This window comes from Salvia miltiorrhiza, chromosome 6 (genome assembly GCF_028751815.1).
Source record: "Salvia miltiorrhiza cultivar Shanhuang (shh) chromosome 6, IMPLAD_Smil_shh, whole genome shotgun sequence".
NCBI classification, from domain to species: domain Eukaryota; kingdom Viridiplantae; phylum Streptophyta; class Magnoliopsida; order Lamiales; family Lamiaceae; genus Salvia; species Salvia miltiorrhiza.
Window position 1 is genome coordinate 982687 of NC_080392.1, and position 239803 is coordinate 1222489.

Consider the following 239803-nt stretch of genomic DNA (forward strand, 5'->3'; position numbering starts at 1 on the left):
CTTGAGCATCGACAAATTGAATTAGAAGTAGAGCAATTGACAGAGGCGGAGCGAGGTGAAGGCAGCGCGAGGCAGAGGTGACGGCGCGGAACTGCTCCTGGCCGGCGGTGTCCTACACCTGCACCTTCACCTCCTTGTTGTCGACCTCCAGCACTTACGTCGTCCGCCGCCCTCACCTCCTGCCACCGTCGTATTCCGATTCGCCGCCGGTAGAGATGAAGGAAGGGAGATGGAGAGAGATCGAGAAAAAGAAAGGAGAGAGAGAGATGTGCAGTTGGTGAATTTTGGCGAAGAGAGAGAGAAAGAGAGAGAAATCAGCGCCGGCTGAGATCGGAGAAACAGAGACGGCGGATGCGCCGCCGCCGGGGTCAGTGGCGCTGCTGCTGGCCTCGTCGTGGGCGACGGAGTTGGCGGTGGTCGTGGGAGCACGCGGCGGCGCCGCTTGGAAGAGAGCGAGCGTGTATACAGAGAGAGAAGAGAGAGCGTGTAGAGAGAGAAAGAGAGGAGAGAAATGGAAGAGGTTAGGGTTTGCCCATTTATATAGAGGGGCAATTTAGTCCTTTAACACAAAAAGTGGGTATTTTTTTATGTTTTTATTTGAGTGGGTAAAATTTATTTTTACTATATAAAAGTGGGTACTCTTATATATTAACACTTAAATAAAATGTTAATCGGACAAATAGACAATTTGCTCAGCTCCAATGTCCTTGATCTTCAATCATTGCCCTTGACCTCCCGTCAATAAAGAGTGAGATTTTATAGATTGACTGCCTAAACCTCCTCCGTCAAAGCACAACTTGAAGAACCGGTGTCACGTTTGCAGCAGGATAAATGACGAGTTGGTTGTGAATGAATGTTAAGTCGATGAAAATACACCTCCAAAACGTACGAATGAAAGGGTCATCTTGTAGCTTTTATAGGTTGTCATGTCGTGGTTAGTTTGCCCCACTTCCCACTTCCATAAAGTTTCCTATGACCGCTGCAATGCATCTCCAAAAACTGTCAGTCGTAAATATTGGTTGAAAAAATCATGGATTCTGAAAAGTAAGAATAAACTGCCCATTACCTTGGACCATATATGAATAATCACCTCTCTACTTATTAAAAACGTGATCAACGGCCAAGTAACATTTATTCCACAACTAAAGAATAATAAAATGTGAAAGGAATGTAAAGATTAATTATGTACAATTATCAATGGAGAGTCAAAATTCAGCTTCAAGTCAAATTCGTACTCAAATGCTGCATTCATCCATTAAAATGATGCATGCAACATAGTTCTTCATGATCGAAAAGTTAAAAATGATTCTTCATTCTTATTTTATTTATTGATTTTACTTGAACCTTTCTATATATGAAAGTCCAAAATTTTATCATACACCAATTAGCAATTTGTAAACACCCCTTTATAATTTTTTTTTTTGTGGAATATTTTTTTGTCGTCGACTGTGGATGACATAATTTTTTTATGGGATAGATTTTTTTTTTTCGTCAACAATGGACATAAATGTGAAGAAAATGGAGTATAAGATATCGACACTTCTAGGTAGCTAGGTTCTCCACGACTAGGGACTAGCTAGGGGAGTGCTACTAATTAATGTGGAAGAGAGAATTTTAAAATTTAAAGGATAAATAACACAGGAAATATTCATGATGATATATATTTTTTTAATTCTCATGACATTTTGATTTTGTTTTATAATTACATACTTATTAGTTATCGACATTGGTATTCTATTAATAAATGTGGAATTCGAAATTGCAATTTTCGTCCTACATTGACAAATAGGGGGGAAAAAACAGCCAAAAATGTGCTTGTATTCCATTTTAATTAAGATTTGCAGATGTTGGGAATTAACCTATATATAGTTTTTGGAATGTAGCTTATGTTAAACTTAAAAAATTGGGATTTCTATCGCAATTTAGCTTAAATTTTAAAGCCAAATCAGCTGACTCAACATCTTACATGTCTTAAACATTTGAGTTTTTTTTTTTTTTTTTCTTCCTTCTACTGTTAATTTGTCTTTTTCTTTTTCTCTTGTGCTATTTGTCTTTTTGTGAAATACAATGATACTATGATCATAAAAAGTCACAAGACGAATCATGTAATCAACACCTATATATTTATAGTCACGCATCAAAATATAAACCGCAGAATATTCAAAAAGCCGTTCATTTTGGATACTTTTATTTTATATGAAAAGGGGTGGGGGACATTAGATATGCCTCTAAGAATTTGGAAAGGGTGGATATAATATTCACTAAATTTGCCACCGACCCATTGTTCTAATGGTAAAACTGATGCACCCAGAGACATTTCTTCGTAAAAGTTTTGGATTCAATCCTGTCTGAGTGCGGTGATATTTTCCAATTTTAAATGGTGTTTTATTTTCGCTTGCTTGCGGTGTTGTATTGTTTGGTATTGAGGTCTCACACGTAAAGCGTTTCTCGCTTGCGTGCGGTGATGTCTTCCCACCGTTTGAATGATGGTGAGGTCCCGTCTGCGTGCGAGTTGCATAATTCATTATATAATTCAGATACCTCTTGTAATAAAATATATATATATATATATATTTAGTAAATTTTAAGACATTCCTTTTAATTTTAATTTTAAAAGTTGTGTGAAAAATTTAAATTTCATTTTCATTTTTTTTAATTAATATTTGATTGCGAGAAAGCTTTATTTTCATATTGATTGCGAAGTTTTAAATTCGAGGGGAACTTTTAATTAGAATATATATATATATATATATATATATATATATATATATATATATATAGGCCAAGGTTCAATGAATAAGGCCTAAATGTAAGAAAGAAGAGAGAAGTAATCTCATCCGTTGATCTTATCTAATCTAACGGACATGATTTGTTCACGCCATGTTCAACGGATTTTTTCGTTGAACATTCGTGAACATATACAATATTTTTGGGGGTTCTGGGTTTCGACCCCCCATATGTTCAACGAAAAAATCCGTTGAACATGGCGTGAACAAATCATGTTCGTTAGATTAGATAAGATCAACGGATGAGATTACTTCTCTCTTCTTTCTTACATTTAGGCCTTTTTCATTGAACCTAACCCTATATATATATATATATATATATCAGAAAGATTTAGAATTTAAGGTACTTTATTTCAAATTTTAAAAATTATGTGCAAAATGATAATTCATCCAAATTTGATGTATTTTAATTTTTAAGGCAATTTTCCCTTAAATTTATAGGGGATGTGAGGAATATAGAAGTGGCAGGCAAAGATGTAGCACTGGGTTGCCCCCCGAGTTGACGCGTCGGCTCACCCGATTGGATGCTGACGTGTCGACAACTGCAAATGGGGGACGCATTCTCTCGACCTATTATCGTATTAGATTTGGGAAATTCAAAGGATTTCAACAATCATGTATTCCCTCAAAAAAAAAAACATGTGACAATGAAATTTTTATCCACAATGCAATAATACTAGCACTATTTTTCCTTTTAAATTTTCATGATACTATTGATATCTTGTCATTATGCTCCAACTAGTAATGACACAAATTTTATAAAAAAAATAATAAATAATGTATTTAGTGAAAATAATTGATTGTGGTTAAAGGAGAAAATAGGGTCATGTCTCAAAATAAAAGTGATATCTCTTTATGAGGCGGAGGAAATATTTTGTATTCAGATGTCGCCTCATATTATATACTCGATGAGTGGTGGTTTACACACACACACAGAGATGTGTGTGTATATATATATATATATATATATATATATAGAGAGAGAGAGAGAGAGAGAGAGAGAGAGAGAGAGAGAGAAATAATGTAAACATTGAGAATTGGTTTGAACAATCACGAACAAGTCATTTAATTTTGGTGAACAAGTCAATAATTTGTATGAACAAACATTTTGATTTAGGGGGCAAGATTTTCAACATATTAAATAGACACATTTGTTCATCAATTATATCGATTTATTTGTAGAATTTATTGATTCTATTCATTATTTTTATTTCTCATTATGAGTTCTTGAATTTATATTTATAAATAATCTATATATTACTCATATTTAGGATTAAAAAAAATTAGAATAAACCCATTTATTTGACTTGGGGGGCCCATTTCATATTATTGAAGCTTTGACCCAAATATAACAACGAGTACATACACATAAAGTGATTTATTCGAACAATTCATTAACGCCGACATTGGCGTATAACAACTCAACTTGGGCCTATTAAATGTCAAACTCATTTAATATTTTGGCCCAATTAAATGCTCATTTTTGCACTTTCAGGAATCTGTTTCACAAACCTTCTAAAGCAACAATTATTGAATTTTCATTCTCCAATTCTTGCGACATCAGACTTTGCTACAAACAAAATATTTTTGCTTCATTGCATTTTCTTTTCGATAAATATTAACATGATTTTATGGGGATATACAAAATAACAACTCATGGCATTCTGATTTTTGGACTTTTGATAGAAAATATATTCTCCTACTTCTTATAGACGCATGCGTAAGATTCGGAGGGATCCTCCGAGAAGAGACTCTGATGCTTAAGTCAATTATGTGATAGAGCATTTTGATGAGTAATGGTTTTTGAAGAGGAATCAAAGAAAAGTTCGTGTATTTAAGAGAGATTGTTTTGAGTTCGCGTAACTTATGCATGAACACAATACGAGTGAGAAGATACCTTGGGAGTGAAACGGTAATAAAAATGGTAAATTTCACAAGGAGACATCCTTTATCTGGCACTGAAAGTAGACGAGGACAACCGTATATATCTTTCTATATGTACACGTTAAGTCGTACGTAATGTGAACGTGTAAACATGCGTGTATTAATAAAACTGGCCTAAATCATTTTTTACATGGTAAAAAGAGTATGGTAAAGAGTAAAATGATAAAAGTTAATAGTATTATAGCAATGAGTATAATTTATATATTTTTTTAATCTTAAAAGTTAAAATGAGTGTATACCATTTTGTCTCTTTTTTATATACCACTATTTCAAAAACATCCCAATTCTCTATCACGAAACTACACCAACAAACATTTTCCCAATCTGTTTCACTTTATGCACGATTGCACGTCATTGAATAATACACATCGCATTATATATATCATTTATATGTACTTACACAAAATAGAACCAAAATCCCACGTTACGTTAATTAATGTTTATTAATATTCGATGGTGTTAAGTTTACCATTATGCAATCTTTAAAAGTATTCATTCATAAAAAAAAGAATCAAAATCGATATATATATATATATATATATATATATATATACACACATTATAAACATAAATGATCTTGTATTAACAATTTAGTTACAGTAATAATTAACAAATCAACACTCAAGCTACGATGGAATTTTCTCATAAAAAAACTCAAATCTCCACCACATCACATTAAATCTTATTCAAAAAAAAAGAAAAAAAAAATACACAAATGTCAAATTTTATTTGTGATTTTCCCTAACTATGGAGAAGAATTGTGTGTACAATACCTAAGCTGCAATGATATTTGCCTCTCAAATCGAAGCTGCTTATGAAAATTCGCAATAAACGCATCGGCTCTCTTATCAACGTCGTCGTCGTCTTCCGGCGGGTAGCTGGCCGTCCGCCGCAGCCCCCCCGACGATTCCGGCCTCTCGTCCGAGCCTGAATCCGCCATGCAAACCCTCAATCCGGGCCTGTCGCTGAAGCTCAGCCTCGACGATCTTCCTAGCATCGATGCCACCTTCCATTTGTTGACGCTCAACATAAGCACAAACTTCACCTTCTGCACCGCCCTTCTCAGCTTCCCCAGCAACGTCTCCATGAGAGAGAGAGAGAGAGAGAGAGAGAGAGAGAGAGAGAGAGAGAGAGAGAGTGAAAGTTTAATTTGAATGATTGTGGATTGCGATTTGATAGAAGAGTAAATGTATATAAATATACATGCATGCATATTTATAGACATATATATAGGTATATATGTATGCATTAATGCATGTGTGTTTTAGAGAGAGAGAGAGCAAGTTGATGGAGGCGTGGGGAGAAGGAGAAGCGCGTGTGAAAATGAAGGCTGACAAATGTGAGGGAAGACTTGTGGAATTTCAAATGTCTGCTTCATTAATTCTTAATTACTAATTAATTATAATTAAGGTGATCGTGTCACGTCACCGAGTACTTAATTAATTAACTCTAATTTCATTCCCCAAAAAACAAGAACCAAAACAAAAGAAATTACTCCAAGGTAGTAAAGCACGGATTGAGATTCAGTGTATCATATCTGATGTTTTATTTTATGTCTCATTTTCAATTTTGTTTATTTTTTTGTGTATATATATATATATATATATATATTTTCAATTTCAATTTGTATGTTTTTAGTTTAATTTTATGATTATTAACTATGATTTATTCCATCTAATTAGCGTATATAATTTTATCACTTAATTTCACTTTTATTAATTAAGTATATTTTTTTTTAAAAATGATTTTTTGAAATAAAATATAAATATAATTCATAGTATTGTAATAATTTTTTTATAAAAAATATTATTAAAATAATAATTATAAGAATGAGATACAGTGACACATGAAATTGTGAGACACTGTAACTCATTCCAAAAGAACGTCACCTCTATTTCAAAAGTTAAGATATTTAATTTGACGTGGATCGAATTCTAATTTGAACACCATAATCATGATCTAAGCAAAAAGGGAACATTAATAAACAAACCAAATTAACATGAGAAAAAAATAGGTAATAAAAAGAAAAGTCCTGATTGGTTAATTATTTTGGGTTTTTGAAATGCATATTAGACAAATTCAAACAGTTTTATTTCAAAATTCCAAATTAAGTAACCGAGATTGTCAATAAGTAACTACAGGCAAATCAAAAATATTTCACGTATACCAATATAAAATGATTTAAATAGTTATAATCCGAATATACCTTTTTCGACCAACTTCATTCTTATTCTGAATATTAATTAACTAACGTGCTTTACATTATTGTTTGACCTTAATTATGTGTGGTTTAGGTGTAAGACTTGGGAACCAAGATTTAGTAGTTGAAGACTTTATATATGTCGCAATTAGTGATGAAATTCATCGAAATTAAAGTGAAGCTTCAAAGAGTATTTCCTCATCAACGCGGTTCTTGTAGTAAGAGTTTGCAACTTTGCATCAAGTGGGCTTTTGTATATATTTATCTGGGAGTGGATAAAATAAAAATTTGTATTTTAATATGATTAGGAATTTATGTTGAAAATTTATATGAGAGTAGTATATAATTAGGAATTATTTTTAATTTTTAGATCGCGAAGATCTACGCTGGATTCATCACTTTAATTTGTTGAGTGAATCATTCATCAAAATGATAAATTCATTGTAGTTTTTCATAATCTAAGGACTAAAGATAATTTGTATTTTATACAATAAATACCTAAATTCATTTGAACCATTATGAACCATTTTTCACACATCAAAGTATATATATATATATATTTTAAAATCGTGTCCAATTCACAGAGGAAAATGATTGCGTAAGAAGGGAGACTTCAAATTGATTAACATCTAAGTCTAAAAGAGTGATGTAAACAACCACATTGTGGCCACCCACAAATTAATTAAATTTTATTTATTTATTTAAAACAAAATTAAGATTTAGTTATTTTACTGTATTGCCCACACTGTAGTTAATTTTTTGTAATTTTTTAATTTAAAAAAATAAAAATAAATAAAAAATGTAAAATAAAAATAAAAAAGTACAATATAAATAATACAGTAAAATAATTAAATTCTAATTTTATTTAAAAATAAATTAAATAAATTAAAATTTTACATATTAAATTAATTTTTGGATGATCACAGATTCACAGTATCGTTGCATAGGTTTATTGAATCCAAAATCTTTCAAAAGAAAAAAAAGGACAAGTATTTGACGGCTCATTGTGATTGGTCATTAATTCGGGCTTAAATTTGAGCCCAAATTCGAACCAACAAAAGGCCCAAACTCAAGCCCACAAAGCACAGCAACACCTTCCAGCTCAGTAAATCAAGCATCACTCCGCCTGTGGCATATAAAACTGTAACCGCCCAATAAGTGAACAGCTCAGCCCATCTCAAGCTCACAGCCGCGTGATTTTATCAGATTTATTCTCTATAGTTTCTGACCTGGTTTTTAACTCCTCCTAAAACCCTCGGCTTTCCCTCTCCTCTCTCTCTCTAAAGCTCGCACGGATTCCATCGTAATCGGCGTCTTCGCCTCAGGTCGCTGCTAGTCGGCGATCGCAGTCTTCCTCCGTGAGAAGCTTTCTCCTCTAGCTCTTGATTTTATTATACTGTGCGCGCGCGTGGATGTTCCGTGGTTCTTCAATGTTCATTAATCTGCTGAATTCTATTTTGTTTCATCTCGAAATCGGAAAATCTGAAATGTTGCCTTCCGTTTCTCCCCATTTGTCGTTTTTACAAGTAATTCAGATGCAATATGTGATATAATAGTGTGCCTGTTTTGATCCTGTCGACTTTTTATGACTCTGTTACTCTATTTGTTGAATGTTGATGGATATGTGTGGCAGGGATATATGTTCATAAAAGAGTAATTGTGGTATTGTGTAAAATGTTTTACAGAACTGCTGCTGAACATTTGGTTTTTGTGTGACGAAGAGGCAATGGGCAACGGTCCAGCTCCCTTTTCAGAAATTGGCAAGCGAGCAAGAGGTGGACTTTTGAAAGATACTCACAAAATTTCAGATATTTGATACTTCTTGCATTAATTTAAATTGTTTAATGCTTGCCTTTCGAATCAGGATAGCCTTGAAGCTAATTTGAGTACCTGTGTTTTGAATGTTCATTTTCTTGATTGTTTGGTTGTGTATATTTTATGCTTTACGCGGCGGGCTCCTTAAAGTATGCATATACTTAGAAAATTCTGAAATATATGATGTCCTTGTCATACTTTTTCATGTCAGGCAGCGATAAATTTGGTGTATGAAGTTAAAATGCCTAATGTCAATAGTGTGTGCTACATAACCTGCTCCTAAACGTGTCTCGTATTCTGCATAGTTGTTTTCAGACAATGATGAGATCTAAGTACTGTCTAATTTTTCTTTTTTTTATGTCAGTTCTTTCAATAAACTATGCTTGTTATATTATCAAATTGATCACCGTCATTAGATTTGTAAGAAGTCGTAGATGCTAATTTCCATTTATTATTTCGATATTTGACATGGTATTATTAATTGCTCTTTTTATCTTTATTCTCAAAGACCCAAGCCATGTATTCTTATCTAACTAAGTTTATTTTTGTGTACAGATCTCTTGACCAAAGATTACAATTATGATCAGAAATTCTCCATTGCAATCCCAAGCTCTACTGGAATGGTAATTCAGTAACTTTTTTTACTAATTGCTTATCAAAGCTTATTTGTGCCTGTTATGATATACATGGCTGTGTTTTTGGAAAGTTTAAAGATTCTCTCCTTTATTGTACTAAAATTCACATGAAAACTATGCTCCAAATTATACAAGTCGCTAAAAGATATAGCTGTTGTGGTGGAACATGTTTTTACTGTGTTAAATTTTCAATTTGGACCTTGTGCAGGAAGCTTCATATAAATATTGTGAGGAATACCTCGAAATGTGAAGTTCTGTGAACAGTATTAACCATTATTTGTCCTCTCGCAGGGATTTACAGCTACTGGAGTGAAGAAGGGTCAAATCTTTGTTGGTGATATAAGCACACAGTACAGAAGTGGGAAAACAATTGTTGATGTCAAAGTTGATACATACTCTAATGTAAGAAGAAATATTTGCAATTAGTGCCGACTGATTACATTTTAATCAATTTTTGTTGATAAAATTTTGAGGGGAACTGATGATTTAATGTAGAATTGTTTTATTAAACTAGATTCCTCACTACCTGTACTTGCAGGTTTCTACCAAAGTGACTTATGATGTAGTGCCTGGGACAAAAGCAGCAGTTAGCTTTAATGTTCCTGATCACAAGTCTGGGAAGGTACTCAGATTTGATATTATATGGTGCTTAAAGATGCTTTTGTTGTGCATAAATTCAGAGGATGTTATCATGTTAGCATATCTGTTTGGTTTTCTTTTCAGTTTTTTTATATTTTAAATTTTATACATATTAAGGTTTTCTTGATGAAGAGATCAGATTTAGAACTAAGAATTGAATGATTTCTATTGGGGTAAGAAATTGGGCAAGGCTAAGTTTGTTACTTGATGGATAGTTTTCTCAAGTGCAATGACAATACCATCTTACCTTAACTTTTAATTGCTAGAGCTGTGTTATTATGATAACCAGAGGGCGTGAAGTTCTTCTATCTACTGAGGATTGCAGTCATTTGTCTTGTTTTTTCAATCTTTAGCAACTTTGGTGATACTGCTTCCTAACATCTTCTGTTTTTACAACCCACTAATGTTTTGAATACTGATTTTTTGAATACCTTAGCATCTAAGCTTCCTAATATATTGTTTAATTTCAGCTCGATGTGCATTACCTTCATCATCATGCTGCCATAAATTCCAGTATCGGCTTGAACCCGAGTCCTCTACTGGAGGTTTCTGCAGCAATAGGCTCTAAGGATATTGCTATTGGCGGTGAAATTGGATTTGATACCTCCTCTTCATCTTTTACCAAATACAATGCTGGAATAAGCTTCAACAAGCATGACTTTTCTGCTGCCCTTTTATTGTATGCAACAGTTCTACTTCTCCGAGTCTGCCTTTCATATTTTGAAATCTCTATGCACCTTTGTCTTTATTCCACGGAAATATACTCACAGGGATTTGGTACTAATTTCTCTATGTAACTTTCGTCTACACAGGACTGACAAGGGACAAACCGTGAAGGCTTCTTATGCACACGTTGTTAACCCTTTGACAGGAACAGAAGTTGCTGCTGAGATGACACACAGATTATCCAGTTTCCAGAATAGCTTCAGCTTGGGAAGCGTCCACAAGATTGATCCTTCGACGTTGGTGAAGACAAGATTCTCCGATGATGGTAAGGTTGCTATATCGAGCCAAAGGGAATGGAGGCCTAAATCACTAGTAACATTTTCAGCAGAGTACGACACCAAGTCTATCAACACATCTCCAAAATGTGGGCTTTCCATCGCGCTCAAGCCCTGATTTTTTTGATACTATGAGGTTCGATTTTCGACCCAATTGGCCTTGAGCTTGAAGCGCTTAACTATTTTTATTGACACTGTGCCGGAAACCGTAGCCGGTTTTTGACAAACATTGGAATGATGGTGATAATTTTGAAGGAATTCGTTTCAAGAAATTGGATATTTGTTGTATAATGGGCCAGTAAGGCAATAAGCAAATATTCTTCCCATTGGGATTTTAATTGCTTGGTCTCTTTCCAATGGTAAAAATACTCATTTTTTTTGGTTTTTGATTTTGGTCTTATTTTGAAATTTACTCCCTTTTTGTTTACATGACTTAGTTTAAGTTTCTCTGAATTGAAGCATTCATTTGAGGTGAGAATCTGTATTTTCTTAATCGTAATTGTTGGTAGTATTAAATGGATAAATTTATGCATTCTACGACCTAATGAGTAGAACTAGACTTTGAAATCAGAATAATCTCCATAATCTCATTCCTTAAAGTCACATTTCGAGAATTTCATTTAAGTGGAGCAAGAGGATTCCAGAGGTTTTACGATAAAATAAAGGGTTAATAGTGTTGAAAGTTCGGGATTTTTTGTTATCTTTTTCATCACTGAATTTCGTATAGCGGAATATTTTATGGAAAAAGTTGAAAGTTCGGGACTTTCTAGGAGAAAATGAAAATTCGGGACATTTTATAGAAAATGCTGAAAGTTCGGGACATAAAACACTATTAACCCTAAAATAAAATACTATATCCAAGTTGAATTAGTGAATTATGTATATGGGTTGAATGATTTCGATCAAATGAATCCATGTAACGTGATTGGAATTTTTCGAGTTTGATTTTGAATATACTGTAATTCTAAGTTGTCTATTAGCATAAAAAAACAAAAAAAAGTTGTCAATTAGTGTCCCTGCTAAAAAAGATTGAACATGTTGAGCAATTCATAGACAAGAAATTTTGTACTTTTAAAACGTTCCAAAAATATCAAAAACTATTAAAGGTGTGCCAATATTTCGAAACATCTATTTATACAAATTTTGAAGAATAAATTGATGTCTTACTAAAATTCAATTAAATGATGAATTTGAAATAACATGTAAATTCCAAACCCCTTCGATTATAAGAATAAAAATAATAATAGTAATAAAAAATTCATGTTTCTATAATTCTACCACTAAATTTAGTTTACTAGTGTGCTCAGTCAAATTATTTTTTTGTTTTAAGGAAAAGGTAAAAACAGAGACGAAGAAAAAAAACAAAATTAAATTAAAAGCAGCGCGCCACCGCCGGAAAGCCGACGCGATGTCCCACAACGAGCCATCCACATTGCCTCCGAGCTCGCAATCCGACATCGACGAGATCGAAACCCTCATCCACTCGTACCCGACCGCCGTCCTCCCCGCCCGCCCCCCGTCGCCGCCGCGCGCCTCCATCCCGGTGTCCTCCGCCCCTCCGCCGCCCCCCGCATTCATGCCCTCCAATCTCAGCCAAGCCTCGGCCGCGCCCCCTCCCCACGCCCCCAACCCGCCCGCCCCGCCTCCGCGCGGCTACACCAGTAACGCCGCCGCAGACACTCTCACAGAGCCCGTGGTGGACACGATCAAGCGAGATCTGTGGCGGATCGTCAACAATTTGAAGCTGGTCGTCTTCCCCAACCCTAATCGAGAGGATCCGGGTAAGGCGTTGAGGGATTGGGATCTGTGGGGCCCCTTCTTCTTCATCATCTTCCTCGGCCTCATGCTCTCCTGGTCCTCGCCCGTGCAGAAGGTGAGATCTCGGATCCTGAATCCCTAGCCATGGAAGCGCGCTGATTGATTGATTGGTTTAATTTGCTTTTGCAGTCTCAAGTGTTTGCGGTGGCGTTCGCGGTGCTTGCTGCGGGAGCCGTGATTCTCACCTTGAACGTGTTGCTTCTGGTAATTGATCGAATCGAATCGAATTGAAGAGCAGCGCAGTGATAAATTGATGGCTGATTAATCGGAATTGTTGGTTGAATAGGGCGGGCACATCATCTTCTTCCAGAGCCTGAGCCTTCTAGGTTACTGCATAGCGCCGCTTGACGTGGGGGCGTTGATGTGCATGATGAGGCCTCCGGTGATGGTGAAGATGGCGGCGGTGGGCGTGACGCTGGCGTGGAGCGCGTGGGCTGCCTATCCATTCATCAGCACAGCTGTGAATCCACAGAGGAAAGCTCTCGCCCTTTACCCCGTCTTGCTCATGTATGTCTCTCTCGGCTTCCTCATCATCGCCGTCGACTGACTATACCTTCTTCTTCTTCTTCTTCTTCTTCTTTCGCTTAAAAAATACAGACATAAAAGAAAAGGGATAGTTGTCCAACACAAAACAAAATCTACACAATTTTATGATTTTCAACCATTTCAATTAAAATATCATTTCCAATCCTTTTTAACAATTTTAACGTCACCTATTTTTTGAACAAGAAGATCTTGTATTTGTTGTGTATAATAATTAAAGAAAAGAGTGTCATTCAATTTTCGTAAGGAAACATCGTTACAAAATAATTTCCTTGCATATCATCATCATCCAATGTGTACTGAAACGATATCATTTTGTAGCTATACTATTAAATAAATGGAGTATTATTAGTGATCGAGTAGTGTTTTAAAAAAATAAATAGAAAATCATTTAAAGATGATTATAAAAAAATATATATTTAAGGGACGAAGAGAGCACGTGGCTTAAATAAATATGGTATGTAGAATTTACTACGTACGGTAAAATTTGTGATTTTTTCGACAATCTCCCAAAATTCAATCCTATTTGCTGATGTTTGGCTAGTATACTAAAGGCTAATTATATATAGATTATTAAATTTTCAAACAATTTTGATTTTACACATTAATTTTAAAACTTATACTAAAATTGCTCAATTATTTTTATTTTATTATCTCATTCATTTTTCGGCTAAATTTAGTGCTAAGGTGATCGTTCGAAATATTATGTCTAAATCTGTCTATTATTAAAACAAGTTTTGTTTGCAAAATTGGGTGAGATAGAATTATTTCATACAACCACTTCAACTTTAAATTTGGCGAAAAATAGACGACATAGCAAAATGAGAAAAAAAATAATAGTAATAAAAAAAATTTAATACAATTTTTAAAATTGATGTATAAAATAAAAATTATTTAAAAGTTCAATAATTTATATGCATATAGATACTATTTCTCTTGTCCACGAAAATTTTGTCACAATTTTTGTTTTCGAGCCGTTTACGAAAAATTGGAGACATTCATATACAGTAGCAAGTAGGGTTATAAATGAACAGTGCTACTCGCAAGCTATTCGAGATTTAATTCGAAAAAAGTTCATTCGGAGCTCGATTCCATAGTAAACGAATCGAGCTCAAACCGAAGCTCGAATTCAATATTATCGAGCACCATTCAAATCGAGCTTAGTAAATGGGTGACGAACTGAGCTCGAGCTCGATAAATGGGTGACGAGTTGAGCTCGACCAATAATATAAAAACTCGAATCGAGCTAGAATACTCGAATATTTAAACGAGCCGAGCTCAAACTTGATAGTATTCAACTCGTAGATTTTATTAATTTTAACTTTTTATTATTTATAAAATTTGTCATTAATAGATCCGCACTCCACTTATAACCACTCAATTTATGATCATTTAATTCAAAATTACATTTCTAGTTTTCTACTATTAGAGGAAGTATTAGTAGTAACATAAACCTAGAGAGAGAGAGAGTTTGTTGCAAGCTTTGTGCTCCATAGTTTCTGCTTCAGCGCTGCACTTTCACTTCCGCCGCTCTCCTCTTTCACTCTACCATCATACCATGGAAGTTGATAAGGTAAACATTACGCGCACTAATCACTTCTTATTCAGTTAAGTTTCAGCTCCGTTGTGCCGGAATTAAGCTTGTTTCGATCCTTTAGTAGAATTCCTTATTTAAAGCTCTGCTTATTGATTTCTCCTTGCTATTGCACTTCAATATTTCATTTTTCTTTGTTTCCGAGATAATCCGTTATCTGTATGTGTGTTTGGTGGGATTGATTTTTGTTTCGAAAATATTTGTGGCAGCATGAGAACGATGAGGAATTAAGATTGGTTCTCGAGCTTCCTGAGGCTGACCATTTCTTCCACAAAAAGGTATAATTTTTTTTGTAATTTTGGGTTTTATTTTCTATCTAGTTAAAAATTAGTACTATTTTTTGCTTTGTGATAGAAGTTGTTGGAGGATATGGGTCTCAATTCGGAGAGTCCGGTGTGTATAAAGAGCTCCTCTACTCCTGATCAGCTTAATGATTTGTTCGATTTATTGATCAAACGGGCGAGGGTTGTAAACTTGAATGAGGTGACATTTTCTGTAACTCTGCATTTCAAACTTATGGAACTTGGTTATATTATCTTCTCTGCACATATGGACACTGGAAAAGGACACTCTTATTTTTGCACGAAATTACTCATTGGTGAATTGTATGATTAATCTCAGAAGAAAAGGTGCTTTGGGAGAATATTGAAAGTGGCATTGCATTTGCCTGTTATTGCTAATATATGAAATTAACCGCGCCCTCTAGTTGAATCAAAGGATTATGTTAGGTCATGAACGAATTTTTTTTATATTGGAGAGACTGAGAATGTGAGAATATACCGGCAAAGTTGAAGCTAGCTAATCACCTTAAAGGAGAAGACAATGTCAACTAGGAACTTTCTGTTACTTGAGAAACATATTTTCAATATCATAATTGTTAGGCTTCAAGATTTTCATTTTGTAGAAACTCCAGCAAGTAACTATCTTTGTTTCCTCTGATGCTTATCTTTCAGGTAGAACTGTATTTTGGAGGAGATGTTGTTAATCTGGAGCACTTTGTTAGCCCAAGGAATGAACTGGAAGCTCTCCATTCAGTTCTTGAAGCCATCAATAAGTCAGTGTCCAGTGAAAGCTGTACGATGAAAAATATAAAGCAGAAGTTGCAAGGGGAAACTGTTAGTAGGATCCATGAAGTTGGAAACAAGTTTAGGGAAGAGACAAGAATAGTTGGGGATTACAATGTGGAGAAAGAAAAGAGCCTGTTAGATTGGGCTGTCGAAAATGGCATGAAGACAAGGCTTCATATAGCTTGTGAGTGCATTTCTATATAACATATTTTCTATTTAGCCATTCTATGATGAGAAGATGGCTTGCTATGTATCATGTTTCATTGAAAACAGAGTAAGTATCGAGTAGTATCACAGGGCCTCTCTCTCTCTCTCACTTCTTTTTCTGTTTCCGCGATTCTTTTCTAATTTAGGTGTTGAAGGAGCAGGAAGAGGGGCCATTGCTAGAGAGGACCTCGAAGTTGGAGATGTCGCTCTTGAGGTCCCTGTATCTGTCATCATATCTGGGGAGGTTTTACACGAGTCTGATATGGTAATTTTATCGCTGTACAAAAAGTTGGCTCTTGGCAGACTTGCTAGAAGTATTCTTATATCAGCATCTATAAACGATCTTATCTTGAAGGTAGTTTCCTATTTTTGAAAAAATTGATGGGATCTCTGAGGAGACAATGCTGCTCTTGTGGAGCATGAAGGAGAAGCACCAGAATGAGTCCAAATTTAGATTGTACTTTGACACTCTACCCGAAAATTTTAACACTGGTATGTGCTGTGTTATCAGTCCTAATCATGGTGTTCACCTGTGAATATCACCCTACTCTTCTTTCTACAGCTTAAGCATTTCTTTTCTATCCCCCAAATCTCAGGGTTGAGCTTTGGAATTGATGCTGTCATGGCTTTAGATGGAACGTTGCTGTTAGAAGAGATCATACAAGCCAAAGAGGTATTGATCCTTTGACTTTTGACTATAGATATATGGGCCGTGATGACTTCAGAACTTAATGATTTATTTAATTGAACTACGTCATGTGTAGGAAAGAGAAACAACAAATGTAGTTCTTGGCTAGCAGCTTTTAGGGTAAAGGTGTGGGAAAGGAACGAAAAGTGTGTGCTTGATGGATTGAGTTGTTGAATCAAACTTCTTTTTATAGAATTTACCCTTAACATAGTAGAATAGATTCTCACAACTTTGAGACATTGAAATTAAGGCGACTTTCTTTTCTTTCAGCACCTACGCGCGCAATATGAAGAGTTATTTCCAGCATTATCAGATTATTTTCCAAATGTATTTCCCTCAGAGTTGTATACGTGGGAGCAATTTTTATGGGCTTGTGAGCTCTGGTACTCAAATAGCATGAAGGTTATCTTCCCTGATGGAAAGCTACGGACCTGCTTGATACCTGTCGCTGGCTTTCTCAATCATTCGGTAATAGTCACCATCACAACACCACTTGAGTTCTAGATGGTTCTTTTGCTAATAGGCAGATAATATACTCGAGGGAAGTTCCTCAACTGTTTTTTTGTTTCTCTTGTTAACAGATATGCCCACACATAATGAACTATGGAAGAATAGACTCGAGCACAAATTCCTTGAAATTCCCTTTATCAAGAACATGCCATTCGGGCGAACAATGTTTTCTCAGTTATGGAAACTTCTCCAGTTCTCATCTACTCACTTTCTACGGCTTCTTACCACGAGGCGACAATCCCAACGACATTATTCCACTAGGTACTTTTCCTTAAGCTCGATCTTTTTGGCTCACTAAACATGATGATAAAAGTTGAATATGCAGTTTGCTAATCGGTTGCCTTATTGTCTCTGCATAAGATATCGACGTTGCTCAGGACCAAGACTCTGAGGTCAGTCCTCCTGCATCGGAATGGAGCTCTCACATGGTTCGCGGGACTTGGCTCTCGAAGAATCACAAAATCTTCCACTATGGATTGCCAACTCCACTGCTGGATCATCTTCGCAAAGCTAGAAACCCGACGTGCCAATCAAACACCCCCGTAAATTCTCTACTATTTGCTCTAGAATAACTAAGAAAAATCTTGGAATCTACTCATGTTAGCCAACTCTCATTCATCTGCACGACTGTTTTCAGTCACACGAGCTCTTGGAAGCTGACCTCGACGTGCTCAGAGGTCTGAGCTCCACTTTCGAGGGAATGATGGAAGCCATCGGTGATGAAAACCAAGAAGACAGGTATCTCATTGGTTAACGTGCAACAACAACACGTCGGGTGCTATAAACTCGATCTTGATGGAAACGTCTTTGTGTAGGGAATGTGCTGGTTGGGACGTGAAGCTTGCCGTGGAGTTCAAAAGGTTGCAGAGAAGGATTATGTCGTCGATCTTGGCTTCGTGCCATTCTGGCTGTAAGATGTTAGAATCTGAGCTGTGCAAATACACAGTTTAACACCAGGTGCCATTTATTTACCTTAATTTAGCTTCCCTTCTTGACAATGTTCTCTTCTCTCTCTCTCTCTCTCTCTCTCTCTCTCTCTCTCTCTCTCTCTCTCTCCATGTAGTGGTGGTGGTTACTGTATGAACCTTGCTCTGTAGCATGTGGGCTTTGTTTAATGCTGGGATACAATTTGATGTAGAAAATGATGTCTGCAGCATATGCCTATGAATATTATTTATTCTTGTAGAATATATAAATTAGGGGTGTTGAATTATGCAATCATTTAGCTTAAGATTTGAATATCTAAAGTCAGTGGCAGAAATAAATTAGTTGGATGGGTAGTCAACAATTTCCCATTAAAGTATTGCTTAATTCATCATGATTTGCACAACCCTTGTTTGTTATTTTTATAATCTTATATGCAATAAGCATATTACAAAAAGTATTCAACTATTGTTTGTTAATTTTATTACTATCATTTCAAGTTCACCTTTTTTCAATTTACTATCTCTAACAAGGATTTTCTTGCTCTAATTCAAGACTCTCCTTGTAAGAATTTATACCTTCTTAACACTTGAAACAGCGGTTAAAATTTATAAACTCTTTAAAATATAATCAGTAAAAAATAATTATTAAAAGCTTATAAACTCTTTAAAATATAATTCCTAAAATACCCCCACGAGTATATAAAGTAACACACCAACTGAAAAAATGAATGTGGTTGATAGTTGCTATAAACTAGTTAGTGGGGTGGTGTGACTCAGCCTTCAAATATGTATTAAATGATAATTTTCCAGTCCATACATTGCATGTGTCCACTACTAAATCCCAAACCCCACCATCGTTATATCAGCATAATTTTTTTAATTTTTTTTTAGAATAATAAAAGGATATCGGATAAATAGTAATAAGTAATTCGCACGCAGACGAAACTTCTACACCACACAAAGATGAAAAAATAACCACACGCAGGCCCAAGACCTCTCACAAATAAGAGTTTTTGAATGCATCAACTTTGCCACTTGAGCTAGGTCTCATCGGCAACATAATTTTTTTTATTATAAATATATTTCGGTCTCAAATTTTAGCTATTTATATGTAAGTTTTTATTGATTTTAAATTTGGTTAATTTTACTTTGACATGCACTTTTAATTTAGCTTATTTGATCAATTTTTAAAAATAAAAATATAGAGAGGAAAGATATATCATAAATATAGAGAGTAAATAAGTGTTGTTACAAAGAGGCTATGATTAGAGGTTGGCTGCTAATTTGACTCCTATAATACATGCTTACACCTAACTAAAACCTAATTATTACCAGTGACAATAATTAGAATTTATAACGAAAAACCTCGATTCTATATGTAGGCTTTTTTCGGGAAAAAAAATTATTTATTTACTTTTTCATTGCATGTCTATTAATTATCACAAAATCTTGGGTACACCTGGGTGTACCGTACAACCGGGTTGACCCGTACCCAAAATAGTATTATTTATATGGGTTGGATCAGGATATGGATTCAAATCAAGGTGCGGATCAAAATTTAAGTGAAGGTATAACCCGGTTGTACGGTACACCCGGGTGTACCCAAGACCACCTCATTAATTATACACCTAAACATGCAACCACATCGGATTAGAGAGAGGTTTAATCGCTTTTAAGAACTAGGCATCACTTTCCATGATTTACCAAACTATTTTCGGAAATCTCAAAAGAAATTACTTTCAATATTTTTTTTTGAAGAGAAATTATATTCAATATTAAAAAAGGCGATACTAGGCTACTAGCAATGATAAAAAGGACTTATTGTCCAATTTGACATAATATGTCATTAAATATATATATATATATATATATATAGGGATATATGCAATTACAATAATATTTTAATATTGTAATCACACCACGACTTTTTAATATTTTGCAAGTATAGCATCCCATTTATTTTTTACGTGAATTATTGGTGTATATTGCTACGTGACGCTATTTATAAAGGCGTGAAATATATACAAAATTAATAAAAATTTGGTGTAATCACGTGTTAAAAATCATATTATAATTACAAAATTGTTAAAATATTAGTAGTATATTAAATTTGATACTTTTTCTTTTTCTTTTAATAGTAACAAAAATTGAAAAATGGGTTTAACCGAAACATAAATATTTGCAGAGGATTGCTTCATAAAAAGATCTGTATTTATTTGCAGCAGTAACAATTTACTGAGATTCTTTCTTACGTCTCTCTCTTCCTTCTGTCGCCTTCTTCCTTTCTCTCTCTTCCTTCTTCGCTTCACCTCGTCAAAGAAAAGAAGGGAAGCGTGGAAACAATCTCCGACATTCTGGGAAGAGACAAACGCAATCAAACAATAATTCGTATCCCCGTATTAAATTCATTTGTTCTGGAGCTGCTGTTGTTTGTTATCTTTCTGTGGGGGAGAGAGAAGCAAGAGAGAGAGAGATGTTGGTCGCAAATAGCTTCGATTTATGGCAAAAAGACACCTTCTTTTCTGCAGCTGAGGAGGTCCAGCAATCTGCCGATATGTAAGTGTGTGTGTGTGTGTTTATCAAACTTTGATTTTTCGACCATTTCTTCTCTTGCTTTTTCTGTATTCTCCTTTTTTAACTCGTTTATTGATCTGGGTTTTGTTTATCTTGTGGAATCTTCTATATTGTATCTTGTAAAGTTTGCTCCTTTATTTGTCACTAATTTTACCTTTCTTTCATTTCTTTTTTTTCTGTGATGGGGTTTGGGTTTTGGTTTGAGATGGTTTTAGGGAGATTTTGGAAATCTTATGTTACATTATTCTTATTATTTAGCTTTTGATTTATTGGAACTATTTTGCCTGAATTACATGATTATATTTTGTTGGAGATAATTTTAGATCAGTTAGGTGAGCTGTGCTTCTTGGTTATGTATGGAAAGGAATTCTATTTATTGTTAATCAAGAATTGAATGAAACAAGAAGTGGAAAATTTCATTGAAACAAAGCATGAGATAGTCTTGTGCTTCTCTTTTCTTCTTGTGTTGAATGGCTTTTGGCTCAGCTGTTGGGGGGTGCTCAAGAGGGAGCTGAATCCTAATTATACAATTAATAAGAAGTGTGTATCATTCTTGCTCTTGCCATTTGTATGATCAAAGACTAATGGGAGAATTACTGCCAAATAATCGCCTTCCATTTTACGATTTTGTTTTGGCAGAATGGAATCGGCTTATAGGGTATGGCTCAAATCAAGGAAAGAAGGGTTGATATCTCAGCATTTAGATAAGCTTAATAGAGAGCTTCAAATGGCTTTAGGCACTGCAAAATGGCAGGTCAGTTACTTTGATTTGGTATGTTTCTTTTCGTATTCATCACCCTGATTTCGTGAAGTATGCTACATGGCGATTTTGTTTTATAGTTGTCATTTTGGTGATAGTGTTTGATTGTTTTTAATGCTCTGTATCTGATCCAGTTTTTACTTCTCAATATCTTGATTGTTACCATATAGTTGGAAGAGTTTGAAAGAGCTGTTTGTCTAAGCCACAGAAATAATGGTGATGATATTACAGTTACCCGACATAGGGAATTTGTTTCGGCTATAGAGGACCAAATTTCCCGTGTCGAAACAGCACTGAAGGATTCGCTTGAAGTTGAAGGGAAGAAACCATTTCGATGGGTGAATTTGGATAAGGAAGAATCTGATGACTTAGCTCATTTTCTTTCCGGAACTCCAGGGACATCACAGACGATCAAAAATGGTCGTATAAATGTGGGAGCGCCAGTCACTAGCTCATTTTGTAAAACTAGTTTAGACGAAGACCACATTCATGGTTCTCTTGAGCTACAAGAGAGAGAGGTTCTTGAGACAGAGGATAAAATCAGCTATCGAGCTGATCAAAGTCCTAGTAATCTGAGAGCATGGACTTCGCCAGACAGGCACGCTTTGGAGATTGTTGTTGATACAGATGATAGAGAAACCGATGAATTAGTCGAAGCAACGCCTAAAGAGAAATGTTCGAAACCTTTGATTTGGAGATCAAGGGGTGAAATATATCGTAGAGCTAAAGAAGTGAAAAGCCAAACCCAAGTGAAATTGATAAATTGGATAAATAATGTAAGTCCAATGGTCATCTCCCATGATTACTTTTGAAACAAAGATAATAGTAGTTATTAGAAGAGGTCATTTTTTCTAATGCTTTATTTGGCATGTGTTTCTATTATGGTACATAAATGATTCTTTTTCCTAGAAACTACAAAGATTTTTCTTTCTTTATTTAATCATTTCATTTAATATCTTGAAATATCCTGACCATCTTGCAGCACTTGAGAGGACGCCATAGAAATCAGAGGCCACATGTATCACCAGTGTTGCCGGTCAAATCTATACGCTTCGTACTAGCTTTGATTCTAACCATTTTTTTATTTGGTAAGCTTGTTATCTTGAAACATCTATTGATAGTGCTTATTGAATGCTATTTAGAAATATGCATCACGTTTTAGATGATATCTTGTTGTAGAGTAGTCCATTATTTAGAAGCTTCATGCGCTTCTAGCTCCTTACATTAAGCTTCGAGTAATTTCAGCTCATCCAAGGCTTCAACTTAACAAATGCTCATATAGAAAAAGTAAATAAGATATCGATGCAATAAACGAGACTTAATAACTTTATGATTAGTCGTATCATTCTATTGAATTGTATCCCAATATTTACATATAAAAGGTTACCTAATGCTGCAAGTTTTCAGCAGGAGGCTGAAGTGACCAGTAGTAGGAATTCTAGTCACAATGAAAGTCGATAACGATAACCCCTTTATTGACATGTTTGAACTACTTATATTATTATAGTTCTTCACCGAGTTTGGTATTAGACGTATAAAGCATTCATTCAGTTAGCTTTGTATACGCGTGTTTGCACACTGACTTCATTCTGTTACTGATGCAGTCCCTTTTGTGCTCCACTCAACTTAAGCCGCGTTGAGTTGCTTCGATTGAGGTATGTGTACAGTTTTAAAACTTTTCATCAGTGTCTGTTGGTAGTTTGATGGATCATTGATGCGAGGAAGAATAAAAATCATAACACCAGTTTCCGATTTGTAGCAAAACAGACGCGCCCCAACCTTTACGTTCAAAGAGTGGTTATAAAGCTGCTTATGTGAAGAATGAAAGTTGAATGAGCAGGTATGAAATGCAGTTTGCATTCAGGTGATGGGATTTGGAATCTTGTTGGGTTTCAACATTGCCTACTCATCCCAGATTCCTAGTTTCAGACAAGAATATGAAGATTGTAAAGCACATGGCATTGGATGTAACAGAAACGAACTTGGTAGAGTTGTTGTGTTGTTTTTCCATAGCTGTTTTTTTTCAGCTTGAGTTAGCATCCTTAATTGTGCACGTGGTAATATATATAAACAATTATCACGTTTTTATCATGCGGCCATCTCCTTCACTATTTTCCCATAGATTAAAACAAAATCACCTTCTTTGGAAGGAAAATTTAATACACACTAAACATTTCTTGATTTTGCTCCTTACTCTATAATTTTTCTTTCTTATAGCAAATTGGGCATTTTTTTTTCTTATTGAAGTGTGCCCGTTACAAAATATTTGTCCAATTTTAAGTTTCATTTTATAATTTGAGATGAAAATAATGGCACTTTTTATTTTACCCTTTTCCTTTCATATCATCATAAGTTACCCTTTTTTAAGGGAATAAATTTATTTGACTTAAAAAAAAATGTAATATTCCATCCTTCCTTGGCACGTGTATTTTTTCTCAATAGGACACTTAAAAAATTACTCCCTCCCTCCAGTAAGAGTCGCAAGAGTGCGCACTCTTTTTTTATTTTGAGACGTCTCACAAGAGTGCATTTTCCTTTTTTGGACTCCTTTCACTAATAAAAGTGAACCCTTTTTTCACTAACAACACATTCACCTAGTATTTATTAAAATTTATGTCACCAACAATCATACACACTCTTAAATAAACAAACATGAGAAGAAGAACAAAATTCGTGTAATTCTAAACATAATCCATTATCATTATATTCTCTACATAGCTTTTTTTTTAAATAAAAATATTAGAGGAAGGCTTTAGTGGTGTTGTTGTGAGAGACTTGAATAGTATCTACTTCACTGCTACATATCAGTATAACTGTTCAGTGAGGCTCTCTGTCACACATCAATTTACTTTGTTGCATTTTCAAAATATAACACTCTTTTTAATGTCAAAGTAATAATTGAACGCATTTATGTACATAAATCTATATCTAAATATATTAAGCTATTAAATTATCCTTAAATAAACAAGGATATTATAGGTAAAAAGCTGAGATCAGTAACACATTTTAGACTTTCTACAATCAACTCAAATAAGTTTTTTTCACTTATCTTATCAATCAGTTTGTGTCCTTGCCAAATGCACCAATCAAAAAAATGTATCACCACAATTTCAAAAGATCAAGAATGAGACATGAATGTGAGTTAGCTGATTCATTAGGAACTGTGGCACAACAATGCAAAGGCTAAAGCAAAATCTGAAGTTACAATCCATGATTGTATTTCCCATTTAGCAACAAATGTCTTTCACCCTATAATGATTGACTGATTAAGTTCACTGAGTGAAAGCTTTAGCAGACAGACAACAAAGTGAAGACAAAAGCAAAACTACATAACCTTATCTAACATAGAGATCGAAGTGTAAATTAGTGAGTAAAAATATGGAAATTCTACCACTCGTTGCACTCGTTGCACTCGTCTGAGTTTGGAACAAGTACTTGACGATCAGAATAATATTAACATGACAGAAACCTCATCAAGATAACTAGTCTACAAATTAGCTACCCTAACACAGCCTTCTAGCTTTAACTTTCTCATCTATAAAGTAAGCTACCCTAAAGCAGTCACCGTGATCTAAAATGCACATTGCTTCAACTTGAACTGGGAAATACAACTCAGTTTAGTTTGATTATAAGCTACCCTAACACAGCCTTCTAGCGTTATATTTCTCATCTATAAGGTAAGCTACCCTAAAACAGTCACCATGATCTAAAATGCACATTGCTTCAACTTGAACTGGGAAATACAACTCAGTTTAGTTTGATTATAAGCTACCGAAAGCAAACATTTAAACAGAAGTATAATGGTACAACTCGTCGTATCAAACAATGAATCAGAACACACACACACACACCAGAGCATAAAGAATGCTAGAAAGTTTTCTAAGCCACAAAAACTCATCAAATAAGATAAAATGGTACAAACTCAATACATAAAGGCCAGTTTTCCATTCTCAATTGCAGACATAAAGCCCACTTTCATACCTGTGGTCAGTCTCATAGAAGTCCGTCTTGCCCTCAGAAGCAGGTCTTAGGGAGATTCCAGACAAAGATCTATATCCCTGTGCAGAAAACTTGACGTAACCAACTATCTCAAGATCGGATCCATCATCATCTTCCCCAATATCCACGGGCATCCTTGCCTTGAGTCTACCGGGGTTTCCCTTCAGTGGAATCTCATCAATGTGCCATTTCAATTCTCTCTCGGACCTGTTCAACACTGCTTTAGGCGACACTTTCAAAAGGGTTGGATCTACAGGCAATTTGAGAACAATCGTCACGTTGTTCAAGGGAGCTGGCAAGTCTGGGTTTGAGACATATTGTACCATAATAGAAAGTAATGTCCCACTAAGCCGTTTAGCCAGTCGAACCCTCAAAGGCAATGGAGTCATACGAGGTTGCAAGCTGTACTTAGCAATGGGTATAGGCTCCTCCGAGGTAGCTGTCCTCACATGAAACAAACCATTTCCTAGGCTGCTCACCTTAGAGCCTTCCACTGCAAACCTCTTAATACCTTCTGCGCCTTCGACCTTGAACGAGAACTCAGTTTCCTTGTCGTCTGAAGGGGATTTGGGAGGCACTGTCTTAAGGTACACCACACCCATCAACCCCACTCTAGCAAGTAATGATTCCCTAAACTCTGCACTTATCTCCTCAACAATATACATCTCTGGACCCTTCATTTCAGTCTTCTTCACCAATATATCCTCAATCTTATCCCCAGCAGCAGCACCACCTTTAGCCACAGCTGCAGACGGCGGCTCACTAGTCTCCAAAAGCTCCAAACCACCAAGACCCTGGTCCTTTGGAACCTTCTTCGTACCCACAAACTCCGATGCATCCAATCCTCCACCCCAGGCATCATTGATACCTTCAAAATCTTCTGGCAGCGTCGACCCATCGTTAGAAAACTCAATGCCACCATACTGCCCTTCGAATCCTTCCACACCAATATGAGTGGACTCAGTAGCTGCAGCCGGAGGCAGGCTAGTCACGTCGAGTCCCGCCAGCGCCTTGCTTACATCGGAGAGACCCGTATCTTTATCCTTCTTAAACCCTTCCATCAGCATTTCCTCTGGCTTACTAATCCTATCACTAGCAGCAAACGGATCCTTCTCCTCCTCAGCTTCCTCGACCTTAGGCAACTCCTTCTCCTCAACCGGTTGGATAATCGCCAGAGTTGCAGCCACCTCATCTCCAGCCTCCAACGTCTCCGCAGGCAGCTCAAACGACGCCTGCGAAAACGACTCCACTCCGGCCTCATGATCCGCCGCCTGCGGCTCCACGCTGCCCCAACTATCTGCTCCACGGATCTTACTCTCGGTCTGAACAGCCGAATGCACCATTTTGGCAATGCCCTCGCCGTGCATCGACGCCAGCATCGCCGCAAGCCTAATGCTACTAACGCCCCTCAATACTATATCCAAAGCCATATACACCTCGGCGTACTTCTTCCCCAATTTCTCCGGCGTCACATCGACGCCGCGGCACGCAGTCACAATCACGGAAACCGCTTGATTAACGATGTGGATGCACTCGAATACATTATTGTTCGAATCATCAATCGTGGTGACACCGAGAACGTAAATTGAATTAACTAGACGGTACACAACGCGATAGCGCGACTCGGCGCCGACAATCACCTGGCCGGATGAGGCAGCCAGCGGATCGTCGCCGAGAGAATCGGCGGAGGGATCGGCGGTGTGCTGCTGATTCTTCGCGAAGGAGTGGCGGGTCCCGCGGAAGGCGGAAAGAGCCACGAGCGCGCGCGAAGGAGGGAACCACTCCCGCGTCTGGAGCAGTATGTCGGGCCCATTTGCGGGTTGAAGAGCTAGGGCTAAACACGACATCCAGATCTCGGTTGCGGATCGACTGATTCAGATTGGGGGAGGTTTGGAATTGGGGGTTTTTGGTTTTCCCAGCGAAGAGAATTATGAATTCGAAATGTGAGGATTCAGGTGGCGGAGGAGTCTCCGGAGCTGGAGATCAGTGATTTTCCGGCGGCGGCGTCGCGGATCGGGGAGAAATGTACAAGTTTATAGTGCAGGTGGTACAAATCAGATGCGGAAGGTGTTTTACTGGCTGCTTCAGACGATTGAAACTTACCATGGATTTTGCAGACAAGTCCCCGAGCTTTTGTTTATTTAGAAAAGGGTTTGATTATAGTTTATAGCCAACTTTCAACAAATTTCAGTTTATAGCCTTACTTTAATTTATTTTATATATAACCTGAACTTTAAAAAATTATTTACTTATAACCACAATTGCACCAAATTTATGTTAGTAATATATTCTTTATCATAATTACAATTAAAATGATAATCAATTGCCATGAAACTATAGTCCAATGTATTTATTCTACACGAAAAGAGGTTTTCAACGGTAGGTAGCACATCGCCATTGGACCACCGGTATAACCAGAATCGCTTCAAAAGTTAGTGCAACGATGGCAACTTTCTGACACGATTCCAACTTCACCGGTAGTCCGATGACGATGGGCTACCTATCGTTGAAAATCTCATTTAGTGTAGAATACATTAGGATCTGATTTCGTGACAATCGATCATCGTTTCATATGTAATTTCGATAAAGAAGAGCTAATGTCGTAATTTTGATGTGATTGTGGCTATAATTAAATAATTTCTCAAAGTTCAGGTTATATAAAAAATAAATTAAAATTGAGGCTATAAACTAAAATTTGCTGAAAGTTAAGGTTATAAACTATAATTAACCCTTTAGAAAATGACACCTAAACATTTTGGCAACCGACCCATCTTGACCATCCTACAAGAAGCGAGCTACGGGTGAACAAAATAACGGAAACTGAATAATCGAATCAATTCAAATCGAAATATTAAGATATAGTTCAATTTTTTTTTAACTTGATTCGATTTTAATTTTTGGAAAGAAAAAAAATTGATTATTTGATTCGATTCAACTTTGTTAAATAAAATCGAATTATATGATTTAGAGTAACTCTTGCGAGCATCGACATCAGCCGACCCACAGGGATGCTCCCATACCCGTCTCTCTTTCTCAAGATTGTTTCCATGTTTCATGAAAACTTATTTTTTTTCATGTTTACTAGTTTCGTATATTAAATATTGACTATAAAAGATTACTACTTACTTTTATATATAAATAAACTTTACTATATATGGTACCCCAAATTGGAAGCAACGTGGCCTAAATTGATTTCCATGCATGGCCCTTAACTCCAACATGGAAGACAAAATTGTCATCCACTCTCATTTCATTTTATCAAGTTTTATAGACAATATCATCATCATCTAAGTATAGAGACATCATCATAAACAACGTGCCAAAAATGTATAATCTCTTACTTCCAAGCAAAGCAAAGTAACTAATTATAACTTCAAATTTTATGTGGTACATGCAATATTGTGTCAATTACGTATGCATGATTTGAGATTAACGCTAATTAAAATATTGCATAATTCAAAGTGTTTGCCCTTAGTCATTCATCACTTTATCGTTCGATCAGTACACGCACAAAAATTAAATTTCATCTTTGATCACATGCTATAAGCTTCACGTCGGTCGTGTACAGATATTACTATAAATTATTATGAACAGTACTAATCTGTAAGCTACTAGAGGCAGTTAAGTTTTACTTTAAAAATCATATAAAAATTAATTTTAATTTTATTAACTCTTTACTGGCTTGTTTTTTTAACCTTAAACAAAACGCAACATTTTGGTACATTGCGTGGTAAGTAATTCGAGATTGATGATGGGTAAAATATGTGCTAGCATTGTATAGAGAGAGAGGCACCGGGAGTTCGAAGAGAACTCAGCCTTAGCTACCCTGCCTTGAAAACTCAGCTTTAACAGCTTTGTTTTGGAGTTCAACTCTGTCTCAACCTTGACATTCAGCTCTGCATCAGCCTGGACAACTCAGCTCCAAGATAAAAATTATTATTATAATTAACAAAGGCTTGGATCCAATTACTTGAATTAATGGGCTTTAGGGCTAAGTTTATTTTACAACTTATAAATAGGAGTCTCATAGGTAAGTTTAGCCATGTATATATTCTTCTGGCATTACTCAATCTTGGAATTGTAAAATCGGGTCATTAATAGTGAATTTTCTCCGATAACTTTCGTAGATGTAGATCCTTATGATCGAACCATGTAAATTCTTATCTTATTTTACGTTTCTATTTATTTTGTTGTTAATATTAATTTCACGCTCAACATATATATTGAAAACTTGATATTATAGCAAACAAACATGATGATATCAATCTAATAACACCCAAAATACATTTTCTTGAAAATAAAATGCAACTAAACTATATAGCTTTTAATTTATACAAAACTCAAAACACAAAAAAGAATTAGAAATGTGGCACGAGACCAATGGAAGCCGTGACAGCAACACTTGCATGATTCTTGCAACTCAACACCTTCAACAAATCAACCCCCCAAAAACTCCTCCGATCGCTCCGGCCGCCGCCTTCAAACAACCTCCCCGGATTCCGGCGAACCTGCCTGCTCTTGATATCCCGGAGATCCATCTCCGGCCGGAGCTTGATCGGCCCAAACATCATCACAAACCACCTCGGCCTCGGCGGCTTCGGCCCCTCCGACGACTTCGAGGAGCTCCGGTGGATGTCCGGCCTCGCGATGAGCGGCCTCGTGGCCGCGGGGGGCGGGGAGCGGCGGCGTCGCCTCGAGAAGCGAGTGGCGTCGTCGGCGGAGAGGGATTTGAGGATTTGAGGGTTTCTGTAGGGCACGAGCCTCCCGCGGAAGATGATGTCTTCGGCATTGATCATCTCCGAGCTGAAATCGTGAAGGAACTCGAAGAATTCGGAGGGCTCCGACGACGATCGCCGTTTGTCTTGAATCTTGGAGGGCGTCGCCGGCGAGGTTTCTGCTTCCTCTTCCGCCGCCGGCGCTGCTTTTTTCTCCTCATGGTGTGGAAAATTGGTGGTTTCGTCCATTTCGAGGAAGAGTTGATGTGTGGGATTCTATGTGAGCATGCATATATATATAGAGAGAAGAGAGATCATATATATGATGATGATGATGATGTTTTTTAGTAATTCTTGTTGTAGAAGTGATTAGTTCTTTTTCAATACTTTATTTAAACAAACCTTCATTAACTTTACTTTTATCTCTTTGGTTAGCCTAGTGTTGACACATAGAAAATATATATATATATATATATATATATATATATAGGGTGCGGTTATAGTGAGAACCACAATTATGGTGAGAACATAAGAACCAATAAAATTACTGCATCTGCTATACAAATTAATGCATCCGAAAAAAATATTTTTTTGCTCCCTCCAGGATTCGAACCCAGCATCTGCATCCATCCACCGTAGATCTTGATGATCGAATGGCTTAAAATGGTTCTCTGTTCTTATTTTATTAGTGGTTCTTATTTGAACCTCTCCCTATATATATATATATATATATATATATATATATATATATATATATATATGTATCATTTTTACTTGTTTATTATAATTAAAAAATTTCTTCAGATGTGGTGAAATATTTTATCGGGCAACAAATTAAAAGTAGGACACAAGGGGATATTGTAAATTGTGGGACAGAAGATCTCATATACGTCAAACTAGCACTTGATGAAATCGAGTACTGTATTATATTTGGTGTCTCAGTTTGTGTTCCACTTTCATTTTTTTTTCTTTAATTTCAATTTATATACTTTATATATATAGTTTAAATGTTTTATTATTAATTAGGATTTACTCCATTCAATCATGATATATAATTATTTGTTGTCATTTATTTTATTTTTTATTACTCATCCACAAAATATTTTCCTAAGGAGAGTGTCATGTTTAAAAAAAAAATAAGTTGGTTATTTGATAAACAGAGAACAGGTCTCACAAATTAGAAAAAAATGATGATAGTGCATGGGGTCCATTAGTGGTAATGTGTGTAAATATTTGATAAATTGCAAGGGTGATAGTTAGCGGGGTTATTTCTAAATATGAACTATGAAAATATTTCATGAATGCAGGAAAATGGAAATTTAGCAAAATGTTTTTGTAGATAGAAAGAAGTAGTTAATGATTAATTTAGTTACTTATAAAATAAGCACAAACATCAGGGATATTAAAAGTATATAATTCATATTTGACTATCTCCGAGGGAATTCGTAAACTAGAGTGTAACATTTTTTTGTCTATTGTGAGAATGATTATGGTAAGAAAGAAAAAATGATTATGTTTTGTCATAAAGAAAAAACAATGATTATGTTATTTTTGGATAATTCTATTCACAGTTACATTTTTTCTTTTTCTTTTTATAACTCTTTATTTAAAAATAATAATAAAATTACCAAAGTTATACAACTATAATACCCCTATAATTCCAAAAAAAATTAATACTCTAATTAATTAATAACCATAGCCCCCAAAATAACATGAATAAAGGATTACGTGACCCCCAAAACCCAGAAATGAGATGTGGGGTTACATTACTACAAATTGCTGATTAGGATAAACAATTTTCTCATTTCCACGCATAATTTCATTAATAATTTTTTGGGGTTACATTTTTTGATTTTGAACGAATGTGGGGTTACATTTAAGAATTTGGAAAAAAAAATCACTTTTTTTTAATGAAAAATTTTAAGTTATTTGGATAAAATTGTTCATTCACTAATATTTTTATTTATTGTATGAATAATAGGGCTATGAAGAGTAAACATGTCCCATGTTATTTATTTATCTCCCACCTCTGGTTGGGTCAAACTTTACAGCCCATTGCAATGGGCCCAAAAGATATGCATTTTGGGGGAATTTAATTATATTTAAGCTGGGCTTTAGTGGCCCAATTTTAATGTTGAGAGGGTCCACTTCTCTACCATCTTTTAGTTAATATTTAAAATTATTGTACTGTTCAAATACCACAAAAAAAACAATTTTTTTTTTTTTACTAACAATCATGTTTTTGACTAAACTTATTTTAAAGAGCTTATAAGCCTTTATAAAATATTTCGTTAGCTTATAAGATGTAGTTTCATATGAACTTATAAGTTATCGAAGTGTTTGGATAATTGAGCTTATAAGCTGGAGAGAGAATTTTTATTTAAAGATAGAAAATCTTTATTATAGAGAGAAAAATCGAAGAGATATGAAATTAGAATGATATATAATGATAAAAAAAATATAGTTGAATTAGTTTTGTAAAATAAGTGTTGCTTATAAGATAATGAGAAATTAAGTTGAGGTAGATGGACTTATTTTTTAGAAAGCTTAGCTTATAGAGCTTATTTTTACAACTTATAAATTTTTTAAGAGTTTATTTTGTCAAATATTTTGAAGTAGTTTATAAGATCCCAAGCAGTTTATAAATTATTTAAAAAAACTTTATATGCTCTTAAAATATCAGAGACCATGGCGATTAATTTATTTAAGGCTGGTCTAATATTTTGAAATTTAACCATTTTTAGGTTTGAATAGCCTTTCCTAAATCTTGCTGGACATAATGTGCATCTACGAGTATATCATCAACTAAGTTTAACCACAATAATCAACAAGCTATCATCACTCAATAAATGTATTTTGACTTTAATTTGGTAGATACACAAATTTATCCACTGATAATTAAGTTAGATTAGTTTTTTTTTTTTAGTTACTCAGATTTACATTTCGAATTCAAGGTTAGTACTCTCTTCATCGCTGTGAATCTTGAGCAATTTTTTTTTTCGATACAAATTTTAAAAAAATACTGATTCCATTCATGAAAGATTGTCCTACTTATCTATTTTTTTTTTTGTCTACAAAGTAGTGTTCTACTCAACTTTTTGTACCACTACACCCTTTTTTCTTTCATTTATTTACCATCAATTGTCATTGATGGACTCACTCATTTCAATTTTTACCCCACTCGTAATATCCGTACAATTCAATTTTTACTCCACTCACAACTATTTTATGAGTTTTCTTAGAATTTGTGTCGAACACCAAATGGGATAATACTTTGTAGCCCAAGGAAATAATATTTTGTGTGTTAAGGATGTAGGTGAAAAGTGAAAAAATTATTATTAAGTTTTTTTCTATTATTATTATTATTATTATTATTATTATTATTATTATTATTATATAAGGAAAGTACTCAAATTTTACGGAACAATTCAAAAAAGAATACTGTTTAAATTTTGGGAGACGAAAAAAGTAGCTTTTTAGATTAATCCTCAATTGGCAGCAGATGGATCGAATATGTTGTATGATACAATAAGTTATACCGAAGATCAATTTGTTAATATAATTTAATTTTAGTTCCAAAAACAAAAAGGAATGGTAAAATCGTCTTCACAATGATACTACTTCAACATACAATAAATATTTTAAAACCCATGTAAAATGGTTTTATGGTGAAACCTTCTTCACAATGATACTACTTCAACATACAAATGATACTTTAAAATGTTAAAGTATCATTTGTATGTTGAAATAGTATAATTGTGAAGCCGATTTTACCATAAAATCGGTTTCACGTGAGTTTTTGTGTCTACGAATGTCATCAATTCATCATATCATAGGATACATAACGTCTTGGAAATAACGCCTATATAAAACAAATTTAATTCGTACATGCAATATTAGTTAACTAGGTCCCTATAAATTTCAATAAATTAGTTAGTCATAAATTAGTTAAATGGAAGGAAAAAATGATTTATTTAATTTATTTTTTAAAATAAGAAAATAGCATAGACAATGCAATAAATTAACTAGATCTCTCTTTATGATTAGTCCTAATGTGGCTATATTTAAAAGAATGTGCATTTAATAGAAGTACCCAAAACTTTAAAATAAAGCCTAACTCGAAAGTATTGAAAATAATTCTCAATAAAATAGCAAACTATTAAAAAAAAAAAAACAGCACTGCACTATGCAAAATTAATTTAATTAGCAATTTTCTCTGAAACTAATTAGCAACTATAAAAAAAAGTATAAAAACGAAAAACAACTGCACTGTGAAAAATTGGAACAAAACAGCATAAAGAAAACGTGGCGGTGTTAGATTGTAGTTGAACAAACATGATAAAGACAAGTAGAACTATTTTGGCAGGCAATAAATTTATGTTCAAGGTGAAAACGTGGTTGGGCGCAGCTGAATTTCCCATTTTCTTCTCCAAAACCAGGAAAATTTACACTGCAAAACCACCAGAAATGGCCCACACCCTCATGAGTCAAAGGGTAATTTACCAAAATGGGATATGATAAACCCATTTCTTTATTCAGCGCTTTCAAAAGATTCAATCTTGGAAATGCCCAGAATGATGTCCAGTTACTGCTTATACACCTGAATCAGCATGCAGTTGCATGTGATGATATAGATACAGGGTTGAGAGAGAGAGAGAGAGAGAGAGAGAGAGAGATTCGGAAATCCCAAAGATTTTAGTGAATTCGTTGTTGTCTCCCTTTCTTGCTTCTGGGATTCATCCTTTCTTGAATTTATTATTTGTGCTCGAATTTTTTTTGATATTAACAGAGTTTTAGATTATAAAGATTCCATCTTTTTTCAGTCTCTCATAGATTAATTGAATGGCGAATGCATCTGGGCTGGTTGCTCCTACAGCTCCCAGTTTGAGGAGGAGATTTTCTCAATCATTAGGAATCTATCGATCTGGGTTTTGGTTCTACGACGGCGTTTCGAGGCTAACAGTGTGTTCTAGTGCGGCGCAGGGCGCAGAGAAGCTTTCCCTTGCTGAACCCAAAGCGCGCAGGTAGCTAATTCTTTGCAAAGATTAGATTTTTGCCGATTTTTGTTGCTTGCTTTTTGTGGGTTTTGTGATCTTGATTTGCTCATATAGATTTTGGGAAGTGCGAGTGTTGAATGAAGAAATTTGGTGATATATAGTTAGTGAGAAGTTGTTGATGCTAACTTTCTATTGTTGTGAATGGGATTGGGAAGTGTTTGTGCTGATTTGAATCTGGATGATTTTTATTAGTCAGTATGTAATTAAAAATGATGTAAGAATCTAATGTTGCAAAGATCATATGTATTGTCTGGATTTTCCTATGTGCAGTGGAATTAATCAGTGTGACATGGTATCTGTAAGGTCTGTGGTGTCTGCTGCCTTAGCCTATTTGATAGCATTAAACTAAATGAATTTTTGTGGAGAAAAAGAGAGATTCTTGTAAGGTCTGTGGTTTCTGCTGCCTTAGCCCATTTGAAAACATGTTCTATGATATCTCGAGAGGTTTAGAAGCCAACCCGATTTTTGAAAGCTAACTATGGCTGAATCTTGCTTTGTGCTCGTGTGGATTATGAAATAAAAATTCTCTTGTGGTTGATTTGAGTTTAAGTATCTCTGAGGTTTGCTGTAGTCTTGTTTTTCATTCAAAATGTATTGTTTGATATTGTGCATAACGGTATTATAGTTGTCTTTTTCACTATTCCAAATTCATTTGGTATCTCATAGTATTATGTATATTGCGGATCCTTCTTTGGCTAAGTGAATGCAGAATTGGGTGATGATTCTGATTCGTTTCTGGTTTACTAACTTAAATTTGTAAAGACTTGTCAGCAAAGGGTGCAAGTTAGTTGGATGTGGCTCTGCACTGCCAAGTATTCAAATATCCAATGATGATCTCTCAGAAATTGTCGATACTTCTGATGAATGGATATCTGTTCGGACTGGAATTAGAAATCGGAGAATACTTTCCCGTGAGTTGTTCTTTCCACTTAATGCTCAATTACTCTTGTACATAGTTATGCATATTGAGATCAAATTAAGACTTTGGTACATCGAAAGAAACTCTGCAGCGGTAATTACGGAAAACCTAGAATTCGAGATTTTGCCAAAGTCACATGTTTCAATGAGAGAATAACACTATAACTAGTTGATTTCCAATTAGACTATTGAATAGTATGGAGAATAATGATGAATTCAACTCCGCATCGACCAAACAGCATTGGATGTGTCTGGCCAATAATATTAAGGGGATATTACGTCTTAGATGAGTACCTTTTTTACTGTCATTTGCTTTCTGCTACTTTAAAGCTGTCATTTATTTTCTTTCTCACTTAATGGCTGAGATGCTATGCTTAACATTCGTTATGGTTTTAAAAACAAATAATCTCTTGAGCAATGACGAATAAAGTCTCCCTAGATATTATGATGTGTCTCAAGTTAGCTTGGAAGGTTTACAGACTATAGTAGTATTTGCAAGCACGTTGTCACATCTGTAATCCATGACCTCGACTGTGTCTTTCGTGGTCTCTCGTCAACATGAATATTCTCAAATTTTATGCGTTGTCCATGCTCCCTAGGCTTATTATTAATCTAGCATGGATTTAACCATTCAAGTCCAGCCAGACTCAATAATGCACCACATGATTAAGATGAAAAAACGAAAGAGTAGTTTGAAACTTGGTATAGTGTACATATTCTAACTGCAAAGTCCTTTGATATAGTTCTTTGGATAGTGGATTTTAGGAATTTTGGACGCATACGAACCCTTTTTTATCAACCAAACACAACTCATTTTTTGAATTCTATTGCAGGAAAAGACAGCTTGACGGCTATGGCTACAGAGGCTGCACAGAAAGCTCTCCAGATGGCTGAGGTCGACCCCGATGACGTTGACCTCGTGTTGCTGTGTACTTCAACTCCAGAAGACTTGTTTGGGAGTGCTCCTCAGGTAATGTTTTTAGTAATAATATGTAATGTGGTCTGTTTTTATATTTTTCGTTTCTTTATACTTTTGTTTATATGATTTCCCACTACTATTCGGGATCTTCACCATATTAAGGCTATATAACTATTTCAATTTGATATGTTATTCAGAGTTGTTGTTTTACCTCATCTGCTAAATTCTGCTAGTTCCGTGCAACACTTCTCAAACCAATATGCTTACCGTATTATATCAGCGAACAGAGCATTTTCATTTCTGAACCTTGTTTTTTTTTTGTACCCTTGGTCTGTAATGGTGCATTTTCAAAGGATTTACTATTTTATTTTACTTATTTCCAGATTCAAAAAGCACTTGGCTGCAGTAACAATCCGTTGGCTTATGATATTACGGCTGCCTGCAGTGGCTTCCTATTGGGCCTAGTTTCAGCTGCTTGCTATATTCGAGGTAAATCCCTACTAATACTTCAAATGAGGGTTCCTTTTTTTTTGTATATATGAACAAAGTTTTTATGAGTTAATATCTTAGGGGGTGGCTTCAATAATGTTCTTGTGATCGGGGCTGATGCTCTATCGCGTTATGTTGACTGGAACGACAGAGGATCATGTATTCTCTTTGGTGATGCTGCCGGTGCTGTTTTACTACAGGTTTAACCCCTTCCATACACTCCTACTGCTGTTTTCCTATTGTTTCGAAATAGAGACTCGGAGAAGGATTTGCTCGAAACTTTAACTGCAATATTTTACTATTTCAATATATATTGAGGCGAGGAGTCATATACTTACATGTATTAAGCTTCTCACTCACTCACGAGAGAGAGAGAGAGAGAGAGAGAAAAAAAAACGAGCTAGCCCTTTATCAAGTTGGTTTTGTGAATTTACTTGGAATTGCTATACTCCTATTTTGTTTTGTTGGTTTTGCTCATATTTGCAGTGGTTTGCTTGATAATTTATTAGAGTTAAATAGAATATATGAACTCTCTGATCCCGATTTTGGTTTACTTGTAATAGTGTCGATTATCTCTGTCTGGTTAGCGTCTATACTTTTGATATCAAAAAAGTTAATATATACCAATATGTGGTGTTGTGTAAATTTGGATAGTAGGTGTTCTATTTGACACAAGCTGATGTTGTTATCTTTCTGTAGTCGTGTGATAGCGAAGAAGACGGTTTATTTGCTTTCGACATGCACAGCGATGGTGAAGGTCAGAGGTAAGTGAAATTCGCCCTTCTCAGAAACCGATCGCGTGTTGTTCCGGTTGTGCAAACGAGCATAACGTGTGCGGTTTTTCAGGCACTTAAAAGCCGGCATGAAGGAAAACGGCAGGGATGAGTTGGGCACAAACGGTTCGCTCCTTGGACTCCTGCCCGAGGCCCCGTCCTCGTTCTCGTGCATCGAGATGAATGGTAAAGAGGTCTTCCGCTTTGCTGTCCGTGTCGTTCCACATTCGATCGAACTGGCCCTAGAGAAGGCAGGTCTTGGTGTGTCCAATATAGACTGGCTACTACTGCATCAGGTATGTATGAGATGGAAGGCGTCCCGTGTCCGTCCTTAGCTATAACGTGTGGAACGGTTGGAGCTCGGTAATGTCGAATTCGAGCTTGAACTCGAGCTCGGCTCGTTAGATGTTCGAACTCGAACTCGTTAAAAATTTAGAAAACCTTTTTAAATAATATATTACTCGAGCTCGAGCTCGACTCGTTTAAGGCTCATGCACTAACTCGATTGAAGGTTCGTGAACAGGCTCGCAAACATGTTCGCGAACAATAAAATTCGAACATGTTCGCGACAGCTGTCGGGCTCGAGCTCGGCTCATTTACTATCGAATCTTAGCTTCAAAGGAGCTTTTTTCGAGGCGAAATCTCGAATAGCTTGCTAGTAGTTCTGTTCATATACAATCCTACTAATTAATGGATGAATGCAGGCGAACCAGAGAATAATCGATGCAGTAGCCACGCGTCTGGAGGTTCCCCCGGAGCGAGTCATATCCAATCTGGCGAACTACGGGAACACGAGCGCTGCCTCGATCCCGTTGGCGTTGGACGAGGCCGTGAGAAGCGGGAAGGTCCGAGGTGGCGATACCATCGCCACAGCGGGTTTCGGAGCCGGCCTTACGTGGGGCTCGGCTATCGTTAGATGGGGATGAATTGATCATCACTTCTCTCAGTTGTGTTTTGCTCTGTTATTTGATTTGTTCAACACTGCAAACTGCAACTGTAAATTAACAATCTCTGCTGATTATGCCAAAAAATTCCTCTTTCTTTACCAAATTTTTAATCTTGCACAGCTTGTTTTGCTAACTTAAATCTTTTTATTACGTGTTACACAAAACAAGCCTCACAACTTTCAACAATATTTTATTTAAATGTGAAAATGATAAATTCACGATATAATCTTGCACAGCTTGTGTTGGTTACATTGCATTGTTTAGTTAAATTAAAATATAATCATGATTTATATGCATTGATATCTTCATCACGAGATAATTTGTCTACATACATACGTCTTGGATTTTCAAAAATCTTGCTTCTTCAAATATTTCACGACTTTATCTTATAGTATCATTAGATATATAGGTAGGGTCGTAAACGAGCCAAGCTGCTCGCGATGTTCGATTCGATAAAAGTTCGATCGGTAATTTAATGAGCAGCTCGTTTAGCTAAACAAACCAAGCTTAAGCATGACGATACTCGACTCGTTTGCTCGTGAGCAAGCTCATTAAATGATTTATCTTAAAAACATAAGATTATTAGTTGAATGTCGTATATTTTATACTATAATTAGTAATATTTGGATTAAGTATTTAATTAACATAATTTATTTACAATAAAATAGTAAATATATTACATTGTTGTGAATAAAATATCTTATACTAGTATATTTGAAAAATATCTTATACTAGTAAATATATTAGGAAAATAATCAAAATTTTAAATTTAAAAAATTCGATTAGGCTCGGTATTGTATTCGACTCGATTAAAGCTCGATCGATAATTAAGTAAACAACTCGTTTAGCTAAACAAGCCAAGCTTGAGCAAAACACTATTATGTTTGACTCGACTCGATTACACCCTAGACGTAGGTCATGCCCACAACCACCCTTTTTTTTTTCTTGGGAGTTAGGTGTTACCTACCTCATCGATTTAATTGCTACTTTTTGGTTGATTGAGTAGTCACCCACTTCATTACCCAATAATTATTTCATTTTACAATGTGCTGGCAAATCCCACTTCACAAAATTGATCAACAAAAATAAATAAATCCCTCCAAATATTTTGAGAAAGAATTTGTTTTGGAGGGGCCATAAATATTGTATCTATGATTTCATATGTAACAATGGGTAATAATAACCAGTCTCATCCAATCCCTTTCAGCTATGTACAGTTGAAAATAAAATTATCAACAAGAAAAAGAAAATCATAATAAATCTAAAAAAAAAAAACAGGTACATTTTAAGTTTTAACCCAAAATTATATTAAAATCATAATACATGAAGGATTCTTTTTTCAAAAAACCTTAGTCTCAGCCATCTTGCTGGCTCATCAAGAGTCACTATATCTAACATTGCATCGACATTATTCGCGTATCGCGTATCGTACATCTGTAGTATAAATTATACGAACGAAATAATCTTTTAGCGAGCGAGAGGGAAAATAGCAAAAAAAGAAAAGAAAAGAAAAGAATGAAACGAAAACAAAATTCACAAACTAACTGATATTGTAACAACAATCTTCTGAAGGCAAGGAGTGGTCTGTGCACATTGCCTCCCTTTATACTTCAGAAATTAGCAATACTGTAATGACGACCTTGTCTCTCCACCCGAATCACCACACGACGAGGGCCTCATTACCATACATCGCGCAAGTACCTTCCCGTTGTTTGCAGATTTTTGACCATGCCCTCAGCTTCGGAGCTGCTCAGAGAACCCTGCAAAACGAGTAGGTAGATAGGCATAGCTTTAACACTGGTGATCTTCCTCAGAATTAGAGCTTAACACACTATGTAACAAGGTACATGAATCGACGACTTTAAACTTATAAACACCTTTAAATGATACTATATAAACTACAATAGTTAAGCAAAATCAAAAAGACCCAAAAACCTCAAAAAAAAGTAACCATTCCTTAAAGAGGCGTTTGGTTTGAGTGATAAAGCATGATTGATAAAATAATCCATCTTAATCAAGTGTTTGGTTTGCATGATTGGGCCCGTGATTGATAACTTGACCTGCATCTAATCATTTCATTTGAAATGAGTGATTATTTATCACCCTAAAGTTGGGCGGATTATTTAATCATTCATCCAATCTTATCAATCACATCCACCAACCAAACGCCTCCTAAGTTAACTGTCAATATCGCACAACTATAAATGAGTGGACATGAAAAGAACAATATATAATGCATTGTTTGCGTCATTCAAAAATCCAGGTCTAATGGGTAAAGGCACATGAAAAACATGAAGAGATAATGGTATTAAATGCCCAGCATAGAGAGGATATGAAAGTGGTTCCAAAGTCTATAGTACCCCACGAGAATGAAGCAAAAATGGGAGGGGAAGCGAAGGAACACAAGGACCACCTATTAACCAAGGAATTCAAAAATATAAGTTGCAAGAGGCACCAACCTGTTCTTGTGCGATTGTGTGGAGAGTTCGGTGCACATCACGTGCCATTCCCTTGGCATCACCACAGACATACATGTAGCCTCCATCAGAGATCATCTTCCATATGTCCGAGGCCTATTATTCAGTACATGTAACTTAGATGTTAGTGAAAGAACTTTTATAGTTGGATGAAACTTAGGGCAAAATTAGTGACAAAGATTGCATACCCTTTGAGACATCTTGTGCTGAACATATTCCTTCGCGGGTCCCTCCCGTGAGAATGCAACTATGAGCTCGGAAATTGCTCCAACTTTGACAAAACTGTTCAACTCATCTTCATAAATAAAATCCTGCAGGGTTGCAACAAGTAAAAAGAATTCTTGATTGGCATTCATTTTTTTTTTTTTTAAATCAAGTGTTTAGCAATAGTCGAGTAGATAACTGACCATTTTACGGTTCCTACAACCAAAAAATAAAATGGCAGGACCAAGCTCAGCTCCAGATTCCTTTAGAGCTAACCTTTCCTGAAATTATTGGTAGGAAATTACCATATCGTTCTAGTTAGAGAAATCAGAATTAAGGCCTCAAAAGTAGGTTTAAGCTCGAAATGTAATCACACAAACCTGAAGGAAACCCCTAAATGGAGCCAAGCCAGTACCGGGGCCGACCATTATTATCGGTACTTTAGGATCAGCAGGGAGTTTAAAGTTAGAGTTCCTAATAAAAATTGGTGCCCAACTGCAATCGCTACTTTCCTCCAAAGGCACAGCATTCTGATAAGAGGCAGATGGTGAGCTTTGAGGCAATAGAACATATGCTCGTGTAACAAGTGGGATGGATGTAAATTACGATTAGAATGGCTCTTTATTGAGAAATGACATGATGATCTAATAGCCAATTTCTTACTATCATCTCTGCTGCTCAAAATATTACTTTAAGAAGTAGGTTTTAACTTAAATAAAATACCTTTATCCATGTAGAGCATATACCCTTATGGATTCGTCCTGTCGGTGTTTTGTCGTAGACCAGAGCACAAGTCACATGAACTCTGGTTGGTGCGATTCTGGATGATAGTTGAAGAGTCAGTGAGTAGCTAAGATAAATTATCGAAAAAAAGAACACACAAGGAAGAATTTTGCTATCTCCCGGAGCATTTCATTTTAGCAGATTATAACTTATAAGATGACCTATTGCTAATGTAGTTAGAACTCCAGCACAAGTCTTGAACTTTTAGATTGAAATAACATCAAATGAAATAGGAAGGCGAGAACTCACTTCGGGGAGGATGAGATAGAATAAAATCTGGGCTGAAGGCGAGGAGCAATTGCTGCAAAGAAAACACCTAGAGGAGGCTTCGCAGATGGGAACTCAGCCATGACCTCAAGTAGACTTCTCTGACTTGCAACTATATACTGTGCATATTCCTCCTGAAAATGTGGGAACATAAATATTACAAGGTGGAAAAGTGACCAATTTAGATTAAAAGGTAACATTCGACAGTATGAACTATTCCAAAACCTTTCCATCAGGGGATGCAAGATACCGGAGACGATCAGCTTCACTTTGGTCGGAAGCATATTCTGCTAATGCAACTAGCACAGACTGGAGAAACAATTATGTTAGAGCTTTAATCCCCAACTATGTTCAAGGCAAACTAATTAGCAAATACGACAATACAGGGGTGACTAATATACCTTTTTGGGCATACTAATAAGATCTGCATATTTAGTTAGAGCTGTTCGCAAAGTGCAAGGGGGGAATGGAGGTGGCAAAGAGCTTCCACTGAGTGGAGTGCCGTCCTCGTTATCAGTATGAACTGAAAAATATGTTTGTGGAGACAGATTTAGTAACTTTTCTGCTTCCTCCACATTCTCGAGCAAATTCTCACAGTAGACACCAACATGGTCCCCTGTTTCATACCTGTGGAATAAAGAAGTACATAAGCAAAAATTAAACTACCTCATTTTAAAGTCAAGTGGAAGCCAAATGGAAATTGCAATATGTTAAGTAATATCATATAGGCTACTAAACAAGTATAGTATAAACTTACACAAGTCCTGTGCCTGATATGTCAAACTCCAAATGAGTGCAAGAACGATCTGATGCGGGAGTGTGGAGCTCTCTCTTTACAGCAACATTTGCCCTTCAACAAACAACCATCCATGCATATGGTATTAATAAGAAAAACCCCTTCAAATTACAATAGAAATTTTTGAAAAGGGAACAGAGATGCAAGCTTAATACCTGCAGGGATGTTGAGCATCATAAACAGTGTTACCGTTGGCACGACCATTTGGTGAGCCATTCTCTGTAATTAATCCATCTGTTTGGTCATGGAGCACAACACGATACTGCAAAACCACAGCGGTGTATGGAGTAGCAACTGTTGCATCATCCTCATTGCGGAGCAATTTATCCAACTCAGGCCACACTAATTCACGCCTGTATCAGCAACAAACGTAAGCACACTCGTCAAATACAGATAGCACAATCAGACACACGTGTACATATATATAATAGATAGAGTCCAATCCTTCCAACAATTATTTATAATCTAATTACCATGCACTAAAGTCATCTTCAATGCATTGATCATCATCTCCCAAGCCTACTGGGACAAGCTTCTTTCCTCCTGGATTCAGGTGAAATTTTCCTTTTTAAAATAATATAGGGAAATAGAATACGGTGATTCCATATATTTTACAATGACAAACACAGTTTTGTACGATTGACATTGCCATGAATGTTAATTGAGCATCTTGCACAGAAAAAAACTATATCAACCATCCAGATGAAAGAACATTCTCAGAATCAATATACCTTGCTCGGTGATAAGGTCATCTACCACTATCGCAATCTGTCAAAAACAATTAAAGAACGAAAAGAAAAAAGTTCATCATATACGCATGACTGAAACTCAAGAATGCTCGACTCAAGCAACTGAACAAGTGTTAGCATCATGCAGTTATATACCTTGTTGAAATGCTCGTATTGTCTATTCCCAAGACCGAACACTCCATACTGAAGATTCTTAAGCCAGTCCTCCCTATCCTTTCCCTGCAAAAAAAAAAATGCTCAACATCAACCTCAAATACCACATTGTATTATGAACGGGACGAAAATCATTCATTGCTAAGAAGCTCCACCTCAGTAAACCATTTGTAAAACCTCGCGGCATTGTCGGTAGGCTCACCATCTCCATATCTGCAGCAAGACAACCCTCAACTAAATCAATAAATCACATTTCTAGAGAAGAGATCCTAATGTTTTCACCCGTAAACTACAGTTGCTGTGCAAACAAGATACAGCTTGAAGTTTAAAAATTATGGGAACCTACGAGGCAAGGAAGAAGAATGCTAAACTCTCCTTCTTCAACTTCTCCTCGTACTCGTCATCATCGGCAGCATAATCATCCTATCACCATCCAAAATGTCAAGATCAGAACTCTGCACTAGATTAAAAAAATGGGAGATAGAAAAGGAAAACAAGAACATACCAAGTCAATTACTTTAAACTTTGCCTGTGGATATCTAGCTTTAGCTTCCTCAGCAAATGCCTATAACACAACACTACAATAATCATTGGCCGGCAAAAGTAAATCTAAATCTTTGCCCAAAAAGTAGCATCAGTTTAAAGTTGCCGGCCACTGAAAAGCGTTTACATCATGCAGCAAAAATCCACAAGGAAAAAGTTAAATCTTGACTAAACCATTGATGCAGCAACTGTAGGTGAAAATTCTGATGATTCAAAATTTGATGTTTTTCTTTTTCCTTTTCAATTCCAATTTTCTAGAAAACAAGCATTTTTTTTTTCATACCTTCGCAAAACCTTCAGCTGTGCCAGTCTGTGTGCCGAAGAAGACGGAAACCTTGGTCTTCTCATCCTCCGCCTCCTCCGGCTCCGCTGCCGGCTTCGGCACCACCAGCTTGGGCGGCTGCAGCTGCTTCTTCCCCGCCGATCCGGCGGTGCGCCGCCAGGCCAGCACCACGACGCAGCCTATGAGCACCGCAACGGACGTAGTAAGCACCATCGCCAGGTCCCTATTCTCCATCAACATCGCCGCCACACCCCGCGGCGCCACCCCCTCTATATCGCCTTTTAAGATCGCCGTTATGAAATCGAGCGGCGAGAGCTTCTTCGACGAGGGTTCCATGATTTCCCGAACTAGGTCCGCGCTAGATTTCCGTGATTAACTAAATCAAATGCAATCAAATTACAGATTGAAGAAACTATCAAAGAATTAATAAAAAAAAACCTCTCTCTACATATATACGCATAAATTATTCAGAGCCTCCCCCCTCCTCAGGTTTTAAGGTTTTATGATTTTGTTGAGAGAATGGGGATATGTTGGGAGGGACTCTGACTTCCACAGATTGGACGAGAGGTGCTGTTCAATGGAGTTTTGTTGAGAGAGAAAGAGAGAGAGGGGGTAGAGAGAGAAGGAGGGAGAAGCTAGAATGGTTAAGACCACCTAACATCGGTTGACCATGGTTATAGTCACACAAGGAAAAAATTAGGGTAATTTATTATCTAAAGGTGTGTGGTTGAAAAATACGAGACACGAGTTTTAATAAAATAGATTAATGTACTTAAATATTCTAATTATTTTTGTTTTAATATATTTTTAAAGTTTCGCCTATTCAAACACATATAAACTCGTACACACAGAAGTTAAAACTGACATATAGACTGATGCAGCAACTCGTGCAGAAGTTATAACTCACAGAGAGACTCTTGCAGAAAATATGAAGAACACTAACAATGATTACCCGGTTCGATGACAAAACACGGCCACACCCAGGGTAAATTATCCACTAGTGATGATAAGATATACAGAGGACTTACACGCGAAGACTCATTCTCCCCAGCCCCTATATCTTCCCAAACCTCCACCAAGATGAATAATTGAGAGTAAATTAACAACTCACTCCCTAAACTTGAATGCTTCACATTCAACGCTTAAACCCAACAAATAAACTTACTCCAACAGGCTGGAGCAAGGAATCAAACTACTAAACCAACCCACAACACTTACAAGATTAAATAAGCCACAAACTAGAACACACTTACGTGAAACGTGTACTCTGAATAATACCCACGAAAATACTCTCAATAAGCAGTAGAGTAGCACCAAAATCAGCAGCAAATTCGAAATCTCTTCATCACCAATATATAGCCAAACCCTAGAAGAAGTTTGGGCTCTTGGCGGGCTACAGGCTCGAGGAAGCGGCCCATAAAAAGGGAAACCCTAGGAATAAGAACTCCCTTGCAAACGCAACAGCAGTAGATATATATCCATAAGAAGGCTCATGTATATCTCCAAAATCCCGCAAGAAAAAGAAGTAAATAAGCCTTCAGGAACTTGCAACTGCAGTAGCAACTCAACAAGAAACATTCTGTGAAACTCTTGAAGACACTTCCTTTGATCTACACAGTGACAACTAAACTTAGAGTCTAGAAATACTACATATTTTATATTTGCTTCAAATTTTTTGCTACTATATTATTAGTTTATTTTTTGTATTTGACTATGAGTTTTGATGAACTTATTTGACGACGTAGCTATTTAATTTATGATGTGACTCTAATATTAACCGATGTGACAATTATTATTGGTCTGATTTTGCAGTTGGAACAAGACGACGTCGTTTCTCTTTTAATCAACAACGTGGCAATTAATTCAAAAAAAAAACTGCTTTCTTCCTCAAATTATCTTTGTAACTTATCTCTTTCACATTTCTCACACTATAAACACAAAGCCATATATCTTTCATGGTGATTCTAGCATCACTCGAAAATCTATTCCTCATCCCTCCTACCACCTCCACCCACCAATCTTTAAAATTGGAGTGCCGTCAAAATTCAGACTCAAATACTACAAGCCCGGCAGAAAAATCGGCCCGACAACAACGATTTGTTGTTGGAAATTTTGAAATCTCCTTATACTTGTTTGACGCCCCTTTCGAATTCATGTACATCTATTTCAAGACGCCTAGGGCTCAGTCCCTAGCGATGTGGGAGCCCGTGTTATGCTGTTCGCGCCGCCCACGATGTCGCGGCCGTGGATGGGGGAGGAGTCGATGATGAAGAGCAAACGGAATATCAAGCTATTTGAGTTGTTCATCGCTGAGGAGGGTGGAGATTCGAGAGATGATGAAACCCTTGCTTAAACCCTGAAGCCTTAAATCAATTAAGGGGGTTTGAACCCAAATTCGAACTAAACTCTATAAATTAAGTTAAAACGACGATATTTTATTTAAAAGAAAATCTCGTCGTTCGCTTCATTGATCGATTGTGACACATCAATTATTCCGGCTGCCAAGACAGTCATAATCTGGGGGTAAACCAACATTTGATGCAAAAATAAATTAGTGACATAGTTTAGGTATACTATGGCAAAAAATTTGAAACAAATACAAAATGTGAAAACGAAAATAGTTAATGTATTTTAAGGACATTAACCCTTTAATAAAACTAGTTAAGTTTATTAGGGGTGAAAAAATGATTAATAATAATAATAATAATAATAATAATAATAATAATAATAATAATAATAATAATAATAATAATAATAATGGAGAAATGAACCATCTATAATAAAATACGTAAATAATTGATATATTAAAAATACTATATCGTGAAGAAGTATCTATAAATAAAAACAAATATACTTTTTATAAACATATATATTAAATGGGAAAACGATTTTTTTTTTTTTTTTTTCATGCAGGGAAGAAGTATATCATTTAGGAGGCCAACGCATTTACATCCATATCTTTAAATGTAAATTTTGACTTTTTTATTGTATGTGATACTGGACTTTTTGAAAGTATATTTCATCCTTTCTTAATAAAAGCATCCTCAAAAAAGATTTTCTTTAAACAAAATCACCCTTAAAATTTATATTGACATATATACGTTCTTAAAAACTACTGCTGCCCCCGGCCCATTAAAAATATACATTTATTTATGAACACATAATTTTAAGAAAATAATTGATAAATGTGTATTAAGTATAAATAAATGGTTATGAATTATGATTGAATTGAGTGTGAGGTCGTATAAAAATGAATTATTGCAGTTAAAAAACAAAGTGAGACCATATTAAAAAAAAAATTGTATGTGTTTTGTGCACGCCAAATCGAGTAATTATATATGCTATAGGTGGACGAAGATAGTAGTATTATTATTTCATTAGTCCCGAAATTATAAACTAGGGATTCAATTTAATTTGTGTGACTAATTACCTCAAACATTCGTTAACAATTTTCTTTTAAGAAACAAATATTTTAAAAAATTGTGTGATGATCACTTGATTTATTCTCTAATGATTTATTTGTTTGAGGATTTTGTTTTAAGCATCATAAATTTCATAATAATAAGATTCATCTATTTCCATTTTCTTTTGCGTTTGGGGGAGGGAACGATGAGACTTAAATTCTAAACCTTTTTGTTTGTCTATTTTATGAAAAAGTGGAATTAGGTATCGGTTGGGATGTCTTGCAACTACATTTACACGTTACACTACTAAATTATTGCATTTTATTTTCTTATGCCAATTATTGCCTAATTTAGTAGAGCGTAGTCAAGAGTATAGAGCAACAAAAGATCTTCTTGTTTCTCCGTCGCACGATTTTTAAAAATTCTTTATTTACTTATGTAATTTATCAAAAAATAAAGATCTCCTTGTTTATGTAGGTCTGTTGGCATAGCGGTAGATAATTAATTCGAATCCATTATCGTGCGGTCTTTAAATTTCTTTATTTACTTGTGTAAAAAAAAAAAAAAACTTCCCTTTTATGTTGTGTATGTTTCCTTTTAATTTTGAATATATACATATATGGTATATAATTTTTTTTGCTATATCGTTTAATTATGTTTATTGTTTCCAATGGACAAAATATTCCATAAGTTATGGAATTACAAATTACAAATAATACTAAAAGAAGCTTTGACGTTAAGTACATCAAACAATTTGTTGAGTTTCATGTCATTTCTATCCCATTAAATATATATGGAAGTTAGAATTGTTTATCATTTTTCGATTATTTATTTATATATTATATACATTTTTTTGAGACGATTTTTTTGAGACCATCTTATTCGGATTGATTTTTGCATATTTCATGCCTTCTTCTTTTGGGTTATGATATCTTATTTGAGAGTCCTTTTTTGTTGGGCTTATTTGGGTGGATAATAGGAGCAATAGATTTGGAATGGATATGAAATATTTTCTTTAGTAGGCTTACATTTATAATGGGCTCATGATGTCACATTCGTAATTTATTTTATATCCACTATTGGACAATTTTGTAACTATGTATTAAATTAAACTACATCTTTTCAATTGAAAGGCAAGTTGTGTAACTACCCTACGTTGTGCCAACGCTTGCGTGATTGACCTTGGGACGAAAGGTACGAAATTACTTTTTTCGTACCATTCGTGTTAATATTTGGCACGACAGACCTTGAAACGAATGGTACGGACATGACATTAAGTACCATTCGTCCCGGGTGATGTCAAAATAATTGTTGGAACAAATGGTGTGAATCAACATAAGATAACAAGAAATATATAACACAAATTCAAAACAACATTTTATTAATCTTCTTCATTTTATAACAAATATATAAGTATAAATCTCACAACAATAGCCCTAAATATTTGAACTAAATCTACAGTTATTTGAAATGGATACCATCGACTGTGCCAATGAATCCCTTGTTTTGGACATGTATTATAGGAAAGGCTAGATATTGGTTTCTTCACAACGCTCCAAAAAAAGTATTTGATGGCGTAAACAGCCCAGAACGGTGCGAAATGGCAGTACAATTTGTGTCGCGCATATGAATATACGGAATGGATGGTGCCAATGGGTGCGTTTGGGCCATCTATTACTCTGGGTCACACAACAAATCTTGGAACGAATGATAGAATTCTTACCATTTCATTCTAAATCTTCTTATATCTGCATTTGCATCTCGTAACTTTCGTATAGATCTGGAACTTATGTAATTCTCGAAACTCATAGTTTAGTGAATTATGTAGAAGAGGTCATCAGAGGTAGAGAGGAATTTGTCGGAGATTTAAAAAAAAAAAAAAAGATAGCAACTTGACGGCATATATAATGAGAGGATTAGGGATTCAACAACATAACAACTAGGGTTTGAGAGATAGATAGAGCATCTCATCAGAGATTTAGAGTTTGAGCGAGAGAAAGTGAGAAATAGTGAAATTAGGCATCAAGAGGTTTTGTACGAAATTGGACAAGGGTGATTACGTTTGAAGTAATTAACATTGACTATAATTTATTGAAATAATATCTATTAATTTTCATAATCCCCAAAGGATATTTCGCACCATTAACACTTGATAATATATGCATCTTATTTACTTGTGACGACTTAGAATAAACTTTAAGTTTAATTGTGTTTGACACTAGGAAGTTTATCAAAACATGTGATATTGAGGATAAAATACGTTAAAAATACACTCGTGAGACAAGCCGAACTGGGTTATTACAATTGAAAAAGACTTTTTCTTAAGGACTAAATTTTCGATCGTTAAAAATAAAAATTCATTTGTTAAAAATGTAAATAGTGCAAATTAAAGACCAAAATCGGTATTTATATCAATTGATTTTTCGATCGTTAAATTTAATGATCGAGAATTTGATCGTCAAGAGACAAAACAACCATCCAAATAACGACCCCTTAAATCGATATGAATCATTTTAACGGTCGAAATTTCATTTTTAACGATCGATTTCGGTCGTTAACGCCTTCTTTTCTAATAGCGATGTTTGCTATATAAGAGTTAAATTGGTAAATATATATTATTATATGCAATAGACGTTTTGAAAATAAATTAAATTGTAATTAAGTTAAAATCTAAAAATTTTGGAGTCTTGATTAGCGTAATTATTTAAATTAATTTATTTACGAAAGATATAGAGTACGAATTTTGAAATTTGAATTTCCATTTTTGTTTATCTATTCCTAATTGTCGACTAAGGCTATCAAAGTAAAATACTACTCCCTCCGTCCGCCAAAATTATGTAAAATTGCTTGGGCTCGGGATTTAATAAAATTGGTGATGATTTTGATGTAGCGGAGAAAGGGTTCCACCACTTTATGAGATGTGTGGTTGAGATTGAATTTTGAGTGGGTTTTTTGTAAATAAAGAGTGTTAGTAAGAATAAAATATTAAAGAGGATGGTGGGACCATTGTCATAAAAGGAAAGTGGCATAATCTTGGTGGACGCCAAATATAGTAATTTTTACATAATCTTGGCGGACGGATGGAGTAATTTATTTAATCCACATTTTTTTGATAAATATTTAATCCACATTAATAATGTATCAATGTGACTAATTATATACAATTACAAAAAATATCCTATTATATACGCGTATAATATGTATGAATAACACCTATTCTAATTAAAATACCACACTCGCAAGTCGCAATTTTCCATCTCGTTTGGTACGTATAATATATCTATGACACTCTAATATTTTGTTTAGTAAAAAATAATACAAAACACATGACCTTTTATAAATTAAAAGTGAAAATATTATACTGATTTGAGAAATTATGTATCCCACCCCGTGCTGGTACACGTAATATAAATCTTAATTATAATTATTATTAACTTTATATAATTTTAATACGTATAACACCTTATTCCATACTGCGTATCTATGTATACTATAATTCTTCATTTTCAATCAAAATCACGACACACGTTATTAGAAACATCCCATATCTATTTCACAAATGGATGCATGAATCGAAGACTTGTGATTTCTCAAAATTTCTTAATTTTTGCTAGTTGGCACGTGTAAATGTGACACATCACACAAAGAAAGCTTCTAATTTGTCACCCACTTTCATTACTTATCCTCACTTGATTGGCAAGGGAGAAATTAACAATTCCCAATCATAGTAAGAAAAAAAAATAATAAAAAAATCCTCAATAAAGTCGGCGCCCAATCACTTTAATTATTACCACTAATTCACTATGTTGTATTTCATATTTTCATGGGTGTTAGGCAAACGTAGTTTTCTTATATAAATCCGTCAACCAATAGTAATAGTAGTTAGCACGTAGAGAAATTAAATTATTAGAATTTGTGTAATCTATTATATGTAAGTTTACTTTTTTTTTTTAAAGTCACTAACTTTGAAAAAAAAAATGCGATCTACTTTCCAATGTTGGAAAATTAACTCACCTCATATGCGGCGTCTCGCATGGATGTTAATGATTTTTTTTTTTCCACTACATTAAAAATTTAGGGGTGAATAAAATACTGAAATTCGAATATTTAATTTGAATTAAAATTGAAATTTGAAATTTAGTTCGGAATTTTTGAATTTTCAAATTGAATTGGATTAACTTTTAAGCAAATTTAGGATTTTCGGATCGAATTGAATTGATAGTTTTAAAATTCGAAAAAAAAAAATCAAAATTCCAATTATATCTATAAATAATTTATGATGATATTATATATATATATATATATATATATATATATATATATATATATATATATATATAGGGTGCGGTTATAGTGAGAACCACAATTATCGTGAGAACATAAGAACCAATAAAATTACTGCATCTGCTATACAAATTAATGCATCCGCTATTAAATTTAATGCATCCGAAAAAATATTTTTTTTGCTCCCTTCAGAATTCGAACCCAGCACCTGCATTCATCCACCAAGATGATGCATCCACCGTAGATCTTGATGATCGAATGACTTAAAATGGTTCTCCGTTCTTATTTTATTAGTGGTTCTTATTTGAACCTCTCCCTATATATATATATATATATATATATATATATATATATATATATATAGATTAGTTATTAAAAAGTTAAATATTTCTAAATTAGGCCCTTGAATCGATTGTGATTATCTAATTGGTTATGTTGATATGTATTTCGGATTTTTCTATTTTTTATTTTTATTTTTGGAGATTTATTTTTTCACATTTTGGATTTTTCGATTCAGTTCGGATCGAATTTTATCCGGAATTTTTCATATTCGGATAATATGATTTGAAACGAATTGAATGTTAGGAAAATTTCAAATTTTCGGATCAGATCGAATTCAGGAAAATTATTTTTCATATACTTTTTCATTATATGAAAAATCCAAAGTTGGAGGCGTAACAAAATTCAATTAATTGATAAAATTTTAGCTCCATCTAATATTCGAATTCAGGTAAAAATTTATCCTCTCTAGATTATTAGTCATAGAATTTGAAAATCTAACATTACATAATCATTTTCATTTCTTATCCTATTTGATCATTTTCACCGTGAATCTTGATGATAAAATGATTAAAAAATACTCCCTCCGTCCACAAAATGAGTACTCATATTTCCTTTTTCGTCCGTCCACGAAATGAGTACCCATTTCCCTTTTTGGCAAGTGTACCCCACACATTTATTTAATTAATACACTCAAAAAGTGGGACCCTTAAACTATTCACACTACACTCCATACATTTCTTAAAACCTGTGCCGTCCACAAATGGGTACTCATTTCGTGGACGGAGGGAGTAATTCTTTATTTAATTTTTACTTGAATCTCTCCTTCATATGTGTATGTAGTGTTATTTTGTCTCAACGTCATCGTTGATTCCCCACATGACTCAACAAATTTGTATTATTCTATCTTTTGCTATCAATGTCAAGGTTTCTTTGATTATAACTAGACAATCATATTTATCGATAAATATAATTCCATACAAACTATACATTGAATTCCACACAAAAAGTTGCACAAAATTTCCAATCAATCATTTTGATTGGCACCTTGATCTTTATCTAATCTATCCATACACTCTAATTCTTCCCTTTTTCCTATTCGTTATAATTTAATGAATAATTTAAATGAGGCATCAATGTGAGACAAAAGTTGAGCAATTTGGCATCTTAATAGGGGCTATGGCAAAAATAGACGAACTTTGCATTTTTTACTTGAATTTCTAATTAAGTTAAAAAATACTCCCTCTGTCCCACGAAACATGACACAATTTTTTTTTGATTTGTCCCACGAAGCATGACCTGTTTCTAAAAATGATAAAAAATTACCCTTTATTTACCTTTTCACTTTTTCACCTACCATACTTAACACATAAAATATCAATTTATTAATTCCAGTGCCGAAAAGAACTGTGTCATGCTTCATGGGACGAATGGAGTACATAAATTTAATATTAGTTACAATTTCCACATGAGTTTGACTTTCAACGAAATTAGAGCCAAGTCAAATATTTTTTTTTTACCTTCTTAGACTTCCGATCTGCTAAATACTTCTCATCATCAGATGCTAAACTACATCAGGTGAACTTTCAACTGTCAACTAAGTTCTAATTTAACCGGAAGTTAATTCAGATTAAAATTGCAACTAAAATATAAATTAATATATTTTTTTTACTTGATTAAAAATTCATGTGACAATTGTAATTTTCACCAAAATTCGTGTATTTTTTTGCCATAACCCAGTATCCCCATCTTAATAACATGTTTATTTTGGAAGGAAAATGATATTATTGTAATTGTTACTAATATTTAGCTTGTATACTCCATAATAGATTCCATAGTGTCCCGATGTCATTTTTTTTAGTTTCAATTCTCTTTTCCCTTTCCAATCTCTTGTGTTTTAGTTTTAAGTTCAAACATACTATTCAATTATGATTTATAATTGTTCTTTGTAGTATTTAATTTGCAATTTTTAATCAATTATTAAGTATAGGACTGATTAGTTCGTAATTACGATATATATATAACTTTTTTTCCATTTTATTTTTTAATACTCTCTCCGTCCCTCAAATAACTTCCTTGCTATTCATTTTGGGACATTATCCTACCACTAATAATATTTTATTTATTTTTACTTCATAACCTTTCATCATTCACAATACCAATTATAACACTTTTTCAGCACTTTCAATATTAATTATAACACATTTTCTTCACTACCAATACACTTAACAACTTTTATTTAAAATATGTGCCGTCTCCTACTAGGAAGTTATTTGGGGGACGGGGGAGTAATAAATATAATAAGACTTTATATAATAATAATAATAATAATAATAATAATAATATTTTAATGATAAATCTTATTAAAAATAATAAAATTAATAACGTGACATAAAAATGTGACATGATCTGAACCATGATAACTAGGTTGCCATTATTACGACATAGAAGGCAGAAGATTGTTCGATAAATTTTCATAAGTGTTGCCTAAAGAAATGCAAAGACTTTTTTTAAAGATGTGTTCTTTTTTATTGTAAAGTTATGATGAGAAAGTAAAAGTATACATTTAAATTTATCCTTTCTTTTTTCTCATTTATTAAAAAAAATCATCATTTCTCATTTTCATTAATCCAAAGAAAAATAACATTATCACACAAAAATCCTCCTTTCACTCCAATGAGGGATAATGTTATCCCTCTCTAGAGTGAAAAGGAGAAATGAAACATAGTGAAATTATTTTTTGTAAAAAATGAGAAAAAAATAAAATAGGAATTTAAATGGATTTTTTTTTTATTCTTCATTTTCTCACGATAAATTTACAACTAAGGATAACACACTCCAATTATAAACAATTGATTATAAGTACCCTTCCTTCCCACTAGAAATGACTCAAAACTTTTCGACACGAGAATTAAGGAGAATGTGTAAATGTGTTAAAGTGTTAATATTTAATGCCAAAGATCTCATGTTCGAATTCACCTTCTCGCAGTCTTTGGAGTTATTTCATTTTTGTATATAAAAAAAAGCATAATATGGCTCAAGTACTTTTTGTGTAGGAGAAAATCTTAAAAATAAATTGACAACATAAAATCTTAAATTAAGTCACCCACCTACGGATCTACCTTATGTATTGAATTGCTTTATAAATACTATATATTGAATGAATTATTTACACACATAAATATAAATATAGACCAACATTAGAGAAAGCGAAAAATAAAATAAAATTAGATTATATGTATATCCAATTCAGATAATTTCCCCCAAATATTTTGGATGTGGAAAATATCCCCTCTATTCGTACGGTCCCTTTGTGTAGGGACATGTCAACCATGCTCGAGCCAATTGAATTGTACAATTCAATAGTAAAAACAAATATAAATAGACCCATAACATTAATTGCAGATGATATATATAAAAAAGTGATATTGAAATGCTGTATCAAAATAATTGCAAAGTAACAAAAACAAAACTATTAAAAATCAATGCAGCATTTGGACATGGTCCAAATGGTGAGGTCATGTCAATTAATATGTGCAGCTTAGGCTAATGATTAATGTGTCAATAGATAATATAGAATAAATTAATATGTCGATAGATAATAGTATAACATTTTATTGTGGAAAACAACGCAAATTGTCTATGTAGAGAATTAATAAAATCGAATATTAATGGTTTAGCAAAGGTGGTTATTGTTTAGCTTTTAGAATTCGTGTGTGAAATTGAAAATGAATAGAGTTGCTTTCTTTCTTTATTTTTTTATATTTTCTTTTTAAGAAAAAAAATTAAAGGAAGAATCTAAAATCAGAATCTCCGAGAAGGAAGACAAAGCGTAGTATATATAGATAATGTACTTTTATTAATTCCTTATATTTGGCTTATTCCCTATTTTATTTTCCTTCATTTTGTGCAAAGAGAATTTTACAATTTTTTTTTTATCAGAAAAAGAATTTTATTAAAATACTCCATAAGGCACCAGAGGTACCATATGGTCGAAACAAAGAGAACAAACAAGGAAACAAAACTCCAACAGCAGCATCTACAAAATTCCAGCCTTTAGACCAGACTTGACTTGAAAGCTCCAAAGAGAATTTTACGATTCCCGATTCCTTCTTTTCGTTCGAAAAAAAGTTTAATATCACCCCCTCCATTTTTTGTAAATGAGAAAATGTGAAATTATATTTTAAGGAAAAAGAATCGAGATATTTGAAAGAATAATTCTTCTAAAACATTCTTTTCGCATGATAAATTTAAAATCGAAAATAATACATCCTTAGCATTAATTTATCAAATATTAATTTTGTGTAGATGGAGCTAATTGAATTCTAATAAATTCCCATATACGGAAGTCAATTAAGTTGTTAAACGAAAACGCAAAGTAATGAAAGTCGAATACTTGATTTCTAGATGAGGTTTGGTCATTTTTTTTTAAACAACGAAACAAAAAGTTTTTTTTTTTTTTTTGTGTTTTTTTAAAACAAAATATGGAGGAAAAATTTGAGGCTGGTAAATTAAGATTAGAAAATTATCGAGCAATCTATAGGAACTTTTTCTTCTAAATTATTAACTCTGGTAATTCCATATATTAATAGTGTATTTAGTTTGTAACTCAAAAAAATACACATAACTTTTTCCAACAAAAAGAAATCTTTATACTCATCTCAGTAGTATTGATAACTTTAACTAAATAAAGCAAATAATGATATAACACGTAATTTCATTTTATACCGAAATCTATGGATGATGGATATGATTCATGAATGAGAAAAAAAATAGTCAATTCCTCTTACAAAATAAGAGGATTTTTTTCTCGAATTTTCAATAATATAAATCAAGGCCCGAAAAAAGATTCTCCCCTTCCATTTAAAAATATTTGGCTTATTATTAATTAACATTAAGTCTTAAAACTATTCATCATTTTACATATATTAGCTTCCATATATTGTCACACAATTAGGTCAACTCCTTTTGTCACAAACGGCCGACTGACCAATCAAATTGCTCAAAAATTCGATCTCATTAAAAAAAAATTTAATTTAATAACCAAAGAGATCCAAAGAAATTGACCAACACTATATGCATGAAAAATATATTCTTTAATACTTTATTTAAATAAAATAAAAAAACAATTATTGGGAAATTTAAAACTGTAGCAAAAGGTGAAAAGGGCATGCACAGTCAGCCGCTTTTTTCCCCTGTTGCTTAGCTTAGCCTCTCATTTTTTTTTATTTCAGTTTTTTTTAGCTCTCACTTTTTCTGATCTCTCTCAACTGCCCTCTCTCTCTCTCCTCTCTCTCTCTCTCTCTCTCTCTCTCACTGACACACACACACACACAAAACACACACTCCTCTGATTCTCTCTCTTTCTCTACGCACAAGCAATAAGTATATAGTATTAGTCTATGCAATAAATGGTGTTTGGGTGCTAAAAAGCCCACTAACAGCCCATTTTTTTTTTCATGATTTGTTTCTCCGCTTCTTGGTAATTGCAGTCTCCCTTTCTCTCTCTACATCGCTCGCTGCGTGTGTGACCTGTGCATACATGGTGGCGCAAACGTGAACGTATCCATGGGTTTGTTTGCTACGATTTCGTGTTCAGGATTTGGAATGTGAGCGTCGTTTTTTGTTGTTGAGAAGTAAGCTATGTCTATGGAGGCTTCTGCTTTGGATGGTAAAGATCCTTGTTTTTCTCTTTCTCCTCGTCTATTTTTCTGCAAAAGTTGTTCGAATAGCTATCGCTCGCGTCCTTCATTGAGCATTTTCGATACTTTTTATGCGGGAGCGGATTTTGCTGTGTTTTGGAATATAATTTCAGATAATGGGTCATTGAATTCTCGGTCGATCTGTTTTATGAGTCTGATTTCAAGCGTGATGAATTTCGGATTTTTTTTTTGTTTTTTTTTGCGACGAAATCCCCGCAGAGAGAGAGAGAGAGAGAGAGAGAGAGAGAGAGAGAGAGAGAGAGAGAGACGCATGCTACAACACACACACAAACACACACACGCACTCCATTATTGCTTTTTCCTTTTTCTATTGATAGCTTACCCGTTGATTGTCAGATAATGCATATACAAGTATTTATGAATTACACCTACTGCGTGTGTGTGTGTTTGGCTTTTATCACCACCTCTCAATAATTCCAAGGAATGCTTATAATAAGAATAGAAAGTGATCGGTGATGAAGATGGAGATGCCAACGAATTTCCAGCTGTTGAATTTTTTTCTTTCTTTCTTTCTTGTTTTCTGTAAATCTTTATTTCAATCTCCGAGTGTGCTGGATTAACTGGGATCGATGAATAAATTTTGGATTCCTAGTTGACAAGTTGGATGCATTTGTGCTTAAAATATTGTGTGTTGGTTCCTTGGTTTGTGGGGGTGCATTTGCAAAGTCAATGATGAAGGTTTGGTGCTTCTAAATTACTCTTGGCATGATCTTGGATGAACTTTAGTAATCGAATAATCAATTTCTTGATTGCTCTGTTGCCGCCCCCCTTTTGACATATTCTTGAAATTTGAATGTTGACTTGTATATGGGGCTTCTTGTTCACATTAGTCGTAGCTTTTCCATGTTTATAATGCAATTTGGCATCCTTTGACTTTGCATCAATCGGTGTAACACGAAAACACCGTCGTGATGTTTGGTGAATCTTGCAAGAGAGATGTGTTGCAGAGTCAAGCATGTAGTCTCCGCTAGAAACACAAGGAATAAACTTTTGGGGCTTTCTTGTTGAGTATCTGTACGGTCCCTTCATTCTTCTTTCTTTGATCTTCGTCTCGTGTTTTCTTTCGTGTACAGATTAAGAGACTGAAAAGCAGATGCACATTAGTGGTTGACTTCTTTATTGACTTCCATAATGTGTTTTTTCATGTGATTTTGGTGTATGTAATGTGTTTTTTCCTGTGATTTTGGTGTATGGAATACTACTCCTTATTCTTTCATAGATGTTTGAAGACTAGTATCAATTGCTAGTTGATTCTTATTGCTTTTGGGCTCCAGCATTGATATTTGATCCACCAAACTGCAGGAAGTTTGAGTATGGAGCAGAAGAGACAGCTAATCTACGAAGTCTCGGAGTGGCCGGAGGGCGCATCAGAAATGTTGCAGGCGTGGAGCCGCCATGAGATACTGCAGGTCCTCTGTGTAGAGCTCGGGAAAGAAAGGAAGTACACTGGACTAACAAAGTCGAAACTAATAGAGAATCTTCTGAAAATCGTATGTGAAAAGAGATCACAGGAGCCCGGAACTGCAAATGCTTCCGAAGTGCAGCCTTCATCAGAAAACGGTGAAAGGACTCCCAAGAGGCAAAGGAAATCCGATCACCCAAATCGCCAGATTGGTGCTGCAGTCGTTACTCCCGATGTTGATTCAGGTAATAATACCATGTGCTGTAAAAACTCAGCTTGCAAGGCCAAAATGAATCATGATGATGTCTTCTGTAAGCGGTGTTCGTGCTGCATTTGTCATCAGTATGATGACAACAAGGACCCCGGCCTGTGGTTGATTTGCAACTCCGACCCTCCATTTCGTGGTCTGTCGTGTGGCATGTCGTGCCATCTTGAATGCGCCTTACGACATGAGAATTCTGGCATCTCACAGGATAGGCAGGATAAGGGGCTCGATGGGAGCTTCTGTTGTGTATCTTGTGGAAAGGTGAATGATTTGCTCAGGTAAATGTATAGTCTTGCTCCTTACTCGTTTTCTCGGTTTGCTGATACGTGTTATGTGATTAATTATGCAGCACTATAAGATCGACATTCGTTTTAGATTTGCCTGAGAATCATTTGCAGTATTGTCTTTTCCTCCTACAAGAAGAGTACTTGATCTGATCTTGATTTTCCAAAGGCATCTGCATCTCCGTTTATGAACTTCCGTTGCATCTGATTTCGTACACATCTGTTTTATTCGAACTCGTGGCTTAGTTTATAAATTATAAGTAATAGTTGTAACAATGTAGAAGAAATAATGCAGTTCTTGGAGAAAGCAACTGGTAGTGGCAAGGGACACGAGGCGTGTCGACATACTGTGCTATAGGCTCTCCTTGAGCCAAAAGATTCTTGCTGGTACCAAACACTACCAGCACCTATTCAGAATCATTGACGAAGCAGTGGAGAAGCTCGAAGAAGATGTAGGCCCTCTAACCGGTCTACCCGTGAAGAAGGCTCGAGGCATTGTGAATCGGCTCTCATCAGGCCCAGAAATTCAGAGGCTTTGTGCCTCTGCATTGGAGTCTCTGGACTTTATGCTTTCTAACAGAGTTTCTGATATGTCTTCTGGTACTCTCTCTCTCTCCCTCTCTCTCTATACTGTCAAGTTGTCATCTGATGCATGCTTGAACAATGTAGGTTGCAATATACTTGGCCCGGAGCTTGTCAGGTTCGAAGACATCCGTGCTTCGTCTCTCATGGTGATTCTGAATTCGGACGATTCGGATATGGGAAACATCGATGGATACACCTTGTGGCATCGGAAAGCTGATGATGCAGACTATCCTGCAGAGCCTACTTGCAGATTGTTTAAACCGAACGCAAAGTTCTTGCTTTCCGGTCTAGCTTCTGCGACGCAGTATGTTCTCAAGGTCGTCGCCCTTGACATGGACCGGGAGGCGGGCTTCTGTGAGCTCCGGTTTCAGACTCGAGACGAGGCGCCTGAATCCAAAATCTTGCAAGTGGAAAGGAGTGAGAGCCCAGTCACCACCAACTGCAGCACTCTGTCTAACCCCTCCTCTGTTGAAGACGAGACGAACAACGTCGTCCCTTGCTGCAACGTCTCGGATCAGAGCCAGAAGGAGGCGGCGGCAGTGGCTGGGGATGTGATCTCTCTGCTGCACGAGGAGTACAGCGGGGCGAAAACCAGCTGCAGCCCGCCCACGTTGGTGAACAACAGCAACAAAATGGCTGAGGACACGAGCACGGACAACGGGTCCAACACGCCTCCACGGACTGGCCTAGAATGCGTCCCCTACGTGAACAGCTCGGACGCCGGCCTGCCCATCACCCCCTGCAAGTTTGAGAACGCGAAAGATGACGGTGGGAGGGGCAGCCGGCCTAAATTTGACGCCAGCACGAGAGGTGAGAGGGTGACGGAGCCTCAAGCAGGGAGCTCGTCGAAGAAGAGGAATGGCGAGAGGAGAGATGATAAATGCAGTGGCATAGGAGACAAGGACTTGGAGTACTACGTGAAGGTGATCCGGTGGCTGGAGCGCGAGGGCCACTTGGAGACGGGCTTCCGGCAGAAATTCCTGACGTGGTACAGCCTGAGGGCGACGCCTCAGGAGGTACGCGTCGTCAAGGTATTCATCGACACCTTCGTCGAGGATCCGGAGTCTCTTGCTGCCCAGCTTGTGGATTCTTTCTCTGATATCGTTTCAAACAAGGCATGTTTGAGTGCAGTTCCTGCTGGATTTTGTACCAAGCTTTGGCACTGAGGGAGAGAGAGGATTTTTTGTTGATGCTTTATTCTTTGAATTTTAGAAAATTTCTTAGACATTATTCTTCTTTGATACAAGGAGCATCATTAAAGTATTTTGATATATATGATATGACCATCTCCATCTCTTTTTTGCTCTGCAAATTCATGGCTGTTTGTAGATTCTCTTGTGTTTGCACCTTTGCAGTTTGCAGTTTGGTTTTTGTGTAAAAGATGATCTCTCTTAGTCGATTTTGAGTGATGATCAACTCACTTGCTTTTTAAATAATCAAAATAAAAATGCTCCCCCAATGAGATCTAGTTCAAATGGCACCCAAAAACTCTTCTTTGTGAGAAGTCTTGGTTCAACTTATAGCAAAAAAAATACACGAATTTTGAAAAAAATTAGGGGTTATGGCAAAAAAATACACGAACTTTGAAAAAAATTGTAATTTTCACCTGAACTTTCACTTAAGCCAAAATATACATGAATTTATATTTTTGTTGCAATTTTCACCTAAGTTTTACCATCAACGAAATGAGAGCTTAATTGACAGTCAGAACTTCACCTGATCTTTGTCTAATTTCTGATGATGATGATGAGTATTTAGAAGCTCGGAGGTCTAAGAAAGCAAAATTTAGTATATTTGACTTCATTTAGATTGTCAATTAAGTTTCAATTTTGTTGAAAGTCAAACTTAGGTAAAAATTGCAACAAAAATATAAATTATGTATTCTTTTGGCATAATTGAAAATTCAGGTGAAAATTAGAATTTTTTTCAAAGTTCGTGTATTTTTTTGCCATAACCCCAAAAAATTACTGCTACAATTTTCACTTATACTTTTAATTAAGTCAAAAAATACATAAATTTATATTTTTGTTGCAATTTTCACCTAAGTTTGACTTTCAACGAAATTAAAGCTTAATTAACCGTCGAAATTAAGTCAAATATATTAATTTTTGCATTTTTAGATCTCTGAGCTTCTAAATACTACTCATCATCAGAAGTCAGGCCAACATCAGGTGAACTTTCGACTGTCAATTAAATTTTAATTTCGTCAAAAGTCAAATACATGTGAAAATGACAATAAAAATATAAATTCATGTATTTTTTTTTACTTAATTAATAATTCAGGTGAAAATTACTGCTTTTTCGAAAGTTATAAGAGTTGACAGCTCAATTGATTTCAAATTATTATCAAAAAATTTAAAATTAGAAAAGCTTCAAAGATAATTAGAATAAAATTCGAGAATTTCAATAATAAACAGAAATTAACGCATGATGGACATACTACATGATATAATAAAGATTTATTCTGCTTATGTGTGAAAAATAAATAAAATAAAAATTATTCATATCATTTTGTTTTTTCCAAAGTAGTTTAGAACCACTCATCCCACTCCAATCGAAGCTCGAGAGATAAATTTCAAGTTCAGTTTATCAAAGTTTGGGAAGCGAAGTAGAGAAATGCCGACGTTGAATTTGTTCACAAATGTTCCAGTTGATGGCGTCGTTGCTTCTGATATTCTCAAAGATGCCACTAAAGCTGTTGCCAAAATCATCGGCAAACCCGAATCTGTAAGACTTAATTTCAATCGTGGGTTTCTGGAAACTTAATTTGTTTTTTTATTTTAGGAATATGAATCTGCATGTTGTATGTATGCCCGCTTTCTGTTCGACGATATGCCTCTGAAAGCAACTGTTGTCTACTTTGAGGTTTTCTATTTGATGCTTACTTGTTTTACAATGGGTTATTAGCGTCTAAATAAAGGATTAATAGTGTTTTATATCCCGAACTTTCAGCGTTAACCATAAAATGTTTCTAACTTTAAATTTTTCCAAAAAAAACCCCGAACTTTTAGTTTTTTCCCGCTATACAAAATTCGATGACGGAAATATGATAAAAAACCCCGAACTTTCATCGTTTTCCAACAATGATGGTATCTAATATTGTTTTCCAACAATGACGGTCCCCAAAATATTTCTTCCGACGAGATAATTCATCTTTTTTTCACCGAATTTTGTATAGCGGAACATTTTATGAAAAAAAAATGAGGTTTTTTTTAGGAGAAAATGAAGTTCGGGGCATTTTGTGGAAAACACTGAAAGTTCGGGACATAGTATACTATTGACCCTTAAATAAATCAACTTTATTGGTAGTTAGGTTTTGAACATGAATTTCAAAATGAGTAAAAGATACATGAACTTTTTTACCGGTGAAGCTGACGTAGCACGTCGAAATATCGACCTGTACTCATTGAACGTTTTAGAAATGGCTTCGCATAGGACATTATCTAAACGACGCCGTTTTGAGGATTTACAAAAGACTAAACATGAAAATTGAAGTGTTTCTGTAGAGTTCAAATGTCCGGAAATTGAATTTGCGGTAAAATTGCTACAACGTTAGCCCTTTTATAAACTGTATGATTGAAACCCAAGACCAAAGCCCCCCTTTTCTTCACCAACTTGTAGTAATTCAAAACAAGTAAGTTTGATTTGGTTGGTGCAGTACGTGATGGTGGTGGTGAATGGAGGCGTGCCGATTTCGTTTGGTGGGACGGAGGAGCCGGCGGCCTACGGCGAATTGATCTCCATTGGGGGGCTTGGGCCCAGTGTGAATGGTAAACTCAGTTCAACCATAGCAGAGATTCTGCAGACCAAGCTTTCCATCGACAGCGCTCGCTTCTATGTCAAGTTCTATGATGTTGAGGTATTCAATCATCTTATCTCTTTCTTGTTTTCTTGATTCATAATAGCAGCTTCGTTAGCTGAAATCTCCTTGGTGTGTTGTGTAGAGATCTTTCTTTGGCTTCAATGGCTCAACTTTTTGATTGAATGTGACATGGTTTTGAGCTCGAGTTGGAGCAGCCCTTATGATCATGTTGGGAGCTCTATTATCACCAATATCTTCTCTTCCTCTCTATTCTTGCTAACACTTTGATCTTAATTTGTCATTGCTTTTTCACCTTTGAATTCTTAACTTCACAAAAGATTTGTTCTCTTCATTTAGCATTTTTGTTCTAAATCAGCAGATTTTGTGGAGTTTTATGACAATTGGTAAAACTGTTCTCTCTCCCTCTCTAAAAAAAAAGTTATCTCGACTAATGGGAATCACTTTAACACGGGTTTTAAGATGAGGTTGTTAATGATGACACATTGTTTTTAGGCACGGAGATTAAAAAGAAGAGTGATTAAAGTATAAAAGTGATAGATAGTGGTGAAACCTATAACTTTGAGAGATAGTAGTTTCTTTTTTTTTGGAATGAGCCATTACTAATGGGACAGACGAAAAAGGAAAGATGAAAAATAAGATTAAATGGAGTATTATAAATGATGGGATATAATCTAAAAATAAAATATAAAGTTTTCTTGTGGACATTCCCCAAAAAAAGTAGAAAATTTTATCATAGACAAAGTTATAAAATGCTTGATTGAATATTTTGATCCGTAAAAGTAAAATTTCTCCAATCCTACTTTTTCAAGAGGATATGAATCAAGCAAAATTAACTCAGCTGATGGAAATAATAAAGGGCTATGTGATATCTCAAGAAAGATTAATCCTAAAAAAAAAAAAACCAATTAACAAACTATAAATTTGCATCTGCTCCAATTATATTGATCCATTTCAAATCTTGGATCAGAAAGTCAGTTTCAAATGGTTCATAAGGCAACTTAGCAACAGAAGTACATATAATTAGCAAAAGAGTTGAGTAAAGAAGAAATTTTAAACCCTTTTCTCATTTCATTCCTAAACTCAACCAGCTACAAGTCAACATCAATTCATCAACCAACAAGGTGATCTAAAGAAAGAGGTAGAACATAAACAACCCCACAAACAGTTTAACTGTTTTCTTGAAATTCTAGGTAAATCTTTTATCATCATCCCTTTTCCTATTTCAGTGGGCCCAATGCTTGCTTGGACAAGCTCTCCCCTTCCAAGTTCTGGATGAAACCCCAAGTGTTAGACACTGAAACCATACACAGGTTGCACAAAGCTGGTCACAATCATCTGCTGAAATGATAAATTTTCAAGAAACTTATGTGTTATTCACAAAGTAACATGGCTGTGTAGGTAAGATGTGCAATGTTGGGCATGAGATGAGAGTTTCAATGGGAACTTATTCTGATAACTTTGCTACATCCCAAGTGGAGAAGGGGAAAAAATGAGAAGAAAACAACCATGATCCAATTCCCCCACAAAGAGAAAAATCAAGAACATAAAAATGCAAATCAGTGATGTGTTTGAGGATATAGGAAGCAAAAGGCAGAGTGCTAATGAACATCAAGAACAGTAATGTTTACAACCAAGAAAATGAATAACAAGATCGAGAAGTAGTGTTCATAACAAGTAAGTTAGCATCGATGCCGGAGACAAGCTATTGAGTTCTTATAAAATCAACAAATGTTAGTGCAACGAACTGAATACATCATCTAATACAAAGAGGTGAGCACGCAAATAGTCATTATAAGTTGGGAGTATAACTTCAATACTATCACTTAAGACAAAGAGTAGAATGCATTTGAATAACCAAAATAGTCAACAAATCAAATAAATTGAACAAAAATGCAATTAATCATTTGAAGAACATAATCTTCCGACCTGCAATGCCATCAGCTCGATCTTGTTTGCACCTTCTTCCGCCGCTTGATCATGGTCGAGGGCCTCACCTTCAATCTATTTTGAGCTTTCTTCTTCTGCTTGGCCTTTTTCTTGGCAGGCATCTCCACAATGGGCCCCGGAGGCACGCCCTTCTTCAATGCACTACCCCTCGGAGTAACTGAGGGCGGCAACCTTAAACTCTCCGGAGGCAGAGGAGTCTGTGGCTTCCAAACCAAGTTGTTCTTCATGGAAAACCTAACCTTCTTACCACTCTTCTCCACACTCTTTCCATCAGCATCATCATCATCATCTCCACTATCTGCGGTTCCATTAGTGTTCATGTCACCAAGCTCCTGGTTGTGTCCCACCTTCGCCCTCTTCGCTCTTTTCGCTCTCTTACTAGGTTTCTTGGCGATTACAGGAGCAGCAGATGAATCTGAATCATCGTCACTTTCAGAATTTATTTCAGCAGCAACTTTCTCAAACTGCTTCTGAAGATTCAATATCACAGTTTCACTCAACTCATTCTCCATGTAATCGCCTAGAGTATTGCCTGAACCACCGTTCAATTCCATATTCAAATCACCATTTTCTTCTGCTCCATCAACCACTTCAGAAAGTTTATTTTCATCCTTTCTCTTCTTCTTCTTCTTCTTTTTCTTATCATCTCCATCTTTCCCCTTTTTAGCCTTCTTACTCTTCTTCTCCATTCCTTTATCCAACTGTTCGTCACGAACCACATCCTCAGTTCCTTCCTGAAACCCTCCATCCACATTATCCTTACAAGCATCGAAATCAATGGGTATCAACTGGGGCACCTCTGAATCATCATCGTCGTTGTATTCAGGTATACCAATTTCAATACCAGATGATTCCAATTCCTTCTCCAGCTTCAAAAACTGATCGTGCAGCCCCAATACAACCTTTCTGTTCCCCTGAATGCAATCGACAGACGAAGTAACCTCATAAAATCTCCCCGATAACCCCATCCTCAAAGCAACCACACCCAACAAAGCATTCCCATTGCTTTCACCGCAATCCTCTCCCAACTTCTTCTTCGACAAAAGTTCCGTACCCGCCTTCACCAGCTCATCAAACACGTTACTTTTCACCTTCCCTAACAAAATCTTATCAGTTCCCCTCCTCAACACTCCGAAAAATGGCCTCAAAATCACATCAACTACCTCGTTCTGCACCGGAAACGTGACCCCCGCCAACTCCTCCAAAAACACAGACGCCAAATGATAATTCACTCCATTCCCCTGCAGTTTATCATCCGCCAACAAAGCATCATTCTCCAGAACCCCAAAATATTCCCCCAAAACACCCACATCCCACTTCCTCAACCTCATCAAATCAAACAACGCTTTTACAAAACGGCGAATGAGCAAGTAGAACTTATCCAACCTCAACCGGTCAATCCCGGGCCACTCCCGCCGAAGCGTAACTAGAAACCCACGGAAAAACTCCAGCGAGACCGCCGGCTGCAGCGAATGAAACAGAGAAATCAGCCGATCGATTAGAGCGACCTGATTGGGGGTCTTGTCCGCGTGCCATAGGCAGTAAAAGAGGCCTTTCCACAGCTTCTTAATGTCTGAGTCGGAGAGCTGCTGCGATTGGGCGGCGAGCCACGACTGAAGCAGCCGCAGAGATTGAGATCTGACGGCGGTACTGCACGACGCCAAGTGCTTGATCAGGGTGGGGCCGGTGGCGGCGGCGAGAGCTGGAATCAAGGGTTTGGGCTCCCGACTTCTCTTCTTCATGGAGGATTAATGGTGGCGGTGTGTGGAGAGAAAAAAACTACAGGAATTTTTGAAAGGGGGCGGGTTAGGGTTTTTGAGGGTTTGCGGATTTTAGGGCTTTTGTTTCAGCGTTTGAGATTTTCAATTTGTGATCCCGCGATTTAAAAAAGGAAAAAAGGGGGAAAAAATCTTTAATTAACCAAAAAAGCAATTTTATGTGTTTAGATGTTAAATCAATTTTAACAAACAAATGTAAATTAATTTCATAATTAATTATGACATCTTAGTCACTAAACTATGAATCTCAGCATTACTATTTTGATAGTCATGGATTAGTAATTAACCAACCATACAGACTTTTTAATCATTTATTAATCTTTAAAGCTTAACTACCTCATTTTATTTTACTATGTGAATTATTGAGTCGATCAATTAATTGACTTTGAATCTTGTAATACAAATTTTAAAAAACTTGGGCACTTGGCACTTGAGAAATAATGAAAATTGAAAAATGAAATGTCTACACGATCAATTTGTGAGAATTGTCACTTGAGAATATTGCAGCAATTAATCTAGAATTATAAAAGAAAATCTAAAAGTTGGAAGTTCAAAAAAGTGTTATAATATAAACTAATCGAATCAATCTTTTTGACTATAAATGAATTCCCATTTTCTTTTTTAAATAAAGGTTGCGATTAGATGCACCGCATCACGAACATGAAACTACAAAAAACAGAAGAAAAAAAATGTAACACTATGTATTTAAATAATTAACATAATAGAATTTTGGTTTTAAATGTTTTGGCAATTATAAGTATACAACCTTAGTGTTGTTTCATTATTTAAATAAATCTCCGCATTTATTTGATCAAATTGCAATCTTTAAGCTGTTTCACATTGTATTTTTCGATTTGATATCACTTGAATATGTTTCCAAAATTTATGTAGGCAAATTCCATATTTATTTAAACAATCTTCTAACTTCTCAAATTCAAGCAATTTTAATAAATAGAGGTTGCATGATTTCAATCTGACTAGGTTCGGGTCGGGAATCGAATCGAATATATGTATTAAGTATCATATTATATAAAATATATAAATGGAAACCATAAAAATTAAAAACATCACCACAGCAGACACAAAAACACAAAAACTAAGTATAAAACTGTGTTGCAAGAAAACAACATCATTAAACTCATCATAGGAGTCCAAACATCAGACAAAAGTTTTTTGCTGATATAACTTACAGAAGAAAAAAAAAAAAAAAGGATTCATAGCATATGTCTGAATTCCTCTTAAAAGGAAGATCTCTTATCCATAACTAGCTAGAGTAAGCATCCTCATTCTTGGTGCTCTCCAAAATCATGTGTTGAGGCACTCCCTCAGACGGTGTAGTGCTGCTGTATCGTCTCGATGTCGAGCCCCTTGAGCTTCACGACCGACTCAACGTGCCCCTTGAGCGTGTGCAGCTCGCGCAGCCTTGCAATCTCAGCGCGTTTCTTGGCCTGCTCGGCTATCTCAGAGAGCTCTCTGTAGTTGCTCTTGTCGTTGAAGACGCTGTTGGCATCTTCTTGAGGTTGGTTAAGACCATGAAGAGTCCTCTGCGCATGAGCCCACTGCGCCTCCCTCTCCTCCTTGCCAAAATCCTTCTTGGAGGTGAAAGCAGTCTGTTTTTTTGGTTCCAAAAAAACACAACAGTTTGTAAGTCATAACGGAGTTCTGTAAAACCGTTGTCTTTTATCAAAAAAAAAAAAAAAAAACTGTTGTTACGTATGAGGTGTTATGTATGTGTATTTTTGTAGTAGGCGCCGTTGCCAGTGTCAAACGTACCTTGTTCTCGTACAAGTTCTGCCACGCCCTCCCGCTCAGGATGTAGCGGATGGCGAACTTCATGAGGTCGAGTGGCACGTAGAACACGGCGCTGTATATCCAGATCACGCCGGCCCACCCCCACCCGCACCCCTTCACCCTTGCAAACGACCAGTCCGCGTACACAGCGATCAGGGTCGCCACCAGCTGCGCAACGAGGAAGGCGCTCATGAGGAGCATGCCCGGGCGCTCCGCGTAGGACCAGCTGCGCGATCTCGTCACGAAGATCAGGGCCTGGCTCACAATGCTCACTTGCAGGTAGAGAGCAGACATCATCTCAGCATCATTGTGTTTTATGTTTTTCACTCCAAATTTTTCCTGTGGTTTGGTTTGATCAGATAGATTCAGGTGTAAATTGGTTAAAAGTGATGGGACCTACACTTTTTTAAGGGTTGACTTTTTTCATTTATATAAACAGACCACTTATAATGGGACGGCCCAAAATGGAATACAGGCCACTTTTAATGGGACAAAGAGAGTATATTTCTACTAATATACGGAGAAACGAGGCGAACTTTCTTACGGGGAAGAAGTGGGTTTCGTGCATCAACCAGAAGAAGATGACGGTCATCAACGCGAGGTAGCCTCCGAGTGCAACGCCGGTGGCGAAGATCTCCTTCAATTTCCAGCTATCTGGCAATGGAGATGGCTTCACTCTATCCTTGGAAATCGTCATAATTGTACCTAAAAATACAGAAATTAATCTCCATACACAGCTCAAGGGATTCAAATCAAGACACCACAGATGCATAATTCATTACCGTCGTTCAAGATTGCAATGATCAAAACCATGAAGGGGGAGAAGTCGAACCTCCAGATCAAAGAAATGAGCATGAAACCAAACTGCACACGCAGAAATTACATATCAAGCTAACTTCTATACAGAGACATATATATGATGAGAATCAAAAGCATAAAAAGCAAAAGTTACCACTATACGAATGGTGATGGAAACTGCATATATCTGTCAAAGAAAAAGAAAAAAAACACAGGCATCAGATGATAAACATTCACATCAGAGAGAAGATGAGAGGTCTGAAAACCAACCGTGTAGTTCTTCATTCTCTGGAAGATGGCTCTACTCGTCAAGACTGCGCTGATGATGACACTGAGGCCCGGCTCGGTGAGCACGATATCGGAGGCGCCCCTGGCTGCATCCGTGGCGTCTGCAACGGCAATACCAATATCGGCCTTCTTCAGAGCAGGGGCGTCGTTCACACCATCTCCTGTCATTCCAACAATGTGCTTCCTCTCCTGCAACTTCTTCACTATCTCATACTTGTGCTCTGCATTTTAAGCAAAAAAACATGAAAATAAGCTCCGATGATTGATTCTTTCCATCAACACAACAACATATAACAACTGATCACCTGGAAACACCCCAGCAAAACCATCAGCCTTCTCGATCAGCTCCTCGATAGGAAGTCCAGCTATGGACTCGTCTTTGTGTTGCCCTAACAGAGAAGCCGAGGGGTACATGTTCACTCCCATTCCAAGCCTGCGCCCCGTCTCCTTAGCAATGGCCAGCTGATCACCTGCACCGTGCACCATAGACATATCATCATCATCATCATTGTCATCATCATCATTTTACTCAAACCAACAACACATTAGTAGAGGCTAACCAACCAGTGATCATCTTCACGTTCACGCCAAGGTGGAGAGCTCTACGGATGGTCTCTGCACTGTCGTGCCTGGGAGGATCGAAGAGTGACAAGAGCCCAACAAACTCCCATGGACCACCGGGGCTTTCCTTGGATTTCTCCGGCACTTGCTGAAAAATAGCAGCAACCATTTATGAATGATTTCATACAATCAAAGAGACGAGTAGGAGGAGGTGAGTTTGATTGAAGAACCTGTCTAGCAACAGCAAGAGATCGTAGGCCACGCTCAGCGAATTTGTTGATGACGCCATGAACCTTCTTCTTGAAATCTTCCCTGCAGTTGCAGAGGGTGAGGATCTGCTCCGGAGCTCCCTTGCTAGCTCGATGCCAGTTCCCGTTGTTATCAATGTATGTGAGAGCAGTCCTCTTATCCACAGGGTTGAAAGGGAAGAAATGCACCTCCCTTATACCAGCTCTCGCCTATAATCAAATCAAATTAAATTAAGCATCTCACAGTGTATTCATAAACAGAGAAACACAGCAGAAGGAAGAAGCAGAAACCTACCCTTAAATTAAGCCTCTCACAATGAATTCATAAACAGAGAAACAGAGCAGAAGGAAGAAGCAGAAACAGAGCAGAATCATAAATGAATTCATAAACAGAGAAACAGAGAAACAGAGCAGAAGGAAGAAGCAGAAATCTAGCCTATAATCAAATTAAATTAAATTAAGCATCTCACAATGTGTTCATAAACAGAGAAACAGAGCAGAAGGAAGAAGCAGAAACAGAGCAGAATCATAAATGAATTCATAAACAGAGAAACAGAGCAGAAGGAAGAAGCAGAAACAGAGCCTATAATCAAATTAAATTAAATTGAGCCTTTCACAATGTATTCATAAACAGAGAAACAGAGCAGAAGGAAGAAGCAGAAACAGAGCAGAATCATAAATGAATTCATAAACAGAGAAACAGAGGTGAAGGAGAGAAGCAGAGACCTCTTTGGGATCAGCAAGAGTTCCAACAATGGCGGCATCAATGGCGTCCTGATTCTCCGTCCGGGAGGCCCTGGCGGCGAGGAGGAGGACGTGGTCGGCGTCGCAGCCCTTGGCGAAGACCTCGATGAGGGCCTTATCGACGGTGAGCTTGTTGAGCGTGAGGGTGCCCGTCTTGTCGCTGCAGAGGACGTTCATCCCGGCGAGCTCCTCGATGGCCGTCATCCGCTTGGTGATGGCCCCCTGCTGCGAGAGGCGGTGCGACCCGATGGCCATGGTGACGGACAGCACCGTCGGCATGGCGATGGGGATGCCGCCGATGAGGAGCACCAGCAGGTTGTCGATGCCGTTCCGGTAGCTCCGGCGCTGGATGGGGTACATAACTATGATCTCCGCCAGCATCCCGACGGCGATGGAGCAGATGCAGAAGTTCCCGATGGAGGTGAGCACCTTCTGGAAGTGGCCGACCTGGTGCGTGCTGTCGACGAGGTGCGCCGCCTTGCCGAAGAAGGTGTGGACGCCGGTGGCGATGACGACGGCCTCGATCTCCCCCTGCTTGCAGGTGGAGCCGGAGAAGACCTCGTCGTAGGGGTGCTTCGTGACGGGGAGGGACTCGCCGGTGAGGGCGGACTGGTCCACCTTGAGGGGGTCCCCCTCGAGGAGGCGGGCGTCGGCCGGGATGATGTCGCCGAGCTTGATGCTGATGATGTCGCCGGGGACCAGGATCGCCGCCTCCTGCTCACTCCACTTGCTGTCCCTCAGCACCTTCGTCTTCGGGGCCAGCCCCGCCATCAGCGCCGCCGCGGCGTTGCCGGCGTTGTTCTCCTCGATGAAACTGATGGTGGAGTTGATCACCAGCAGGAACACGATTCCGACGAAATCCTGCCAGTCCGGCGGCTTCCCCTGCCCGTTCGCCAAGACGATCGCCATCAGCGCCGCCGCTTCCATCACCCACGACAGAGGGTTCCACATAAACCCTAGAAATTTCAGGAATTTGTTTTCCTGCATCGATTCATCGCTTCCATTACATCACAATTCTAATTCTAAATGATGAGAGAGAGAGAGAGAGAGAGAGAGAGAGAGAGAGAGAGAGAGAGAGAGAGGAGAGAGGAGAGACCTTCTTCTCTTCCAATTTGTTGAGGCCGAAGATGAGAACTCTGTTTTCTCCTTCGGTGGAGCTCAGCCCATCGCGGCCGCATTTCAGCTGCTCGAACACTTCCTCTATCGGAACTTTCTCCTGTTATATATATATGTTTAAATTTCTTCATATTCATGCATTCACGTAATATATGAACCTCTGTAATCGAGTCGAGTCGAGCCAAATAGTGTCTTGCTCAAGATTGGCTTGTTTAGCTAATCGAGCTGTTTTCTTTAATTATCTATCGAGCTTTAATCGAATCGAATACAATGCCAAACTTAATTTAACTTTTTAAATTTAATTTTTAATTTAAAATTTTAGTTATTTTAGTTATTCCGTCTCTAAGTATTGGGGGCATGCATGCATAGAGCTAATTTCTATCTACCAAACTAGATTTGACAATCTCATAAAATTAAAATTAATTAAATGCCAATTTTTTATATAATTTGTGTAACATTGTCGCATGTATAATATTTCATCCGACGTCTCATTTGCTTTATCTCTATCTCTCTGGTAATTAACTTTATCTACATTTTCTTATAATTTACGTGTTCCATTTTTTTGGGACGTTATAATCGGAACAGAGGGAGTATAAAATTTTCATATAAAAGTATTAAAGTCAAAAATTATTATTATCCCTATTTTATCTACGTTGATAGAATTTTCTTTTATTAAGGGAATGTCGCATTAACTCATCTGGTCTTCTAGGTTAGAACATTCTGTACTTTGCTCATGGAGTAATAGGTGCTTTGAAAAAAGAAATAAATTATTTATTATTCATAAATAAATTTAAAATATCTGTGCTCTATGTAGAAAATCATTCATCAATTCTCGTTTCGTGAATAAATAAATACAAACAACTTTTTATTTCCCAAATACCAATATTAATATTGATATTTACAAATTAGTAGTAATATTTATGATCAAACAATTCCATGCAGACGAGAAGATATATATTGATTATATTTTCAAAATGAAATATAATACTTTCCCACTTCATTTCTATGAAAATGAAATATATTCATACCAAATTGAAAAGAAGAAAGGTAGAGAAAATAAATTACCAGATCAACAGATTCATTCTTGATCTTTTCAAGACTGAGATCATCTCCTCCCATTTTGACTGCAGCTCGATCTGCTTTCCCTATAAATTCTTTTTCTTTTCTTATTTTGATTCAATGAAACAATGAATCATGAAAATTTTCTGAGATGGAGAAAAATTTTCTCCAGCTTGAGAGGAAAGCTGATTGCCTCAACCCTATTTTATATCTGTCAAATGGATCATACCTTGTTCTGTAGTATGCCACTTCCTCAAGTGGACCCTTCTCTCTCTCATACACACACACAGGCATTAATCATACATGCATAAGTATATCTATATTTGACAATATTCAAGATGTATTTATTGCTAATTAAATAAAACACTTGATATAAAATTGCTAAACAATTTTAAGATATGTTTAGGATGAAAATGAAAAGTAAAATCTCTTTTACGAGTATGTAATTTTTGTACCGGTCTGAATAGCTACTCCCTCCGTCCCCACTGTGTCTGAGACTCTTTCTATTTTGGGCGTCCCACTGTAAGTGAGACTCTTTCCTTTTTGAGTAAAAGTTTTTTTCTTTAAACATCTTTTCACTTTTTCACCTACACACAAAATACACCTTTCTTAATTCTCGTGCCCAAAAAAAATGTCTCACTTTCAGTGGGACGGAGGGAGTAACAATTAGTGGGCATTACTATTTACTATATGGGTTTAGAACGAGAACTAATAGTAAATCACTTTTAATATATAGTCTTCATCGATCTATATCAAATGATATACACATGATATGTATTTTTTCAATATTTTTTTAATTTCAATGTATTTATACACACGCATGTAAAGTGACGGCATCTTGTTTGTTACATATCAAGTTTAATTTTAAAAAATAATTGAGATGAACAAGGTTTAATTTGTTAAAGTATAGAGTATATTATATATTGTGAGTAAAATATGAAACAGAATCTCAGTAGCTAGTACGTCATATAACAGTTCAAAACAGACAATAAAATAAAATATTTAGTGATGTACAAGTTGACTCTTTTGTTTTAAGTATGGAGTTTTCATATTTAATTAAAAGAGCATATATAGGGTACAATTACAATTTTCAAGATTCTTTCACCTTCTCCTCTATTTTAATTTTTTTTAGGAACAACAAGAATCATGGCTTTCTTATAATTAATAAATTTTAGCCTTTCTTATTTTTATTTCTTTTAGAAAAAGGGAAATAAAAGAAGGAAATAAAATTTTTTAGTGATCATTAGCGTCATGTATGTCAAATGCATGATATAAGCCTAAGCGATAATTTATGGCAGGCTTGATATTATGTGAGTATATATATTTACATTTAATTCAAGGGCACTATTCACAATTTTATGGAAGGAATTTGCCATATATTTATTCACACAACTTTATACACACATGATCCACCATAAGCCTTCATTTTTTATTCTCACTATAATAACATTATAATACTAAAAGTGAATCAATTTCTCAACATACTCATGTGAGTCACGTAATATTTACTATTAAAATTTGTACCATAAAAAATAATGCACATTTTTAAGGGACGAAGGGAATATGATATTTTATAATGAAAGTCAAACTGAAAACGTTTAATTTTGTAGGCCGCGAACAATAACAATTTGAATCCTAAATTAGGGGTTTTTTTTTTCTCAATAAAATAAATGAAATACCTAAAATATTAGGACTATTGCTATCTTGAAGTAAAGCCACCACAGAATACCAACATTATCAACGAATTAGTTTACATTAATTTCCTCTATTATGAGACATTGTTTAGAAGGAATATTAGCATTGACTACATCAATAATTGAATTATTGAAGCAGATAATTAAATCTCGGTACACGCCCTCTAATTTTTAAAAGTAATCTTTAGCCTAATATATAGTATTATAAGTTTTCAAAACCTACATTTTATTTATTTATTTGATTAATTGTTATTAATATATATTTGATTTCGAATCAAATTAAACGCATCTAGATTAGACAGCTTGTTTTTCATATTAAAATCTTTCTCTTACGTCAAGAATATACATAATGAAGGTATAAATAAAAATTAAGAAAAAAAAAAAGATCGAGCTAGGTTAGGCATTACTATTAATTGACTTCAATCGATAATGATGACTTAAACATGTAACATTATTGCAATTATCTATGTCAAATTAGTAAATTGTCGGTAGCAGCCATGTTTGAGTTTGAAACTTATTATAATAATTAAGTGCCATTAATATATCAACGAAAATATTTAGTTTTTTGAAAAAAAAAAAAAAAGAAGCTTAAGCAAATTATTACCGCTGAATGTTTTAAATTTTATACTCCTTTGAAGTACTGCTTGAAAATCGTGTTAGGAAAAAAAAAATTATTTGATCGTGAATAAATATTAAAAGTTTAAAAGCAAATAAATTATTAGAAATTAAGATAAATAGTAAGTATGATATTTATACATAATAAAAGTCATTAATGTATCCATATTATTATCATGTATATATCGAAATATGGAATGACGTGATCATCCTATGTTTACAATCACGTTATAGGAGTTATTTTTCTATCTAAAATTTACAATCTTCATCCTCAAATAATACCACATGTAATAATTTATGTAATATCATTGGTGGGTCAATCTTATCTTATTTTGTATGGTATATAATAGGGAAATAAGGTTTGCTGCGTGGCGTTCTACAATTCAAGTATTTTGAAAATTCTCTATTCTTCTTCATTCTTATTTTTTTTTTCATTTGATGTTTTTGTCCCTTTTATATTATTATATAGATATATATCAAATTAAAATAATGAACATATATATATTGACTATAATATCGTATCTGTTATAGATTAAAATCAATATATATATATATATATATATACATATATGCACATTTATTGTATAGAATATATCATTTATGTAACAAAATTTATTATTGATTGTATATAAGTAAATATTCTTAAGTTATTACATGTCACTATAGAAGTTATAACATTCAATTAAACTATTAAAATTAATTTATTATCAAGAGTTATGTCATTGTAACATTCATTATTAATTGTCAATTCAAAATTATTATGTAATTTATACATATAATTTTTAGAAGTATATATGAAAAATAATTAAAAATAAAAATTTACTAATTAAAATTATATGCAACCGTTATTATATATTATATAAATTTTAGCGACTTGATTAATTTTAAATGTTCAAAATTTATTTTATACTTGGTTGACTAAATATTCATGAAAGAAAGAATAAATAAATACATATGTTTTTTTTTTGACTTAATAAATACATATGTTAAAAATTCATATATGACCATAAATCTTATCTATATTAATATTCTGATAATTTTATTTATGTTTATTAAATATTTTATCATTTACCGAATATTTTATGATTATTTATTCTGCTTTTTTATATCTATTGATTCATCTAAATAAGATTAACAAATACACAAAAGTATATATATTTTTGAAGCAAGTGTTAGATATATTTGAATTAGAAGCATGAGGTCCATGACCAGTCATATTATTCACAGAAACAAGATTATTGCATTTGAACTAACAAAAGTGAAACACTTCCTCCAATCAGATTCATCAATTCCAATCCAATCTTAAACATCAAAAGTAAGAGATGGAGTACTAAATTTGGAAGAAAAAACACTAGGAAATTAATTAAATCAGTGGTTTTAATGTTCTTTTGAATATGTTCATCACCAACAGAGTAGAAATTAGGAATAGCCTAAAAATAGTAACCAAATGAAGATCATAAGTCTAACGAGCGTCGGCCATCCATCGCCGTCGCCATCAAAAACGACGAACCCGAGATCACCGGACCAGAGGAATGAGCAGATACTCAGCATAAAAGAGCTGCACAGCAGAAGAAGAGGTCACAGATAGTCGGAAAAAATCAGGTTCGTTTTCGAAGGTAGGACTAGAAAACACTCTCATCAACAATTGTCTGAGAGAATAATACAATTTTCAACGACAGCTCGAAAACTGGGATCATGTCGAGCGAGTCGTGAAACCAGATAACGCAAGAGCAGCTCGACAAACAAGCTTGGTTAGGGCTCGTATTAGTTTTGGTTCAAGTTGCTAGTGCGATTAATCATGCATTCTGCGCTACGATGCAAGAACAGATGCATACTTGCGCAGCACTTGGAAATCTTGAATTGATAGTAAAAAAAGCAACCTGTTTCTGAAAAGGGGATTACCTTCCATATGAACATATAAAAGGATGTTATTGCTGTCTTGCTCTTGAAATCGATAGATTTTGCACGACTCCAGAGCAGATAACCCAACACGGTATGACCAACGAGCTAAAAGCAATGGCAACGAGAGAGCAATGAGTAGGTAGACATTTGCCATTTTTGATCATTTCGAGTCCAGATTGGCCCTTTCCAGTGGTATCATATCATTTGGTCAACCCTTATATAAGAACAAAACCATTGGCGAAAACTGGCTTACCGTGGCCCACTTGCTCCATGTGCAAGAAGATGTAACTCCGACAAACAATGCAACGGCATATGCCATTTCAAGAAGTGAAATGCAGATCCAGAAAACCTACCACGAAGATTTCAACTAAGTTAAACCCAGAAAAGTCCCATATATAATGCTTGGGCGATAAACAAAGTTGGCAGTAACTGATAACTAACCTTCTCTTGGCCCAGTCGGACTGTAAATGATTGAATTCCGTATATCTTGTCCCCAACAATATCAGGTATATCCTATAAATATGGAATTGTGAAGTCAACGGATAAATATCCACTTTCCTTTGCAGCGGAATACCACACACACACAGACGATCACCAATTGTTTCACATTAGAAATACATAAGGTCTCTAACATATGACTTATGCATAAGTTTCAGATATCATCTCATTTATTGCAAAATAAACCACACTTCAAAATTTAGAACAATTTGGTTCATATGTTTCTTATTCTTATGTGAAAGAACCACTAAATAATCCTTGACTTAGATATCAATATCGAAAAGAAATTCAAACCTTAAACAGCGCAATGACGACAGAGAAGAAGCTCATGAATGCAGTTGCAAAAATCACAGGCTTTGTGAGTATGCCTGGTCGTCCAAACACATACGTCTGGAAATGGAAGGCGCATTAAATCATATGTGGATTAAAGAAGCTACATGATACGATACCAAATAATTATACGGAGATGGACACCATAAGGAACAAGAGCCTCTCAGACCTCCTCTACTGTGGCCACAATATTTGTGTTACTTTCTATCCCTCAAACTTAAGCCAAGAAACTTGAGTCCATCATTTTGTGCAAGTCCTTCTATCGATATTTTAATTTGCATATCAGGCTTTAATTTGCACTTGAATTTGGTTACATATTTAGGTAATTGTAAAAAAGGGAACTATTTCATATTCTAATTCATTCAGCCCTTAGAATCGGAGCTTGAAATTCCTGCTTTGGATAGTGGAATAGATATAGATATATACACCTACACTTGAATAATGAACTTTCAGATAACAAATTCTGAAGATGTTGGAGACTGAAAAATTTACACTACTGAAAACGCTTAGAGGGCATTTATAGGATGGATAGAAAAAAATAATCCAAGCTAATCTATCATTTACTTTGATGGATTGTTTAAGTTCGAGCTTATTTGACCATCTTATCCTTCAAATACTAAAATCTTATGTTTTATCAATCTATCCTATCACTCAAAGTAAACTCCCATCCTTAAAGGATATGATTGACACAAAAATGACAAGCATAGATATATGATGTTGGAAAAGAACAGGGGCTTACATGATATCAGAAGTAGACAAACTAAATACATAGTGAAAAGAAAAAATTGCAACACGTAAAATCATCACCTGGATGTGCAAATAGAAAGCTATTTGCACGATCACTGCGCGCACGGCAAAGATGCACATAGCTGCAACTACGGCGAATCTTTTCCATCTCAAAAGCGGTACCTGCAAAGAAATGCATGCTTATATGCCATAAAACATATGAATGACAAATATGCATTAAAAACCAACTTACATCAATGGAATACGCAGTTCCAAGCATGAAGCTGATGAAGAGGGCCCAAAATAAAGGCCACGAACCAACAATCCATCCAAGCCAAAAACTCTGAGAATGGGAAAGCAGCAATTTTTTAGTTCGTCAAGATGTTGGATGGAATAAACAAGACTAGTATAAGCAAACTAAGTAGAATCCATTTACGCACCAAGATGCCAAAGGATGATACGATCATTACACCAGTTTTGACTGAATATTCTCCAGATGCCAACGGAAGGTAAGGTTTGTTCACCTGACATGGGATTCGTGTCAAGTTTTCATCTAAAGTGGGCAACACTATTTAAGATATGGACGCAAAAGAATTAATAAAAATTTCACCAATAACAAAAGCACATTGCAACACACACAGTTACTAATGGTAACGGAAGAACTGAACATTTAAAAGCTTTTGCAGCCGTAAAGCAGTGATGGTTCTAGTTTAACCTATGTTTGTACCTAATATCATCGCACAGTGAGCTCAAAAACCAGAAGATAGAAAATAGAAATATATCATTTTGAGATTTGAGCATCAAATATGAAGTTTTAGCCTACAAAACTACCAGCACATGAGCCTCCACCAGATTTTGACAATCTTGATAGAGAATGATCCACCCATTTACTATAACTGTCAGTCCCCTTTTAAAGAAGCTTATCCTCGAAGCTAAAAGGACAGCACAGACATGATTTAACTAGATTTTATACCTTTTATATCATCGTCAAGTGAGCTCAACAACCACAAGACAGAAAATACAAAGGAATTGTATTGAGATTTGGGCAATTATGAAATTTCAGCCTATAAAAGTACAAGTACCAGAGCCTTGATTGGGCTTGAACAATCTTGATAGAGAACAGATCCGCCCATTTAACTAGAGCCGCTAGTCCTGGTTTAGAGAAGAAGCTCATCCTTCGAGCTAACAGGGCAGCAGATACATGAAAATTATCCAAGAAAATACAGCTCATTTCATCTTTGTAGTTTAATCAAGGCCGCTTCAAATATTACCATCACTTCATATTACCAATCTAAAGAACACAGGCTTTATTCCAGAGCGTTAAATAATGAATACTCTTGACCCTAGTTATAACCTTAATCTTTCATTGTTTATTTCTTTTTGTCAAATCAAAATCCAGATTTAAGAGAGGACGGAAAAAGTATTTTCTCATAAGCAGACATGGTTTCATAATACATCTGGAAGCCAACCTTGTCGATTTCTATATCAGATATTTGATTTAAACCAACAATATAAATATTCATCAACAGAGCAGCAACAATTGCCTGCAAAATACAGCATAGTGCATGGGTTAGAATCGATAGACTTACTATAATGACAACTAACGACAAAAGACTACACCATACCTCTAGCAAGCCAGCAAAAAATAATGGAGAAAAATCTGATAGTTTCTCGACCGCAAGGAGAGAAACTGAAACGATGCTCAGTGCCTGCTCACGGGAAGAGAGCATGAGAAACTTAAATTAGAAAAACCAGCTCGAAGGATGAAAACCATGTTCGCTGAAAGATAAAACAAGAATCATGTAACCTAACTGTTCCTATAACCGTATGAGGCCGTGAAAACCTGTAGAAAGCATCTAAGCCTTGATGCAAGGGACCCAAAGGGCTCTTAGAAGGTTCAGATTCAAGAGAATGCCCTGAAGCTGAATTTACTACATACTTCGAATCACCCTTGGGATTTAGTGTAACTCTTCTTTGGGTGATATTTTTGACAGATTGGTGCACCAAATTTTGCCTCCGCACACATAACCTCTCTGATACGGCATAGATCCTTCCTACATTGCTGAAAGCTTTGCATTTTAAATGATTCCCTGCTACAAAAGAACCGATTGTAGCTCAAAATCAGAGTTTGAAATGCCACTTATTGCATCTATCCAAATTTCGAAGTGTTGTTGCGCCATCTATACCATGCTCAAATATGAAGGTGGATATTGTGAAAACATGTAAGCATACTGCAAAAAGAGGTCGAACGAGGGAAGTAAACCATCGAAAACACGGATAAAGGTGGTACAAAAAAATTCAAGATTTTAAGTCACTTTTTGTGAGATGATCGCATAAATCAACAAAAAATCATGTAGCCAACCCCGCAAGAACTGGAAAATGGCATCTGATTCTATAAAAAGGTAAGAAATGAGCACTGAAAATTACAGTCTAAACACTCTGCTTCTGGCAACAAAATCCCACAAATTCCAAAGAAACAATTTTATTTATTTATTTATTTATTTATTTGGGGGGGACAAGAAAAGCCCATACGCCATTAATGAATGCAACAGTAATAATCGGAATCAAAATTGGACAGAGAAAATTGAGCAAAAAGGGGAAAAAGACTTAATTCACCAAACCCATAGCTCTTCCGCCGCCAAAACAATTATTCAATTAATGAAAAAACGAGGAAATCCGCATGTACCAGTAGGAAGCGAGCATAGCTCAGCTGCAAAGGGAAGCGAAAGCGAAGGTTTCTGGAAAGACCCAATTAGCATGGACTCCATTTCTTGAATTAAGAATCGGTAGACCTCACCAACGGCTGAAGTTTGAAACAGTGAACAATATCTCTTCACTCTCTCTCTCTAAGAGAAGAGGGAAGAGTGAGAAAGGCAGCTTGGTTGCATGTTGAACACTTTGTAGCAAATTCTTTCACCAACGCTAAATCATCTGCTGCAGCTTGCCGGAATAATTACTCAATATTTAGATCGTGACAAACATATTTTTGTAGAATTATTATTATATAGCATCTAAAAAAAATGATACTAAATCTTAGACCCTACATTGTAGTGGAATTATTCTCGTGCCCATTTATAGACCCTATATTTTTGTATTTTGTTTGAATGGACAGATAGGAAAATAATTTTGGGACTGCTAAAGTCAAAAATTAATCTTAATAACAAGAGATTCCAAATTAAAATTTGGATTTTCTTTTTTAATTTTCCAAAAAAAATCACCTTCCTAATTTTGGGCAGGACTGTAAAATCGTGCGTGTTGGGTCGTTATCGGATCGATATGATACGGTAAAATTAAATACGAGTACGATGTTCGACACAAACACGAACACGACACGAAAACGGTAGCAGCACGACTTGAATCGTGTTGACATGACACAAAAACGACACGATCTTAGTAAAAAATTGATTAAACAAGACCCGGCAATGGTACGATGAAAATAATAATTAAAATAAATATGAAAGGATGTGAATTTTGTGTTTCTTTACGACGGAATGAAAGGATGAAACTTCAAAAAGTAAAAAACCTAACTCTAAAATAAAAATTAAAATGCTAATATATATTTAATGAAAATAATAATACTCCCTCCATCTCATTCCAATAAGTTCGTTTTTTTTTTTTTGGATGTCCCACTCTAATAGGCTCGTTTTCTATTTTGAGTGAAAAATGTGTACTTAATTGGTGTGGACCACATCATTTTTCTACTAAAAGTAAGTTTTCTTAATTTTTGTGCCAAAAAGAAATGAGTCTATTGAAGTGGAACAGATGAAATATTAATTATAACGAATTACACGAACCCGACACGAAATTATGTGTGCTTGTCAAGTAGATACAATTGGGACACAAACTCATTTTGTTACGCAAACTAATTCAAAGCTCATACGAAGTATATTTTCCATTAATTGTGATTTCTTTGTAATTTTTGACACGTATAACTCTAATTTACTTGTTCTTATTTTTGTTATTTTTTGTGTTCGACAAACTTATAATTTTGTTTTTATGGGCTACTAACTTATAATTTTGCTTTTTTATTAGAATAAAAACAATACTTTATTTATCTCATTAAAAATTATCCGTATTTTTATTTTAGGTCATCTCACTAAAAATTATTCATTTTCAGAAAATATAATATTTTTTATTTGATTTACACCTTCTTCTTAATTTCTTGTATAACATGACACATTTTCTTTTAAAACCATTTACGTGCGATTATTTCGCTTATTTTCTTTCTTTCAAAATCTCTCTTTTTCTAATGCTCTTGCCACATTTTTTTTTTTCATTTGCATGTTGAATTTCTTATTCATTTCAATAAAAAAATTGCATCTCTCTGAAAAATATAGCAATATATTATTATTATTATTATCCTCGTAATATAATATTTTTATTCATATTTTGAGCACACACGTCACACTCAATAAGTTACTTGAACCAATTGATATTATTAAGTAAATCACTATCAAGTAGACAATGTATCTTCCTTGGCATGTTTCCATGTTGCGTATATGTTTGTATATATTGATAACAATAGTTTTTCTATTCATTTATTTTACGAAAGAAATTAACGCAGCCATGTTTTTTTTTTTCGTCTTAATTTTCTGTATTTGATCAAATATTTTCTATATCTATTCATATAATTTAAACAATATCCCCTTATAATTAAAATATTTATCTATTTTTTTAATCTTATAAATATCTTGGAATTGTTTCTTTCTGTAAAGTAATTGATCTCAAACTAATTAAAATATTATTTTATTCACGATACGCTCGACATTTTAGATTTTCTCAAAAAAATATAAATTAATTTACGATATTCAAAAAGTGAACGCACATAAATTGTATATATTGTTAAAAATATTTAAAATGGAATAAACAATGTTATATTTATCATGAATGTTTTTTTTTTTTGAAAATTACAAGAGGTATATGAATATAATCAATTATGCAACACGTACGCAAGCGGGACCTCATCGCCACCCAACGATGGAAAAACATCACCGCATGCAGGCGAGAAACGTCCTGCGTGTGGAAACCTCAACACCAAACAATACAATACCGCATGCAGGCGAGAATACAACACCATATAAAATGGGAACACATCACCGCACGCATGTGGGATTGAATTCAAGACCTCTCAAATGAGAGTGTTTGAGTGCCTTAACTTTGTCACTAAAGCAATACCTCATTGACATCATGGATGTTTTTATAATAACTATTGTTGTAGTAGAATCTTTTCATTTGAAAGTTTAATTGGAAATGAGAATTTTATAAGGTTGAAAAATAGATAAATACCTTATTCTCATTTTAATACTATGAAGTTTGAAATTAATATGTGAATGTGACAATAGTCACGTGCCCGACGTTATTAAATGGCTGATAGTCACGTGCCCGACGTTATTAAATGTGACAGTAAAGCTATTTCGAATTATCAATTTCAGGGCAATTTTATTGCAATTTTAAAGCAAACAAATGTTTCAATCTCTACTTTCAAAAAAAAAAATGTTTCAATCTCCCCTCAAAAGAAAAAAAAAATGTTTCGATCTATATGAGTAAGACAAATTTGCAGGTCCATAGCATGATGGCACATGCCCAAACAATAACCAAAATATATGTCTATGTCTATATATATAAAAGGGGAGTCATGGCCCAAATTATTTTGCCGGTCCAGTGTTGTAAACGAATCAATTCGCTCGCAAATTATTTAAAGCTTAACTCCAAAAAAATTTGGTCAAAATCCATCGTCTTCTAAACGAGTCGAATTCGAACTCGAGTCTAAAAACGAGCCCAGTAAAATTATTGAGCTAAACTCGAACCTAAACATGTTCGACTTGTAAGCTCGTAAACATGTTCTCGAATATGTTTGTGAGCATTATTCGTGAACCTGATCGCGAATATATTCACGAATATAAAGTTAAATGTTTTTTTTTTTTAACGAAAAATTACTAAAATGATAGTACTAATAAATTTTAATTGCAATAACACTCTACTATGAAAGTTGACAAATGTCACTGCAATTAATTATTTTGTTTATTTCACTCTAAACTATTGATACAATTTGTCGATAATTTTATATCATGCACAAAGAAATATTCCTAAATTTATACCCTTTGAATTTTTCTTTTTCTTTAACTCAGTACAATCACTATTTTTGCATCGCATGAGAGAAATGCTAGAAAGCTAATTAAAAAAAAGAACGAAAACGAAATTATTCATATTTTTTCTTGATATATTTATTCCATTTTTTTTATAAAAAATAAGAAGAAAAAAAGGAAAATGTCTGAAAAAACTTCCACAGCTCCATCTACAGAAACCCACCACCATAACACCGCCGGAGGCGGCGGAGCAAAAATACTCTAACATAAAATTATTGAACATTAATTCTCAAAAAAAATAAAAATAAAAATTATTGAACATTACAAGGAAAGAAAAAGATAAACATCACTGTAAATCATACACACAAGCCAACACTAATTTCTTTTTTTGGTTATTTTTTTCCTCTCTATTTGTTTGGTTGTGTCTCTCGCAAGTTTCAACTTAAACGCACAAACACCACAAACATGATGTAGCTAACCTATATATATGTGTGGGTTACCCTACAAATTTCTACCAAGTCTAGCAGCCTAGAGTGAGTGAGAGAGAGAGCAAGAAAGAAATTCAAGTATAGTTTCCGATAGGGCTTACTGATTCCGACGAGCGTTGTAGATCGACATCGAGCACGTCGACGATGAAGGAATGGCCTCCGGAAAACGGTGGTTGATTTCATGAAAGCCACGAAAGAATCCGTAACGAGCGCAGTTTTAGGAGGATCATACGACGGAGCTCGCCAGCGAGAGCTCGTGAATCTCACTCAGCATCCACTCTTCACCGGTCTGACCTCCGAGGACGATAGCTCTCGTTCCTCCAACGATGCACGTGCTGTGTCCCCAGGCGAATCTAGGAGGGCGTCCGGGGACGTTTAGGATCCTCCACGTTGGCTTCTCCTCGGTGGGATCAAGTATGTAGAGCTGGGAAGCAGAGTGGAGGCCGGCAACGGAGCCACCGAACACGAGGATTCTGCCACCGGGGAGACTCACAGCCACGTGATCGAGTCGAGGAGGGGGAGCCATGCCACCTGGATTTCCGGCTCCAGGCATTCCACTCCCGGTGACGCATCTCCAACAAGGCTCATCCTCACTCAAATCCATGGTGAAAACATCACTAGATCGAAACCGGAGAGGCCCACTCTTGGCAAGACCTCCGAACATCAAGATCTTTCTTCCGCCATAAACAGATAGCGTGTGGCCCAAACGCGAAGGAGGAGTCCATGTTACGGGTATCTCTCGCCACACTGGTTTCTCTATCGATAGATCGAGCAGGAACGTATCACTTAAAAGCACACCCGAATCCGCACAGCCACCAGACACTATTAACTTGGTACCATCGAGGGTGCAGGAGCTATGCCACGACCTAGGAAGTGGCGGTGCCAAGCTTGAGATTTCACGCCACGTAAGGTGTTTTGCATCCAAGTCCAACACGAAGACGTCATTGAGTAGACCTTGTCTCCCACAACCACCAAACAGCACGAGATGAGAACCATTCACGCACGAAAGCGTGTGACCCCAACGCCCAGGAGGTGGAGAGCTCACTTTCACGTGTTGCCACTCTGGATTAGTGGAGTTCAGGTCCAATACAAAGGTGTCGTTCATCGGTTGCATGTTGACACCTTCGCCACCAAAAAGCACCACACGGTTCCCAACAGCGCATGCACTGAAGTTGCAACGTGAGGGTTCCACTGCACCTCCGACTGTTAATTTTCTCCAAGCTGCAGCTTCAAGAGTTGTGAGTTCCCTAGCCAACCTACCCCAGCCTAATCTTTTAGCGCCAGGCACCATCTCGAGGACCCTCGTGGTTTCACTACCCCATGCATTTTGACAGACAATTCGCCAAAGATCTTCATTCTTTGTTAGCTCATAAAACCGTTGACAGACAGAGCCAACTGATGCAATATCCCTTGGAGTAAGTCGAGAAAGAATCTTGAGAGCGATTACTTCATCGCTCAACTGGAATATTCCACATAACCCACGACTGACGTTTCTGATATCTCCTGAAACCACTCCACGAGAAGAAATGTTAAACCTTAACCTTTCAGATGCTCTAGCAGATTCCTTGGCTGAAGATCCAGGAAGGGGACCCAGATCAAGAGTTGCTTCTATAAAATGTTGTATGCCAATTACATGTGTTATCGTATCCTCATCACCGTAGATTGGGGTCATACGTAACATGTTCATCAGTGGGGATCCATCTTTCCTGAAATTTAACAGTTCTCCTTGAAACTCAACACCTTTCTCGAGGCATCTTCTTATTTCAGCAACTACTGTGGAGCTCACAAGGGGATGCCTTCTCTTTGCAAACGGACCTCTGCATTGCATGAAACGGCTGCAGCAATCCAGAACAATCATGACATAAGTAAACCATCGGAAATACATTACCAATACAATGTGTAGCTAATCCTCCTGTCTACTCCAGCAATAATAGACTCAAAGTAGGAATTTTCAAGTACGTGTATTAACACATGAAAGAGAACAAGGGAAAGGAGAAAAAATCTCATTCAACTTCTTTGTACATGACTACATGAACGAAAGAATTCTACTTATAGTGATACCAATATACCTGAAATCATCCTTTGACCTTCTGATGGAATACATAAAGTAAAAACTATCTCAAAGTAGAAAAAATAACGGTTATCAGACAAAACACAATCCCTTGCCAACATCTAACATGGAAAAAGTTAAAAACTCTCTTTTCACCTTTCCTTGCTTATGTTGAATCATTTCATTAAGCCTCATACATACCAAACACTAACCTACCACCAAATAATCTCAATCAAGTTGCTGATTCGATTCTCTCATCCAGAACACGCCCAAGTTTAAGAAATATAATCTTCACGATCGGCTTAAAGTAATTCAAACATTTATGATTTATCATGCCTTCTCTTAACCAAGATATCTATAATCAATAGCTATATTGTGCCTACCAATGTTTACACATGAGTCCCCTCTACAAACTATGACAGCACAATAATCACCATAAAGAAGGTAATACAAGACGGTTCCTAATAATACTAACTAGTTTTAAAATAACGAAACATGCATATTACTGAAAATACCTACCAGGATCTCATTTTTCTGGGTCATAATTTATCAACAAAATAAAATTTCCTTAGTTCCTAATATCTTGCAAATTAATTTAACATAAGCACTGCTCCTCTGAAATAAATGCTCCTAGAATGGTTGATGTCAGACATACAATAGAAAAGCCATTTAATGTGATACTTTTAATTCTTGAACAAAGTCAAACAAGAACAGCAGTACTTACATAATAGCTTCAGGAGTTTCTATAAACAAATTAGAAACATGCTATGAACACATCTTTCAACCATTTGAAATTGCATACGAATCTAGTATACTCCCCCAGAAAGCCCCATCCTTCCCACCAAACAAAGAAGAGATGGCGAATGCACAGGAGCTTCTATAAATTTATGAAGTCAGCATTTCGATTATAATCTACAAGATTGAGACCTAGCTGCCAAATAACTTAAGAGTTCATAGTGTTCCGAAAAAAAAAAGTTCTTAAAAGAAAAATTAGTAGCTACTCCTAAAAAATGTGACGAGATAATAGAATTGCAACCTTCACCAACCATTCTCTATTGGAATCAGATATGTATGTGTCTATATATATATATATATATATATGTGTGTGTGTGTGTTCAAATGATAACCCTTTTTTAAAATGTGCCCTTGGATTGCTTATAGTGGATGCATCCCCTTGATGGATGAATACAACACTCGAGTCCGAAGCCCATGACGATTTTTATTTTATTTTTCGAGTGCAGTTAATTCCCGGTGGATGCAGTAAGTTTTTACATTAACCAATTTAGCCAAAAGCCAAAACTTATTACGGTACCGAATACTGTTAGCATAAAGTACGGTGCCGAATACTGTTAGCATAAGTTATAACCAATTTAGCCAAAACCGAAAACTTGATAACACAAGGGTGTTAATCATTTATAGCCAAAACTACAAAAAGGAACAAACTTTTCGGCACAATATATCTGCTAGACTAAAAGATTAATAAAACGCATAGTTGAAAAACATCAACCTAACTGAAATGCAGAAACTGAGGCAAATGGGTCCAACATCCTAGCAGAGCAAGAAATAAGATCATCGTAATTCCACCCTTTTTTTTTTCCTGCCATGACTTAATTTTTCTTCTCCCAATGAAACAAATTCAACGCATATCAAAACCTCAGCTGTCCGCATCCATAAACACAACCAAAAATTATCATAACCCACAGCTCTAGAAACAATTTCCAGCGCAAAAGAAAGCCTCATCTACACATCAAATGATAGAAAGTAGGCGTAGGCAAACATAGGAAATTCCAAAATTACTAACCAGTTACGCCCGAGAACTTCCTCGGCCCGAAATCCGGTAACCATCTCGAAGACGGAATTGACGTAAATAATGGGATGGTCGGGCTCCAAAGCATCCGTGACAACGAACCCACAAGGCGCCGGTTGCAGAAGCGCGTCGACGGGGAAGGGCAGCTGCCCGCCGCCTCCCTTCCTCAGCAAAAACCCTAATCCTCCCTCGATCTCCTCCTCGTCCTCCTCTCCGCCGCTTAGATCAGACTCCGAGTTGCTGTCCCACTCCATCATACCTCAGAAACGCCCAGCACTTCCTCACCCCATACCGCAATCAGCGGAAATTTGGCCGAAACTGCGGCGAATGGTTGGGGTTAAAATTGGGGGTTTTGGGGTCGGGATTGTGTGGAAATGAGTGGATGAGAAGCCAAACTCCAGGAGAGATGGACCAATACACACACAGAGGGATTGACACTTCACCGCTTTTTCACTTCGAAGACAAAAGCAACAGCAAAATGGGATTTTTGGATGGAAATAAAGAGTTGGAGAAATTTATAGTGATGGAAGATTGAAGTTGAAGAATGAAGATAACGCTTTTCTGACTCTGCACAAAAATATCAGCGGTCTTCCAATTTTAATTAGGGCTAGAAATAAGAGTAGTACATACTGCATCAATTGTTGTACGGGCCGAAGTTGTTTTCGTCTACTACGAAATTTTGGGGATGAACTCTGTTAAATATCTTTTTTTTTTCCCTTTATATTTGGAAATCTCTGTCAAAAAATTTTCTTCTTCTAAAAATAATCAATAATAATTCTCCATTATAATCAATATTATAATGATTCAAACACCGATGTATTAATTAGAGAAAAACGACTTACTAATTGAATTGTCTCAAATATCTTATCATTGCTCTATTTAAGTTTTCTATTTTCAAAGACTACCTTATATTAGAATATAAGTATATAATATTTTCTTATATTTTATTTTTCAAATTGTCACTTTTGGTTTTGACCACAAAAAGGATGTCAACCACTTTCATTTCAACTTGACCATCGTTGAATCTGAATTCAAGGGTTTTCTACATCGATGTTAGTTTTTTCTTTGCTTGAAATAGTTTTAATATTATTAAAAGTCACTCGGGAAATTATAAATACTCCCTCCATTTTATTTTGATAGCGCCCTATTTTTTGGATATTCCAGATATAATTTATTTTCAAAATCTAAATTACATTAAAAAAAATCTTGTTTAATATTTGTGAAGATAATATACGAACAATGAATCGGGACAAAATAAAATAATTACATATGAATTCCATTTTTCGTAAAATATTAGTATTTATAATTTCTTAATATGTGTGAAAAAGCAACATGAACTATCAAAGTGAGACAGTTAGAATAATCATATCGTGTTGATACATAAAAAATGTCCAATGTTAAGTTGTAATGAAAAATATCTACTTAAAAAAAAACATAGATTTTATGCTCAAATTTAAGTGGATATATCTAATATACGAGGGCTGGCTTTGTTTTATAGGAAAAACCTTATACTTTTCTTATTCCTTACTTGTGTAAAAAAGTATACAATCATGACAAATTTATTGTACTTATTTGGTCAATGATTAAGTTGAAAATTGTGAGTTTTATTTTCATTTAAATTATCAAGCAATGCATTCGTCCCTTTGCTAAAATCTCGAATTAATCCATTACTAACGAAAAAAAATTAAATTCATTTTCATAATAAAATATAATTTTATTGGCCATATTTAGATTGTTATGAGTATGTAGATTGTTGGGTTAACCATATTTAGGTCCACAAAGAAACCTAATGGCTTAAGGTTAGAATTTAAATCCCTTGCTTATAAATAGTTATTTTTCCATTATATTTTGTATCCCAAAAATCACAGTGAAAAATGCATGTACCATCACTGTACATACAATTAGCTTAATATAAACACGATTTTGAAAGGTGTATCCATCATTTTTTAGATAATCATACACACAACAAGACTCTGTTTCACAATTTTAATACAAATGAACCTCTTTATATGAAAGTTCTAAAAGCAAACTCACTGTATTTCATGCATTTTTGGATCTCAATTATCATCTTGCCATGCAGAGTCAGATGGAAGCAAAACCACAGGTTAAAAACAGCAGAGTAAAGAATGTATAATGAATGCCACCTACAAGCAGGTAAGAGAGTGTTTTTTCACTAAAATCTTTCATCAAACTCGCGTTAATGCAACTTCCGGTGGAAGTCGGACACCATTGTCTAGAATTAGGGAAGCTAAAATGCAGGATTTCTACAGTCTGAAGAGGAATTTTCACCTCATTGGTCTGAATTTTTCAGCTGTTAGTAGAGGAATATAGCTACTAGTCTATGTTGTATTGCATATCAGGGACCTAATGTTGAGTGCAATGTGCAATAGTGTTTATATGGGTGGTAGAAATTTTGATGTAGCATTTCATCATGTCTAGCAATATGTAATTCTAAGAATGCTATGGAATGGGAAAACATAAATATGTCAGGGTGCAAGAGAATCCATAGGATGTGAAATTTGACAAGCTTCTTGATCTTACATTTTTGTAACAACAAGAAACTCTCTTGCAATTAAACTTAAGAATCACACCATATTTATAGTATGTACACGTAGGGAAAAAGTCATGAATCATAACAGCTCACTCAGGGATAGGAAGAGGGCTTACTACTGCTTAGTGTCCCTAATGAGCGTCGCCAACTTATGCAAGATAGACAAAAATTGAAATAAACCACACTCAACAAGAACACCTGATGACAAGCAAGCCAATATCCGGTGCAGATATTTGTGATGTACACAGAAAACAACAAAGTAGTCATGGAGATTTGCTTTCACATTCAAGGAAAAAGGAACAACATTGAACTCAAATGACACAAGATCTCTTGAGAATAATACTATACTCAAACATGTATATTAGCTGATAAGTTTAAATTGTATTGTCACTGGCAGAGTTATGAGAGAGAGACTAATAAGGTAACAAGAAAAGCAAAATATATATATATATATACAGTATACAGTAGTTGAGCTTCCAAACATCCCTAGACTTGAGGTATATTGGAAAAAGAGAAACCTTTATATCCCTTGTAAGCATAATAGGCAATCCGAGTGTAGTAGAATCCAGGAATGAACAGAATCCCACCCAACACAGAGAAAAATAGCCCTGCATTACAGCATCCAAGATTAATAAGGAAGAACATGGCATAGAGCTGCTCCACATAACAAAGAGAGAGAGGGGTCCAGTGAGATGCCAACATTTGAGAACTAAGTAGAAAAGGTTTATCGGAAAACCTGTGCCGTAACTACTATGCTGCCAAGGAAAAATTCTTAGTGGAGGATATGAAGGAAGGGAAAATTCTATATGTTACTGCAGTGATGGATGCAATGGCCCAAATAGAAAAGCTCAATAGACTATATATTATGTACTCTTTCTAGATTCTTTCCCTTCCCCAACCAGCAACAAACAAAATAGCATTTTGCAATAATCAAAATCCCCACACAACTGTAAAAACTCTTGCAACGAATTTCGTAATGGCAGATCATACATCAAAACACATTAGCAGTTAATATCTATTTCCCCCACATGTAGTATCGACACAAATCTCAATGCCCTAAGCAATAAAACTCGCTCAATAATATCATCATCCAACACTACAGATATTGAAGTACGAATCACTAAATATCAGCTACTCACTAAACTGAAAACAAAATCTGCATAAGTCTAGAAGGAAGAACAAGACAACAACCATCAAAGCAGCTGAAAAACCCCAAAATCCACAAATCAGAACTGAAAGAATAAATACCGTGAGCGCGGTCGCCCCCGATTTCATTGACCGCCATGAAGATACCGACGACGATCCCGAGCGCGCCGAAAACAAAGAGAGCGACGGCGAGAGATATCTCCCTAATCGGCGGCCTGTTGTTGACGGCGTAAGAAGTTTCCATCAGCTCGTCGTCGTACGAAATGGAAAACGCGTGATCCACATACGCCATTGCTTCTCCCAGCAGATTCCGATTCGAATTTTCGTGGAGATTTTCGATGAGGAGCAGGAGATTTGGTGGGAATAGAAAGGTGTGCTTGAGAGAGAAGAGAGGAAGAGTTATTTCAGTATAGAGCCAAAAATTAACGTCAGTAAAAGAAAAAGGGAAATAAAAAGTGTAGGAGAAAATAAATGTTGGGTTTTGGAATATCTGAGAGTGGGATTTTATTTAATATATTGGACTTCTCACTAACTTGGGTTGGACTATAGTCCAAAACCGAATTAAATTATTCTGATACTCGATGTCGGTTTAATTTTTTTTAGGATAACATCAATATTTGGATGTTTTGGTTTTAAAATTTGAATTTGGTCAACTGTTTTTTTATTTTGTAATTATACACTCCCTACATCCCCATGAATATGCATAATTAACTACTTCTAGCACGGATTTTGATAAAAAAAATTATTTAAAGTATTGATAGTGGAGAAAAATATATTATTAAATATATTATGGATAAAATAATGTAAGTTATAATGATTAAATTGTGAAAAATATGTGTGAAGTAATATCCAAAAATAAAATGCGCATAAATTTAATGACATATAAAAAAAAAGTATATATAAATATGAGGGAGGAGGTGAGTAACTTTCATAAAAAGATTTCAATGCACTTCACCGCATCCACATTACGTGCGGGGAGATGAGATTCAATGTCCCACAATTTTATGTGTGCTACTGTGTCCCATACTTATATTTATTATTTAAAAAATATTTATTATAGAAATAAAATTTATTATGTTACTATGAATTATATTTAATTTCTATTTTAAAAAATTAAATTTTTAAAAGGTATATACCATGACTTTGAATTTATAACCTATTATTAGCTAATAAAAGTGAAATTAAATTATAAAAAATAATTATATACCCTAGATTGATGGAATAAACCCTGGTTAATATTCACAAAATTAAACTAAAGCATATAAAATTGAAATTGAAGAAAAAATATATAAAAAAATAAATTAAATTAAAAGTGTGACACAAAGTGGAACATAAAGTGCGGTACACTGAATCTCATTCCATGTGCGGGTGCTTTTATTTTATAATTATAATGACATTATACTGTTACAAATTATTAGTATATACCTAAACACAAGTGTGCAGTCCATCTTACTATGTGTGGATCTGGTTGGTTCGTATCCGATTCAAATCTACTTTAAATTCAATTTAAATTTTGATCTAAGATTCATGACTTGTTTGGGTCAGATTGGCTCCGCCCGATCCGAACCCTAGCTGAACTACTAATAAAAGGTAGAGCCACACTCTCCGCACCCGAGTTCGATCTGACCCCTAGCTGAACTTGGGTCGGATCGAACTCGGGTGCGGAGAGTGTGGCTCTACCTTTTATTAGTATATTTACAAAACACAAACATATATAATGATATTTCACAAAACGAAATCCTCTTAAAATGATGTTTCATCTCATATCATCACAAGATTTTCTTACAAAAATTAAAAAAAAAAAAAAAAATACACGTTGCCAAAATATCGGATGAGATCATCTGTCCCACAATTCAGTGTGTCGCACCGTATCCCACTTCTACGAGGCTGATTCAAATAGCCATGCATTCCGATCACCATTTCCGACGCCGTCAATCCTTCTGAAGCTTCACCGCCTCGTGAACGTGAAAGGAATGCCGCCGCTGCTGCGGCGGCTCCAGCGGCTTACATATCTTCATTTCGGATCTGAGCTCTACCACTTCCTTCTTCAACCTGCGATTCTCTTCGCTCAGTCTTTCACAGTTTCTCTTCAACAACTGCCACTCAACCTCCGTTTGCTTCAGCTTCGATCTACAATATATTCAAATTCAATCATCACATGCCAAAAAATCAAAAATTGATGAAATTCAGAGAAAATAAAAAATAGTAAATCAATACCTTGCTCTTCGATTTTGAAACCATACTTCAACTTGTCTGGGCTTGAGACACAGTTTTCCTGCTAATGCTTGCTTCTGTACCTGTCATATATTGCTATATTGTTAGAGAGAGAGAGAGAGAGATGAGAGAGAGAGAGAGAAAGAGACCGTATTAAGGGTAGAGTGTTGTTTGAAGCTGTCTTCGAGCAAGGTGGTCTGATCTTTAGTGAGCCTCAGTTTCTTTCTACCAAAATCTTTGAAAAAATCGATTTCCTCCTCGTGTTCTCGACTTTTCAGGCTCGAGCTCGACTCGATAATATCTTGGTCGAGAAAAGCGCGAACGTGTCTTTTGGGGCCGTTTTGATGATCATTGAAGCCGAGCATTAGAGTAGTGTTGCAATCATATTCCTCCATGCTTGATTTATCAAGAAGAAGATTGTGTGTGGCAAATTTGCAATGGGATTAGGAGAAATTTGTGTGAAGTGTTAGATGAAATGATGTATTTATTATGAGTGAGTAGCTAATTATCGATCAATGCCAAAATTAATTAAGGGGAAGAAAAGAAATTAAAGAGAGAGAGCAATAATGATGGGATGCGTTAGGAATATATGTGAGTCCTAGGAGGAAACCAATGAAACTCTACACCAAGATTGATTCTTCTTTAGACTCTTTTTGTCTTTATTTTTATATTTTAAAAAAATTGTTTTATGTGTGTTTTGTGTATAATAATGACAATGAGATATCGCACGTCATTACATTTATAATAAATACAAGGACTAATACCATTTTATATAGCAATTACACTTTTTCATGATCATATATATACTATATACTAACATATGCAAAATGAGATGAGATCCAGTGTTCCATAATTTTATTTTATATAGCAATTACACTTTTTCATGATCATATAACTATACACTAACATATGCGAAATGGGATGAGATCCAGTGTTTCATAATTTAATGTATGTGTCGATATGTCCCGCTCATATGTCTATTATTTTAATATTATGGACTATACTTAATTTTTATTCCAAAAAATTTAAATTTTTAAAAATTATATACCATAACATTGAATTTATCAACCTATTATTAGTTTATAAAAATAAAATTAAATGCTAAAAATAATTATATAACCTAATTAAATGGAATAAACCCTAGTTAATAATTACAAAATTAAACTAAAGCATACAAAATTGAAATTGAAGAAAAAATATATAAAAAATAAATAAAATTGAAAGTGGTACATTAAATCTCAGTCCATCGAAAATCTACATATGTGAATACATAAAAAAATATAAAGAAAAAAGGAAAGAAAAAGGTTGTCTACGAGAGAAAAATATTAACACTATTAAATGTGTAAATATTAGTAATTCGTAATTTTGTATACGGTTGGGGGTACAATTGTTTAAAAAAAAATTCAAAGATCGAGATATAACTTGATGTTTTCTTAAATATAATGAGAAAATTAAACGTGAAATCAAAATATGGCATGTAACGTAGGATCCGAATTAATTAATCAAGTCATATGCTTAATAAAGTTGAAGATGTGGGAATGTGGGATAGTGATATGAAGTTAATTAGTCAAAAAGATTAATTATAGTATTAATTTAACTAGTAACCCCTAAGCCATGAAATGAAAGACACGCACTTAAAAGTTAAATAGTGTCCCATTTTCATTAATTTATTTTGAATTTCGAATAAAAATCTTGAAATGAAGTCGAAAAATAGTCAAAACTGTAGCATAAATAACTGTTACTTATTATTCTAAAAAGTAGCTAAATGCGTCTGCCTCGTATGATTGCTCTATACATGATACACGCGGAATAAAATAAATCACAAGATTTAGATTAAAATAGAGGCTTCGAATCGCAGTTTTATTTAGATTGATAGCCTAATTATTTCAAATACATCTAAGTATCATTTTATTTATTTTATATGATCAAATTTAATTGAAAAATCTATTTATGCCAACACATCTAATTATGTATTCTTTTATTTAGATTTTCAAATGGTGAAGATTAATTACAATTTTATTTAATTAGATTCAAAATTAAGAAGTTTAATATAAATTTATTATAAGAGGTTATTTATTTGAAATACATCTTATAAGAACCATTTTATTTAGATTTTATCATGACAAAGTTTAATAGAAGATCAATATGAAAAAGATGATATAGGCTATTATAGGAATGAGGATTGAGCTTTTTATTTAGGTAACGAATTATTGAAGATTAATATATTTTCAATGTGGAATATATGACTTAAGATACCTAAGAATGGAGAATGGATGATGGAAAAAATGCCACATATAATTGTCAATTATTGTGGTGCTTTCAATATATTCTGTTATATAATTTTAACAGATATACATTTATGTGTGAAATGATATCACCAAATTTTAAGTGTATTGTCTTATACTATCAATTTAAAAATGAGTAGCAATTCCAAAAATAAAAATAAAAATAAAAATAAAAAATAGGTGTAACTTATAAGTAGAGAAACCTGACAGCAAATAGATAATTCTAGTAATGGTACATCATTCACATCGTTCCAAGATTATTAATTTCATTTCCACTAATGTCAATAGTTCTACGAATTATTGCACTTCTCGTCACCAAAAATATATAAATAAATGAGATATAGGTTATAGGACTTGGTAGCAAATATTGATTGACAAAAGAGAAGTTGACTACTTGAAAGAATAATATGAAATATCACTACAAGTCTTAATTGCAAGAATTCGAAGAAGTGGTAAGGGGGGAGAAAGTCAATTATTCATAATGATTCTGATAAAAATATCATTAAGGAAATAGTAGTAAAAATATCATAGTCTTAGTTAGAGCTGTCAAAAGTGATCCGACCCAACGAGTCTAAATAATTTGTTGCACGTCGGAGGCATTCCTAGGAGAGCTCTTGTTATTACTTCGGTTACTTGGCTACCGCCTCCTGAAGGGGTCATCAAAATGAACTCCGATGGAGAGCTCGATTTTGATCCTTTGAAATTTTGAATCCCATCCTGCTGGTCTATTTTTCAGTCGAATATGAACCCCCCGTCCTAGCTTCAGTTTATTACTAAGAAAGGATGTTTGGGCTGCTAAGGGGCCAATTTCCGAGAAAAAATCAGCTCGGCCCCTTAGACAGCTTTAGTTTTCATCACTCAAACTCATTCCAATGAGCTCAATGGAGATGTTGATTAATTGATTGCTCTAATTACTGCTTAAGCAAGTTTTTCAAGAGATAATCTAAAAATCGACATCAGGCTGCCTGTTAGTACAGTTAACGAGCACAGAAATGGACCAATTTCTAACAGGTCAATGTTAAAACACCTAATCCTAGCATTCTGAGAGAAGAAACCTACGCCACACTGCTCAGGCAAGAATGTAGACTGACTCGTATACTGACCATTCGACATTCTGCATATGAGTCACGACAGCATGAACTTGGGATACGCTAATTAATCTTAGATGAAAGACATTCTTGTGTTATCTGTATTTCCTCACTTTTTAGTTTTTACAATGAAACGGTACAGCCAAAGAAAAAGCAAACACAGATGCATAAATATGTATGCATACATGAAAGATAGCAAAAACAGAGTCATGAATTCTGATAAAGGAAATTAAGCTTCATTGCGTAGAGCAGAATGGAGTGAGAGCATACCGTTAGTGTATTGCTTTCTCACTTTCCGGTACTTCTCAAGCAGCATTTTGTAACGTAGTTCTGCGTCCTGAAACTCTACTTCATGACAAAATTTAGACTGGACCTGCACGAAAGCAGCCTCTGCTATATCCTTATGCTGAATCAATAGATCAAACAGGTACCTGCTATCTGCCGATGGTATACTCAAATCAGACGAACTTTCTGTTCCCTCTCCTTCGAGAGTGAGGTACTTCATCCATCTTAAATGTTCGAAAGGATCTTCATTCTTCTGTAGAGTTGCTTCTAGATGTGAAACTGCATCTGAGAACCTCGATTCACTGATGATCCTGCTGATCAAGTACCCAAAGGTTTTCGTCTGATCTTTATGAAGCCACTCTCTAGTAGTCTCTGAATGAAATGGCATTGCACCAACCAAGCAGGCCTTCTGAAATACTGGGTCGAGATTTCGGATTAATTTTATTGCAATACACAACAGCCTCACGGATAACAAGTGTAGACTCCATTTAACAGAATCCTCGGACTTGTACTGTAATGTTCTCTGTTTTTTATCCCAACTACAGAGCGCAACTTGCATAAAACCTTCCCACCTGTCACAGGAACATCCATAGTCAATCACTGTGTTGGAAACAACAGGAATATATCACAAGCTTTAGCAAACTCTAATATGCTGAAATTTTGGATAATACGATAGTGATGCGTGAAATGGAAGAACTCACTCAAATGGAGGCTCAATTTCAATAGCCAGAGTCATATGCAACGAGAATTTGGCGGTGTTAGCATTCTCATGATCATCCACATCGGTTATTGCCTCATGTGGGAAACCTCTTGGGATATATAGAATGTCGCCTTCCTTCAGCACAATTTGCTGGTGTCCATGACCCTCATGACTTCCATCCTCCAAATCATGCAGGCTACTGCAAGGTTCGTACAAACGAGGTAACTGGGAATCTGGGCGAGGATATATTTTCCATCTTTTCGCACCAATAAGTTGGCATACAAAGACACAGTGATCATCACTATGCCGAGCCAAGCCTTGTGAATCAGACGGTGTTAGGTACATATTGACACCGGCTGAAGGCTGCCCAAAGAGAGATGCCAACTCATCTGCAATTACAGCAATAGTTTGACAGCGAAATTCCATACCACGTAGAGCAATTGAGTAGCCCTTCTTAAATGCTTCCTCACATTCCAAAATATCATTAATACTGAGAATATGAGGAGAAATGGAGCAGCAAGACTCTGTCTGCTCCTGAAAATAGTGCACCTCTCGTTCTCCAAACTGTGTTTTTACAACACGAATATCCTGGTTGTAAATTATCTGGTAACCAAGATGATTCTTTATGTCCTCAATGACACGAAGTATATCTAGTTCATCTGATGCAATGGCAGGGCAAGAAGTAAAGCATTTTAGCATGGAAGGGAGAACCGAAGGTATTGCCTCTTTCAGATGATGATACTGCAGAAAAGGATTAAAAATACCATCCTGCCTCAATGAATCCTTTGATGAGTTTCTTATAAGCATAGGAGATGCCTCCCAAACCTCGGATAAAAATGACTCAATACTAGCTTTCCCCAAACCAAAAATACCTTTCTTTACATGTTCGAGATCCACAGATTCTGGAGGCAGACCATAATTAATCGATAGCCTGAAAACACTCTCAACCAAATTATATACTCTGATGTTACTTGCATATAACTCATTTCCCTGATCACATGTTGAAGAAGTGCTAAACAACCTCTGTTTATGCACTTGTCTCAATAGTCCTCTTAAATGCACTAAAAGAGTTTCACAAGTGTCTGTTGGTATTAGCTGCAGCTGCTCAAGTGACGCAGAGTTAATAAGAGTAGTTGCTCCCTGCAGAAGTAATATTGAATGCTCATCTTCTTTCAAAAGTGTCGTATCAGCAGCAATACCAACTGTTGCTGCTGGAGGTTTGATTCCCTGCATCAAGCGTAGACTAATGGATGTTAAGTCACAAGTAGAAATCTCTTCAAATATAAGCTGACTTGTGAAGTAAATATAGAGAGGACGGTGGTGATGCTTAGATGAATCTCTATTCCGTCCAATTTTCTATCATTTGACCTTTTGTTATAAGTGAAATTCAGCAAACTAGCTTGCACCGCATACATCCCATCAGCAATTTCAGACAGCATTGCATCTCTTCCTCACCAACATTCACATAGGATGTGGCAATAAGTTTCAAAAATAGCGGTATAGCACAGGAAACTAACTCTATCGTCCTTGATACAATGCATTAAGATTAAAAACCAAACACCCCAAAAGCCATTTAATAAACAACATCTTCAAAACATGAGAGCCTAAACTAGGAAAGCAGAAGGCGACCAATACTATTACATTTGAAATACACTCATGATCATCTCCACCAACAACCAACTTTGAAGCATAAAAGTCCATGATTTTCCCTATGTGAAGCATATCTCCATACCAAAACTACCACTAATCAGCAGTTAAGTTTGCATATTTACCCACTACAAAAAAATCACTATTTCTCAGTAATCAATAAAAGAAAACACTCACATAAAAATCTCAATTGCGCCGAATTCAAGCAGCCGTTGTCTTCCAACCGACCCCGCAGATAAATCCAATACAGCATTGCAAGCAGCAATCGCAATTTCCCTTTCCGAATTCCCGACCAGTGCGATCATTCTCCTCACTATCTCATCTTCCGCAGCAATCAGCTCACTCATCTCGAGAAATGCTAGCGACGCAGCGCCTACAATGTCCGCACTTTTGCACACAATTTCAGCACAGCTGCAGCAACAAACAAGGGAAACGCACAAATCGATACATAGAAGATCACACGAAATTCAAACAACCAAAAGAAGAGTAGGTTATTAGCAAACTCATAATTTTATCATTACTCGGATTTCAAGAGCGAGGGAAGCAACGCGAGGATTGGCGGCAAGTGCAAGTGAGGAAGCGAGAGAAATATCTTGTTCAAATATTTCTTAATTAGGGCTTTTTCCACGTGAGGCTTCGAAGAAAAGGATGCTAACAGCAATGGAAAAACGGTTTCATCATTACACAAGTTCCTCTTCTTCTTCTTCTTCTTGCTCTTCATCGCGATTCCTCTTTTTCTCTTCGCCTTCTGTTCTTCCATTTTCGTTCCAGTATTGTCGACTTCAATTTCGGCTCTTATATTTTAAAAATCAATGTTCAATTTTTTGTGTATTTTTTAAATAAAGATAATTCAGGACAATAATTGATGTATTTAAAAATTTATTTTAATTTAAAAATACTCCCTCCGTCCGCCAAAAGTAGACCATTTTTACTATATTGGGCGTCCGCAAAGAGTATACCACTTTCCTTTTATGGAAATGGTCCCACCACCCACTTTAATCTTTTATCCTTACAAACACTCATTATTTACAAAAAAACCCACCCCAAATTCAATCTCAACCACACATCTAATAAAGTGGTGGGACCCTTTCTCCACTACATCAAAATCATCACCAATTTTATTAAATCCCGTGCCCAACCAAAGTAGTCTACTTTTGGCGGACGGAGGGAGTATATGATAACAAATTAATCATTTACTAATTTCCTATATAGTTTGATTTCCTAGTTTAGTCCTAAATAAATTATTAATCTAGTCTCATCATACTTTTGGTATTTTTCCTAAAAAAAATTCTAAAGCCACTGCACTAATGCATGGCACGTCCCATCATATTATTAATCTTAAAATGAACAGTAGGAATTAATAAAGGGATTTTGGCAAATAAAATTACGAACTATTTCGAATTTATAATTTTAACGTGACTTTTGAAGTGTAACAAATTAAATCACCATCTTTTCAATTTTTGCAATTTCACCCCCCTCCCCCCAATTTTTTTCAATCGCCGAATTATTGAATTAGAGTTTACGTGGATTAGTTTGTCATGTAGTAATATTATGTTACGACGTTGTTTTCTATAAAATTGATGAATATTGAAAATCATAGTGCAAACATAGAATACAATCTCTTTATAATTTGGAGAAAGATTCAATTGAAATTATGCGAAACGACGTCGTTTAAGCCTCACAAAAATAGTGTCGTCTTTATTAATCCACATGAGCTCCAATTCAACACTCTGACGACCGGAAAAAAAATTGGGGGAACGTAATTGCAAAAATTAAAAAGGTGGTGATTTAATTCGTCACACTTTAAAAGTCGCGTTAAAATTGCAAACTCGAAATAATTCGTGATTTTATTTGCCAAAACCTCATTAATAAACCATTGATTCTCAATTTTGCCCACATTTTCAAGTTCTGAAATATCCTTTACGATTTCACATTCATTTTTTTTACAGTACGAAACCATTGATCATCATCCAAGCTCCAATTCGCAAATTGTTGCACCCCTCTCGCGATTCACGAACGTTCAAGGTTGTATATTTTTCGCGATTCGGTCATTCAATTTCATCGTATTGTATCACAAGGTTGTATATTTCTCAAAAATCGTCGATTTCTCTTCGTCTATGGGATGCGTCCTCTTCCTCTTTGTTAAGATTTGAAAGTGGGAGGATGAGTTCTAATTTTGATTTTATCAAATTTATTTTTGTAAAGTTATAACTTAGTCTTGAAGTTAAACAATGATAGCAAACAATCCATTTGTGTTATCTAGGTTTTTAATTTTAGATATCAAACACATTATATATAATATTGATCTAATAGAGCCATAATAATTATCTTAAGTTTAATTAACTTAAGCTAATTCTGACTTGGAAACCAAACTAACCCTAATTAACCGTCATTAATTAATAGCCACTGATTTTTTGTTTAGGGAAAACGATCACTAATAATTAATTTACATAATTTTTATACATATATTACAAGAAGACTTCAATTATAATTTAAAGATGGATAAATTTAAAAGAAATCAACACCTAATATTTAAAATAAAAACACAAATATTCATGTGCAATCGGTTGCACTGTGCAACTGGTTTCTGAATGACACTATTTCAACATACAAATGACACAACACTCAATGGTCGAACCGTTTTATTACAAGTTTCGTACACAACCAAATTAGTTGATTAAGTTTTTTTAATAGAAGTCTGTGCAATGCCTGGGGATCGTTTTACTATGTTGCAAAATTAAATAAATTTAAAATATTAATAATATGTTTGGATATATATATATATATATATATATATATATATATATATATATACACACAAAACTAAAACAGTGCGAGCATTCCAAATCACATATTCCCTCCGTTGAAAAATAATAGGACAGTTCGGCCCACAATTCTAATTTGGGAGCTTATGTATAATGTGGCTAAATTGAAAGCTCAGGCCCAAAATGGCCCGAATACAGTCCGCCCTAATTAACGGTAAAACAATCATAAAACGTAAAAATGGCCCAAATTTGTATCTTTTAGATGGTTGACCAAATAGGACAGTTCGGCCAACAATCCTAATTTGAAAGCTTATGTATTATGTGGCTAAATTGAAAAATCATGTCCAAAATAGTCTAACATGGCCTTATAATTGGTTGATTATATTAAAACAATAATTGATCTATAAGTTTAGCAAATACCATATTTAGTCTTAACATAAATTAATAGCTTATATGTGTGTTATTGATTAAAATATATTTATATTTATATAATATGTAAAAGTAAATACAACATATTAAAAATAGTAACTTTGATTATTCATCTCATTTACAAAATTTTTGTTTTTAAAAATAGTAACAAATTTTATATGTGCATAAAATTTGTGTTGTTAACTAGGGTTTAGTATATTACTCTTTGATTATAATTTATTATTTCCCCCTCATTTTCTACTCAGCCCTTCCTAGTAAGGGTGGGATCCGGAGCAGCGCCGCTAATCGTCAAGATGGAAACACCGCCACAAGCACCTATCTTCTATGCACCAGGACACGAGATCTACTCATACTGGATGAAATTGTGCCTCTATTGGGATTCGGTGGCGAAACGTTCTATGCACCAGGACACGAGATCTACCCATACTGGATGAAATTGTGCCTCTACTGGGATTCGGTGGCGAAACGTGTCGTTAAGCACGGCCTTTGGCCAATTACGAAAATAAGTAAAAAACAACGAAAGAAAAAAGAAAGCGTCCGGCGAAACAAAATTCTACCTGGTTTCCTACGCAAGAAGAAATCCGCAGCCTTGGTATATTCGAGGCGCTAAAGGCGCAGTGGTACGATGTCTCCAACCCTCCCACAACTGATACCGAATTCCACAGCTTTTGGAAACACGAATAGAAGAAGCATGGGGTCCATGTGGTGAAACATGTCGACGGATTGGAGTACCTTCGCCTTACATGCGAGTTCTTCAATCGCATAGCCAACGGCGACATGGCGTTAGGCCTATAGATTGTACGAGATCCGTATTTGGATTGATAAAACTGGTGAATTTATGATTATATTTTAATTATTCAAGAATTATACGATTTAGTAAACTATCATTAAGTTTTATTTAAACGATTAGAATCTAATTAGAATCGATACATTGTGTGTCCGAATGCATATGAGTGTGGCTCCATGACTAAAATATTACTCACTTCGTTCATGAAAAATAGACATTTTTTATTATTCTGAAATGTGGACCAAAATTAGTTTCTTTTCATCTTTGGAAACTTTATATCACATGGTAGACTTAGCAAAATGGCCTGAATACAGTCCGCTCTAATTAACGACAAAACAGTCCTAAAACGTAAAAATTACTCAAATTTTTATCTTTTAGATGGTTGACCAAATAGGATAGTTCGGCCGACAATCCTAATTTGAAAACTTATGTATTATATGGCTAAATTGAAAGCTCATGTCCAAAATGGCCCAAAATGGTCTTATAATTGGTTGATTATATTAAACCAATAATCGATCTATAAATTTAGCAAATACCATATTTAGTCTTAACATAAATTAATAGCTTATGTGTGTTATTGATTAAAATATTTTTATATTTATATAATATGTAAAAGTAAATACAACATATTAAAAATAGTAACTTTGATTATTCATCTCATTTACAAATTTTTTGTTTTTAAAAATAGTAACAAATTTTATATGTGCATAAAATTTGTGTTGTTAACTAGGATTTAGTATATTAGTCTTTGATTATAATTTATTATTTCCCCCTCATTTTCTACTCAGCCCTTCCTAGTAAGGGTGGGATCCGGAGCAGCGCCGCTAATCGTCAAGATGGAAACACCGCCACAAGCACCTATCTTCTATGCACCAGGACACGAGATCTACCCATACTGGATGAAGTTGTGCCTCTACTGGGATTCGGTGGCGAAACGTGTCGTTAAGCACGGCCTTTGGCTAATTACGAAAATAAGTAAAAAACAACGAAAGAAAAAAGAAAGCGTCCGGCGAAACAAAATTCTACCTGGTTTCCTACGCAAGAAGAAATCCGCATCCTTGGTATATTCGAGGCGCTAAAGGCGCAGTGGTACGATGTCTCCAACCCTCCTACAACTGATACCGAATTCCACAGATTTTGGAAACACGAGTGGAAGAAGCATGGGGTCCATGTGGTGAAACATGTCGACGGATTGGAGTACCTTCGCCTTACATGCGAGTTCTTCAATCGCATAGCCAACGGCGACATGGCGTTAGGCCTATAGATTGTACGAGATCCGTATTTGGATTGATAAAACTGGTGAATTTATTATTATAATTTATTATTCAAGAATTATACGATTTAGTAAACTATCATTAAGTTTTATTAAAACGATTAGAATCTAATTAGAATCGATACATTGTGTGCCCGAATGCATATAAGTGTGGCTCCATAACTAAAATATTACTCACTTCGTTCATGAAAAATAGACATTTTTTATTATTTTGAAATGTGGACCAAAATTAGTTTCTTTTCATCTTTGGAAACTTTATATCACATGGTGGACTTAGCATTGTTAAATGAGCCGAGTCAGGTTCGAGTTATAGTGGTGCATTAAGAAATAAATTTTTATATAATTTAGTTTTACTGCAAAAAAATATAGTAGTGCATTAACAAAATAAAGACTTTAATATTTCATAAAATTAATGTTTAAAAACGAAAAATTTGTAAATGAGATGAATAATCAAAGTTACTATTTTTAATATGTTGTATTTACTTTTACATATTATATAAATATAAAAATATTTTAATCAATAACACACATAAGCTATTAATTTATGTTAAGACTAAATATGGTATTTGCTAAATTTATAGATCGATTATTGGTTTAATATAATCAACCAATTATAAGACCATTTTGGGCCATTTTGGACATGAGCTTTCAATTTAGCCATATAATACATAAGTTTTCAAATTAGGATTGTCGGCCGAACTATCCTATTTGGTCAACCATCTAAAAGATACAAATTTGAGTAATTTTTACGTTTTATGACTGTTTTGCCGTTAATTAGAGCGGACTGTATTCAGGCCATTTTGGGTCTCAGCTTTCAATTTAGCCACATTATATACATAAGCTTCCAAATTAGAATTGTCGGCCGAACTGTCCTATTATTTTTCAACGGAGGGAATATGTGATTTGGACTGCTCGCATTGTTGTAGTTTTGTGTGTGTGTGTATATATATATATATATATATATATATATATGTATGTATATGTATATATATATACAAACATATTATTAATATTTTAAATTTATTTAATTTTGTAACATAATAAAACGATCGCCACACATTGCGCAGACTTCTATTAAAAAAACTTAATCAACTAATCTAGTTGTGTGCGAAACTCGTAATAAAACGGTTCAACCATTGAGTGCTGTAATAAAACGATTGCACCGTGCAACTAATTTCTGAATGACACTACTTCAACATACAAATGACACTTGAAGATGATCAAGTGTTATTTGTATGTTGAAGTAGTGTCATTCAGAAATATTCAAATGTCATTTCTCGAATGAAATAGTGTTATTCTGAAAACCAGTTGCACATGAGTATTTATGTTTTTATTTTAAATATTAGGTGTTGATTTCTTTTAAATTTATCCATCTTTAAATTATAATTGAAGTCTTCTTGTAATATATTTATAAAAATTATGTAAATTTATGATTAGTGACCATTTTCCCTAAACAAAAAATCAGTGGCTATTAATTAACGACGGTTAATTAGGGCTAGTTTGGTTTCCAAGTCAAAATTAGCTTAAGTTAATTAAACTTAAGATAATTATTATGGCTCTATTAGATTAGTATTATATATAATGTGTTTGATATCTAAAATTAAAAACCTAGATAACATAAATGGATTGTTTGCTATTATTGTTTAACTTCAAGACTAAGGTATAACTTTACAAAAATAAATTTGATAAAATCAAAAAATTAGAACTCATCCTCCCACTTTCAAATCTTAACAAAGAGGAAGAGGACGCGTCCCATAGACGAATAATATCATTACTTTTTGCAAGATTGTTAGTCACAAGATAGTTGATATTGGTGAAGCTATTGTGACGTCAATTAAGGATTGAAGGTTGCAGAGATTTCTTTGTTGCACTTTAGACAATGCAACAACAAACGATGAGGCAGTAAGACATATGGAGTCTTATCTCGATGGGGTACGGTCTACAGTTCCCGATGGAGATTACCTCCATATGCATTGTGCAGCCCACATCCTAAATTTGGTGGTGAAAGATGGTTTACTTGAGATTGGTTTGTCGGTTCACAGAGTTAGAGAAGTAGTGAAGTGGATTAAGGCCTCCCCAACAAGAGCTTCAAAGTTCTATGACTATGCAAAGATAATTAATGGGCTTAAGCCAATTAATGGCTTCGACCTCCCAAAGGTTGGAAACCACGAGCCTCCGCAGCGACATCAAGTACATGGCAGTTCTCTCGATTCCATCCTCGATGACAGAGATGTCATGTTTGGCAGCAGTGAGGCCCTTGGATGCCTTGGTCTCTTTTCGGTGGTATTCTGCACGCCTCAGCCTCAGCCTCAGCCTCAGCCTCTTGAGGTCCGCCCTGATAGTTGGCCCTTGAGCGGCCTTGATTACCTGAATTTCAGTATCAGCATCACTGATCATCTCAACTAGCGACACCTGCCATTGGCGTTTGCCTTCGGCAGCAACGATAAGGTCTCGGCGCATCTTTCGAGCGTCGCTGAGCACTTGGACGTATTCCATCGGAAGTATGATTTTGATTTGCGAGGTGAAGAAAAAATTTTGCACCAGAGATATGAATTTTTTTAGGCAAAGAGACTTCCGACAGCATCACACTGTACGTGAAACCTTCACCAAGAGAGAGAGAAGATAGTTCCAACAGCATCACGCGAACCCTTCACCAATAGAGTGAGAGATCATTTTGTTGATGAGACAGAGATAAGCTAGAGATGAGAGAGATATAGCTAGGTTGAGATTTGTTTTCATTTTATCTCTCTGTTTACACATATCCCTTTATAATAATACCCCTTTTCTTATCTTAAAAAAACGTCAAGATTGAATCCAATATGCAATTATGTTTGGATGTCCCTACATGGTGGAACTCAACATATCTTATGTTAGAGTCAGCTGAGTCGTACGAGGAGGTATTCAGGGTATGTGGGGGCATGTTTCTTTTATATACAGAGGACTTGAAGAACAAGAAATATGAGAATATGCCTATTGGACCACCTGAAGCGGTAGAATTGGGTGAATATCAAGAAGATCATAGAATACCTCAAGAAATTCTATGACCTCACTCTTCTTGCATCCGGGACTTCATATGTCACTTCACACCTCTTCTTTGTTGAGATGTGTGATACATTTGATCGTATTGCTGAGTTGGAGTTGAGTGATGATTATGAGGTGTCTTCGATGGCTACCAAAATGAGGGTGAAGATTGGAAAATATTAGTTGGAAGAAGATTCAAATTCAAATATGAATAAGCTTCTTTATATTGTTGTTATGTTAGAGCCCAGGCAAAAGTTGAAGCATGTGGAGAAATGCTTCAAATCAGTGTATGGTCTTGAACGTGCAACTATTTTAGTGAGTGAGGTGACAAGCGCATTGAAGGAGTTATTTGAATTTTATAAGGCATCTCATCATGTGGCACCCACACCTCGACCACGAGTTGGTGCTTCTACATCTTCAACAGTTAGAGATAGGAGATTAGAACGTCGTAGTGCACTTAGCCTTGTGGCTTTGCAAGAGAGTGAAGAAGATTGTGACGATCTTGATACAAACGAGCTCACTATCTACCTCACTGAGAAGCAACACAAAGTGGGTAAGAATGACGTCGACCATTTTGATATGGTGGTCGAGCAATACTCCACGTTATCCAGTACTTGCTGAGATGGCTAGAGATATCTTAGTCAACCTCATATCTAGTGTTGCTTCGGAGTGTGCATTTAGTATGGGAGAGCGTGTTCTATCACCGTATAGAAGCTCTTTGGTATCGGAAATGGTTGAGACCTTGATTTGTGCTGAGGATTGGTTAAGAGCTACTCCCTTCGTCCACCAAAAGTTTGAAACTTTTGGTGGGCATAGAGTTTAAGAAAATTGGTGGTGATTTTTATATAATGGAGAAATGGTCCCAGCAAAATTTGAAATGAGTGGTTGAGATTGAATTAAAGATGGTTTTTTTGTAAATAATAAGTGTTTGTAAGGATAAAAGATAAGAAAAAGTGGTGGAGTCATGACTTAAAATGGAAAGTGCCATACTTTTCGTGGACACCCAAAATGGCAAAAATGTTATACTTTTCGTGGACGGAGTACCAATTTTGATAAAAAAAGATGAAGAAGGCGTTCCAAAAGAAGTTTGAAATGAGTAATTATATTTTATTATAATTATTTGACATGTTATTACGTTACATTGTTTGGTTTTTTGATTATATTTCAATTTCTTATAGTACTCCATAGCTTTACTCATGGAAATACGAGTATGGCACATAGTCAGACGGATCAAAGTGAAACTCGTGCAATGGAGTAGCCATGGACTTCATTGTATTAAACTTGTGATTTATTTGATATTTGTTTGTGTAACCACTTAGTTACTTAAGAAGTTCATTCAATTTGAAATTTTAGAGTTGGGAGTTGAGATTTGTACTTGTTGATTGTTGATTTAATGTTATATATTATTTGTTATTACAGGGAAGTGAAAACGTACAAAATTATATAGGCCAATGGCTGAAAATAGGAGCTGCATTTTCAATTTTTTTTAAAAAAATCAGATATTAAGGTACCCGAATACCCTATTAAGCCAAATCGGGTAATTCGGGTACCCGAATACCCTATTTACCCGAATTGGCAGTTTGACATCTAAAAATTAATAATTAACCGGGTAATTTAGGGTACCCAAATACCCGACTAGGATACCTGAGTCGGGTATTAGGGTACCCGATTACAAATAGGTACCGGTACCGGTACAGACAATTTCTTCTTATTCGGGTTCGGGTACCTGATTTTTTCGGATAGGGTACCCGAACCCGACCAGATTGCCGCCCCTACGTATATAGACACGAATTTAACATCTCAACCGATACAAAGCGCCAAATATTTGTGTTTGGCATGGGCAAAATGATTTTTTTTAGGGGAAAGACGAACTTATATTACTCAAAATCGGAAAGAGTCATATCCGAGAGCTAGACAGGAAAGTCCGACTTTCCGATCATTACATCCTAACTATATACAAAGAATCATTTGTGTTTGGCATAGGCAAAATGATACTTGGATATTAAAATACAAAGAATGTCAATCTCAATCTTGCTATATATGTGTTGCCTATATAATGTATGCAAAAATATAGGTGTTTATAGTTAGTCATAAGTGGCATATGAAGAAACCGAAAAACATGCCGAAAAAGTCACTTCTATGTATCTCTCTACCTATCTACAAGGCAGCACGAAATCTTCCTTAATCTTATTTTTAGGAATCGTTTGTGTAAATGAAGCTACAAAAATATTATCAACAAAATCACTACTATACAAGGTAAACTAATTAATGGTAGAAGCAATGTCACTAGTCACACCAACCATGTGTCATATATTTGAATTCTACACTATGCTTGAGGCTTACATCCTCTCCCTTTTCATGTTCTTGCATGCTGCATGATCAAATTATTGCAAATATATTATCAAATTAGACAAAAACATAAACACCAAGAGAGAAATGCTAGCTGACCATCTATTTCCTTCAAGATTCATCAACTGTGTTGTTTTCTTGATTCATGCCCTAAAATGGGTGTGCCCAATTTGTGGCCCTGCATCTCCCTCCTTGTTCTCTCAATCGAGACGTCGGCATCCGCCAGAAGAATCGCGCAGGAAGACGAATATTACAACAAGCTTCCTCCGCCGCCGTCGCCGACGGCCCCGGCCGTGTTCAAGCCGGGCACGACCGTGATCGTGGCGGCGATCAGCGCCGTCTTCACGATCACCTTCATGCTCCTCCTCTACGTGCAGCGCTGCAAGACCGCGGCGGGCTCCCGGGCGACCCTCCCGCTCGCCCGGGTCGACTCGGGGGTGAACCGGAAGGTGATCCAGCAGCTGCCCCTCTTCCGGTTCGCCTCCCTCCGGGGCCAGAAGGACGGCCTCGAGTGCGCGGTCTGCCTGACCCGGTTCGAGGCGGAGGAGGTGCTCCGCCTCCTGCCCAAGTGCAAGCACGCGTTCCACGTGGAGTGCGTCGACACGTGGCTCGACCGGCACTCCACGTGCCCGCTCTGCCGCTACCGCGTCCGCCCCGAGGACGTGCTCCTCATCGACTGCCACGGCAACGGCCGCCAGAAGGCGCTCCACAACTACCGCCCCTCCGTCGACCGCGTCAGCGCCGCCGCCGGGTCGAGCCGGCACTCCTCCGCCGGGGAGAGGAGCGCGCGGACGTCGGGGGGGACCGGGATGCGGCGGCGGTCGTCGTTCGACGCGTGGAGCTCGCGGCGGAGGAGTAGCGGGAGGCTGTCGGTGAATCTGAGCAGGAGAGACGAGCGGCCGGGGGCGCACGGGGATAAGGATACGCACCGGCTGGAGCACAAGATTATGGTGTCGGACGGCGGGGAAGCGGCGGAGGAGGGGCGGTGGCGGCGGAGGAGCGAGGTGCAGGCGGCGGCCGCGGAGGAGGAGGTGCTGTACCTCGGTACAGAAATGCTGATGGTAGGTGGAGATGGGGAGGAGGAGGAGGAGAGTAGGAGTGATGTTGGAGAGAGAAAGGGGAGAGAGAAAGAGGAAGAAGGGATAGTAAAGAGATTGAAGGATTGGATACCACAGTTCCAACAGCAGCACAAAACCCCTGCCAAAGCAGCTCCTGCCAAATCAGCCCCTGCTTCTACTTCTTCTTCTGGTTCTCTTTAGAAACAGAGGAGACTTTCATTGTTGCTCAAACTTGTAAATTGCAATATGGATTTCAACTCAAACAATTTTGATACTGCAATTTTTCAAATACTACAATAAAATAACACTTTCAAAATGTTCAAATCATTAAAGAGTACATGATATCTGACAGAGCTTAAAGAGTACATCATCAATAGCTATAGCCTATTTATTTGCAATGAGAATAAAAAAAGTTTCAATCATTCTCATACATAACATAAAAACTTCAATCCCAGAAATAAAAGAAACACACTTTTATTGGGTAGTCAAATAATGAGTGAACTGGTTTACATAAAAACTGTACACACATCAGATCAATTGCTCACTAAGTATCCTAAAAACTCTGCAATTTGCAAGGTTTCTAACCACTCTGCTAAAAAACGATAGCCGAAAACACAAATGAAAAAGAAAAAACCCCCAAAAATAGAAAGAAGAATGAAAAATAAAATAAAACTGCAAGCTCACAACAAACCTAGGACCAAAAAGAATATCAAGCAACTAAATCACAAACACGAAAAATCAGAGAGAAATTTCCTATGCATCATCAGAAAGAATGCAGTCGCGGAGTCGTCCCCCCCAGAAACTCGGGAACTCGCTCCTTTCGCGTATAAATAATGCATCATGTGTGTAACGACGTCTGAAACAAAGACCGCATTTGGCAAGTATACGGAGAGATAAAAAGATACCGTACGAATTTGCAACCGTTGTTGATGATCGACGTCGGGGGGAGAGTGTTCAGAAGAGATGGAGTGACATCTTGAGCTTGTTCTGTTTCCATTTAGGCAGCTTGTAGAAGGTGTCCTTCGACATCCCGAACTTCTCCTTGAACTCCACCGAGGACAGATACGTCTGTGGAAGGAGATGAGTAAGTATATGATCAAATGAGCTCAAAATTATTAGACCTATCAAAGTATGTGGTGGACTAATTAGCCTGTATTATTTTTTTTATCTCCAGCGTACCTCTCGTTTTGTCAAATCAATGTCGCTGACTGGATCAGTCGACGTCGTTTTGAGACGCTCGTAGGGGTATATGGTGAGTCCTTCCTCGTCCTCAGCTTCATTCTCCTTCACATCTTCCTGTATGGGCTCCGGCTTGGTCTTGGGACTCTGATCTACGGAGTTCTGCCTGGATAGTGGCTCGGGTTTTGGTTTGGGTGCCTCAGGGCTCGCTTCAATGCCAAGGAAAACATTTCAACGAACATCTCCGGACAAAGAAAGCAACATTCATTCTTAAAAAACTCAAGAAAACATACCTTTAGTTGAACGAGGCATCACAAATTGCCGAGCAGGTGGCGGTTGTTCGAAACTCGAACTCAAGGCAGCAATAGATGAGGATCTCGGGGCATTTTTCCCGGAATCCGGTGTCACGGACTTGGGATAAACCTTTCTTACCATTGGAGGAGGAGTTGACAGATTTCTTGCGTTTGAATTCTCGAAAGTCGCAGCCAGAGCACTGAAAGCCGGAGATCTGCCTCTTACACGAACTCTGTCGGGGCTAAATGACATGCTTCTCGAACGCTGTGATTTCTCCGGTGCAGCAGACCTCCCCCCATATGAGACGGGCGTTCTCCTTTTGGGTTTCTATTATTGGAAGAACACAAAATTTGTCTCTTAATATAGTTTAAACTTACGACATTATCAAAAAGAGAACGAACTAGAGGGGATAACGGCTTACATCCGACACGGGAGCACCTCCGTGCTTAAGAATAGTAAACTTTCTCTGGAAAGAATTACCATGCATCTGAAACCGTAGAAGTTAAGTGAGTGTACGCGAAGATCCCAATTCCATCTAAGGTGAAACGTAAAGGGTATGACTTACTGCAGATTTTGATGAGTCCCAAGAGAAGAAACGAGTGAAAAACGGTGGTTCGCCTCCTTCCATAACAATATACACTGGAGCTTGAAGTGATAATGTCTCATGAAGAAAATCGCGCTCCAGAAATTTCTGTTGGGAAGTAACGTAATAATCAATGTGTCAACTATCTTTGTATTCAAATACGAAGAGACGAAAGATCCAAACTTCAGAAATGATCTATGCTAAGCAGAAAACCGGGTTAAAGCTTACCTCTGCAATACTTAAAGCATTCAACTTATTCTTAGTGTCCACCTGTTGCCCAACCCAAATATAAATGTCAGCGTGGCAGTCGAGAATGAATATATCTTCGGTCATTAGATCATCCTGGTCGAAGTTGTAGACCTCTGTCACCTGCAACATAGTTTGTGATCGACTCTCATATTTCCAGTGGTTTTGCATTAAAAAATCGATATACTAAATCAAACTGCACTTTTGTTTCCTCTGAGATAATATATAGACATGAAATGTTGTGTACCTTGAGATCTCCTGAAACCAGTAGCCGAGATCATAAAAAGAGTGAACGAATTAAGTTAGATGGATAAACAAGGACTAAAAAGAAAGAAAGAAAAAAAGTTGTAAAATCAGTATGCAGAGAGCATACCCTTTGTCAAGGTGCACGAGAATAAATGAGGATCACTCTCGGGTTCTCTAGTAAGTTTCTGGCTCGGGTATTCCGACTTTCCACCTAACAAATCCCAAAACTGCTCGGACTCTGCACCTTCCTTCTGCAGTTTAGACTGCGTGTTTGGCTGCAACAAGTTTTCCCGATAAAACGGCACGTGAGACAAACCTAATAGAATTTTTTATGCAACCGACTAAAAAGATTCTTATGTAAGTTTCAAACCTTTATAAGATCCAGCTGCCTCTCAACGAGTTCTTGGGCTTCGGGTGTCGTTAGACTCCCTGACCATGTAAACACGGTGGGCCCACTGTGCAGTATGTAGCAGTAGGAGGAATTCAACGACGAAGCCACCTGAATCAGTTAAGAAATGAATTTGCATTGCATTGGCCAAGGCAAAAGAAGAGGTACAAAAATAAAGTCACAGAAAAAAAATGCACAAAGAAAAGGAAAACGAAAAAAAAGAACATGTGAAAAAAAATGTAGCACAGGGCTTACTGGTTCGACTTGAATTGATTGCATATTTTCAGGTCCGCTTCCCTGAACCCGAAATAATGCCAGTCCTTCCTCCGTATATGTATCATCGGGAAGTTCCTTCTCGGCTAGGTAATTCTTGTAGCCCTTACTAAGACCACCCTGGTAAAATGCAGACGAAATCATTTCACGGCCCATACGGAATTAGAAGATATACGAAAAATATATGAGCACAAGGAACTCTAAGTCTCTCTGTTTATGTTAGTGAACTCCCGGACCTTGAAGACGATGAAGATCTGAAATATCGCAAAGAACTGGATCGGTTCACTTCCTTCATAGATGCGGGCCTAGTGATGAACGGAATTGAATGATTAATACAGGGGTTGGAAACGGAATGTAGCATTGACAAGTAAAATTATAATCGAATGATCAAAGGAAGGTAATGTGCCTGAGTGGGTAGGAATTTGAGAGATTCAACCATCTTGGTTGCCTGTGAAGTTGCCGATACCCTATCTTCCTACAGAGCATGATTTGCATTATCAGTAATTCCATTAATAAATATATAACCACTGAAAAAGCTCAATATGTTGAAATTTCTAAACATAATAAATTCGGGACACGGAGACATTTTCGCCAATATGAATGATTCACCTCGACACTAAGCTTCCCAATCCACGTGCCTATTAGTTGTTCTTCTTTCTCTTCACCGGGATAAGAATATTGGAAAATATAGCAGTCTCCACTGTAGAACTTGGATAGATCAGAAGCTGAGAGGAGAGTCTTTTGTTGACCTTCGACACGCCAAACCTGGATATTGGAAGCAGTAAAGTAACAGATTATTCAAAGCAGTGAAGCAAGAAATACAAATCATTGTAGACGGAATATACCCTCCTCGTCTGTTTGCAAATCACCTGTAAATTCCCGGTACAGTCTATATGAGGTTGAGGTTCTTCCTTGGGCGTTTCTGCCTTGAGAAGTCCCTTCACATTAATCCCTTGCCGCTTCAGAAGTGCTAGATGCATCAAACCAAAACCAAATGATAAGAACTCAGCAGATAATTAAGGTATAAATTCTGGAAAATGATGATGATGGCAAGCAACCGAACAAAGACGAACGTGCTTTGGAAATAAAACATAGCTGAGATAAGGTAAAGACGTATTACTGACCTGCAACTTTTCCTCTACCATCTTCAGACACAGCCACGCTGTTAGACTGGGGCCACGAGTTAAACTTCGAGCGAAACGCCACGGTCTCGAACCCCTCAATCACACGAATTACATGAGTTTTTGGTCTATCTTGGCTATCCAGTAATTCCTACAAGTGGATGTACAAATTGAATCAATAAGAGTTGGATTGCAAACCCAGATGAAAAACCTTAACTAACTCAAGCAGCTGGACTTACATCGACAGCACTACTTGCAGCTTTCCTTTGATCAAGAGAAGTGTTTCTCCCCATCCAAACAAAGACTTCACTACCACAGTCGAGGATATAGCAATAATATGTGTCCAGTAAATCCCTTGTCCAGGTGTCAGCCTCGATAATTACTTTCTCTCCTTTCTCAACCCTTGACAAAATAACACAGCGATCAGAGCCCACATTGATATTTTATGATTGCAAAAGGTAGATTGCTTATTTTCATAGATTTTAAATAAAAAATACCTAAAGGGTACAAAGAAAAAAAGTAAAAAGGTGAATTAAGAATGTTATGCAGATAGTAGAGGAAATTAAATACCGGAAAAGCTTAGACGGAACTGCATCAGTACTCTTGGGTTCATCGGTGGAGGATTTCTTTGGAAGAGGAGCAAAGCCACCAAAGAACCCCCAAAACTCTCCGGTATCAGCATCTGCCATCAATTTTCCATCATCTGCAGTCAAAAAGAAGACAGCTTCAAGCATTCGTCTACGACTCAGTTATGAAAACCTCACTAAAGCACCCGATCAGTGGCATAGTTACCAATAGCTGCTATTTCACATTTTCCATCATGATAAGTATCCTTAATGTACTGGACAACTTCCAGAGCTTTAGCCCTCTCTTGAATGCAAGAGTTGGAGCCATTAAATTGATAAATTTTAGACTTTGTATCGAGAATGAAAATATCATCGTGATTGAGTGAGGATCGAGCAAAAGGCACCTGTTCAGTCATAAAAGAAAAGCAGTTATGCAAATATACGTAATGGGCAGGCGAGTCATTAATCATTATATGCTAATGAGGGATGACGAGCTACCTCTTTCACATGAACAACATGCTTTCCTTTACATACAAACAGACGAGTCTGGTGCTCTTCAGCCTCAGCATGCTTGAAGCCCGGGGCAACTCCACCTTCTTGAGGTATTATACATGGCTTGAAATAAGAAAGGAACTTCTCTGTTTCGTGACCTTGCACTTCTCGGTATTGAACAGCCCGCCCGCCCAACGCAGCATCTAACTCGATAGTTTTGATCGCTGCAGTACCGGATTCATCCTGCATGAGAAAATACTTTTAGAATCAGGAAATACATTAACAGATGTAAAGGTGTACCGGATAAAGACTTTACCTGACTGGTGTTTTTACCGAGCCAATAATGAATGTCGTGGTGTAGGGCACCAGTTTTTAAGGCTGTGGTCTGAAGAAAGGGAACTACAGATCAGAATGAAATAGATATGTCGAGCATAATCACATTCACAGGAGCTTATCAAACTCGATAAAAACTGAAGTAGCATGCCATCTAATATAAAGAAGTTTTCTTGCAGCCAATGTCGGCACATGCCATCCTTTGAGTGTTTATGGTTGACTATAAAATGGAAAATTGAGAATATAGCAAATGTGGTTTCCTAGAAGAAAATACACGAGCTATTACAAAGTGTAAAATGAAAGAAATTAAGCATTCTAGCATCTTAACGGAACTTAACCAAACGTTCAAAAACCTTAATCAGAAAGCATAGGTAAGTATTCACCAGATGAGCAATCAGGCATACAAAAATGGAGATCAAGATAAAAAAAAATTGAGATGTGGAGCACTCGAAGTTATTCTGAGTAGGGATAAGGAACCATAACTACCTTCAAAATCACATAGGAATCTCCAGTGCAAAATTTTCCATGTGAAGATTTTGGGACTGGGACAGGACGAAAATTTTCAATTCGCCATATCTCAGTACCACTAGACTAAGTCAAGGAGAGAAACAAGTACAGGGCCTTGATACTGATTTTTAACAGAAGCAAAAGCAACAGGAATTCGAACTAGGATATACTGTTAATGTTGTAGAAAAAAAGCACAATCAATACAAGTATAGTTAAGGGGAAAATGCCAGAATATTGAGGATACGCTTTCTGTCCAGCACCCTGGAAAGCTGGATCTAAGTTTTTCATTGAAACAGCCATATTGTTCCAGCAACTTGCACAACGTTGTAGATTCAAAAACTCGACCTGGGAAAGACTACAAAGAAACTGCTAGTAAGAAAAGCCAAAGTGGCATAATACGAGTGCAATACAAGTTTAGAAGTCCTAAAAGCATATTTTGCTTGCATAATAGAGAAATTGCTACTGAGAAGCCTGATCAAAACAAGAACTTGAAAAGTGCAGGAACTAGCAAACCTACATAGCACTTGATATTCTGAATTTACCTTACAATAATAAGTAAAAACTTTCAAAAGATAAGGCAATATCCACATCATAAATTTACTCAATAAGAACTTAGTCCAAATTTTTTCATGCTAACTTCAGAAAGCTCACCCAAAAGCAAACGTGAAATCACAATTGACTACTTTGAAAGCATCTTAAACAGCCAGAGATTGTGATCTTCAATCCAAATCTATTAGTAGGAACAAACTAATAGCCTCACAATCTTTCTCCAAGTTTCAGCCCCAACGCGCTTTCTTCAGCAATGCAGCATCCAAGTCATGGTTTCTGCTGTTCAATAAGTTTCCAATACAGCATTCAATGACAACTAAACTCAACCCATAAACACATCCATCGCCGAAACCACTTTTTTTTCTTCTGGCTAAAATTCTGCTTCTCGTGCTTTCACTTGCAGGTATGCCGCAAAAATCCATAATCCACTCTGAAACTTAGCCACAAAGGAGTTATACGTCTTATAAACTCGGCCTCTATCTCTGTCCTTCCAAACAATCTAAGTCGACAACTCTCTGGAAAGATTCCATATACCAATCACACAAGTTGCAGCTAGAACATCCTAATCCAATTTGATCCATATTGGTCAAAGGGATACCCTAAATCCTTCATTGCTCCTAACTAAAATTAACAGATGATACAAACTATATAAAAAAAAAAAAAAATCAAATTTTCTGACATCAGACGAATTCTTTACATTGTAACTCCAATTTGTCTCGATTCTCTCGTCATTTCTTTCTCAAATTTCTCGGGACTCACTGAATCTTGAATTTATGCCTCTCCACATCGAGTAAAGACAAACCTTTTTATTTCGTATCGATTCAGCAAACAAGACAGCTAAAACTCAAACATTCAAACACAACAAAACCTCGAATACCACATTTCCAACGCATCATTACTACTATTTTATATGAATCAGCAGCTTCCCCGATCACCAAGACTCAATTTTTATCATCAATCAAAACGCCCCACATTCATTCAGACATCAAATAACTTCACTGAAACCGTCAAATGAAGTTGAGAGAGAAAGAGAAACAGATTCAATTAAGCTAATTAATTACCTTCTTTACCTCCTGGTGGTAGAATTCCCCGAGCCCACTTGAAACGAACACAAACAGATCCAATCTAACAACTCAACCAGAGCTCAATCAAACAATAAACCCCAACAACAACAACAAAAAAAGAAGAAGATGGGACCTCAAGAATACATGGAAAAAACCAAAAGAATTCCGACAGACGGCGAGGTCTGTGATGTAAGAGAGAGAGAGAGAGAGAGAGAGAGAGAGAGAGAGAGAGAGAAAAGTGGCGTTAGAGAGAGAGGGAGAGAAGTGGAGGGAATGATGATGATGAGTTGCCTGACAGGCGTGCCTATCACTAACAGCAGCTAAAAAAAGAAGCCCCCTTTCGCAATACAGTAACACAATGAACTGTAAAGATTCATCTAAACCATTATTGAAACTACGACGAAAGAAAAAGAATTAAAGAATTAATCCTTCTTGGTAAAAAAAAAAAAAAAAAAAACCTACCACCACCCTTTGTCTTTATTTTTTGTTCTTTTTATGTTTCTTTTTGAAGCATAATGCCACCATTTTTATTACACAACAATTCCGGAAAATTGATGAAAAAGAAAAGACACGAAAATGTGGGCGATGTTGTTGACTTCCTAATTGGGAGGATGCAATGTTTGGGCTCCAAATCTTTTCAAATTACACTCTTTAACTCGTTTGATTAAAGTTTGTTTCAGTTGCTTCATTCCCAATTAATAAGTAGTGGGAAAATTCCTCTAAAAAAAAGTAGTGGGAAAATGATGTGTAGTGATTTTTCTTCTTCTCTCTAAATGCAGAATTATTATATGCGTTTGAAAATATCAATATAGAGAGAGAGAGAGAGAGAGAATTTTAAATTTGTATTCATTATTTAATTTAAATAATCGATAGTATAATACAAATTCTGATTTGTAGTTATAAAAATAAAACAAATATTTTTTAAATAAGTTATTAGTAATTGGAAAATAGATAAATATTAACTAAAGTTTGCATTTCAATAATTAAATTGTAGGTAAGAAAAGCTGAGAAACATATGAATCTTGAAAAGTTTCACGACTTTCCTTATTTTGGGGATTCTTATTATTGTTCTTATCTAATTTAAAATTCAACCAAACACGTAATTTTAAAATTTTGGAATCGAATTACTTTCCCAAGACATAATATGTGCAGGTCATAATAGTGTGTTCTATGTGATTGTAAATTTATCATAATAATTGATGAGGGATGAGAAAAAAAAAATCAAGTCAAATATATATATATATATATATAGGGAGAGGTTCAAGAAAGAACCATAAATAAAAGAAGACCGGAGAACCATTTTCAGCCATTCGATCATCAAGATCTACAGTGGATGCATCATCTTGTTGGATGAATGCAGATCCTGGGTTCGAATCCTGAAGGGAGCATTTTTTTAAATTTTTTTAGTGCATTAATTTTAACAGCGAATGCATTAATTTTTACCTTGAATGCATTAGATTTGATGGTTCTCCCGTTCTCACAAATAATGTAGTTCTCTCTAGAACCACACCCTATATATATATATATATATATAGGGGAGGGCTACAGTAAAAACACTTCTTAAAATATAAATATAAACGTTTTTTAATATACGAATTTTATTCAACAGGGTTACGAATTCATCCAACATGGTTACGAATTGTGAAAAATAAATTTTTGCTACATTTGGAATTCGAACCCAGGACCACGAATTCATCCAAAAGGGTTACGAATCAACCGTAGATCTTGATGATCTAAGTGATTCTTAATTGGCCATAAATTTTATTTGCCTACACTAAGGGCTGAAAATCATTTATATTTTATACACTTAAGAGTGTTTTTATTCTAGCCCTCCCCTATATATATATATATATATATATATATATAGGTATATATATATAAATATTAGTATGGCCATTTTTATAGGATAGACAAAAAAACAAGTTTATCCTACAATTTGCTTACATTTAAGATAAAAAAAATATTATCATATCAATACTTCATGATAATATATTGGAATGAAAAAAAGAGAATAAGAATTGTCCAAAATTTTTCTATAGCATGCCCGAATAAAATTATTCAACATATAAAATATATGAAAAAATATAAAAAATAATTAAAATATATATTTTCCAGCATTTTTCATAAAAGAAAACACACCCTTAGAAAGTTAATGTTTTATTCTTGGTCTAATATTTATCTTGCTTAAGTTTCATTGGACTAAAATGGTCAAATAAATAGAAAATTATATTTATTCGTGTCAACATTAAGTAATAAATTAAGTATTGATCTAGTTTTGTGCTTCTTGTAAACTGGTCCCTATACTTTAAATAAAAATTAAGTCTTTGTACTTTCACACATTACAATTAGCTCGTTACTTTTAGTGTGATAAAGTGACTTACTTTTGACATAAATAAAAGTATGGAAATCGTATGATATTCCAACAATTGACATACATGGATCAAATAAATATAGCAATATATTATGCTTCATCATTCCGAAGCATGTATAATTTAAATTAATTTATGCCATACATAATAATAATAAAAAAAACATCACTATATTAATATTATGAGATTGTAGCCATATTAGTAAACATATGGAAATAATAGCCATTTTTTACTTTAATATCCTTGTACAAAATATTTGATGATTACATGAAAAAATTCGTCTAATTCAGTTACACATAAAAATTGTGTAAACGTGTAAAAAATAACTATTATTTCCACACACACATATATATGTATAGAATTAGGTTTTATTGAAAATTTAATTTTTTTTTGTAAGAATTGAGAATGATGAACAAGATTATAAATTATACGAACATACCAATATAATTGATGAACAAACATTTCTATTTAATATGTTGAAAATTTTATCACCTTTAGGATTCGAACCTCGGACCAAAATAGTTGTTTATAAAAATTATTGATTTGTTCATCAACTTTTTCGCTATTGTTCAGATGAATTCTCAATTTTCACGCTACTCGTGGATTCTCAATTGATCTTTTTCTATGCATCTTATTTTATTGTCGTCGAGTAGATAAATGTCCAGACTTATTAATTACTCCCTCCGTCCCGGTTTTTGGTATCCAGTTGAGAACGGCACGGGTTTTAATAGAGTGATTGATGTGTTGTGAGTGAAATAATGGTCTCACATTTTATGTGAGTGTTAAAATAATTAAAGTGGAGTAAGGACCCCACCTACTTTTATCAAAAATATAAATGGATATTAAAATGTGGGACGGCTAAAAAAGGAAAGTTGGATACTAAAAGCTGAGACGGGGGAAATATAAGTTAATTATCTATATAATATATAAAAGAGGAGTTTTTTCCCTCCATATTTTCCTTCTCTTTTTCTCTCTCTTCTTTCACCAATTTTTTTACTATTTTTTCTTTTTATTTTTTTATAATTTAATTATTTTTCTAAACATCATCAAATTTGATTCATGAAAAAAATCAATATGTATCTTAAATTTAATATAGTATAAAAATTATCAAAAATGAATTTAAAATGAATAAGTTATGAAAAATTTAAAATATTTTATTTTTTATCTCCTCATTAAAAATTTACAACTTTTTATTTATGTTTATATGTGAAAAATATTTATTATGATTAATAATACTATATAATAATATGCATAATGCAAATTTTCATTATCGAATCATTTTAAAATTTATTTAATAACTATAATATCATTACACTTTGTATAAATTGAAAATTTATATTTTAAAATTCAAAATTTTATTGAGTAATTGATGTGAATTATTATAATTTATTTTAAAACATATTTTGTATTTTTTATATTATTTTATTTATTTATTTATTATTTAAATTTATCATTTAATTTCGATGTCTGTCGTGCATCGCACGAATGGGCATATACTAGTAGTATACTAATTGCCAAATGGTTTAATTGATCATGGTTGTGATTATTAATATTCATTAAAGGTTATTAATCGTAATCGAATTTTAATTAAACAATTCATAGTAATAGACTATTGGATTGATTTGATTGGGTTAAAAAGGAGATAGGGGTGGCGACCGGCCATGATTAATGGTCGTCCACAAAGGGCCTAATTTTCTAATTGAGTTAGCCAAAGATGCTCTTGCTTGTAGGTGGGACCCATTGGAAGTGAATGGATGATACTACATGATAGGCTCCATTATACACCTTAATTAATTAATAAGCCCACGTTTGATTGGATGTTATTAGAGGTTGGAAAGGGAATCAAGTAATTGAATCCATTACTTATTGTTTGATTTGGATAATAAGATAATCATTATCCTTATTTGAGGGTAACCCAATCACCTAATATGTTACCCATCAAAATAGAGGGGAAATAAAAGAAAGAGAATCCCTTACTAATGTTTCATTTCCATTGGTAAACCAAACACTCAATAGAAGTAATGGTTATTGTTACCATTTCACTCATTTATTTGATTTCATTCCCTTTCCATTCCTCTACTTGAACTAAACGAGCACTAATTCTTAATCGTCAATGAGACTTATCTCAAGTGGCACCTAAAGACTCTCATTTATGAGAGGTATTTGGTGAAATCTCGTACGGATAATTTTCTCACTTTTGTGTGAATAGTGTTCTGCAATATGGGTAGTGTTTCGCCTGCGTGCGATTATTTTTCCACCTTTATGTGGTGTAGAGGTCCCGCCTGCGTGCAGGTTGGTAATTTGATTATATATTTTAGACGTCTCTTGTAATTTTTTTTAAAAAAATATTAGTATTAATTATTGTTCTTTCATAACATAATTGTCATTAAGTGACTGTATTTGAATTCATAGTTTTTTCCTTTATTTCTTGTGTAGCTTTTAGTCCTTTGATTTCTTTTGAATGCTCGTGTGAATTCAAATAGTTGAAAGAGTTGAGTTCCATTTGTTGAATAATTGAATATAGCTTTTCCAATTTTCGAATGAGACACTCTCTCGTGCAACTGGTTTCTGAATGACACTATTTTAATATACACTCAAGTGTCATTTGTATGTTGAAATAGTGTCATTCGAAAATATTCAAGTATCATTTCCCAATTGAAGTAGTGTCATTCTCAAAATCAGTTGCACGGTGCAATCGGTTGCTAGAAGATTATAAGTATTTGTGTTTTCAAAGATAATTAAATGTAGTTCGATAATGCGAGTTGATTTTAATAAGCAGATGATAAAATTATGTTCTTGAATTAGGATTTTCATTGACTTGATTGAAATTCACTTTGCTTCGATTTTTTTTTTTAGGAAATACTCCACTACTTTGCTTTGATTTTGATTATTAGTTATGCGATATAATGGGATGATTATGTTTAACCAGCTAATAATAATAATAATAATAATAATAATAATAATAATAATAATAATAATAATAATAATAATAAATGCATTCGAAATTTGTAGATTCCATATAAAATGGGTGAAATATTGGTTTTTGCACATGATTATGCTTTAATATATACATAATCAAAATAATATATTTAAATAAATATATATAAATATTAAACATAATCAAAATATAAATAAATGCAAATATAAAATGCAGCCCTAATTTTATCTTCTGTATTCACTTTGCTTCTCTTGCGTTGTCTTCTTCTTCTTCTTCTCTAATTTTCATTTCAATTTCTGTATCTTCACTCTGTTTCTCTTTGGGTTGTCTTCTTCTTCTACTCTGTTTTTCCTTAAACTAAGATAGTTCATTTACCAATCTCAAAAAAGACATAAAATTGAATAATAATAACAATAAAAAAAACTCAAAAAAATGAGGTTTTATAGTTCCTCTTCTTCGGCAGCTTCATCTTAACGATCTTCGATCTCCCTTTTGCAGGTATGTTCTCTTTATTGTCCGAATCAGCAATCACTCTGCTTCTTCTTCTTTCTTTGTGCTGCAAATATCTTCATATATTCAATCTAATGTTTCCGGGAAGCAGCTAATGATTGTTGGTAAATTTCAGATGCTTGGATTAGAAACCTAGCTCTTTGTGAAAGACCTCTCACATTACTTTAATCCATTGGATAATAAGATGTTTAAATGGTGTACTTATATATTCATTGGTTTTGTTAATTTTGTTTATTACACATTAGATAATGGTTTCTGTAGAGATGTATTGAGCTTTTATATATGTATAGATGTTTGGCAGGTTCTTGTATCTGAAGATATCCAGTGTTAGTTAACTTGACTACTCATGGGGACTGTTGATGGAGGAAAGCTCAGGTTTTGCATTGATAGAGGGGGCACATTTACTGATGTCTATGCTGAATTCCCGGGTAGTTCCGAAGGTCGAGTGATGAAATTGCTATCTGTTGATCCTGCTAATTACGATGATGCCCCGGTAGAAGGAATTAGGAGGATTTTGGAAGAATTCACTGGGGAAAAGATTCCCAGAACTTCAAAAGTTCCCACCCATAGAATTGAATGGGTGAGGATGGGAACAACTGTGGCAACAAATGCTCTATTAGAGAGGAAAGGGGAAAGAATTGCACTGTGTGTTACTCGAGGTTTTCGGGATCTGCTGCGGATTGGTAACCAGGCTCGACCAAATATCTTTGACCTAACTGTATCAAAGCCATCAAATCTTTATGAGGAAATTGTGGAAATTGATGAGAGAGTCGAGCTTGTTATTGATGAGGAGAATGTACCAAGTTCTTCTGATTCAGTAGTTCTGGGTGTTTCAGGGCAGCTTGTAAGGGTTGTAAAGCCACTTAACGAGGAAGCTCTAAGACCTTTGCTTAAAGGTCTATTGGATAAAGGTATCAGCTGCTTGGCTGTAGTACTAATGCATTCTTACACTTACCCGAACCATGAAACATTGGTTGCAAAGTTGGCAATGAGCATGGGATTCAAACAAGTGTCTTTGTCATCGGCTTTGACTCCCATGGTGCGAGCTGTCCCTCGGGGTTTCACAGCGTGCGTGGACGCATACCTGACTCCCGTTATTAAAGAATATTTGAGAGGATTTATATCTAAGTTTGATGAGGGAATGGGTAAATTGAATGTTCTCTTTATGCAGTCGGATGGCGGATTGGCACCGGAAAGTAGGTTTTCAGGCCACAAGGCTGTTTTGTCAGGTCCAGCAGGTGGAGTAGTTGGGTATTCCCAGACACTTTTCGGGGTTGAGACGGACAAGCCCCTTATTGGTTTTGACATGGGTGGCACGTCTACTGATGTGAGCCGTTATGCTGGTAGCTACGAACACGTTATAGAAACACAAATTTCTGGGGCAATAATTCAAGCACCTCAGCTTGAGATCAACACTGTTGCTGCTGGTGGTGGGTCGAAGTTGAAGTTCCAATTTGGAGCTTTCAAGGTGGGTCCAGAATCAGTTGGTGCCCATCCAGGACCTGTTTGTTATCGCAAGGGGGGGGATTTGGCTGTTACCGATGCAAATCTTATCCTGGGATATGTCATTCCGGATTATTTCCCATCTATCTTTGGCCCCAATGAGGATCAGCCTTTAGATCTCGATGCAACTAAAACTGAATTTGAAAAACTTGCAAAGCAAATCAACATCTACAGAAAGAATCAGGATCCGACAGCAAAGGACATGGCGGTAGAGGAAATTGCTCAGGGGTTTGTTAACGTCGCAAATGAAACAATGTGCCGTCCTATTCGACAACTGACTGAGATGAAGGGTCATGAGACAAAAAACCATGCACTTGCTTGTTTTGGGGGTGCCGGACCCCAACATGCATGCGCTATTGCTAGATCGTTGGGTATGAAAGAAGTACTTATCCATAGGTTCTGTGGGATTTTAAGTGCATATGGAATGGGAATGGCAGATGTCGTGGAGGAAGAACAGGAACCATATTCTGCTGTTTATCGTCCGGAATCTGTGTCGGAGGTCTCAAATCGAGAAGCAGCTCTATTAAATCGTGTTAAGCGGAAGCTCCAATTGCAAGGTTTTCAAGAGGAGAATATTAGAACTGAAACATATTTAAACCTGAGATATGAGGGAACAGACACTGCAATTATGGTAAAGAGCCATATAGATGATGACGGATCTAAAGGAGATTATGCCTTTGAATTCACAAGATTATTTCAACAAGAGTATGGATTCAAGCTTGAGAGCAGGAATATCATGATATGTGATGTGAGAGTTCGTGGTATTGGAGTCACTAACATACTCAAGCCCCAAGCTCTACCGCCTGGTTCAGGAACCGCAAAAAGTGAAGCTCAATACAAGGTTTATTTTGGAAATGGTTGGCACGACACACCATTATTCAAGCTGGAAGATTTGGCATGTGGTTGTGTCATATCTGGTCCTGCCATAATTATGAATGGCAATAGCACTGTAATAGTAGAACCTAGTTGTAAGGCTGTAATTACGAAATACGGTAACATCAGAATTGAGATTGAATCAATTCACAAAGTCGTGGAGGTATCCAAAGAAGTGGCAGATGTTGTGCAACTCTCGATATTCAACCACAGATTCATGGGAATAGCTGAACAGATGGGACGCACCCTACAGAGGACTTCAATATCGACCAATATTAAAGAGAGACTGGATTTCTCTTGTGCTCTTTTTGGTCCTGATGGGGGCCTAGTTGCGAATGCTCCTCACGTTCCCGTGCATTTGGGAGCTATGTCCAGCACGGTCAGGTGGCAGATGAATTATTGGGGTGACAATTTAAACGAGGGCGACGTTCTGGTTACTAATCATCCTTGTGCTGGAGGTAGCCACCTGCCCGATATAACTGTTGTTACACCGGTTTTTGATAAGGGGGAACTGGTTTTCTTTGTTGCAAGCAGAGGGCACCATGCGGAGATCGGAGGTATTACTCCCGGCAGCATGCCGCCGTTCTCAAAGTCTATATGGGAGGAAGGAGCTGCAATAAAAGCATTTAAACTTGTTAAAGAGGGGATTTTTCAAGAAGAAGGAATCCGCCAACTTCTCCTATTTCCATCTTCTGAAGAATCGGGTCGTAAAATACCCGGGACCCGCAGGCTACAAGATAACTTATCCGATCTCCATGCACAAATTGCTGCAAATCAAAGAGGGATTTCACTTATAAAGGAGCTCATCGAGCAATATGGTTTGGAAACTGTGCAGTCTTACATGAATCATGTCCAGGTCAATGCAGAAGGCGCGGTTAGAGAGATGCTCAAGTCTGTTGCCGCTAAAGTTTCTGACTCTGCTAAAGTCGAAGGAGATTCTTTGATCATTGAAGAGGAAGATTCCATGGATGATGGCTCTGTTATACATTTGAAACTCAGTATTGATCAAAAGAGAGGAGAAGCATTTTTTGATTTTTCAGGGACAACCCCAGAGGTATATGGGAACTGGAATTCCCCGGAGGCGGTTACTGCTGCTGCTGTGATTTACTGTCTGCGCTGTTTGGTGGATGTGGACATCCCTCTCAATCAAGGGTGCTTGGCCCCCGTAAAAATATACATCCCTCCCGGTTCCTTTCTTTCTCCGAGTGACAAGGCTGCAGTCGTTGGTGGTAACGTTCTAACATCTCAAAGGATAACAGACGTCGTTCTAACAGCTTTCCAGGCTTGTGCTTGCTCGCAGGGTTGCATGAACAATCTCACCTTCGGGGACGACACCTTTGGCTACTACGAGACAATCGGAGGTGGAAGTGGTGCTGGGCCCGGCTGGGACGGTACTAGTGGTGTTCAGTGCCACATGACTAATACTCGTATGACCGACCCTGAGATTTTTGAGCAGAGATATCCAGTTCTTCTGCACAGGTTTGGGTTGAGGGAGAACAGTGGAGGTGCCGGGGTTCATAGAGGAGGCGATGGGATTGTTAGGGAGATTGAATTCAGACGGCCTGTTGTCGTGAGCATTCTTTCTGAGAGGCGCGTGCATGCCCCTAGGGGACTGAAGGGGGGCAAAGATGGGGCTCGAGGAGCTAACTACCTCGTCACGAAAGACAAACGCAAGATATACCTCGGAGGAAAGAACACAGTCGACGTGCAGACCGGGGAAATTCTTCAGATTTTAACCCCAGGAGGTGGGGGGTGGGGTTCCTCCTAGTATACTTCAAGTTGAGGCAAGGTGTGGTATGTATTTAATCCTAATTTTGCTGCTGCTTGTGATTGTTTTCTGGTATATTATGCAAATGGATTACAGCCAAAGCAAAATGTGGTTATCTGGTGATTGTGTACATAATTTTGCTGTTGCCTATGCACACTTGTATTATCATTTGCATAATTTCCTCTCATTTATTGTCTGCCAAAAAAAGAGGAAAATAATCTTCTACTGCTACATATTTCTGTTATTACTTTAGTTTTGGGATCTATGTTTTCTTTTAAATTTGTTATTCTTTTCAGGAGACTGATCACATTGGTTATCTCTGTCAAGCTATGGAGCCTCTATCTTTGGGATATTTTCTTGAAATTCTAGAAAGTGATACATTGAAATATTCAGATGTGAGTAACTTCCTTGTGTATCTTGCTACTGTAATCAGATGTGAACGTCGTTTTTGCCATGTCATTTAAAAAAAATAGAATATAAATTACACTGTGGCATTCGGCGAGCCACGTCACGTTTCTGGTGACCGAAAAATAGATGCGGGATATATCCTTGTGTATCTTGCTACTGTAATCAGATGTGAACGTCGTTTTTGCCATGTCATTTAAAAAAAATAGAATATAAATTACACTGTGGCATTCGGCGAGCCACGTCACGTTTCTGGTGACCGAGAAATAGATGCGGGATATATTTGATAAAAGTCTGATAGTTTGAGGATTTAGAGAGCATTTTGAAACTTTCACGGTATTTTTGATAAAGCGGGTATAGGTAAGGGGTTTTGATGATATTTACCATATTTATAACATACAAATGCCAGCTTTTTTTTACTATAATTTTACGATTTTTTTATTTATCCAGACGTGTGCAACTAATTGAAAGATAATCATCACTTAATCTGTGATATTCAGCATGATAAAGAGGTTTCGAATTATTTTATTGGTGTATTGATGAAAGCGAAAATTATGTTCGATAAAAAGTTCACCTAACAACGCACACGTGTACAAATTTCAAACATTCATCAATATGAATTAAAATAAAATACGGTGACTTCATAATCATAGATGGATTATAATCTATGTATTATTGTCCCTATCTATATAATCTATATAATATATAAAAGAGGAGTTTTTTCCTCCATTCTTTCCCTCAATTTTTTCTCTCTTCTTCCACCAAGTTTTTCAATATTTTCTCTTCTTTTTTATAATTTTAATTATTTTCTAAACATCACATAATTTTATTTATGAAAAAAAAATATATTCAATATGCATCTTAAATTTAATTTTGTGACAAGTTTTTTAGTATGGTAAAAAAATCATCAAAAATGAATTTAAAATGAATAAGTTATGAATATATTAAGACATTTTATTTTCTCTCTCTTCGCTAAAATTTTATAATTTTTTTATTTATGTTAGCCCATGAGAATATTTATTCATTTAATATGTCGTGTAATACTCTATAATAATAATGTGTAATGTTAATTTTCATTATCAAAATTTTTTGAAATTATTTAATAACTATGATTATCATTACACATTATACAAAGTTAAAATTTGTAATTGACGAGGTTTATCTTTAATTTATTTTTAAAATATATTTTGTATTTAATTATAATTTATCTAATATTTATATATTTTTATTTAAAATGTGTGGTTGATTTCGATGTTCGTCGTGCATCGCACGAATGGTCATACTAGTTAGGATATTAAATAGCAGTTTTTGAATATTTAAATATAATATATAGTACATGATTTACATATTATTGAAATAATCTCGAAATTAGACTTCGAACATTCACAAGCAAAATACAGAATGGCCCAAGTTGGCCCACGTAACCCTACTGACAACCTACATTGCAGCTGTTTGGGCCTATTGTGGGCCCATTTCCAAGTTTTCAGCATAAGATCACAAATCAAATTGCGTAAAATGTTGTCTAAATCATACAGTAAAATATATGCAACTCAATATGTCTTCTTTTTTTTTTCTTTTTGCAAAAAAATAAACATAAATTTAATTATCATCTAAAATTTTGATATTTAATTTAATACCCCCGTCTACTAATTGAAGGCCTACTTTTCTTTTGGGTCCGTCCACCAACTCAAGGCATATCTATTTTTAGTAAGTTTTTATTCCTATTTTAATTGGTGGGTCCCAATAAACAATATATATTTTTTCTCCACTCAACTAATAAACAATACATTTTGTGGGTCTCTTTCTCCACCCAACTAATAAAAGTATATTTTTTCTTAAAACCCGTGTTTTGTCTCCTAGGTCTTGAATTAGTGGACGGAGGGAGTATTACAAACAAGAAGATTGCATAATTTTTCTTCTTTAAATGGTACTCCTAATAATGCCAAGCCTAATTTATAATATAATAGTAATTTGTAATAATGAGTAATTATACGAAGATATTTATTATGCATTAATTTTTTTTTATTTTAAAAAATAATCTACTATTAAAATAGGACTTTTAAATAAAAAAATATGGCCCATTGAATTAATAGCATGATATTAATAGCAAGCGTTCAATTTTATTGCGTCTTGATTTGATAATTTCACGTCGTGTTTGTGTTAGATTTCTATAATTAGATAATTGCAGTTCAAAACGAGGGAAATGCAGCTGCAGCTTCAGTCTTTGGCGATGGTAACCCTATCTCAATTCTCATAGAGAAAACGGCGGGAGAAGTTTTGAAGTTGGTTAAGAGAGAGAGAGAGATAACGAAAGAGATTTTAATGAGACGAAGAAAAAGGGGATTACTTTTGCGGCAGAAGAGGACAGAAAGAGACAGTGGAGTATTAAGGAGTGAGTAGGTACATGGTTTTTTCTGATGGACTCACATGCTCAATTCCCATGGTTCCAATTCCAAACGTTCGAGAATCGAGAAATCCAAAAGCAAAAGCAGGCAGAAATTTTTTTTGGGGAGGGAGGAGGGACAGACAGCATTGGCCGTGGGCCCCGCGCCTCAAACACTAATTAGGACTATTGTAGAGGTAAAATTCTTGTCGCTTTCCGCGATTCCATCCGTATTTAACCAACTGCGTTGAGCAATTGATTGGTTGAATTGAATTTTTCAAAAGGTGTTGGAATTTCGATTCATCGTCTCTCTACGGATGTCTGTTCTGCTAATTAGGGAAATTAACTTGAATATCTATGTTTAAGATTTTGTGAGTCTGAATAATAATTTTAAATGTTGGCGTGGCATTTATAAAGATTCATTATTCGCTGGTCAATTCTTGCTCCATACAATATTTAATGCTTTGGTTAAATTCTCTCTCTGTCTCTGTCTCTGTCTCTCTCTCCTCACTCCTCTCTCTTCTCTTTTTGTTCTGTCCACTCTATTCAAGACAAGCAACCAGAAAGCGCTTTACTTGCAAGCTTCCTTCCCCACTTACCACTGGTAATGTTCTTGCGTCTGCGTTTGGTTATTTTGCTTCTTGGTTATCTGCTATCTCACATGTGGGTGTCCTTTGCCTTGCAACCTCTCTGCTGTTTTCGAGGAAATGAATTCGTATCGTATTTGCTAATTATTTGAAGTCTTTTGATGTAAGCTTGATTGGTTTTTTGTGTTTTTGAGATGCTACTGTGTTTTTCTGGACTGGCTCTGTGGAGATGATGTTGAAGTTTGTTGGTTTTTCTCAGTTTTGTGCATTCTTTGTTGGAATGAGTTGTGTGTTTGAGGTTTTGAACTTGAATTTCTTGTGGGTTGTCTAATATTTGTTGAAGATATGGTTTTTGTTTAGTTTTGGAGTAGTTTTATAGAACTGATTTGTGGAATACTAACTTTACTTCTATGTTACTTGATTGTATCTCTGTGTTGCCAAAATGAGAGTATTTCGGTTGTTTGAATTTTCTGCTGAATTTTACAGAAAAAATAGAAATGGGGGCTAACAGCTTTGAGTTGCATTGCATGTTCTATTACTCAGAACTGGAAGAGACATTAGGGTGGTCCTTGTATAACCCGTTGCCCCATTTATGCTGATTTTCCAACTTGTAAAATTGTAAGCAATATTTGGGTAATCTTGATTGAGTTCTTGATGCAAATGCAATGCCTAATATAATGTATTAATGCCCTTCTAGAGCCTCTCTCTTTTGCAATGTTGCGATTCATTTAGGAGGTTTTGATTTTCTCTTTTGTGAACAAGGATGGTCACAGAAGCTATATGTGTTTGCAGTTGTTAATGTAGCACTAACTTGAGAGGTTCCTACTGGATTTCTTTGATGTCGTGCCACCTAGAGCAAAGATAATGGGCAGTAAAGTAGTCGTAACGTACAAGAGGAAGAGGCTGTTCTCGAGAAGTGACCATTCTCTTTTAAATTTACACACTAATACATCTTGCGAGAGTGCAAAGTCAAAGACATCGGATAATTTCCCCAACAACACAGGATTTGGGGTAAGACCGTAAGATGCCCTGTGAATTTAGTTTTAGTACTATCAGTGATAGATATCATTTTGAATAGTTTCTATTTTTCATGTTTTGAATATTTGAAATGGATTATTCTTGGTATGAAAAGTTAATTTCATCATGTAGGTCACTTTACTTTGTAATCTCTTCTGTATTTTGTTGCTTTATGACCTGCAGATTCCTTGAACCTGGAAACTGTAGTGGTTCCAACTTGTTGTGGCTATCTGCTCATATTCCTTTATTGTGTGCTTTAAAGATCCAAAGAATATGATACTGATATTGTGTGTGGGCCACTAAATAGAATTATATTTTATGCATTGATGCTTCAGTAGCTTCATTCCATACCACGTTACAGGAATTACCTCCCTTTTTTGGCTTTAGGATTTATGGTCTGAGCTTCAATAACTTAATTGAGTGAGAAGTGATGCTGTCTCGAGTGGCTAGTGTGTTCAATAATCAGAAACTAAGCAACCTGCTCTTTTGAAAAGACAATTGTTGCCTGCTAGGAAACATCAAAATTCAGATGAATATCATAGATTGTCGTATGTCATGCGCAGCAAAGGTAAGTTTAGAAGTTAAAGTAAAAAGTCAGACATTCTAAAAGTAAAACAAAGAGAACCAGTCTTTTAATGGATCATAAAATGATAAATGTAATAATTGATATAAATTAATAATGTATTTAGAATTCACAGTGACATGCTTCTAATTCGGATTTCTTATTGCAAATATGCTTCCTTTGTAGATGCAACACCTGCAGCATGTTTGTGCTATCTAGTAGATTTTTTCTAACCCAAGCATCATCCTCTATCCTCTTTCACCAAACTGCTTTCACATTGAGTCGTTGTGTCCATTTCAAGTGTAAGGGTCCATATTCAAGGTTGTATATTTGCACATTCCAGCCATGGAATCTGTGCAAAAATATAATCTTAAAACAACCTATTGCACCACGGTCTGTTGAGAATCCTTATGAATGAATTTCACAATTTGTCTCACAGTGAAAAGAAGGAAACCTATTTTCCCGTGTTCAGTGGTTCGGTATTCATGCTGATAATACAAATTATCTTAACTCTTGAACTCCACAGCAGTTGTACAATCAGAAATTGTGACCTGATTGTAATGATTAAGCAGTTTGTGTTTTTCCTATAGTAGCTGTCTCGGTCATTTCTACATGATAATAATGTAATCATGATGTTCCTCTGAAATTTGCTTTTCCTTCTCCTTCCATATAATCCCTTTTGTAATCTCATGGCCAAGGAGAAATCAATTGTGCTTCCCTTGATATTGAGGAGTAGTTTTGCATATCCGGACCGGATTAATGTTACACTTATTTACAGAGTCATGCATATTCCAAAGACACTGGCGGGGAAGATGTGCTGCAATGTGAAAATCGTGATTCCCATTGTTGCAGTCAATGGTCAGAGGTAATCATCCCTTCCATTATTTCTCAGAAGTATTCTATAAACTGGAGATTCTTGATTATTGATGAGCCAATAACATCTACTTCTTAAATTGTATGTATGACTTTATACAGAAGCAAGCTAGGAAACTGGATATGCTTCCTTCTGAATGCACAGAACAGAAGGATTCACCAGTTTCAGTTGAAACTCAGAAACATACTTCTGAGAAGAACTGTTCCCCAAATGCTGATGCTAAGCAAATTATATGTCATCCAAATTTGAACAAGACTCCTGAAGTAAGATATGACATTGATTCTTCTGGTCGTTCTAATGCTGTGAAATCGGGCGAAGAATTTGAAGACTGCAAGAAGATTCTGACAGTTTCGCAACTTCCTGATGCATGTTCTGGTGCAGAACCAGACCCTATATGTTTGAAAACTTCTGCCGGAATAAACCACAGCTGTCAAATGAAGGGCACATGTACTCATGAAGCATCTACTTTGGCGGAAACAGACAAATTTAATACAGATCAGTATAGTAGCTTATGTAATAATTCGGGTATGAAGCGCAAGCTGAGCTCGTCATTAATTACATTCTGTAGAAGATCCAAGCGGAACACCGCTGATATTGCTGCCAAGTCTGCAATCCTACCTGCTGCAAGTTGTTTGGTGGATCTAAAGAATGAGAAGGTTAGATTGTCAAATTCCATTATTGGTAATGAAGAAAAAGTTCCTTAAACTAGCCTGAACTGACATTTTGCTTTGTTTCATTTCCTATCTGCATGTCTATAGATCTATAGTGAAAACTGCATTTGTAATTTTTGTGAATCTTTATCCACTCCACAATTTAAAAGAGATTGATTCCTGAAGTTACATACTGAGGAAAATTTATTCCTGGCTGGATAACTCTTGTCCTGCTAAAGTGATAGTATATGATTACATAGTTATACATTTTTGAGCTCTACACTATTTGAAACTTATAGGAAATGGCCTATTTGAAACTTATAGGAAATGTCATCTAGTCCAGAATGTAGCCTCAATGGAATTGGTGCATCCAGTCTGTCTGGAACACTAGCAGCATTTGCAGAACACAGATACCAAGAAGGCATTTGTACGTCAAACATTTTGTTGACATATTTGGTCATGAATGACAATGAGACGATAATTTTCTTCATGCTTTAAAAGCAAGTTTAACAAAAAAAAGACCCCGGTTAGATAGACTCTGTGCAGTGTTGGTCTCCTTTCATTCACTCAGATGCCACATGAGTACTGGAAACTCCGTATCTGCCGAATCCTACATGTAAGCTAATGAGTTTGCTTATCTAACAGGAACATCCCGAGGATAATGATAATTCATGGTCTTTCCCCGCCCCAGCTCCAGCAATTTCGACGTATGTTTTCTCAGCATTTTAATTCACGCTACTTAGTTACTTGGCATATTGATATGAGACCAGTTTTCACAGGCTCGTGCTGGCTGATAATCCTCAGCATTTTCCGCATGGAGAAGCTGCAGTTTCCCCAAATGCTGCTGCACATTGTCGTCAGGATTCCCAGGAGCAGATGGAACAACAAAAAGTTTGCATCGATGTTCAAGATAATCACCATATAAACGTGGCAACACAGAGGTTGCCAAATGAGGATGTAATGAGTAGGATAACGAATAGTGATGTCTCGGGGAGGGGAGGTTCCATAATGTCTCTAGATTTATCCGTTCCCCCACATGGTATGAATTCTTAACCAAGGCACTTTCTTATTTCATTTTCTTGGCACTGTTCTTGTTCTAATGTGGTTTTGACACTGCAGCATCTCATAATATCGACTGCAACCTACCACTTGACGGTGGTTCTGATGAAAATCCACCAGTTGAGACTTCAGAACTTCTTCATGATTCTCTTGGCTCGACTAGTAAGATGAAGGAAGAGATGTTGAGTTTGCCCGTGCAGCACGTAGAAAATGGTTCTCCTGCGAGGGCTGGCAGTGACAAGGGAAAGTGTAGTTTGGATTCTCCTCCTGTGTTAACTTGCAACGCATCCAAAAACAAGTATATTCAGGTAAATTTCCGGACACAATTCTTGCATGTATATATTCATATACATATATATATCAAAATGCAGTTTGTAACGGTAACATTTTACCATCAAAATTATAAAAAAATTGTGTAGTTTCGCTTACAATAAAATATTCAATATGTGTATCAAATTAAAGACCGTGACAAGGGTTTTCATAAAATTTAAATTGGTTTGAATTGTCATTAATTTGACCTCTTGCATTGAATTTATCTAGAGAATTCAAATCCAGAATTTTAAAATATTTATTATGTATCATATAGATGTTCCGTACTTTTAATAAAGGTTTGAATTGTCATTAATTTGACCTCCGTTTACATTGGATTTATCTAGAGCATTTTATGTATATTTATTTAAAATGTCGTTCAATTTCAATTTCGATGCTCACCGTGCATCGCACGAGCGGACATACTAGTTCTTTAGAGAAACTCCGCCTTCCTTTATTGATTATGTTACTCGGAGTTTCAGTTTTTACCTGAGAGCAGAAGTGACAGCGCGGTGCAGCTAGGTAATAACTCGGAGAAAGTGAGCCCTCTCCATCCATCAAGCTTACAGTCTTCAAACTTGATTGGTTTGTCCCTGCAACCAGAGCAGATGGTTGATGGTCGCGCTTCTTTTCCTCTTTCGTGTGAATGGCCCAATGTTGTACAATCAAGAGAATCTTTTCGCAGTCTCCAACAGTCTACTTCAGACCGGACACAATCATTTGCAAGAGACAAGATGATGCTGGACAACATCTTAACTAGAGCAAGAGCTGTGAGAGGAAGCAGAAGCAGCTTCTTGGACAAGTTCGAGTATCCAACCACCTGGTTAGACGAGGAGTTGGATTCTCTCTGGATCGGAGTGAGGAGACATGGAAGAGGCAACTGGGATGCCATACTAGGGGATCGCAGGCTGCACTTCTTACCGTGGAAAACGTCTTGGGACTTAGCTGAAAGGTGGCAGGTAGAACAGTCCCGCCTCTTATCCAGTATGCCCGTTTCTCTGAGAAGATACACGAGCCCTCCAGATTTCTCGTCCGAAAGCATCTTGCGTCATCCACGGCCAGAACCCCAGGTGGATGAAGTCCGTCTTTCCCTTGGACTTCCGCTCCATTTCATGAATAATAAGACGAAAGGTGACGTGCAGAGGCCAGTTACAAACACTGGTGTAGGGGACGAGTCTTCCTCTAGTGCTGGACTCACAAAGGGAAGCTTGCCGCACTGGCTTAGAACATTGGCTGAAATTCCACCCGGGCTGGCCGGTGGGCCCCACGTTGTCCCATCAGGTTGCCACCCTGGACCTGCGTGGCTTAACCAACCTGGTTCCAACTCCGGTGCAGCTCCTCAGCAACCATGGCTGAGCAAAAGATACATCTCTGCTCAAAGAAGACCTGAGCCACAGAATGGTGGAAAGGCTCCTTGCTCGGGTTTTGCCTTGGTCGTAGAAGACGAGCATCCGGCTGGTAAGCAGGAAGACTTGATCATCATACCAAGTGACGCCTCGTCTGAGGAGACGATCTCGGACGACCATAGCATTAGACCTTAGTTAGAAGATGACCTTGAGTTGGGAAGAAACTGCATCTTTATTTGAGTATCTGATTCTCAGTGGTGAGGATGTGTTTCATCTCTTGTATAGCTGCTCTATACAATTGCTTGAAGCTCTGAAAATCTTGCTCTGATGCATTACCATGTGAAAAAGGGGCAAAAAAAAAAAAAAAAAAAAACACTGATGCATGGAGTTTGGAGTTGTGAATATCCATGCATTTACAAATGTGATTTTAATCTTGAAAAGATTAGAAATGTTGTACATTTGTGTTTATGCAGGTAGCTATTGTTTTAAGACAAGTATTTGATAATGTAGTTTAGTTGCTTTTCTTATAAACTATGCTATTTTCTTTTTAATTCCAGTTTTTGTTTCTCATGGAAAGATGTAGAATGCATATTTGAAAGATTGCAAATTTACTCGTTAATAGTTCTTCTATCAATTTAAAAAGTGGATAAATTTCTAATTTTTTTTATTTAATATTATTAATCTATAAAAAAATTTGAAGTCATTCAACAACTAGAATGGCCAATAAAGACACATTGCCCTGAATGAAGTGGATAAATATCTAAAAAAAAATATTTAATATTATTAATCTACTCCCTCCGTCCCGCGAGTCTTGACACGTTTGGGTTCGACACGAGAATTAAGGAGTTGTAGATTAGTGTTTTAAGTGTGCAATTAATAAAGTATAAAATTGATAAAGTATGAGAGAGTGTAATAAAAGTGATAAAGTAGGAGATAGAATATAATAAAGGTGATAAAGTAGGAGAGATAAGGTAATAATTATTACCAAAAAAGGAAACGTGTCAAGATTCGTGGGACGGCCCAAAAAGGAAAACGTGTCAAGATTCGTGGGACGGAGGGAGTATAAAAAAAATTGAAGTCATTTAACAACTACAATTGCCAATAAAGACACACTGCCCTGAATACAATACTTCATTCATTCAAAAATAATAATCTTAAAAAATAATTGATGCGAATTTTAATAAAAATGATTAGTATTTTGTGAATGGAGAAATGATTTCACTTAAAAACTAGTGTTAATAGTAATAATTAATTATATTGTGAGTGAAAAAATTATCAAACTTATTTTTATGAACATCCTAAAATAATAAGGGATTATAGCCAAAAAATACACAAACTTTGATAAAAAGGGCAAAAAATACCTGAACTTGCAATGATTGAACTCCGTCGAGGTGAAATTTACAACAAAAAATATAAGTTCAGGTATACTTTGGCTAATTTGAAAGTTCAGGTGAAAATTGTAACTTTTATCAAAGTTCGTGTATTTTTTGGCTATAATCCCAAATAATAAAAATAAATTAATTTTTGTGGACAAACTTGAGTAATTTGACCGGCGGTTCGACTCAAACTCAAAACTCTAACTCGGACCGGTGGTGACGAGTCGACACGACAACCGCCTTAAAACTTTATATATATTTTCCCCGAGCCCTCGCAGAACTCAAATATTACAAAAACGCCCACAGACTTCGCTAATCAAAGCAATAAAGTTTAGAATTTAGCGCGCGCTTATTTTCGAGTCTTCCGATCTTCTCCTTCTTCTCCTTCGTCGCGAAGGAAAACATAAAGTATGGGGGGCTCCGCCGGTGCGACTTCTGCCGCCGTATTGTTTGTTTTGGCTTTGATCTCCGCCGCTTCTATCGCCGCCGATGTGGAAGCAATCTCCGGTAACTAATTCTCGCCGAATTTGTGTGTGTGTGTGTGTGTGTGTTTTAATTTTAGTTTTGTGGAATTGGTTTTTGATATGGTTTTGCGGAATTAGGTTTTGTTCCCAGGCGGCGTGTTACTGAGTGGTAGTGCTGGGGTGCGAGGTTGTGGTTTTGTGATAATGCGTGGAAATGAAGCTAGAGAAAATGGGTTTAGGGTGATTAGGTGTATTGAGCAAGGAGTTTTGATGTGTTAAGTTTCTTTGCGTTATTGTTTGAGTTTTTTTTGCCTTGCTTATTCGTTTTTCTCTGTTGTTTTGTGTTCCTTTCTGGGAGTTCGCTGTCTTTGTGTTTGTGTTTATTTATTCTGGAGGAGATTACGATGGGGAAAAGGTTTCATTGGATTTTTAGGATTGGATTACTTCTTGTTTCAGCTCAGTAAGTTCATTATTTATGTAGCTCGTCCTTTATTTGACGATTTTGGAAGATGGTAAGCGATGTTTTGGAACTGTTTTGGTGAATAGGGTTTTGGATATCTTAACCTAGTCCTTAGCATAAGTTTAGGATAATGCTCCGGATGCTGTAGAGCTGTCGGGACTGCATATATCTCGCAAGGGGCTAATTACGTCTATATTTAACTTGATGAGAATTCAATGCAGATTTTCGAGGGTTCTATGTGATTTTTGGTTATATGTATACACAAATCCATGAAATGTTATCTGATATTTTCTTGTTATACTTTCAGGAAGTAACGTGGAAAATCGTCAAGTAATAAATATCACTCCTGGAGTGCTGGTCGAATCTGTTCCTTCGAAAGATATTGTACGCTGTGCACGTGTCAATGTTTCTGGTCTATCAAGACTGAAACTCGGGAGTTATTCCAGTGCACATAGGATCACTTTGGTCCCATCAGATAACATACAGGAGAGATCCCACAAGAAAATTCAAATTTGTTTACACAGGTCGGTTTAATATGAGAGTGAGACTACTATTGCATAATCTCATCCTTTTATCTGATGCCTACTTAACCCCACGTATAATATCTTCTGCAGAAATGCTTCACTTGGATTGTGCAAATCTGAGAATGATTGCTGGGATGGTATCCATACTGGAATCTGGAGCACTACAATTTCCCCATATGAAGACAGATTCATTGATGTGAAGTTTGTTGATAACTTGTTTGGTTCAGTGACCATCAGCACCGAATTAGGTCAGGCTTGCTTCTGTACTTGCATTGCTTTCGCGTATTGTAGTACTATTTCTATCTTTATAATCATCATCCATGTGTGGGTGTGACTCTGTCACATACCAGTACACTCATTTTCTCGATGTTTATCTGTTTTCTATGAGCAGAGTTCCATAGATGGCGGTTAATTTGTCTGGCTATTGGTTTCGTTATATTGCTGCTGGCTCCAATTATTAGTAGCTGGGTTCCATTTTACTACAGCAGCTCAATGGCCATTGGAGTTTGTCTTGTTGTCCTAATTGTTCTCTTCCAGGTACCTTCATTAGTTAAACTTCATAAAATAAAAATTACATTCGGTGCCTGAACTATCCTTTTTTTTTTTTTTATCAATAACCTGTCAACTTTCAGAGAAGTTTTAAATATTTCTAAGGTTCCAATCCTCTTTTCTTTATGCATTTTTGTGCAGGGAATGAAACTGTTGCCAACTGGCAGGAAAAGTGCTCTCTATAGTACCATTTGCGGTTTGGCAGTAAGTGTTCCTGATTACTGCATGATTATCTTGTATGATTTGAAAGATGCCTATTTTCTCTTTGCTTTCATTCTCTTTTGTCATATATGTTTATCTGCATCTTATACTAAATGAACTGTATTTCAGCTTGGAGCAGGGTCCTTTTTGCTGAACAGATTGTCTGTATTTGTTAATTCTGTTCTTGTCAACTTTGGGATCAGCCAAGAGATGCACAACCCTGTAAGTTTTTATATATAGATCATACCAATATTACTTCTTTGGGATATCAATATAAGAGAGATTTGAATGAACAAATCTTGCTGAACCCACTTTTTTGGGTATCCAAATTATATGTTTCATGTATTTGACAGGATAATTTTTGTCTGCAGGTGCTTGTATTTTTGCTAGTTGGAGTTGTTCTGGCTGGGGCTGCTTTTGGCTATTGGCTTGTTCGGAAATTTGTTGTTGCTGCTGATGGAAGTGTGGATGTTGGCGTAGCCCAATTTGTGAAATGGGCTTTACGTGTAGTAGCTGTGACTTTCATTTTTCAGGTTACTTATATTCTATAAATTTTGATCATGCATGTGCTATAGTAGTTGCTTGCATTTGCTCCTTTTTGCATCAGAGCACTGATGAGATAAGTATCAATCATTGGATAATTTTTTTATCTTTTCAAAAATATCAGCTATAATGTTATAACTGGCTCATCATCTCGTCACTGCTTTCCATCACTGTATGAGTTCTGCAAACAAGTAGACTCCTTTTCTGTCTTTGATATTCTAGTTCATTTAATTAGCTTGTTAGATTGGGATTTTTCATACAATCTTTCATTATGCTAGAATAACATTTTTTTTATTCTGGTTATTGCTAGTTTATTAAGCCTTATGCATTTGAGTTTGAAATTTTTATTGATGTTGTTTACCTTCTGCTTTTTGGAAAATGATTCAGCTTTTAACTCTTTTCTTTTATTTAAATCTCAGAGCTCACTTGATATTCCAATGGCAATGGGACTTCTGGTGTCACTTTTGGGGTTTTACTTTTCTCTCACTTCTTTGAACTGGCATGGCTTCAGGTAAACATTATATGGTTTCTTTTAGTTACTTCCTTTCTTCTTGATGAAAGTAATTACAGATCTGTTTTCTTAGTAGATCTTCATGATATACACTTTATAAACCAAGTGTACTTTATTAGTCATTGACAGTGTTAAGAAATCTTTTGATCACCATGACTTTGATTATCTATTTGCATTTGAATATATTTGTTAAAAACATATGATTTATTTGTCATTAATTGCAGAGAAAATAAATATTCAAATGAAAACTATTTTATCTTTAGTTTTTTACTCACTGCTGCTCTATCCACTCAGAACATATTCTAAATGTGCACTTGTGGTACAGTGATTCAACATTTTCGACAGACTGGAGTCCTCCAAGAAGAAGAGGTGTAAGAATAAGTAAGACTAAGCGTGCTGAATTCCTGAGAAGGTCTGGAACCACAACTCCCCGAGGAAGTCTTTGGAAAAGCTACAAGGGTTCACCCACATATACAAATTCCCCTGTGAAAGGTACCTGTTGATGGAGCTTAGTCTCCGTAATCTCGTCTTTTTCTTTGTTTCTTCTGTCTATACCTTTCAAAGGGTTGTGTGCTCACATTTGTATGTCCATGCGTTTATGGATGGTTGGATGTAGAAAGGCTCATTTAAACTCTAGTTACTAATGCTGAGTTACAGGTAAAAATTATATAATCAAAGCTTTCCCAAAAAAGAAAGTACACTTTCCATGTTGGTATGCATAGTTAGTTCAAGTTGAAAGTTGGCGTATGAGCGTAGGTGAATTAATCTACATCATATAATTACATTCAGTTCATTATTTATCAGAAATAAACTTATTTGAGCTTGATTTGTCAACTTTTACTTGTTCAGCTTGAGCAAATTTATTAATTTTCAAGCATTACGTTTTAAAGGTCTTACAGATGTGAATTATTTTGACCACTAATTATGCTTCAATGTCAGTTTCCGATTCTTCAGATAATTTAAAAAAATTAACAGACTAAAATAAAAATAAAAATAAAATAAACTAAAACTATCACAGATCTTGATAGCAATTTGATCTTTCTTCATATTTTACCTATTTTACTAGTAGTGTGTACTTGCATTGTAAAGAAAAGAGTGATTTGCCACATATAGCATAAGTCTCATGCCCCTGCCTCTTCCCCACCCCCTATGCTACAACATAACGATTTATTCTGTCGTTCAATGCAGGTGTGGTGACTCCATTGAGTTCCGTTGCTACGACTTCCCAGGACTACTACTCGACTTTCCACAGAACGCCCAACAAAAAGAAGTATTCTCAGGAAGAATGGAAGGATTTCACAGAGCAATCTACTCGGCAGGCTGTTGCAGATTTGGCATCGTCTCCCGAATTCACTGATTGGGTCGTGAAAAATGCGGATAGAATACAGCTCCGGTCAACAGAGAGCAGCTCCGATGAATCTGTTGGAAGCGGGTCAGATTCGACTGAGGACAATATTGCAGCGAGCAGCATTGGCAGAGGCAGTTTATCGTGGCGACGCCCTTGGTAGATAGAGCAAGCACATCGACTCATTTTACAACCTTAACCTCAAGTTTGTGTATATGGTAGAGATTGTCATATTTCTGGTAAAATCTAACGTAGCAGAAAATATTATCAGCACAAATGTATTCGAAAATTATGCAGGAGAAATACAACTTATTAATTTTGTAATATTTCAATTCTCTTTGTTAATCAAATGACTGCTGATTTCTACTCTTTTTGTATCCGAATACATGTGTTTTTAATAGTATATTTTTTTTTAATTACAAGCTAGGAAAGTGGGCAAATTTACTTTTTTTATCCTTATTGCAACATTGCGAAACATTGCGACATATCATATACTTTTTAATTTATTGTAAAATTAACACCTTCAATTTTTTGGGAATGATAGTTATATTCCACTTGAGATCCAAGAATTTGGATTTCCTCACTTTTATTGAGCTGAATTTTACATCCCTTTTAGTGGAGTGAGTTTTGTCACTCAATTGCAAAAATTATTTCCAATTTATGTATATTATTGACTCTTATTCCTGATAGTTAAAACAAGCAAAGTGCACACACACACACACACACAAACACAGAATATATGATGAATTCACAACTTCTCTAGTAAATACATAAAATCTCATTTCCTCATTGTTATGACTTATGAAGGTTGAAACAGCACAAATTCTAACATAGATCAAAATGTGGATTGAAGGGATACAATAATTGATAAAGATACAATTTTGAGGGGTGTATCAAGGAATTCTTCTATATATTAACACAGTCAAATTGGGGCAAGCAATGCAGTTTGCCAAGAGAGATCAGGAATGCATTCTTCTTCTGTACAGAGCTCCATCGAAACCCTTACTAGTCGAAGCAAAATGGGAACAACGAACCCGTGCCCTTATTCTTTGCAATGATCCAACTCCTGCAGCCAGATGGAACAGAAATGCAGCAAGCAGAGTCACATTGATCGCGTGATTTCCTCAGAGAAAGGAGTCGGAGAAAAAAGGTTAAAGGTAGAACTTACTGCATCTGATGTTGGAGCTATTTGGGAACAAACTTGATGACCGAGGCATCGTCAATTTCTCAAATTATTGATTCCTACACCATTGAATGAAAACTTTCATAAAATAGGAACAAAACATATTTTAATTTAATCTCAACTAACCCACCGCCACAAGTTGAATATTTTGAAGAATATTACCAGAGAATATACCTACCAGACAGAAACACCGGAAATGTCATTCTTCTACAATAACAGAATTAGCATTCTGAAATGCTTTCTCAGCTTCTTCCCGTATGCATGACAGGTTTGTTCTTATCTCCGTGCAGAGTCTACCCTCTACAAGGCGCACAGGCAACCACACCTTAGGTTTCACATCAACGACATATACAAGCGTTGTTTGATATTCTACATCATCTACAGAAACACTTCGCAAATCTCCAGCAATAGACTTCACCTCCTGAAGAAATTGAGAGGTGTTAAGACTCCCGAATCAATCATTAGATTTAGATATGAAAGAAAACGTAATGCTGAACTACAAGAAAATGTTCGACTTGGTAATGACCATCATTTCTTTTCTTAAAAGAAACTTACCATCTCACAATTAATACTAAAAGGAACAAGGTAGAGGGTTAGGATCAGAATCTACAGAGAAGACATAGAAAAGGAATGAGAAAATATCTCAACCTGTTCAACAGACCACTTTCCTTCAAAGAGTTGGAAATCACCTTCAACCATCTTGAACTCAATATCACGCCTTTGCCCAAAGGGAAGAATTTCAAGATCTTTCTCAACACAGTCAATAGTACCTTTTGCATCAAATTTTAACCCAAAAGCTAAATTCTGCTGTCCAATCTGTTCGATGAGTCGAGGCAGCATCAGTTCATTGCATAAGAGAAATGGCAATCATAATTCCAGAGGTGCAAATAACCAACAAGTGTGATTGCAATTGAATATTAGATTCCATGTCCATAGGAGTGCCACATCAAAATGAACAAGCAGCAATACAAATGATGCAAAATTGCTCGGAAATAATTCGATTTCACAACAGTGGGAACTCCTTAGCTTAAGACTACTTAATCAAATTAGAAATGGCTTCGATATACAGATAAGAAAGATGTAAAAATCAAGTGAACACCTGAAACAGACGAGCGAAATTATCTCTCTTCTCAAGCAACTTGCTGACTGCCAGGCCAGGAATGAAATCTGCTAAGCTTTCATAATCAGTCAATATATCCCAAACTGCTTGTAGGCTAGCTTGCACCCTTACTTTCGATCTAATTCTCCGGCTGTTGTTGCCAGTCTTTACTATTTCTATCTCAAAGCTGTCATCCGGACTCGACTCATCTGTATCCTCATTCGTGTACTTGCCATTATCATCATCATCATCAACATACTCAGAATCACCCCCAATATAAGCCCTAATTTTACAAAGATACTCGACGATGTTAAATGGATGGAATTATCTAATATAGTCACAAATGCTTTGGTAAATATTACAATTTGAGCAACAAGGAAAGATGAGCATCAATAGGCTGATAACCAAGTCTATCTAAAACAACTTGCATCAAAGTTAACTGGAAAATCCAATCAAAATACAGAAGAATTTCTGAGAAAAGAAGAAACTTGGTACCTAGCAACAAAACAGGAGAGGCAAACAACCAAAGGCTTTTTCTGTTGGAAAAAGTGAACAGTGGAAATACCATAAGGCTTCAATTTTCTCAGTATCTTCGCGAGAAAGGCGGATTCTGCATCCAATACTGTGAAGGAGCCAATCAGATTAGAGCATCTGCTGATTGAGAGGGATTTTGCAGTGGATAATTTGGGAATTGTATCTGTAGAAACACATGACAGAGCTGCAGGAAAAGAGATTACTGAAGCCATTTCTTCTGCTCAAAACAAGCCGACTAATAATTAACTGACTGTTGGAGTAAGATCACATCCCTTAATCGATGGCGTGACTTCACTGCAAGCACACATACTACGCATTCTGAGTTTACAAAACTACAAAGCATCAAATTTCTATGAGAACCATTTTCAACTTTCATAATCGGTAATGTCAGAATTGCAACTGCAAACATTCGCTGCAACCCTGAATTCCATTACTTATTTTGAGCGTTGAGAATTTATACGCCAATTAATAAAATTCGTCGAAAATTTGAAAAAAAAAAAAAAAAAAAAGTAGAAGAAATGTATAAACACCTGTAGTTTAGGCGGCGGAGATTAGCGGCGGCGGTGGATCAGACCGAGAATTGTGGATGTGAACGGATTTACTATTTAGGATATCAAGAAACGCGACTACGTGAAAACGCCTCTTCTCCAACACTCAATAGTTGAAACGTGTGTGAATTTCCCATTTGATTTGGATTCGATTATTTAATTAAATAAATTATAAAGTAAATATATATTTATATCTAATATAGTGTAGAATAATCATTCAAAAATTAAAATATAAAATAAAATGCAGGGAATAACATTTAGGATAGTATATGTTGTGTTTTTCAATTATGACTTCCTAAAAAAAGGACTTATAGTATTTTATTTGTATGTTAATTAACTTATTCAATTGTGTTTTAGTGATTGTTATATTTAGGGCAAAGATTTCATTTTGTCTCATGGTATTAGCGATTTAACAAAAATGTCTCAATTTAAAGATAAGTACCCATGATTTCAATATTTGATTATTCGTGTTCCGAAAACAAATTCTGCACCAAAATACTAACGTGGAATGTCGGAATTCCACGTTCGCAACTTACATGACATATTTTATTGGTGTAGTGAATGTGGAATTGTGATACACCCAGCCCATCCCCTAGCTTGGCCATATTATGCTCTAGCCCATTAGCCCATTAGGTTTTTATTATTAGGTATAAATAATGTAATCTTTAAGATTATTAAGCATGAATGAATATATTTTGGTTGATAGTTATCAAACTTCTTTCTTCTCTCTTGATTTCTGGAGTTTGAGCTTGCTCGAAAAGCTTCGCCATTGATACGGATCGTATCAATTGGTGCTTTCATTGAGAGGATCTCTCTTTGAATATCCCATTTTTATCAAAAAAAAAAAAATGTCAGGATCTGAAATTCTCACAGCCATTGAAGAGCTCCGTTCCTCCATCTACAGCCGGCAAACCTCCATCGACGCTGATTTTCCGAACACAAAAACGTTCCCTCCATCACCAACTACTGCTCCAGATTTCTGCTGGTGTCCATCCCCTTCCCCATCGCCCATTACTCCAGCCCATTACCCACCAAAATTGTTTCCCCCAATCCTACATACAACTAACTCCATCTCACTTCTTCCCATTCGCCGTCTAAGCCGATCTGAAATCGAAGCTAAAAACGACCTCGGGCTGTGTTACAATTGTGACCAAACCTGGTCCGATACCCACCGATGCCGCAGCAAATATTTGATCCTTTTTGGCACCGATGATGAGGATGACTTTGGAGATCCCAAGTCTCCTTATTCTCCTTATTCCAGGGGTGGAGTTGAAGTTAAAGTGAAAGATATCTCAAGCATTTGCGCCTCTGCACAGCCTTTCCCTTCGCCCCATCCTTTTACAGGACTCGAACCACCATCTACGCTATCACCGATAGATCTCCAGCCTCCGCCGCCGTCAACACCTCCACTGCCCATACCACCTCCTCCCACCGAGCCACCCCCAAACGTACCGTCTTCCCCTGCAACACCACCACCATCGCCGCCGCCACCACAACCACCGCCACCAATAACTCCTTCGGGTAATCCCCCACCAACGCCCACCCCACCTAGTCAGTCACCACGGTCTCCGACCCACCGCTGCCGCAACAAAAGAATACTCCTTCAGGGTTATGGAGAAGATGACCTTGATCCACCGGGCAATCCTATTTCGGCAGTCGACGATGAGATTATTGAGGGTGCACCCCCGCCGCCGACGTTGCAGACAATTATTCTACAGCGAGCGAGGGTTTATCATGACCCATTGAATTGGTTGTTTGAGATTTATATATGGCCCAAGTCTAAAAATGAAGAGCCCAACCCAATTGTTATATTTGGGCCCAATATGAGTGGCCAAAATCTTTGATTTTGGCTGCACACAGCCCAAGTGTACAGGGCCGTATCTGTCGTTCTCTCCATGTTACAATTGGAGTATTTCCACAGCCTCAAGGCTTCTCTCTGCTATTAACCACGCCACATCACGCCGTCGAAGTTAAGGAGAAGGATCGTGGACTTGGTCAAGAAGTCCAGCTATGTGGCGAACCGCCGCCGGATCTCATGGGCACGCCTAGCCGATCTGTATCAGTTTTGAGTTTGCTCGGATTAATTTTCTGCAGGTTTTCAGCTGGGACTTTTGTCGAGCACATGATGGTCGTACTTTTATCAAGCTTCTTAGTTGATTTTCAGTCGGAGCTTTTATCAAGCATGAGTCGAGCAGTTGTATTTTGGCTCTATTTAGCTTTGTTCTTGCAATTAACGGGCCAAATCATCTCCCATAGCCATTTTTTTTTCTTTACAACTTCACCTTGAGGACAAGGTGATTGTGAAGGGGTGGGGAATGATACACCCAGCCCATCCCCTAGCTTGGCCCTATTATGCTCTAGCCCATTAGCCCATTAGGTTTTTATTATTAGGTATAAATAATGTAATCTTTAAGATTATTAAGCATGAATGAATATATTTTGGTTGATAGTTATCAAACTTCTTTCTTCTCTCTTGATTTCTGGAGTTTGAGCTTGCTCGAAAAGCTTCGCCATTGATACGGATCGTATCAAATTGCTGCATTCCACGTCAGTATTTGCCATTTGGGTTTTGAATTTATTTTTCGGGACACAAATAATCAAATATTGAAACTATGGATATTTGTGTACACTTATTTTTAAGTTTGGACATTTTTGTTAACTCGGTAATATGAGGTGAGAAAATCGAATATTTACCCTTATTTTTATTTAGTAAACAATAGTAAGTTAAATAAAGTAGGTGACCATTACTCGTGAGTTATACCAAGTTTTTATTCATCAAGATTGTATTTTTAACGAGATGAAATTTGATTGATACACAAAATTTCACCACTTGAGTTGGAGAGTCATGCTCCTAGATTGTAGCAGCAAAAAGAAGAACAGTAAACGGAAAACTGACCAGGTTCAAACCTATGGATCTTCATGCCTCATCAGCTCATCTCATTACTTTATTATTAATATTAATAATAAAAATCCCATCAAATTCATTGGAAACCATGCTATCACATTCTCTCTCTCAGAGTCCCTTTCTCTCACCTCAACTAAATTTCTGCAACGCCGGACCCACGTGGTGATCACCCAATCTTCCCCATATCATTAATGATTAGCTTTTCAAGAATATCCTTTTTATTGTAGTATAAAGTTTTCTCATCACCTCAAAGAACGAACCTTTTCCAAGATTTTTTGGTGGGCACTGAGCTTTGATGATTGGAGCTGCTGGTTAGGAATATTCATAAAGTTGGGAATTCTATTTATCTTTCTTTGGTGGGATTATTATTGCCATGGGCTTCCCTTGTGATGGAGCAGAGAAAAATGGCGGCGGCGGAGGTGGGAGTTTGAACACACTCGTGAGGAGGAAGCAGGTTGATTCTAAGCATGTTTCCTCATCTGGGACTCGCCAAAATCAATTGGCCAGGGCTCTCACTGCACCTCATCTCATCGCCATAGGTATGTAAGTAACCACACATTTTAGAGAGAGAGAGAGAGAAGTAATCTCTAATTCAATAATTCCAAATTCTACTTTTAGTGTGTTTTCTCTCGGTTTGGTTGTATAGATGATGTTCCTGATTTCTTATCTGTGGAAGAAATATTATCATTTTCATGTTTAGAGTTTAATCTCTTTGGAGCTGTAAAAAATGTGGGCAAAATCTGTGGTGTAGAGTGAACTTGAAGAGGGTTTACGAATTGATGATTTGTTGGCTTCAGTGAAGTTAACTTTGCTATGATTCACTGAGCTGTTATACTCCCTCCGTCCTAGCTAAATCGATCAACTTCTTTTTGGCACGAGATTTAGGAAAATAGTGTTTTAAGTGTTTTTGGTAATAAAGTGAACAAGTGATCAGATGTTTTGTTGCTTAAATTTATTCCATATAAGGAAATTGATCAAGTTAGTTGGGACGGAGGGAGTACTAAAAAAACATTAGACTGAAAATGGAGGCAATCAAACCTGTTCCTATCTGTCTTTGTGGTCTCATTATGTATGCCTATGAGTGATTTCCCAACTGTTTTCATGAACTTTTGTAGGAGTCGGCGCGACGATTGGTTCGGGTGTTTACATTCTGGTTGGCACAGTTGCTAGAGAGCATTCAGGGCCAGCTCTTACACTTTCATTTCTCATAGCTGGAATAGCTGCTGGTCTTTCTGCTTTCTGCTACGCCGAGCTAGCTAGTCGCTGCCCTTCTGCTGGAAGTGCCTATCACTATTCTTACATATGCATCGGAGAAGTGTAATAAACTTGTTCTTCATAATTTCCCTTTTCTGCTTTAAATCCTTTCTTACTAATAATGTATTTGACTTGAATAAACATAGTAATTAATATACTCTGTCAAAGTTAGAGCTCTGCATATATGTATCATCAGGTATCACCGTGAGTTGTGATGCGTTCAATTTTTGCAGCGTTGCTTGGTTGGTTGGTTGGGCGTTGATGCTGGAATACACTATAGGAGGTTCAGCAGTGGCTCGTGGTATATCCCCGAATCTGGTATGCTTCATTTCGTTATCAGTTTTGACTGTACAAGTTCTGCTGCTATTATGATATATTCTACATTATCAGGCCTTGCTTTTTGGAGGTCCGGATAGTCTGCCTTCTTTACTTGCTCGCCAGACGATCCCTGGAGTTGATATTGTTGTCGACCCGTGTGCAGCCATCATAGTCGTTTTAGTCACTGCGCTTTTGTGTCTGGGAATTAAGGAGGTCTCTCTCAAACCATCCTCACTTAGCTGCAAAGATGGTCTTCTCATTATTTTCTAAAACTTTCAAGTGTAAAAAAAAATGATTGCTGCAGAGTGCATTTGCCCAAGGGATCGTTACTTCTGTGAATGTGTGTGCCTTGATTTTTGTCATCGTGGCCGGTGGATATTTAGGCTTCAAGACCGGATGGCGTGGCTACGAGCTCCCTGCCGGGTAATCACTTTCCATCTCGTTTGACACGATTTGTGTTTTCTTGTAAGTTGTAACTAAGGAGATGCTGATGCATTTTTACATCTGAAAAGATACTTCCCCTTTGGGGCTAAAGGGATGCTTGCCGGTGCTTCAACCGTGTTTTTTGCATATACAGGGTTCGACTCCATCACAAGCACAGCAGAAGAGGTAATGTGTTTATTACAACTTTATGTAACAAGACTAATGGGAGCTCGATAGTAACTTCTCTCGATGCACAGGTGAAAAACCCTCAGAAGGATCTGCCAATCGGCATTGGCTCTGCTCTGTCTATATGCTGCACCCTTTACATGTTGGTTTCTGCAGTTATCGTTGGTTTAGTACCCTATTACGCAATGGATCCCGACACTCCCATTTCCTCTGCATTTGCTAGCCACGGAATGCAATGGGTAGCGTACGTCTACACTCAGCCGTGGGGAAATGCTTATATTTCTCGAGCTCCCTTTTACAGCGTTGTTGTTTATCTTTGTGCAGGTATATCATTACTATTGGATCTTGTACAGCTCTTTGTGCGTCGCTGACGGGGTCTTTGCTTCCACAGGTTTCATTTTTCACATTAGTTTAGGTTGATGAGAATTGGGGCAATGAAATACTACATGATCATATCATTTTTTACATTACATTAGTTTAGGTTAATGTTATTCTCTGTGTTCTTACTGTGCAGCCGCGAATATTAATGGCAATGGCTAGAGACGGACTGCTGCCGTCGTTTTTTTCAGATATCAACAGAACCACGCAAGTTCCGATAAAAAGCACGATTGTGACCGGACTTCTTGCCACAATCTTGGCCTTCATCATGGATGTAGAACAGTTGTCAGGAATGGTATGCTGCTGCCACTTTTTTCCGATTCTAGTCCAAGTTATAATTATATCGATGATTATGATTTATATAAAATGAGAAGTGTTCCAAATTGGAGTTCGAGACTTAAGGATCGCGATGATGTTGTTAGCGTGATCTTTCCAGTCGAGCGCGTTCAAGATTTGCTCTCATCATTTATGCGTTTCAGGTTAGTTTGGGCACGCTTCTTGCGTATACGACCGTGGCAATTTGCGTGCTGATACTGAGATACGTTCCACCGGATGAGGTGCCGTTTCCATTATCTTATAAGGAAGCGATAGACTCGGTTTCTTCACGACGTGCTATCAGCAATAGCCCTGCAGACGTCTGCGAAAATACTCCATTTTTAGCCAGGAAAGAGACACCTACAAATAGGGGTTGGAACTGTAAGTTTGGACTGAATGTTGTATATTTGTGATGGCTCATTATTTTGAAAGAAGTATATATGTGGTGATGCTTGTTTCTTCTATGGTGTTGTAGCCCTCGTGAACAAAGGGAATCGACGGAGGATTGCCGGCTGGGCTATCGCGATCACGTGCGTTGGCATACTTATTTTCACTTGTGCTACTTCATTCTCGAGCCTCTCGAGGTACACATACGGTTTCTAGCTATCGCATTGATCTCTGACTTCTAAAGGGGCGTTTACTTTGCATGATCGAGTAACTTTATCCCCTTTCAAAGGGATATGAATCAAACAAAACTAGCTTAAATGATATAAATAATCAACGACTTTGGGATATTATTCATTTAAGTAAATAAGATATTAACCTTACTATTTTTAGCTATCGAGGCTAATCCTTCAAAGTAAACGCCCCCTAACATGAGAGCGCGCATCTTATAGTCCGTCTACTGACATATTGCCAGCGTCCTTCGATCTACACTCTGTGCCATTGGCCTACTTTTCCTTCTTTCGGGTCTCACACTGCTGAGTTGCTTAGATCAAGACGTCGCCAGACATAGTTTCGGACGAGAAGGAGGTACGTACTACGTAGCCTGTTTGAAACTCCGTTGTCTTGAGCCGTATCCCCTTACGAACCGTTGCATCTCGTTCAGGTTTCATTTGTCCGTTGGTCCCGTTGCTGCCGGTAACTTGCATTCTTATCAACATGTACTTGTTAGTCAATCTCAGGTGAGTAACTCTATTCGCGAGCGTAAAAACTTGTGTCAGACTGTCTAATGGTGTATGTTTGGACCCGAATCCGATTCGGGTAGCATATTTGTAACATTGTTGTTCCGGTAGTGTTTGGATCCGAATCTTGACCCGTCTTAGAGAATCTGACACGAGACTCCCCCTACTATATGCAGTGGAGCGACGTGGACCCTGGTGTCGATATGGCTGGCGTTGGCGCTCCTCGTCTACGTGTGCTATAGCTGCACGCGCAGCCCGTTGAAGCACGCGTTTTACGTGCCCGCCGCTCACGTCGATGAAATCTACGAGGCATCGTCCCACGCAGCGCCATCATCTCACGCCTATAACATCTAATACACATATTGCACATGCCCTATGTTTTTCCAACTACCATTTGTGCCTCTCCCTATTGTATTCTTTGAAAATTGTACATAACATCATTTTTGTTGTTTGAATTAAATATCGTGTAAAGATATTCTTGGTGGATGCAGAAAAATTTATAGGGACTTATGTAAAATTTTCAATGTGTCAGCAATACATAGAGAAAAAGAATTACTCCCTCCGTCCCGCTTCAAATGACCCTATTTATATTTTGGGTTGTCCCACCTCAAATGACCCAATTCAAATTTAGAAATATTTAACACTACTTTTTGGTTGATTTCACCACCACTTTATACTTTTATCACATATTCCTTAATTTTTGTGCCGAAAAATTTAGGGCCATTTGAAGCGGGATGGAGGGAGTAGTTTGGAGGGACTATCTTTGGATCCGCCCTCCATTGCCTTGTGTTATTTGTTTGAAATGGAATGATGTAAATAGTAAATCAATTTAGACAAAAATCACAATTTGACTTATTATTTAAATATATTTTAAATTTTATGGATAAATAATTACTTCATCTGTCTCATTAAAATTGGTGGATTATTTTATTGCACGAAAAATAAGAAGAAAGTGTAAAGTGGTAGGGTCTACATGTAATGCCTCAATTTTCTTTATTAAATACTCACTTCGACCACAAAAATGGTGTGTTTATTGCTATTTTCGTCCGTCCATAAAGATTGTATGTTTTACTTTTTTAGAAATCCTCTTTATGCTTTAAACTTCATTTACATTCAATATTTACAAAATACTCACCATTTACTTTTATAATTTGATGGGCTCAATAGTCAATACAATCATTTAACACTAAAATCACATCTTTCAACTTTTTTATTAAAATTGGTGTCCTCCACTCCACCATACACTCTTTGTGGATGGATGGAGTAATAAAATATACTTTGAATAAAATATTAAGATTCGAACATTTAAAATAACTCAATTTTCAATTGCAGCAAAAACCATTAAATAAAAACATAATAAATTTGAGTCTTTATTCTAATTAAAATAAAACATGTTCATTCTTGATCTCTTGACCATCATCACTCGCCTCGCCTTTCATCGCATCCATGTCACTAGACACTTCTCCCTCGAAGACATAGTCATCCCACAATTCTAACATAGCTCACATGTTTTCTTCCACACCTTTGTTACACTCATTGATATGAAAAGAATCACCGTCTCAACTTTTGTATACGTGTTGACACCATTATACTCTTCCTATAAGTTTTGTGTTCTCTAACCATCGAACAAGTAATCTCGAGGACATGAGAACTATAAATTTAATTTTATCATAAAAACAAATCAAAACATGATGAATATATTTTTGACTTTTTACCTTATTCAATTGCTCGGAAGCGATGATGGTCATTTTTCTAAAAAATATATATTTTATTACATATCTACAGAACCTGTAGACATGCAATAAAATGACCATCATCGCAACCGCCACATCGTTTCCGAGTAAGATAAAAAGTCAAAAGTATATTTATAATGTTTTGATTTATTTTTTGTAATAAAATTTGATTTGTAGTTCACATGTCCTCGAGATTACTTATATAAATGTTTAAAGATCGCAAAACTTGTAGAAAGAGTACAACGGTGCCAACACATATATAAAAGTTGGGACGACGATTCTTTTCGTATCAGTGGAAATGTAACAAAGGTGTGGAAGAAAATTTGTGAGCTATGTTAAAACTATGGGATGACTATGTCTCCGAGGGAGAAGTGTCGAGTGACATGCATGCAATGAAAGATGGGGCGAGTGATGATGGTCAAGAGATCAAGAATGAACATGTTTTATTTTAATTAGAATAAAGATTTAAATTTATTATGTTTTATTTAATGTTTTTCGCTGCAATTGAAACTTGAGTTATTTTAAATGTTTGAATCTTAATATTTTACTCAAAGTATATATTATTATTTAATAAAGAAAATTGAGGCGTTACAATATGGTATAAATAATAAAAGGTGCTTTGAATAAAAATAATAAGATTTGAACATTAAAAATAATTCAATCCTCATTTCATTTGCATCTCACATAAATAATTGAGCAAAACAAATAAATGACTTAAATGCATAATTAAAAATCCCACCTTTCCTTCTTCTTTTCACGTAAAATAATTAAAGATTAAATCTTGCGCTCCTCACCTAAAATATAACCGTAATTAAAACATGGTTAAAATCATGAGTGCACAAAAACAATGGGTATATAATAACATCTTAAACAAAATTTACTAATTAAAAAGTAAAAACTACTATAGTACATTTAAATATTAATACATAGGTAATATTTAAAAATATGTACTTAAAGGAAAACAACTCATAACTCATTATATATATATATATACTTATACGAAATCATCAACTAATATATACATATATTCATGCTTCAAAACATTAAATCAAAATAAAGCTATGTATATGTATATTTTCGTACCATCACTATTATATATATATATAGAGAGAAAGGTTAAACAGAGAATGATAAATATGTAGAGAATAGAGAATAAATCTCGTGCATTGATCTTGATGAATCTAGCGGCTATCATTTCTCATTAAAATAGTCTGTCGTTTTAATAAAAAGGTTATGCACGTAATTTACATTTTCTATTATTAACAGCCATTCCTACATTTAAGGTAAATATCGTGTATTGATTTATGGATTCTATTTTTCTCTCTCTCAATCTAATTCACTCTCTCTCTCTCTCTGTCTCTCTCTCTCTCTCTCTATGCTAATGTCTCTTGTCGATCTTGAGAACCTGGGGTCGTACTGCGTCGGCGACGACAGTGATAATAAAGTCACCTACAAGATGCTCACAGACGAGAGCTCCGACGACGATGCGCCAGAAGATGAGAACATCTGTCAAACACAGATCGTGAGTTTCAGTTAGGAATCCTTACGCCTCCACCACCCTCAGTCCTTCTGAATCGCGAATTTTAGTTCGGATTTCACTATCCATCTCTCATTTTTTCCTTTCTCGAAACTCCCAAAAAGCTAATTTCGTTTTTGCATCAATTTTTCCAGATCGCAAATCTAATGGCCAACGAGCAAGTTCGTGTTCTCATCATCGATGTTGCTGATAGGAACTCTTTTCATGTTTTAGCTTCTCTGATTTGTTTATTTTCATTTTTTTTTTTTGGATTTTTCGATGTGTATTCATTTGGATCGTCATTTTCAGTCGATTTATTTGTTGGATTGTTAGTATATTATTTTGATTTGGTACCTTAATTTATAAGTCGATTTTATGGAGATCTAGTATTTGCTTTGTATTTAACTCGTTGATGCATATGAATATTTTCTCGTAATGAAGATCAAATTTAAACTACTAAACTTCAGCTGGACCTTATCTGCTTTGCCTTTGTGAATGAAATGCAGGAATAGTTTATACAAGATTGAAGTTCGATCCCATTGAGAACTTTTTCAGTTATTTATGGTTGTGATTTTGGAATGAATATTTCAATTTGAGATTTACCTATATAATGTAACACAAGTTCAGGTGTAACTTTGAATAGAATTCATATTTTATTGTTAGTAATTGTCAGTAAGAAAAATTCGTATATTTTGTTTAGGTGTTCGTAATTTTTTTACGTTTGTTCGAAATGCTATATGTCAAATATTTATGTTAGTAAGAAAAATTCAAATATTTTATTTAGGTGTTCGTAATTTTTTTACGCTTGTTCTAAATGCTTTATGTCAAATATTTTATGTTAGTATGAAAAAATCGAAATTTTATTCAGATGTTCATGAATATAAATCATATGTTATTGTTAGGAATTGTCAGTAAGAAAAATTCGGATATTTTGTTTAGGTGTTCGTAATTTTTTTTACACTTGTTCGAAATTCTTATGTCAAATATTTATGTTAGTAAGAAAAATTCACATATTTTATGTAGGTGTTCGTAATTTTTTTACGCTTGTTCGAACTTTCTTTATGTCAAATATTACATCCAATATTTTATGTTAGTAAGAAATATTCAAATATTTTATTCAGATGTTCATGAATATAAATCATATGTTATTGTTAGGAATTGTCAGTAAGAAAAATTCGGATATTTTGTTTAGGTGTTCGTAATTTTTTTTACACTTGTTCGAAATGCTTATGTCAAATATTTATGTTAGTAAGAAAAATTCAAATATTTTATGTAGGTGTTCGTAATTTTTTTATGCTTGTTCGAAATTTCTTTATGTCAAATATTACGTCCAATATTTTATGTTAGTAAGAAATATTCAAATATTTTATTTAGGTGTTCGTAAATTTTTTACGCTTGTTCAAAATGCTTTATGTCAAATATTTTATGTTAGTAAGAAAAAATCAAAATTTTATTTATGTTCATAATTGTTTTAAGCTTGTTCGAAAATTTTTATGTTGAATATTTTACACTTCAAAATGCTTTATGTTAGTAAGAAAAAAATAAACCAACATAAACTCTTTGCAAACCTCAAATATTTATATTTTACCTTGAACAGAACAAAATTCTAAATGAACATAATACAATTCTTTGATGAAATGATACTCGAATGAAAAATCAAACCAACATTAACTCTTCGCAAACTTCTCACCCGGGCAACATAACTGCCACATATTACAATGACATTAGAGAAATAGTTCATCAATCAAACAAAACACTCTTGTTTCAAAAAACCTAATGATCAATTCGAATTCAGTCTCTTCAACATTCATAATCATCACCCACATAGTCTCTTTGTATCACACTATGCATCGACAAACTAGTAAAAATCAAAGCCCTGAATCTGATAATCAGAGGATGTGGAGTTATATGTTGTCTGAACTGGCTGAACCTGATAAGCTCTGCAACATAGGGGTGATGGATGACAAAATCAGCACATATATTCTGTTAAAAAAACTGGAAAATCAAAATGGTTCATAGAAATTTCATTCATTTTGTAGCGCCATCCATTTCTTGAATCTACAACACAATTATTAATACAAAGACTGATTTCTCAGCAAACCACAATCTTTCGTAATAATTAAAATTAAGGGGCCAAAAAGAAGGTGCCCCAACAACCATGAAATCAGTAGAAAATGCCGCAATTTAAATGTTGGAGAATTTAATGGAGATAAAGTGAGATAAATTGTTATAGAAAAATCAGTCCCCAAATATAGAATCACAAAACTGGACCAAAACAATCCGAATATCCGAAGCTTGAAACATATATTAGATACATTGAACTTTGACTCTTAAAATTACGAACAAAAATCGAAATATTTCGAACACACTCTCATACCCATCCGATCTTTCCATTTCCCCTTTCCAGAAGCCATCTGAAAATCCTATTACTTATATAAACCTAATCAAATAGACTGCAACAAAATTGAAAATCCAGACAGTTGAAAACCATTAATCTAAAATAATTGAAAACCCGAATATAGAATCACATAAACCCTATCACTTTTTGATTTCGATTGATACATTTAAATCCCAATTAAAAATTTTGATTTTAATTTTGAAAACCATTAATTATCGAAAATCCTAAATCTTGTTCGATTTAAAACCCCTAAAAGTCAACAAAAAATTCGAACAAAAATAAAAAACAAAACGACTTACCTGTTCGATTTCAGCCACACCATGTCTTCAAGCAGAAAACCTCTATTCCAAATCGTCGACCAAGAACTACGAAATAATCGGAAAAAAAAATGATTCAATGAACAATCGAAAATAGAAGAGATGGTCGAAAATCTGTAAATGAAAACTAATTCTTGTCGAAAAACCTGGAAACCCACCGCACAGAGTAACATCGATCGTAGCGACGCGCGCCCTGCTATGGACAGCCGCCGGGACCGAGAACAGGCAGGGGAAGAGAGAAGTTACCGATTGTAGGGTATATTAGGAGTAAAATGGGGTGGGGGAGATGAAATGAGGTAAATGGGAGTAAAATCCGGTGGTTCCAGTTTATACTAATTTGCACAGTTACCGAAATACCCTTATTCTATTTAAAATGTAATTTCGAACAATAATTATGGTAATTAAAATTGGACACTAGATTTATTTTTAACCGAACGATTAAGCGATTTTAAGGGCTCAGATCTATTCTTTATTCTCTATACATAGGGTCATTCTTTGTTTAACTTGACCCTATATATATATATATTCATGCTTCAAAACATTAAATCAAAATAAAGCTATGTATATGTATATAAAGTGGGCATGAAAAAAAAAAATCAAAAATAAAGGAATACAAAGGAAATGCAGAGAATAGGCAAAGGCTTACCTCATCCCATAAAATAGAGAAAGAATTCGATGATTTTAAGTGTGAGACGAGAGGTACGAAGAGGCATATATTTATACTAGAAGTTAGGGTTTTAATTTTGGTAGAGAAATCAATTAAGAAAAATCTTTCCATAATTTTGATTTAATCAAAAAGGAAAGGTGTGTTAGGGTAAATAATAATAATAATAATAATAATAATAATAATAATAATAATAATAATAATAATAATAATAATGCTTAGAATTTATTATAATTAAATGCTCATGCTCATGCAATATTTAGGCGCGACTTATAAAATATAAAACTTAAATTTAGTTAAATTAAAGCAAATAATTAAAATATTTGGGTCTCTACACTACACTTTTTTGTTAAATTTTGTCATTTATAGAAACAAACCATTTATAATGAGACAACCCAAAATAAAATATGGAGCATCTTAGTGATTTTAAAACAATTTTAAGGTTAAAAATATTTTTTTAATTATTTGATTATTTAAAAAAAATAATTTTGCCCAATCTTTTATACTTCATCCGTCTCGTAAGAAAGTATTAGTACATTTTTCATTTTCGTTCATCCCATAAAAAAATATCACTTGAAAATGAAATACTCAATTTAAAATAAAAAATAAAAAATTATTAATGTATTGAGTGAAAATGAGTGGTCGGCGGTTCGATTTCTGGCTTTTGGCTTGGGGCCGAAGACGTGAAATCCGATAAGTAAAAGGACGCAAATGCAATTTTTGGAAGAGAGTGAAGAGAGCAAATCTAAAACCTGAGTAAAATCCTGCAACTCCACTGCTCGTCGTAATCAAAACCACATCTTCTAACAGCCACCGCCGCCGCCATCGTCACCGCCGGCATGGGCGGCGCCACCAGGTTCATGACCCTCCTCACGGCCCCCTTCCCACCCCTCCGACCATCGCTTATCCTTCTTCACCGCCGTCTTTCCTCTCTTTCCATCGCTCCCCTCCGTCTCCACACCCGCTCTCCTCTTTCCAAATCAAAAACCCTAACTCCCCAACCCCCCAGCTGCTTCCACTCTCAACCGAGCAATAACACCTACGCACTCCAATCCTCCGCCGCTCAGCAGCACCTCCACCACCCGTGGCCGGAATGGATCAATTTTCTCAATTTTTTATCTAATGGACAGGGATATTCCGCCCCTCACGGCGATAAGATCCCGCCGGAGGACGCCTTCGTGGTGTATGAGAAATTGAGCGACGATTTTGTCAGCGCCGCCGCCGCTTGCATCGCTTTCTCTCGTGCCCGACCAGATCTTATCGGGTTTGTACTCTTTTTTCATTTTGTGATTAAACGTGCAATGTGAGGTACAAATTTTGATTGACTACTGAATTTGTTGAGGCAGTTTTTTAGAATTGTAGCTTCTTTCCTAGCTGAATGTCTGATTTGACAAATTGAAACAGACGGCTTTCGAGGAAGGATATTGAAGCTGTTGTGTCAAATGGAACTCCATTTTTGTTCAAAAGTGCGCTTGACACGGCAAGAAGGATGAGGGCGTTTTTGGGAACTGCTGGCAGCAATGTATGTGGATGACACTTTCCTTTTTATCTGCTGAAACTAGTTCTCTAAATTGCTTTATAGAATCATATATATAATTTTTTTTTTCAAGTTGCACTCTCTGCTATGTTGCTACTAGAATTCTGGATTCTTCTTAATGATTCTTGCCGTGGCCTATGTAATGCAGAATGCCATTTTTTCAGGTGATAGTAGAAAGTGGTTGATGTTTTTTTTTTTTTTTGTTTCTTTTAAATGTCAGGTAGCAGAAGTTGATAAAGCAAGATTGACTGATCTAATGAAGTATATAATAAGTTATGCAAGCAATCCTACAGCTTCTTCTGAAAGAAATGGGCTGTATAGTAGGGAACTCGTTGATTCGTCTGTGCGGAATCTGTTGCATGAAATGGTTACAGTATGTGGTGGAGCTCCGACAGGATACATGCCTGCTTCAGGACATCAGTTTTCGGGCAGTGATAGACATGTCCCGAATCCTAATGGACAAAATATTGAAATGAAGAGAGGCGACTGGATATGTCAGAAGTGCGTATATCTTCTATTTTTTCATGAGATCATATTATAAATGCTTTAGAGAAGTATTCTCTTTTATGTAAAAAGATGGTATGATGAATCCTCTGAGGCTAAGAGAGACCAAAAATTAGTCTTTGCTTGCTACTTCGTTTTATTTAATTGTGATTCCGCCCCTAACAGTGAGGTTTTCCATCTTCCTCTGTTGTGAAATGAATAAAGTAGTCTTGGAATATCTAAGTAGGATATAACTTGTTTTTCGGTTCCTTTACCTTTTCCAATAATCTGTTTTGGCAGGTGCGATTTTATGAACTTTGCAAAAAACGTTAAATGCCTTGAATGTGAGGAACCCAGACCAAAGAGACAACTAATTGGCGGGGAGTGGGAATGCCCTGAGTAAGCATTTTCCTGTGTTCTTTGTATGCTAAAGAATCAATTTACAGCAATTCAGAATTTTTTGTTAAGACTGATGTGATGTATTGTTAATGCGCTGTATTGCAGATGCAGTTTCTATAATTATGGAAGGAATACGGTTTGTTTGAGATGTGACTGTCGACGTCCTGGTGCTCCGTTGTTTAATAACAATAACTCTCAAAAGATTGGGACGCAGTTCTCTCCTTTATCTCAGTCAGGTTCTTCAGATATTCGATATTCAGGGAGCAACCATGCCAAGGCTGTTCCTTTCGTGCCACTACCTGCAGATACATTCTCTAGGAGATATCAAACTCCGGAGATGGATAATGGAAATAAAATACCAGTAGAAGCTAACAATACAGCCTCATCAGATGTCAGGAACCGGACAGCTATAAGTAGCACTCCTCAGGGTTTATCTGGGAATACTCAGCTCACAAGAGACTCGGCAAGTCAGATTGATATCCAGAATAACGAGGGAGAGCAAACTGAAAAGGCAGAAAGATGGTTCAAGAGGATGGCTGAACTACAAAATGCCAAAGATTTGCCAAATGCAGTCTCGGATGAAGATTTCCCTGAGATAATGCCAGTGCGCAAGGGAGAGAACCGGTTCGTGGTTAGTAAAAAGAAAGATCGTTCACTTACTTCTCCACAGTACAAAAGGCAGGTCGCAATGGATCAGGCAAACAATACTAATTTTGTGCCTTTCGTTCCCTTCCCTCCTGGCTATTTCGCTAACAAAGGCACGGAGCAGCCCGGTGGTCCAGATTCACCAGCAAATACTGTCAGTGATACATCGTTTAGTAAAGCAAGGGAACATACTGATAAATTTGATGCAAAGCATGGAATGGCGGATTCAAGTACTGTTTGGAGGAATGATCAAAATGCAAGGAGCTCAGGGGACTCTCTGTATACGAATGAAACCAGTACTGCGCAATTTGGTGGTGATTATTCGAAACAATATAGTGGGGGCACTGTCCAAAATTCTTTCGCGTCCGACACCATGAACACTAATAGACAAACTGGTGGATATTCTGGAGCAGGGGATGCTTCCGTAGCTGGACATGGAGGAGCTTTGTCTAGCGAAACCGGTGCCGCACAATTTGGTGGTGATTATTCGAAACATCATAGTGGGGGCAATGTCCAAAATTCTTTCACTTCCCACACCATGAACACTAATACACAAACTGGTGGATATTCTGGAGCAGGGAATGCTTCCATAGCTGGGCATGGAGGAGCTTCGTCTCAGCCGCCTAAAAATGAAAATGTCCGTACTAGCTGGAGTGGTCCGAGCTTGGAGGGGTCAGCTGTCAAGGAACCAGATCCTCTCGATATGTCAGAGGAAGCCAAAACCGAAAGGTGGTTCAAGCGTGTAGCTCAGATAAAGGACATATCAGAGCTAAGCCAGATCCCAGACGAAGACTTCCCCTCGATAATGCCAATGCGGAAGGGTGTCAACAGGTTTGTCGTGAGCAAGAGGAAAACGCCCCTTGAACGGCGGCTGACAAATCAGCAATACAGAAGAAATCTTCCTATAGTCCCTAATAATCCATTGAAGAAGGAAGGCGACAGCAGTTAATTTCAGTGAGTTAGTCATTTTTAACATACTCTGCTGCATATATTGTTATTTATGTAACATGCAGTATGTTACCTTTTTATGTGTTTTGAATTATTTATTTTGCAAACAGGCGAATTTCAGTAAATTCATGTGATTGTATTTGTATATAGTCTCTTAGCCAGCCTATCAAACATCAAATAAGTGAAAATATAAATTTTTTTTTGTCAAGAAGTATCAATTTACTTCAATCATCATGCCCAAAACCTCTCTAAATCCCTAGTAAACTCCTCTGCTCTACCCAAAATCACACCACTATGATCAGCTTTTGGTATGATATGAAGCTCTATCTCTGGATCCTTCATCTTCAAATTCAAGCTGCATTGCACAGGCACAACTTCATCCTTCCCCCCCTGCACGACACAGATCTTCGCCCCGGCTGCCCTCAGCACCTCCAGGTACCCGTCCAAGAACCTCGCCCCGCCACAGACTACGTTGTGCATCGTGTGCCAGGCCGAATGATGAGTGTGCCGTGTCACATCCGTGGTCATGAAGTGAAGATCCCTAGAGAGAGGAGGAAGCAGAAATTTCAGCCAAGAATCTTGATTTTCACCTTGTGGTTTACATATAGTATATCTAAGTATCTAACCTGCTTCGTGTTACCAGCTTTATAATCCATTCCCAGAATCTGTGATTCCGGCACAGGAAGAAACATGCGCATCTGCCCAGGTGCTCGTACCACGCCATGAAGGCCGAGAAGAACAGCAATGGCGGCCACACCCGCCTTGCAGCAATCTGTCCGAGGGCTTCTGCAGTAGCATCTCCTCGCGAAGCAGAGAAGTAAGGCTGAGACTCAGAGACAGAATAATCAATGGCTTAGAATAGTAGAGACGACTTTCTAGGTCTACCGAAGAAGACGATGACTCACAGGAGCTACCAAAGTGATTGATTTCACTGAAGCAGAGTGCTTTGCAGCCAATGCTAGAGCAATCACACAGCCCATGGAGTGTGCGACTAGGTGGAAGGAGCTCAGCTCAAACGGGCCGATCACGGAGCTCTCGATCATTTCTACGTGATTCGTCAACGTGTAGGGGCAGTCTTCGGGCTTCGGGCTGCTGCCGAATCCTAGTAAATCTACTGCAAATAATCTGTAGTTTTGCCTCGAGTGTTCGGAGAGATTGAGGAAGACGGTCTCTTTCCAAAGTGAAGACGATGAGAGGAAACCATGTATGAATATCACATTCTGCCCACTATTTTCTCCTTCTGCTCTAATCTCCTCCTTCTCTGTCAAAGGGAAACTTATGCACTATCAATTTTCATCCATAAGTGGCTCGTTTGCTATGCATGATAACAGTGGGATAAATACCTATAGCACCCTAATACGTTGTTTGCGTAAAAAATTAACGCCCTTTATAAATTCACAAATACTATTCATTATCTTTTTGGTTCTTGTATATCTAATAATTATTAGGCATTCAAATCAAAGATATCACACATTATCTCATACCACGTGGCAAACGAGCCCCAACAAAACTAATGCACAATCCCTTAACTTCTCTGTTGTCGAGGGTTAATCCTCGGATTTAACACAGTCTTCCAGAGGACGTTTACTTTGCAGGATTCATAAAATGCATGATTGAGTAGTTTTATCCTTAAGGGTGTGTTCATCATGAAAAAAATGAGGAATAACAAAAACTTCTCTCTTTAAATCTCTCATTTATTTTCCCTCATTTTCTGCAAAAGTCTCCAAGAAGGGATAAAAATAGATTTTTTTGTTACCCCTCAGTTTCTTCATTGCTAAATTTATCAATCAAATACTTCATCCGTCCCAGCTTTTAGTATCCAACTTTCCTTTTTTGGCCGTTCCACATTTTAGTATCCATTTCTATTTTTGATAAAAGTAGGTGGGGCCCTTACTCCACTTTAATTATTTTAACTCTCACATAAAATGTGGGACCCTTATTCCACTCACAACACATCAATTACTTTATTAAAACCCGTGCCGTTCTCGGACGGAGAGAGTATAATATTAGAATGAGATATGAATCGAGCAAAATTAATTTAAACGAGTATTATAAATAATCAAAGATGTTGAAATATCTCAGAGTTTGAATCCAGTAAACAAGTGATTAACCTTACTAGTATGTTTTATTTATCAAAGCTAATTTTTAAAAGTAACGTTTCAATGCATTTGTGTTGTTTCAAAAGTCAATGGTATAGCCTTCTCAAAAAAAAAAAAAAAAAAAAAGTCAATGGTATAACCTTACATAACGGATGAAAGATTCTATCTTAAACTAAAAGGATTCCTCGGAACAAACAAAAGCCAGTTAAGCAAGATGAATTAGTCAACAAACATCACAAATTTTCCCAAAAAAGAAAAAAAAGAAATGTTGATACCTCTTTGTTGTTGTTTGACAAGAAGATGAAGGGCGGAACGAGTGGTCCATGAAAGGCAAGACTGACAGCCGCAATCAGACCACCTATTTTTTCTGGTAAGAAACGTGGGCCCCTTTCTCTTTCTGGTAAGAAATGGTGGAAGCTTGAGGAAGAGGAAGCCCATCACCATTTCCCTAACTACGTTTCTTCTTCCATGGAGGCTCTCCGACAGCTCAGCGTGGAGCGGCGATGGATGTCGCTGTTGAACACAGCAGCATGAAGAGGCGGCGCCTTCCAAGAATCCGTCGGCAATTCTGAAGATGAAGCACATTACGAGGTCTAGAATGTCTAGCAAGAAGAAGACGGCTAGACTGGCTGCAGCGATCAAGCTTTCTGGGATTCTTGAGACCCATTTCCCAGACATCTTCAGCTGCAGGAAAAGAGAGATGATACAAAGAGACACGTCGCAACTTTTAATTTATACATTGGTAGAGACGAATGGGCCAAAATAATTTAAACCGAATAACCGATTCAATAACATATATTTATTATATTCTAATATTTTATAATATTTCATTTTAAAAATTTAATTTACCTTTCCTAAGTCTTTATTTTTAGTACAAGCATATATAAGAAACAATGGTGTCAAATGGCCACATTGAACATGCAAACACAATATTTGGCCACTAATTGAAAAAAACACAAATTATGGCCATTAATTAGGCAATATGCCTAATATAACCTTAATTGGGCGGACTGGGTAGGGTCAGGAGCGCGGGTCGCGTGCCGGGTAGGATCAGGCACGCGGGTCGGGTTAGGCACTTATGGCACTATTAGTGCCATAAGTGCCAACGAATTTTTTTTTTACTCTCCTGCCCTGTCTACCCCCCAAACCCCCGACCCCACTCACCCCCAAGCCAAAAGAAACTTTTTAAACACTTCCCCTAGGGTTTAGATATTCCATTTAGGGTTTAAATTATCCATTTAGGGTTTAAATGTTCCATTTAGGGTTTAGATGATGCTGTTGTTTCTATATTTGTTCTGCATGTTTGGCACTTATGGCACTAATAGTGCCATAAGTGCTAAAAAGACCATTTTACTTTATTTTATTTTGGATTTTCGTTGACACTTATGGCACTATTAGTGCCATAAAATAAAATAACAAAAGTAAAATTTGATTTTTTTTTTTTGTTTTTGGCTTGGGGGTGGGTGGGGTCGGGGGTCTGGGGGGTAGACAGGGCAGGGGGAGTAAAAAAAAATTTGTTGGCACTTATGGCACTAATAGTGCCATAAGTGCCTAACCCGACCCGCGTGCCTGATCCTACCCGGCACGCGACCCACGCTCCTAACCCTACACAGTCCGCCCAATTAAGGGCAAAAACGTCCCAAAGCTATAAAAATGGCCAAAATTTATGTTTTTTCAATGAGTGGCCATAATTTGTGTTTTATGATCCATTTTGGCTATTCCAAAATTTTACTCCATATATAATATGATATTCCAACTTCACCATTTCATTTGCCATATGATGATATCGCAGTAATATATTTAAGGGGTTAATACCCATAAATCCCATAACTATTTGTGTTTTCGCGTTTTGCATCAGTTTTAAAATTTCTGCCACAATATATCCCAACTAAGCATCCGAGCAATTTTTGCATTCTATGTAGTTTTCTGGGAAAATTGAAGCTGACTTGGCAGCCGGACTTATCTATGTGTCATTTAATTCTGATAATCAAAGCGACGTCGTTTTGCCTCACGTTTAATTGAAATTACTAATCACGAAACGACGTCGTTTCGTTTTCTTCACACGTTTCTCTGTTTTCGCGGCCTCCTCGCTCTCCAGAACACTCCCGATCAACTCCAACCCCAATTTTCTCACTGCATCTGCCATGATTTCCAAGACCCAGGGCTTGTTCTCGCATAATTCCAGAAGCGTACTATCCTCAACGCACGTGGTGCGTTGGTACACCACGGGAGGCCGACGATTTTTTTTCCATTCCGCCTTCAGTTTCGACCTCCACCCATGGATGGTTGTCAATCGGCGGAATGTTGGAGAAGAACTACAAGACACTCATGCTGGGCCGACTCGCTCGCGACTCGGCCCGAGTCAAGGCGATTCAGACTAAGCTAGATCTGGTGAGGCTGGGAGATGGAGAAGCTGGAGGGACCGGTTGAGTGACGGCTTGGGTACATGACGGTGGCTCTGCTGCTGCTGCTGTTCATCCGAGGGCAAGGGTGCCCCATTGGGTGGCTTCTCGCCGGAGTTTAGAGGGGAGATAAAGAGGGCGGCACTACCGCTCGAGATACGAGCGACAGTGGTCGGGGTTCAGTAGTGGAGAGCCAGAACGGAGGGGTGGCAAGGGTTAGGCGGCGGTGGCGGCTCTATGGCTGTGCGATCGCCGATAATTGAAGGAGAATGGTGGAATTTGGGGATCTAGGGTTTTCTTTTGGGGCTGGGAGAGAGATGGAGGTTGAGGGTGACGATCTCGCTGGAGAGAGAGCGGTCGAATGGTGACTTGGCCGACAGCTTCTCGCCGGAAGGGAAGACCCGGCCGACAGCTTCTTCCCGGAAGGGAAGCCACATCCTTTTGAGGGTTTTGGAAGCCACATCATTTAATAAATAAATAAATAATCCATGTAATGGACATGTCAACCAATTTAAGCCACGTGGACTTTATTTCATCTTGTCGTCAAAAAATTTGACACATAGATTAAGTTAAGTCGCCGGAATTCTTCGCCGGATGCAAAGCCGCTCGGATGCTTAGTTGGGATATACTATGGCAGAAATTTTGAAACTGATGCAAAACGCGAAAACGCAGATAGTTATAGGATTTAGCGGCATTTACCCCTATATTTAATTTGTTTCTTGGAACGGAGGCATAAAAATTGAACCTTTCACGTCTCTATTTTAGTTGGATCGGAAAAGAGATAAACAACAACTCATAAAAAGAAAATAAAAGAAAATATCAAATCATATTTAATTGATCACTTAATTATCTTTTATAAAATTTATGTCGACTAATCTATAATTAATTTTTTCATATATGTACGTATTCATTTGAGCTATATATATGCATCCATTTATTTTGATCAATGATAAAAGTGATAGTCAAAAATAAAATTTAATGCGACCGTCGATGAGATTATAATACCAATTACGAGAAGAATATTATTTTGGTAATATCTATGAATTTTTTTGAAAATAAACCGGTTAATCGGTTAACCGAACCAAAAATTGATTTGATCGGTTTTCGGTTACCTAATAGTTAATCAGTTCCGATTAACCAGAAAATATAACTGAACCGGACCAATTACCAGACCTAATCACAACAAAATCATCCCTACATCAACACCTTAGCTCAATTCTTTTTACATACGACACCAATTGTTGTGGTGGAGGAGTTTTTTCCCGACTCAAATGCACATTCGATGTTTCTTATAAGGATTAAGCAATTTTATAAAATATTTTTAGGCACAAACAAATAATATTGAAATAGCTTCTTATCCCTCTGTACTAGTATTATAATTTCAAATAATTTTTGTGACAAATTTCTTCTATTAATTTTTATTTTTGAAGCATCAGAAGTAGCTACAATTTTTGATCCATTTCTTTTAACTTCGGCTTTCTCCATTTTTCTTTATTTTTTTTTTTCTATCAAGTCTCTTTATTAATAGTATTTTTTAGTTTTGAATTTAGTTCGATTTGGGAAATTATAGTGCAATGTGTAAAATAAAATAAAACTCCAATTACTTATTATTGGGATTTTGATTTTGACCCATGAAATTAAATTTGATCGATTGTTACAATGATGGTAAATATATTTTGTAAATGTTTGACCGATATGCATATAAGAAACTATTTTGACCAAAATCGTCTAGAACATGGTAATAACTATGTATATTAATTTTCTTTATTGTTCTGAATGGATTAATTTTCTTCAAAATAAATTATTCAAAAATCGAAACAAGTAGAAGAAAGCTTGGAATAAAATTAATTTGGCACCGTAATAATATTTTACATTAAGCAAGGAGGGACTTGTATGTTAGAAAATTCCACGTTACGGGCTTATTTGTAGTTAAAAATTTGGGACACGTTTATTTTGAAGGATTAACATTGATAAATAAAAATAACAATGTTAATTCATTATTTACTAAAATGAATTGAAACTTTTAAATATTCTAAAGCCCTTGACAATTTCTATCATTTGAACTATTTTTATTTAATCCAATCTCGTTGAATGGGCGATAATGAAAATATCATAGTAATAATGATGAAATGTTCAATTATACATTTTATTAATCATAAAAAATAAACGACTTGACAAATTTTCCTTGTCTTTATTAGAACCTCGTATATTGATTTAATACAAATATAATAATTTATACTTTAATTCGGAGATTATGTTATATTCTACGAATCTTGAAACCTTGATTCTAATTTGTTGGTCATTGTTTGTGGCCACAAAGATTAATGCCTAATAATACTTGATCAATTCAAATGTAATAAATTAATGTAGCTTTCCCAAATAGCATTTCCATCCTCAACCTCGAGGATTCTAACGTTCAATGCACTAATTAAAACCAAATTTCCCCACAATTACCATATATTTTTTTTATATAAATTCATTATTATGTTTGGGATTTTTTTTTCCTAAAAAAAATTATTTTAGGGATTTTTTGGTGAATTAAAGAAAATATTACTTGGGCCTTAAGCCCACCAAATAAGCCTCAAAGTCCCATCGTCTCGGCCCAAATAATAAAATGACACAAACGCCCTCATTTTCTTCCCGTTGGTGAAAATGGCGCCAAAGATGACGTGGCTCCCCGCCACGTCGGACTGCGCGCCAAAAAAAAACCCTTATCACAGCTCCCTATATATACCTCGCCGGATCCACCGCTTCACCTTCACTGTGTGTGTTTGAGCAGAGCCATGGATGCCAGTAAACAGTCGCCGCTGCCTTCTTCGTTCAAGTCGAAGAAGCTTCTGAGTTCGCCTGCGCCGTCGGATCGGAAGGTTTCTGACCCGAACCCGGACCCGCTGAGCGTGAAGACCCCCGGGAAGCCGGCGGACCAGCCGCGGAGGCTGCGCAACCGCGGCGTGGCTCTGTCGATTTCGGATGTCAGGAAAGCGGCGATGAAGCTCCGGGAGCGGGGATCCGATCCGCCTGCGAGGACCGACGCGGTTTCGATTTCAGAAGAAGAGGAGATTGCAGAGCTGAAGAAGCCTGCTGCTGCTGAGATAGAGCTTCCGGCAAAGTGAGTGGTATTCCGGAATTTTATTCGTTGAAGATGAATCTGCATTTTATTTTAAGGATTTGTGATCTATGAATGCGTTTTCAGATCTGCTGTTTTCTCAAAGAAAATATTGAAATTCATTGGTGATATTTTTCCTTTTTTTGTGTAATATTTCATTTTCGTGTCTAATGGATGTTTGATGTTTATTTTCCAGATACGAGTTGTTGGAAAAATTCTTCAACAGCTTGGATTCCTCAATCAGGCTGCTCCAATTGAAGAGATCTGCAACGACATTTAGTAATATTAGCCCCCAAATAGGAACTTTGACCGATAGGTATGCAGAATCTGAGCTCAGATTAACGGATGTAGTATTACATTTTTATTACTTTTCTGTGACTGGGAAGCAGCTTCAAGTTTTGATTTGTTGGTCGGCCTAAAATTTCAGGAGATTTACATATAGTCATTTAGCTCAATTGAAGTTCATCTTGCCTGAGGCCATTGTGTTGGAGAAAACCCTTCAACACGACGAGCGCACAAGCTGTATGAAACCCGACCTTCGCATTACATTGGACGTTGAAGCAATTAAGAGGAAAGGCAAGTCGAAATCTGGAAATTTACAGCTGCGAAAAGTATTCCGCAGCAGACTTCTAGATTTCTTCAAATCGCATCCAGAGGTAAATACTTGTACTTTAGACATTCTTGTTCCGATTTACAAGTGTTCATCTCATTGAGAAAATGTCAGTTTTGAAGACTTGAATTATTGGTGGTCGAGATTAATTTGTCACATTGATCAGTTATTTTTGGATCATATTGATTCCGCATCTATGATATATCTCAGCGTATGAATTTGAAAAGGTTGCTGCTATGGCTATGTTTTTTGGTAGATAGATTAACTTTTCTTGCAATGCCAAATCAAAATTATTCAGCATTTGACCCTTATTGCCATAAACCTGTATCAACATACATATTCATAAACTTGCTAATAAGCTCAATGATGTGCTTGAACCATTGTTATTGCTCACGTTAGACTAGATGGAGTGGCTTGTAATATGTGTACTTGACTCGATCGTGATGACTGTTGTCATTGATTTTGTGGCGCTGCTGTTCTTCTCAAATATTAATTAGTGACAAATTTCCACATTCTGAACTCAGGGTGATGAAGTTCCAGAAGAAGTGCTACCGGAGCCCTTTAATCGATCAAAGGGAGGTCCGAGCACAAATTCAGCTCGACCTTCCGGCACATCTTCGACTGGTCCGACTCAGGGTGTGGCATTCTCAGGATTATCAGTCAGAGCCTCACTTCTGCCTCCATCATTTAAAAGGAGCTTTTCACTGCGGAATTCTGTCCATCAAGTCGAAAAGCTAAAGCAAGAACAGTCTTCGTTCAATGGTGCTGCTCTTCCTTCAGTTAACTCTGAAGATAAATTTGCTGGAGGTAGCTCTCATAAAGAAACTAGTGAAATCGCCAGACTTTCAGGCAGGGAAACATGCTCTTCATATGAAGCTTCTTTAGGCAGTGAAACGTTGTCAACTTTCCCAGAAACACCGGTAAAATGTATCATTTCTAACGAGGATGAGATGGCTTCTGCTGTACTCAAAACGCCACTGAGCATGGCATCTACTCCTACGAGTGCCACGCCTGCACTTCAGCCGACTAAAAGATGCTACATGAGCCCCGATAATGATTCGTTCAGAACCCCAAGCAAGCTTGTTAGACGGCCGCCCCCAAATAGGCCTCTGAAATTTGATACTCCGGTGAAGAGTGTGAAGAATGATGAGAATGATGATGGGCGGCGAGGGAAGTCATCAGTGCCTGGCGACATCTTCAGCATTCTCCCACAGTCTCTCATACAATCTGTAAGCATAACTGAACTTACCTACGTAGTGGTTGTGAAATTAAGCTGTTGAGATTTTTCCTTTTTCTGATTGTCTGTCTGTGTTTGCATCTACAGATTCAAGAAAAGGAGAGATTGGCATCAATGGAGCAGGAGCCAGCGATCTCTCAAGCAATGAGGCGCCGCAAAATGATTGCCGGCCTGCCCAAGCTCTTCGACAGGATTTATTTCTTCTTCCAATCAATCAGACGCTCAGTCGTCACAAAAGAGGAACTGATTCAGAAACTAATCAGCCAGCTAGACATTGTTGACAAAAGTAAGATCATCAACCAAATAAAAAACTCAAAAATCATTTCTTGTATGTAAAAAAGCCCACTAAACAAATTTATTACAACAGAGGAGGTGGAAGAGCAGCTCAGATTGCTGCAGGAGCTAGCTCCAGAGTGGATTTATGAGAAGCCCGCGTTGAGTGGAGATCTCCTCTTATGGTACGCGCCTCTCCCAATCTTCGTCTTCCTTCACTCCACCACCATTTCCACAAACTATAGAAAGACTCAGATTCATTTTCGAGTATTATCTCAGCCTAATCTTCTCTCTTGCAGTGTCAACAAGATTGTGAGCCCAGAAGCCATGCGTACGAGGCTGTCGGAGGCGATATGAGAGAAGCAAGAAACCATGTGAAGGGCAGTTTGTGAAGGGTTATATACTTAACGCAACACTTTTATGCTTGTATATATTGATACCTTATTCACTACTATTTTCCTATTGCATAATCCTATTATAGTCCAATTTATCTCATACTATAGATTATATGGTGTGTTGTAGATCACAGAAGATCATATAATTGGAAAAAGTTGAGATATAAATTGAGTTCACAATCGAGGCAACTATGGACGAGTTGCTGGTTTAGATTGTAGCATAAATGGATAAATAGTTTGTCTTGGCTATTTATTTTTGCTAGTACCTTCGTGTATTGAACAGGATCACAGTGAGATGAATTCTTATATTCTGACTAATTAAGAATCAAGATCTCGGCGACTTAAATAGTCTTAACCTTAGTTGGATTAATCGGTGTGAATAATAGATTGACTATTGCTTTGATTTATCATGGGTGAGAGTTCTCTTGAAGCTCAATATACTCGATACTTTGGGTGATAGCAATTATTATTTGACATGCGATTATATTGCAATAAGGATCTGTGTCCTGCTAATAACAGGATGATAATATCCTCTCGAGGAACTTAATAAGTTTATCGTATTAAACCCTGCAGGTGGAATTAGTTCCGATACGATAATAAGTTTAAGTGGTAGCACTCGAGATGTCGTTTATAATTAAACGACTAATTAATTAATTAATTGACCGTCAGAGGAATTAATTAATTAATGGATATTCGATATCTTAAACACGGAGATTAATTAAGTCTAATACTAGCCCCGACTCACCTAAAGAATAAAGAGGTAATTCAGTATTAATTTTCTAGTGGAATAAATTAATACTAGTGTCTCGATTTATATTCTGGGCTGAATAAGAAAAATCGAGCACTGGGAGGCCAAACTTTATTCGAGCTAGTAGATCCCCGATTGGCCCAAATTAAGGCTTAAATCTCAAGTGGGCAAACAATTCATTATCTCTAGATTCTTTCTCATAAATAATTGCTAAAGATATCACTTTGCCAAAAGTGAAATAAATAAATGGCAAACATAATAATTGCTATTATTCTTATCTTTTGCTATTTTAATCAAAAGTAAAAGAAAAGAAAAGTATGTGATATCATTCTTAAGAATGAAGAATCACGTAGCAATTGTAGACAATTTGAAAAAGAAGAGAAATTGAGAAAGAAAGAGATTGAGAGTTTTTGTTCATTGGAGTTGAGATAGGATTCGAAGATCGTTGCCATCCAACGTCGAATCTTGCCGTGGGAACAATTCGGAAGATCAACTCTGGAGTCGATCACTTCTCGTTTCGCAGGTATACTTCTTTTACTACCTTGTAGGATTATGGTTTTTGTATGTACTTGTTAGATATCCGAAATGGATCGTGGGCACACGAACCGTATATCAAAATATGATTCCTACAATTGGTATCAGAGCCAAGGTCCGGACATTTCGGCTCTATCGGATTAATGAGTAGTAAAACCATTAGATCTTGGTAGAACTTTGCTATATCAATATGCAGGTTTTGTATATTGTTCGTCGTCTTATCGTGGATCATTTATTTGATTTGTCGATCTTGGCCTGTAATCTTAAAATCACGACAAGCTATGCGTGATTAGATTAGGATTTCCATTTGTATTTTTTTTCTTTGTTGGTTTATCTATTGGAGAACAATAGAAATCAAGAACAGAGGGTGATAGAATGCAAAATGGAGAAGCACAGAAATTCAGCCGGTGCCGCCGTGCCTCTCGCAGGAAATCAAGTTCTGGCAGTCTCCGAAGAACAGCTATAACTTCCTCTACAGAAGTCCGATTGAGGTGAAACAAGTGGCCACGGAAAGCTCTTTCAAAGACGAAGAAGTCGTATTTCTGCATAAAATACGATTGGAGTTCGTTTGAGGGGTCAAACGGAGCGTTGAAGTTAGCTGACCTGTTCAGCGACAGTTTGACGAATTGGGCCTATCTTTTGGACTTCTATGATTTAATTCCATTGGGCTCTCTTTTGGGCCTCTTAAATTAAATATATTGGACCTATTTAATTAAATTAAGTTGGGCCTATTTAATTAAATTAATTTGAGCTTAATAATTTGGGCTCTTTTATTTAATTAATTTGAGCCTCTTTGATTTAATTAATTTGGGATCTTTTATTTAATTTGGGCTACTTAATGGATGGAGTGTTTCGCGGACGACGAGACTTGCCAAAAGACGAAGAAATCTATTATGTAATAGATTAGAATTTAATTTCCCTTATTTTATTCATTTGTAATAAAATAGGCAGGGAAGAACAGGTTCCAGGTTTCCACGATAAGACGACAATTTTTTTTGTCGGGTTTCTTTTATGTCGTGGAATTTAATCACCGTTAAGGTGTTTTTAGAAGCATGATATTTTTTTTGTGGTTTTAAATGCGCATAGTATATCATGCTAGGTGTTATCACGTTTTCTCTAAGCATGTTTTAGAATTTCAAGCGAGCATGTTTTATTACATGTGTTATAGAAATGCATGCTTAGGTTTTCCGTGTCAACGTGATTTAACCTATAAACCTTTTGAAGTAAAAGATTAAGCGGATAATTCAATTTTTTTAAATAAAATTGATATAGACCTCCACAGTTGGTTTAAGACAAAGTAAATTGATAATTGGTGTAAACGTCCACACGAACGTGGCTTGCACTCGTTATTAATTTGCAACTTTTGTCGGTTAAACTTCTAAATTAAAAAATATTTTAATCTTGTGAATAAGTGGGAGTTTTTGCATGTAAACGTTCACACTATCGTGACTTGCATGTATTAATTTCTGCGAATTATTCTAGAAATGATTAAAATTAATTATTTTAACCTTGAGAATAGTGAGAGCTTCTCGTGTAAACGTCCACACGAACGTGGCTTGCACGGGTTAGTCTTTCATGGATTATTCTAGAAGGGGTTAAAATAAAAGATAGTCATAAAGTTGACTAAACTGTGGTCATAGCTTAGGCGTTTATTTCAAGTACAACTCCCCAACGGAGTCCCTTCTTGAAATTGCGTGGTCTAGACAAGGTCCGTTTATTGGTCCCATTTTTTCATAAGGATAAGTTGAAAATGGAATGAGACCAAAGACTGGGTGTCTGGTCAAACGAAGAGCGCGTAAACGTCCACACGAACGTGGCTTGCGTGTAATTCGATTGGGCTAACGGAGGTTTCAATAATATTGTTTTATCAAAAGGTTACAATATTATTGCTACGAATCTTTATGCAATAACGTGTTTTCTTATTTGCATTTGTTTGTTTAATATTTCAGATATGACTATTACCCCGCTTTTGAATGTTTTATCTGCTAAGCCGCTTACTGGTCCGAATTTTTTCGGAATGGAAGCGCAATCTGGGATTTGTCCTAGACGCGGAGGAGTATAAGTTTGTGCTTACTACTCCTGCTCCCGCGAACCTTACTACTCGGTCTTCTGAAGAGCAAAGGGAGGCCCATAAGCGGTGGCATAGGGCGAATAATATGACGAAAGCTTATATTATGACCACTATGTCTTCTGCGTTGCAGCTGCAACATCAGTCGTTGGAGACTGCGGCTGCAATTATAAGGAACCTCGAGGAGCTCTTTGGGGAATCAGACCGATCAGTCCATTTTGAACTCATGAGGAAACTCATGTCTTCAAAGATGATGGAAGGTTCGTCTGTGCGCGAGCACGTGCTTGGAATGATTAATCATTTCAATGAGCTGGACGTGCTCGGTGGAGGAATCGAGGATGCCATTAAGGTAGACATGGTTCTCCACACTCTGCCCAAATCCTACGAAAACTTCCGACTCAATGCCGTAATGGGCAAGAAAAAGTTCACTCTAAATGAACTGCTTAATGAGTTGGTAGCGGCCGAGGGGGTCATGGGAAAGAGTCCACAGGCTTTGGCCACTGCCACATGACCCAGTTTTCCACCGAAAGGTAGGAAGAAGAAAGGGCCCCATGGCAAGAAAGGCCAAGAAAAAGGTGGGAGCAAGAAGAAGCTAGGCCCGACCGGAGGCGTTGGCAAGCCAAAGGGGAAAGGGAAATGATTCAAGTGTCAACAAGTAGGACATTGGAAATCCGACTGTCCCTTGATGAAGAAAGCTCAAGGTATTTCTATTGCTCTAGTAACGGAAACATATTCAGTTTCGAGATCTTCCCATCAATGGGTTGTTGACTCGGGTGCAACTGACCATGTTTGTTACACCTTGCAGGGGTTCCTGCGGACAAGGGAGCTTAGTAAAGGCGAGCTAGCACTCTCCATGGGAAATGAAGCAAGCTTACCCGTTGTTTCAATTGGAGATGTGAATTTATTAATTGATGAACATGTTTTGGTTTTAAGAGATGTACTCTATGTTCCGGGTTTTCGGAAAAACTTGATTTTTACCATTCAATTACGAAAGTATGGATATTCTGTTCTTTTAGAAGACAGTGCAGTATTCATTAAAGATGGTCAAGTTTTATTTAGAAGTGCAGCTGATTCTCTTTATACTTTTACATGTCCATTTGATTATTCTTCATCTGCTTTTACTTTGACTACAAACCAAAAGAAGAGAAAAGCTTCTTCTCTAGAGAACCAAACTCTTCTTTGGCACCTACGATTGGGTCACATCAATCTAAGGAGGATCCAAAGACTGGTTTCCGATGGTATCTTGGAGTCTCTTCAAGTAGAACCAATCCCAGTCTGCGAATCCTGCCTAGAAGGAAAGATGACGACTCGGCCTTTCAAGGCCAAGGGGTATAGGGCCAAAGAAGTGTTGGAACTGGTTCATTCTGACTTGTGCGGACCTATGTCCACTCAAGCTCGTGGAGGGTACGAGTATTTTGTCACTTTCATTGACGATTACTCAAGGTACGGGTACATTTACTTGTTGCGCTACAAGTCTGAATGCTTTGACAAGTTTCAAATATTCAAGGCGGAAGTAGAAAAGCGACAAGGTAAAAGTATCAAGTCATTGCGATCTGACTGCGGTGGCGAATACCTCAGTAACGAGTTTAGAGCATACTTGTTAGAATATGGGATTACATCTCAGTTGACTACACCGGGTACACCCCAACAGAATGGTGTGGCAGAGAGAAGAAATAGAACTCTTCTTGAGATGGTTAGATCGATGATGAGTTTTGCTACTTTACCCATTTCGTTTTGGGGATATGCCTTAGAAACAACTGGTTACATTCTAAACTTAGTGCATTCTAAGTCGGTTGCTAAGACCCCGTCCGAGCTGTGGTCAGGGCGCAAGCCTTCTCTTAACCACATCCGGGTTTGGGGCAGTCCAGCACACGTGCTGAACAAGGATGCCGATAAGTTGAGCTCTAGAACTGAAGTAAAGTTGTTTATAGGATATCCTAGAGGAACGAAAGGGGGTTATTTTTATTGTCCTAAAGATCAAAAAGTCGTTATTAGCACTAACGCAAGATTCTTGGAAGAGGACTACATAAATAACCATAAAAGTAAGAGTAAAATTATATTCGGAGAGGTCAAAGAAATTGGCACGACAAGTCAGCCAATTCAGCCAATTGTGCAAGATGTAGTACCGCAGGTCTCATCAGAAAATGCACAGAATGTCGATACCGAATCTGAAATAGTGCCACGTCGAAGTGAGAGGGAATCAAAGGGCAAACTGCCCAGTCGATATGCATTTGTCAATAAATCTAAAGATTCAATTGACGATGGGCTTATCGAAGAAGATCCCTGGACTTACTCCGAAGCACTAGCAGATCCGGATGCTCTTGAGTGGGAGGCATGTATGGTTTCAGAATTTGAATCCATAACTGCCATGGATGTATACGAGAAATGTTTGCTACCTGAGGGTCGAAAGGCCATTGGTAGCAAATGGGTATACAAACGCAAGAGAGGACCGGATGGGAAGGTTACGGCCTTCAAAGCGAGACTGGTGGCGAAAGGTTATACTCAACGACCTGGTATCGATTTTGAGGAAACTTTTTCGCCAGTAGCCATGCTTAAGTCTATCCGATTTCTCTTGTCCATGGCAGCCCATATGAACCTTGAGGTATGGCAAATGGATGTCAAGACCGCATTCTTGAATGGGTATCTTGAAGAAGATAGAGATATCTATATGCTACAACCAGAAGGGTTCATCAAGAAAGGTGAAGAGCATCTAGTTTGGAAGCTTAAGAAGTCTATTTATGGACTTAAGCAAGCTTCACGATCCTGGAATAAACGTTTTGATAACGTGGTCAAAACTTATGGTTTTGAGCAGTGTGTCAACGATAGCTGCGTTTATAGGGTCTGTATCGATGGGAGTTTGGTTTTACTTATACTCTATGTGGATGACATACTTCTCATTAGTGATAATGTGAATGTATTGTCTGGCATTAAGGAGTGGTTATCCCAACAGTTTGAAATGAAGGATCTGGGAGAGGCAGCATATATTCTCGGAATAAAGATTGGTCGTGACCGATCTAAGAGAATGTTGAGTTTGTCTCAAGCATCCTACATTGACACTGTTTTGGCACGGTTCAGCATGCAGAATGCTAAGAAAGGTTTTCTACCTTTCAGACATGGTGTTCCGCTATCTAAAGCTTTGTGTCCCTCAACACCTGAGCAAATAGCGAGCATGAAGACAGTTCCTTATGCTTCGGCTGTAGGAAGTCTCATGTATGCGATGCAGTGTACCAGGCCTGATATTTGTTTTGCCGTTGGCATTGCAGCAAGATATCAGGCGAATCCAGGTCAAGCTCATTGGACTGCTGTAAAGCACATACTCAAGTATCTTAAACGGACTAAGGAGTATGCGCTAGTTTACCAGTCTCATGATCTGACACCAGTAGGGTATGTAGACGCCGATTATCAAGGTGATAAGGACAAGAGGCGGTCTACTACTGGCTATGTGTTTATGTTTGGAGGTGGAGCCATTGTGTGGAGAAGTGTAAAGCAGAAATGCAATTCACTATCCACCATGGAAGCCGAGTATGTAGCTGCTTGTGAAGCTGCTAAAGAGGCTGTATGGCTCAGGAACTTCCTAACTGAGATTGATGTGATTCCTAGTTTGCCGAAGTGCATCACAATTTATTGTGATAACGAGGCTGCTATTGCGAATAGCAAGGATTCAAGATGTCATCAATCCATGAAACACATTGATGGCAAGTATCATTACATTCGGTCTGTGGTCAAACATGGTGATGTAGCTTTGATGCATATTGCGGGAGTTGATAATCTTGCTGATCCCTTCACGAAGAGTCTTCCTGGTGCGGTGTTCAACAAGCATGTTGAAGACCTTGGAGTTCGTGACCTCCCGATACTAAACTAAACTTTAGTATAAGTGGGAGAATTTGTAATAGAGATTTACAAGTGAGTGGATAGCTAGAGGATATTATCAGTTTATTAGTCACGTTGTATACTAAAAGTTTGCTTTAGTATAAGTGGGAGAATTGAAGGGTTATATACTTAAAGCAACACTTTTATGCTTGTATATATTGATACCTTATTCACTACTATTTTCCTATCTGAATTATTGTTATTGCATAATCCTATTATAGTCCAATTTATCTCATACTATAGATTATATGGTGTGTTGTAGATCACAGAAGATCATATAATTGGAAAAAGTTGAGATATAAATTGAGTTCACAATCGAGGCAACTATGGACGAGTTGCTGGTTTAGATTGTAGCATAAATGGATAAATAGTTTGTCTTGGCTATTTATTTTTGCTAGTACCTTCGTGTATTGAACAGGATCACAGTGAGATGAATTCTTATATTCTGACTAATTAAGAATCAAGATCTCGGCGACTTAAATAGTCTTAACCTTAGTTGGATTAATCGGTGTGAATAATAGATTGACTATTGCTTTGATTTATCATGGGTGAGAGTTCTCTTGAAGCTCAATATACTCGATACTTTGGGTGATAGCAATTATTATTTGACATGCGATTATATTGCAATAAGGATCTGTGTCCTGCTAATAACAGGATGATAATATCCTCTCGAGGAACTTAATAAGTTTATCGTATTAAACCCTGCAGGTGGAATTAGTTCCGATACGATAATAAGTTTAAGTGGTAGCACTCGAGATGTCGTTTATAATTAAACGACTAATTAATTAATTAATTGACCGTCAGAGGAATTAATTAATTAATGGATATTCGATATCTTAAACACGGAGATTAATTAAGTCTAATACTAGCCCCGACTCACCTAAAGAATAAAGAGGTAATTCAGTATTAATTTTCTAGTGGAATAAATTAATACTAGTGTCTCGATTTATATTCTGGGCTGAATAAGAAAAATCGAGCACTGGGAGGCCAAACTTTATTCGAGCTAGTAGATCCCCGATTGGCCCAAATTAAGGCTTAAATCTCAAGTGGGCAAACAATTCATTATCTCTAGATTCTTTCTCATAAATAATTGCTAAAGATATCACTTTGCCAAAAGTGAAATAAATAAATGGCAAACATAATAATTGCTATTATTCTTATCTTTTGCTATTTTAATCAAAAGTAAAAGAAAAGAAAAGTATGTGATATCATTCTTAAGAATGAAGAATCACGTAGCAATTGTAGACAATTTGAAAAAGAAGAGAAATTGAGAAAGAAAGAGATTGAGAGTTTTTGTTCATTGGAGTTGAGATAGGATTCGAAGATCGTTGCCATCCAACGTCGAATCTTGCCGTGGGAACAATTCGGAAGATCAACTCTGGAGTCGATCACTTCTCGTTTCGCAGGTATACTTCTTTTACTACCTTGTAGGATTATGGTTTTTGTATGTACTTGTTAGATATCCGAAATGGATCGTGGGCACACGAACCGTATATCAAAATATGGTTCCTACAGTTTGATGATGAGAAGTTCATGCTTTTGTCACTTAAGAAATGCCAGATTTTGCTCATCTTTGAAGGCTTGAAACCAGAAGGAAAATAGGTGTTTTATCATCAGTGTTTCTTCATTAATCTTTTTTAACTAAGTTAAAATTAACTGCTGGAAATTGGTGCTGAGATATAAATTAGAACTTAGAAGTGATTTTTGCCCATTTCGTTCCAATCATAGCAGTTTTCAAACTGCAGTTGTAAATTAAAATTAGTCAAGTCCTGTAAATTATATGATTATCTGGGAAAATAAATCTACCAGAGCCGTGTTTGGTTCCAAAATTGATTTAGCATCGACTTCTTGCACAATTTTGAATTGACCAAAACAATGAGATATAGTAATCTTTTTTCAACATTTTGAATTTGACCAAAGAAGCCTTTTTTGTTCTGTACTAGAACAAATTTGTAACAGAGCACATGAATTTAACACATGAATTACTAAATTTGTCACATTTTTCGATTTTTAGCCAGGTTAGTGTTTAATGTTTCAAAAGAATTGGTTCATTTTATACAACCTAAACTGTTTCCGGAGATTTTGCCAGTGGAAAGGCTGAGGCATTCAAAAATTTTCATTTGTGAGAGGTATTTAATTTCCGTCTGTGTGCGGATAATTTTCTGACTTTCGTGTGAGTAATGTTCCCACCTAAAAAAAATCGCGGCTTACTTTTAAACAGAGTGAAAAGTCTCACTATAAATATAATTTTAAATTAAATAATTATAAAGTAGAGTTTTATAAATAATGTGGAATTGAACCTAGTACTATAAATGAACTTGAATTTTTTTCATTCTTCCTTTCTTTGTGACTACAAATTTTATGTTTTTTCTCTTTGGTTATTAACTTATTTTTTTGGAAATTTGGATTTAAGTGCTAGACCAAGTAATAGCGTGGACACGTGGCAGCATAGTATTGGTGCTCCACCCAAATTTCGGACCAGTAGTTGCTACACAGTTGTAGTGAGACAGTGGAAATGGTAGGTGACAATTTTCAAGCCGTGTGCAACTGCCGATACTATAAACAAGTATTTTCATCGCAGTCTTACTATATAACGATTCAAACACTAGATCCCTTTTCATTCTTTGATTTTTATCATCCCCTTCTCTCATCGCCACTTTCATTCGGTAATCTAGCCAAGGATCAAGTTTTTTCTAGCCTAGAACTAGAATGCGTGCGTGTGTGTTTCTGAATCTTTTTGTTTACCAAGAAAGAAACAATTATTGGCTTCAAAATCATTTAATCACATGCCCTTTTCCTTGATTTATTTATCTGACATCTATATCTATGATGTGAATCAGAAATTTGGCACCTCTCCCATTAATGTGATTCTTCACTGATCAAACTGTTTCTCCCTGTCTGAAAATTTTAGGTGTTGTTTTAGCGTTATGGGCGCGTTTGATTTCTTGGGAACACCTGAAGGTCAACTGTTTCTAGCCGTTGCAGTCGGTCTTGTTGGAGTTGGTGCTGCTTATTTCTTGCTATCCTCGAAGAAGCCCAAAGGTTTTGACTGTATCTTGTGTTGATGTGTTATGCAGCTCAACTTTATGTGTTTTTGTCTTTGCTTTTATCATGGGTGGGCTTCAAGATTGTATTTTTTCCACTTAATAATGTTTTGGGTTGTGTTAAGATTCAATCTAGGGCTCAGCACACTAGTGTGTTATGCTTGTTTGAATTGGTGTCAAACTTGAGATTATTGACTTTTGTTTATTTACTGAGCAGTTGAGCTTGAAGCTTGATCTGAAATTTGATTATATAAGTGAAAATGTGTTGGAGCATGTTTGTTCTATCTATCGAATCTTTATGAAACCGGCTTTTGGAGAACAAATTCATGCGATGTATCGAGTAGTTTGTCTTGAAATGCTTGGAAATGCTCATATTCTCGATCTTGTGTGGCGGACAGTGTGCTTGGATCCCGATAATTTCAAGGAGTTCAAGCTGGTGAAGAAAACACAACTTAGTCATAATGTGGCTAAGTTCAGATTTGCTCTTCCTACGCCAACCTCGGTATTGGGACTTCCTATAGGCCAACACATAAGCTGCAAGTCAGTTTCTGTATCTTAGTTGTATCTTGTATGCTCATGATATTGATATCTACTTGCTTCTTTCATGGATTACTAGTCTTGGTTTTTACTTGCTACCTATTTTTTGTTGTCTTATACTCAAAGGGGTAAGGATGGTCAAGGTGAAGAAGTGATCAAGCCTTACACTCCGACTACTTTAGATTCTGATGTTGGATATTTTGAGCTGGTTATCAAGGTGTATCTTCTCTCCTTTGGGTGTCCTTTTTGTTTTGTTATGTATATTTATACGTATTCGTTGACAGTTCGACACTTTTATGGGTTTTTTGTCCTTGTTGGTTAACTTTTTGTATGTATATTTTACGTAATGCCAGATGTATCCACAAGGAAGAATGTCTCACCATTTTAGAGAAATGCAAGAAGGAGACTATCTGGCTATAAAAGGACCAAAGGTATCTGCTGTTCTAGTATGGGATTGTGATTTAATTATATATTAGAAAATCCCTCTATTGCTTCCCTTAGACAGTGAAACCGAATATAGAGGGAAAAACTGGGGTGGGGGTTTAGATGGAACGAACGAAGCATGAGAAGAAGAAAGATTATGCTGTTTACAGTTGAAATGAGAGTGACGGTTTGCTATGAGTCTATGACCGATGTTGCAAATTACATTCATTAATCTTTTGGATGTATCTATTACTATGATTTATGAGAAAATAGTTTTAACCTAATGCACTTCATGATCCCGAGCATCTCATAGCCAATGCGTCTGCTGCTGCTGCGTGACCATCCAAGCCATTTATCATGGCCATATAGCCACATTAGATCCCTTTAAGTCTTAGTGATATACCTTCTTGAGATTGTTAAGCAAATTATTGCGATACAAATTTGTTCCATTTCAGTAAGTTGTTGGTATCTAGGCTAATCATGGTAGAGACCATAGGCAGTTCTGCCACGAAGTAAATATGCAAGATTTTATCAACACTTGTGAATCTTAAAATGCCAATATTAACCTTCGTGTAAATCTTATGCTCGTTTGAGAGGCTCTCGTATTGTTTTGCCTGGATGGTTGAGTTTGTAGTCATGGATAAAATATAGTGATTCCTAGATGGTTTATTTCTTCTCGAATGTTTGAACCGTGTTGCTAAATGAACTTCATTTCATTATCGTTAGGGCCGTTTTAAGTATCAACCGAATCAAGTGAGAGCATTTGGAATGATTGCTGGAGGTTCTGGAATTACCCCAATGTTCCAGGTCTATATTTAACTTTATTGCACTGCCTCTCTCTCTCTCTCTCTGATGATGGTGATGATGAATCAAATCAGTAAATTGTACTTAACGATGTTTTCATATTTCTCGTTTTTGTGTACAGGTTGCTAGAGCGGTTCTTGAAAATCCAAGTGACAAAACAAAGGTTCACCTGATTTATGCTAATGTTATGTTTGAGGACATTCTCTTGAAGGTGATATACATATATATATCATATATGATCTACATCTTATTATTGCTAAAAAAACAATATAAAGATGTTTTTTGTGTATGGTCTTGAGTAGTTCTATTTGTTGGTTTCAGGATGAATTGGATAATCTTGCAAGAACGTACCCCGATACGTTCAAAATCTACTACGTGCTCAATCAAGTAAGCTTATCATATGATTTGTAATTTCTCCTAGTCATTATCCTTTTCTCATTCTCATGAATTACTGCAAAAAATGCCTAACCAAATTGCATTGTGTAATACTGTTTTACATGAAATGGTTTGTTAAAATCTTGAAAATTAGACATTACTTCCCATAGGAGCTTACAACTTACTAGATCATACCCTCTTAAGTCTTAATGTGAGCTGAGCTCGTATGAGTATGTGTCGAGCCAGCAATACTCTATAGACGAACTAACTGCATCTTCGTGTAGCCTGTTTAACTTCTGCTTCTGTGATAAACTTCCCTTTTAACAGACCATGCATCATTTAGACGATTCCCATTACTCTCAGTGGTTTTCTTGGCTTGATATTGACTCTCTAACGACATAAGATTCGCTGATCAGATAGGGAAATAGGTTGACAGCAGAAATTCATCTGATTTTTCTCACCAAGTGAAAGTTGCCATGTTTGTTTTCATGAGAGCAAGTAGAGCTGTATATAATTGCTCACTTACACTTGTCGTTGCTCGTTTGAACTTGCGTAGCCTCCTGAGATATGGGAGGGCGGTGTTGGATTCGTATCAAAAGAAATGATTGAAGCTCACCTCCCAGCACCAGCTTCTGATATCCAGGTTTGTGTTGAGCTATGTGAAATCTAGCCGACGTTGCAACTGCAGCCTCTCGAGCACTAAGTTTGTCGTTGGTCTGTGCAGATGCTGAGATGCGGTCCGCCTCCCATGAACAAGGCCATGGCTGCCCATCTTGAAGCTCTTGGCTATGCCTCAGAGACTCAGTTCCAATTCTAACTCTGTTCAAGAGCTTATGCTTTTGAAACATATGTTCTGTTTTGAGGTAGTAAGGTTTTGTTGTTTGTTAAGATGCAGTTGCAGTGGGGAGAGAGAGAGTTTTAAGTTATTTTTAGCAATTTTCAAAAACATATTGGTTTATGCAGCAATGTGATATAGTAACAAAAAGAGAAGAAGAAATAATTGTTTTTATTGTTTCCTACTTTTCACTGGTAAAACTTATTCAAGCCCACTCCAAGAATTGTTTAGTTTGTTCTCAAATTGGTTTGTTTTAATAAAGAGGAGCTAAGGTATGAATGTATGAATTGGATAAAATAAATATTTATTTTAAAATATAAATTAGAAGTTTGTTTTAGCTCTTAGATTATGAAGACATACAATTACTTACTATTTTGTTAAATGAATTTGTGATCTCGAGTTTGAATTGTAAAAATTTCACCATTTTTTCATAAAAATTGTATATGTACAAAAGGTTCATCATATGATAACATTTCATATATTTTAAAATAAATTTGTACATTAACATATTCTTCATATATATTTATATAGTATTTCCCAATATGCATCTTTCAAGGCATCAAAATTATTTCCCAAGACACCTCAATTTCATCTAATTAATACCAAAAAGACGATAAACACAGCATGCAATGCCACCCTCATTTCCCACTGAAATTTGTAATCTATCATTAGTGATCATATCCAACTTGTGATTAAGTAAAATCATAATTAGCAATCATGAATATTGATTTTACTCAAGATTAGACGACAAAGATACTTCAACATTTTCACATTTTTGAACAATTATTTTTCATCTTAGGAATGATTAAATACTAGAATTCACGAGTTCAAATTCTGTCGATGACAATAATAAAATATGATACTGTGATAAATCTTGAATTATTTGATCGATTTTCATAATCTCAAGAAAAACATAGGCAAAAACATGAATGTAAAAACTAGATCTTTTTCCTAAAATAAAAATTTTTCCTAAATCGGAACAAACGAGAGCCCAGGTGCCTCCTTTACAGAGAGAGAGAGAGAGAGAGAGAGAGAGGATAATAAATAAAGGAGTCCAATCACTGAGATTTGACAAATGCCCTTTTCTCCGAGTGTTGTTTGGTAGTATTATAGTAAGTATTACTTTGAGCTTTTCCCTTCTATTGCCTCTTTCTCTCTCATCAGACTCTCTCACACACGCATACCTTGGTTCTTTTCCTTGAATTTTTACATTGGGTTGATATTCTGATACCATAGTCCATCTGGGATTTCATTTCTTTCGAAAGGCTTCCCCTTTCATTACCCTCTCACACATCTACTTTGCATTCCTTGCTTATTTTCTTGAATTTTTAATGGGTTCCATAAGCTGACATCGCAATCCATCTAAAATTTCATTTCTTCCGCATTTCGATTTCTCTAACAGAGAAGCCCTTCTCTTCCTAGCTTCAAGGGTTTGCTTGCATTAGATTTTGTATTCTGCTGGGGCACCTTACCTGGATGCATGCTAGTATTTTTTAGCTTAGAAATGTAGAAAATGTGATTTAAATTTAGGGTTCTATTTCAAGTTCGACTCTTGAGAAAGAAATTGAAATAGTGTAATGTTAATCCGATGTTTGAGTGATTGAATGAAACTATTGATACATAAAGGCACTGGATTTTGGGTGCTAGAATGTCAAAAATGGGATTCGTTGCTTATAAATCCCTATTCTGTTGGTTCTTGTTGACATCATCATTGTTCATATTATCTTGGTTGTCAATGCTAAGATCAACTGGGCAGTCTCATTCTGTTGCATTTGGTATACTGCCAAACTCGAGGTTGCTACGATTCTCAGAAATTTCGAATCTTGATGTATCAGTGGGTGAGAGAGCAAATGGGGATAAGAGCTTAGAGAAATGTGGTGGTAATGTGCCATTGCTTAGGGTTTTCATGTATGATTTGCCATCAGAGTTTCATTTTGATCTATTAGGGTGGAAGGGTGTTGGGGAGAACGATGTGTGGCCCGACATTCGGGTTAAGGTTCCCGACTACCCTGGTGGGTTGAATCTGCAGCACAGCATAGAATACTGGCTGACTTTGGATCTCTTGAGCTCTGAATTTGCAGAGAATTTGATAGGTCGTAGTGCTGTGCGAGTGCATAGCTCTAGCGAAGCAGATGTCGTGTTTGTGCCCTTTTTCTCGTCTCTGTGCTATAACCGGTTCTCAAAGGTGAGGCCGGGCCAGAAGAGGAGCACGAATGTTGTATTGCAGGAGAAGTTGGTTAAGTTCTTGACAGCTCAGGAGGAATGGAAGAGGTCTGGTGGGAAAGACCATATAATCGTTGCTCACCATCCGAATAGTTTGTTAGACGCGAGGTTGAAGCTGTGGCCTGCAATATTCGTTCTATCAGATTTCGGGAGGTATCCTCCGACCATTGCCAATGTTGAGAAGGATGTTATTGCGCCTTACAGGCACGTCACTGAGAGTTACGTGGATGACTCGTCTGGTTTTGATAGTCGTCCCACCTTGCTCTATTTTCAGGGTGCTATCTATAGAAAAGATGTAAGTTGGCTTTGTTTCTTTACATTTCATGCTTGCATATATCTATTATGTTATTTTGCTTCATTGTTTCTAATGATAAGCCGTGTTTGTTGTTTTTGCAAAATGATGGTTGAGAACTACAGACTGCGTTAGAGCCCCGGCCTTCTCTTTAATCTAGGAGTATGTCTGATTTTATATATGTTAGTTGAGTAGAACATTAACTTAGATTTATGGCCTTTTTGGAATCAATTCATCTTCGATGGTTCAACGCTCGTGATCTCTGCTTGTGTTTGTGTTTGCCTCTAGAGAAGCTATATCGAGCTACTGCTGCTGCTAGTTGTGTGTCTTAAATGTGAAATACTAGTTAGCAAATCTTGGATTGTGTACTGCCAACTTCAAAAGTATATATTGGATAGGAAATGTCGTATATTTCTGGTCGACACTAGATGTAATGTTAGCCGGGATCGTGGTGTAGGTCAATTTATGGTAGTATCGCCTTATGAAAAAACGTATTCAAGAAAATAAGAATGGCTGCTGAATCCTCTTTGGTATATGTCTTGTGAACCTTAACAAGAAGGTGCAGGATGTATTTTTCGAATAAGTGAGTGATTATCCAACACAAATGATTGAGAATCGAGTAAAACATTCATTCTATACGACACTCGTTTCTGCAAAACCTATGTTAGCTAACAGGTTGTCCCTTAAGATGTAATATCAGTTAGTTTTGTTACATCACATATCCCGGTTGCTTGATCGATTTTTGCTTTGTATAACTGCTTCCTCTCGCTCGTTTGTGGTCTCCTAGTCTGTTTCGCGTCGTTCTTGGATGCCTCATGTGTAAACACTATCTCCGTCTCTCGTTTTCAGGGTGGAATAATTCGGCAAGAGCTATACTACATGCTGAAAAACGAAACAGATGTGCACTTCTCTTTCGGAACTTACCAAAAGGACGGCGCAAGGCAGACTTCGAAGGGAATGCGGTCGTCCAAGTTCTGCCTCAACATAGCCGGCGACACGCCCTCATCAAACCGCCTCTTTGATGCTATAGCTAGCCACTGCGTGCCTGTCATCATCAGCGATGAGATCGAGCTTCCCAACGAAGACGTTCTCGACTACTCCAAGTTCTGCGTATTCGTCAGCACGTCGGATGCTCTGAGACAAGGCTTTCTCTTGAATCTTACCAGGAATATTGGCAGAGAGGAATGGACTAGGATGTGGACGAGGCTGCGAGAAATCGAACACATGTACGAGTATCAGTATCCATCGAAACCGAACGATGCTGTCCAGATGATATGGCAGGCCGTTTCCCGCAAGGTTTCCGGCATCAGATGGAGGATTCACCGGAACAGGCGATTTTCTCGAACGAGCGCCGCCCATAGAGGTCGAGGTGCTGGTTCCGGTTCTGTGCCGAGGAATTTCGGTTGATCGATCTTGTTGTCATGAATGCTACTGTCTGCTGGAGATTGACCGGTTCGAACGAACGGAAATGGAGGAAGGAAGCCGGAATCCGGTGGCCGGAGAAATCGACATTCTAATTCTGGAGATTTGCTGTATGCTTACACAGTAGATCAATTTGTTCATTCATTCAACCTTTAGCAGTCAAATTTTGTTAGTTCAAACTTGTTTTCCTGTAGTTTGTAATACTTCCAGTTGAGGTCAAGATCATTGCTTTTAGTTTCTATGCATATCAAAAGTGGAAAATGCAAAAATTGATCACTAAATGTCTAAATCGCATAGTTTCAAAATAAACCAATTTTTATTTTATTTTGGAAACTCTAGACTGAATAAATGCATATTCATAATGTTATCAACATCTGATGATAGCATGATGCATAAATATACAAGATGGAAAAAATACTAGAAATGATCATCCATATCGTTAATATCTTGGTCATAGTTATAGTCTTCTGCATTAACGTAGGCATCTTCTGGTTCAAGATCTTCTTCCAAATAATCGTCGTCGTGCTCTGTCTCCGTCTCCGCCTTCCGGCTTCTCTTCTTGGGGCTCTGCTCATGCAAGAGAACCAATTTATGGATTACAAACTAACACAACACTTCTCTAATTCCCATATGCAACAAAAATGGTCAATAACCAGAGTGGTTTGTAGCAACAGATATCCATTTTCTGCTTCTACACCAATTCATCATGTATAGGATACACAGCTTATATAGAATTCTAATATTTTTCTGTCAAAAAAACCACCACTTACCAAATCAATAAGATCTTCCAGTAAATCTTTCCGAATTTTATCACTCCATGACTGCAATGTATAATATTCAAGTATAGTATCAGTGACAGGAAATACATAGATATTATAGGTAGTGATGGAAGTGAACTGGAAACAGATGTTGGTGCTGCAAAATGTTCCATCAACCGTTGCGTATCATTAGTGTCTCTCTTCAAGATATTTCGTGTCATTCAAATCTAAGATCCAGTTTTCACCTCCACACTACCTTTGGTTAAGTTCAAGTTAAATCAGGTAATTGCCTAAATATGAAGTAAGATTAGCAGATAATTTCTTTGGCATAAGATTTCTGGCGCGTTGTCTTATTATGTAAACCACAGCTAACTTTCAAAGAGGCTTAAGCATTTTTCCGGATGGTCTCAGTCTGGACGGCTTAAGCAAGTTCACTGAAACAGTCCTCTAGAACATGCTCATGGAAGAGAGATTTTCTAAATGTGAAACTCTTGAAAGGCTTGGAAAAAGGATCTATAAAATGGTTTTCTAAACTGATTCTCCAACTCAAGAGTTTAAAGGAGACCACATTCCATCAATAATCCTGAATGTCAATTCAGTTATGTTGTGGTTACACATGATAATGATATATTTCAAATTTTCCTATTCTAAGTGCTCTAGATGACCCACAGTGGCAGCCAGAGGTAGCGTAAAAGATACATACCTTTGTACTTATCATATGTTCAACTACTTCTTTAGTAGTTGCAGTTGGCTCGAGATTTTTCAACTCAGCAGCTCGCTTCTGTCGTTTTTCCTGCAATTGTAGTTCTACATGTTACACGTGCGTACATTCATATTTCGTAAGGTAAATTAAATAATTCAAAATAGAATTACAGGAGTGCTAGCTTCGGTTGTATCAGAGTTCATTTTGGAATCAAATTTAACCCCATCTCAGACTATTTAACATTCTCTTGAGCAAACATGCACAATTAGGATGAAAATAATCTGCTAAATATTAACCATGCCCACAATATATATTAGTGTTCTTTTAGAGACAAATCTGACCTTGGTTGGAGAATATGACAAAAACAATGACGATGAAACACTCGGAGAATTAACAAAATGCAATTATCAGGACTCCACCTTTCTATTCTGCGCAACTGCTGCCGCAGCTGCCTCAGCGAGCTGTCTTGCACCTTCAACATCACCCGAACAATTAGCAAAATTGGGTTCATAAGCTTTCTTTGCAGCAGCTTGTTTTGCTTCCTGCTCCTGTAATTGTACAATGGAATAAATAGCATTTAGGAATACAATCACTCAGAATCTATTATCAGATACTTTTTGTACGAAAATCAAAGAATGTCTCTTTCAACACAGCTCTGCTTATCTCGTGTGGACTATAGAAATACAAGGACAAGGAAACTCATTTTAGTACCTCGAGATATTCTCTGTTCATCTCCTCCCAGACCGTCGTTTTCAAATTCTTCTCCTCCTCAGTATTAATATATACATCAACCTGCAAGTATTTATGTTTTAGTTCAAAGTGAAAGAATCAGAAACTACGTCCATAGCTTACCAAAGAGGTGTTGAGCGCATGAATATCACGTGATAATGCATAGTTCCAAGTGAAAACTCTGTAACTTATCATATAATATCAGATTTAAAAGAAGAAAGCACCAATCTGATGCATTACATTGCGATTTGATTTGTGTGACATGATGAGCACCACAATAAACAATTTATAATTTTATGGGCATCGAAAGAGAATATAACTTTTTTCATATTTGGGCCAAAAAGGTTAGCAAAGTAATTATAAATGATTCAATAGAGGCAATTTAGTTTAAAATGAAATAAGCTTAGGTAATTTACAAACCTCAATGTCATCAATGTCTGATAAACTCTCTGACTCTTCCCCAGTAAAATCGCTAGCATCCGTTCTGCCATCAATAGTATCATGAATGGTGTTCGACTTCAAGGTAGCCCCTGGTATCATTAATTAAAATAGGATACTCTCGATTAATATAAAGCATACGCTGGCAAGACATTCTAATATCTATCTCTGCAAGTAAAAATCGCCATGCCTGTTGAATCAGGGTGTGCTGGTTGTTTAACTTCATCTTGAATTGTATTATTGAGGCTCCTCTGTTCATCAGACTACAATATGCATGAAAATAAATAAATTAGTGTGATATTAAAAAGAGATATTTTCAACCAATACTAATAGTGCAAAGATATTAAAATACTTAAAGCATACCAAGAACTTCAGGATTTTCAACCGAGGATATACAAATGAAAAGGTCGGGACCATCAAGAGATATCCAGCAAAAAGGAATTTTATCAAAATACTTATTCAGGAACCCAACATAAAGAATAATTCGGAGTCCATTCTCATACCTAAACATAACCATGTATTTGTATGATCATTTCATTCCAAAGGCTGGCCTGTTATACCAGTAAAATAAAAATAAAAACCATTGTTTTCTCAGCATTTAATTTGACATAGAAATGTGAGACAAATATTCGCATCTTTCCATTATGAGAAGGAACTGTGGATTAATAAGTAAACACGATGCAAGGGGGTGCTTCTTGAAGAAGGACCACGGGAAAAGCTCTCAAGATAAACAAACAAGAACCACGGGAAAGGGGGGGGGGGGGGGGGGAATTGCTAGAGTGTTAGAAACTACATTTAAAAGTTTGCTGTTGGTCTCAGTCGGGCCAGCCAACGTAGATGAATCTAGGTCCTCAGATCTATCAGCAGCAGCTTCCTCAGCCATTATTCTTTTCCTCTCAGCACGCTGGAAAGCTGGAGGCTCTGATCCACCATTAAGGCCACCAGAAAGTGCCATGAACTGAAATAACAAGCCTAAGCAATGTAAAGACAGATGGTAAAGCCAAAATGATACATTATAGGTCGGGAATTTAGTTACCGCTTTGTAGCAGTCCTTACAAAGACCATAAGCAAACTGAGGTTCACCCTTATGTCTACAGAGAAGCTCGCCACTCCTAGACTTCATTTGTGACTCGTCTACTCCAAATTTTTCTTCCATAGCGGCAAGTTCCTCAGACTTCTTCTCAAACTCTTCAATCTAGTCAGAAATTAACGGGAAAAGTGTTCAATTGATCCAATGAAAGTGAATAATACCTACCATTATATGAATAGCATCCAAGAGTTTTAACTGGATAAACAAAGCTGCAAGGTATGAATACGCCAACCTCTTTTGAAGAGTACCATTTGAGCTAGGTTTATCTCACCGGTAGAACTAACCGGAATAGTACAAGAATAATAAATTATAAATAAGTTTTTACTGAATTTACAATTGTGATGCAACAATATTTCAATCCACGTTCACGTAATACAAACCAATAGTTTGAAAGTAAATTATCGAACATACTTATATGTGTCGAGGACAATAGAAAAAACAACAAAACAATGTATCACACAGCATAGAATGTAAAGACATAGACTTTACACCCTCAGAAATATCATGAATGAACTCAAAGATAAATTCCAATATCTGCTTGTCTTACCAACTACAAATGTTTTGAAAACTTAAGCAAGGTAAAGTTAACTCAAATAAGACTAAAACATACCGTTAGACCTCCTGACTCGGTATTCTCAAATTCAATCAACCGCTTTGTCAATGTTGCTTCACAGATGTGGACTGTCTTAATCTGACAAAAATTCAGGAACCCAAATTACTCCATCAAACTGAAACATGTTACTATAATTTTACAATCTCAGAGACATAAGGAAGATGAAAAAGAAAATGATAAAGAAGACACTGCAGGACACCTGAGCCAGTCTGCAGGCTATCATTAGATATTTGTCACGGCAAAGATATAGCACTTGGCTTTCGTTGGCACATACGCTTTATTTAAGTTAGGATAGGCAGAAATGAAATTTAAAGATTGAATGAAATTCTGAGTAGTACTCTATAAGTTAGGATCAGTAGAATAAGCTACCATGCCATTTGACACAACTATATTGTTACCTGAATCCTGATTAAACTAACAAATCATGCATCCATATAAAATGAATCAATTTTATCCCTGATTAACTACTTCAGGCACATAGAAAGCATGGAATGCACTATTAGGAAATACTCAGAAAGGCAAACATCTTCCTAATTAAATAAATGTAGCGACTATCCAAAGTTTATATTATGTCCAACAACACTCACAATCTCAGACTTCGAACAATTGAGACCATGTGCTAGAGCAGATATATAAAGCGCAGCTCCACATAGCCCACTTGGTTTCCTCCCACTCTGCAAGATTTAAGGGATAGGTTATTGACATAAACATACCCTAAGAAATAGATTATGAGTAATCTGTCCCCCTCCCCTTCTCACCTGCATCCAATCACGCTTCATGCTAGCAACAATCTGAAGCGCAGTTTTGGAAACATTTCGGTCTCTGGTTTTAAACAGACCTAAAAGTAAGAGTTTAAATGTTGCTCATAAACCACCAATACCATAGAACAACAACCTCATCCACCCCCCCCCCCCCCCCCCCACACACACACAAAAGGAGGGAGGGAGAGGGAGAGATAGGAGTAAGTTAAAGTTGACGAGAAAGATGACTATGTGTTAAGTTTCTGCTTTAGCTTGGCAAACAGATTTTAACCTCTGCAGATCTAAATATGTTAAGCCATGTTTCTGATAAAGTGAAAGTCCAGCAAATACCAAAATTTCCAGAAGGTTAGTTCGAGGATCACCGAACTGTCTTGAGATCGGCAGGTTTTCTATTAAGGTACAGATCAACTTTGAAGCTAGAAATATCATCACATCCTACTTTCAGAAATTTCATTTTAATATCACAAAAAAAGTAAAAAGTACATACTAAAAATCATAGGGTCGGAATATTAAGAACAGGAGAATGCAGGTACTTACGGTCAGCAAATCGGTGAATGAAAAGGCTGGGATCCACAAGATTTTGAAGAAGATCACTTTCTCCAAGGTTAAGAGCTTTGCAAAGCTGCAAAAAGACCGCCCCTAGCACATAGCTGTGATATATTACAAAAAGAACAAACAAAAAGAGATCTCAGAATCCAAACAAACAATAGATTATCATTTTACAAGCTTGTTGACAGAATGGCAGTTAGTGATGAGTGATCATTCTATGACTATGCCCTAAACGGAACAAGACCAGCAAATCAAGAGGATAACTGTAGGTAAGTTATCAGTTTTTACAGGGTCGTACTAGAAAGATGTCATCCCATGGAACCATAAAGGGCATTTTCAACTCCATACTTAATTCTTTCAAATTTAATAGATCCCTTTCATTATCCAAGAATACACTGATGGGCCACATTCTCATGGCATGCAGATATTTACTTCTTATGCCTAAAACTCAGAATGTGTTGACAAACTTGTTGGATGGGATGTCATGTTTCTGGCATAAAGATGGCATTGTTCCATTAAGAAGCCTCTCTTACATAATACTTCACCTTAACAAAGTCCAAACACCTTAATAGATACATAACGGAAAAAACGGTTGCGACCATGCTTAAAATACATACAATACACACCAACAAATAAATCATCCCCCCACCCCCAAAAGAAAACCACCGGAATTTTGGAGGAAAAAAAGGAAGAAGGACGAAGAAGGAATGAAAATTCTACATACACGTTTACCCTTAGATGTTCCGAGAAATCGATAAGAAGATATGGCTTTTTCTTCACCCTGTCCAACCAAAATAAAAAACAATCAAAGCTTGATTTTTAAGATATCTTTTCATTATTCTCTTTATAGAGTCATGACACGAAATATATAGCACGTGTATACTTTGATACTTGCGCCTCTTTTATCAGCATTTATCTTCAAACTTAAGTCTCACAATTATAAGAAAATGTCATCATATTAGGAAGACACTTGCATTGCAAGACTACATGCCTGCCTTCATTTCGCAAAAGATAAAAACATTAAAAGATATCCTCTTGAAGAGATTCATTACCTACAGGTAATATAAAGACAAGCAGCTTGCACTTGTTCTTTCCTGCGCCCCCTTGTGAAGTTCTTTCCTAATGCCGCCTGTAAGTGTCATAATAAGTAGTGACATCGATTGCTGATCAACAAAACGTCTACAAACTTTGGACTTGTGAAAGAGCTATACCTCATAAAATTTTGATGCTACATTAGCTATGTAATCACCACCGTCAATTTCGAGGGCATACATTATATTTTTTATTCCATAATAAGCTACAAAACCACGGACATTGCGTAAGAAATATGGAGATGTCGAATAAGCAAAATTTCACAAGATATAAAAGCATGATAGATATGAACCGATACAACCTTTTTATTGATAGCCATCTAAGTATAACCACTGCCAAGGAATTAGCTGCATGTTTACATTACAATGTTCAAATAGTATACAAATTTTACTTTTCATCTATTTTTCTTGATTAATGAGCTTATAAGTCATAGTTTGAGCAAATGGTACAAACTATAGGATTACAGGAACTACAGGAGCATAAATATCTGTAGTTTGTGCAAAATTTATGATGTTCGGCTAGATGCACATATATCTTAGCATTACATGATAACAACCAAGTCTTGAATTAAAAAAAAAAAAAAAAAAAAAAAAAAAAAAAAAAAGATGTACATTTTTCACAATGTGAAAATTTTAAACTTCACTCAAGAACTGTCATCAATTGCCTCCAGGCTCCAGCATCCGAACAACAATAACCAGCATAACACATAGATAAAATAGCATAAGGAATAAAGAGTTATGAAATAAGTAGAAACAATCTACCTTCAGTCAATGTTCGCTCATGACTTTCAGAATGACCTCGGACGGACTCCACAAAGCTACCTTGCAGGCGTGCCTGTGGATAAATTGGAGTTTATTAATATATAATATCAAGGACAGCTTTAACGAACAGGTGCCAATGAAACGTCAACTTAAACATTATCCTTCGAGGTTGCATTGGAAATGAGGGGATTTAAAATTCAATGATTTGTAAAGAATGGTTTTCCAATTCATTGAGTGGATTTTCAGTCCAACATCACTAAGAAGTAAGTTCAAAATAGGAGTAGTGAATCTCCAAATACAATCCGAACAAACAACCACTAGATGATAACAAGCATATCGCCAAATCTTCAATTCAAATGCAAGATGCAACATAAACCTTCTCAATCCTCTTTGATCAAGCAAAACTGATGTCAGTCTTAGGTTCCGGGAACTAAGCAAAGCTTAACAACATCCTAACAATAGAACTAGAAAATAAAGCCCACAGAAAGGAAAAGGTAGCACAGTATATGACAAATCATTAATCTCTCATCAGTTTCTCAGGTCAGCAAAAACTTTTGGAATTGTTGTGCCGAACTAATACAAAGTCGAAATCTTCATATCAAGCAATCACAGCATTTTGATTTGCCCAAGCTAGTCTATGCGACACAGGATTAAATGAACAGGTCAAACCTACTGCCAGACGACACTACGGATTCGAACTACTCTTAACATCACAAACCTGTCCATTAGATGATTTTGTAAATTGAACCTCCTCCGTAAAGTTATCCTCAGCAAGAACCTTCCCGCAAAGCGAACAGCATCTGTTTTCATGTCAGAAACAAACCCTCCTTCAGTTCACACACTTATCTGATCTCAATCTCACCATATACCATAAAAAAACGAGACCTTTTGCGGTAAACAAATAAATTTACATTAAAAGGAATCGATAAAGACTAAAAAGGCGGCATCACAATTCACAAAGCCTTACGCTTTTCCTTCAGTGTTATCAGTCCGCACATTTTTGGCACAGTTATCGCACCACATCGCGCGCCCCTGGATAGACATAACCGAATCAAGCATTTTAACAAAATCATCAAACGACAAAATCACCATTAAAAAGGAAACGGGAAGCTGCGCACGCACCTCACTGAAAGGGGGGCGGGATTTATTACAAGTAATTCAGCTGAAGCTAATGACTTCGCTTCCGCAGCGGCGCAATTGATACGGGAGTGAAGTTGGTCTCTTTGGGCGGGGTAAAATCTCGGCAGTGGTAAAAACGCGATTTATCCGATCCAAGGCGCGGGAAAGAAACAATCGCGGCGGCGGATCGACGGTTTGAAATTTAATTTTATCAACGCAGAATTTGGAGATGGTGGGGTTTTGGCACGATCCAGTTGAGGTTCAACTGTTTTAAGTGGGCGAGGGAAACGGTAGCGGCGTTTTCTTAATTTTTGCACGCTTAAATAGTAGACGATGATCACGCAGCATAATTGACTAATATACCCTTATCCAAGATTTGCTAACCTCTAGGGCATGTTGAACCACCGATTTTGGGCCCGAACCCGCTTGTGTTTTGGACGGTTTCGATTTCGATTCGGTTCAATAACCAAAAGTTTTGGGTTGAGATCGTTGACCACATGTCGATTCTATCAATTTTGATTAATCCGTGATAATATTAGTTAAGATAGATAAATTTTTAGATAAAAATAATTTGTATTCGTTTTGAATTTATATTTATATAGTTTACAATATAAGTGACTGTCGTTGAGAAAAAATACACGTAAATTAACTTGTTTATATAAAAAAAAATTGCAAAAATTGTAATGAGATCCTTTTATAAAATATATTTTTTCAAAAATAATCTATTCCGATCCTAATGAGATACTACTACATTAAAAGAGTGCATACTTTAATTTTGTCTTGATCAAATTCTAGCTTTCCCATTCCAAAAATTATGACGCAGCATAATTTATACTTATATTTTAATAACTTTTTCATACCTTAAATAATTTTTTAAATTTATGACTTGATGCATTAGATTAGTGTATCTATTGAAGGCATAATATATATACACATAAATCAATTAAACAAAAAAAAAATGATTTTAAAATATTAAGGGCAATAATGTGACACTAATATAGGCAAAACATAAAAATAGACGGCAAGAGTTTCAGTTGCGCGCGACTCGTTTTCCGTTTCACTCTCCGTCAACAGCCCTACCTCCGCGGCCTCTCGCGGCGGCGCTGATAGAAAATATTAGAACGAGGACTGGCCGCTGCTATCCGCGATTGTTTCAGCTAGCAGGTTTGTTGCTGCTGCTGCTGCTGCTTTTTCTTCTTTAAGCACCATCCTCTATAATTGGAAGCCTCAACTTCAATTTCTCACCGATTACAATTTGATAACCTCTCGCATAATCACTGATTTGAGACCTAACGTTGTGACTTTGTAGTAGTTTTCGACGAATTCGTGTTATGTTGGTGTAAATGATATGTGAGTGTAAGAGAGAGGGCATGATAGTTACAATCTAGATAAAGTCTACTCTGAAATTCTACAAGTGCAATTCATGAATCATGATGAAGAATTATTACTAGTTTGGTTGCAGTACCTGTAATCAGTGACCGGAATTCTTCTAATAATCTGCTCCCCTTTCATTGAGCTGCGTAGCTTTCTGTTTTGTTAAATGGTGATTTGCCGTTTGATGAATTTCTCAAACACTTAATTCGGTCATGTCCAGGGCATGCGATGCCTCCGTGGTGTCCTGACTGTGTGAAAAATGTTCGGACTGACAACTTTGGAGGCAAAACGTAAGCCTTTCTAGTGCCGTTGCAACGACGCCTTATTATCTGAAATGTGTGTTCCTTTTTGAGTTTTTTACCTGCTTCATTTGAAAGGTATTGTTTTTATGGTATAGAGTGAGCTCAGGTACTCGTGTGAACTGAAGGAGTGTTTATTTCTGATATGAAAACAGATGCTGTTCACTTTGCGGGAGGATTCTTATTGAGGATGACATTGCGGAGGACGTTCAGTTTGTGAACTCAGCTGATGGACAGGTTTGTGATGTTAAGAGTAGTTCGAATCGTAAGCATCATCCATCTGGCAGTAGGTTTAACTCGATTATTTAATCCTGCGTCGCATATAGAGCTTGGGGAAAGTCAAAATGATGCCATTGCTTAATATGAAGATTCAATTTTGTATTAGTTCGGCGCAACAAATCCAAGAGATTTGGTGAGTGATGATAGATTGAAAGGAATATGTACATGATTTGTGTAGCTAGAAGAATGAGCAAATAAATTGCCAATCTTTAACTAACTGTTGGAATTGTCTGTCTAATGAGCTGAAATGAATATAGAGCACGTCAGTATTGGGAGCCACTAATTGAAAGGAAAGAGTGATTGTATATACGTTATTAATTTGCCAAAATTGCTACTGATCACCACTGCTAACTGATTGAATTGATTCCATCTATTTAATTGAGAAAATACACATTATATTGCAGTAGATAATTCGTTGGTTCAATTTGGTTGAAGGTGAGGAGTTCAGAGAGATATTGGAGTCTTAATGTTTGACTTTTTATTTGCGATGAATTTCTTAGGATATTTATGTTGAAGATTTCAGTGGTTTAAAGAAATCATTTCTGATTATTGGAGTATCTTCTGGTAGTTATACTAACCTGGTGGTTTTCTCTTTCTTTTTATTTCATATGTCTTACATAAACAATGATTCATTAAGCTTGGGAGTTCAGAGTTTGATATATGAGTCTTGCATTATAGTCAGGAGAAATGGATATCGACTCAAAGGCACCTGAAAATGCTACTTCAGTGGCTCAAGGGGATACAGAGGTAAATGCCTGATTTATAAATTCTTCATTTGATTTTCTCATTACATATGTTGTTCGCATTTTGTTATGTATGCTCTATTTATTTGTTTAACTCAAAGACCAAAGATGCCGACTGCATATCCAAAACAATGGAGGATCTGAATATTGGAGAAACATCCTCTAGCTTCAAGACAAAACCAGTTATCATAATAGTAGTGGGGATGGCAGGTATTGGTTGGCTTATAATGAATTTAAAGAAACAAAGAAACAAACAGACAAACACACACACACACACAATTTTGTTATCTATTTATTCGTTTCACTTCCATGACTATATTTTGGATATTCGTCTTAAATTTTCCAGGATGTGGAAAGACTACATTTCTTCACCGGCTCGTCAGCCACACTATGGCATCAAATATTCGAGGCTATGTTATGAATCTTGATCCTGCTATCCTGACACTTCCTTTTGGTGCAAACATTGACATCAGAGATACTGTTCGATACAAGGAAGTCATGAAGCAGTTCAATCTTGGGCCAAACGGAGGAATTTTGACTTCACTCAACCTTTTCTCAACAAAGTTTGATGAGGTAAATTTTCAATGGACATCTTATGCTATATATCCAACTAGATGCATCTTTGTGAACTAGTTTGGTTTGCTACTATAAATATGTACGTTTTGTTTGCTATGCAAGGGTGTGGTTTTTCAATTACGATTCACCAGCTGGTCTTATGTGCAAGCTCTTCCTGAGTCTCGAACTTATGTAGTTAGCACTCTCTCAGTGTGATTGAACTAATTAGGATTTATAAACTCTTATATGGATGTCTTGTTATGTAAACTCTTATAAACTCTTCATAATGTGGAAGTACAGAGGTGTAATCAATTCAAAACATAAAGGATTAATCATGTTTTGTGCTCCCATTTTCTAGAAATCGCTGAAAGCTCTTTTTTTGGTTGGGGGGGGGGAACATTTTCAATTTTTTTGAAAATGCTATAAGCTGGGGACACAAAACATGATTAACTCAAAAACAAACATCCCACCTTGCTACTTCCTCTTTTATGCAACTTTAGTTCATATCTTTAAATAGGTGAGCAAAGGTGTTACCTTAGTCGTCTTTGAAATTGTAGGTCATATCCATGATAGAGAAACGAGCGGATCAGCTTGACTATGTGTTGGTGGACACTCCTGGCCAAATCGAAATTTTCACTTGGTCCGCGTCTGGAGCTATTATAACAGAAGCTTTTGCCTCAACATTTCCCACAGTAATTGCTTATGTTGTTGATACGCCCCGTTCAGCTAGCCCAGCCACCTTCATGAGCAATATGCTGTATGCCTGTAGCATCCTCTACAAAACACGGTTGCCACTAGTGCTGGCGTTCAATAAGACAGATGTGGCACAACATGAGTTTGCATTGGAGGTACACTTTTTCGGCTGTTATGCACGAAATGCTCCGTTATCTAAACTGCTTTAACTACTATAAAGTTCCGACTATATCATTTGTCACGACTGAACAGCTTGCTTTATTACTCTCAGTGGATGAAAGATCTCGAGGTATTTCACGCAGCACTGGATTCTGATCATTCTTATACATCAACCCTGACGCGCAGCCTCTCTCTATCGCTAGAGGAATTCTACAGTCATCTGAGATCAGTCGGAGTATCTGCAGTGACCGGTTCAGGGATGAACGCCTTCTTTACGGCTATTGAAGCCAGTGCAGAAGAGTACATGGAAACTTACAGGTACTGAAAAAATCTGCCTACCAAAACTAGTTTGACTTCTATTCAGTATTCACTCCTGATCTCTTCTTGCAGGGCTGATCTTGACAAGAGACGAGCAGAGAAGGAACGCTTGGAAGAAGAACGCATAAAGGAGAATATGGATACGCTTAGGAAAGACTTGGAGAAGTCCCGAGGGGAAACTGTGGTATTGAGCACCGGTTTGAAGGATAGACCGGCTGACGAGAGCTTGGAGCTTGACGAAGATGAAGAGGATGAAGTAATAGAGGATGTCGATACGGATGATTTCATAGATGAGGACGAGGAAGACGACGAGGATGAAGAGCATTTTCCGTTTTGAGACTCGAGTCTTGTGTCTGAATCTAAGCTTTAGCTGACTTACTTCTGATGCAGTTTACTAGTTTTTCTGTACATGAATGCTGACTCCTTGATCCCTCCATTTTGGTGAAAGTAAACATCAAATTTGGTATCTATATCTTGATGATTTTTTTGTGAAATGCTTCCTATTCCTTGGATTTTTTGTATCTACTCTTTTTTTCTTTTTTTCTTTGAGATAGAGTAGATAATCTCTATAATATAATTATTTTTCTGATGATTTACTTAAGTGGTATATGTATTTTTTGTATGTATAATGTATCTACCAAGTGGCTTTATGAATTTTGTGATGTGGTTTATGCCCATTGTCTTGAATTTTAGTTTGAGTAAGTATTATTTATGGTGGGTTTTTTTTTTAAATAAAAAAATTAGTAGAACTACAACTTCCATAAAAAAGATTGGAAAGACTCATTTTAAAAAGATAACAAGACAATTTAAAATCATACCTATATTTTATTTAAAAAGTATTCTCAAATTGCATCTTATTCACAGTTGTCTCTAAACTCACAAACCTCCTTAATTTTCCAATGTTGAATCACTAATTATTTTTGATATATAATCCAAGTTTTATAAACGTCATACGCAGAATTTTCCAAGAGCTGGTATTATGAAATTATTAATTAAAATAAAGTATTCCTAAAGAAGGTATTGTTAACATGTTTATAAATCAAATACGTTTCAAGCATATTATGTTTTTTTAGGGGGTTTTTTCTTCTTTAAAACTGCAACTTTTATTTTGGTAGTTATAATAGTATTTAATGATCATGTTAAAAAGTAGTAACAAGTAACAACGGATCAAACAGATGGTCATTAACTTAATTTACAATTAATCTGCATGCATTTTCTGTCCACTGATCTTTACATCATATATCACTCTTTAGTGCCACTTTTGATTTAATTAATCATCTCAAATATTCCCTTAATCTAGATAAAATACTCGAGCAGATTAATGAAAAATATAAAAAATTATTCGAGGACGACAGGATTCGTTTTCCAATTACGAGAACGCAAAACATTTAATTAAAAACTAATACTCCCTCCGTCCCAAACGAAATGGCCTATTTCTTTTTGGCACGTAGATTAAGAAATGTGTATAAAGTAGATAAAGTGGGTTGGTGGAAATTATTTAAATATTAAGTGTAGAGAGAGAGTGTATTGCCAAAAAAGAAAACAGGACATTTCGTTTGGGACAGCCCAAAAAGGAAAACAGGACATTTCGTTTGGGACGGAGGGAGTATTATATATTCCAACCATGAGAATAAAAGTACAATGCAGTCTGTATTTTTATTTAACTTTATATAATCGCTAATTATGATTAATGTGATAAACTCCACCTAATAAAAATAATAAGTGGATTTTAGTGTGGATTTTCGGAGCACAAACACAACAACAAAGCAACGTTCATATTTGCAGAGATTACTCGCTAGTGGCCAACCCACTTTCGGCTCTCCAAAACCCATGCAAATTACGCTACACGCCAAAATTAAATATTTTACTATATATGCATTAATATATATATATATATATATATATATATATGCATTAGAAATATATATTTATTTATTGTAATAAGCAATTGGGATTATACATTGAGGGTGCACAGCATTAATTTTACTACATTAGCATAAAAAAAATTAGTTGGGTTAATTACCTATAAATACTCGAAATATGGTTAAATTTTAGTTTTTAACTTTTTTTTTATACCAAAAACATACATAAACTTTAAATTTTTTGAAATTTAATATGAGTCCAAAAGTTCGTTAGCCAATAATTTGATTGTCTGGAGTTTGATGAGCAATTCGAATGTATCGTTGGAAATCTCTTGATGCATGATAGCTCTCTAGTAATACTTATATTGTTAGTTTTGACCACCAATAGACGATAGTGATAAAAAAATGTCATGAAACTATATTCTTTTTTTCGACTGCTTGTGGTGACCAAAACCTAATAATACGAGTATCATTATAGTCTATGGAGGCTTAGAGCTATCATCAAGAGATTTCTAACATGCCTTCAAATTGTCCATCGGGCTTCAGACAATCAAGTTATTGGTGAACGAATTTTTGGATGCTTGTCAAATTTCAAAAATAAAGTTTGTGTGTTTCTTGACCAATAAAATAGATAAGTATTAAAAACCAAAATTAATTTATTTTTTTTGTTAATTAGTGTCGGCTTCATAGTCAGTGAAGTAATTATTGTGCCAATAAGTTGAAACATCAAATCCCAAATAGCATGTTTTTAAAAATGAAGATTTCATGATAATACTTTATAAAAATGACAAAGTAATTAGCATCGTTCATGAGTTTTTGACCAACCAAAAAGTTCAATTTCAGTATGCATGAATGATTTCCTTTTTGACCATGCAATGCTCATGAGAAATACCCACTTTTTGTTCCATCTAAAAAGTAGTACAATTTGTAAAGGAGTTTAGTTGAGAATTGAAAATAATATAATTGTGTTGATTAATTAAGCTCTTTTAGGCATTTCTTTAAATTTAAACTATAGTTCGCAAAAACTTTTATCCATTTAAATAAAATTTAGTTAGTCACAATATTTTTTTTCCTAAAATTGCATACATAATGTGACCACATATGGATGCATATCACATGTGCATCTGTGTATGCTTGATATATAATTTAGTGTTAATAGGCAAAAATGCCCTTTTCTTATAAACACTTGTAAAAATGCCCACTTTCACTTATGAAAATGGGCATTTTTACAAGTGTTTATAAGAAAAGGGCATTTTTGCAAATGCCCCGGGTTTGGCCCAATCTTCTGATGCCCCGAGGGGACTTGCACTTGCTAATATGTAGCCCGATCAAATTTTGGATCAGGTTGACCCCAACTGGTTTGATCCTGCGATTTACCACCTCTACTCGTGTCACTATACAATGAGTCAAGAATTGATGGAGTAAGGAAATATTCAATCCGTTCACGAAAAATAGTCATGCTTACCTATTTTTTTGTCCACGAAAAAAAGTCTTTTTCACTTTTTGAACAATCACATCTTACCTTATCTCCTATATTTAACTGTAAATTATATTTTTATTTTATTTTTTTAACTAACAATATACTTTTATTCTACTCTGTTATACTAATATTATCTTTACAAATTGTACATTTATTCTACTTACAACAATATTAATAATTTTATTAAAATCCGTATTCATCTTGAAACGAGACTTTTTTTTTGTGGATCAAGAGATTAATATTTTAATTTAAAAAAAATCCTCAATAAAATAATAAGAATAAAAGTAATGAAGTCCCCCATGTGGGCCGACGTGGACAATCTTTGTTTTTACATGGTGTTGCTGACTTGGCATCTGCCACAATTGTACTCGTCTCAATTTTTTATATCTCTTCAACGGTATCTTCCTTTTTATTTAATTCAACATGCCACCAGATGCAGATACTCCCTCCGTCCACAATTTAATGCTCTGTTTGGCTTTAAAAAATTGTCCACAAATTAATGCCCTGTTTTGCTTTTTGTACCCTTTTACTCTCCTACTTTTCTATATTTACTACCCTTTGCCACTAATGGACCCACCTTCAAACACCTTTTTCACTTTTATATTCTATATTTACTACACTTTATCACTTTATCACTTTAGTCAACTACTTTATCACTTTAGTCAACTACCCTTATATTTCATCCACATCACCTTTTTCAGCTTTCTTAGTCTCCGTGCCAGGACCCAAGTAGGGCATTAATTTGTGGACGGAGGGAGTACTATATACTAATATGATACTACATATAAATTTCATTAATTTATTTATAGAATAAAATAAAGCTAATTAAACTACTTCACTTGCATTAAATCGAGTATTACGGTTCAATTTGGATTAAAGCTAAATAGCAAATGCCAAACAAAAGTCCATGTGTGCCGTTACATATTTTGTGGCTCTCCACAATTTTAAGAATCACTTATTCTCATTAAAATTTTGAAAAATAAAAACATTACAAAATCTTACTATAAGTAATGAATATTAATGTAACTTAAGCTACTTCACCTTAAGATTTAGCCAAACATATAAATTAGAATTGTCTAAAAATTAAAATATAATCAATAAAAAAGAGGCTATTTGCGTGTAAATACATGAACTTTCATCATTTTTTAAATTTTATTCACGAATTAATGTCGACAAACACGCCGGAGCTGCCATTGTGGAATGATCGGCAGGCAGTTTTAAATATTTTGTTGAGTCATTTGCGTGTAAATACACGAACTTTCAACATTTTCTAATTTTTCTCACGAACTTTATATTTTTTTCCCCCACGAAATTCAATTTTCCACGACAAACTCTTTTGATTTTTCCGCGAATTTCATCTCAAATTACTTAAAGTTCGTGCAGAAAAACTGGAAAATGCTAAAAATTCGCGTATTTATCTGTAAATAACTTAAATTAAAAATTGATATGTGTACGTCACGTAGAAGCCAAGTTAGTTACAATTTCATTGGAATCGCTCACCACTGGAAAATTCAGACGAACACAAAATTCGTATATTTGTATTCAAAAAATATATTCATGAAAAATATATTCGTATTTGTATTCACGAATTTTAGTAAAAATCAAAAAATATATTCGTATATAAGCTTGTCCACACTGCATAAAACTCTCTTAAAAAATGACTCAAAATTTATAATTAAACAAATTTAAGTACTAATTAAAAGAGGTCGTTCGTTATAAATCTAAATTAAAGTCAACATTAGTTTTTATTTTCAAAATTAAACCAACTCCTCAAAGGCTCCACCTCTCAACTTTAAACGCTCCCTATAAAGTTCCATAACAGTCCCCACTCTCTCTCTCTAAACCGAAGCATCTTTCTCTCCCCACCTTTTCATCTCCATATCTCACCATTCTGGGCAGCATTTTTGAACCCTATACCCAAAAGGGGAAAAAAACAAAAATACAGAAAACTCACACACCATTCACATTTCACTGCTCAAAAATACGAATTCACTGCCGATGGCAGCGAATTGCGCCAGAAAATTGACGGTAGAGATATGCAACGCGAAGAACCTTATGCCCAAGGACGGCCAGGGCACCGCCAGCGCCTACGTCATCGTCGATTTCGACGGCCAGCGCCGCCGCACCAAGACCATTTTCCGGGATCTCAACCCCCAGTGGGACGAGAAGCTCGAGTTCCTGGTGCACGACGTCGACGCCATGGCGGCGGAGATGCTCGAGCTCAACGTCTACAACGACAAGAAGACTGGGAAGCGGAGCACTTTTCTGGGGAAAGTTAAGATCTCGGGAAGCACTTTCGTGAGATCCGGCGACGACGTGCCGTTGGTTTACTATCCGTTGGAGAAGAGGAGCGTTTTCTCTCAGATCAAAGGCGAGATCAGTTTGAAGGTCTCGTACGCCGACGAGGAGCCGCCTCCGGCGCCGGCGCCGGAGAAGAGTGACGCTCCGCCTCAGGCTGCGGCGGAGGAGAAGCCGGCGGAGGAGGAGAAAAAGGAGGTGAAGGAGGACAAACCGGCGGAGGAGGAGAAGAAGGAAGAAGAGAAAAAAACCACGCCCGAGGAGGAGAAGAAGGAGGAGAAACCAGCGGAGGAGAATGCTGCAGCTGCTGCTCCGCCGCCTACAACTCCTCCGCCGTCGACTGAAGTAGAGCACCCGCCAATTGCTCAACAGAAACTCGTGCAGGAGAAATCCATTCCTGCGGATCACTCGAAGAACATGGAAATCGAATCAAAACTCTTCCGAAAAATCTCCAGCGTCAGCTCCGATCGACGGATCGCATTCGATCTCGTCGATCAGATGCCCTTCCTCTATGTCCGCGTCGTGAAGGCGAAGATCTCGAATCCGGACGGCGATTCCTCCTTCTGCGCGAAGCTCGTGATCGGAACTCACAGCATCAAGACAAAATCGCTCTCCGCCAACAAAGAATGGGATCAGGTCTTCGCCTTCGACAAGGAAGGACTGAATTCAGCTTCTCTAGAAGTTTCCATTCGCGCAGAGAAGAAGGTTCCAGACAAAGACACGACGGAGGAGACCTCAGCCGGAACTGTGTCGTTCGATCTCCAGGAGGTGCCGAAGCGCGTCCCGCCGGACAGCCCCTTAGCGCCGCAGTGGTACAGCCTGGAAGGAGACGGCTCGCCGGGGAATGACATCATGCTGTCGGTGTGGGTGGGGACTCAGGCCGACGAGGCGTTTCAGGAGGCCTGGCAGTCGGATTCCGGCGGTTTGATACCGGAGACCCGAGCTAAGGTTTACTTGTCTCCGAAGCTGTGGTATTTGAGACTAACGGTCATCCAAACCCAAGACTTGAAGCTTGGTTCGGGCACACCTGGCTCCGAGCCTAAGGTTCGGAGTCCGGAGCTCTACGTCAAAGCGCAGCTCGGCGCGCAGCTCTTCAAGACGAGCCGAACAACCATCGGCTCGATCAATCCTACGTGGAATGAGGACCTTGTATTCGTAGCCGCCGAGCCGTTTGAGCCGTTCTTGACCATGACGGTTGAGGATGTGACAAATGGCCGGTCTATCGGGCACGCTAAGGTGCAGGTTGCCACGGTGGACAAGCGCACGGACGACAAATCAGAGCCGCGATCCAGGTGGTTCAATCTGATTGGCGATGACGAGAACAAAGCCTATGCTGGCAGGATACACGTGCGGGTTTGTTTGGAGGGCGGGTACCACGTGCTGGACGAGGCGGCCCACGTGACGAGCGACGTCCGCGCCACGGCCAGCCACCTCGCCAAGCCGCCCATCGGGCTGCTCGAGGTAGGCATCCGAGGCGCCACGAACTTGCTCCCGGTCAAGACCAAGGACGGCACGCGTGGCACCACCGATGCCTACGTGGTCGCCAAGTACGGGCCGAAGTGGGTCCGGACGCGCACAATCCTCGACCGGTTCAATCCGAGGTGGAACGAGCAGTACACGTGGGACGTGTACGACCCGTGCACCGTTTTGACCATCGGCGTGTTTGACAACGCGAGGTACAAGCACGACGTGGTCGAAGCGGAGCCGGCGAGGAAGGACGTACGCCTCGGGAAGCTGAGGGTACGCCTCTCGACGCTCGACACGAACCGGGTGTACGTCGGCACGTACTCTCTCACGGTGTTGCTCCCCACCGGGGCTAAGAAGATGGGGGAGATCGAGATCGCATTGAGATTCTCTTGCTCGTCGTGGATTAGCTTGATCCAAGCGTATGCTAACCCAATGCTGCCGAGAATGCACTACGTCAAGCCTCTGGGTGCGGCTCAGCAAGACATACTGAGGCACTGCGCGATGCGGATCGTGACGGCGCGGCTAGCCCGGTCCGAGCCGGCTCTGGGTCAGGAGGTGGTTCAGTTCATGCTCGACACGGATATGCACATGTGGAGCATGCGGCGGAGCAAGGCGAACTGGTTCCGCGTGGTCGGGTGCCTATCTAGGGCGGCCACGGTGGCGCGTTGGATCGACGAGATCCGAACGTGGACGCACCCGCCCACCACAGCGCTGGTGCATATTTTACTCGTCGCGGTCGTGCTATGCCCGCACCTAATTTTACCCACGCTCTCCATGTACGCGTTCCTCATCGTATCGCTCCGGTTCCGATACCGGCAGCGGACCTCCTTCGCGATGGACCCGAGGCTGTCCTACCTGGACGCCGTGGGGCCCGACGAGCTCGACGAGGAGTTCGACGGATTCCCCAGCGCCCGCCCGGTCGACCAGGTGCGCGCGCGCTACGACCGGCTGCGCGCCCTGGCGGGGCGGGCGCAGACGCTGCTGGGCGACATAGGCGCCCAGGGGGAGAGGCTGGAGGCGCTGTTCAACTGGCGGGATCCGAGGGCGACGGCGATATTCGTGGTGGTGTGTCTGCTGGCGTCGCTGATGTTCTACGTCGTGCCGTTCAAGGCGTTCCTGCTCGCCGCCGGGTTCTACTACCTCCGCCACCCGAGGTTCCGCCACGACATGCCGTCGCTGCTCCTCAACTTCTTCCGCCGCCTGCCGCCGCAGTCGGATCGGATCCTCTAAACTTATAATTTAATTCAAATTTAATTTAAGTTAATTAGTTGTAATTGTTTAATTTTGACGCACTTTCCCGGTGTCCTAGAAATTGGTGTTTTTTAATTCAATTTTAATTTGTTTTGAAACTGCAAGAAAATGCATTTAATAAAGGGGTGATCAGCATTTATAATACAATATAGAAAATGAAACTACTATTGCTGAATGCTGACTATGTTTCTGTGTTTGGGCTAAAAAGTGACCGTTGGGATTGGAGGTGGGTGGGTGGGTGGGTGGGGTTAGTAATACTGTAATATCCCTTTCTGTGTTAAGCTTTGGTGACACCTTATATTCAGTGACCGTTACAAATGGAGGAGCGCAAGTTTCTTCCTCCTTTCTGTTCTTTTATTTTCCTCTTTATTTATATACCCCTCCGAGATGAAGCGTTTCTTTTCGACACAGAGATTTAAGAAGCTAGTGTTTAGTGAAAAATGAATGAAAAAATAATTGTAATTTATTTTTAAAAGGGAAACAACTCAACTTCATTGGAACGGAGGGGGAGTATTTATTTATCTTTTTGTTTCTGTATTTGGTTAATTCTTCTATTATCTATGCACTCGTTTAGATTTGCAATAATTTGCCATTAACGATCACACCATATTATTTCCTCTGTTTTTTAGTAAGTGTTCTTAACGGTCAGGATACACTTATCAATAAAATAATAAATTTATATTTGTAATCTTTTTAATTATCATAATAAATGCATATGCAAAAATTATTATATTCTAATATATATTAAATAAGAATAAAATAGAAAGAATAAAATTTATTAAATAATACTAGTGTAGTGATTGCACATGCGAGAACATTTGATTTACAAAGATGCCTATGATAATGAGTAATATTTATATATGTGAATAGTGGCGTTGGGGAATTCGTTAAGTGGAGTTAGGTCTGTGAAGCAGTGAAGGGTAATCTAATTACTATATGCTCGCTTTCTTCTTTTTCAAATGTATCATGTTGTCAAATACTTACTAAGAAAGTGAATGATTAATTTTCCTCTTTTTACTCTTAATTATTACATGAAAAGTTAAAGATTTTGTTATTAATAGAAAGACAAAATGGAAAGTTATGCATTATTTTACCATGAAATTCTGAAATGGGATATCTATTTAGGGACAAAAATAGTTTCTTAATAAGACACTTGAAAAATGAAAGATGTGTATATGACGTGTACCTTTATATTTTTACCTCACTCACTTAATATTTACAAAAACATATAGTATTTCATAAATCATTTATAATTACCTATTAAATCAATTTTAATGGATCTCATAGTCATACAACCTTACTCCATTGTATACATATCTCTCAATTTTTTCTTTAAATACATGTCCTTCAATCCATACTACACTAATCAATTATCATGGTCGAAAAAAATAACATTTTTGAATTTGAAAATTTTGAACTATTTTCATTACTTGAGTGCCAGTAAATAATAAAATAAAAGCATTGATCATTGTAATTCTTTTTTCTCGGGGGATTTGACCTTTGTAGCATATTGATATTATCATGTATCAACATATTTGTTCAAGGCAAAAACTCATCTACGATAAGCCTTGTATACTCCCTCCGTTTCATTGAACTTGTCCCATTTTTTTTAGCACGGTTATTAAGAAGAGTATAATTAGTGTACTAAAAATATGCAGCTGAATGGCAATAACAAGAGTTGGCTTTTCGATAATAGTTATAGTAAAATATAAATTTACAAACTCGATTTAATTTCATGAGCAACAAATATAAATATATAATAGTTGGTGATTTTTCTTTTAAGTTTTGTTTTGAAAATCATGTCTAGTTGTTCTTTAAAAAAAAACAAAAAACAAAAAAAAAAACCTTTGTTCTATAAAATTTTAGTCACACTTTCTCTTATTTGTGTGGTATCAAATTATCAATAGATAAATGAAAATTAGAGATCAATTAAGAAATGAAAATTAGACAACATTTCCACGTCTCATTAAATTTCATGTGATGTTAAACGCCACTACCACGAAAAGGCCCAGTTTTCGCGGTAATTATACATGGGCCTTTTCCTGATTTGAACTCAATAATAATAAATAATGTTAATTAACTTCTTATTTTATTTGTAAAGCAATTATTTTAGTGAAAATTAAGTAAACTACTTTTTTATTTCAACCCAACTAATCAAGGAAGACTTCTTTGCTTGCATTTCAGTTTGAAGTTCCTTGCTACACAATTTGCATGTGTATTAAACGACGAAACCAATTGGTCCCACCAAAAAATAAGTCTTTCTTTTTAAATTCATTCTTAATTAATTAGATGGTTGTATTTATAATTAATATAAGAAACTATTAGTATTATTTTAGATATTTCTTCAGAAAAATGAACCGTAAATTGAGATTATTAATTATGAGGTTCATGTATACAGCTAAAATTATATTTTTGAGTTTAGTTGAGATTTTCTTCGATTAAAGATCACAACAATATTCATATATATTCTATTTCATTAATCAAAATATTTTTGTTCATTTTGAAAATAATTTCGAAATATTCTATTATATATTCTATTTCATTAATATGCGATCGAAATAATTTGTCATTTCTTCTAGCTTGAATTGATCAAACTTTCTGTAAATAAATTGTCTCTCTCTCTCTCTCTCTCTCTATGTAAATGTATATTATTTAATTATACATAAGGAATTTGAAAACCATATAGTATATAATATAATGTGAATATATACACTTGATTTTTTTTTTAAATTTTCAAAAAAATTCGAAGAAATATAAAGCTAGTACGAATATGTATGCATGCATCTAGTATTGCTTCTATTGCAATACAAAATTAGATATTCTTTATATTACGAGGAATATACGTCAAGCAATATATATGAATATATAACTAACATGCTTTCTATATATAAACTAATTGCAAGGGTTAAATAATTACTGAAAATACGTATCATATACAAACATGAACAGATATTAAATAAATTGACAAACAAACGAAAGAAACGACGTAGTATTGATCACTCAATAATATTTGCATTGAAACAATAATATATGTAGCTCTACAAATCCACTAATTAACACCGGGCAAAAATTGAATCAAAACTATCCACAAATTTTTTTGATACACACTCTTATATATATATGATCACTTTCTTGATCTTTTCTTTCTCTCAATAATAAATACACGTTTATTTATGAATGTATACACTTATTGTTTATATTTAAACCCCACGAGGAATAATACGTGACACAACAATACTAAACACCCCTATATAAATCAAAAACCACCAATTGGAACGCGGTTTTCATTTATTAATTATTAGTTCTTTAAAAATCAAAAATCAAAATAAAAATAAAAGTATACCAACCCTTGAATTTTTTTCATTTTCCCAAGTTCGAATTCCTCCCACGCTTTGACCTAAGCGTAGGAGCACATGCCGTACAGGCAGAATTTAGCACACTTCTTGTTGCACGTGCCACAATGACGCTTGTCGTAGGCGAGCATCACGCACTCCCCCCGGCAGCACGTCTCCGTGAAGGCGCACTTCTTCTTACACGCGCCGCAGTTTTTGTCGTCGTACTGCAAGTCAAGGCACTTGTTGTTGCAACACGTGGCGTTCCGCCCGTCTTCCAACGTGTTGTTGCACACGTCGTTGTCCTTGTGGCAGTGGTCGGCGGCCCTAGGGTTTTTCCCCTTCTCCTGGAGGAACCGGCTGACACGAGTTGTGGCGGCCGGTTTGGAGAGAGGAGAGGGTGGTGGAGGGGAAGGCGTGGGGCCGGTGTCATTTGCCGTGAGGATTAGGGTTACGGCCACGACGAAGGCAATGAGGGAAAATATGACTTTGATCACCTTCATTTTTTTTTTGAAGGTGGTGGAGGATCAAAGGAGGAAATTTTAGGTATTGTTTGTAACTCTTCTTGAGTTTGTAATCTCTTTTTTTGATTTTGAGATGAATTGGGAAAAGTGAGAGAAAATTGAGGTAGATTGATGATTGGGGGGTGGGGGTAGGGTTTATAGGGTGTGAGAGAGAGGAGAGTTGACGCGTAAATGGTGGTAAAGGTGAAGAGGCCGTGTTGCTGCATGGAGTGTGTTCTAATTAATTAGATAAATTAATAAATATAATAAGTATACATATATGTATATTTATATGCAAAAATACATTTATGTTTCAATACATTGTACATAAACGTCAACAAGAATACATTCATTTGTGAAATTGATCATAATGCACTTTATTTGAATATTATTTAATTTGAGAGTATGTGGTAATTAAACTGGCTTTAATTAATACTATTAGAAAAGTTTGGTATATATGTTTTGTTCATTTAATTGTTTGTGTCTAGGATATAAATTTGTGCAATGACATGTTTGATTCCTTCTCTAAAATAATCCATTATTACATATTTACGAAAAATTAATACAAATGTTTTCGTGCGTCCATCAATATTGAAGATATACCTTAGGCCAAAGGAAATACTACTCATTATAAATTTATTACATATTAATTAGGTTTTTGAATGAATTAAATGGGAAAGAACCTTCTTTCGTTGACCTAAGAAGCAATAAATTTTATTAAAATGTTTATGAAATTAATGCCAGCCTCAAAAATCTAAGGATGCCATTATTTGCCATATATAGAAGCAAAGGAAAGGAGGGATCAGATAAGAAATAAGAGGACCTAAATCAACACAGAAATCAAATTTATTTAATAAGTTAATTAATTACCTTTAATTTCGTCGTCATGATATAATAATTAAAATCTAGTCTTTCTTTTTTTTTTTCCTTTTCCTCTCTTGTTCTTTCGAACCCTACATCTGATAAATTTATTCGAGAAATGGATAAAACATCTGATAAATTTATGTTATATTAGGACTCTTAATTACAATTAGGAGTTAATTATAAACTTGCAATACAAACTTTGGACCCATTTTGACTTTTTTACGAATTTTGAAAATTATCGAAAAAAGAAGAAGAAAAATACAAATTTTATGACTAGCAATTTTACCATGATTTCAAATTACGGCTAAATTGAAATTGACTTGGCATCTCGAAAATTTGAAGTAAATGAAACGTCCTGTTTAACAAACGACGTCATACATATATCGCACATTAAAATGTTGTCGTTTCATGAGGACAAGTAAAACTAAAACACAATGTTCTTTGTAAATTCTTTCACCTGCTCTCGTCAAATGACAGGGTTTCAATGTGATCCATATATGATGTCGTTTGTTAAATCGGCCGTTTCATCCACGCCGAATTTTCGATATGACATGTAATTAATTTCTGGTTGTGCGCAATTTGAAATCGTGGTAAAATTGCTAGAGTCATAAAGTTATATATATATATATATATATATATATATATATAACTTTCAAAATTCGTGAGAAAAAATCAAAATATATCCAAAATTCGTGTGTTAAAGCGCCGATAACCCTAATTAAAATACATGAACAAAACAAAGCTTGAGATGTAAGAAGGTGGGAGATTTTGTCCAAATGAAGTAAGTTTTCTTGAGTTAATCAATCATATATCAAGACTCAATTCAAATCTCCTACATTGACAGGTGCAATTTTGCAGTCAAATACACGATTTGCATCTTAATTATTTCAGTCACAAGTATCTTCCGTAATAATGTGACGCTTGACACTGTTGTGAGTGCTTTAAAGAATAAGGAATTAGATTTAAATTCTAATATTTGTGTTCAAGAACCGGACAAAGTCATGCATGTTAGGGGTGAAAAGAGATTTAATGATAAGTCTAATCATAGATATAAGCCTAGGAAGTGCTATAACTGTGGTGAAACTGGTCACTATATTAAGGATTGTCCTCACCCTAAGAAAAAACAAGATGTAGAGCATGCTAATGTAATTGGTAATGAAACCAATAGTGATGTGTTCTAAGGTGGAGCTCTTTCTTAATGCCTTAGTGTTGTTCTTTGTGATTGTTTAGGCTTTGTGACTATGTAGCTTTGTGACTATGTGGCTTTGTGAGTTTTACTTTGTGATGACCGTTTGTGTCGCATGTTATCTTCGTGATCATGTGTACTTTGTGATCTGTGCTAGCTCTTTGTGGCCCTTTGTGCTAGACTAACTTTGTGTTAGTGTGCTTCGTGCTTGGTGGTTGTCTTTCTCTTGTTTGTGTTTTGCAGGAATTGACTTGGTTAGTTTACCCGTTGACCTTTGTGGTCTTGTGTTTCCCTGTTATTTCTTTGTGATTTAACAGGGGGCTCGGCGATGATGATTATGGTACAGCTTCCTCTTTGATGCACACAATACCGTGATTGGGCCAAAGGTGGAGATATTGTTAGTTGGCCCAAATTTGGCCCAACAAGCCCATGCCCTATCCTCCTTTTTGGCAGCCCTCCCATTTCCCCCTTCCAGTCGAAATTTAGTGCCCTTTTGGGGCTGTGACCCCTGCGCTTCTTCTCCCCCATGAACCTCTTCACCTTCCTTCTCTAGATCCTTCTATGGTAGGCTATTTAAAGAGGCCTTGGTCTGTGGCTGTAGAGTAGACGAAAATTGCTTAGTGTTCTTCCTTTGTGTGGAGGTGCTACCGGTGAAGGTGTAAGGCTTGTTGGCCGATTGTGGTGCCGGCGAGAGCAACGTCCCCTTTGTGATTCTTCGTGGCTTAGTGTGTGCGTGATCGAGAGGAAGAGAGCTGTACCTGAGCCGAGAAGATCGACGCCCCTTGTTCCTCTCTTTGTGTGTTTTTCCTTGCAGGTTGTCGAGGCTGCTGCTACCCCGTTGCTGCGCCGCTGTTGCTGCTGCGTTGTTGCCGGAGGACAGCCACCGCTGCTGCTGTCCCTGCCGCCGCCGTCCCTGCTGCTGTTCCGCCGCTGTATTGCCGCTGCTTTGCTGCCCCGGAGAAGGAAGCTTTCAACAACGACGACGAGGGTCAATACTCAACAGGTCAATACTCAACACGTAACTTAGTTTCGAGTTAACAAAAGTTGACGCCAGAAATTAAATATTTAAACAAATACATAATATTATATATATGTATTCAGTTATTTCTTAAAAAATGTTTTCGAACTATTATATCTATAGTTTCAGCAGAAAATTTCTGAATAAGAAGTTTAATGAAGAAAGCCACATTAAAGATGCGAATGCCTCATTTTTCAAGAGCAAACATAAATTATGATATGATTAATTAGTTATTGAAAATGAAATACGACATAGTAAGGTTTGACCTAAGTCAGTAAAAAATATTTTTGGAGCTTAGGTTGAAAAAGCAGCGATTAAGTGCGATGTCGTCAAAATTGGACACCTCATACAATTGCTATGAATTTAGATATTAAAGTCAACTAATTTTTTATTACACGAGATTCAAGATTACGTCGACTGAATAGAATCGTGAAACTATGGATTCTGATTCCTACTATGTAGTCAAGAATTCGCATCATTTTGTCAGAATTTTTGGGCAAATTATCGATTTTTTTTAATGCATTTTTCTTTAGGAGCTCGACTTTAAAAAAAAAAAGATCGTTCAAATTCGTTTAAAGAAACTCGATAAATAAATAAAACAAACTTGAGTTTGATAGTATTCGGCTCGTTAGCTCGTGAACAAGTTCGTTAATTGATTCAGTTTGAAAAATATAAATTATTAATATGTATAACTTATACTCCTATCTACTAAAATTAATAACGGTTGTATTAAATCTCTAATTAACTCTGTTTATTATAAGAAAATAATTCATATATTTATTTATATTGAATGAAATAGTTTTTTTTTTTAATTACTATTAATTTTGAATATAAATACTATAAATTAAGAAAGTTCATATAGGCTCAATTAAGTTCGTGAGCCTCAAAGTATATTTGGTAAACAAAGTTTGGGATTCAATTCGATATTAAATAAATCAAATTTGAGCACATCACTATTCGGTTCGGCTCGGTTCGATTACATCCCTTTCTGCCCTTAAATTACACCATTTTGAAGTTTTTTCTTTAATTTGGATACAAGTTGTTTCAATAATTAAAATTATCTGTAATTTAGTGATAATGACTAATTAAGACACTCCCTAAAATTGGAGTTTTACCCTTTTATCCACTTGAGGGGTGTTTTCTTCAAGGGGTGAATCACCCCTTAGAATATTCGTTTTCTGAATTAGGAGGCTTTTGCTTCTCTTTTATCTATATATTTTTTCAACAATTAAACCATTTTTTAAGTCATCTTCTAATTAACACTATTATAATTATAAAACCAATTCAAATGTCTATAGTTTTGGAACACTTAATAAATGCCAAGAGCACTTAGCTTTTTTCTTGGATTCAAAATTTCAATAGGCCCAATAAGATTGAAAACCTATGTAAAATCTCAAGTTCAACAGTATCAGCCCAATAGCAAAGAACCCTCTCTCTCTCTCTCTCTCACACACACACACACACACAGCCCTTAACTGTACAGAGTCAACAGTGTGATGCACACACAAACCCCACATGCATCAAATAAGAGACAATAATATACAATTAATTCTCTTCAACAAGACTTCAAATAAAATAATGCTGTTGAGAAGACTTTCATCTCAGAGGTTATGCACTCAAATGGCCAAAACTTAATCACATCTCTTTGCTAAATCGTGGGTGTCAAGTAATTGAACCAAGAACAGCATCATCCACAGTTAATAATGATAGATGAAGGGATCAAACAGTGCAATTACCTTGAATTCATTCATCAACACTACAAACATCTTTCTCTTCAAGAATCTGAAACTCTGTTTCTCGCCTTCTTGACTCCGTCGTTCCCCTGCGTTCGAGTTCATCGTGCTCCGATCCAGAAGTGATTTCTCAATGCAGATACAGGAAAGAAATGGTGCTCCCTTGGAGATGAGGGAGAGAAACTTACTCTCCAAGATCTTTAAATACATTTTCTGCATACAGTTTCTCTTCATCATAATCCTGGAGTTGTATCTCACAGTTCGTGGCGTTGTATCGCCCGCAGACAGTCATCGTTATCACCCAAAGAAATGGTACTTTCCAGTCCTCACCTCGACAGCTTGTGCAGGAATTTCAGGATTCGCATGGCAGTTGTTCACGAGCATCAATCCCTCGGGAGCATTCAAGGCTGCATTCGTCATTAGCCCTCTAGTCACCTGCGCGTATGGGATTTTACTCGTCATCATAGGCTCTCGGGGGAGTGCAGCAGCAGCTGTATTCGCTCTAGCTTCTGCTGTGTTACAATCCCTGTACGCGTGCTGGATCCGTCCCAGGTTTCAGCACGGCAGAAGGATTCTCGTAGTTTCGGTGGCATCTCATCCTCCAAGAATCAAAACTGTGGCACCTCTATCAATATTCATTTGTACCTTCTATTCCGCTTTCCTGATGTCCGGCATCGGGGGAGCAACCATGACTGGTATGAAGATGCTCAACACTCTGTTCATATTCCTGAGCCTTTTAAGTTTCACATGGACACTGCACGTAGCAAGGAACATGACGTTCGTCACTGTATCACACATAAAATTCATGAGATTTGCAAGTGGAACAGAGGTTGATCTTAAAACAGTGGTAAGAGACTCGGCTCAGAACTCGATGGGGAGCGTATGCTTTGGCTCGATTCTTGTACCGGTTCTTGGCACCATCCGGGGTTTGGCTCGGGCCATAAGCTTGGTCTCTGGAGACGTGGATGAGTTCATGTTCTCGTGTGCAAGTTGCTGCACGGGAGTAGCTAAAAGGCTTGTAGCGTACGGAAATAGATGGGGTTTCGTGCAGGTAGGGATGTATAACAAAGGAATCGTGCAGGCTTCGAAGGATACATGGGAGATGTTTAGCAGGATTGGAATTCAAAAGTTGATTGATACTGACCTCACTAGCTCATTCTGCTTCCTGTGCGGCGTTGCAGCTGGATCATTGTCTGCGCTGGTTGCAGGAACTTGGGCTCTTCTCGTCCACAAAAACTACGCAACAGAAGTGTCGCTGTACGCATTCTTGACTGGGTACTTAGTGGTAAGAACCCAAATCCTATAGAAAAAAAATACCATTGTGATAATAGCTGCAAATTAATTTTAACTTCTACAAAATGCAGAATAGAGTCGCCATGGCATGGATACAAGCTAGCGTTGCAGCATATTATGTTGCCTATGCAGAAAACCCACAAAACCAGCAATTTGACGGTACTATTCCAGATTATATTCAGGCGCTACAGCGACTACAGGGGTAGGATGCATGAGAGTTGTTATCGTGGCCAGAAGTACAATTAATGTTCTAGGAGGTGTGCTTCCACAACGAGAAACCACACAGCGTTAGAACTGCAAATAGATGGTTTGCCTTCAATTCTCCTTAATTATCATATTGTACAGACAAAAGTTACACACTATCTTCAATGAGTTTATTGATTTATGATTGCAAAATGCAAATGCCAACAGGTCCAGAATTCAATTTAATGAATGTGATTCAAATTCTTTGTTCCTTGATTTTTACAATCGAAATTCTGAATTCACCTCCAATAAAAGAATTTCAAAGATCACCTACTAATTTTAAGCAGACATTCCTTCCTAGTTCAAAGTCTCATAAGATTAGTTTATTGCCCTGCAAAAGATAATTTGTTTTCTAAACAAACTTCTGCACAATCAAAATGCTAAATTCTTTACTCCTTAAGCACTTCATCAATGAGAAAAAAAAAAATATATCAGCTCTAGTGCTTGTCCAGAAAAAACCGAGCATTTTTGTTCCATGTAACCAATATGTTCCAGGGCAGCAAAAGCACGAATCAGCCACAACAAGTTCTACAACGTCCAAATTATACGCGAGACTGCCCATTTACTCCCAAAACAAGTTAAATGAAGGAATAACAGTACTAGGATTCTACTCAATCATCTTTCGGTGCAACATCCACCGCTCCCTACGCTCTTCTTTCATGCATAGATGTTACATGTTCAGCTGCTTAATGCACGAGCCACAGGCTGTGGCAGCATAATACGTCACCAAACGAAAGAACACCACAGTAAGTAATATCCCGAGTTCCCACATGAACTGATCATATATGATATAGCTATGTTGGTCACAAAAACTATCAAGATCAAAGTTTGAGCAATGCGATCAAGCAATCTTAACTTCACCACATGCACATAAATCTCCACACAGTTATTCTTCCTAAAACACCTAACAAAATTTCAACAATGACATGACCTCAGCTCATACTAATATACGTTTGCTCCTCCTGTTCCCAATTTCCTAATCAATTCAATTCCGCATTCACTTGGACAAATACAAAAACTTCTCTGCAAATTACAAACACGTGAAAGAAATATCTACATTTTTCTTCAACAGATTATGCTTTTTAAACTACTCTCGAACACGTGCTTCTCGATTTTAGATAAATTTGGGCAACTTGCCCTAAAATACACTTCGTGTAGTTCACGGAAAACAGAGATATCGATAGACGAAAAAAACATAGACAGATTAGAAGCGCTAGCCCGATGCGAACACGGAACACGAACAATTTAGAATTTGCGATTTTAATACCTGAATCTCGAGGGGCTTCGAGCTGCGGCGTGTATGATAATGGAAAGAGAGAATCTTGCGCAATGAGAAATTTGATCAGGCGCCATTTTCGGAGCTCGTTCCATATCTGAACGATCAAAATTAAAGCTTCAAAATCATAGTGCTGGTGTGATTCGGATTGAATGTTTGCAGCTGCTTAATACATCAGAAATTTCGATTCTAGCTTTGGTTTTGAGCTGAAAATCAATGTGTGTGCAGAACTTTAGAAAGCGGTGCTTCCTTAACAAGTGTTAATGCTGCGAATAAGCCGAATGAGCAAAAGAAAATTAATAATTGTACACTAATTTAATTTGAATAAATTTTAATTAATTTTAAATTAAATAAACTAAATTGTTTTTATACTTTACAAATTTTGAATCACATCCTTTTCTCTCATCCTATCAAATTTTGAATCACAATTCCTTTTGTAATCAACTTTTGAATCACAACTATTTCTCTCTTCTATACATTATAGGTCTACCATACTCTTTTTATGTGTCTCTTTATTTTTATTATTTTCTCTCTCTCTCTTTGCTATTTTCTCCGACGATAGCATCGTTCATTTTATGACATGTTTATTTGGCCGCTGTCTTTTTTCTCTATTTTCCCTCTCATCTTATCCATTTAAATTCAATGACGTTGGTTCTTCTGTTATTTTCTCCGAATATATTTAAAATTTTATTTTTACGCAGATCTAATACGAATGAAGGTTATTCATACCAATCGTGCCACTCAACAGTCTGACAAAGTTGGGCTATTTCATAAAAGGTCGAAAATTTGGGACTCAATACAATTATCTATTTAAACAATTATAGCAACTACTATTATACTTTAATTTTATAAATAGTATCCCTCAAACATATTTCTAATGGAGGATTACACGAGTTTTAATAAAAATCAATTATGTATTTAATGAGTGGATAATAATTAATGAAATTATTTCTAAAAATAAGTTTGGAAGATACTCTCTTCGTCCCACTTCACTTGGCCTACTTTCCTTTACGGATCGACCCACTTGATTTGGCTGGTTTCCTTTATTAGCTAATAATTTTTCATTACTTTACATTATAAATTTATAATCTTATTCACTTAAACAATCGTGTCGAAAAGAACTACTCCAGATTAAATGAGGTGGGATGTAGAAAATACTTTGAAGACGTGCTAAAATAAAAAGAAAGGAAGATCCTCTGAGGATGGTTAAAATAGAAAATTCAATTAGGGAGTAATAAGTTAAAATAGAAAAGAGGAAAGTGCTCATGATGGAGGATTTGTGGTGTAATGGATGAGTGTCAAATGAAGAAACAGCTGAACACTTCTTGCTGGGATGTCCGAAAACGGAACAGGTGTGGAGTGAGATCGTTGAGTGGGTGGGCTGTCCCTCGGCAAGATCGAGGTGTTTGGCCCAACATTTTGAATGGTTTTCACATCTTGGCAGAGGTAAGAAGAGAGGGAAGCTCCTTAGAGCATTATGGGTTTGTACGATTTGGGTGTTGTGGAAGAGACGCAATGAAAGCAGATTTGAAGGAAAAACTTGGAGTGCCGACGAGGTGGTGATGGAGATTAAAGGAAGACTGTGGAGCTGGAATGCAGCCTTTAGAATTTGGTCCCCGGATGTTAATTTCTTGTCATGGTGTTCCAAAAATTTTACTCTTTCTTCATGTATGACTTTCTAGGTACCTCTGGTACCAATGGTTTAATATTATCTTCTTTTCCTTATAAAAAAAAAAGAAAATAGAAAATTCAATTAGATTTAGAGCATTCCAACTCCAATGAGATCATAATTGTGATATGCTATAGTCATCACTCATATATGGTTCAAAAAAGATAAATAGTCATCACATCACTCATATATGGGATTTATTGGAGAATTTATAGCGTTTAGTACACAACGCCTCTTAACTCTCATTTAGTCCTACAACAATCATTACACCCTTTGCTCTTTGTCAACTTTGGACAAACTCAATTGGGTTCCTGTCCCATTTTTTTTTGTCTCTTTCCCACCTTTTTTTTCATATTCTCTCCGTCTCGAAAAAATGAATCATATTTTCTATTTTTCGGGACGGAGGTAATATAATTTTATATTTATATTACATTTTCTAACACTATACTTTTAAAGAATATTATTAAATTCGGATTTATTCACGTCGGTTGCTTTATCTGAAACTGGTCCCCTTTTTTTGTTGGTTTTACGTTCATATGTATTTATTTTCTGCAATTTAAATAAAAAATGCATCGGTGACTACAAATTTCACGTGAATGGTCTCGTGGCTCCATTGGGAATTTTTGTTGACTTGAAATTAATTAGATTATGATTTTTATTATTAAATAATTGGAGAAATGAAAAGCTGAAAATTATATGAATCGCGCGTTGTTTCCAAATTTTGAACTAATATAATTAAAAACTTTAAATTCTTTATATAAGTCGAAAATGTTACCATTCAAATGTTCTAACAAATAAAAAGGCTTTCATTTTGTGATGACTATAAAAAATATTCATCCTTGAATTGACAAAGAGCATGCAGCGCCGTTTCTGACGAAAAATGGGCCCAGGGCGAAATGATAAAAATGGGCCCTCTATTCACCATCATAACAACACAAAAAAACACTTTTTTTAAAGTCATATTATAATAGTCAAACTTGTATTAGATATTAGACCTTCTAATTGTTTCATGATAGAGTCAATACGCATAGTATACACAAAAAATGATATTAAACCTTATAATTTTTGGGAGCCCCAAAATTATTCAGGATGAAATTTTTTGGTCCTCATTTTTTTTATTCAATGCTAATAGTATACACAAGAAGAAAGTTAGGCCAATAATAATAATAATAATATACTCCCTCCGTCCCGTTATTAATGGCACGTTTCTTTTCGGCACGGAGATTAAGGAGAAGGAATTAAGTAGAATAAAGAGTGTGGTCCACATGTTTAAGTTTGTGATTAAGGGATATTTCTATTTTATCAATATAAATAAAGACTTTATTTTATTCATATTAATTTTCTGACTTTAATTTTTTTTTATTAATTTAATTTTTAATAAGCATTAAATAAATGATTTTTTTTAATTGATCTAATAAATGAATCTGGAAACCCAAACTAGTGGCGCCAAATGCAACATCAGAATCTGCACTATAAGAAGTGGCGCCATAAAGTAAACAATTTTTGGAACCTGCTGTATCTCATTAAAAATTTCAGAATTTTCAAATCTCCCTCACTTTTAAAAAGTGCAGTAAGTTCAGCCCTTTATAAATAGGGATACATTTCAGATCATCAACACGGCAGCTAACTCCTAAAATCAGAAAGAAAAAAATCTTCAATGGCTAGAAGAAAGGATCTTTCTTCCTTTGAGAGGGCAGCCATACTTCAATTTCTTCTTGAAGGGAGCAAAAACGGCAAACCGGGCAGAGGGAAGCTCACTGCAGCGGTGCAAAAGTGGAAGAGTTCCCGCCGGACCATTAGTCGACTTTGGGCAGCTGCAAAAAAGCAAAAAGATCGTGGTGAGGTAATTAGTTGTTTGAGTAAAAAACCTTCAAATCCAAGAAGAAAAAGGGTAGAAATTGATTTAGGATTAATTGCTAGCATAGACTTGACAAAAAGATCTACAATTAGAAGGCTAGCATGTGGGATTGGATGCAGTAAAACAACAGTTGGCAGGTGGATTCAATCCGGGCTGATCAGAGCACATACAAATGCAATCAAGCCTGATCTTACGGCTCCAAACAAGTTACTTAGGCTACGGTTTTCCTTAGAAGCTCTAGAATGGGATAGGATTGTTAGGAGTTTGTCATTTAAAAGCATGCACAACACAGTCCACATTGATGAAAAGTGGTTTTACATCACAAAAACATCACAGAGGTTCTACCTCACCCCTGAAGAGACAGAACCGCATAGGACATGCAAGAGCAAAAAATTCATCCAAAAAGTCATGTTTATGTGTGCTCTGTGTCGGCCAGTGTTTGATGATGATGGCAGCTGCTTGTTTGATGGGAAGATTGGAATATTTCCATTCACAGAATTAGTACCAGCCAAAAGGAAGAGCAAAAACAGGGCTGCAGGGACAATGGAGCTCAAGCCCATACAAAGCATCACAAAAGAAGTTGTGAAAGATTGCTTTATAAACAAGGTACAAAGGCTGCCTGAATTCTGCCCTAAATGCACCAATACCATGTACCAAATTCATTTGGTTTCTTTGTATGCTTAGTTAATGAAGTGGCAGTTTGGATTGCAATGTTTTAAAACCAGAATTGTTTCTTTTTTTTAAAAAACATGTTGTTCCTGCTGTTCTGCCCTAATTCAAATGTTAATGCAGATTGTTTCTTTGTATGCTTAGTGTGAATGCAGTCTATTAAAGTGTGAATGCAGTCTATTAAAGTGTATCAGCAGTCTATTAAAGTATGAATGCAGATGGCAGTTTGGAATGCAGTCTATTAAAGTGTGAATGCTTTCTTTTTTTTGTAAAACAGATTGTTCCTGCTATTAAAGCAAAATGGCCAGCAAATGCTAGCAAAACCATCTACATACAACAAGATAATGCTAGGCCTCACATACAGGACTCAGACCCAGATTTCAGAGCTGTTGCTTCAGCAGATGGATTTGATATTCATTTGATAAATCAACCACCAAACTCCCCAGACACAAACATCAATGATCTGGGGTGGTTTAGGGCAATTCAGTCCCTACAAACTGAATCAGTTTGTAACAGTGTATCAGATCTTGTGAATGCTGTGATTAATTCATTCAATGAATTAAGCCCAAACACTTTGAACAAAGTGTTTTTGAGCTTACAATCTTGCATGATTGAAATTTTGAAGGTTAAAGGGAGGAATAGCTACAAAATTCCTCATATGAGGAAGGATGCATTAATTAGGCAGGATATGCTCCCATTGAATCTCCAAGTTCCAAGTGAACTTGTTAGGGAGTGCATATCTTATCTAATTGAGCATGGAGCACTATCCATAACTGACTCATTAATGCAACAGTTGGGAGTGAATGCAGGATGCACAAATGAGCTTGAGGTGATGGTGCATAACCTTCAAATTCAAGGTCATGAAGGTTTGTGATGTGGAAGAAGGAAGCATTTTGGAGGTAGAATGCAGCATTTTGTAAATTCTGGCAGCATTTTGTGATTAAAAATAGTGAATGACCAAACATTTTTTTGTAAATGCATCTGCCCTTTTTGTAAAAATAGTGAAGACTTTGTAAATGCATCTTCTTTTTTGTAAGTGAAGCTATGTGTAAATACATCTGTCATTTTCTATGTGAATGTTTACTAGAAGTTTTAGTGGTCAAGTTAACACTCAAACACACATCAAACAGCAGCAGCCACCAACACTCAAACACACATCACAGCAGCCACCAACACCACAATCAGTGGTTAACCAAACATTCAAACACCAGCCAACAACATCAAACAGCAACAACCCCCAATCACATAGGCTTACAATAAGGAAACCAAACCAGTAAGCACAAGGGAACCAATAAAGATCAGGCTTTTTTTTAAAAACTCATTGAAAGTTAAAAAGATCATAGTTTTAAAAACCAACAGGGACCTTCTTTTTTTGACAAGTAATTCATCATTTCAGACCCACATAACACCCATGCCACACCAATAAACACTGCAAATCCCACATGCAATAGCCAACAAGGTCATTAATCCAACAAGGAAGAGCAAATTATATCACCACAATCAGTGGTCAATCGGCCATATATCAGCAAACCAGGAAGAGCAAATTAGGGATTAGGGTAGATCTCACCAGAAAAAATTCAGGAAGCAGGGTTTTTAACATCCGCAACTGCCCATCACCCATTTCCCTGTGTTGCCAATTTTCCTCACACAGAAAAAAGGAATCGGGGTAAGCATCACAATTAGCAGGAGAAGATGATACAGGCAGTTCATCGGAGACCATAGGAGTAATGATAGGGCCTTTACCTTGTTGGGCTAAAGCCAAGCGACCCCGTTCTCTGATTCGATCTTCAATCACCTTGACCTCGATCCATGTCTGTAAAGAAGCCATCCATTCCCAATCATATGAATCACCGTAGTCTTTCGACATCCTTCAGTTAGATCCCTCAGATTTTGAAGGTAGACTTACAGAGAGAGAGACGACAGGCAGAAGACGAAGATAGAGACAGATCTGATTTTGGTAAGGGTTTACATCATTGGGATTTTTCAATCGGGGACGATGGAGGAGGCCAAATCGGTGAGAGACGAATTCAGAGGGGGCGGCGGCTTACAGCCTAACAAGGCGACGAGGGGCGGCAGGCGTGAGATGGAGAATTCAGGCGAAGAAAGAATTTAGGGTTTCAGACTCGAGAGAAAGAGAGAGCGGCGGACATGAGGGAGAAATAAAATGGAATGGAGTGAAGAAGATACGGTTCCAATTCTGAGAGAGAGAGACGCGTGCCTTTTTTTAAAATTAAAGTTGTTTAATTAAGCTTTTAATTAGGGGTATCATTAACATTAAACACTCCCTTATTTTTTTCAAAAAAGGAAACGTGCCATCAATAACGGGACAGCCCAAAAAGGAAAACGTGCCATTAATAATGGGACGGAGGGAGTATATAAGAGAATATAAAAAATTTTGGGCCCCCAAAAATGATGGGCCCTGGGCGGTCGCCCATGTTGGCCCGCCCTCAGAGACGGCCCTGAGAGCATGGTCATTTATGCTAAATTAATCAATTTTAATTATATCGTATTAACATATGGAAATCATTTAAATTTTAAAGTATGTTAAATGTTTCAATTCATTTCAAAATTTTCGTCTTTTTTATTTCTTCCACTATATAGTTGCCGCCGCCGCCGCTTCTCTATTCTACTAACGTTAATTAAACATGCAATTTTAAGGAATCTTTAGCAAATAGGAAAAGGAATTTAATATTGTTACTTTCTTCGTTTTTACTTGGCTTGTTATAATATTAATCCACCAGATGCACATTAATCTATTTCATAATCATAAACTAGCATTTGTATCCCATGCAATGCACGTAAATTTTTTTATTTTTATTTTTTGTATGTATATAAAATTTAATACTAATTCAATTATCATATTCATAAATATAATAAAAAATAATTTGTCACTAATCTATTTCGACTTTTGCAAGGACGTTTCCATTTTATTCACTTTAATTCGGATAATTAAACTTTGTGGGGGTTTTTTTGTGTGGGGTTAATTAGTGACGATTTCTTCAATATAAAAGGCATGGATATGAGCTCGTTTTGCTCATCACTAATTTACTAGTTTTGCGTCCATGGGGTGAATTGGAGACGTTATTTTCAAAAAAATACTATTAAATAATTTTTTTATTATATTAAAAATTTAATTAATTATTAATAATATATGAGTATATTTTTTTTAATAACATATGAGTTGAAGCAACTATTATTGCTTGTCCTTTAAAATTAAAATTGTTGTGGGTGTTGTTGGAGTAGGATGAGTAAATATTCGAAAGAATGTTTCTTATTGGATCTTCGATTGATTGCAATGCATCATTAAAGAGGTCAATAGATGCATAATCATTATTATCTCACAATTCACTATAAAAATTCCTTCAAGCCATGAGTCTCACATTTTGAAGTCTCGTGTTCTTAATCAACTATAGCACCGTGAAATTGAGCCCTAAATATATATGTTGATTAAATGTTCAAGAGAGAATAAATAAATTATATGTCCATGTATATTATTAAATTATGGCAAGTGGTCATATATAATATGGTCACACACACACACACACATATATATATATATATATGTGACCATATATTAAAGTCATTTTTCTTCTTCGTGTGTACAATGTAATACAATAAATTCCCAAGAACAGTAGGTGGTAGGAGTGCACTATTTGACCAACTAATTTAATTAATTTTGTAACATTCTCGTGACAAGCTAGCAAAGCAAACTAGTTCATGCCTTTTCTTATAGTTGAAAATTAAATGTCCTATTTTCTAATTATATGTCAATTTACTATTCACACATGAAAGAAACTGGGGTGGGTGCTGTGTCTTTCAAAGTAACATCATGTGACAGAAATAATTAAATTTAACGCAAGTGGGAGAATATTTTTCCTAATTCTTGAAATTTATTTAATTAGGTCGACTAGTAAAACACACACACACACACAAAATGCCAAAATAATTGTGATATAAACTCGCCGAAGAAAGTTGACTATTTTGGATATATAAGTGTTATACAACTATTTTAGTGTGTTACCCACGAAGTATAAGCAGAGGATCTAATGTTTGAATAATGATACAAAAAGGAATAAGTATATATAATAATGTAATTGATTTTATGTTGTTGTGGGAACTCACCAGAAATTCAAGAAACTAGAAGTTGACTTTTTGTTTTAGCATAGCTGTAGTTACAATATATATGTATCTAGAATTTAAATAATATATATTAATTATTTAGTTTGTTGGTTCAACTTCAACTCTCTCTGCCCTTTAAATAGCAACATAATTTTTGAGGGAATTCTGAAACCCTCCACACTCCTTGCCAGAAATATACAATTGCGGTGGTGGCTCATGGCTTTTCGACGGCGGCAGGCGGCGGCGCTGCTCCTTTTCTTCTTCTTGGTGGTGTCTTCCACGGCGGTTCCACTGTCAAGTAAGGCTCTTCACCTAGAGAGAGAGAGAGAGAGAGAGAGAGAGAGATTTCATTAGCCAAGAATTATGTAAAATTGGTGAAATACTTCACAACTTTATCTCATATATATATATATATATATAGTGTGTGTGTGTGTGTGTATTAAAAATCAAATATAGTTTTCATCATCATTTGAATATATTGTCCAACTCCAACAGGAAGCCTTAAGACAGTCAAGAACCATGTGTTACTCGGCAGTTTCCATGCTCAGGTCTCTCTCTCTCTCTCTCTCTCTCTCTCTCTCTCACACACACACACACACACACACACACACAAAATTACTTATGAAACTCTTGTGTAGAAGCTAATGACGATGAAAGGTATAATTAGTCTGTCACTAACTATGCTTTGAAATATGTCTCAATATGCTTTGAAAGAAACTATGCTTTAGAAGAAACATAAATGGCACATATGCATTTGTTACATATATATATATATATATATATATATATATATATATATATAAGGAGAGGTTCAAGAAAGAACCATAAATAAAAAAGAACGGAGAACCATTTTCAGCCATTCGATTATCAAGATCTACGATGGATGTATCATCTTATTGGATTAATGCAGATCCTAGGTTCGAATCCTGAATGAAGCAATTTTTATTTTTATTTTTTAGTGCATTAATTTTAACAGCGAATGCATTAGATTTGATGGTTCTCACGTTATCACAAATAATGTAGTTCTCTCTAGAACCACACCCTATATATATATATATATAAGTGAATACAAGCGATGGATTCAAGATTTTTAAATTAGGGTGCGATAAATAATTACACGATCAGAAATGTAAAAAATATCTAATGCATAAAAATAACTTAGTTTTGAGGTTTAGGGTTTATTTTACAGGGACGGACGCAGAAAAATATTTTAGATGATCCGTTGCAAAACAAGAAATTTGAACAATTTAAAGATCTTATCATATAAAGAAATTAAAAAAGAAATTAGGGCATGGTGGGAGCTTAAGCTATAATTGCCCAAGAAAAAAAAAAAATAGGATTGGACTCGTGGAAAAATACATCAACTTTTTTGTTATTGTTATTATTGTGTGCACGCACTTACACATGGATTGTCTTTAATTATATACACGTTTGGCAACATGAAATTGATCCGAAAAAACAGATATATTACTAAAAATATGTCAACCACGTTAATGAGATGCAAAAGTAGGATTTTTTTTTACTAT

The 239803-nt window shown here is 36.4% G+C and overlaps 35 protein-coding genes and 3 long non-coding RNA genes across 87 annotated transcripts; 20 read left to right on the forward strand and 18 right to left on the reverse strand.

Annotated features, from left to right (window-relative positions):
• Positions 1-5475: 5475 nt before the first annotated feature.
• Positions 5476-5817, reverse strand: LOC130990029 (uncharacterized). The gene has a single exon (XM_057914231.1). The coding sequence runs from the start codon at positions 5815-5817 to the stop codon at positions 5476-5478; it is 342 nt and encodes a 113-aa protein (XP_057770214.1).
• A 2267-nt stretch (positions 5818-8084) lies between these two features.
• Positions 8085-11406, forward strand: LOC130987684 (mitochondrial outer membrane protein porin 4). The gene is made up of 7 exons (XM_057911293.1): positions 8085-8288; positions 8616-8705; positions 9301-9368; positions 9672-9782; positions 9919-10002; positions 10490-10698; positions 10832-11406. Exons 2-7 carry the CDS (start codon positions 8657-8659, stop codon positions 11136-11138), a joined length of 828 nt encoding a protein of 275 aa, XP_057767276.1. The 5' UTR covers positions 8085-8288; positions 8616-8656; the 3' UTR covers positions 11139-11406.
• A 758-nt stretch (positions 11407-12164) lies between these two features.
• On the forward strand, positions 12165-13634 carry LOC130987685 (protein YIP4a-like). Its single transcript, XM_057911294.1, has 3 exons — positions 12165-12893; positions 12968-13042; positions 13125-13634. The coding sequence occupies exons 1-3, from the start codon at positions 12429-12431 to the stop codon at positions 13383-13385; spliced, it is 801 nt and encodes a 266-aa protein (XP_057767277.1). The 5' UTR covers positions 12165-12428; the 3' UTR covers positions 13386-13634.
• Positions 13635-14750: 1116 nt separating this feature from the next.
• On the forward strand, positions 14751-18694 carry LOC130987687 (uncharacterized). The gene is made up of 12 exons (XM_057911296.1): positions 14751-14954; positions 15185-15253; positions 15330-15458; positions 15929-16226; positions 16396-16514; positions 16609-16741; positions 16846-16922; positions 17208-17405; positions 17519-17708; positions 17808-17989; positions 18085-18185; positions 18263-18694. Exons 1-12 carry the CDS (start codon positions 14940-14942, stop codon positions 18396-18398), a joined length of 1647 nt encoding a protein of 548 aa, XP_057767279.1. The 5' UTR covers positions 14751-14939; the 3' UTR covers positions 18399-18694.
• A 1846-nt stretch (positions 18695-20540) lies between these two features.
• Positions 20541-23798, forward strand: LOC130987688 (uncharacterized). 2 transcript variants are annotated; one of them, XM_057911299.1, is made up of 6 exons: positions 20541-20929; positions 21587-21701; positions 21878-22483; positions 22690-22795; positions 23312-23362; positions 23467-23798. In XM_057911299.1, exons 1-5 carry the CDS (start codon positions 20847-20849, stop codon positions 23335-23337), a joined length of 936 nt encoding a protein of 311 aa, XP_057767282.1. In that variant the 5' UTR covers positions 20541-20846; the 3' UTR covers positions 23338-23362; positions 23467-23798. The 2 variants fall into 2 exon arrangements, with proteins under 2 accessions (XP_057767282.1, XP_057767281.1); XM_057911298.1 differs by having other exon boundaries at positions 20584-20929; positions 21587-21719.
• Positions 23799-25409: 1611 nt separating this feature from the next.
• Positions 25410-27820, reverse strand: LOC130987686 (uncharacterized). The gene has a single exon (XM_057911295.1). It carries the CDS (start codon positions 27551-27553, stop codon positions 25658-25660), a length of 1896 nt encoding a protein of 631 aa, XP_057767278.1. The 5' UTR covers positions 27554-27820; the 3' UTR covers positions 25410-25657.
• Positions 27821-30064: 2244 nt separating this feature from the next.
• On the reverse strand, positions 30065-30670 carry LOC130990030 (uncharacterized). Its single transcript, XM_057914232.1, has one exon. The coding sequence runs from the start codon at positions 30668-30670 to the stop codon at positions 30065-30067; it is 606 nt and encodes a 201-aa protein (XP_057770215.1).
• A 4074-nt stretch (positions 30671-34744) lies between these two features.
• LOC130987689 (beta-ketoacyl-[acyl-carrier-protein] synthase III A, chloroplastic) lies at positions 34745-39627 on the forward strand. 2 transcript variants are annotated; one of them, XM_057911300.1, is made up of 9 exons: positions 34745-34915; positions 35245-35445; positions 36241-36389; positions 37230-37366; positions 37699-37804; positions 37886-38004; positions 38504-38568; positions 38651-38873; positions 39282-39627. In XM_057911300.1, exons 2-9 carry the CDS (start codon positions 35264-35266, stop codon positions 39501-39503), a joined length of 1203 nt encoding a protein of 400 aa, XP_057767283.1. In that variant the 5' UTR covers positions 34745-34915; positions 35245-35263; the 3' UTR covers positions 39504-39627. The 2 variants fall into 2 exon arrangements, with proteins under 2 accessions (XP_057767283.1, XP_057767284.1); XM_057911301.1 differs by having other exon boundaries at positions 34827-35127.
• Positions 39628-40807: 1180 nt separating this feature from the next.
• Positions 40808-46458, reverse strand: LOC130987690 (NADPH--cytochrome P450 reductase-like). The gene is made up of 18 exons (XM_057911302.1): positions 45780-46458; positions 45459-45518; positions 45300-45376; positions 45109-45166; positions 44936-45019; positions 44783-44819; positions 44525-44594; positions 44207-44404; positions 44013-44105; positions 43657-43882; positions 43481-43564; positions 43238-43389; positions 42929-43025; positions 42586-42735; positions 42409-42486; positions 42190-42312; positions 41984-42097; positions 40808-41284 (listed from the first exon to the last, which is right to left on the reverse strand). Exons 1-18 carry the CDS (start codon positions 46113-46115, stop codon positions 41204-41206), a joined length of 2118 nt encoding a protein of 705 aa, XP_057767285.1. The 5' UTR covers positions 46116-46458; the 3' UTR covers positions 40808-41203.
• A 12459-nt stretch (positions 46459-58917) lies between these two features.
• LOC130987691 (VIN3-like protein 2) lies at positions 58918-63278 on the forward strand. 4 transcript variants are annotated; one of them, XM_057911305.1, is made up of 4 exons: positions 58918-59417; positions 60772-61414; positions 61716-62020; positions 62090-63278. In XM_057911305.1, exons 1-4 carry the CDS (start codon positions 59390-59392, stop codon positions 63169-63171), a joined length of 2058 nt encoding a protein of 685 aa, XP_057767288.1. In that variant the 5' UTR covers positions 58918-59389; the 3' UTR covers positions 63172-63278. The 4 variants fall into 4 exon arrangements, with proteins under 4 accessions (XP_057767288.1, XP_057767286.1, XP_057767290.1 ...); XM_057911307.1 differs by lacking the exon at positions 58918-59417 and adding an exon at positions 59468-60147; XM_057911303.1 differs by having other exon boundaries at positions 61716-63278.
• Positions 63279-64371: 1093 nt separating this feature from the next.
• On the forward strand, positions 64372-66179 carry LOC130987693 (uncharacterized). The gene is made up of 3 exons (XM_057911312.1): positions 64372-64732; positions 65664-65864; positions 65950-66179. The coding sequence occupies exons 1-3, from the start codon at positions 64622-64624 to the stop codon at positions 65983-65985; spliced, it is 348 nt and encodes a 115-aa protein (XP_057767295.1). The 5' UTR covers positions 64372-64621; the 3' UTR covers positions 65986-66179.
• A 554-nt stretch (positions 66180-66733) lies between these two features.
• On the reverse strand, positions 66734-69642 carry LOC130987692 (uncharacterized). Of its 4 annotated transcripts, none has more exons than XM_057911309.1 (2): positions 67755-69642; positions 66734-67096 (listed from the first exon to the last, which is right to left on the reverse strand). In XM_057911309.1, the coding sequence occupies exon 1, from the start codon at positions 69515-69517 to the stop codon at positions 67766-67768; it is 1752 nt and encodes a 583-aa protein (XP_057767292.1). In that variant the 5' UTR covers positions 69518-69642; the 3' UTR covers positions 66734-67096; positions 67755-67765. The 4 variants fall into 4 exon arrangements, with proteins under 4 accessions (XP_057767292.1, XP_057767291.1, XP_057767294.1 ...); XM_057911308.1 differs by having other exon boundaries at positions 66734-67122; XM_057911311.1 differs by having other exon boundaries at positions 66734-67163.
• A 1008-nt stretch (positions 69643-70650) lies between these two features.
• LOC130987694 (plasma membrane ATPase 4-like) lies at positions 70651-76456 on the reverse strand. Its single transcript, XM_057911313.1, has 12 exons — positions 76165-76456; positions 75080-75199; positions 73966-74964; positions 73222-73449; positions 72995-73139; positions 72736-72900; positions 72413-72651; positions 72297-72329; positions 72127-72208; positions 71889-72049; positions 71327-71683; positions 70651-71163 (listed from the first exon to the last, which is right to left on the reverse strand). The coding sequence occupies exons 1-12, from the start codon at positions 76216-76218 to the stop codon at positions 70879-70881; spliced, it is 2868 nt and encodes a 955-aa protein (XP_057767296.1). The 5' UTR covers positions 76219-76456; the 3' UTR covers positions 70651-70878.
• Positions 76457-79809: 3353 nt separating this feature from the next.
• LOC130987695 (homogentisate phytyltransferase 1, chloroplastic) lies at positions 79810-85025 on the reverse strand. 2 transcript variants are annotated; one of them, XM_057911315.1, is made up of 12 exons: positions 84610-85025; positions 83736-84013; positions 83549-83632; positions 83393-83467; positions 82364-82447; positions 82177-82266; positions 82005-82106; positions 81162-81257; positions 80811-80882; positions 80623-80718; positions 80370-80474; positions 79810-80025 (listed from the first exon to the last, which is right to left on the reverse strand). In XM_057911315.1, the coding sequence occupies exons 1-12, from the start codon at positions 84689-84691 to the stop codon at positions 79984-79986; spliced, it is 1206 nt and encodes a 401-aa protein (XP_057767298.1). In that variant the 5' UTR covers positions 84692-85025; the 3' UTR covers positions 79810-79983. The 2 variants fall into 2 exon arrangements, with proteins under 2 accessions (XP_057767298.1, XP_057767297.1); XM_057911314.1 differs by having other exon boundaries at positions 83736-84016.
• Positions 85026-88271: 3246 nt separating this feature from the next.
• Positions 88272-93042, reverse strand: LOC130987697 (adagio protein 1-like). The gene is made up of 2 exons (XM_057911316.1): positions 92349-93042; positions 88272-90332 (listed from the first exon to the last, which is right to left on the reverse strand). The coding sequence occupies exons 1-2, from the start codon at positions 92609-92611 to the stop codon at positions 88724-88726; spliced, it is 1872 nt and encodes a 623-aa protein (XP_057767299.1). The 5' UTR covers positions 92612-93042; the 3' UTR covers positions 88272-88723.
• A 2193-nt stretch (positions 93043-95235) lies between these two features.
• On the reverse strand, positions 95236-96528 carry LOC130987698 (uncharacterized). The gene is made up of 2 exons (XM_057911317.1): positions 96154-96528; positions 95236-95513 (listed from the first exon to the last, which is right to left on the reverse strand). Exons 1-2 carry the CDS (start codon positions 96341-96343, stop codon positions 95392-95394), a joined length of 312 nt encoding a protein of 103 aa, XP_057767300.1. The 5' UTR covers positions 96344-96528; the 3' UTR covers positions 95236-95391.
• A 1217-nt stretch (positions 96529-97745) lies between these two features.
• Positions 97746-98660, reverse strand: LOC130987700 (homeobox-leucine zipper protein HAT14-like). 2 transcript variants are annotated; one of them, XM_057911322.1, is made up of 3 exons: positions 98415-98660; positions 98269-98342; positions 97746-98181 (listed from the first exon to the last, which is right to left on the reverse strand). In XM_057911322.1, exons 1-3 carry the CDS (start codon positions 98658-98660, stop codon positions 97983-97985), a joined length of 519 nt encoding a protein of 172 aa, XP_057767305.1. In that variant the 3' UTR covers positions 97746-97982. The 2 variants fall into 2 exon arrangements, with proteins under 2 accessions (XP_057767305.1, XP_057767304.1); XM_057911321.1 differs by having other exon boundaries at positions 98269-98348.
• On the reverse strand, positions 98522-105062 carry LOC130987699 (uncharacterized). 3 transcript variants are annotated; one of them, XM_057911320.1, is made up of 6 exons: positions 104792-105062; positions 104448-104681; positions 102625-103866; positions 102070-102495; positions 101909-101983; positions 98522-98661 (listed from the first exon to the last, which is right to left on the reverse strand). In XM_057911320.1, exons 1-5 carry the CDS (start codon positions 105028-105030, stop codon positions 101944-101946), a joined length of 2181 nt encoding a protein of 726 aa, XP_057767303.1. In that variant the 5' UTR covers positions 105031-105062; the 3' UTR covers positions 98522-98661; positions 101909-101943. The 3 variants fall into 3 exon arrangements, with proteins under 3 accessions (XP_057767303.1, XP_057767302.1, XP_057767301.1); XM_057911319.1 differs by lacking the exon at positions 98522-98661 and having other exon boundaries at positions 101680-101983; XM_057911318.1 differs by lacking the exon at positions 98522-98661 and having other exon boundaries at positions 101680-102495.
• Positions 105063-114606: 9544 nt separating this feature from the next.
• On the forward strand, positions 114607-116232 carry LOC130987703 (RING-H2 finger protein ATL43-like). The gene has a single exon (XM_057911326.1). It carries the CDS (start codon positions 115050-115052, stop codon positions 116151-116153), a length of 1104 nt encoding a protein of 367 aa, XP_057767309.1. The 5' UTR covers positions 114607-115049; the 3' UTR covers positions 116154-116232.
• Positions 116233-116410: 178 nt separating this feature from the next.
• LOC130987702 (villin-4-like) lies at positions 116411-124243 on the reverse strand. 3 transcript variants are annotated; one of them, XM_057911325.1, is made up of 24 exons: positions 123791-124152; positions 122832-123159; positions 122425-122535; positions 122160-122259; positions 121657-121725; positions 121347-121583; positions 121075-121252; positions 120853-120985; positions 120522-120684; positions 120286-120433; positions 120031-120131; positions 119771-119926; positions 119568-119636; positions 119398-119466; positions 119144-119281; positions 118871-118999; positions 118628-118775; positions 118502-118512; positions 118237-118377; positions 117991-118116; positions 117847-117912; positions 117425-117752; positions 117132-117340; positions 116411-117020 (listed from the first exon to the last, which is right to left on the reverse strand). In XM_057911325.1, exons 3-24 carry the CDS (start codon positions 122478-122480, stop codon positions 116907-116909), a joined length of 2889 nt encoding a protein of 962 aa, XP_057767308.1. In that variant the 5' UTR covers positions 122481-122535; positions 122832-123159; positions 123791-124152; the 3' UTR covers positions 116411-116906. The 3 variants fall into 3 exon arrangements, with proteins under 3 accessions (XP_057767308.1, XP_057767307.1, XP_057767306.1); XM_057911324.1 differs by lacking the exon at positions 122832-123159 and having other exon boundaries at positions 122425-122525; positions 123791-124243; XM_057911323.1 differs by lacking the exon at positions 122832-123159 and having other exon boundaries at positions 123791-124219.
• Positions 124244-129333: 5090 nt separating this feature from the next.
• LOC130987704 (5-oxoprolinase 1) lies at positions 129334-134406 on the forward strand. Of its 3 annotated transcripts, XM_057911330.1 has the most exons (3): positions 129343-129598; positions 129901-133780; positions 134051-134406. In XM_057911330.1, the coding sequence occupies exon 2, from the start codon at positions 129957-129959 to the stop codon at positions 133752-133754; it is 3798 nt and encodes a 1265-aa protein (XP_057767313.1). In that variant the 5' UTR covers positions 129343-129598; positions 129901-129956; the 3' UTR covers positions 133755-133780; positions 134051-134406. The 3 variants fall into 3 exon arrangements, with proteins under 3 accessions (XP_057767312.1, XP_057767311.1, XP_057767313.1); XM_057911329.1 differs by lacking the exon at positions 134051-134406 and having other exon boundaries at positions 129334-129598; positions 129901-134017; XM_057911328.1 differs by lacking the exon at positions 134051-134406 and having other exon boundaries at positions 129334-129598; positions 129912-134017.
• Positions 134407-136362: 1956 nt separating this feature from the next.
• On the forward strand, positions 136363-143497 carry LOC130987705 (uncharacterized). 6 transcript variants are annotated; one of them, XM_057911331.1, is made up of 9 exons: positions 136367-136739; positions 137094-137146; positions 137922-138140; positions 139487-139573; positions 139684-140238; positions 140878-140939; positions 141012-141271; positions 141352-141599; positions 142083-143497. In XM_057911331.1, exons 3-9 carry the CDS (start codon positions 137994-137996, stop codon positions 143139-143141), a joined length of 2418 nt encoding a protein of 805 aa, XP_057767314.1. In that variant the 5' UTR covers positions 136367-136739; positions 137094-137146; positions 137922-137993; the 3' UTR covers positions 143142-143497. The 6 variants fall into 6 exon arrangements, with proteins under 6 accessions (XP_057767315.1, XP_057767314.1, XP_057767316.1 ...); XM_057911332.1 differs by lacking the exon at positions 137094-137146 and having other exon boundaries at positions 136363-136739; XM_057911333.1 differs by lacking the exon at positions 136367-136739 and having other exon boundaries at positions 136776-137205.
• A 1108-nt stretch (positions 143498-144605) lies between these two features.
• Positions 144606-149288, forward strand: LOC130987707 (uncharacterized). The gene is made up of 10 exons (XM_057911337.1): positions 144606-144829; positions 145554-145770; positions 145861-146018; positions 146162-146307; positions 146461-146523; positions 146650-146742; positions 146892-147053; positions 147483-147574; positions 147900-148066; positions 148763-149288. Exons 1-10 carry the CDS (start codon positions 144733-144735, stop codon positions 149080-149082), a joined length of 1515 nt encoding a protein of 504 aa, XP_057767320.1. The 5' UTR covers positions 144606-144732; the 3' UTR covers positions 149083-149288.
• Positions 149289-149674: 386 nt separating this feature from the next.
• LOC130987708 (uncharacterized) lies at positions 149675-152521 on the reverse strand. 11 transcript variants are annotated; one of them, XR_009089827.1, is made up of 7 exons: positions 152266-152521; positions 151697-152029; positions 151202-151484; positions 150751-150918; positions 150281-150523; positions 150088-150161; positions 149675-149985 (listed from the first exon to the last, which is right to left on the reverse strand). XR_009089827.1 is itself a non-coding variant. In XM_057911339.1 (6 exons), exons 2-5 carry the CDS (start codon positions 151945-151947, stop codon positions 150302-150304), a joined length of 924 nt encoding a protein of 307 aa, XP_057767322.1. In that variant the 5' UTR covers positions 151948-152029; positions 152266-152415; the 3' UTR covers positions 149675-150161; positions 150277-150301. The 11 variants fall into 11 exon arrangements, 2 of the variants coding, with proteins under 2 accessions (XP_057767322.1, XP_057767323.1); XR_009089830.1 differs by having other exon boundaries at positions 150277-150523; XR_009089831.1 differs by having other exon boundaries at positions 150792-150918; positions 152266-152415.
• A 2741-nt stretch (positions 152522-155262) lies between these two features.
• On the forward strand, positions 155263-159703 carry LOC130987709 (cationic amino acid transporter 2, vacuolar-like). The gene is made up of 14 exons (XM_057911341.1): positions 155263-155727; positions 156304-156505; positions 156676-156760; positions 156833-156973; positions 157065-157183; positions 157273-157369; positions 157441-157613; positions 157694-157760; positions 157884-158042; positions 158227-158443; positions 158538-158646; positions 158922-159034; positions 159111-159186; positions 159363-159703. The coding sequence occupies exons 1-14, from the start codon at positions 155562-155564 to the stop codon at positions 159538-159540; spliced, it is 1902 nt and encodes a 633-aa protein (XP_057767324.1). The 5' UTR covers positions 155263-155561; the 3' UTR covers positions 159541-159703.
• Positions 159704-162054: 2351 nt separating this feature from the next.
• Positions 162055-162795, forward strand: LOC130987710 (uncharacterized). The gene is made up of 2 exons (XR_009089834.1): positions 162055-162505; positions 162591-162795. It is a non-coding gene; the product is annotated as an uncharacterized LOC130987710 (long non-coding RNA).
• A 1289-nt stretch (positions 162796-164084) lies between these two features.
• Positions 164085-165462, reverse strand: LOC130987711 (uncharacterized). Its single transcript, XR_009089835.1, has 3 exons — positions 165309-165462; positions 165133-165198; positions 164085-164375 (listed from the first exon to the last, which is right to left on the reverse strand). It is a non-coding gene; the product is annotated as an uncharacterized LOC130987711 (long non-coding RNA).
• Positions 165463-166540: 1078 nt separating this feature from the next.
• Positions 166541-171181, forward strand: LOC130987712 (zinc finger protein VAR3, chloroplastic-like). Of its 5 annotated transcripts, XM_057911347.1 has the most exons (7): positions 166548-167078; positions 167219-167336; positions 167572-167852; positions 168135-168233; positions 168339-169357; positions 169457-169832; positions 170195-171181. In XM_057911347.1, the coding sequence occupies exons 1-6, from the start codon at positions 166654-166656 to the stop codon at positions 169825-169827; spliced, it is 2313 nt and encodes a 770-aa protein (XP_057767330.1). In that variant the 5' UTR covers positions 166548-166653; the 3' UTR covers positions 169828-169832; positions 170195-171181. The 5 variants fall into 5 exon arrangements, with proteins under 5 accessions (XP_057767325.1, XP_057767330.1, XP_057767326.1 ...); XM_057911343.1 differs by having other exon boundaries at positions 168339-169832; XM_057911345.1 differs by having other exon boundaries at positions 168339-169832; positions 170470-171181.
• On the reverse strand, positions 169993-172669 carry LOC130987713 (probable lysophospholipase BODYGUARD 4). Its single transcript, XM_057911348.1, has 4 exons — positions 172201-172669; positions 170732-171087; positions 170453-170649; positions 169993-170367 (listed from the first exon to the last, which is right to left on the reverse strand). The coding sequence occupies exons 1-4, from the start codon at positions 172601-172603 to the stop codon at positions 170058-170060; spliced, it is 1266 nt and encodes a 421-aa protein (XP_057767331.1). The 5' UTR covers positions 172604-172669; the 3' UTR covers positions 169993-170057.
• Positions 172670-177076: 4407 nt separating this feature from the next.
• LOC130987714 (CDT1-like protein a, chloroplastic) lies at positions 177077-189009 on the forward strand. The gene is made up of 8 exons (XM_057911349.1): positions 177077-177436; positions 177630-177749; positions 177861-178089; positions 178568-179272; positions 179368-179566; positions 179648-179738; positions 179853-179935; positions 188681-189009. The coding sequence occupies exons 1-7, from the start codon at positions 177111-177113 to the stop codon at positions 179908-179910; spliced, it is 1728 nt and encodes a 575-aa protein (XP_057767332.1). The 5' UTR covers positions 177077-177110; the 3' UTR covers positions 179911-179935; positions 188681-189009.
• Positions 189010-189668: 659 nt separating this feature from the next.
• LOC130987719 (NADH--cytochrome b5 reductase 1-like) lies at positions 189669-193357 on the forward strand. Of its 3 annotated transcripts, none has more exons than XM_057911364.1 (10): positions 189669-189834; positions 190080-190210; positions 190611-190752; positions 190876-190966; positions 191103-191180; positions 191899-191979; positions 192098-192187; positions 192298-192363; positions 192908-192994; positions 193076-193357. In XM_057911364.1, the coding sequence occupies exons 2-10, from the start codon at positions 190096-190098 to the stop codon at positions 193166-193168; spliced, it is 843 nt and encodes a 280-aa protein (XP_057767347.1). In that variant the 5' UTR covers positions 189669-189834; positions 190080-190095; the 3' UTR covers positions 193169-193357. The 3 variants fall into 3 exon arrangements, with proteins under 3 accessions (XP_057767347.1, XP_057767346.1, XP_057767348.1); XM_057911363.1 differs by having other exon boundaries at positions 189674-189734; XM_057911365.1 differs by having other exon boundaries at positions 189733-189881.
• An 810-nt stretch (positions 193358-194167) lies between these two features.
• LOC130987716 (probable arabinosyltransferase ARAD1) lies at positions 194168-197362 on the forward strand. Its single transcript, XM_057911352.1, has 2 exons — positions 194168-195704; positions 196551-197362. The coding sequence occupies exons 1-2, from the start codon at positions 194835-194837 to the stop codon at positions 197106-197108; spliced, it is 1428 nt and encodes a 475-aa protein (XP_057767335.1). The 5' UTR covers positions 194168-194834; the 3' UTR covers positions 197109-197362.
• A 58-nt stretch (positions 197363-197420) lies between these two features.
• Positions 197421-206035, reverse strand: LOC130987715 (transcription factor IIIB 70 kDa subunit-like). 2 transcript variants are annotated; one of them, XM_057911350.1, is made up of 20 exons: positions 205739-206035; positions 205585-205647; positions 205336-205417; positions 204618-204690; positions 203976-204061; positions 203817-203893; positions 203489-203545; positions 202753-202865; positions 202213-202292; positions 202042-202128; positions 201452-201532; positions 200788-200946; positions 200545-200709; positions 199942-200014; positions 199734-199843; positions 199296-199376; positions 199004-199132; positions 198585-198674; positions 197894-197944; positions 197421-197690 (listed from the first exon to the last, which is right to left on the reverse strand). In XM_057911350.1, exons 2-20 carry the CDS (start codon positions 205638-205640, stop codon positions 197541-197543), a joined length of 1800 nt encoding a protein of 599 aa, XP_057767333.1. In that variant the 5' UTR covers positions 205641-205647; positions 205739-206035; the 3' UTR covers positions 197421-197540. The 2 variants fall into 2 exon arrangements, with proteins under 2 accessions (XP_057767333.1, XP_057767334.1); XM_057911351.1 differs by lacking the exon at positions 203489-203545 and having other exon boundaries at positions 205585-205649; positions 205740-206035.
• Positions 206036-206725: 690 nt separating this feature from the next.
• Positions 206726-210626, forward strand: LOC130987718 (GPN-loop GTPase QQT2-like). 9 transcript variants are annotated; one of them, XM_057911353.1, is made up of 10 exons: positions 206760-206836; positions 206881-206900; positions 207331-207400; positions 207565-207646; positions 208367-208435; positions 208533-208641; positions 208778-209004; positions 209544-209834; positions 209951-210156; positions 210229-210626. In XM_057911353.1, the coding sequence occupies exons 3-10, from the start codon at positions 207339-207341 to the stop codon at positions 210491-210493; spliced, it is 1311 nt and encodes a 436-aa protein (XP_057767336.1). In that variant the 5' UTR covers positions 206760-206836; positions 206881-206900; positions 207331-207338; the 3' UTR covers positions 210494-210626. The 9 variants fall into 9 exon arrangements, with proteins under 9 accessions (XP_057767337.1, XP_057767336.1, XP_057767345.1 ...); XM_057911354.1 differs by having other exon boundaries at positions 206726-206900; positions 208551-208641; XM_057911362.1 differs by lacking the exons at positions 206760-206836; positions 206881-206900 and adding an exon at positions 208189-208252 and having other exon boundaries at positions 207381-207400.
• Positions 210627-215308: 4682 nt separating this feature from the next.
• Positions 215309-218658, forward strand: LOC130987720 (multiple C2 domain and transmembrane region protein 14). The gene has a single exon (XM_057911366.1). It carries the CDS (start codon positions 215497-215499, stop codon positions 218491-218493), a length of 2997 nt encoding a protein of 998 aa, XP_057767349.1. The 5' UTR covers positions 215309-215496; the 3' UTR covers positions 218494-218658.
• Positions 218659-221506: 2848 nt separating this feature from the next.
• Positions 221507-222474, reverse strand: LOC130987721 (stigma-specific STIG1-like protein 2). The gene has a single exon (XM_057911368.1). It carries the CDS (start codon positions 222347-222349, stop codon positions 221912-221914), a length of 438 nt encoding a protein of 145 aa, XP_057767351.1. The 5' UTR covers positions 222350-222474; the 3' UTR covers positions 221507-221911.
• Positions 222475-226933: 4459 nt separating this feature from the next.
• On the reverse strand, positions 226934-230260 carry LOC130987722 (uncharacterized). 4 transcript variants are annotated; one of them, XR_009089839.1, is made up of 3 exons: positions 229954-230260; positions 228295-228450; positions 226934-227904 (listed from the first exon to the last, which is right to left on the reverse strand). It is a non-coding gene; the product is annotated as an uncharacterized LOC130987722 (long non-coding RNA). The 4 variants fall into 4 exon arrangements; XR_009089837.1 differs by having other exon boundaries at positions 226934-228143; positions 229954-230238; XR_009089838.1 differs by having other exon boundaries at positions 226934-229391; positions 229954-230249.
• A 3028-nt stretch (positions 230261-233288) lies between these two features.
• On the forward strand, positions 233289-235032 carry LOC130990031 (uncharacterized). Its single transcript, XM_057914234.1, has 3 exons — positions 233289-234095; positions 234436-234696; positions 234784-235032. The coding sequence occupies exons 1-3, from the start codon at positions 233289-233291 to the stop codon at positions 235030-235032; spliced, it is 1317 nt and encodes a 438-aa protein (XP_057770217.1).
• The last annotated feature ends 4771 nt before the right edge of the window (positions 235033-239803 follow it).

Coding starts and splice junctions, on each gene's coding strand:
- LOC130990029 (XM_057914231.1), bottom strand. CDS start 5,817: ATGGAGACGTTGCTGGGGAAGCTGAGAAGGGCGGTGCAGAAGGTGAAG.
- LOC130987684 (XM_057911293.1), top strand. CDS start 8,657: ATGGGCAACGGTCCAGCTCCCTTTTCAGAAATTGGCAAGCGAGCAAGA. Junction 9,783..9,918: donor AAGTTGATACATACTCTAAT/GTAAGAAGAAAT, acceptor CTGTACTTGCAG/GTTTCTACCAAAGTGACTTA. Junction 10,003..10,489: donor CTGATCACAAGTCTGGGAAG/GTACTCAGATTT, acceptor GTTTAATTTCAG/CTCGATGTGCATTACCTTCA.
- LOC130987685 (XM_057911294.1), top strand. CDS start 12,429: ATGTCCCACAACGAGCCATCCACATTGCCTCCGAGCTCGCAATCCGAC. Junction 12,894..12,967: donor GGTCCTCGCCCGTGCAGAAG/GTGAGATCTCGG, acceptor TTGCTTTTGCAG/TCTCAAGTGTTTGCGGTGGC. Junction 13,043..13,124: donor CCTTGAACGTGTTGCTTCTG/GTAATTGATCGA, acceptor TTGGTTGAATAG/GGCGGGCACATCATCTTCTT.
- LOC130987687 (XM_057911296.1), top strand. Junction 16,742..16,845: donor ACCCGAAAATTTTAACACTG/GTATGTGCTGTG, acceptor CCCAAATCTCAG/GGTTGAGCTTTGGAATTGAT. Junction 18,186..18,262: donor GATGAAAACCAAGAAGACAG/GTATCTCATTGG, acceptor GTCTTTGTGTAG/GGAATGTGCTGGTTGGGACG.
- LOC130987688 (XM_057911298.1), top strand. CDS start 20,847: ATGTTGGTCGCAAATAGCTTCGATTTATGGCAAAAAGACACCTTCTTT. Junction 20,930..21,586: donor GTCCAGCAATCTGCCGATAT/GTAAGTGTGTGT, acceptor TTGTTTTGGCAG/AATGGAATCGGCTTATAGGG. Junction 21,720..21,877: donor AGGTCAGTTACTTTGATTTG/GTATGTTTCTTT, acceptor GTTACCATATAG/TTGGAAGAGTTTGAAAGAGC.
- LOC130987686 (XM_057911295.1), bottom strand. CDS start 27,553: ATGTCGTGTTTAGCCCTAGCTCTTCAACCCGCAAATGGGCCCGACATA.
- LOC130990030 (XM_057914232.1), bottom strand. CDS start 30,670: ATGGACGAAACCACCAATTTTCCACACCATGAGGAGAAAAAAGCAGCG.
- LOC130987689 (XM_057911300.1), top strand. CDS start 35,264: ATGGCGAATGCATCTGGGCTGGTTGCTCCTACAGCTCCCAGTTTGAGG. Junction 36,390..37,229: donor AAATCGGAGAATACTTTCCC/GTGAGTTGTTCT, acceptor ATTCTATTGCAG/GAAAAGACAGCTTGACGGCT. Junction 38,569..38,650: donor AGCGATGGTGAAGGTCAGAG/GTAAGTGAAATT, acceptor GCGGTTTTTCAG/GCACTTAAAAGCCGGCATGA.
- LOC130987690 (XM_057911302.1), bottom strand. CDS start 46,115: ATGGAACCCTCGTCGAAGAAGCTCTCGCCGCTCGATTTCATAACGGCG. Junction 45,020..45,108: donor TTTACAAATGGTTTACTGAG/GTGGAGCTTCTT, acceptor TTTTTTTTGCAG/GGAAAGGATAGGGAGGACTG. Junction 42,487..42,585: donor CATTTAGGGGTTTCCTTCAG/GTTTGTGTGATT, acceptor CAATAATTTCAG/GAAAGGTTAGCTCTAAAGGA.
- LOC130987691 (XM_057911303.1), top strand. CDS start 59,390: ATGTCTATGGAGGCTTCTGCTTTGGATG. Junction 59,418..60,771: donor GGAGGCTTCTGCTTTGGATG/GTAAAGATCCTT, acceptor ACCAAACTGCAG/GAAGTTTGAGTATGGAGCAG. Junction 61,415..61,715: donor AAGGTGAATGATTTGCTCAG/GTAAATGTATAG, acceptor GAAATAATGCAG/TTCTTGGAGAAAGCAACTGG.
- LOC130987693 (XM_057911312.1), top strand. CDS start 64,622: ATGCCGACGTTGAATTTGTTCACAAATGTTCCAGTTGATGGCGTCGTT. Junction 64,733..65,663: donor TCATCGGCAAACCCGAATCT/GTAAGACTTAAT, acceptor TGGTTGGTGCAG/TACGTGATGGTGGTGGTGAA. Junction 65,865..65,949: donor TCAAGTTCTATGATGTTGAG/GTATTCAATCAT, acceptor TGTGTTGTGTAG/AGATCTTTCTTTGGCTTCAA.
- LOC130987692 (XM_057911309.1), bottom strand. CDS start 69,517: ATGAAGAAGAGAAGTCGGGAGCCCAAACCCTTGATTCCAGCTCTCGCC.
- LOC130987694 (XM_057911313.1), bottom strand. CDS start 76,218: ATGGGAGGAGATGATCTCAGTCTTGAAAAGATCAAGAATGAATCTGTT. Junction 72,330..72,412: donor AGAGAATGAAGAACTACACG/GTTGGTTTTCAG, acceptor TTTCTTTGACAG/ATATATGCAGTTTCCATCAC. Junction 71,684..71,888: donor ACGAAACCCACTTCTTCCCC/GTAAGAAAGTTC, acceptor ACCAAACCACAG/GAAAAATTTGGAGTGAAAAA.
- LOC130987695 (XM_057911314.1), bottom strand. CDS start 84,691: ATGGAGTCCATGCTAATTGGGTCTTTCCAGAAACCTTCGCTTTCGCTT. Junction 83,468..83,548: donor TTTTTGCTGGCTTGCTAGAG/GTATGGTGTAGT, acceptor TGTATTTTGCAG/GCAATTGTTGCTGCTCTGTT. Junction 80,883..81,161: donor TCGTCATTGCGCTGTTTAAG/GTTTGAATTTCT, acceptor CCATATTTATAG/GATATACCTGATATTGTTGG.
- LOC130987697 (XM_057911316.1), bottom strand. CDS start 92,611: ATGATGGAGTGGGACAGCAACTCGGAGTCTGATCTAAGCGGCGGAGAG. Junction 90,333..92,348: donor GAAGTTCTCGGGCGTAACTG/GTTAGTAATTTT, acceptor GGATTGCTGCAG/CCGTTTCATGCAATGCAGAG.
- LOC130987698 (XM_057911317.1), bottom strand. CDS start 96,343: ATGGCGTATGTGGATCACGCGTTTTCCATTTCGTACGACGACGAGCTG. Junction 95,514..96,153: donor CGGGGGCGACCGCGCTCACG/GTATTTATTCTT, acceptor GCTGTAATGCAG/GGCTATTTTTCTCTGTGTTG.
- LOC130987700 (XM_057911321.1), bottom strand. CDS start 98,660: ATGGAGGAATATGATTGCAACACTACTCTAATGCTCGGCTTCAATGAT. Junction 98,349..98,414: donor AACACTCTACCCTTAATACG/GTCTCTTTCTCT, acceptor AATATATGACAG/GTACAGAAGCAAGCATTAGC. Junction 98,182..98,268: donor TTTCAAAATCGAAGAGCAAG/GTATTGATTTAC, acceptor AATATATTGTAG/ATCGAAGCTGAAGCAAACGG.
- LOC130987699 (XM_057911318.1), bottom strand. CDS start 105,030: ATGGAAGAACAGAAGGCGAAGAGAAAAAGAGGAATCGCGATGAAGAGC. Junction 104,682..104,791: donor CCCTCGCTCTTGAAATCCGA/GTAATGATAAAA, acceptor TTGTTGCTGCAG/CTGTGCTGAAATTGTGTGCA. Junction 103,867..104,447: donor GGCGCAATTGAGATTTTTAT/GTGAGTGTTTTC, acceptor AACATCCATTAG/TCTACGCTTGATGCAGGGAA.
- LOC130987703 (XM_057911326.1), top strand. CDS start 115,050: ATGGGTGTGCCCAATTTGTGGCCCTGCATCTCCCTCCTTGTTCTCTCA.
- LOC130987702 (XM_057911324.1), bottom strand. CDS start 122,480: ATGGCTGTTTCAATGAAAAACTTAGATCCAGCTTTCCAGGGTGCTGGA. Junction 119,927..120,030: donor ACTGTACCGGGAATTTACAG/GTGATTTGCAAA, acceptor TCCAATATCCAG/GTTTGGCGTGTCGAAGGTCA. Junction 117,753..117,846: donor GAGGTGCTCCCGTGTCGGAT/GTAAGCCGTTAT, acceptor TTCCAATAATAG/AAACCCAAAAGGAGAACGCC.
- LOC130987704 (XM_057911329.1), top strand. CDS start 129,957: ATGGGGACTGTTGATGGAGGAAAGCTCAGGTTTTGCATTGATAGAGGG.
- LOC130987705 (XM_057911332.1), top strand. CDS start 137,994: ATGGGCAGTAAAGTAGTCGTAACGTACAAGAGGAAGAGGCTGTTCTCG. Junction 140,239..140,877: donor TGGATCTAAAGAATGAGAAG/GTTAGATTGTCA, acceptor CTTATCTAACAG/GAACATCCCGAGGATAATGA. Junction 140,940..141,011: donor CCAGCTCCAGCAATTTCGAC/GTATGTTTTCTC, acceptor CAGTTTTCACAG/GCTCGTGCTGGCTGATAATC.
- LOC130987707 (XM_057911337.1), top strand. CDS start 144,733: ATGGGGGGCTCCGCCGGTGCGACTTCTGCCGCCGTATTGTTTGTTTTG. Junction 147,575..147,899: donor TTGAACTGGCATGGCTTCAG/GTAAACATTATA, acceptor CTTGTGGTACAG/TGATTCAACATTTTCGACAG. Junction 148,067..148,762: donor TACAAATTCCCCTGTGAAAG/GTACCTGTTGAT, acceptor CGTTCAATGCAG/GTGTGGTGACTCCATTGAGT.
- LOC130987708 (XM_057911339.1), bottom strand. CDS start 151,947: ATGGCTTCAGTAATCTCTTTTCCTGCAGCTCTGTCATGTGTTTCTACA. Junction 151,485..151,696: donor CTCTCCTGTTTTGTTGCTAG/GTACCAAGTTTC, acceptor TTGTAAAATTAG/GGCTTATATTGGGGGTGATT. Junction 150,524..150,750: donor GAAAGTGGTCTGTTGAACAG/GTTGAGATATTT, acceptor CAATTTCTTCAG/GAGGTGAAGTCTATTGCTGG.
- LOC130987709 (XM_057911341.1), top strand. CDS start 155,562: ATGGGCTTCCCTTGTGATGGAGCAGAGAAAAATGGCGGCGGCGGAGGT. Junction 156,506..156,675: donor TACATATGCATCGGAGAAGT/GTAATAAACTTG, acceptor CAATTTTTGCAG/CGTTGCTTGGTTGGTTGGTT. Junction 159,035..159,110: donor TAGTTTCGGACGAGAAGGAG/GTACGTACTACG, acceptor CATCTCGTTCAG/GTTTCATTTGTCCGTTGGTC.
- LOC130987712 (XM_057911342.1), top strand. CDS start 166,654: ATGGGCGGCGCCACCAGGTTCATGACCCTCCTCACGGCCCCCTTCCCA. Junction 167,079..167,218: donor GCCCGACCAGATCTTATCGG/GTTTGTACTCTT, acceptor AAATTGAAACAG/ACGGCTTTCGAGGAAGGATA. Junction 167,337..167,571: donor TGGGAACTGCTGGCAGCAAT/GTATGTGGATGA, acceptor TTTAAATGTCAG/GTAGCAGAAGTTGATAAAGC.
- LOC130987713 (XM_057911348.1), bottom strand. CDS start 172,603: ATGTCTGGGAAATGGGTCTCAAGAATCCCAGAAAGCTTGATCGCTGCA. Junction 171,088..172,200: donor TGTCAAACAACAACAAAGAG/GTATCAACATTT, acceptor TCCCTTTGACAG/AGAAGGAGGAGATTAGAGCA. Junction 170,650..170,731: donor CAATCACTTTGGTAGCTCCT/GTGAGTCATCGT, acceptor TCTGAGTCTCAG/CCTTACTTCTCTGCTTCGCG.
- LOC130987714 (XM_057911349.1), top strand. CDS start 177,111: ATGGATGCCAGTAAACAGTCGCCGCTGCCTTCTTCGTTCAAGTCGAAG. Junction 177,437..177,629: donor GAGATAGAGCTTCCGGCAAA/GTGAGTGGTATT, acceptor TTTATTTTCCAG/ATACGAGTTGTTGGAAAAAT. Junction 179,739..179,852: donor AGTGGAGATCTCCTCTTATG/GTACGCGCCTCT, acceptor TCTCTCTTGCAG/TGTCAACAAGATTGTGAGCC.
- LOC130987719 (XM_057911364.1), top strand. CDS start 190,096: ATGGGCGCGTTTGATTTCTTGGGAACACCTGAAGGTCAACTGTTTCTA. Junction 190,753..190,875: donor GGCCAACACATAAGCTGCAA/GTCAGTTTCTGT, acceptor TTATACTCAAAG/GGGTAAGGATGGTCAAGGTG. Junction 192,995..193,075: donor CACCAGCTTCTGATATCCAG/GTTTGTGTTGAG, acceptor TGGTCTGTGCAG/ATGCTGAGATGCGGTCCGCC.
- LOC130987716 (XM_057911352.1), top strand. CDS start 194,835: ATGTCAAAAATGGGATTCGTTGCTTATAAATCCCTATTCTGTTGGTTC. Junction 195,705..196,550: donor GTGCTATCTATAGAAAAGAT/GTAAGTTGGCTT, acceptor TCTCGTTTTCAG/GGTGGAATAATTCGGCAAGA.
- LOC130987715 (XM_057911350.1), bottom strand. CDS start 205,640: ATGTGGTGCGATAACTGTGCCAAAAATGTGCGGACTGATAACACTGAA. Junction 204,691..205,335: donor CAAAATCATCTAATGGACAG/GTTTGTGATGTT, acceptor ATTTATCCACAG/GCACGCCTGCAAGGTAGCTT. Junction 202,293..202,752: donor CATTCACCGATTTGCTGACC/GTAAGTACCTGC, acceptor TCTTACTTTTAG/GTCTGTTTAAAACCAGAGAC.
- LOC130987718 (XM_057911353.1), top strand. CDS start 207,339: ATGCCTCCGTGGTGTCCTGACTGTGTGAAAAATGTTCGGACTGACAAC. Junction 208,642..208,777: donor AATAGTAGTGGGGATGGCAG/GTATTGGTTGGC, acceptor TAAATTTTCCAG/GATGTGGAAAGACTACATTT. Junction 209,835..209,950: donor AACATGAGTTTGCATTGGAG/GTACACTTTTTC, acceptor TATTACTCTCAG/TGGATGAAAGATCTCGAGGT.
- LOC130987720 (XM_057911366.1), top strand. CDS start 215,497: ATGGCAGCGAATTGCGCCAGAAAATTGACGGTAGAGATATGCAACGCG.
- LOC130987721 (XM_057911368.1), bottom strand. CDS start 222,349: ATGAAGGTGATCAAAGTCATATTTTCCCTCATTGCCTTCGTCGTGGCC.
- LOC130990031 (XM_057914234.1), top strand. CDS start 233,289: ATGGCTAGAAGAAAGGATCTTTCTTCCTTTGAGAGGGCAGCCATACTT. Junction 234,096..234,435: donor AAGATTGCTTTATAAACAAG/GTACAAAGGCTG, acceptor TTTGTAAAACAG/ATTGTTCCTGCTATTAAAGC. Junction 234,697..234,783: donor TATCAGATCTTGTGAATGCT/GTGATTAATTCA, acceptor GAAATTTTGAAG/GTTAAAGGGAGGAATAGCTA.